At 37.5% G+C, this 288,358-nt stretch overlaps 2 protein-coding genes across 2 annotated transcripts in view; both read right to left on the bottom strand.

The window, feature by feature from the left end:
- LAMC2 (laminin subunit gamma 2) overlaps positions 1-25,107 on the bottom strand; it is a 90,165-nt gene extending 65,058 nt beyond the window's left edge. Inside the window, 2 exon segments of the mRNA XM_056814613.1 lie at positions 13,833-14,105; positions 24,721-25,107. Of these exon segments, the coding sequence (XP_056670591.1) occupies positions 13,833-13,908 (76 nt within the window). The 5' untranslated portion in view covers positions 13,909-14,105; positions 24,721-25,107.
- A 37,736-nt stretch (positions 25,108-62,843) lies between these two features.
- On the bottom strand, positions 62,844-228,373 carry LAMC1 (laminin subunit gamma 1). The gene is made up of 28 exons (XM_007480933.2): positions 227,736-228,373; positions 118,794-119,098; positions 115,764-115,894; positions 111,959-112,125; positions 105,119-105,307; positions 103,842-103,959; positions 101,486-101,584; positions 101,261-101,397; positions 100,857-100,979; positions 100,572-100,761; positions 100,083-100,195; positions 98,603-98,824; positions 98,300-98,488; positions 92,502-92,747; positions 91,397-91,550; positions 90,588-90,730; positions 89,529-89,707; positions 89,113-89,269; positions 83,996-84,201; positions 82,390-82,469; positions 80,297-80,434; positions 77,036-77,180; positions 75,491-75,640; positions 75,166-75,280; positions 74,258-74,457; positions 73,248-73,406; positions 68,252-68,351; positions 62,844-65,968 (listed from the first exon to the last, which is right to left on the bottom strand). The coding sequence occupies exons 1-28, from the start codon at positions 228,127-228,129 to the stop codon at positions 65,712-65,714; spliced, it is 4,806 nt and encodes a 1,601-aa protein (XP_007480995.2). The 5' UTR covers positions 228,130-228,373; the 3' UTR covers positions 62,844-65,711.
- Between the last annotated feature and the right edge of the window lie 59,985 nt (positions 228,374-288,358).

Raw genomic sequence — 288,358 nt, 5'->3', positions numbered from 1 at the left:
CCCCTTGAGGACAGGGACAATTGTTTCCACCAAAGGTAGCATAGTGCCTTCTTTACATGAGGTGAGTCCTTTATAAATGTTTATTGAATTAACTGTCATCCTCCCTCCTGGACTGTATACTTCTTGAGGACAATGCTCTGACCAGACTAGAAACTAGAAACATGTATCACCATCCCTCAATTGTCCAATATGGACTGAGTCACTGGATCTATTTTAGGATTGTTATTCCTTTCCAACAAACATAGGAGGAGACATAATCATTTGTGGTCATTCTCTGGCCAATATCTTCCATCACAAAGTAGGTTTCATGCTTGATGTTAACCCTTTATATTTTGAGTTCTTTAAAAGCATAGTTTTGGGGGGTGGGGTTGGGGTTTCCTTAGAAGAAGGTCATTATGTTAATTCTACAAAAGTAGCTGAGTAACTGGGGCTTTGATACTCCAGCTTTAGACAAAGTCAATTTACTTTAGTTGGATCAGCAACTTGTGAAAATCTGAAAAAGGCTTAAAATGAAATTTTATATAAACACTAGGAATAAGCAGAGAAGATGTTATTATCGTGGTATTCTCACCCTGGCTCTGTCTCAAAGGAGAGGTTGCCAGAATTCTTGCTCCATAATTCCTAGCTCACTGTTCTACCACTTGACAACTTTTTCTCTTAAAGATATATATGCTGTCTATGTCAGAGATGTTCTACTCAACCAACTAATCAACAGCTCCTACTACGTGCCAGACATTGGATTAGGGGCTTAGAGATACAAAGATAAAATAAAATAATCTCTGCCTTCAAGGAGCTTACATTCTATTTGGTCTATTTGGAATTCGCCAAATTCACTCGAGGCTTTCTTATCTCTTTTTCTGTCATGAATAGGCAATCCTCACCTTTCATTCCTCTCTCCTGTTCCACCTGCCAAAGCCTATTCATACTAAGTTCAAATGTCATCTTCTCCAAAAAGCCTTCTCTATTCCCACTACTCTGAAGGGATCTCTGCCTTATCCACACTAATCCAGTACTTTGTACTTGTCTAAAGAACTCATCCTCCACCAGAGCCCCACAGTAATGCCTCGCCATAGGAAGGAGGAGATTAAGGTTCTCAAAGGCAGTGCCAACAGAGTATAAACCCTAACAAATCCCGTGAAGCTGAAAAGGCTTTGAGGACAGATCTGGTGAAGATACTCCTGCCTAAATCTGGAAAAGTTCATTACCAGAAGGTTGATTTCCAGGGGGTCTTTTTATCCCCCAAAGAAACTCATAAATTTATCTAGAAAAGAAGGGAGGGATGTTCTCTGACTGACCAGCAGGCCTACAGTTTGGACACCATCTCTGCTCCAACTCAACACTAGCCACAAGTCCAGGAACAAAGACCCTTTTGAGATAAATCTACGCAACACTGAAGTAAGACCTTCAAGAACCTTCAACCTTTCTATAACCAAGATGGCCCCAGGGCTTCTGAGTCTCTTTTAACAAAAGGATGAGACCAAGAACTGGAAATATACCTACTCTTCTATAAATTTCTTTACTTTCAACCTCTTTCTCAGGGAATATTTTAAAATTAACTTGACCTTTGCAGCTGTGAACAACTTCATAATCTACCACCCTATGGCTCCACTCAGAGACCCAACAATTCAAGGCTGCCTAAGTCAAAGATCCCTTGCTTACACATCACTCCTGGTATCCCTACACCCATGTCAGCCTGAACTCTCTGTTGTCTTTCCATTGTGCTCTTTGGATCACATGTTCCACTGTTAACAAAATGCAGTTCATGTTAGAACTGAGTACTCCTCCTTGAAGTTATGTTATTTATTGTGCACATATTTATAAATGTATTTGTCACTTAACCTATTGTAAATTCCTTGAAAGATAGGGATGTTTTGGTTTGGTTTTTTTCTCTCCAGAGCCCAGGACACTGGCAGATGAGAGGATAGAGAAAGGCATTCTGGTAGAGGGGGCCTTTGGGTTAGCTCTTAAAGGAACCAGAGATTTTAAAAAGTGGAGATGGGGGATAAATACATTCTAAGCATGAAAGATGGCCAATGCAAATACATGGAAGTGGGAAATGGAGCATCCTTTGTACAGAATAGCAGCTGAAACAGTGGTGTTGAATAATAAAAGGGAACAAGCACTTATTAAGCACCAACTATGTGCCAGGCATTTTGCCAAGTACTTTACAAATATTGTCCTATTTAATTCCCACAACAACCCTAGGAGACTGGTTTTAATATTCACATTTTATAGATGAGAAAACTGAGACAGCAGAGGTTAAGTGAATTGGAAGCTTAATAAGTATCTGAGGTAAGGTTTGAACTCAGGTCTTTCTGGCTCCAGGGCCAGTGCTCTATCTGCTATAACCCCTAGCTGGGAGAATAATGTGGAAGACCAGTAGGAAGGAGCCAGTTGTGAAGGTATTCCTTCAACTGCCATGCAGAGGAATTTATTTATATTATAGAGCACCTGAGGAATAACACTAGAGAGAAAAGGGGAAAGGATTGTAGAGACCACTGAAATAATCCCCCACATTTCACAGATAAGTAAACTGAAGCTAAGAGGGGTTAAAGGAATTTGCCAGGGTGACACAGAGAGTTAGTATATGATACAGGATTTTAACTTGAGTCTTCCTTTCTCTAAGTCTTGTGTTCTCTCCTCTACTCAATGGACCTACCTACTGAGCTTCATAGAGATGCTCATTGAACCTATAGAAATGAAGGAGATCACTAAGTGCCAGAGTACAGAGACAAGATTAAGGGTTTAGGACTGAATCTTGGGGTGCACTTACAGTTAAGTGATGAATCAGCAAGGGAGTCTAAGAAGCAGTAGCCAGATAGGTGTTGTTCATCCCTCATTTGAAGAAAATCAATGACATCACAGGGTGATGTCTTGACTTGTGCATGAATTGGATTTAAGTGAAGCAGAGTTACACAAAATCATTAGCTTTCTTCCAGAGTCTTCTGAGACGAGCCTCAAGACAAAAGTCAGGACAACTGGAGTTGGCTCAGCAGAATGCAGTGGATGACCCTGGTGTCTATCATGTCTGACCAAGCTCTAAGCCCTCCATAATGTCTGCTTCCATCACCTCCATGAGTATTGGGATAAATTGTTCTATTCCTCCTATTCCACCAGGGGAAGTCTACGCATGGTTGGGGTAGACATTTCCTTAACTCCCCAATCATTTTGACGTTTTTAAGTTATCCCCAACCTGGTTTAGCCTGCTGGCTGAGATGGTTTTGCTAGGGGTGGTCACTGTGCATGCTACACCTTCTTGGAGCCACAGAGTTGGGTAAAAGGTAAACACCAAAGGTAGATGAGTAGTGGCTTGGCAAGCCCTCACTTCAGAGGTGCCAGTCCTCCCTGGACACCCCACACACTGCAGGCAGGTAGTTAGGAAGAAGAAAGCTTATCCATATACCCACCACAAAATAAACACTTAAATGTTTATTTGCTGACTGACAGGAGAAATTAGTATCATGAAGACCCAGATCGGAGGGAAATATTCAGGAGACAGTGGTCAGGAGTCTCAAAAGATGCTGGGAGATCAAGGAGGACGAGAATCAAGATGATGCCATTTGATTTGGCAATTAAAAGATTGTTGGCAAGAGCTATTTCAATTGAATGATAAAGTGGGAAACCAGCTATAGAATTGGTCTCATTGTGTACTTCTCTGAGCATATTTCATCTCCCTTCCTACAGTGTAGGTTCCTTAAGGAAAGAGATGCCTTTTATTAATCTTGCTCAGAGACACACACATAGTAGGTGCTCATAAATGTTTCCTGAATGCCATTCTTTTGAACTGAGGCAACATGGCAGAAAGAACCCTGGATGAGAATTCATGAGTTCTGAGTTCCAGTCCTGATCCTGTCACTTACTTGCAGCATCCTGCCTCGGTTTCTCAGTTTATAACATGGGAACCATATAATCTCCCTTGGCTATACGCAGCAAATGTTCTAAGAATAGATGAAGTAAAGCAGTTGAAGCTGTTATTTTTTTAAAATTCTCATGTATTTAACTAAGGATTTTGACAATTTCATCAAATGTTTAAAACATCATAGAGAAAATTAACTATTTTCAACCAAATGTAAAGGAAATTGCCCTAGACAGCTAGGTGTCATAATTCATAAAGGGCTAGACTTAAAGATAGGAGGCTTGAGTTTGAATCCTACCACAAAAACTCTCTCTCTCTCTCTCTCTCTCTCTCTCTCTCTCTCTCTCTCTCTCTCTCTCTCTCTCTCTCTCTCTCAGTGACCCTGGCCAAGTCACTGAAACTCTTTCAGCCTCAGTTTCTTCTATAACACAGGAATAAAAAATGTGGCTTATATGAGGATAAAATGAGATTATATATATAAAAGACCTTGTGAAATGTAAAGTGTGATATAAATGTTAACTGTTATTATTGCAATAAAAACCATTAACAGCACATTTAGTAAAAATGTGGTTTTGCAGAAGAAGGCTGAAAGTTTTTGAGGTCTATCAGCACCGAACAAATCCAGAGTTCATGTCTCTCTAGATTATGCCCTTTATCTGCAGTGGAAAGAGCCCATCTTTTATAATGACTCTAGTTTGGGGTGAGAAGTTGGACAGTGAAAAGATAATATTGTAACATTAGAGCTAGAAGGAATCTTTGGGGTCATCTAGCCCAGACCCCTAACTCTACAGAGGAGGAAACTGAGACCCAAAGTGGTGAGGTGGCCTGCCTTGGGTCATACAGCTAGTCAGTAGGTCCTTTGACTCCAAAGCCAGCCCATTTCTGGATTTTCTTCCAGAATATGGATATGAACATCCTTGTCTTGGTCGAGGTCACACACAGACACAGAATCACACACCCAGAAGAATGACCTAAATTTTTGTCTTTGGTTGGAACTCAACTGCTCATTATATCATCTATCTGGAGGCTATATTATTCCACAGTGATGGCAAAATGATCTAATAAACTTCATTCATGACTAAAAAAAGAGGATGCCGGAGTCTAAGCCAGTCCTATTTCCATACTACTCAGTAAGAGATGAGTCAAGTCTAGTCTTTGTTTAAAACAATTCCTATCTCCAAGAAGATTTTTCCACTATTCAAGAATCATTACAAACTTGAGTGGGAGAAAAATTTCCATCTTAGCCTGCTAACCTGACTTTGATTGCCCAGACTTTACCATAAACACAGCTGAGCCCAGTGACTACATTCTTCCACATCCCCTTGAACTGTTTACTTGGGGAAAGGGCTTAAATCAATCTATGGACCTCTCTGCTCAGGACACTCACACAGGCGCAGCCAGCCCACATCCGGACCGCATCCTATCTCCAGCTCAGGCAAGGTCTCTTCTAATGAGAGAGCCAGGAAGGCAGAAAGATGAAATGCTCCGACTCTAGAATTCCAGGCTATTTCTTCCAGTGGGGGGAAATCTTATCCTGCCCGACTCTGTCCCTCAGCCCCTGGCAGAGAGTCCCTCTGGCTTCCTTCTTGGGGAGAGGAGGGCGGAATCAGGAGGGATCCCATAAAGGGGAAAAATGTTACTGCTGAAATTTGAAACAATTGCCACGTACTGGCATTAATGTATCCATTAAAAGTATATTAATATATCTTAAAATTGTATTATCTCTGATTTATCAGGGATCTGAGAAGTCATCTTGTATCTACCTGAGAAAGCAATCTTCTCTGCAATATTGCTAGCAAACACTCACTCAGTCTGCTGTCTTCCCATATGAGTTCAAATGTGGCCTCAGATACTTCCTAGCTGTGTGACCCTGGGCAAGTCACTTAACCCCCATTGCTTTGCCCTTACCATTCTTCTGCCTTAAAACCACAATATTAATTCAAAAATGGAAGGTAAGGGTTTTTAAAAAACTAATAAAAGTCCTCCCAAGGATGGAGGCAGCCCATTCTACTTTTGAATGGCTCTACGTTTTAGAAAAATTTCCCCCTATGGACCTATATATCATAACATTTTATAACTGGAAGGAGCCATAATAATACTAGCTAAATTTTATATTATACTTTAAGATTCGTGAAAGGCTTTATATAAGAATTTGATCGTCAAAACAAGCTGGGGGTGGAGAAGATGCTATAATCAGCCCCATTTTTCAGATAAAAATAATAATAAAATAATGATGGTAGGTATGATTTTCCATAGCACTTACTATGTATCAGGCACTGTGCTAAGCATTTTACAATTATTATCTCATGTAATCTTCACAATAATTCTAGGAGGTAGGTGCTATTATTATCCCCATTTTATTTATTTATTTTTTAAACCCTTGCCTTCCATCTTGGAATCCATACTATGTATTCCAAGGCAGAAGAATGGTAAGGGCTAGGTGATGGGGGGTTAAGTGACTTGCCCAGGGTCACACAGCTGGGAAGTGTCTAAGGCCAGATTTAAACCTAGGACCTCCTGTCTTTAGGCCTGGCTCTCAATCCACTGAGCTACTGAGCTGCCCCCATCCCCATTTTACATATGAAGAAACTGAGGCAAACAAAAGTGAAGTGACTTGCTCAAAGTCACACAGCTGGAAAGTGTTTAACACTGGATTCAGGCTCAGGTCTTCTTGACTCCAGGCCCAGTGCTCTATCCATTTAACTACCCAGCTGTCTGGGATATTATCTATTCCCCTTTACATGATGGAAATTTTAGAACCAAAATCTGCTTCTGCCTCTTCCTTGTTCTTCCCTCTTAGGCTGAGCAGAAACTAACAATCTCTTTGTTATGGTAGCAACAATTCAAATAAGAAAAAAACAGTTATGATATCCAACCACGCATACCATTCTTTCCCCCAACTTGTTCCTAAACCTTATCTTTTCTAAGTGAAAACATCCCGGCACCTTCAGCTGATTCCTATATGATGTGGTTTCATGCCACTTTGCCTTCATCGTCTCTCTCCTTTTTCCACAATTTCCATGTCCTTCTAGAATATTCTTTGGCCACACTTTGAACCTACTTTCTTTCCTTTCTTTTCATTTTTTAATCCTTACTTTCTGTCTTAGTAACAACTCTAGGACAGAAGGGCAAGGGCAAGGGCAAGGCAAACAGGATGAAGGAACTTCACATAGCTAGCTCTGTGAACCTGCTTTCAAATATAACACTCTTACTTTGCCTCTTTATCACTCCCCAGTCAGCTGACTTTCCCCTTACCCTCATCCCATCCCCTCCTTTCTCCATGACTCCAAAGTGGCCCCTGAGGAACTGTAGAGCTTTGGGGAGCCCTTGTGTTCTGTGAAGCCTACAGATCCCTCCTCAGAACCGTGTTTTAAAAGGCATAAAGTCAAATACAGAGGATTACAAAGGAAACAAATTATATTGAAATTCAGTTATCAAAATTAAAAAAGAAAGCAAGAGTAAGTTCCCAGGACCCTAGTGTATCGAGGACAGAGTGAGGAAAGTTACAAAGTGCACACAAGATGCAAAGAAGTGATTGACATCCCTCAAGACTCAGAATTCTCCAAGAGCTGACTGGGGAAAAGTTACACACTGTTGAAGACACAGTTTTCCAACAGTCTGCCTGGAGCTGAAGGTCAAGCCTGAAGGGTGTAGATCTGGACTCTCCTGGACTCTCCTAGATATCTTGCAATCAGCCTTGAATACCATCAAACAAGTGTGTGAGGGAGTTTCCCCACACACTCTGGTGGACAGAGTGGAAACCTGGAGGGAGCCTCTCTTTCCTGGGACATCTGAGGACTTAGCTGGATTCCTGTACCTGATCCACTAAGAACTCGGGGGGGGGGGGGGATCTGGTTCTCTGTTGTATTTACCCCCTTATTAATCTGTAGTTTACTTATTTAGACAGGTTAGTTTAGGAAAAAATTATAGTGGGTAAATATCTTGGGCTTCTAGTCAGATGAAAACCTCTCCCTCATTCCTTCCCCATCCTTCCTTTTATTGTTAATAAATTCAATTTATTTATATGTGGTTTTACCTTTTGTATATAACCACTCTCCAAGAAAGAAAAGGCATCGTCTGTCTCTTCTATCTCTGAAGCCTCATCCTGCAATAAATACTGAAGTCTATGGAGATGTCTAGAAATGTTTCCAAGTCCAGCTTAGTAAATCTAAGGGATATGTCTGCTGTTTTTCCTTTCTATCTCCTCCCTCCTTTGCCCTCTACAATCAGGCTTCCATTTTCACCATGGTCCTGGGATTTTCTTAAAGTTTCTGATTATAATCTTTATTAATAGGCAAATTCGGTAGCCTTTTCTTTGTTTTATTCTTTGGAATCTCTCTTTGAAATTTGACTCTGTTGAACATCCTCTTCTTCTAGAATTCTCTCTTCCTTTTGGATTCCTCACCACTATACCTATTTCATCTCCTCAAAAACTCTTTTCAAAAAAACTCTTTTCAAATACTTTCCTTGGGGCATTTAAGTTCTTGCTCTCAAAGAGCTTAACATTCAATTTCTGCCTCTATCCCTTTTTCTTCTTTCTTCTTTTCCTTAATTGTGGATATCCTCTAGAATTTACTCTTTGACTCTGCTCTTCTCTCTAATCATCATCTCTATGCTAATATCTTAGGTCAATGTTTTTGATGGTCAAAATACTGGCAACTTATCAACAAAAAGCTTGTGGTTAAGATTTAATCCAAGAGGGTAGCTAGGTGATTCAGTGGACTGAAAGATTGGCCTAGGGATGGGAGGTTCTGGGTTCAAATTTGACCTCAGATACGTCCTAGCTGTGTGACCCTGGGCAAGTCACTTAACCCCCATTGACTAGCCTTTACCACTCTTTTGCCTTGGAACCAATACACAGTATTGATTTTGAGCTGGAAGGCAAGGGTTTTTTTTTGTTGTTGTTGTTAATCCATTAAGCACACCTTTCATCAATTATCCACTTAAAGATTAATCTGAAAATGATTGGTATCCTTGATTATCATAGTTTGTAGCATAATGGTTATGGAGATGTTACACATATGGATAGAATAAGATGAAGTGCTGTTTAAACTGTGGTTGTAGAAACTGAGATTTGGTTCATTCATTAACCACTAATAAATTCAATGAGCATTTATTGAGTATTTTTTATGTGCTAAACACATGAAATATTCCCTGTCCTCCAGGAGCTTACCTTCAATTGGGGTAGAGATGGGAAAATATGAACATGTATATATAGATATAATGTATATAGAGATATAATGTACACATACACACAAAATAAATACAAAGTAGTTTGAGGGTGGAGGGGAGACAAGTGTAGCAATCATGATACGTTGTATGGAGAAAGTGGCTCTTGAGATGAGCCTTGAAGGACAGGACACCAGGGATTCTTCAATGTGGAGGTCAGGAGGGAGTGCATTCCAGGCACAGGATACCTCCTTCGCTACCAAGACTAGAGATGGATGTCACTTGTGTGGATGAGCAAGAGGCCAGTATGGATGTACACAGAGTGAATAAAGGAAGTGTCAGAGGCCATGTAAGAGAAACTGGAGCCAGACCATGAGGGGGTCTAAGTGCCATACAGGGAAGTTTATTGTGCCCTGGATGTAGCTGGGAGTTTTCTGAACAAGGGATCATGACACCTGAGCTTTCTGAAGATCACTCTGGCATCTGGGTGAAGGCTGGATGGGAGAGGAGAGAGACTGGAGCCTTCCTGACTAAAGTCCAGTACTCTGTTCACCGTTTGCTTTCAAGGAGTTTACCTTCTGTTGCAGGTAGCAACATGAACTCACTAAATTCCATCATCTGTAACCCAGATCTTAAAAAGAACAGAGGAGATGCAAGCATCTGGAAAATCCTTCAGAGTCATTCTAAGTCAAAGCAGATTTTGCAAGGATAATTAGCCCACAGGTAGATGGGTGGGCTAACAGGAAAGAAAAAATAGAAGTAAAAATCAAATTGAATTGGTGTGTGTGTGTGTGTGTGTGTGTGTGTGTGTGTGTGTGTGTGTGTGTGTGTGTGTGTCTTTATTCAGGTAACAATCACTTATTAAGAGGCTACTATGTGCCAGGCAGGTACTCTGCTAAACCCCATGGACTCAAAGAAAGGAGAAAGCAGCCCTGGCAGCACTCAAGGAGCTCAGGGTCCAATGAGGGGCACAACCTAAAATAACTACTACATACCTACAAGTTATAAACAGGATAAATTGAAGACAATCAATAGAAGGAGGCTCTATAGCATTAAGGACAATTAGGTAAGATTTTTATAGAAGGTAGGATTTGAGCTAGAACTAAAAGGAAGTCAGAAATCTCTAATCAGGGTGGCTAGGTGGTGCGGTGGATAGAGTGACTCATCTCCCTGAGTTTGAATCTGGCTTTAGACACTTACTGGCTGTGTGACCCTGGACAAGTCACTCAATCCCAATTGCCTAGCCCTTATTGCTCTTCAGCCGTGGAACCAATAATCAGCATTAATTCTAAAACAGAAGAGAGATGTTTAGAAAAAAAAAGATTGTAGACGATAGCATTCTGTAGCATGGATATAAATAGTGTATAGATAACATGGCATAGATGATAGCCTTCTGGATTTGAGATCTGTAAGGTTTGAGTTCAAATCCTGCCTTAGACACTTACTAGCTATGAGATCATGGGCAAATCTCTTCAACTCTCTGAGTCTCAGTTTCTGCATCTGTAAAACGGTGATGATAATAGCTCACAGGGTCCTTATAAAGATCAAATGAGACAGTGGATATGAAGTGTTTTGTAAGCCCAAGGACCAGTTTAGTTAGGTTTAGAAAGACTCAGTGTCAAAAGACTGGCCATCAAGCTTTAGCTTTTTTTTTCCAAGCCACAGCAACTCATAAAAACCATCCACTAAGTCAGTAGTGTCAAATTCAAATAGGAACAAATCCACATGTGCTATATATTGTCTTAGAAAACCACAAATTAACATTATTTATGTTTTAGTGTTTTTTCAACTTTGTTAAACATTGCCCATCTATACTTCATTCTGATTTAGAAACATATTAGAGAGCATTTCCCTACAAAGCTTTCTATCTATATTAATGGCAAGAATACCCCTGCCAATGTGAAATTATAGATATTTGAAATCCGTAGTCCAATCACACAAGCAGTCCAAGTGGCCCTTTTGGAATAATATTATATGGGGTGATGTCGGGGCCACTTGTAACTCCTTGAAGGAATTGGTCAAGCCTAGACAGAGATAGAAAAGCCAAGCTTTCCATTCCAGGTTCCAAGATATTCTAGCAGCACCACCATGAGGCAAGCAGTTCTGTCTCTCCTTCATGCTATGTCTGTCGTTCTCCCCCTTTTCACTGAACCCCAAAGTACAGATGGTGAAGGAAATGAGGTGAACTTGGGTATTGGTAACTCCCATTTTCCATGTTAGGTTCCAAGATGGAAATGTGAGAAATCCATCAAATCTTGACAATATATAGAGTAACTAGCTCTGTCCTGTGGGGGGAAAAAAGAAAGAGTCCTGGGTTTGGAAGCAGAAGGACCTAGTTCAAATTCTACCTTTCCCACTTATTATGCCAATGTCCATTAAGCAAATCATTTAAGGTCTCTCAGCCTCAACTTCTTCATTGCATAATAAAGGCTTAGACATAGCCGCTTAGATCCCTTCCCGCTCTAAATCTAGAACCCCATGTCACTTTCTTTGGCAATAATATCCTATTGATTATCAGCAACCTAACTGAGGGAACTGGGGCCCAGAGAGGTTAAAGAACTTGCCCAGAGTCACAAAAGGCAGTAATCTCTGGCTGGTACTTACCAAAATACACAAACACAGAAGGATCTATGTAGCAAAGTGGACAAATATCACCCTCTGTAAGTATCAAATCCTATGTGTTTGAATATCATTTGCAAATAATCTTCTTCCATCAGCCACTTTGTGTAAAAGAATAGTTAGATCCTAGGCCCCTGCCATTAATTGGCTGTATTATACAAGTCACCAACTAGCTATATTACTTTAGACAAGCCACTAATTAGATGTATTACTTGGGAAAAGTCACACCATTTTTTTTTGTAAAATGAAGAGACTGAAATGGGAAAAGACTTGTTTGTACAAAAATATTCATAGCTGCTCTTTTTGTGGTGGCAAAGAATTGGAAACCAAAGGATCCCTCAATTGGGGAATGGCTGAACAAAGTGTGATATATGATCGTGATGGAATACTATTGTGCTATAACTGGATGAGTTCAGAGAGAGCTGGAAAGACCTACATGAACTGACCCAGAGTGAAATAAGCAGAACCAAGAAACATTGTACATAGTAACTGAAATACTGTGGAATGATCAAATGTGATAAACTAACAGGAATACAATAATCTGGACAATTCTGAAAGACTTAAAAAAAGAGTGCTAGAGAAAGAACTATTGAAGTAGAAATGGAGATGAAAACATATGATTTATCAATTGTTTATTTCAGTTTAAGATTTGGGATTTGGGATTTATAAGATTATTCACTTACAAAAATGAATAATGTGAAAATGAGTTTTTTGTGATAATACATGTATAATCCAGATTAAATTGCTTGTCAGCTCTGGAAGAGGGGAGAGAAAAGGGGAGGGAGACAACATGAATCATATAACTTTGAAAAATTTTGTGTAAATTTGTTATTAAAATAAAAAATTCAATGAAAAAATAAAGTAAAATGAAGGGATGGGACCAGATAATCCCTAACGTTCCACAATTAGGGGCATTTTACAGATGTTCTCCACAGAGATCAGACCTCTTATCCCAATCCTAAGGGAAACAACACACCTTACTAATAGTCCAATACAAGTCATTTTTAGCCTTCCAAAGATGATAACTTGGTATTTAGCTCCTATGCTATGCTAGCATGGAGGTAGCTTGGAGAGCTAGATTTAGCATCAGGAAGATATAACTTCAAATCCTGTATCAGACCTTTAACTTTTACATGTTTTATCAAATTGAATATTTTGAAACTATGAAAAATGCCACTGGGGCTTCAGGAAGACCTGAGTTCAAATCCAGCCTCAGACACTTACTAGGTGTATGACCCTGGACAAGTTACCTAGCCGCTATCTGCCTCAGTTTCCTCATCTGTAAAATAAGGACAGTAATAAGGGTCTATCTTCCAGAGTTGTTGTGAGGATCAAGTGAGATAATAATTGTAAAGTGCTTAGCACAGTGCCTTGGAGTAAGTGCTAGTTATATAAATTTTAGTTATGAAGTGGATAGCATGAAATCAGCAGCAATATAGTACTTTACACAAGAACTGGTAAGTTTGGAAGTTCAGGTATTATGATCTCTATTTTTACAGATGGGGAAACTGAGTCTCAAAGAGGTTAAATTACTTGCCTGATCTCATTGGGCTAGTTCATATGGAGGCTGGGACTTGAAGCACAAATAAACTGTCACTCCAACCTGTATAATTATGTCTTCAATTGTCAACAGCCAGCCAGCCTCCTCACTGACAATAAAAACACCGTTATGTGTTGTCATGACTGACACAATCATAATATGAGTTTCTAGGCGTGTGTGAAAGTCCTTTGTAAAGTAGAAAGCGTTATGCAAATGTAAGGTACTGTTGTAGTTATTCTGAAATCTAATCTTCTGCCCCCAAAGAGGCATTTCAATTCCCAAAGGGCTCTCTTCCTCCTAATCTTTGCCGGCGTTCACACCCACAGAAAATATTTCCATCAAAATCCTTTCAAAAGAAGTCCACAATGAAAGGGATTTACAGAAAGGGACCCTGGACCCAAGAAGTTTAGGGGAAATGAGGAAACCTTTCTTTACCTGCCACTCTAGATTGGATTCAGGAGTTTTACATCTCGAGTTAGAATGTTCTTTTCACCCTCCTTCCAAAAAGAACACCAAAGAAATCCCTGAGTAGGCAGGGACGAGATCTGTCCCCAAAAGCTTTCGGAGAGACTTGGAGGGGGAAAGAAGAAATTCCCCCCACCCTCAACTTCCAGCCAAACGAAATCTTTACCTGCGCAGGTAACTCACCTTCCTTCCTAGAGGTGCCCAGGGCTGCGGGCAGGAGGAAAGAGAAGCAGAGGCAGCTCAGCCAGAGGAGAGACATCCCGAGGGAGGAAGGGAGGACTCCGGCTGCCCCCGACCCAAAGGAGACCTCCTGGACCCAGCAGGGACAGCAGAGAGGCCAAGGCTGGACGCTGGGGGTGCCGGCTGGAGCCGCTCTGCGATGCGCACTCTGGTTTCTGTTGTGTCTTCCTTTCCCCTGATCAGGTGGTTTTATCGACTCCTCTACCTGAGTCAGTCCTGACAGGAAGAGAGTGTGTTTCATAAATGACTCACCTTCTGAATAAGGAGGCCCAGCCCTCGGCAGGCAGACAAACGTATATACATCTATACACTCAGTAGTGCACAAACAGACCTAGAAATGCCTTAACCCATGCTCCTCCTCCAACCGCAAAAAGAGCACGCACCTGGAGGGGGATGGGGAGGAGAGGCTGCTGGCCTCCCCATCCCCACCCCACCCCCCGTTTGAGGGTGTCGGCTCCCTTAGAACCGTCTGCTTTAGATCACGGGAGCTCCAACACAGAACTCGGAGGGGGCTCCTCCTAGTGCCACTTTGCTCAGGGGACCGGTTCCTTGCCAGGGTCTAGTCCCAAGTGAGGGGTGGGAGACGAATATTGCCAGAAATATACCAGAGAGGACTGGGGTCACAGAGGACAAGGAGCATCCTCCAGAGATGACGTCAGTCCTGCAACTAACTACCTGCAACTGACACACAAGGTTGAGCCAAAGAGCTCCTTTTTGGTAATCACAGATAGGATTCTGGGAGGAATTATTTACTGAACTCGTTTTTTGAAAAACGCCTTTTGGGCAGGGGTCAGCTGGGTGGCTCAGTGGATTGAGAATCAAGCCTAGAGACTGGAGGTCCTCGGTTCAAATTTGACCTTAGATACTTCCTAGCTGTGTGACTCTGGGCAAGTCACTTAACTAATCCTTGTTGCCTATCCCTTACCACTCTTCTGCCTTAGGACCAATACATTGATTCTAAGGCAGAAGGTAAGGGTCTTAAAAAGTCTTTTATACCTTTATTTTAATATAATTGGATTCCTTGGTAATCTTATGCATTTTATTTTATGCATTTAAAAGAAGTGTTTTAGGTGTAGCTGGGTGGCTCAGTGGATTGAGAGCCAAGAGTAGAGACAGGAGATTTTGAATTCAAACCTGGTCTCAGAAACTTTCTAGCTGTGTGACCCCAGGCAAGTCACTTAACCTCCACTGCCTAGCCTTTAGCACTCTTCTGCCTTGGAACCAATATTGATTCTAAGATAAAATGTGAAGATTGAAAAAAATTAAAATAAAAGCAATATTCTGAGGAGTCTCTAGGCTTTGTCAAACTGTTAATGGGATCAATGACCCCAAAAAGTTAAGAATCCCTACTCTAAAGAACCTCTTCCCCAAACACACACACACACACACACACACACACACACACACACACACACACACACACACACACACAGAATTAAATCTGCCTCCATGGGCTAGTAGGGAAATATGCAGAGATCATCCAAGAGGAAGTTAGATTTGGAATCAGAAGACCTGATGTGACTATGTGTTGTCTTTCCCATTAGACTGTGAGCTCCTGAGGGAAGGGATCTGTGTCTGTTTTTCTTTTTCTTTTTATCTCTTATGCCTATCCCAGCATTAGGCAAACAATAGGAGCTTGGAAAAATGCCTGCTGACATGCCTCAGGTTTTCAGCTTGCCTCCTACATAACTCTGTGCAAGTCACTTAGACCTTGATTCCACCATCTTTAAAATGAGGGGGTTTCTCTAGATGATCTATCTGTAAGGGCCCTCCCAGCTCTAAACCTATCCTTTTTGCCTCCATCTATATTATTTCCATCATTTCACTTTTTCAGGGCTTGGCTTCTCCATCTGGACAAAATATAAGGGATTCAGTCGAATGACCTTTAATGGTCCATTCATTTCCGGTACTCCACAGTTCTAACATTCTATGATGTTCTATAGGTTTCCCTGAAGGCAACATTTTTTTTAGGCCTCAGTGACACTTTTCATCTTTTAAACTGTTGAAAACCCTTCTAAGCAGAACTCAACAGGCACCTCTGCTAGATCTGATACGTGTGGAACTAAGTGGTGACTTGATAATGAGCATATCAAAGCTCTTGTCCCTAGCTCTCCATTGCTGTGGTATAGAGGAGGAATTAGGGGCCTGGTCATCAGGAAACCTAAGTTCTAGGGCCAGTTCTCCCACCGACTCAGTTGGGCAAAATGATGTACGTCCTGGGCTTGGGTTCAAAAAAGTCAGTGACTTTTATGGAAATAGGGAAAGACAGGTGTGGCTAGACAACAGGTAATGCTATTAAAAAAAAAAAACCCAACAACCAATCCCAAACTGTGGGGTTTTTAGTGGCCTGCAAGCTCAACATGAGTCAACAGAGTGACATGGCAGACAAAAATGCAACTCAGTCTTGGGCTGCATCCCAAGATTACATCCAGAAGGAGAGAGCTGATTATCTCCTTGTATTTTGCTCTGGTCAAATCACACCTGATGTACTGTATTCAGTTCTGGCCATCACATTTTTTAAACCCTTACCTTCTGTCTTAGTAGCAATTCTATGAAGTCTATGGACTCATTCTCAGAATACTGCTTTAAAAAAAACCCTTACCTTGAATACTAGAATCAATCAAGGCATAAGAGCAGTAAGGGTTAGGCAATTGGAGTTAGATGACTTGCCCAGGGTCACACAGTTAGGAAGTGTCTGAAATCTGATTTGAACTCAGGTCCTCCCTCTGCTACCTAGCTGCCCCTGGCCACCACATTTTAGGAAGGATACTGACAAGCTGGGGCAAGTTCAGAAAAGGATAAGCAGATGACACAAAACACCAAAGGACCAAAGGAGGATGACTTGCAGGGAAGAGAGTAAAGGGAAGGATAGCTTTCTTCAAGTACTTGAAGGGATATCCTGTGAAAGAAAGACAGTCTCTCTTACTTGGCTTCTGAAGACAAAACTAGGAACAATGGTAGAAGTTTCAGAGAGGCAGATTTTGGCTCCAGGAAATACTTCCTCCTAATTAAAACTATTCCAAAGTAGAATGGGCCAGTGTCAAGGGCAATGGGTTCCCCTTCTCTAGAAACCTTCAAGCAGAGGCTAGATGACCAACTGTTGAGAAAGCCATAAAAAGAATTCCTTGGACTAGACCAGCTCTGGGGTCCCTTCCAACTCTGAGACTCTGTGAAATAATTTCTCAGGTCTTCTTTGATTCTAATATTTCATGACTCTAAGTTGTTGTGTGTCCTGACCTTTAGGAATGAATTTTTGGACTCAGACCAGCAGAAGCTAAAAGGAGGGCTTATTTAGTAGTTATGCTGCCTCTGGACATGAACTGGGTGGGAAATTGGCTAAATTTTGTACCTATTCCCCTCAGAGATTGAGGTAGTATAGGAGAGGGTATGGGGCAGGTAGGTGGTACAGGTAATAGAGTTATCAGGCCTGGAGTTAGGAAGCCTCATCTTCTTGAGTTCAAAATTGACCTCAGAGTCTTACTAGCTATGTGATCCTGGACAAGTCATTTAATATAGGTTGTCTCAGTTTACTTATCTGTAAAATGAGCTAGAAAAAGAAATGGCAAACTACTCCAGTATCTTTGCCAAGAAAATCCCAAATAGATCCAGCTATTGCACTGCTGGGTTTGTACCCCAGAGATAATAAGGAAAAAGACTTATACAGGAATATTCATAGCCTCACTCTTTGTGGTGGCAAAAAATTAGAAAATGAGGGGATGCCCTTCAATTGGGGAATGGCTGAACAAATTGTGGTATCTGTTGGTAATGGAATTCTATTGTGCTCAAAGGAATAATGAACTGGAGGAATTCCATGGAGACTGGAACAACCTCCAGGAAGTGATGCAGAGCGAAAGGAGCAGAACCAGGAGAACATTGTACACAGAGACTGATACACTATGGTACAATCGAATGTAATAGATTTCTCTACTAGCAGCAATGCGATAATCCAGAAAATTTCTGAAGGATTTATGAGAAAGAACACTATCCACATTCAGAGGAAAATCTGTGGGAGCAGAGGCACAGAAGAAAAACAACTGCTTGATCACATGTGTCAATGGTAATATGATTGGGGTTATAAACCCTAAATGATCACCCTAGTGCAAATATCAATAATATGGAAATAGTTCTTGACCAAAGACACATGTAAAACCCAGTGGAATTGTGAGTCAGATATGGGAGGGAGTTGGAGGGAGGGGAGAGAAAGAATATGATTTTTGTAATCCTGGAAAAATGCTCTAAATTAATCAATTAAATAATTTTTTTTAAAGAAAATCCCAAATGAGGTCACAAAGAATCTGAAAATGACTTAACAATAACAAAAGGAGAGAGTGTGCTCTTAAAGCGTTGGGGTTGAGGGCAATGTTTGTAGATTGGTTTATGCTATAATCCTTTTTAAAAAATATCCTTTTGTAAAAGTTAATTGGTGTGAAGTGGTTAAATGGAATTGGGGCAGTTTCTTCTGGTGCCCAACAGTGGAGAACACAACCAGTGGGGGCTCAAGCTGATGACATTATAGAAAAAAATGCCTTTCAAACCTTCAAAATACCCTAGGACCCTGAGGAGCAGATGTAGACTGTCTACCTCTGGAACAGCAAGGCAAGGTATACTTGCTGCTTTGAAAACAACCTCTTATTCCCCTTCAAAATTGGTTTGCAACTTCTGGACTTCAAGATGATGCCTCTGCTACTATCTCATCATGGAACTTCCCCTCCAAACCTGGAACCTCCTCATCTTAGGCTGGACATCCAATTATCCCTGTGAACTTCTCAACCTCGATATCCCTTCATAAGATCCATGCAATCCGCCTTCTTCTTCCATTGGTGAGTTTCTCCTGGGTCCTCCATTTTGTGGAGAGACCCAAGCCAGCCATCATTACCTTTCTAGCCCTATTCCTGATTTCTGGACCTGTATGTTAATCTCTCCAGTTCTCTTTTCCACTCCCATATATGATGTTTTTCCCTTTTAGAATATAAGCTCCTTTTGGTCAGGGACTATCTTGCTTTTCTATTTGTGGGATTAGAATTTGGAACTCTGCATTTAGTAACTACCAACATTTTCCATTCAGATTATTTTCTATACTAATTACAAATCTAGGCTTTTAAAGAAAAACCTAATGGCAAGACAGATTCCATAATGCTGATTTACTTAATTATCAGTTGCTTCCTAAAAGATAAAAGCCAAAACCATTTGTTGTTCTCTAAAACCCAAATGGATCTGGTTTGGTTTGGTTTGGGTTTTTTCCTGTCTAGACGTGTACCTTTTCTCCCCTCTGCCTTGTAGAATGCTCAACACTTATGCCACCTCCAACTGGAGATTTCCCTAAATCTAGCCTACCCTGCCAGTTGTTAACACCATTTCCCTCTTAAATTTATTTTGTATTACTCAGTATATACTTTGCATCTACTTATCTATGTAAATGTTGTATCCTCCCAGTAGAACATTAGCTCTTGGAAGGTAGGGATTGTTTCATTTAATTAATTTTTTTTTTGCCTTTGTATTTATGGGACCTAGCATAATACCTTGTAGTAGCCCTGGCTAGGTGGCACAGTGAATAGAAGTGAGTTCAAATTTGACTTTCAACTCTTTTTAGTTGTGTGATCTTGGGCAAGTCACTTCACCTGGGTTTGCCTCAGTTTCCTCTACTGTAAAATGCAAATAATAATAATATCACCTACCTCCCAAGGTACTTGTGAAGATCAAGTGAGATAATAGTTGTAAAGCACTTGGCACATATAGATACTTCATAAATGTTTATTTCTTTCCTTCCAAGTGCTTGAAAAATGATCCTCAAATTTGAAATTCATTTAAGAAACAACATGCTTCAATCCCGGGGCACAACTCAAACTCGCCTATAAAAATATACCTTTGTCTCTGAGACAGCTCCCAGATTCCACTCTGAATCCATCTGACTCTTAGTTCTCTTTCTATAAGCTCCTTTAAAACAGTATGGGCCCATTTGTATAAATGCCACCCAGGCACTGGACAGGCATTTATAATACCACCCAAGCATCACAGAGGGGACCTGAAGGGAGCAGCTCCTGTCCATTAGAACCCCAATTTCTGGCATTTCAAAAGGTAAAGTAACCTGCTGTTATCTCTCTCTCTCTCTCTCTCTCTCTCTCTCTCTCTCTCTCTCTCTCTCTCTCTCTCTCTCTCTGTGCTTCTGTCTCTCTCTCTTTCTCTCTTTCTCTCTCCCTCTCTCTATTTCTGTCTCTCTCCCTCTCTCTCTGTCTCTCTCTCCATTCCTCTCTCTCTGTCTCTCTCTGTCTCTCCCCTCTCTATCTCTCTCTCCATCCCTCTCTGTCTCTCTCTCCATCCCTCTCTCTCTGTCTCTCTCTGTCTTTCTCCTCTCTATCTCTCTCTCCATCCCTCTCTGTCTCTCTCTCCATCCCTCTCTCTCTGTCTCTCTCTGTCTTTCTCCTCTCTATCTCTCTCTCCATCCCTCTCTGTCTCTCTCTCCATCCCTCTCTCTGTCTCTCTCTTTCTCTTTCTCTCTCTGTCTCTCCCCTCTCCATCTCTCTCTCCATCCCTCTCTCTGTCTCTCTGTTTCTCTCTCTCCTTCTCTCTGTCTCTGTCTCTCCTACCTTTTTTCTCTCTATTTCTTTCTCAGTCTCTGTCTCCCTCTGTCTCTGTCTCTCTGCCCCCCCCCTTTCTCCCTCATCTCCCCTCTTAGGGGAATTTAACTGCCTCCTGTTTTAAGAAATCAACACTTGGATTTTCTTTCTAATCTTTTAGAATGTTTGGACATTCACGTGGAGATTAGTTCCAAGTGCTGACTGGGATATTTTAACAGTTCAGCAGTTCTCCTAAAACGAAAGGAAGAAAGCATTTGGCTATTTCTGAAAGGTGTGGCCAGGATGAATTATGGACAGCTCTGAAAACCCCCTTTGTCCTGCTTTGTTTGCTTCTCAGTCATCTCCCAGGAAGGTTTCCTTCTTTGTTTTAAAAAAAAAATTTTTTTTTCAATTTTGGGCTTGGCAGTGTGATATAAGGAAGAGTTCTGACTCTGAGTCAGAAAATCCAGATTAGGGGGCATCTAGGACTCAGTGGATTGAGAGCCAGGTCTAGAGATGGGAGGTTCTGGCTTCAAACCTGGTCTTAGATACTTCCCAGCTGTGTGGCCCTGGGCAAGTCACTTAACCCCCATTGTCTAGCCCTTACTGCTGGTCTGCCTTGGAACTAATATACAGCAGTGATTCGAAGATGAAAGGTAAGAGTTTTTTTTTAAACCTGGGTTCGAATCCTATGGTTGGATTGGTGTTCCTCTAAGATCCCCCTTTACTTTAGATCCATGGTCCTCGGTTTGCACAGGAAGCTGTACATTTCTGCCTTGCATGGCTCATTTTTCCAAAGCGTATATTAAATTTAACCCAGTGGTCCCAAATATAATATACTTGTCTATATCCAAGGGACATTTTTTTTAACACCCCTACCTTCCATCTTAAAATCAAAACTGTATATTGGTTCCAGGGCAGAAGAGTGTTAAGGGCTAGACAATGGGGATTAAGTGACTTGCCCAGGGTCACACCTAAGAAGTGGCTGAGATCAAATTTGAACCCAGGACCTCCCATCTCTAGGCCTGGCTCTCAATCCACTGAGCCACCCAGCTGCCCCTTAAGGGACAACAGTTTGGCAGTGCCATTTAATGAAGTCCATAACTCTCCTCTTTCCCCAGAACCCTCAACAAGAAAACAGCCAGAGACATATTGATTCCAACTTTAAGATCCATGGTAACCTCAGTTAACTTTTAAAGAGAATTCTTGGAATGCCACCCACTTTCAAACTCTCTTGTGATTTTTTTTAACTGAAGCACAGGCTTTTAAAGGGCCAGCCAGTAAAAGGCTAACAGATAGAACAATTCTACTAAGGGTAGAACACTTCTTTCTCTTTAACACCCCCCCAAATGAATTATGTTAATATTTGCATAATAATTCAGAACTTAAAATAATGCAAGCAAAAAACCAAACCCAACTGCCCTCCTGGGTCCTTTTACTTCAGTCAAGGAAAATGCCCATAAATGGGAACGCTTCATTGTTTTCCCAGATCAGCTGGTTAAGTTCTCTCCCTTGGATGTTCTCCAAGATACAGTATTTATCCTCTGACCACAGCCAAAGTTATAAGTACCCACTTTATAATCATTTGCCTGCAGCCAAGGTTCAGGTTACTGATGGAGCCAAGAGTAAGAACTCAGGAGTCCCGGAGCGGAGCGTACCTGTAACGTACAGCAGGGGTGGAGAATCTTTATTCTATCAGGAGCAAAAAAATCCACCCCGACCACAGACAAAAAAGCAACTTAATTTCTATTCTTTTCCTTTTAGAGAAATACACTGTACATCATCCAGCAGTTAAATGAGCAACAAGGGACCTGGTTCTACTTGGCCCCAAAGGAAAGAATCTGAAATAATGGTTGGAAGTTGCAGAGGCTAAAAGAAAAAAAAAACTCCCTTACTGTTAGAGTTAGCCAAAAGTTAGTCAAAAATAGGGCTGATTCGGGGGGGGGGGGGGGTAGTGAGCTCCCCATCACTGGAGAGGTTCCAATAAAGGCTGGATTACCACTTTATTTTTTTTTATTTAAAAAAAAAAAACCCTTACCTTCTGTTTTAGAATTAATACTATGTATTGGTACTAAGGCAGAAGAGTGGTAAGGGCTTGGTGATGGAGGTCAAGTGATTTGCCCAGGGTCATGCAGGTAGAAGTATCTGAGGTCAGATTTGAACCCAGAACCTCCCATCTCTGGGCCTGACTCTCAATCCACGGAGCCACCCAACTACCCCCAGGCTCACCACTTTAGATGGGAGAGGAGATTCTTCATTTATTTATTTTTGAAAATTTTATTGAATTAGTTAATTTAGAATATTCTTCCTTGGTTACAAGAATCATGTTCTTTCTCTCCCCTTCCCCTACCCCTCCCAGAGCCGACACACACTTCTACTGGGTTGGAGAGGAGATTCTTGCTCCGGTGGGTATTCGTTTGGTCTGTAGACTTCAGATATTATCTTCCAGTATCTGAAATGCTCATTTGAAACTGGAAAGGACTTTTCCACAAGAACCTTCCTCGAGAGAGAGACAGCGTGTCTGTGTTAATGTCAGTATTTGGAAATGAACACGTGGCTTCTGGCTTCAGTAATAGAAAATCACAAAGTGAGCAATACAGAGATACGTCCAGTTCCTGTCCCTACTATGCGCCCAGTGATACAAAGGCAAAAATGCCGCCTCTGCACTGAAGGAGTTCATGGTCTAAGAGAGAAGGAAATATACAGACGACCACAAGTTCTACTGGGGACAGACTGGACATAATTGGCCGAGGAAAGGTACTCGCCCTTCCAACAAGTACAGTTTCCTCCTATTTTTAAAGATGCTCCAAGGAGGGGATTCCATCCTCTTCCTTGCTGACCTGTCAATATCTAATCAGCCTCACTGTAATTGTCATAATTATGATATTGATCTAATGCTTTGAAGTTTATGATATATTTTATGGTCATTAGAGCCTCTCTACAGTCCTGGGAGGTAGGGACTATGGGCATTAATGGCTCCATTTTGCCAAAGGGGAAATAGGCACAGAAAAGTTGAGTAACTTGCCCTTGGTTATACAGCTAGTTAAGTATCAAAGGCAGGATTTGAACCCTGGGTTTTCCTGAGTCCAAGTTTGCTTGACTCTAGCACCTTTTGAGAGAGAGAGAGAGAGAGAGAGAGAGAGAGAGAGAGAGAGAGAGAGAGAGAGAGAGAGAGAGAGAGAGTGTGTGTGTGTGTAAATGAGGTAGAATGGTATTGGGCTCTGGGTCAAGAATGCCTGGGTTCTAAAACTTTCTCTGACACATTATTGAAGTGACCCCAGTTTCCTCACTGGCGAAATGAGATCATAAAATTTATATGACCTCCCTTAAAAGACTATTATGAGGAAGGTAGGTTGTAAGGCTGAAAATGTTACATAGACATGAGGTTTATATTTGTCTGCCCATATATTCATTTAATAAGCATTGATTAAATTCCTCTTACATGCAGAATATTGTGCTGGAAGACACACAAAGTTCAAGGAAGGTGAGATCTCTATCCTTATGGAATACATTTATTCCTTTTAAATTTATTTTATATTTTAATTTTTTCTTTAAACAATATTTATAATTTAGTGGAGGCAGAAGACAAACACACATAACTAATATATGATAGATACATCATAAGCATTATTACATTAATAGTTTCTTTTAAAACCTTACCTTCCAACTTAGAATCAATACTGTGTTGGTTCCAAGGCAGAAGAATGGTAAGGGCTAGGCAATGGGGGTCAAGTGACTTGCCCAGGGTCACATAGCTGGGAAGTGTCTGAGATAAGATTTGAACCCAGAACCTCCTGTCTTTATGCCTGACTCTCAGTTCACTGAGCCACCTAGCTACTCCCTAGATAGCATTTTAAGGTTTGCAAAGTACTTTATATATATTAATTCATTTGCTCCTCACAACATCCCTGTGAGGTAGGTGCTACTACTATCCTCATTTTGCAGATGTTGACTGACTGATTAACCACCTTTGGGGAGTACAATATATTTTATGGTCAATAAAGAGGTAATTTTATGGGCAATAGAGAGGTTAAATGACTTGTCCAGAGTCACACAGCAACACTTAAACTCAGGTCTTCCTGACTCCAAGTCCCACTTTGTGAATCAGAGTGGCAAAAAACAAGTGTTCTGTGAAATCTGAGAGGGAAGGGAATTGAAGCTTCTCTGTACACATAAACACCCCCTATCCATTAAGAAGACTTTGGTTAAATCCCCCAACCAAGATGAGCCAAGACGCTTCAAACAATATCCTTAAGAAGAATATCCTTCTAACTTACAGTTTCATAATGAATCGGTTCCAGTGATTAGTAAGTTACTCATTTTCTCTGTACATCATCTTTTTCTTGCTTTCCTGGACAGCCACTGCAGGTCTTCACGTACCATCCCTTGCCATCTTTCCCATCATTCCTCATATAGTTTTCCTTTTGGTCTACCATCATCAATCCAAGTCTAAGAACACTGCCTTAAAACAACCAGACTCTTTGGGCTCTTTAAGAAAGTCTGAATCATGTTTTTCGCTGGAAGGATAAGAGCAATCCAGAGTGGTTTAAAATATCTGCAGTCACTTTAGCCTAGGGTTCAAATGCTCTGGAAGCTGGTTAAAGACAAAAATCCCCAAATATTCCACTGCTGTTCTGCAACTACATGAAGGATTAGATCTGGCTTCTGTTTCATAGGGTGGTCATGGAATGATGCAATCCCTGGAAAGAATAAATGGGCAGTGATTAAGAACTTCCTCTGTGCAAAGCATTGGGCATAAAGTGGAAAGTCAAACAGTCTCTGCCCTCGTGAGCTTGCATTCTAATGGGGGGGGGACAACAAATATAGGAAATTTCAACAACAGAATGAATGGAAAGGTCCCATGATCCCCAGGGTGCAGTGCCAAAGCAGATGGTAATACAGCTTCTTTATGTCATTTCCACTGATTAAACCATGTCCATTTCCGATATCAAGTCACTTGCCCGCAACAAGGAGTTTGATGTCAAGAACTTTATTTTTTCAGGTTACTAAAAGCTGTGGCCATTGAGCATGAAGGGGCTTAGAACCTGCAGAAGTAACTGGTACTTTGCAAATCATTAGATGTAAGCTTCTTGAGGACAGGAGTTGTCTTTTGCCTCTTGTATTCTCAGTGTCTAGCACATAGTAGGCACTTAATAAATGTTGATTGATTGATTTCCACAAAAATTGCTTGACTAGATGATGACTGCTAGGTTTGGGCTGAAAGAAGAGTGAATATTGGATGGACTAGATGGATGGCAGTCAATTGGCTTTGGGAGTATGAAAGTCAGTGAGTCCCTTCTCCAAAGGAAATGGAATGGCTGTGAGGGCTGAACTGCAAGCAAGGACCATGGTTTGAGGGGCTATTTCCAAGACTCAGCACCCTATACTGTCTCCATCAGCAGCTGGGAGGAAGTGATTTATGGTTTAACTCAGTTGGCACATGCTATCTGCTGTCTCTCCCTCTAGGTGAATTGCTGCTTCAGTTATGCTGGCTTTGCCTTCTGCTCGGTCGCAATGTCAGCAGCTGGTGGGAACGGCTGGCATCCTCTTCATTGGGTTTTCTTCTCTGGATGTTACCTGCAAGGATTGGGCTGGCAGTAAAATAAATGGTCCAGAAGACATTGCTCTTGCCAGGGTTCTTGGACTTACATGCACATCAGTGGCCACTGATCCACATTAATGTTCATTGCGGTGAGGACCATGTTGGTCTTGTTCTACATTAAACCTGACATAAATTATTACAGAAAAGATGGAGACCCTAACTCACTAAGTTAAAAATATCCCACATTCTGCCTGACATGAATAGAAAAGTCTTTTGTCTACTTGGGATACAATGGAAGATATCCCAAGATGTGTCAAACCTGACCACCACTACCCATTCCCGACATTTTCATATGAGGACAAATAATAATGGGAGAAGAAATCTAGAAAGTAGAACTAGGGATTATGAGATACTAGACAAGAAAACTGAAGACCTTAGAGGAACAGATGATGTTTTTTATCAGAACTACCTATTGAAAGAGAAAGACAGATTCTGCTTTCCCCAAATAAAGGGTAGGCATCTGACTTATTTCTGACATTCCTGTTCTCCTCTGGTAAGAATTCTAAAATTAGCTTGTCACTTCTCTCCAAGGTTCCCATCATTCCTATTTCATTACCCTCAACTCCTTTTACCCCTAGGCAATAACCTATAATTCCTACATTTTATGTTTTGGTCCAAAACTCCAAATTCTGTTTGTAGGCGCCAATCTTCTTAACCATGACCTCGGGGAGCTGTTATTCTGGATCCAAGTCTAATAAAGCAGAGCTAACTACTGAGTAGTAATGGTGGAAACCTTTAGGGGGAAGGAACAGATACATATTAAAATTAGTGGCACAAAAGGAAGGAAAGCAGGCTGCCACTCACCTAGAGTTTTGAGAGAGTGAATTTCAAAGAGTTCAGAGAAAGAATAGGTAAGATGCATGATGGCCTGAAATTCTACAGAAGAAATAGGTCCAAGAGAAATTTGGAAGCAACTCAATAATTAAATTGAGAAGACATAACTATATGTTTAAATATGTTTAAAGAGATCATTGTGAATATATAAGGATTACATGGACTAATTTCGATCCTTTTAAGATGTATATTGAAGATAGAAACAAAGGCAAGTATTGGCCAATGAATACAAAAATATTGCACAATCCAGTGAGAATGGCATCAGTCCAACAAGTATTTATTAAACTTTTACCATGCTCCAGACCACGACCGTGCTACCTCTGGCAATACAAAGAAAGGCAAAACAAACAAGCAAACAAAACCATTTCTTCCCTCAGAAAGCTCACATTTGGAGTAGACAAAATGTAAACTATTAGGTACATACAAGATACATGCAGAGTAGATGAAGATAATCTAAAAGGGGAAGGTCTTAATAACTAGTGATGGAAAGAGAAAGGCCTTCTACAGAAAGCAGCATTTAAGCTGAGACTGGAAGGAAGCAAAGGTTGTCAAAAGGCAGAGGAGAGGGGGCAGAGCATTCCAGCCATGGGGGACAATCAGTGCAAAGGCAAGAGGATGGAAGATGGATTGTTATGTATGAGGAACTATAAGAAAGCCAGTATAGCTGAATAGTAGAGTGCAAGGAGGGAAAGAAGGTTGAATAAGGCCAGAATGTGAGGAAGGAGGCAAGAGATGAAGAATTTCAGCACCACATAACTTGGTAGAAATGATCTTGGAAGTGATAGAGAATCACCAAAGCTACTATTTACCACCGGGAAGAGCTACGATTTATGCTAAAGGCTGATAATAAAAAAAAGGAAAGAGAAAGAAAGAAAGAAAGAAAGAAAGAAAGAAAGAAAGAAAGAAAGAAAGAAAGAAAGAAAGAAAGAAAGAAAGAAAGAAAGAAAGAAAGAAAGAAAGAAAGAAAGAAAGAAAGAAAGAAAGAAAGAAAGAAAGAAAGAAAGAAAGAAAGAAAGAAAGAAAGAAAGAGAAAGAAAGAAAGAAAGAAAGAAAGATAGGAAGAAAGAAAGGAAGGAAGAAAGGAAGGAAGGAAGGAAGGAAGGAAGGAAGGAAGGAAGGAAGGAAGGAAGGAAGGAAGGAAGGAAAGAAGGAAGGAAGGAAGGAAGGGAGGAAGGAAGGAAGGGAGGAAGGGAGGAAGGGAGGAAGGAAGGAAGGAAGGAAGGAAGGAAGGAAGGAAGGAAGGAAGGAAGGAAGGAAGGAAGGAAGGAAGGAAGGAAGGAAGGAAGGAAGGAAGGAAGGGAGGAAGGAAGGAAGGGAGGAAGGGAGGAAGGGAGGAAGGGAGGAAGGAAGGAAGGAAGGAAGGAAGGAAGGAAAGAAGGAAGGAAGGAAGGAAGAAACAAAGAAACAAAGACAAGCACAGAGTAAAAGGAAAATCAAAGGAAGAGAGAAAATTGCTGATGGACTTGAGTAGACAGTTCTTATTTTTCTTAGGCTGCCAAGAATAATTTTTAGAATGGCAAGGGATAAAGATTGGAATTCTGATTTCAGTGTCATAGGAAACTCCCTCTGTCAATGCAGGTCAGCATATCCTCTGTATTTTCTTTAGCACTGAAGTTAAGTAACTTGTCCTAGAGTCTTATATCTAGTATGTATAAAAAGTGAGATTTGATCTCAGGTCTTCCAGCTTCCAAAGCAAGTTCTCCATCCACTATGACACCCTGCCTCTGGGATGAGGACAAGCAAAATTGGTTAACAAAGAGTTGAGACCCTAGGTAAGTGAGGGATAGTAAGAGGGCACCTAGCCACTGTGGATGAGGTCCCAGAAGAACCACATTCCAGGATATTGAAAAGAACAAGTGGATGCAATGCCAAAGAGCCCCTGGCTATGCTATTTGAAAAGTCAACATGAACAGGATAGGTCCTGCAAGTGGGCAGATGTGGTCCTGATATTCCTTAAGGGAAAGAGGGTGGAGCCTTCCGACCTTGGGTCATTGGGCTAGTTTGTATTATTAAAGGGATGGGTTTTTAAGCATAATAAATAGCCATGTTTCTATAATGCTTTAATGCTTGCAAAGTACTTTTCTCCCAAGAATCCTGTAAAGTTGGTAGTGTAAATATGGGTATGAGCATATGTGTAGGATTTGGGATTTCTACAGATGGAGCTTATCCACCATCTAATTTAGGGTTTAGGAGGGAATAATCTGAGGCACATAGAGGGAAACAGTTAGACTCACAAGTTGAACTTGAATAGAAGTGTTCCTAATTCAAAGCCCAACATGCTCTAGACCCTGCCAAGTGCCTCTATTACTATGCCCATTTTATAGGTGATAAGTGGAAGCCATAAAAAATTAAGGGATTCTCCCAATCCATAACAAAATTAATGATACAAAAGGAAGGAAACCAGGCATAGTTTGACACTCACCTTGGATTTTGAGGCAGTGAATTTCAAAGAGTTCAGAATAGGTAAGATCCATGACCTAAAATTCTTTAGAAGTAATTGATCCTTGAGAAATTGGAAGCAACTCAATAACTAAGTTGTAAACACATAAATGGAAGCATTTCTGTTGAGAAAGGAGAGTTGTTTAAAGAGATGTGGATCATTGGGTCATACAATAAGTAAGGGTCCACGGTGATGTTTTAGCCTGTATCTTCTTACTTCTAGTCTAATAAACCACATTGCCCTCAAAAATCACTTGGAAAAGAAAGCAGGATATGTAGACTATTATTATATGGAACAAATAAAACAAAAATTTCAGAAAACCATGGGAAAACTTAAGTCAGCCTGTGGAAAGAGACAAAAGCAGGGTCAGCTGTACAGTATATATGACTCCAGTAATGTAAATTAAGACAACAATAAAAGGCAGCCAAAGACAGTAAGATACAATAGACAATATTGGTTCCAAATGATAAAATGTAAAGGACAAATCTTTCTTTCTATTAAGTGGAAAATCACAAAAGCAAAAAAATAATGTGACATATTGGGAATTTTTAAAACTGGTTAGTATTTTTTTCCATTGTGCTGGTCTTATGGGGTGGTTGTTTACTGGAAAGTGACTAATGTGTCCAAACAAAAAGGACTGAATAAAAAAAATAAGCAAAAGAAGATGGCTTCATCCAACATGGTTTCCTCAAAAACAAACCATGCCAGACTTGCTTGATTTGCTTTTTTGATGGAGCTATTAGGCTGGTAGGCTCTGGGAACGCTGAGATGAAATTCCTAGATTTAAGTAAATCATTTGACAAAGTCTGTATTCAGGACTAGAGTGATAGCCAAGTTGGGTAGATTCAGAATTGGCTTAATGGCTGGATGACTTCTAAATACTTATTTCATCTGTAACTCTAATCCACTATCAGTTTGGAAGGTAAGTCCTTGATCTTGTGTTATTTATTTCCTTTTTTAAACCCCTTACCTTCTGTCTTAGAATTGACACTGTGTAGTGGTTCCAAGGCAGAAGACTGATAAGGGCTAGACAATGGGTGTCAAGGGATTTGCCCAGAGTCACACAGCTAGGAAATATCTGAGGCCATATTTGAACCCAGGACCTCCCATCTCTAGGCCAGGTTTTCAATTCAAAGAGACACCCAACTGCCCCCATCCTGTGTTATTTAGCATCTTTGTCAGTGATGGGAGGAAAGCAAAGATGGCATTCTGGTCAAATCTGCCAAGAACACAAGCTAGAAGAGAGAGCCTTCACATCTTTCTTCCCTTCATACACACTATCATCTAACTACTCTCGCCTGCTAAGAGACTAAAGTAATGATCTGGATCTATTCAGATGAAACTTAATGGGGAAGCCAACACTTGGGGTTCAAGGAATCATTTTTTCAAATACAGGAAACAAGAGACGTGATTCAGCCAGAGTTCAAGTGAAAATAATCTGGGGTTGTGAGTGGATAGCAGCCCAATATTACTCAACATTGGGATAGGGTAGCCAAAAAGCTAATGCCCTCAGGGAAGATGAAAAGAGACCAAGAGTCCAAAATAATGGAGGTGAAATTTCCCCCAGTATTTCATCCAAGTCAGATTAAATATGGACCATTGATGTTTAATTCTGGGTACCTCATTGTAGGATTTTAACAAGTTTGAGCACATCCAGATAAACGCAATCACAATGATGGAGAGTATGAAAGGATTTCATAATAGTACTTTTCATGAAATCTGCTGTCCAGGAAAACTGAACTGAACTCTCCAAACTTGACACTTTATCTGCCCATCTGCATTCACAAAAGCTATCCACCTTACCTAGAATGAACTCTATTTCACCTTATTTTTGCTGCTCAGAAACTCTGTTCCAGTTCAAATTCCAATTCCTAACTTCCCCTGATCTCTCCAGCTTTGGTGTCTAAGATTAGAACCATCATTAGACCCAGTAGGGACTGGAGCATTGTGTCCATGCGCAGATCTTTGTTTAGTCACTTAGGCTCAGGCAAAAGAACATGAAACAGATGCCCAGGTCAGAAGCCCAGGCTCAAGGTCATTTAAGCCCTTCTGCCCCTAGTTGTCATGGGGGAGTAACTGATCTGCTGCTATAGTGGGGAAGGGAAGTCCCAGAGTTACATGATATTCCCTGGAAATTTTAAAGAAGAGAAACAAAGATGGAGTCACTCCTTTCTTTTTTCTTTTATTGTCACTCCTTTCTTTTTTTTGTCAATCCTTTCTTTTTCTTTTTTGTCAATCCTTTCTTTTTCTTTTTTGTCAATCCTTTCCTTTCCTTTCAATACTTTCTTTTTTCTTTTTTGTCAATCCTTTTCTTTTTTGTCAATCCTTTCTTTTTCTTTTTTGTCAATCCTTTCTTTTTCTTTTTTGTCAAGCCTTTCCTTTTCTTTTTTGTCAATCCTTTCTTTTTTTTTTGAGTCACTCCTTTCTCAAAGGTCCACAAAATCATCAGCCCTTACTGCTCAGTAGCCAAGAAAGAGATTGCTTTGCCATCCAAAGCACCTGAGTTATTCAGTGCTAAATCACACAAGGCCAGTGGAGAATGGCTAATAGGTTCTTCATCCCCAAAGTGCCCAAGATCTGAGTTATCTCACTTGTTCTGCTAGGAGCAGACAGTTAAGTTCTTTGCATGCCGATTCAAGTATTTTCTTCCTGCTCAAATTGCCATTATTTATGTTTGGCTTGGTTTGGTTTTTTAAACCCTTACCTTCTGTCTTAGAACCGATACATGTATTGGTTCCAAAGCAGAAGAGAGGTAAGGGCTAGACAATTAGGGTTAAATGACTTGCCCACAGTCACATAGCTCAGAAGTGTCTGAGGCCAGACTTGAACCCAAGGACCTCCTGTCTCACTATCCAATGAACCATTTAGTAGCCCCCTTTATACTTATTTGTTTACATGATGTACATGATTTGTGTACATGATGATGTGTACACTTGGTAGAATGTTAACTGCTTGACATCAAAAATTGTTTTGTTTTCACCTTTGTAATTCCAGCATTTAGCACAGTGTCTTGTAGATGCTTAACAAATATTTATTAAGTTGAATTGATCAGAGGATTTATGGTAGAGTGGAAATATCATGATTCTGTAAGTCAGAGGACCCAGATTCAAATCCTATCTCTGTTACTTACTAGCTGTGTGACCTTGGCCAAGTCAATTAACTTTCAGGCTTTAATTTCTTCATTTTGTAAAATGACAGGACTAGACTACAGACAGTCCCTAAGAGGCTCTACATCTATTCTTCTAGTTGAGAAAAATGGAGGTATTTAGTCTAGAGAAGAGATTTATGTGGTATGGTATGGTAACTGTCCTCTAGTATCTGAAAGATTATTTTATAAAAGTGAAATTAGACTTATTCCCAAAGGTATAATGGGGTAGTGTTAAGAATCCTGGATTTGTAGTTGCTAGACAAATTCTTTCTCTACTCCAATGCTCCCCATGTAGGTTATTCAGACCTAGCCTCAGACACTAGCAGTGTGACCTTGTGCAAGTCACTTTATCTCAAATTCTCATCTAGCAAATGATCTGGAGATAGCAAACCACTCCAGCAGCTTTGAATCTATCACATTGGACAAGTTGCTTCACAACCTTGAGGCTCAGCTGGACCAGATCAAAAGTTCCTAAACTAGGATCTGCAAACTTTAAAAAAATACACATTTTGAAAATTTTGTTTCAATATAATTGGTTCCCTTTGTAATATTATTATTTTATTTTGTACATTTAAAAACATCATTCTCAAAAGATATTGGGGCAGCTGGGTGGTTCAGTGGACAGAGAACCAGACCTAGAGATGAGAGAATTGCATTTAACACATTTCCTAGCTGAGTGACCCTGAGCAAGTCACTTAACTCTAAATACCTAGCTCTTGCTGCTCTTCTGCCATGGAAGTGACATTTAGTATTAATTCTAAAGCAAAAGCTAAGGGTTTTTTTAAAATGGTACCCATGAGCTTCAGATTTCCAAAGGGGGTCTAAGAAAAAAAAAGGTTTAAAAATATAGATTTTTTTTGTTTCTGTTTCTGTTTTTTATTTATTTTGATTTGGAGACTTATTTAATTAATTAACTTAGAATATTTTTCCATGGTTACAAAATTCATGTTCTTTCCCTTTCCCTTCCCTAGAATCGACATACAATTCCATTGGGTTTTACATGTGTCATTGGTCAAAACCTATTTCCATATTTAAAAATATAGATATTTTTGGATAGATATCTGTGAGGTCCTTTCTAATCAATGATCCTCTGAATGAGGAACAATGAGTGAAAATCGCAAAGAAGCAGATCTAGGTTTGAAGTAAAGGCAAACTCTCACCCAGTGATAGGGATCAAATGAGAAGCCAGTGGGTTGTTTTGGCCAGTCATGTAAGTTTTTATAAATCTTAAATCATTATGTTGTTATTCTTATGAAATTTTATTGCACTAATTAGCTCATTTAGCTTAGTGGTTATACAATACCCCTTAGGTTCCCTTCATTCCCTCCTCTTCAATTGAAGGAGTTTGTTTTGGATGGAAAATTATGGGTTCAATCACAATCTCTCTGAGCCCCCAGTTAGGAAAATTCCTAACATTTAGACAGAGTTTGGGCTCTCTGCCTAATTATATATTTATATTTCTTTCTAGTTAACACCTGGCTATTTTACAGTTGAGGCTCTCAATCCACTGAGCCACCTAGATTCCCCCTATTAAGGGGGAATACATTTTTTTAAAATGTTGAGTTCCAAATTCTTTTCCTTCCTTGATGCTCCTCACCATATAGATTATTCAGGTTATCACTTACTTTAAAAGGAAAGTGGGGTTAAGTAATTAGCTGTGTGACCCTGGGCAAGTCACTTAACTCTGTTTACCTCAGTTTCCTCATCTGTCAAATGAGTTGGAGAAGGAAAAAGCAAATCATTCCAGTATCTTTCCCAAGAAAACCCTAAAAAGGGTCAAGAAGAGTCAGACAAGATGGAAAAACAACAGAACAAGGGATTGAATAATTAATCTCCCCACTCTTAACACTTGACAATTCATTACCAGTGGGTCAAACTAAAATAGAAATGATCCGGGCCATAGTTCTGCAGACTGGATATGGACCCCCCCTCCTCCAGGCAGCAAGGTGGACACCTCTGAATTTGACCCTTCAAAAGATAAATGGGTTACCTTCAGAGATAGCAACTTCCCCCTCACTAGAGCCTTCATGGAGATGGAATGACCCCTTGTTAATGACATTATAAAGGACATTTCCATTCCAGTTGGACAAGATGGTACCACTGAGATAGGAAACACCCTACTCTGAGATCTGGTGATTCTGCCTACCTGCAAAATGAAGAGAACCAAGGCAATGATCCAGATAATTCACACCAACATGACATCTTTTGCCTGGATTGACAACTGGTTGGGACTGTGGAGTAGAAGGTGGACCTAGTTCAAATCTGGCCTCAGATACTTGCTAGCTGTGTGACCCTGGCCAAATCTCTGACCCTCTGTTTGCCTCTGTTTCCTCAGCTGTCAAATGGGGATAATGGTAGCACCTACTTCTCAGGATTGTTAAGAGGATAATATTTGTAAGTCACTTAGCATAGTGTCTGGCAGAGAGTAGATGCTTAATATATTCCTAAGGGACGTTGCCCCCTTTTCTTGGATTCTGTCTTTTTCAAGACATATTCAATATTTATTTAGAGTTCAAAGAATCTGTTTCTCTCTCCAGTTTTCTGCCTTTTGTGGCACAGGCAGATCCAGCCCCAACATAGCCAGTTGCTGCTGGTTTAATACAGTTACTTGTGACTTTATTCCCTATAGCCTCAATTACTGTCCTATATTTTCCTTGATGAAAAGACTTTGGGAAAGTCTCCCCAGCACAGCAACCATGGCTAGAAGCAATCTCTGCAATTGTCTTGGGGGTCCATACGTCCTGTGTTCAGAATTCTTGATTTAGAGCTACCAGATGAGCATCATGAAGCCTAAATAGCTTACCAAAGGTCAAATGGGTGGTTGGGAGCAGAGTCGAGATTCAAACCCAGCCCTTAGCCCAGATGCAACATTAGCAGTTACCCCTTGTTTATATGCTTACATAGTTCCTCAACAAGCTTTAGGTGCAAGACCCATTTATACAGCACCTTCTGTATACCAAGTGTTATGTTTACAAATAGCTTATTTAATCCTCACAACAATTCTGTGATTTTATAATTTTACAGTTGGGGAAACTGAGGCTAATAAGTATCTGAGGTTGAATTTGAACTTGGGTCTCTCTGACCTCTATCCACGGGACCATCTAGTTGAGTCTAGACAGCAGGGTGTATTAGAAAGAAAACTGGATTTGGGGTTAGAAGATATTTAACCTCTCTGAGGTCCAAATTCCTCACTTGTCAGGAAATGAAAGAGTTTAATACAAAAGCCTCAGAGATTCCTTCCAGCTCTGAATCTTTGATCTGATGACTGCTCAAAAATCATATTCCCTTTCCATTAGGGTATGTATATACACATATGTGTGTATGTGTGTTTGCATGCATATTATATATATGTATACTTGTGTGTGTGTATGTGTCTATTGCTATATGGAGAGAGGCAGAGAGATAGACAGTGGCGGGGAGGAAAAGGGGGAAGGGAAGGAGAGGGAGAGACAGGAAGGGGGAGAGAAAACAGAGACAGAGAAAGGCAGACAGAGACAGAGAGGGAGAGGCAGAGAGAGGGAGAGACAGACAGAAACAGACAGACAGGGAGAGAGGGAGAGATAGACAGAGAGGAGAAGGCAGAGAGAGAAGGAGAGAGACAGAGACAGAAACAGACAGACAGGGAGAGAGGGAGAGACAGACAGAGAGGGGGAGGCAGAGAGAGAAAGAGAGAGACAGAAATAGATAGACAGACAGGGAGAGACAGGAAGGGGGAGAGACAACAGAGACAGAGAAAGACAGAAAGAGACAGAGAGGGAGAGGCAGAGAGAGGGAGAGACAGAAACAGACAGACAGGGAGAGAGGGAGAGATAGACAGAGAGGAGGAGGCAGAGAGAGAAGGACAGTGACAGAGACAGAAACAGACAGAGACAAACAGGGAGAGAGGGAGAAACAGACATAGAGGGGGAGGCAGAGAGAGAAAGAGAGAGACAGAAATAGATAGACAGGGAGAGACAGAGAGGGGGAGGCAGAGAGAGAAAGAGAGAAACAGAAATAGATAGACAGGGAGAGAGGGAGAGACATAGAGGGGGAGGCAGAGAGAGAAAGAGAGAGACAGAAATAGATAGACAGACAGATAGGGAGAGAGGGAGAGACAGAGAGACAGAGAGGGGGAGGCAGAGAGAGAGAGAGAAAGACAGAGACAAACAGACAGACAGACAGACAAACAAACTGGGAGAGAGGGAGAGACAGACAGAGAGGGGGAGGCAGAGAAAGAGACAGAGACAGACAGACAGGGAGAGAGGGAGAGGCAGACAGAGAGGAGGAGGCAGACAGAGACAGAGACAGAAATAGAGAGGAAGAGGCAGAGACAGACAGACAGACAGACAGAAGCAGACAGACACACAGAGGAGGATGCAGAGAAAGAGACAGAGACAGACAGACAGAAACAGAAACAGACAGACAGAGAGGGAGAGGCAGTGAGAGGGAAGGGAAGGGAGGGAGGAGAGAGGAAAGGAGACAGAGACAGACAGAGAGAGCTGTTGTTTTCTGTTCCATTGTGTCCCCATGTCTTCATGACCCCACGGATCATAGCACGCCAGGCTCTTCTATTTCCTGAAGTTTGTCCAAGTTTATATATAGAGAGACACATATATAAAAGTTTATATATAAACATCCACATACATATGTACACATATTTGTGGCATGTATGTATATAGCTATTCTATAAACTATTTCTATTACATAATCTATATTCATGCATACACATACTTATCAGAATTGGTTCTGACCTTGATTATAGGCTTTTTTCTTCCTTTTTTTCTAAACCCTTACCTTCCATCATGGAATCAATACTTTATATTGGTTCTAAGGCAAAAAGAGCAGTAACACTAGGCAGTGGGGGTTAAATGACTTGCCCAGAATCACACAAATTTGAACCCAGGACTTCCTGTCTCCAGCCACTGAGTTACCTAGCTACCTTCTTCCAACTTGTTCAGTATGAAAGAAAGCTTTCTCAGTCTTTAGTTCTAACCCATACTATAGATTAAAACCATTTTGGTCATTTCCTTCCCCTGTAGTATAATAACTATGGTCATACCATCCAGAATGTGCCCACTTGCTTCTGTTCTTTTGGTTATTATTATTATCATCATCATCACATTATTATAATAATATGATTATCATCATATCTCCAGCCAGAGCCAATGGAAAGATAACAAATACGGAAAGATCATTAAAAGGCTTTGTTAGTCTTCTAATTTAGTGCAACAAGTAGGATTACAGAATTGGCAATTTCTAGCTCTTCATCCATAGAGAGGATTGTCTATGTTTCTTTGAAAAGATTTTATTTTCCCATTACATGTATAATTTTTAATATATGTTTTCCAAAATTATAAGATCCAAACTGTCTCTTCCTCCTTTCCCTCCATCCTCTCAGACATGGTAAGCAATTTGATCTGTGTTATATACATATTTTTATGTGAATCATATTTCTATATTGGTCATTGTTATAAGAGAATATGCATTCAAAACCAAAACCATAAAATAAACTAATGGAAAAAAATAGTATAGTTTGATCTGCATTCCAACTCCACCAGTTCTTCCTCTGGAAGTGGGTAACTTTCTTTGTCTTAAGTCCCTCAGAATTGTCCTGGATCCTTGTTTTGCTGAGAGTTGCAATGTCTTTCACAGTTACTCACTGTACAATATTGTAGTTGCTGTGTACAACATTCTCCCGGTTCCAATTGTTTCACTCTGCATCAGTTCCATTAGGTCTTTCCAGCTTTTTCTGAAATCATCCTGTTCATAATTCCTTATAGCACAAAAAAGTATTCCATTACCACCAAAAAACACAATTTGTTCAGCCATTCCCCAATTGATAGGTATCCCCTCATTTTCCAATTTTTTGCCACCACAAAAAGAATAATTGTAAATATTTTTGTACAAAGAGGTCCTTTCCCCCTTTTTATGATCTCTTTGGTATACAGACCCAGTAGTGATATTACATTATCAAAGGATATACACAATTTTGAGCCCTTTGGGCATAGTTCCAAATTGCCCTCCAGAATGGTTGGATCAGTTCACAACTCCACCAACAATGTATTGGTGTGTAAAGGGGATTTCTTAAAAATATTGGGGCAGTGGGGCAGCTAAGTAGGTAAGTGATTAAAGAGCCAGACCTAAAATCAGGAGCACCTGGGTTCAAATCTGGTCTCAGACAATTCCCAGTTATATGATCTTGGACAAGTCACTTAATCCCATTTTCTAGCACTAGAATTGTTACTAAGACAGAAAGTAAGGGTTTGAAGAAGGGAAGTAAAAGATCATGGCAGTCAAGTTCTATCCTCCAGGGCCACAAAGAACCATTTGACTGCCTTCAAATAATTAAAGATTGCTATCATGTCTGAAGCAGGGTGAGGATGGGGAGGCACAGGGCTTGGAATCCAGGAGACTCATTCTCATGAGTTCAAATCCAGCCTGTGAAACTCATTATGTGACCCTGGGCAAGTCATTTAACTCTATTTGCCTCCATTTTTCATCTGCAAAATCAGCTGGAGAAGGAAATGCAAACCACTCCAGTACCTCTGCCAAGAAAACCCCAAATGGGGTCCAAAGGAGTTGGACATGACTCAACAACAACAAACTCATGTCTCCACCAAGTCTACCATTCTCTAGGCTAAATAACAGCCAGCTAGGTACAACACTGGACTTGAAGTTGAGTCCTGCCTCCGATGCTGAAAAGCTCTGTGACCTTGGACAAGTCCCTTGATTTCATAGTTTCCATATCCATAAAATAAATGATAAAACCTGCTAGGGTTGTTGTAGAGAATCAAACAGAATAACACGTGTAAACGACTTTGCAAGCCTCAGACCGCTATTTAAACACGAGCTATTATTAACTGTCTCTTCACATGATACCCAGTCCTCTCCCTATCATAATCACCCTTTTCTGGATGCATCCCAATTTGTCAAAGACTTTTTAAAAATGTGCTGTACAGAACTGAAAATAGCGTTCTCTGTGTGATCTGCTCAGGGCAGAGTACAGTGTGTCTCACCTCCCCCTTTTCAGTCACAAAGCTTTTATTAATGCACCTAAGATAGCATCACATATTTTGGCTGCAGTATCCCACCGTTGACTCCTATTGAGATTACAGTACACTAAAGCCCCATATCTTTTCCACATGAACTATTGTCTAGCTGTGTTATTTTTGGCTTAAAAATCTGCTTTTTTAAAAACCTGAGTCAAACCTTATATTTAAATTTCATCTTGGTTGACCTCTCATTTTTTTTTGAACCTCACTCTGTCATTCAATATTTCATATCCTCCCCACTTCCATCTACAAGGATCTTTTTCTAGGTATTCATCCAATAAATGATAAATAATAAATAATAAGATATTATGTACAATGAATAATACTAAATAAATAAGCTACTAAAAAGGTTGAGGAGTACACACATCCCAAGAAGGATTGCTCTACTAGAATCTTTCTTCCAAAGTGATATCAGACCAGACCATTAATGAAGATTCTTTGGATCCAGCCAACCAAGCACTTCTGAATCTCTCTAACTTTCGTATCAATTATTTATCCCACGTCTCTCTCATCCTAGAGGATTTCATGAGAGATTCTGGAAAATGTTTTGGTGAATCCTAGGTATGCCACGTCTACAGCACATCCCTGCTTAAAAAGGAAATAGGTCATGCCTGGAGTCCAACCTGTCTAATTAAGACATCATTCCTATGATTGGGGGTGAAAAAATCTCCTTTTAAATAGCTCTCTTTCAAGACACTCTGGAGTTTCTTTGGCTATGTGTTGATTGACTATATTATATTCTTGATGAAGTCATGCTCACCTTTCATGATCATTGCTTCCCTTTCTAAACACCTCCAGGACCAAATATGAAACCCTCCATTTGGTATTCAAAGCCTTTTATAGCCTGACTCTTCCCTACCTTTCCAGCCTTCTTGCACCTTATTTCTCTCCATGTATTCTGCAGTCCGGGTGACACTGGCCTCCTTGTCAGTCCTCACATGAGGACTCCATCTCCCAACTCTGGGTATTTTCACTGACTGTCCCCCAAAGCCAGAAGGCTTTCTTTCCGCCTCTCCATCTCCTGTCTTCTCAGGCTTCCTTCAAATTCCACTTAAAATCCCACCTTCTGCCAGGGGTCTTTACTAATCCCCTTAATGTAGGATCGTTGCTCTATTGATTGTCTCCAATTTATCCCATGTATATTTATTTGTCTGTAGTTGTTTGCATGTTATGTGCCCAAAATAGGTATGCCTAACAGAGTAGGCACTTAAATGTTCATTGACTGACTTCTCACAAGCCATCTTTTTAATCTAAATTTCACAAAGAATAGAAATCCAGTTCACTGGCCTAAACTTTAAAGACTTCACCTTTTTCCCTATTTTGAAAATTAAGGCATTTGCCCTTCTTCACTGCCCAAAACCTCTACTTTCTCCAAAGATCATTCCTGGCGAGTCGGCAATCATATCTGCCAGCTTTTCTGTACCCCACAATCCAATTCATCCGAGTTTTCTGTCCCATAAGGAAACTAAATGTTCTTGTAATATGTCCTTTGCCTCCCTTCTTAGAATCAATATTGTGCATTGGTTCTAAGACAGAAGAGTAGTAAGGACTAGACAGTGGTAATTAAGCGAGTGACTTGTCCAGGATCACACAGCAAGGAAGTATTTGAAGCCAGATTTGAACCAAGGAACCTCCAGTCTCCAGGACTGACTCATTTTCCCCTAAGCCACTTAGGTGCCCCTCTCATTTAGTCCTTTTTTTTTAAACCTTACTTTCCATCTTAGAATCAATACTGTGTATTGGTTCCAAGGCAGAAGAGCACTGAGGGCTAGGTAATTGGACTTGCCCAGGGTCAGACAGCTAACCCTTTCCTTTACTCCCTTTTCACCATTTTTGTTCTTTTCTCTCCAGATCAAAGCTCATTCTCTTTAGAAAAGACAACAGAGTTAAATGGTCAAAGGATACGAATAGGCAGTTTTCGGATGAAGAAGTCAAAGCTATCAATAATCATATGAAAAAATTTTCTAAATTCCTCTTGATTAAAGTAATGCAAAATAAAATAGCTCTGAGGTAGCAATCCACAACTATCAGATTGGTCAATATGACAATAAAGAAAAATGATTAATGTTGGAGGGAATGTGGCAAAATGAAGACACTAAAATGCATTGTGAATTGGTGGAGTTGTGAATTGATCCAACCATTCTGAAGGACAATTTGGAACTATGCCCAAAGGGCACTAAAAGAAAGTTTTCCCTTTGACCCAGTAACGCCACTACCAGGTCTATATCCCAAAGAGATTTTTAAAATAGGAAAGGACCTGCTTGAACAAAAGTATTTACAGCTGCTCTCTTTGTGGTGGCAAAGAATTAGAAACTAAAGGGATGTCCCTCAATTGGGGAATGGCTAAACAAATTGTGGTATATAACAGTGATGGAATACCATTGTGTTTTAATAATGATGAACACAATTTCAGAAAGAGCTGGAAAGACCTACATGAACTGATGCAGAGTGAAATAAGCAGAACCAGGAGAACATTGTACCCAGTAACTGCAATATTGTGGAATGATCAAATGTAACAGACTTTGCTACTAACAGCAATACAATGATCCATGATAATTCTGAAGGACTTATGACAAAGAATGCTATCCACCTCCAGAGAAAGAACTGTGGGAATTGGAATGCAGATGAAAGCAGATGATTTTTCACTTGTTTATTTGGGTCTATATTTTGGGGTTTTGTTTTTATAAGATTATTCACTTACAAAAATGAATACTGTGGAAACACGTTTTCCATGATAATATACATATAACTCAGATTAAATTGCTTGCCAGCTATGGGAGGGGGGAAAGGAAGAAGGGAGGGAGACAATTTGGATAAATAACTTTGGAAAACTCATGTGGAAATTTGTTATTAAATTAAAATATTTTTTGAAAAGGAAAAACAATAGAATGAAAATGACCATTCAGCTTTCTCACCATAATCTCTTATGATTCCATTTCCCTCTAGCAAAGGTCCTCTTCTTCCTGTGATATACCTGTTGCTTTAGACATAACTGAACAAACCTTGGAGTGTCCCTTAAAGAGGGAAATTTAAAAGATTTTTCTCTATTCATAGAAGATATGTCTTAATTGGATGTGTTGTAAAACTCCATTGAGGAAAGAACAGTGGACTTATTGTATTCAGAAAGACCTGATTCTGGTCCTGCCTCCATTGCCACATATATGAACTTTTAAAATCCTAATCCATGTGGAACTTAGTTTTCTCATCTGTAAAAATTAATTTAGGATTAGAAGCAGTGTGGTATAGTATGGTATGGGGTCCACTGCCCCTGGAGTTGGAGATCTGGGTTCAGATCTCTACTCGGATATAATATGTGTGTGACCATAGGGAAATCACTTAGTCTCCTGGGTTCTCAGTTTCCTCATCTGTAAAATGAGGGTATTGGACTTTAAGGTCCCTTTCAATTCTCATCCTATGACCTCATATTGTAAGAACAAGATGTCCTATAAATAAATGATTTCGAAACTCCCTTCTAGACTGACTGTTTAAAAATCTTATGTCATCTCATACTAGACTTTGTTTTTGTGATTTTTTTTTTATACGTAGCTAGGATGGTTTAGATAGAGCATGATTTGACCTGCATGGTATCTGATTTCTAAGAGTCTGTAATGCTATGATGAGATTTGCCATATTTGCCATAATGTTCCCAAATCCAAATATCATGAAAATCCCAAGGAAGCAGTCTAATGGCCATAGCACTGGAAAGAGTACTGATCTGGGAGTCGGAAACTGGGGTCCAGCTCCGTCATTCCCTAGTTGGGTGACTGGCCAGCTTCTTTAACCTGTCTAGGCTTCAGTTTCTTCCTCTACAAAATAGAAAAGCTAAATATAAGCTGATAAATGCCTTCTCTTCTTGAATGCTGGTTTACACTGAATCATGGGAAACAGGAGTGTCACATAGGCTGTTAGCATGCTCCTCAGTTAATATTTACCAAGTTCTCATCACCTGCATGGCAGCTACTAGATTGATTTCTCCTTCAGCTTTTCAAGCCCTCAACAACCTGGCCCCAACCTCTTTTGTTCAGCCTCAGTGGATATTTAGTACACTTTCCCCCACCCTCCACAATCCAGGGAAACTGGCTCCATGTCCCACCTGTGAGTCTCTGAATGAGCGTTCCATATGATTGGAAAGCACTCCCTCTCTATACTTCGTTTTTCCTTTAAGTCAAACTCAAACACCAGCTAAAGCATGAAGCTTTTTCCTGGTTCTCTCCCATGGTCTAGCGTCCTTCCTCCCAAAAGACCTTGTATTTAATTACTTGGAAAGTTTGTCTTTATTTGTTTTGTATCTATGATGTCCCTCTTTGTATCCAGATGTCCAAGATTCCCGAAAGTCTTGGGGTAATTTAAGCTATTATTATTCATTTTTATTCACATATATAATACAATATTAAAGCTAGTAATATTAAACTGAATGAACTAGGTGGCACAGTGGATAGAGTAGCGGATTTGGAGGTAGGAGGATCAAATCTGACCTCGGATACTTCCTAGCAGCAGAGTGACCCTGGGGTCGTCACTTAACCACCTGGGACTCAGTTTCCTCAAATCCAAAATGATTTTTTCTTATCGGTATCCCCAGCATTCAGTGTAGTGCCTGGAACGTGGTAGGCACTTACTAGATGTTCATTGGCTATTGACTGGTGGTTCTCCAGGTCCCTTCCTGCTCTGGATCTATTTATTTCCCCTGGATGTAAGGTGGAAGAGAGAGGAATCCATCGCTCCGGGCTCTCTCTCCAGACCCAGTTTAAGTCGGATTTCCCAAGCCTGGGGCTACATTCCTCGCAGCCACGCCCGCTGACACTAGGTAGGTGAGCCAACCGAGCGGGTTTGCCTGGCTAGACTGGGGATGAGGTGTCGAGGAAGGAAGGACGTACAGTCATGTCTGCCCTTCCTCAGCCCACACCCAGGGGACCAGCATCTGGCCGGCTGCGCTCCCCGCCTCCTTTCCAACAGCTGTGGGGACCAATGGAAAGGGCTCTTTCAGAGAGCCTTCAGCCTTCCGAGATGCGGCGTGGGGTCGGGAAAGAATGCTTGATGCCGGCGCCGGGCATCACAAGGGCTCTGTGTTCCTCTGCTTAGATTTGTGACTTAGGGGTGAGTCACTTCATTTCTAAGCTTGTTTCCTCATCTGGAAAATGGGATCATCGGTCCTATAATTCCTACTTCCTAGACTCTAGGACCTAGAGTTTTACATGAGTTTCAGATGAGCTCCAGGTAAAGCCAACTGGCCATCTTTGGAGTCCAGACCAATTTCAAGGTAGAGGAATTTAAGGGACAACATGGAGAGAAGCTAGGAATGCCTGGGTTCCAATTCCATCCTTGATATCTCCTCTAGGGATTGCCAGCGGCTGGAGGGGGGAATGAAACCCCAAGAAGTTGGCATTTGCTTTCCTCTACTTCTATTCATTCAAGATGTCACTGGCTGGGGGCAGCTGGGTGGCTCAGGGAATTGAGAGCCAGGCCTAGAGACAGGAGGTCCTAGGTTCAAATCTGGCTTCAGACACTTCCCAGCTGTGTGACCCTGGGCAAGTCACTTGACCCCCATTGCCTAGCCCTTACCACTCTTCTGCCTTGGAGCCAATACACAGTATTGACTCCAAGACAGAAGGTAAGGGTTTACAAAAAAAAAAAAAAGATGTCACTGGCTGCATTTCCCTCCCCCATCCTTACTAGGGACCTCTAATAAAATCCCAGTTTCCTTTAACCATTTAATATCAAGTACTTTTTACAAAGAGATATATAATAATAGTTGGTGGTATTTCTGTAGTGCCCACTATGTGCCAGGCATTGTGCTAAGTGCTTTATAAATATTATCTCATAATATATGTACAACTCAATGGAAATGCTTGTCAAAACCAGGAGGGGGAAGGGAAGAGGGGAGGGAGACAACAAGAATCCTGTAAGCATGGGGGAAATTTTTAACAAATAAATACAGAAATACAGAAATATTATCTCATTTGATCTCACAACATCCCCAAGAGCAGTAAGTGTTATTATTATCCCCATTTTATCAATGAGGAAATGGAGACAAATAGAGGTTAATCTATTTGCCTAGGATCACACAAATAAGAAGTGACTGAGGCTGATTTGAATTAAGGTCTTCTTGACTCCAGGCTCAGTGTTCTGTCTACTGAATCACCTAGCAGCCACAAAGATAAAAGAAGAAGGGGGCAGACTGGTGGCTCAAGGGATTGAGAGCCAGGCCCAGAGGTGAGAGATTCCTGAGTTCAAATTTGGCATCTGATACTTTCTAGATGTGTGCTCCTGGACCAGTCACTTAACCCTCATTGCCTAGACCTTACCATTTCTAATGCCTTGGAACCATTACCAATTACATATTGATTGTGTTTTGAACAGTATTGATGCTAAGATGAAAGGTAAGGGTTAAAAAAAAGATAGAGCAAAAACAATGATAATAGACAAGCATTTCCTCTAATACTTGAGGGGCACCCAGACTGGGGTTAGAGCAAGGGAGAGGAGGCTCCAAACACTTCAGTTCCTACCCAGCAATTGTGCCATCAAGACAGTTGAGTGAGTCCTTCCATTGGTCACTCCCAAATATTGCTCCTGGCTCTGTAGGGCATTCATGGTCTGGATTTCTCAGGACAGAAGAAAAAGAGAGGAAAACCAAAAAAAGCAAGGCAAGACAAGGCGTCTACCAGATGCCACGAGTCACTGATCTCCCCACAGATAGGAATGAAGCAAAGAGATGGCTAACATTGACTCAGGCCTTTTGGAAGGGGCCAACAGTTCTAGCCATGCAGCTGGTTGAAAGAGGGTCCTCCCAAGTCACCCAGAACAGCTTACAGAATACCCATGTTTATTCAGTATTCTCTCTAAGGTGCTTCCCTTCATTAGGGCATCCCCAGAGTCTTATTGCAGTGTTAAGTTCCACTAGCTCATCCATGATCATGATTCTACTGCAAATCCAGCACCCTTCCTGGGGAGAAATTGTACCAGCCAAACAAGACGTCCATGTGCCAGACCCCCATTGCACACACAGGCAAGTCATGCCTTCTTAACGAGCTGGGCAACTCTCTCTGAGGATATGTGGCTGAGAAGGTCATGACCTGGACCATGGCTGGATGATCGCTCCTTCACTCCCTAACTTCAAAGGGATCATGGAGCTTGAAATTACTTCCATCATTCATTTTATGTTTGCCTTCTGGGACCAGGCTAATAACCACTTTTTCTAGCTGATCTGAAAGGTGATATAGTGCCACCTCTTCCAATTTAACTCCCTTCCCACCAAATATTTATTGCCCAAAGACAGGGGTGGAAAGGGAGCAAATATATTGGGGCTGGGGGGGGGGCAGCTAGGTAACACAGTTGATAGTGTCAGGCCTGAGTCAGAAGGACCTGGGTTCACATCTGGCCTCAGACACTTCCTACCTGTGTGACTCAGAGCGAGTCAAAACTTCTGTCTTAGAATTGATATTAAGACAAAAGGTAATGGTTTAAAAGAAAATGTTTTGATGGTGGTCCAAGGAACTTTTTCCTGTACCAATTGAGTGGGGCTGTGGACCTGACTTACCAAAGATCTAAAATGCTTTGATTAGCCCAAGGGAGTTGACTGAGCACCCTCACAAAAGAAAAACAACACTCTCTTTAAGAAAGAAGAAACCCCAGAAAGAAATGGCAGTAGCACCTTGGTAGAGAAAAAGCAAATGGCGGCAGTGAGAGAAAAGAGGAATGGGAGTTGGGGAGTTAGGGTGGGGAAGACAAAATAAAAGGCAGAGAAGCATAATCAGTTGAAGGGATACTGAGGTAGGAACAATGGTCAGGGCAACATGGAACCCTAGAACCATAATTTATGAAGTAGCAATTCCTACAATGGAAATTTGTGGCAATTTTACTCTTGTTCATCAGGGCAATCAAACCTTATTAACTTTGATATTCTGTACTAATTTTTTAAAGCTTTGATATTTGTTTCATAGTACAGAATCTTCTGTGGGGGGACTTGAACTATATTTCAATAACTCTGATCACCCACAACCCTTCACACTGAACTTAAGATGGCAAGAAGTTTTAGAGTTAAGTAGGATCCATCTTATATTGGTTTTGCAAAACCTTATTAAGGAGCAGGATTTACATCTTCTCTTCTACTCTTCAAAGTACCAACTGCAATTATTAATTAATAAATATGTATTAAGCACTTACTATATGTCAGGCACTGTGTTAAGCAATAAGATATGTAAGAAGGCACTCACAATCCAATGGAATAGTAAAGTTATGGTATGTTCTCTACCAAGACTAAATAACTAATGATTACAATAAAATAAGACAAATGGAGTGACTCTTACAGCTCTTCTACCCATCTTTTCTAACCATAATGGACTATCTTGGGAATAATCCTTAATCAAAAGAAGAAATGTTTCATCCTAGGAAGTATAATTTAATTCTTCTTATTGCTTAATATCAATGCACCATATATCATGCTTGCTCTAAAACACTTCAGTTATTCTAGTATTTTGCACAATTCTGATAAGTTGACTAAACTTAATAGTGTCTTTTCAACTAAATGTCCTCAGAGTTAAACATCTTTCTCCACGGTTGGGAAGTTTCTTGTTATAGTTGGATACATTATCCTAATCATCCCCATAAGAGGAAATGGGGGGGGGGGGGAAGTATCATTTCCATTCAGGCACATCCGTCGAACAAATCTGGTTACATGGTTAATGAAACAGAACCCCTATCTTACTGACATCCAGAAGAAAAAATATGGCTGGATGCTTTGTCCTCTGTCACCTCCAGGAGCAATGTAGGTCCCCAGGTGGGTGTCTCAGCCTTTTCTGAGGGAAAGGCTGCTTGAATTACTCTCCAGAGGAAATCACAGGAGCATGATATAGATCTAGGGCTTGAAAAGACTTTAGAAGTCATCAAGTTCCATCCCTTTACTTGCAGATTCTGGAATCTGAGGATGCTGGTCCAACTTCCTTTTCACTGATGAATCAGGACCCCAGAGTCAGGCTGCCTACAACTCTCCATCAGGGTTTTAGGGGTGCCTCTGAAAGGCAATGTAGTGGTTTCCTCAAATTCTTTTTTTATTTTAATTTTTTAACCAAGTAACATAATAACAAATTTCTATACATGTTTTCCTACATTATATAATCAAACTTCTCTCTCCTTCCCTTCCCTTCCCCTCCCAGTGCTGCCAGACAATTCAGTCTGGGTTATAGGTTTCCTCAAATTCTATTGGTTCAACTTTCCACTATATATTGTCCTCAAAGATTATTAATTGAGAATAATTTAATCAGTCAACCTTAAGGACCTTTCAGAAAGAGGCACTTACTAAGGTTAGACATTAAGAACAGTTGATACAAGGTCTCCTCCCAATAATATGTAAAACTCTCCCACCAGTATATATAGAATAGAAGAAAAGTGGACTCAAGCTTAGAAAACACTGACATCAAAGGAATAACACTGCTCTTGACTACTAGAAGTCTTTTTCTCCCATTCATGAGGTGCTCAGGGAGTTCCCTGTAGGCTTAGTGATTCTGTGTCCCTTTGTAGCTCCCAATGTAGACATCGTTCATCTTCTGCTGTCCTGGGGAAATTAGCCAGGAGATTGATGAGAAGGAAAAGCCCAGAATCCTCTGGGCCTTTCAAAACTGGAAAAGTCTTCCTCTGGCTAAAGATTGGAATGGGGAGAAGAGAAGGAAACCTGGCCAAGTTCAAAGCCAATGCCTTTCCTCTCTCCTCAGGGACTTCTTTCTCAGAGGATTCAGCAAGAACTCCAAGCTCACTCACTCCATGTTATGGAAATCAATCCCTTCTCAAGTTGATTGATAATGTAATCATTTATTGATGATCCCTGAAGTGTGTCCAAGTTTCCTCATCTAACATCTAGACTAAGGCCTGTGAGTAATTTATTTAATTTCCCCCCAAAATGATAGGGAAAGTTTATTCATTTTTCTCATATAATTCCAAATTCAAATCCAGAAAAGTTGCACCAGCAATTTAGAAATCCACCAGCATTGCATCAACACATGCACAACAACACAACACAACACAAAAGCACATTTATTATTTTTATGGGATTTTTAAATTCCCTATTGCAAGATACAAAAATCTCAGGGTTCTTATTCTTTTTTCTTTTTCTTTTTTTAAATTTAATTGTCTTTATTTTATCCTAGCAACAAATCTACACATATGTTTTCCAAGGTTGTATGATTCATGTTGTCTCTGTTTCCTCTCCCATGGCTGACAAGCAATTGCACTGGGTTTTACATGTATTATCCTATGAAAATTTTATTGAAAAAGTTCTCATCTGTTTTCAGTAGTAAGGCTAAAATGAAAAGGGTTTTTTAATACTCACTCTTAAATACAGATGAGGAAACTGGGGCACAGAGAGAGCAAGTGACTTGCCCAAGGTCACATAGCTAGTCAGTGACTAATTGGCATCTTGTTCAAGAAAAATATTAATACCATACTCTCTTCTAGACCCATTGGTTAGAAACAACTTAATTAACTTAACATAATACTAAACGCAAGAGTATCAAGCCTAGAAAGAAATGTCCAGACTGGCATAGTCTTCCCATCCCATTAAACATCTCTCTAATCCAAGACAATTTGAGGTAACATTTTGGGGAATCTTGAGCAAGGAAAATGCTGTAACATGTTTAAAAAAACATTTTGAGTTAACATAACAAGAATCATAATAATTCCTTCCTTGACGACTTCCCTCAAGTGTGTTGTGAGGCTCTCTCCCCCTCTGATCGATATCTCAGTCTTTTCGTAATAACTTTACCAAGCATTTCCTTCTAAATGGAAAAGAGGACACTTCCTCCACTTGACTGGGTCACAAGCCAATTCCTTCAGGGGCTGGATAATAAAGGATCTTAATAGATTTAAGATTTAGTTTTTATCTTTAAATCATTCCTCTAAAAAAGATCTTCCCTAACTCACCTAAGAGGACAAATTTGGAAAGGGGTTTTAAGTCAAAGAAAGAAAGATTTATTTCTTAACATTAATATTTCTTAAAATTAAATAAGATTAGGTTTTTAATATGTGAACCCAGGTCTTCCTAGCCAGGATATTACGCTGCCTCTCAAGATAAGGCCATCAATTTTAGCTCCTTAAATAAGTTGGGTATTTTTTTTTAAACCTTTACCTTCCATCTTAGAATCAATGCTGTGTATTGGTTCCAAGGCATTAAGGAGGAAGCAGTGGAGGTTTATATGTCCAGGATTATATAGTTAGGAAGTGTCTAAGGTCAGATTTGAACCCAGGACCTCCCATCCCTAGACCTGGCTTTCTACCTACTAAGGCACCTAGCTTACCTCTCAAATAGGTATTCCTATTTTCTCACTCTTCCCCCGCCCAAAAAAAAAAGCTAATGAAAAAGAAAGCCATATAGTTTTATTCATGGGTCACTGAGCTTTCTGCATGAAGAGCTCTAGAAGTAATCAATGGCATGAAAGGACTATGCCATTACATACTACATGGGGGAGTTAGGGGGGCAACCTGTTAGAAAATAAGGATGAAATTTTGGTGGGCTCCCATACAAGTCTGGATTTTCCATCATTTCAAAAGGTCTTGGACTTGGGGAGATAGTCCTAAATGTGGTCAAATCAAAATTTTGCTCCTAGAACTCTGAGACATATGCCAGATGCTCGTTCTTTGCAGAGCAGAAATTGGGCTTTCTTGGAGAACCCTGAATTCCTTCTTTATCTGCCTCCCTAAAATTGGGATCCTAGAATAGCATTCCTGGAAAGCAACAGAAGCAAAAACAATATCAGGGAGGATGACGTGCTCCCCATCAGAATGGCAAGGGGGAAAAGTGCTAAGAAAAAAGAGAAAGGAAATAGAGAGTGATCCCTATTATTTGAATCCTTTTGCAAAAGACTGCAAGCTGGAAGACTCTGACCCAGAAGGAGAAAAGAAGAAAGACCTTCAAATGTTTTAAAGACATGGAATAGGTACAAGGTTCTTCCCATAGAGGATGGACCTGGGCTTTCTCAAGAAGGAATAGTTTCTCATGCTCCACAGGAAAATAAGGCTGATTTTAAAGATGGTGGCTAGACAGGGGCAGCTAGGTGGTATGGTGGATAGAGCACCAGGCTTGGAGTCCTGAAGATGTGGGTTCAAATCTGGCCTCAGACACTTCCTAGCTGTGTGACACTGGACAAGTCACTTAACCCCAATTGCCTAGTTCTTACTTCTTTTGCCTTGGAATCAATACTTAGTATCGATATTAAGAAAGAAGGTAAGGGTTTAAAAAAAGAAAGAGGAACATTACAGAAGGACACTCCTAACAAGGCAGAACTCAATTTCTCTACCTAGACATTGGGGCAAGGGGACCCAATAGGTGACTATCAGTTATCACCCAGGGGATGGGGAAGGGTTGAGAGTTTTGATGGACCACCTCCTTGTTGGTTATTCACCTTGAATCTTGAGATATCCAAGGGAGAGGTTGAATAATGAGCTTCCAAAATTGTATTTATAGATCTGCGCAAGGGAACTTCCATGACTTTGATTAAAGTCCATTAATTTATTGGTTATTGCTAGCTTGATCAATAAATGGGTTTTCTTACCCAGAAGCCAGTCTCTCAGAATTTTTAAGTGTCAGAGTTCAAAGTTAAATTCACTGACTTATACCTTGCAAAATCTACCCTGTTCCATTTTGAGGGAAGAGGGAGCTAGAGGAGAAAGAACCAACATATTTGTCATTCTCTAAATTTTTGATACCTTTCTTGATGTCCACGATCTTCCTTCTTCCTTCCTCTTTCCCTCCCTCCCTCCCTCCCTCCCTCCTCCCTCCCTCCCTTCCTTCCATCCTCCCTCCCTCCCTCCCTCCCTCCCTTCCTTCCTTCCTTCCTTCCTTCCTTCCTTCCTTCCTTCCTTCCTTCCTTCCTTCCTTCCTTCCTTCCTTCCTTCCTTCCTTCCTTCCTTCCTTCCTTCCTTCCTTCCTTCCTTCCTTCCTTCCTTCTTTCTTTCTTTTTCTTAAATGCTTACCTTCCATCCTAGAATCAATACTGTGTATTGATTCCATGGCAGAAGAATAGTAAAAGCTAGGCAACAATGATTTACCCAGAGCTATAGGGCTAGGAAGTGTCTGACACCATATTTGAACCTAGAACCTCCCATCTCTACTCCTTGCTCTCAATCCTCTGAGTCACTTAGCTGCTCCTTACAGCCTTTCAATGATACTTACAAATGAAAATATGTAGATTAATCACTTTTACTTGGGTATATGATTTGAGATTTTTGTTTTATAAGATTATTTATTAATATAATTTATAAGATTGTTACTTTATATGATTATTTGAGTGATAATACATGTATATAACCCAGTGAAATTGCTTCTCAGCTATGAGAGAGAAAACAGAGACAACATGAATCATGTAACCTTGGAAAATGTATGTGTAGATTTGTTACTGGAATAAAATAAAGACAGTTAAATTAAAAAAAAGAATAAGAATCCTGAGATTTTTATATCTTACAATAGGGAAGAGGGGAGGGAGACTACATGAATCATCATATGACTTTGGAAAATTTATATGTAAATTTCTGATTGGAATAAACTAAAGATAAAATCAAAGATAATTGACAATGGTTCATGAATGTCATTAGTCAGCTTCTGGGCCAGGTGATTTGAATTCATCAAGGACTCTAGGTTCTGCCTTACTTATCCTTCAACTCCCTATTAGCAACTTTGTTCTGACCTTTCCAGTCTAAATATTCTCCTTAGCCTAGAAAAGATAAAAATAAAAACTGAGCAGCCCTTCCATTCAGTTACTGACATTGTATCCCCTCTGAGCAGTGCTCTTATCTCTTTTTTGATCCCCTTTTCTCCAAAAAGCTTTTAAACTAAGCCAACTTGCCCCCAATTTAATACTTGGCTTTCCTCACTGATCTCAGTTTATTTTCAGTTTTAGCACTCCTTTTAGGACCTGCCCTGTCTTTCTGACCAACCCCTGTTATCTTCTAATATCTCATACTCTTTATCAATAAATGGAAAAGATAAACCCTTCTTCACTGAAGTGTTGCAGGGATCAGATAAGGGAGAGGACAGCAAAAGCACTTTAAAAAGTTACATACACACTTAAGACATTACTATCTTCCCCCTTCCTGAAGTCTGTTAGAACAAGTAATCAAAGCAAGAAAAACTCATGGCTCAGCCATCTATAGCACCACATTAAAAAAGAGATAGCCCTAAATTGGAGTCCCTACAGAGAGGCAGATTTGATCTCTGGGATAGGTTTGATCCTCTGGAATCAGACCAGAGGAAAAATCCAGGGAACAGACTGTCTGGGGATCAAGTCTGAGCCATTCAAAATCAGCAAGTTGCAACGTAACCCTCTCTGATTTTGTTAACATGCAATCACCAAAATCATAGACATGGTCCCAATACTTTATCTTGTCCAGCTGGCTCAGCAAGCCTGAAACTTGTAATCGGCACCAGAATACCCAACTACCTCCACTCAAGTAAGGGTTAGTGATTATCCAAACATACCAACCTAAGGACAATTGGAACTGGGGCATACAATATTCAGAATACTCAGATCATAAAAGAAGGGTAGTAGCTGGGGGCAGTTAGGTGACTCAGTGGATTGAAAGGCAGGACTGGAGACAAGAAGTCTGGGTTCAAATCTAGCCTCAGATTTAAAAAATAAGTCAACTTGCCCTATTTTAATGTTTGGCTTTCCTCACTAGTCTCCGTTTATTTTTAGCTTTAGCACTCTTTTTAGGACCTGGCCTGTCTTCCCGACCATCCCGTTATCTTCTAATATCGCATATTCCTTATCAATAAATGGAGAAGATAAACCTCTCTTCACTGGGTTGTTGCAGGAATCAGATAAGAGACAAGAAGCAAAACCACATCTGAAAGAAGCTACCAAAGAACCTGAAGCTTGAAACAATGATTCCTTCACTACAGTTACAGATACAACTTTAACAGTTTTTTTTAAACAAAAAGAGAAGGAAAAAAAATAGGAAAATGAGCAAACAAAAAAAGAATCTCAGCATAGAAAGTTATTTTAGTGTCAGGGAAGACTCAAACTCAGCAGAAGATAACAAAGTCAGTGTTGTTGCATCCAAAAGGTCCAAGAAAAATATTAATTGCTCTCAAGCTCAAGCAAAGATTTAAAAAAATCAAATGAAAGGTTAAAAAATTGGGAAAAGAAATGAGAGTGATACAGAAAAATCAGGGGAAAAGTCAATATCTCAGTAAAAGGTGCCTCAAAAAATACTGAAGGATATTAATACCTTAAAAAAAAAACAGAATAGGCCAATTGGTAGGAGGGGCACAAAAATCCAAAGAAGAGAAGAACCCTTTAAAAAGCAGAGTTGGCCAAAAGGAAACAGACATACGAAAATGCATTGAAAAGAAAAACTTCATAAAAGATAAAAATAGGCCTATGGAGAAAGAGTTATAAAAATTAATTGAGGAAATGAACTTTTTACAAAGGAGAATTGGCCAAATAGAAAAGGAGATTCAAAAGCTCACTGAAGAAAATCATGCCTCAAAAATTAGAATTGGACAAGTGGAAATTAAGGGCTCCATGAAGTATTAAGAAACAATCAAAGTAAAAAAATGCAAAAATAGAAGAAAATGTGAAATATCTCATGGGAAAAACATTTGACCTGGAAAATAAATCCAGGAGAGATAATTTAAGTATTATTAGAATACCTGAAAGCCATGAACAAGAAAAGAGCTTAGACATCATCTTTCATGAAATTATCAAGGAAAACTGCCCTAATATTCTTGAACCAGTGGACAAAATAATAATCAAAAGAATCCACCAATCACCTTCTGAGAGAAATCCCAAAAGGATAACTCACAGGAATAGTATGGCTAATTTCAGAACTCTCAGATCAAGGAGAAAATATTGCAAACAGCTAAAAAGAAACAATTCAAATATCATGGGGCCATAGTCAGGATAACACAAGAGGGCCTGGAATATGAAATTCAAGAAGGCAGAGGAGGTTGGACTTCAACCAAGAATTATTTCCCTAGCAAAACTGGGGGGGGGGGGTTTGGCTATTGATGAAATAAAGGACTTTCACACATTTCTGATGAAAAGACAAGAGCTGAGTGGAAAAATCTGATTCTCTAACACAAGATTCAAGCGAATCATAAAAAAAGTAAACAGGAAAGAGAAATCAAAAGGCTTTCAATAAGGTTAAATTGTGTACATCCCTATAAAAATAGATGATTCTTGTAATGCCAAAGAATTTTGTCATATTGGGGTAGTTAGAAGGAATATACATAGGGCAGCTGGGTAGCTCAGTGGATTGAGAGTCAGGTCTAGAGACGGGAGGTCCTGGGTTCAAATCTGGCCTCAGACACTTCCCAGCTGTGTGACCCTGGGCAAGTCACTTAATCCCCGTTTCCTAGCCCTTACCATTCTTCTGCCTTAGAACCAGTACACAGTGTTGATTCCAAGACAGTAGGTAAGGGTTTTAAAAAAAGAAGGAATATACATAGAGGGCAAGGGTGTGAGATGAATATGATGGGATGATATAAAAATTAAATTAATGCATGAGAAAGAGGAATGAAGTAGGAGGAAAAAATAGAATAGGGAAAATTATGGCACATAAAAAAGGTGTTAAAGAGCTTTTAGAATGGAGGGAAAGATGGGGGGGGGGGACATGTGAACCTTACTCTCATCAGAATTGGCTCAATAAGGGAAAAACATACACAATAACTGGGTATAGGAAGCTATCTTGCCCTACAGGAAAATAGAAGACGATGAGCAAATCAGGGAGGAGAGTTGATAGAAAAGAGGGCAAATTCAGGGAGGTTAGAAACTAAACAGGGGTAAATAGGATGGAAAGTAATACATAGTAATTGTAATTGCAAAAAAGAATTATAGGTCTCTAATAAAAGGCTCAAGTAAAAATTAAATTTGGTCTCTTGTAATAAAAGTATTATATTTTATGAGGTTTATTAACAATTATTAGAAATCAAGGATACAAAATAATAATCCACGTGCCTAGGGCACGATTAGCCCATTCACAGCCTACTTACAACATCTTGCAATCTCTGAGTAGAGGAAGAGAACTCTTGAGAGGCAGAGAGCCCTTTAAATAATAAATTGTGATCTCATCCAGGTGGAGACTCAGGTGAGATTATAGGGAATTCTGGGAAGTACCAAGGACTTCTGGGGATTGAAGTCTGGGGTTCAAATCTCCATTTTTACACTCATTTCTCAAATTCAGAGAGGAATGAGTTGAATATATAAGAATGGTCAACAGATATGAATAGGAAATTCTCAAAGTTTTGAAAGTTCTCTTTAGTCAAGCAAAAAAAAAAAGCCCTAAATCACTTATTATTTAGAGAAACACAAATTAAAATAACCCTGAGGTACCACCCCACACTTATCAAATGGGTATTATGACCAAAAAGGAAAATGACAAAACTTGGAGGGCATGTGGGATATTTGAGACACAAACACATTGTTGGAGGAGTTTGTGAACTGAGTCAATCTTACTGGAGAGCAATTTGGACCTAGCCCAAAGGACTATAAAACAGTACACATCCTTTGACCCAGCAATACGATTGCTGTATCCCAAAGAGATAAAAAAAATGGGGGGACCTATATGAACAAAAATATTTAAACCAGCTCTTTTTTGGGGGGGACAAAGATTTGGAAAGTGGGGGATGCCCATCAATTAGGAAATGGCTGAGGAATTAATAGTATATGATCATAATGGAATACTATTGTGCTATAAGAAATGACAAACAGAAGGAGCTCAGAAAAACCTGGAACTAAAGCACAGTGGAATAGGGAGAACCAGAACATTGTAAAAGTGACAGGAATACTATAAAACAAACAACTGTGAATAAGTTATTCTCAGCAATACAATGATCCAGAACTATTCAGAGGACTCATGATGAAAATGCCATCTGCTTCCCGAGAAACAGAACTGCATTAATCCAGACCAAAGCAAACTTTTGTCACTTTCTTCCTTATTTTTTTTTTTCTATTTGAGGTCCCTGCTCCAAAAGGATTAATTTTCAAAAGGGAAATGTTTTAGATGATTGCACATGTAAAATCTATAGGAGATTATGTACCATCTTCACAGGACTGGGGCTGAGAGGCAGGGAGAGAATTCAAGACTCAATATTCTTTGAAAAATGTTGGGAAATTGTTTTTATATATAATTGGGGGAAAATAAAATAAAAAACCACAACAACAATTAAAAAAAAACCCTTGAGCACAGATTGAAATAGTGATTGGGAAATATTAGACAAAATAAATAAAAACACAATACATTAGATTGTGTTAATATGGGTTTTCTAAGTCAAATGCAACCCACAGGGCTCTGTTTCTATTTGAATTTTACATCACTGGTGTAGAGGATAGAGGGCTTGTCTTAGTCGGGAAGTCCCATCTCTAATATATAAAGGCTGGGTGATTATGGGCATGTCACTTAACCTGTCATTGCTTCTAGGAAAATTCTAAGGCTTTGAGTTAAGAGATAGATTGAAATTCTCAATTGGTAGAGGGAATTTCTACCCCAAAGTCCTGATAACTGATACTCAAATGGATCTGTGATCACTAATGCATATTGCAACCTATTCATTCTCATCCATTTTATGCCATTTGTCTGTGTCCTTTACAATGTCTCTGGGTGAATATCAATTAGTGAGAATGTCTTCTGACAAATTCACTATAGTGAGGTTTTGCCCATTGTGCTCAGAGAACTCTTAGCTTTCTCTTGACTTCATAAAGATGTCTAGAGTATCTGGGCTGTTCTAGAATTATAGCCCTGGAGTCCTCCTTAGGGTTATGCTTGTCTAGGGGTTATTCACCTCCACTATACCTTCCATTGCCTTCCCAGTGATAATCATTTTGAATCCTTTGGAGACTGTAGTGTTCCATGGCTCCCGGTCATACCCCACACAAGTGGAATGCTATTAATAATAATATTGGTCTTTGTTTCAAGAAGTCTAAGTTCCCTAATGGAGGTCTGCAATTCCCAGAATCATGGAACTTGAGTTGGAAAGCATCTCAGCCACCATCTATTTCAGTACAACCATGAAAAGACTCTCCATTCTAACACATCTCACCAATGGTCATCAAGTGACTGCTTGAAGATCTCAAAAGAGGTCTTTTATAGGCAGCTCATTCCACTTTCTGACAAATCTCACTGTGAAGAAATTTTTTCCTGATATTAAGCCTAAATTGACCTATTTTGCAACTTTCATCCATTGCTTTTTGTTCTATTCTGTGGGGTCAAACAGAACAAGTCTGAATTCTTGATGACAATTCTGAATCCCCTTTGATTCTTTTGTCTAGCTGGAATACTGTCAGCTTCTTCAACAGGTCCTCATATGATCATCTCTGTTAAAGATTCTCCATCTGGTCACCATTTTCCAAAAAATACAGCCCCCAGAATTGAACACAACACTCCAGAAGAGTTTTGATGAAAATAGAATACAGTAAACATTATCTCTTAGTCCTAGAAGCTATGCTTCTCTTAATGCACCCCAAGATTGCATTAGCTTTTGGGGCTACACATTATACTACTGATGTATACTGGGCTTGCTTTGGAAGATGTCTGGATAATTTAAATCCCTCATCAATATTGTATCATTCTTACCTTTGTGCCAGGTCCTGTCTAGGGCATCTCCTTTAACCACAAATGGTAAAATCACTCCCTTCTCTCCCACCACATTAACCTTCACACAAATACTCTTAAAAAATAATTCCATTTATTTTCAGTTTCAAATTCTCTTCCTCTTCCCACTCCTAGCCCATTCACCTGTCTCCAATTTGTACCTGGGTTTTCTCAAATGATTAGATCTTCTTAATACAGTGACCACATCCTCACCAATCTTGTTTCTTTTCAATGAAGCATAGGTATCCATATAATCATGGTCTCATCATGCATTCTGTCCTAGCCTCAGTGATATCCATGAGATCAAATTTCCCTCCTTGCTTGTTTTCTAAACTTTGGGCATTTGAGTATGGATATTTGAGAGGTTCTTAATGGATGATGAGATCCTCGAGATGCTCCTGTGGGCAGATGATAGGGTGCTGGTTCTAGTTGGCACCCCTGCTTCTAGTTTCTTTCCTTTCTAAATCATTGTTTATGCAATTTTTAAAAAAAATGGTTTTCTTAAGGTACAGATCTGGCCAAATTGCATCACTGCCCAAAAACTTGTGGTAGTTTCCTATTGCATGTAGGATTGGAGATGATAATTGCCTGAAATAGGATGCTAATATATAAATGGAGATTTTGAACCTTTGACTTCATTTCCCAGAAGTCCTTGTTATTTCCCAGAATTCCCTTTAATCTCTTCTGCTTCTCCACGTTGGTGAGATCATGTTATTGGTATTAACTGGCAGTATCACCTCCCACATGCTCTTTTTTTTGCATGAAGTTGCATCAGCAGTGATGGTGGTAAGGTGGGGAAAATTTGAAAATGACTAACCAGCTATGGGCACATGGCTTTTATTTTGTATCCTCTTTATTCCTTGATTTCTAATGATCCTTAATAAACCTCAAAATATAATATTTTTATTATTAGAGATATAAATTTAATTTTTACAATAGCAGTGTATCAATAGATGAATGGATCTGACAAATTGCTGTGGAGGTAGAGTTGACAAGACCTGGAAAATGCTTGCATTGTGTGAAAGGATGTGACATAAAAGAAAGACCAGGCTTGTTCTGTTTGGACCTAGAGCCCAGAACCAGGACCATGGAATAGAAGTTGTGAAGAGTACATTTAGGATTGTTTGAAAGCTTCCAATCTAAGCTATCCCAAAGTTGAACTGTCTACTTTAGGAGTCAATAGGTACCCCCATCCCTCCCCCCTGGTCAAAAGTCTTTAAAAACTAAGGCTAATTTACTCCTTGGTTAATTGGGAGGTATTTGAATCCAGGATTCTCTTTTGGGTATGGGTTGGACCAGATAGCCACTGTAGGTCTTTCCAGTTATAAAATGCTATAATTCTGTGAACTAGCTTTGCCTGGAGCACTTGCTGCCCCTGCGTTCTTGCTGTTCAAACATCCACCTGAGGATACTTTTGGGGCATGGCATTTAAGAGACAGCCAAAGGGAGGATGGACTTCAGCCAGCAGATTAGAGAGCTGTAAGGTCAGAAAATGTGAAGACACACAGACTCAGATCACTGGAAAGAAGCCTACACAGCCACATACTCCCTCAAGAGATGCATGTGCACTAAGAAACCATGTGTATCAGGGAATGATGAAGACCAAGGGGTGATCTCTGTGCCCTTCCTTCTTGTATCTCACACAACTTATCTGTGTCCAATCCCTTTATTAGACTCTAAGCTTGGGTACCATGTCTATTTCTCCAAGCACTGAGCACAGAGCTCTGGACACAGTAGGTGCTTAAGAAATGTCTCCTGTGCAATTGAAAAAAAAAAAACTAACTTTTTATATGATACTTGGATGGATGAGAAGATTATGATGCAGACGACCTCTAAGAAACCCCTAATCCCTGAAAGTGGATTAGAGGGCAATAAAAGCAAAGTTTAAAGGTACTACCATCACAACATAAAAAGAGAAAACAAGTAAGAGCATTTAAATCACTTTTTGGAAACCAAAAGATCAAAGTAATTAGGAAGAACCTATGGAATACAGGTAATTAACTTATGTCCTTTAACACTGAGGAAAATTCCACTTTTTTGGGGTTTCTTTAGTAGTATCCCTGAACTTCTAGATCTTGCAAGTTTGGAAAGACTGAAGTCACTCAGTCATTTAGATTTTTTTTAATACCCTATAAAGACTTCTATCACTTGGTCTATTTGGGTTAAGATCAAGGGTTGAGACCAATTGCTTTTTACAGAAGCTACCTGTGAATCTGGAAGATCTGGAAACTTGAGTCTCAGATCCTGCCACTAGAAAGCCCCAATTTGGTGTGTTCTTTGGATCCGCTCTCTGGGTGGGACCAACTATGGCTGGAAACATGTAGGGACATACTGTGGGCATCTTCTTGTGGAAATTTCCTCCAAGAAAGCTTTAGAGGGCACTAGTTACCCACTTACTGACATATGCCCTTTTAGCTCAGGGTGTGTCAGAACTTGTTTCTTCAAAAAGAGAGACACACTAACCAGTTAGTTATGCTGTTCTAATATGATAGCTTGGGGATCCTATCCTTGCATACAGACAGAACTTGTGGCAAATGGAAGGATTTCCCCATCGCCAAAATCTTCATTGTTGGAAGACGTACACTGCTTTATTTTAGTCGATATATTGCTCGCCTTGGAATCAGGAGAGACCCGAGTTTGAGATCTACCTGTGACACTTACTAGTTGTGTCATCTACGGGCAAAGTAAATTCTTTGAGCCTCTTTGTTTTCTCTTCTATAAAATGGGGGCAACTCTAATATTTACCTTAAAATTTTGTGGTGAGAATCCAATGAGATAATACAGTGATCCCTCACCTATCATGGGAGTTACGTTCCAGAGACCCCCTGCAAGAGGTGAAAATCTGCAAAGTAATGGCATTATATATATTTTATTATTTCCATATATTTTAAGGTTTTTTAAAGCCTTCTCATTCTCCTATAAACCTTTTTCATACTCATTAAACTACAGTCACTGAGCCAATCAGCACTCAGGATACAGAACACAGCACTGTGATTGGTCACCTTTTATTCCAGCAGCCAACAGTGTGCTGCGATAAGTGTAACTCTGTAATACAGAATCAGATATGTGTATTTTAAAACCCCCCGATATAGCAAAGCCGTGATATAGCAAGTATATCCATGGTATAGCAAGGGACAACTGTATATTTAAGTGCTTAAAATACTATTACATATCAGTTAACATGTTGCTCACTGATCAAGGCCCAAGCAAAAATAAAGCCAAATGGAATCACCTTTCCAAAAAACCAATATTCATATTAAGATTAGTTTCTCTTTAAAAAAAAAACCACCTTATCTTCCATCATACAATTAACACTGTTTTACAGTTGTATGGCTGATAAGAGCTAGGCAATGGGAATTAATGACTTGACCAGTCATACATTAGGGCTGTGTTGGTGAACCTATGACACATGTGCCTGAGGGACTGTTCCCTTCCCCCTCTCCACACACACCTGAAGACATTTCTCACATCACCCAACCCTCTGCCCAGTAGCCCAATGGGAGGGCTTCCCCCCTCCCATATGGGGTAAGGTGGGATGCTCATATGCAATTTGAGGGTTGCAGCTTGAGCACTTGGTCTCTGAAAGGTTTGCCATCACTGCACTAGGAACCACCTGAGGCCAAATTTGAACTCCAGGTCTTCCGTTTTTAGGCCTGGCTTTCAATCCACCTGGCTGCCCCCTCTCTCCCACTCAAAAAAAAGTTTCTATTCCTCCTATAAGAAAGGTTCTCTCTTTTTCCTGTAAAAGCATATTCAGATACTACTACCAAGTATGAGGGGTTACAAATATTCAGACTTTATTATAAATAAAAATACTGTTTTATACATAAAAAACGCCAAGTGTTGCATTTTGTTCACCTCCCCAGACAACAAGACTGCAAAGATTAAGGCGAGAAGCTATAGTGAAGGCACATAAAAAAAGGCCACAGTCAAGATTAAAAAGGAGCAAATTCCTGGCAAAGAACAGCTGTGTTCATACATTCCCCATGATAGTCACATTGTCAAAGTCGTTACACAAAGAACAGATAGCTCTACAATGTAATGATGGCTGTAATGCAGGAGTGTAATTGAAGAACTTTTCTTATAAAGAATCTTTATTTAAAAAATAAAATTCTGTTGAAAAAAAAACACACCACCACAGAGTTGAGAAAAGAGAAAACAGAAAGGCAACAGTCTTTGACCTTGGCCCAAGATGAGCTGGTGTGCACCTGATATCAAGGGATGAGAGGAAATCTATGCTGGCAGATTCTTTTGTCTTTTCCTGCAGCCTTGACCAGGAGATGAGTGTTAAGATATGACCACCTTACTACACAAGCTGGTCAGGAAATACTGATGTGAAAACTTGGCGTAAAAAAGAACTGGTTTTCTGGTAGCAAGAAGGGGTCTGGGGAGATGTAGAGGTGTCAAAGGGCAGAGGAATGCCAAGTCATAGAATTTTTGGTAAACTCTAGCATGCCCTAGGGGATAGCAAAGGGAGAGGCATATTCAAAGGCTAAGTATCCTTCCCCATGTACCCTCCTATAGCACTGTCCCTGATGCCTTATGGAAGTCTATAATGAAGGTCTCTCACATTTCACATATACCCACTGAGGGATGACATCCAGGAAATATACTTCTACCTGGACCCATAACGGTGCTGCAGACTCCTAGAGTAGCACCCCCTAATGCCACTACACAAAAGTCAATCTAGCATTGCTAGCTATCACATAACAGATAAGAGGGACTCTACAGTCTGTGGAAATAATTGTTCAGGGTAACCTGGTGTTGGATCTGGGAGTGGGAGGGAAAGGATGTCTCAGAGGTTCTTTTCTCTATGGGAACTGCATGTTCTTTAGATAAACAATTATCTACCACTTCTATGGACTACAATACTGCAAACACAAGGCAATGGGTACAAAGGAGGGCAATGGAGGGGAAACCTAATCCAGAGGAATTATAAATGGAAGAAACAGTAAGAGGCTTGAGAAAAGTGTGATGCAAATTGTTGTGGTGGTTAAAAGGAAATATGGAGGGAAGAGGAGAACAGACACTGTCATTCTGGAAACAGGACCCAGTATATTTACATAAATTTCTTAATCTATAATCATGATAAACGAAACAAACAAAAACAAAAAACATTCACACAAAAATATAAATTTGAAATAATTAATAGCACCAGTGTGTCAGATAATAGTTTCTTCCCCGCTACGCAAAGTACAAAGTTGCATAGTGTTAAAGGCTATATATGAATCTCAAAGGCAGGGAGTGGGGGTGTAAGAGGAGAGCCATTGTACGGTGATCTATGGAGAAAAACCACAGGGTTGAGGATAAAAGTTGAAAAGCCTACTAGGAAACTCCATATTAAGGGCTTTCCTTCAACACAAAGGAGAGTTTTCAACAGGTTAGAATTATGAGGTGGAGGTTTCTAGATGATGGTGGCAGCTGTGCAACATACTGAGAGTGCAACTGAGAAGCCACCAAACTTTAAATACAAACAGGGTGTTTTGGTGTGATTTTAGATAATGGGAACACTGGAAAAGGGTGGGACTAAAGGGTTTAGCATTTCATCTCTCTCCAGGAGAGGGCAAGGGAACGCGACAATGTTATCCTTTTGTAATATGTAATATGAACAAGGATTTTTTTTAAACCAAGCTCTTAGTGACCAATTATTCTGCTTGATAATTTAACTCTAGCTCCAAAACTATCACGTATACCAAAAAATTAAGTACTAATTATTTTTCATTCTTTAAAAAAAAAAGACTTCAGTGGTTATGTCATTCTTACATAAAATCTCTCTGTATTAACTCCACATACAGGGATGCAAGTCATTTGGTGAATGCAAAACAGATCCTTTTCTTGCAAGCTGCCAGCCCAACGAATTAGCTAAGATTTGTGAAATCTTTTGCTTTTCAGGTCATGGAGTGGCTTGACGAAAACTTTCACCCCACTTCTCCTGTCCTGTGGCCTAGTATACAACGTTATAAATAATAGCATCTTTTTTTTAATCAGCAGGTGGCTCAGTGTATTGCACTCAGAACAGATGGTAAAACATTTGGTAGACTGCTACCAAAATTCTAGCTGGACACTACTTTTGGCACAGGGATGTTTATTTGCTTTACAATTCTGCTGAACAAGGGGCAAGGCTCCAGAGAATCATCTTTCCCTAGACTTGAGGCTATTTCAGTCTTCCCACTGCTACTTTAGTAGTCACTCTATTTCCTTCATTAAAAAAAATAATGAAGAGATCTGACTAGGACTGAAGAGGTTCTTTTAGGTGGCAATAAGAGAAACAAGAATGGATGCTTCCTGTGCCTTGTCATACAATGGTTCATATACAGTTGCATTTTTACCACTGTACTGTATGTATTCCAGGACACTTTGTGTCCTTGTGCAAATCAAAAGGAAGAGTGTAGGTAAGGCAGGGTATTTTGGGTGGAAGAGAGAGACTTTATAAAAGAAAACCCGTTGATGCCCAAAGACAGAAGTTTAATTTGCTTCTCTTTGAACTTTGCAACTTTTCCTGGTTCATAAAGAACAGTGACTGAGAGCAGCGGAGAGTTGGGGTCTGAAGAAAGTCATCTGTGTGTGAAGGTGCTCCATAGCCTCACCATCACTCCACCAGTCACTGCGGGAAGGCCAACTCCCGCCCTGCTGACATTCCTCTAGGGTTTCTCAATGGAAGGGGTATTGAAGCAACCAGATGGCAAACTCTTCTTAATGTCTTCGAGGTTGCGAATGTCTTTCATAATTTCCTCGATGTCTCTGTTGTAGTCCCCAATGGCAGCTTCTTGCTTCTTGGCTTCATTTTCTAGATCAGATACTTTCCTGTCTAGATCACTGACCTTCATCTCATCTTTGGCTCTGTTCAGGGTACCCTCAATCTCATTCAGCTTGTTCAGGTCTACAGTGTCCAGCTGCCCTAAAGTAAGAAAGTACAGAGACAAAGAAGTCAGTTTGAGGAAAAGACTTAGATGACACAACAAACCTCCTGTAGTTTTTAGCTAACTTGAGTGCGGCAGCTTTAACTAGGCAGAAGGAGCCCTACAGAACGTGACTTCTAGATTAGTGATATAGTACATGGGATATAAACAATGTATGCAAAAGTATAAACACATTTTTCCTCATTCCAGCTGGGCTGATTCATAACACACAAACTAACAGTGGGGCTTGACTGGCTTTGTTTGAGAAAACATATTCACTTCTGTTTGTTGTAAAATATTCTCACAAAACAAATTAACAAGTGTTTATGAAGTGCTTACCATATGCCAGATTTATTGATAAGACAACAATAAGCAAAAACAAAAAGGGGTTCTAATTTGGGGATAAAGGTTCTGGACTTCAAGCTTTAGATGTGGATTTCCAGGGTCATTTAATTTCCACAATGGAAGGCCAGCTATATATTTATTCTGTTGTGACTACCTTCAGTCTTCCCCATTCCCAAAAGATTTACTCAAGGCAAGGCAGATCAATTCTTGGGATTATAGTGTTTTGGAAGAAATAGAAGGAAAAGGAGAAACTAAATTACCCCTTGTTAAGAGTTACCAGCCCAAAAATGCTGGTACATTTAGGCTTAATTTTAAATATAGGAGGGCAGATTTTGACAGGTCAGTCTTCCATAATAACCTTAGACAGAGAGGTTGAGATGTTTTTATTATTAGTGAAGCAGTGAAAACATAGTATCATGGAACAGCTATCTTTCTTACTGGCAAACTAATGACTTCAGCAGCCTGAGACAGACTTGAAACACCCCCTAATTTAAGAAAATAGAATATAAGAAATGAAGAGATGACAAAAGCTTATAAAACTCTCCTTGCTATAGACTCCATGATTGCTAGAACTACTTTGTAATGACATAGTTTGGTAATTTAATCATTGAATGCACTTGGACAGAGTCCAAGAAAACTTTGCCTGAGAATGAAGCTTGTCTCAAGCTTCTCTCTCAAAGAGTACTAAAAAATATTGCAGGATATTTAAGATTTCCTGAAAGCTTAACTTTCTTTTCCTTTCATGATCTATTTTTTCTTCATATAAATGTGTGTGAGCACAAAGAAGGATTATGGACAGGGATGCAAGGTCTAGGACCTTTCTGAAGAGATTTTTTTAATTGAAAATTTTTATTTAATTACTTTTGAGTATTTTTCCATGGTTACATGATTCATGTTCTTTCCCTCCCCTCCTGTAGCCTAGGCACAATTCCACTGGGTTTTACACGTGTCATTGATCAAGACCTATTTCCATGTTGTTGATGTTTGCACTAGGGTGATCGTTTAGAGTCTACATCTCCAATCATATCCCCATCAACCCATGTGATTAAGCAGTAGTTTTTCTTCTGTGTTTTGAAGAGATCTTTTGATTGTAACCCTTCCTCTTAAATAGATCATTCTACCTATGACACTGACATCACCTACCTGGTAGGATAAACAGAGAAAATCTCTTTATTTAATATGGACTTATAAAATATTCAGAATCACTGAATTTTTAGAGCCTGAAGGAATATTAGACATGACTTGATATCTAATAACCAAATTTCTTTTGCAAATAAGAAAACCAAATCCTACAAAGATCAGGAGCATAGAAATAATTTGTGGTCACTCTGAAATAAGAACCTGGTCTTCTGACTCTCATCCTAGGGATCTTCTCACTATACCAGAATTGTTGCAATGGCTTGAATAAGGAAAAGAAAACACTAGCAATGTGAATAAGAGGGTTAGTACCAAAGTAAGCATTTAATAAAATGCTAGATTTAATAAAGCAGCAATATGACAAGACAGTTCCTAAAGGAAACAAGTTCTCTTTACAATGATTACTATGTACTCATAACCTTCAAACAAAGGATCTTAGATGCCTCACACTCATGACATGAGGCAATTTAAAGAAAAAGAGTTAAAACATTGTGTGAATAATTTAGCGAATTGTTTTAGGGTAACTGCTGATCAGATAGGCCTAATTATAAAATCTGCCTTATGAAGAAAAAAACCTGGATTCACTACTCCAGTGTTGGCGAACCTTTAAGAGAGTACATGCCCAAACTGTATCTACAAGCTGCCTGCATTACCCCAGACAGCAGAGGAAAGGATGGAGGGAGAAATGCTTGCACTGGGCTGCTGGACAGAGGGGCAGTGGAGAGGGGGAGGGAAGCAGCCCTAACGTGGCCCCACACTAGATGCTATACAGTGTTTGAAACAGTCATTTGTGTACATACCAAGTTGTTCCAAGAGGTCATTAATAATGGTGAGAAGGCTACTAACAGAGTTTTTCGCCTTTCTTGCATTAATCTCTGCTTCCTGAGCAGCCTGTGAAGCCTACAGGAAAAAAAGTATATGGATTATTACAATAACAACAACAATAGGCTTTAATCTCCTTAACTTTTTCTTTTCTCAATATATAGAAAGACTTTACATTCTGATTTTTATTAATGAATAAGCATTTAGTAAGCATTTAGTAAGTGCCTGTCATTGTGCTAAGTAATAAAGATACAAAGAGAGGCAAAGACAATCAATATCCTCAAGGAATTTACTTTCTAATGGGAGAGATTACAGACTGGACCTGAAAAGTCCCTCCCTTATTACTTTCTGATTTGTTCTCTTTACCAGCTAACAAAATTAAAATTTCTTCCCTCTAGGAGATGGCTTCTTTCTCAATCTTTCAGTAAAGAGATTTGAATCATTAAAAGCCATCCCACAGTAATACTGCTAAATATGGAGACACCCTCTGAAGTTACCTTTTAAAGATTAAGACTAGGCCCATCTGTCACCTCTTTCAAGAAATCAAGGTATTTGTAGCTCATGGAATGGGGGCCAGCAAAGAGAATGAGAGAACAGTGCTCCTTTATTCTAAAAACATGGGAAGATCTATAAGGAACAGATTTTTTTCATCCTCTGTGGAAAAACAACTTTTTAGGCAAAGGATTATCACAGAAGTCACAGTTGCTAAAGTCATATTGTTCTAATCCTAAGTATTTTCATACCTAAAAAATTCTCTTCACTCCACCCCACTAAAGAAAATTAAATCATCTGTAATAATACTGTTCAAATTCAGAATAAACCCACAGGTAAAATTATTAGGGAAAATTCCATGAAACTTGAATAAATACATGAGTCACAGGAAACTGATCAAAGAGGAAACCACTAAATATTAGAAAACAGATGGTTTCACTGATCCAAATAAATCTAACAAGGACAGAAATGAGTGATTCTGAAATACCTGGCATGAGTTGATGTTTCAAACTACACTTTTCACAAAGAGTTATATTTTAAATTTCTATCACCTAGTAATTTTGCAGGGTTCCTAATGACAGATGGTTGCATAACAGAGTAAAATTGTATTATTTTCAATTTAGGATTGCTACAAGAAAATATCCAAAATATGAGATTTACAAAGAAATAGTTTTACCCCTCTCTACGCTTTCAGCAGCTGTCCTAAATCAGCATGTTCTCTTCTCTTCATCAAACTGAAGGTTTTTTTTTTTTTAAAGGCTTTAAAAAATTTACTTTACCATCGAACCCAAAGCTCTATTTATGTTTTCTGTCACCCTTAGGATGAACCCTAATCTCAGGCAGCCAATAATGTTTTTTAATGGTTCATTCATTTTTCAAATGTTTATGTCTGTTCCTAATCTCTTAATCTTGAAAACTACCAAAGTTTAATTAAATGTGGGAAAGGAACTCTTTTACCTTCTAATTGGTAAATGAAAACATAAAGAACTTGAAACAAAGCTAGAAAGACAAGTGTGTCAAAATTGAAGACAGTAAAACTCCTGAAACCAAGAATGAGATTACAATGTAATTAGGAAATATTTAATAAAATAAATGAAAATAAAACAGATAACATTATTTTGATTTTCTTAAGTCAATAGTAGCTGGTACGGATTCATTTCTATTTGAGTTTGACACTACTGTTCTAAGAGATTCATACTGTCACTAATTCTAATTCTTCTGAGGCATACTATTTTAGGCTAAAGTATTTCCCAGACTTTTCCAGTTCATTAACTCCTTAATATTAACTGAAAAGAACATATAAACAATTTAGCTACTCCATCTGTTGAGTACTTTGCCACTGAAAAACCACTTTGCAAAATTACCATTGGATCAATGTTACTGTATACTTGAATGAATATCTGAAAATGTTGAGCATTCTAGCAGCAGACTTTTTCCTAGTGGCAGTCTTTTCTGCACTTTCACCATCAGTGTGGGAAAAACTCCATGTAAGCTTTAATTTTCAAATTTCAAATTTTTAAGGTTTATTTCCCCGTGTGATATGACTTGGGCATTAGAAGTAAAATTTAGATCCTTAGGAAACAACTATATATTTAAAGAGGCATTTCTGAAAATCATTTTGACCTTCAAAAGCACTGTTTCTTCTCTAAGAGAGAAAAGCACCTAAACTGCTTAATAACTGGAGCTTAAGTTTATTAATTTGTTCTAAATTTCCCATTACCACAGCCCTCCAACATTCTTTGCCAACAAAAATCTTGGTGTTTTGTTCTGAGCTTTTGCCTAGAGATAGGAGGTCCTAGGTTCAAATCTGGCTTCAGACACTTCCTAGCTGTGTGACCCTGGGCAAGTCACTTAACCCCATTGCCTAGCCCTTACCACTCTTCTGCCTTGGAACCAATACACAGAATTGATTCTAAGACAGAAGGCAAGGGTTTAAAAAATACTCAAAGAGATATCATCTTGTCAGTTTGGATGCTGTCTGCTATCCAATATATGGGGCTAGTCCTCCCCCCATTTTTGTATTACTTATGATTTTGATAAGTATATCATCTATAACTTTATTGAAGTCATTGGCAAAAAAGCAGAATAGAACAGAACCAGTGTATTCCACTAAAAACCTCTCTCAGGGTTGGCAATCAACCAATATTTAACCATTATTAAGCACCAGGAATAGAGGATACAAAGAAAGAAATAATTCCCAGTCACAAGGAGCTAACATTCTAAGAGAAAAACAAGTCTAAAAGAATAAATACAAGGGTTTTGGAATGGAGGGCATAAGGAATTTTTAAGAGAATCACAAACGAGCTCATGCAGAAGATGGTGATTTCTATGAAGTAAAAGTAGATAGCCAATACAAAGAAAGGAGTTGGAGAATTGTGAGGAACAGAGAAAGGACCATTTTAGCTGGATTGCACAACTGCAGAGTAGGGTTTTGGATTCTCTTTTTTGCAATGTGTGTTTTAAGGCGTAGACCATACATAAAAATATGTGTGCATATATAAAGTTTGGGTTGATAGTAAAGAGAAATGTTTAATGGATAAAAAAGGCAAGAAGGATAGCCTGGGAGCTAGTGTGAAGGGCTTTTAAAACTAGACAAAGGAGCTTATATATAATCATAGAGACAATAGGTCAGATCTACATACTTCAGGAAAATCATTCTGGCAGCTGAGTAGAGAAAAGACTTAAGAGGGAGAAGAGACCCAAAACAGGGAAATCAATGCAGCTGCAACAATGGAAACAAGGTGTTGATGGCATGAACTAAAGCAGCAGATAGAAGGAGAGTGAAGAAGGGGTCCAGGTGATGGGAGATAGGAAAAGAAAAGAGAAAGAAAAAGAGTTAGAAAATACAAGGCATGATTGGCTATGTGGGATGACAATGGGCCATTGCTTGGGAACTTAATTCTGTGAAGTGGTTCACCTATCCACGAATGGGATTATGAAATGTGATTTTCTACATAAGGATAAAAGGAAAGACTTTGTTCAAATGCCTCAAGGATGATCTAGATACACTAGGATCTCCATATTTTCTTAAATCTAGTAAATTGAGATGTAACATTTCTAATGGGCTTACACACTGATTCCTAATGATCATAAGAATCCCAAACCATCCCTTTAACAATCCAATCAAGAAATCTGCCCAAGATTTAATAACCAAGTTCAATGGTCTAGTAAAGGTCCTTAGAAGTCCCTTTTCACAACCCTCTGATTTCACAGATGAGAAGACATTGATGCAGAGGAGATAAGAAATATCCCAAAGGTTGACAGGAACAGAGAGCCCAGATTCAGGGCATCTGCTTCAAATTCCACTAGATGGACTATGCTGCTTCCTAGCACCTTCCTTACTCCTCTGAAAGAGACAAAGGAAAATTCCACTGGGTTTTTATCAGGTCCCTACAGGCTCCTTGAAAATCTGTTCTCTTGCTCTGGCCCATACTCAGAATTGCAAACACCAACACCAACACACACAGTATTTATCTCTCAACACACCTCAAATACATATTCTTAAGCAGCCACCTAGTATCTATTCCCATCTATGGGCAAACAGCAAGGTCTGTCCAACTTACTCTCTCTTCAGAAGGGCTAGAGAAGGTCTTTTCTATGTCTGTACTCACTAACACTCAAGTTTTTTCAAAAAAGCTATTTTCCTCACATAATTTAAATGTTTCTCTTTGCCACCAACTCAAACTTTATATACATACACATATTTTTATGTAGTCTAAGGCTTAAGACACACATTGTAAAAAGAGAAACCAATAGGATTTCTCTTTGAAACAATACATCTTTCTATGGAAAATACCAGAAATAGAAAATAAGAGTACATAAGCAGAGCTGGTTTGTTTTAACTTCTCTAGAGTTTTCTTCACATTTTATTAACAGGCACAGTACTTTCTTGTCCTACCTGAAAATTCCACATGAAAATGTCTTTCTAAGTAGTAGGGAAGGTCTTTTGAGATTCCTCAAAGTGAATATTTTAAAATAGAAATTTATATTTGGATTATTTTGTTATCTAAGTTTACATATTTAAGTTACCTCTTTGATCTTGAGTTACAATAAAGTCCTTCAAAAACATAAACCTTAGTTTTAAATCTCTATTCTGTCCTTTCCTGAGCTTCATATATATGACTTTATTTACATCATATTATGAACAGTTTTCCATAGTTGTGGGAAATAATATTTATGATGAAGTTGTTCCATTTTCAAAAAATGTCAAATCTGTGGCAATTCTTCACCCTGGGAAGCACCACTAGCTGGGGGGGGGGGGGGGGGGGGTTTGCACATGTTGGTATTAACTATGGAGCTGTATAAAGCTATGCATCTTTGCACCACAAATATCTACCAGAAAGTGTTGAGACTATCCTGGTCTTTGAATCAGTGCTTGGAAAATGAAAGCCTGAGATGCACTTGGACATTCAAGGAGCTCCTGCTGAGCACCCTACTTCATGGGCTGATCAGGTACAAAGAAAGACACCAAAAATCACTCACCATTCCTGCCATCATCATATCTTGGTCGGCATCATCTTGCTTTTTCTTCAGTTCCTTTTCTGCTTCTTGTAACTGTTTCAACATTTCATCTACCTCTTTATCCAAACTTGTAACCTCTGCAAAAGTTCTTTCTGCCTCTGCTTTGGTACTGGTAGCATTCTAGGAATAACACAGAAATATTATACTTTTAAAAATTCTGTTTTAAGACATTTTCTTGCTTCTATTCTTCATGAAATAATTAAAATGTCTAATTCTCAAAATTTTTTTTCACTAATGTTCTGGAAACTGGTAACGATCTTGGAAACAGAACATAATACACTTAATGTTCTGATACTTGCAGCAATGCCAATAATCAAGTGTCAATCTCTGGATAATTTGCTCAACGATAAGCCTATCATAACCCTATCATCTAGGTATCTCACAAAAACTAAGGACCTGAATATTCAAAGAGCCTAAAGGAACAATCAAATAATAAAAGCTACATAACAGCATAATAAATCACAATCTTATACATTTCTATTTCTTTACTAAATGAAGAGACAAACTCTCAAGTAAGAATTATATAAAATCTAGAAAAATGAGCTTTTACAATGATTTCCAAGAGAGTGGAAATAAGTTCCAGGTCAAAGAAATGTCAATATAAAGAATTCTCTTCAAGTTATGCCCTCGGCCTAGACAACTGCATTTCCTAAAATAGTACCTTGTTAAATAGAGTACTAACTCAATAGAAAAATGATAATAGCTGGCATTTATAGATTACTTTAAAAGGTTTAAAAAGTACTTTGTAAATATTATCTCATTTTATCCTCATAACAACCCTGGGAGGTGGGTGCTATTATTACAGATGAACAAATTAAGGTAGATGGAGGTTAAGTGATTTGCTCTGGGTCTCAAGGGTAAAGAAACTATCTTATTAGAAATAAAGATAAAAGATTTTTTATTACTGAGGAAGAGAAAAGGAATTGAACAGAAGACTAAAAATCCCTGTTTGGACATGCCAAAATACACACCTTCTGGACAGCCCCAGCAATCTTTTCTGCTTCGTGGGCCTTGGTTTTAGCTTCAGTGGCATCTGCAGCTGCATTTCCCAGGGCTAGTTGTGCTTCTCGTGTCTTTTCATTGGCCTCAGCAATTGTCTGGTTGATGGCAGGGATCTTCTTTAGGGCCTCCTCTGCTGCTGTCTTGTTATCATTTACTCGTCTATCAAAATCTAAATGGACATTTAATAGTTACTGACAATCAGGAGGAACTGTAGCAAGATTCCACAGAACTTTGTAAGACAAATTCCATAAAGCCAAGAAAATAAAAACAGAGCCTGGACTGATAAGTAACTGAGGAAAAGAGCAAAAGATATTCAAGTATTTACTGATGGGCATGTTAAAGAGTAGCTAGCCACCGGACTGCATCTCTTCCTTCTGCAGTGAATATTTTTTAACTTTTGCATTTTTATATCTATGAAAGGCAGTGAATAATACTGTAACCTTAAACTGCAAACACATTTTGGCAGAGGGCACAAGGAATCAGTAATCTTGTTAGTTTTACAATCTTATAGTCTCAGGATTGAGGGTGGGGGGAAAACTGATGTTTAGCAGAAGAAATGCAGTTGTCATTTATCAATACATGCCCAACTTTAACACACATGAAGAGGGGGCAGCTGGGTAGCTCAATGGATTGAGGGCCAGGCCTTGAGATGGGAGGTCCTAGGTTCAAATCTGGCCTTAGACACTTCCCAGCTGTGTGATCCTGGGCAAGTCACTTGACCCCCATTGCCTAGCCCTTACCACTCTTCTGCCTCGGAACCAATACACAGTACTGATTCCAAGATGGAAGGTAAGGGTTTAAAAAAGACACATGAAGACAGTGTGGCACAATAAAGGAAGATGAAAAATCTCTCTGTCGCAATGGTTTTCTCTTATACCTTTCAAGTTGTTGAGAATGTCATTAGCTTCTTGTAATGTATTCTTGCCCTTTTTAGCAGCTTCCTCAGCAAGAGCTTTGGCAGCATCAGCTCGGGCCAAGAGTTGGTCTGCAGTCTATAAACACATAACAGAGCAGTGACTGATTCAAAAAAAACCCTCCATCTCATCACTTAGGCCCATCACAAGTGTAGCTGTGGCCATTCAATGACAGCAGTCTATCAATCAGCAATCCCACCCCCACTCTACCTGGTGCTCCCACATTTGTTGGTTTACATCATAGAGGTGGCCTAACTCTTCAATTATGTATTCATGCAATGGTCTCACCTGCTGCTCCGTCTTTCCTTTTTCCAGGAGGTCCTTCACTTCAAGTTCCTTGCCTTTCATGTCTTCCCGGAGGTCCTCATAGTCCCTCAGCTTTTTGTCCATCATTTGGTCCAGTGCCTCTGCTTCCTTCTTTATCTTATTAGCCTCATTCTTCAAAAAACAAAAATGATCAAGTAATTCTAAAAAAGCAATGAAATTTCTGAAGAATTTCTGAGTCTAAGGCTCACAGTACAAACTCACAGATAATGAATGGGTCATGATTTGTGATCCAGGGCGTGTTGAAATAGTTTTAGTGGCAAAACAAGTGCCTTAAAAATGCCAAAAAAATCTTTGTTAGGTAGTAAGTTCCAACTCTGATAGCACAAACATGTTCTGGGTATATGTGCACATGCATATGTGAATGCCAGCACAGTAATAAGCAGACTGAAGAAAACTCAGTCCTGAGTCTGGAGAACCTGTTGGGAATTAGGAGAGTGCACAGATGATTTCAAGTACTATCTGGCTCCATCCCTTTAATACAAAACATCTTGGTATGATTCTTTTATTCAAACTCTCCTTAGAAGTAGCAGAGGGTGCTGATACTAGTGTTGCTCATTTCAATTAAATCTAATATATTACAATACAGATTTTTCATTAATACTCTTCAAATCAGTAGTAAATGAGGAGTAAAATATGAAAAAGCACAAAAGAGATAGACAAAGAGCCTTTTGAGGGAGTAAGAGAATAATTTTAGCCAAGGGAAGTGTGTGTGTGTGTGGGGGGGGTAGGAATCATGGGAGACTACCCAGAAGTAACACCTGAGCTAACACATCAAAGACAGATAAATATATAAATCCCTAAATTTAGGAGAGAGAAGTAGGTCAGTATTGTCAGAGCATCCAGGATGAGGAAATTCAGGCTAGAAGAGTTTAAGTGACTTGTCCAAGATCATATATCTACCAAATGTCTGAGAGGCTCTGAACTCAATTCTACCTGAATCTAAATTCAATAACCTACCTCTATATATGCCTAGCTTAGAGGATGCTGATGGTTCAAAAAAAAGTTTAGGGGGAATACTGGCCTGGTTCTGGACATGACACAGTGAAAGAACAGGCAGCATATCCTGGATGGGCACATCAAACAAGAGGTTGGAGCTTCAGGGGGCCTATTTGCTTGGATAAAGGTTTGTGCTTTTGTAAAAGCTTGTGCCATAGTAGTAAATGTTTTTTTTTTAATAATGTTTTGTTTGATAATTATTAAATTATTTTAAATATCACTGCTAAATTCAAAAGCAGTTTAGTTTTTTTAAATGATTTCAATTCAACAAACATTATTTTGTTCAATGAACAGTGTGCACCAAGGCACCGTAGGCATGAATAACTTTCCAAGAACAGAGAAAGTGCAGCATGAGGCACACTTGTGAGAAAAACTGGGTTGTGGCATTGTGAGTGTAACAAGGAAGAGCTGAAACAGGACGAGGAGATCTCTTCTCCAGGCACTCTGAGATGGCCCTAGCACCCAATGGTCCATGTGTATACAAGGGCAGGTCTGCACATGACTCCACACCTCAAGGGCCACAGAATCCACAGGAGTCAGCTGGGCCACACTGGCATAAATCTCAACAGCCTTGTCGCCAGCTCGTTTTGCCTCTTCATGCACTCGGGTGGCCTGCTTTTCCAGATCTCGGGACAGGTTCTTGGCTTGTTCATATCTAAGGAACAGAAGATAAGACTGAACTATAACAGATGTACACAATCCAGGAGTACTTACGAGCTACCTCCTGTGACAAGGAAATCACTTTAAATAAAAGACTGATATATATTAATTTAAGGTCGCCAAGGAATTCAGCTATGTAATTCCTAAATGAAAACTCAAGTCAGCAGTCAACCTTTTATAGAGTTTAATTACAAACAGGAGGAAGAAAGGAATTAGAGATAGAGAGAGAGAGAGAGAGAGAGAGAGAGAAAGGGGAGAGAAGGGAATAGGGCTTAAATACCCCTTCTGTTTAGGCTGGGCCAAAAGGCCCAAGCCCTTAGATAGCTGAGGCAAAGAAAGGAGATCAGTCCCTATTACTCACATGACCAAAATGGAGAAACAGGCTCAGGGGCCTCCACCTCCAGCTTCCTTCAGAGCCAACTCTCAAAGCACCACCTCTCAGACCAAAAACCTCTCCAACCAACCCTCCTCAGTCCTCAGACCCCTCTATCTTTAAGGAAACCATCCAAGTTCCCTCCCCTCAGTTCTCACATCTACCAATCACTGTCCATGTCTTCCCTGTGCCAATGGTGGCTCTAGCTTAACCCCGGACCGCCCAGAGGTCTGTGGCTTTGCACATGTATGTTGAAGGTCATATTCTCAATAATTAAATCTTGATCCTTTGCTGCAGCCCTTCCTAAATCCTGTTAGGACTGAGTGGGGTGGAAATTGTATTTTCCAAGACCTGGTTCTGTCATTCCAAGTATCTCTATTGTATCAATTCTAAAATCAATCATGACTCAAAGAAATTCCTGTTCTATGCTTAAGCATAGGTCAAAGCCCTTTCCATTGTTCAGCAAAAGGTTTCTGTCCTAAAGTAATCTTAAGAAGGGAGGAGGAGGAACCTCCCATGCCAATGGGGTTCACATTCCAAGAGTTCCCACTATCAAAAGGAAATTTTTCAAGTATGAAATTTCCCAATGGTGAAATTTCCAACATTTATAAAACTCTATGAGAGTCACAGAGGGCTGAGGGACTTCTTTAAAGAAGGCTGGGGGGGTTGCCTTCTATTAGGGGTAGGGAGAGGGGATAGATAAACACCCTCGGGGATAGGGACTAGACAGTGGGAGAGGGAACTTTCGGGTGAGGGAATTTCCTTTTCCAAAGCCAAGAAGCAGCTTCTCTGCCTAGACACTGGATGGACGAGGAGGGTCAGGAAAGGCTGCGCACAGAGGAACAGGAGACTGGGGGATTCCCATAGAACACAGGCTGGGAGAGGGACTGAAGTGAAGTCAGAGTGGAAACAGCTTTCAGGGCCAGACGTAGGAGCTTGTATTTTGGCCCAGGGTTCTGTGGAGCCACTGAAGCTTCTTGAACAGGATGGGACTATAAGGATATGAAGAGAATGGACTGGAGAGGGACAGGGTACAGGGAGAGCAAGAATGAGGCTACTGCAATAACCCAGGGGGAAAGGTCAGGGTGATCAGTGAAAAGAAAAGGATGAAGGTAAAAGCTGCCATGGAGCTGCCATCCACAAGGGCTGAATAACACTCAGAGATGGGGATAAGTGACAAATGAAGAGCAGGTGGTGACACCTAGGTTTACACCTAGATGACTAGAGGTGGGGATCCTCAAAAGAAATAGGGAAGTTAGGAGGAAGAGGGGTTTGTGGGGACAGTAGCAGCTAGCATTTATTTACTGCTTTAAAATCTACAAAGCAATTTATATACCATCCACTCAAATCCTCACAGCCCAGGAGATAGGTGCTACTATCACCCACTTTATAGATGAAACTGAACCTGAGAATCTTGCCTAGAACTACTAAGTATCTAGAGCAGGAGTCCAATACAGAGCCACATCTACCTGTTTAGTAATAGGAAAGAGAACAAATTTTATTTCAAACATGTCAGGTTTGAGAAACCTGTGGAACATACTGAAAGATAAATTTAAAGCATGAATTAAAAAACTAGGGAAAGAGTAAAAATAATAAATTAGAGGAAACGTTTTAGCATATTTTCTCTTGTCTAACCATACAGTTAATAAATATTAATGGACTGAAACAAATTTCAATCTTTGTGAAAGCATTTCCACCATTTCTATTGTTCTCAATTTCTATTGTTCTCAAAAGGTTCCTACTACATGCAAAGCAATGTGACAGGAATTGGGATACAAAGACAAAAGAAAATTTGATTCCCCCCTAACATAGCTTCCATTCTACTGGCAAGATAAAGCATAGCAAGATGACAGTGAAATGCTAAAATTTAGTAGCAATCAACTTCTTTTAAGCATCAGTTTCTACAGTCCATTAGCATGTTTCCTTCTTGCCTCCATACCTAACCATGGTTATTCTCATGGTTTCTCCTTATTTAACAGCTTAAATATTTTATTAGTTATTCTCTTATTTATATTTCCTTTTCTTTTTAAAAAATTTCTTACGTTCCATCTTAGAATCAATACTAAGTATTGTTTCCAAGGCAAAAAAGTGGTAAGGGCTAAGCAATGGGGGTGTAGTGATTTGTCCAGGGTCACACAGCCAGAAAGTATATAAGGGCAAATTTGAACCCAGGACCTCCACTTTCTAGGGCTAGTTCTCCTAGCTGCTCCCCTGCAATTCCAATAAGCCATCAAGTACACTCAAAAGTCTTAACCCTGTTTCCCTGATCAAATTCCTATAGGACAGTGATAGTGAACCTTTTTGGAATTTTTAGGGACCCCATGCCATGTCCCACTCAACCATGCCCTGGCCCCCATTGTGTGTTATGCCCCATCCCACCCACCCCTGTGTTCAGGGACAGGGCCTGGGGAAGGTCCAGTGGCCCATACCCTCCCCTTGCGTTCAGGAGGTGGAGCCAGGCTCCTGGCCCTGCAACAGTAGAGGGAGGCTAGAGTGCCCCAAGCCCTGTGTTCAGAGGCAGGGCCAGGCTCCCAGGCAGCCAAGCCAGGAGCCTACACATGCCCACAAAGAGATCTCTGGGTGCCATCTTTGGCACATATGCCATAGGTTCCCCATTACAGCTAAAGGGGTATTTCAAATGAATAAGTAAAAGATCTTCTAAAACATGCACCTAATACACCAGAATGCAATTTCTTATTGCACAGTCACCAACGGCAAACACTTTTACATTGACTTACTTCCTATTAAGTTCTTCAATCTCATTTGCTGTTTGATTCTCTCCAGCCAAAGTCCTCAAGAGCAGAGTATAGGCTTCAGTTGATGTATCATTAGCTGTCTTGGCTACTCGCACGATGTCATCGGCCTCTTTTTTATGCCTAGGTAAGTAAAAAGAAAAATGAGTGCATAAACCTGAAGCTGCCATGAGAATGATTCCATGAAAAATTATGCTTATCCCAGGTATGTAAAGACATTTCAATTTAATTACAAAGAAGTGCTGGGCAGAGTTCACAATGAGAAGAATCTATTGTATTATATCAAAAATTTGGATTATCACTCTATTTGAAAACTCTTCGTAGATAGATGTTAATATTAATTAAGCTAAGACAATCCTGCCTCCAATAGAAGTATGATATTAATAAATGAACAGCATGGACATTCTTCCCAATCATCAGCAACTGCAGATTAAAAGATGGCATGATTGAAATGCTTATCAATTATCTCTATTGTTGCACCAACAAATCAAGATAGGCCAAGTTCATGATATAGACGTCATGAAATAAGGAAATACAAAAAGCTCAAAAATATGCTATTGCTTGGGGGGAGGGGGCGAAGGAGGACCACATACTGCTGATATTAACTATGTCTGTCAAAATAAAGACAAATTGTTATAGGAAAGAGTAGAGTTTTAAAATTATTTATGCATTACATAAATTTGCACCATTCTTTAGCAATAGAATCATCCTTAATATTAAAATAAAAGTCACTGAATTCAGCAAAACTCCAGAAATACTTTTAAAAATCTGATTAATTTGGAATTTGTGAAAACATGGGCATGTTTAACTCCTTTACTTATGTCGGGTAAAATTATTTTCTCAGAAAATTATTAATATACATAGACATAAAAGAAAGAGTATATACAGGAGAGGGCAGCTATGTGGATCAGTGAATTGAGAGCCAAACCTAGAGATGGGAAGTCATGCATTAAAATCTTGCCTTAGACACTGGATAGCTTTGTGACCCTATGCAAGTCACTTAAACCTGACTACCTAATCCTTACTTACCACTCTTCTGCCTTGGAACCAATGTACAGTATTGATTCGAAGATGGAAGGCAAGGGTTAAAAAAAAAGAACATATGGGGTAGTTGTTTAAATTACTTAAGATAAGCTATTTTCAAATATCCAAAATTAATTCAGAAGTCCCAAATTATAATTAAAACAAATTATATTTCATTCTTATCTAGTCACAAAAGCAATTCTCCAAAGCCCCAACTATATATTACTTTGTTAGCCATATTAAAAATTATGTTCTTCACTCATGTATATATTTTTTTGCAGAAAGAAACTTAGAATCATTTGAATGAGCGTAAGTTTTCCAAGGTTAAGCTTTTAATATCTCCAATTGAAAAAATTAAATTATATCTCTAATAATAAAAATATTATATTTTATGAGGTTTATTAAGGATCATTAGAAATCAAGGAATAAAGAGGATTCAAAATAAAAACCATGTGTCCATGGCTGATTAGCCCATTTAAAATCACCACACTTGGCTTACCACTATACTTGCTACATCATTGCAAAGAAAAGAGAGCACGGGAGGCATTATTGCCAGTTAAATACCAATAATGTGATCTCACCAACGTGGAGACTCAGGATAATTATAGGGAATTCTGGGAAATACCAAGGACTTCTGGGGAATGAAGTCTAGGGTTCAAAATCTACCTTTATACAAAACAGATACATGAACAGAAATTCACTAAGCATTACACACCACAGAGCCAAGAACAAACATACATCAAAATGTGAAGTTTATAAGTTTAACCATGTTTGAATCAATATAAAAAGATGGAATGGTCTAAATGTCTCAAAAAATTTCTCTCTCTCGACTCAGAATACTTTGAACTCCAAAGATTTTACACTGATTTTACAAAGAAAAGAATGAGTAACAACAATAATAGCAATTAACTGATGACAACATAAAAAAATTTTAGAAAAGAAGTGTAATTCACTAAAAGTTGGATATAAGGGGGAAAAAAACCACAAATGTGGGAAGGAACACAGGAAAACATGCCCAATCATAAACTTTGATAACACATGAATCTAGAAATTACCGTTCAGCAAGTTTACGAGCCTCTTCTGCCAACAGAGTCATGTTGTTAGGATCACCAGTAGAATCTGGCTGGGTAATTGACTGAAAAAGAAATAAAACAAATATAAGACTTAACTCTCACAGAGAACTGAAAAGTGTTTGTGAATGCCAATGGTAAGTATTATTTAGCAATATTTTCATCATTTCTAAAGATGTATATGATATATTATTTATATATTAAATATTACTAATAATTTCAAGAAGATGGCAAAACTGTTGAAGAGTTGGAGGAAACCTCAGAGACTACCCAATTCTTCTGCCTCTAAAGCATGATTCCTTCCCATTACAACTCATATTCAAAAAGTATTTTATCCAGTCTCTGCTTGAACATAGCAAGCATGCAAACATATGAAAGTTTTCCCTCAGATTAAGTTGAAATTGCTTCCCCTTAACTTCTATCCACTACTAGGCCCAAGTTCTCCTCTCTGGGTTCAAAAATAGTCTTTCAAACATTTGATGTTCTATTAAGTCTCTCTCTAGGCTAAATATCTCTAGTAACTTTAGTAACAAGATGAAATGGTTTCCAGGTCTTTCAGCATCCTAATCATCCTTCTCTAAACATATTTTAGTTCAGTGTTCCTCTCAAAATGTCACAGCCTAAATTTAATAATCCATTTGTGATCTGACCAACATAGAACACAGTTTCTCTTATTTTCTCCCCGCAAGGATCCCAGATCCAACCCCACCTATCCAGGTCCCAATAGTATCTATCCTTTCCAACCCAAATGATCCTTAGGATTTACTTTTAATACAACCATAAAACCCTAAGGACCAGCAGGCCTTTCTAACTGCTCTATATCTAAATTCAAATATATGTGTTTTCCCTAATTAGAGTATGAAATCTTTGAGGGCAAAGACAGTTTTACTACTTGAATTACAGTGATTTTAACATTCAGTGTTCAGCAAAGGGTCAGTATTTAATAAATGCCTTTCCATTCTATTCCAACCAGAAAACCCAAGATGGCATTAACTTTATCACTTTTTGCCTCATACTGAACATGCAGTCAGTATAAAGACTGAAGTCTTCTTCAAATAAACTACTGCTTAACCAAGGCTTTTCTATACTATACTTGTGTGGTAGAAATTTTTGGAACCCAAGTATCACTTCTATTTTCACAAAAGGTTAACAGAATGCTAGATTTCCCAGTAGCATGGACACAGAAGCTGGTAAAACAAATATGAGGCTTATTTCTTGACAATTCTATGGGCAATGCTACTAAAGTTCTATTATCATTAAGAAAATGGTATCAAGAGAAGGTTATGAAGTACTCTAAGGAAAAAAAAATAATGTTCTGAGAATAAAAATCACAGGTCCAATTCTGAAATAATTTGGTTGTGTTCTCAGACAAATTTTTCTACTGTCTGCTTCTTAGTTTTTGCAACTGTAAGATGAAGGAATTGGGCTACATTTTTTCCAGGATTCACTCCAGCTCTCAAAGTCTAAAGTAATTTATTATGGAGATCTATAGATAGAAAGAAGAGTAAAAATAGTTGATGACCTCCCTCCCAGTAACAAAATATACTGCAGGTCACCATGGTGCACACCCAGTTCCAACAGTAACACTTACCACATTGGCGATGGCCACTTTCGCTTTCTCCAGCTCTCTGGAAGCAATCTCAATGAGCCTTTCTGTGCTCTCAACTCGTGTTCGAGCTTGCTCAGCTAAATTCCCTGTGTCTTCCACAGTAGTGCGGATATTCTGTAAGCGACTGATTTGGCTGGACAGGGTATTATTCACCCTCTGGAGACGATCCATCAGGTTCTGGTCTACATCTACAAATGGATTTGGGAGGGGAAATATATCATTTATTTGAGGCTGATAAGACATCATTTAAGTTAAAATGTAGGGCTAGTGGTTTATTTCAGGAAATACAACTTACCTGATTTTTCAAAGTGAACATGGTCTTCCTCTACACTTTCTTATTTTCAAGTCTATTCTAAGGTACCACTGCTTCCATAAACATGAACATTAATATATTAACTAAATGTATCATCTGTCCCTAAGGTATATTTTTCAAGATTATCTAATTTTATCTTGGCAAATCACACACTTTAAAATCAAATATTAAAATTTTCTTTTTCACTTTTGATCACTGAAAATCTTTTCCTTTGTGAAATAGGTACTTTAAGGGGGGGAAAAAGGCTTTGTCCATTCATTTCTGACTTTACAATTGAACACTTCAACTGAACCCTATCCTCTACTATTCTTCAATCTGTTTTCCAATTATCCTCACTCACCCTCCCCTTCTCATATTTTAACTGTCAATTACTACCCCCCCACCTTCTCCAGTCCTAAATAAATGCTACTGAATACCACTAGAGTAAGTTATATAACTTGTGCATCCACTACAAATTTATGCTATCTAATCTCCAATGCTACATGGCAATCTTTATTTTTCCCTTATTGATAATCAGTCTCTCTCTCTCTCTCTCTCTCTCTCTCTCTCTCTGCCTATTTTACATCTCAGATACCCACTAATTTTTTTAAAACCCTTACCTTCTGTCCTGTAATCAATACTGTGTATTGTTTCCAAGGCAGAAAAGTGGTAAGGGCTAGGCAATGTGTGGGGGGGGGGGGGGCGGGAGGGGGGGTTAAGTGACTTGCCCAGGGTCACACAGCTGGGAAGTGTCTGAGGCCAGATTTGAACCTAGGACATCCTGTTTCTAGGCCTGGCTCTCAATCCACTGTTACCCAGCTGCTCCCTCAGATCTCCACTATTATAAAATTCCATTCTCTCCAGTTTTCAAGTCTTGTCAATTTTACCTCTCAAACAAAGAGATGCCCTATTTCCAGTCTTTCCTCCTTCCCACTTTGATCCATTCTCCACAGAGCTTCCAAATTAATCTTCCCAAAGTACAGATCTAACCCTATTACATCCTTTTTCAAAAACTGTAGGAAACTTCCTACCACTTGTAGGCTAATAACATCAATTCTTTAGTTTAGCATTTAAAGCTCTCCCCAATATGGCTAACACCAACCTTTCTAAATATTCCCTATCATTGATAGCCCTTCCTGCAATCTATGATCCAACTAGTAGTTTGCTAGTTTCCCCATCCTCTCAATACACTCTCTTATACAGTCTCTGTTCTTTGGTAGAAATCTTCCCACCCCCACCCCCAGTCTAAAATGCACTCACTTTTTACCTGTGCCTTTCAGAATTCTCCCACCTCCCACTCACTCTTCTCTCTCTTCTTATTCCTCCCTTTCCCCAGTCCTTCTCTAAATCCCTTCAAATGAGAATTTGCATGTTATATGCCTCTCAATAAGTTCTGATTAAAGACTGATTCATTTTTGTCTCAGTATCACTAGCATCTAGCACATAATAGCCATTTAATTAATTCAGTGGGTGGAAATCAATCAACTTGGTGTATATATATAGTGTCAAAAAGATTCACAAACTGAATAAGTGTCTATGAAATTTGGTTATGCCAACAGATTAAGACCAACAAAGTGAATTAATTAAGTTACTGAGCTAACTGGTTACTTATAATAGCTCTTTGCTCATTTCAGGTTTTCTACATTTTCGCACAGGCAAGAACAAAGATAAATAAAGATTTGGGAAACAAGACATCTGATAATTAAAAAACAATAACAAAACACCAAAATTTTGTCTCAAGGAAGAAAAAGCTATGGGAATCACAACAGTTTGAGTACACAAATTTCTTAGCATACTTCAAAACTGATTGGCTTTGATTAGGCTCAAGAAAAAAATTATTGGTTACACCACCAGACATTAGTATGGATTAGCAAGAAGTTGGGCCATTTCCTTATCCTAAGATCAAAAACTTTAGGAAGCTTTCTACTGCTTGTAGGATAATACAAAAAATGTTTGGTTTAGCATTTAGAGTCCTACACAATATGTAACACTTAACTTTCTAAATATTTTATATGATTCCCCTTCCCTTAATTTATGTTCCAGTTAATGTGACCTACTAGCTTTTCTCCTCAACTCAATATATTCTCTTGTATTGTAGTTGTCCTATGATGCTGGGGCAGTTCTTCAGGGAAAGTAAAGTCTGGAAAGCAAAGTAGAGGAAGTATTTCAAGTTTTTTTCAGGTCTTTTTACTTCTGAGGCTTAATCACTCAATATAGTGTCTGTTCTTATTCTGAGGGTAGATGAAAGTATAAATTACACTTTCAATCTTAAAAGACAAAATAATTGCTTTAATTTTGTGATTTTCACTTGAGCCTACGCAAAAAACAGTAAGTCAGGGTTCTACCCATTTAATATTGGGAAGCTTTACCATCAGCCACTCTATGACATAACAGCTGGTAGCAGCTTAAGATGTCCATTATCCCAGGGGCTTGATGGGAAGGAGGTGGAATGCTGCTTTTTCCATGTACTGTACCTCTAAAAACCTCCCAGCTTCTCTACAATCAATGAAATAACTTAGACAAGAGTAAAATGTATAGATCTCTGTACTGTAAAACAGGTGAATATAGGTTATAGAGAAGTATAGGCTTAAGTAAGTAAAATATTTTTCTTAAATAAGAGAATCATAGATCTTCAAGTGGAATAAATAGCATTTGTTTAAAAACTCTTCTATATTTAAGTCATAAAATTAATAACAAGCATACGATAAAATAAAAAATTAAGAGTTAAACTAGGCTACTATTAATTTTTTTCAAGTTTCTAAAAATGAATCTCACAAAACAGTTTCTGGGCACTTGTACAAAAAGCAAACAAACTGGCCAAAACCAATAATAAAATTCTCTTACCAGAAATATTTTATCTACTCCTAATTCCCATATGAATTCAGTCACTGCAATCAGTTTAAAGTCCAAGAGAATAGCTGAGCCTTGTACTGGGCCCAACAGGTTTCTAAGAAATATTTACGGCTTACCACTATCTTCTACCTAGATATCCTTGTTTGTCCCCAGTTTTTCTAACCCACATCCTTCTCCACTAATCTACAAAGAGATCCTAAATCTTATGATTGCAAACCAATGGCATAAAAGGCAGAGGGCCTGGGGGTGGGATGCTGCTCCCTTCCCTCCCTCCACCATGCTTCCCCACTCCTCTGCCTAGAAGCCCAATGGAAGCATTTACTCACTCCCCTGAGCAGAGTGCTCAAGCCATTCTTTCCCTTTCTCCCTCCCCGTCTGGAGTAGGAGAGTTGGGGGGAGGGGAAGGTTGGCACAGTCTCTAGGGGGCAGGACACAGCACATAGTCTCTAAAAGGTTCACCATCACTGTCCTAGATGATTTGCTTTTGAGGGAAAAGATAATCCCTCCAAGGAAAAAGTGAAAACCTCAATTATGCAAATTATTCCTAGTAATGACAATGATGAAAATCCCTTAGGAGGGATTTTTTTTTTTACATTTTACAGAGTATTTTTACACTTGCCATCTCATTTGGCTCTCACTACAACCCTGTGAAATAGGTAGGCAGATACCATACTGCATTAGATTTTTACCTTTTAATATGATTTTCATTTCAGTGCCTTTAACTCTTCAGATTTATCCATCTAGAGATGTGCTAGACCATGTCAAAATGGACGTGTTGACAACTTATAGAATGTAAGTGACTGGAAAACGGGGACTCATCTGTTTTACCTGTTTCCTCATTGCCAGTATGGGTTCTTGGAACAAAGTAAGCAGTGAATTCCTTTATCTTATATGTTTTCATGGGGAGGAATTAGATCCAACTTCTTTCAGAATACGCAAAGAACCTCAGATCAGGCAGAAGGCACTCCATAAATTCCTGATTATTAGGAATCATTTTGCACATTTTGATTTGTAGGGCTCTCCCCTCCACCCACCAACAGAAAAGAGGCTCACTAACAACAGTTCCTCCCAGCAGAACAGATGACCCACAAGATATTCCCAGGTTAAACATTCTCAAATGGAAGGAAATGGCTTTTAACCTTACTCATCATGCTCTTTTGTTTTGTTCAAATGACAAGATCAAGCCTCTAGCTGAGTCATCCCAGCAGAATGACAAAATTAGCTGACAAGCATGTGAGGCCCTCCCCGCAGGAAAAAGGCACAGTCACAGCATTGTGGCAGTGTTGGACAAGTGTTGGGTATCCCCAAGGAGTGCTGGGAAGCTGAGGACCAGCCACGAAAACTCTGAACAAGGAGAGTGGAAACATCCCACAGAACTGGGGGAAGGGGAGACCAAATTGAATCCTTCCATTCTGACCTTGCTTTCTAGCTTTACTACACCTTACTCTTCTTCCTTCTTTCCATCCAGTCACACCAGGCCTCTCTCTCTCTGTCTTTCACCCAGGATTCTATCTCCTCTCACTATACCTTTGGACCAGTTGTCCTAGAAAGCACTCCTTCCTTAAAGCCAACTCAAGGAATCTCTACTTCCTTTAAGGCACTCCTGTACCATTACCCTTCCTAATTCCCCCAATGGCCAATGGCCTCCCATTCTAACAACCTTATAATTTGAATTTATCTGAATATCCTTATAGATGCACATATGTTCTACCAGTAGAATGAAAATTCTAAGTAAGATTATTTAATTCTTTGTGTTTATATCCCCAGTGTCTCTGGTACAGAGAAGATGCTTAATAAATATCTGTCAATGGAACTGATAGCCCAAAGCAACCAAGTTAAAAAATTTTAAATTGACTATTGCACTTATGAAATTCATAATACAGCATATTAGCCTCAATTAATTCATTAGCATTAATTGATTGGCCAGTCCAATGGAGCCACCAGTAACACCTACCTTTGATATCCTGGGCCTCACGCAGTAGGTCCATAACATCTCTCTCTGCAGCCTTCAGTCTGTCCTCAAAGGCTTGATCCGTGACTGTTTCATCTCCAGTTCCAAGGTTTGCTATAAGGTTTTCTAACTCCTGGAGCTTCACACGATGCTCAGCAACCTCAACAGAGCAAAGGAAAAAATAAGGGCACAAATGAAATGCATTCTCAGGCATCCTCCTAGAGATATTACTGAAGACAGGCTCTCACTAGTGCTTACTGCCTCCTTGGCAGTTATACAGTGAAGAAAACAAAGACCAAAATAACATGCAAACTATATACCTACTAGCCCATCTATCAGAAAGCAGTATGCCACGAGAGCTGAAATGCTTTTCTACCTTACACAGTAAAAGTTGTAAGAAGGTACTGCTAAAGACTTACTTTATCTTTCACTAGTCTGTAGCATGCAGGACACTCCTGGCAGCCAGGCCAAGACCGATTATAGAAATAGTTTTCTTCACATTGGTCACAACGATTTCCCACAAAACCCTCCTTGCATTTACAACGACCATCATCTTTGCACTGGAGTGAAAGCGAACCCTCAGGGTGACAATCACATGCTGCAGAGCAAATGGAGAAAGTCTCAATCAAAGCAGGAATAGGGCAGAAGAAGAAGAGAGGTTCTCTCTGAACAGAACTCTGTTTATCAAGAAAAGCCTGCACCATCATTCTCAGTAGGCACTGCCTCTAAGAGATCTACTCATCAGATTGAGAGTAAGAACATCTGCCTGACAGGTAGCTCAGAAACTGTGAGTAAAAACAATGTCTGAGTGCATTGGGTGCCCCATATACAGTAAACAGCACATCAGGAGGATGAGAGTCATTCCATTAAATGCTCTGGGGTGTTTTACCTTGCAGAGACACCTCCATCCTCACAATTCCTGTTTTCAATTTTTCCTTACTAAGCAGCTAGGAAACTCAAATGAAGATGGAGTTATGGTATAATTTCATGGTAGGCTTACTCATATTATTCTCTGTCTGGGTCAGTAAGGGATGTAACATTCCAGAAGAGAAATACAAGAATTTAGAAAGCATCCTGGGACATGGTTCCAAGGAATTATTTATGTCAAGGGAAAAAAGATTATTATAATTAGATCTGCCCCCCAAAAGCACCAGGAATGAGAAACTACTGTAAATAAATCAACAGAGTCCTATAGATAGCCTGTCTAAAAAGAGGTGATCAAGGAAAAGTTTAATTTATTAGATAAAAAGTAAAAGCAACCAACTGCAGATAATATAATGAAGGAAATGTAAGAAAGAAAGAAAATCATTACCTTGTAAACATTTTTAACTCTAGACTTCTAAGAACCGTAAATATAATCATCTACAAAGGAAAGACTTTACAGGTAAAGTCTTGCATTGGTAAGGCAATTAGCAACAAAGAATAACAAGATAGCAACAAGTAACAAGATAGTTAAAGTTGGGCTATTGATCCCTTACGTTTGCAGCCTTCAGGTCCAAAGCCAAAGTGGTTAGGCTCACACCGTTCACAGCGTTGACCTGTGATGCCTGGCTGACATTCACACTGGCCAGTGTGGATGTCACACTGGCCATTGATGGAACCTAAGGCATGACAGTTACATCTAAAAAAGAAAGATAAAATACATCATTTTGTTTTAGACAGAAGAAAAAGACTGAATAAAGAGTTTTCTAAGCATATAAAAGAATTGTCCTTTTCTACTAGGAGAGAAGACAGACACTGCTAACTGGGAGCCAAATTCTCTTGTGTAAAAAGGTGACTAGTAATGAGTCCTATCCAGAATTTCTTTATAACCCTAACCCAAACTTTATCCTTTATCCTGACAAAACCACAAGTGGACTCGTTTCTTTTTCTGTCTTAATGTTAAGTATGGATAACTGAAAAAAGAAGGAATATTGCCAATCAATGGTGCCTTGTGCAAAGTGAAAGCTAAACAGACATTTATGGTTCCAATTCAATATGGTTTTAGTTTATTCACTTATAAACCATCACCTCCTAAACATAGGGGAAAATACTATAACTGAGATAATTATAATAATAGTTAGCATTTGTAAAGCACTTTGCTTATGTCATATCATTCGATCGACATAACAACCCTGTAAGGTAAGCACTATCCTTTATCCCCATTTTACCGTTGAAGAAGCAAGGCTGAGAGATTAAGTGACTTGTCCAAAGTCATGTAGCCAGTAAACTCAATTCCACCTGAATACAAGTCCAGCACCTTAGTCACAAAACCTCCTGAGAATGCTAGCAAGGGGTTCACTATTACCTCTCACATCCCCGTCCACTTTGAAGATTATAGAATCCAGGATCACAGGCACTGCAATCCCTCTCAGTGACATGAGGGAGACACTCACACTGCCCAGTTACTTGATTACAGGAGGTCTGTTGACTCACAGTACCATAAGGATTACAACTACAAGCTAAGGGATAGAAAAAAGAATGTAAATTAACTGGGGAAATGCTATTAGGAGGGGCTGTAGATAATCTCCTTTATATGAATGGAAAACTCCATTCTCTGGTTATCTCCAAATGATCATTACCCCCCCCCCCTTTACCCCCTCCTCCATTTTCTTGCCATATGACTTATAGCTATGCATACATATATCTGCCACACCCCAAACCTAAATGCACCATAATTTTCAGTTGGAACTATAATCAAATCAACATTGCCATTGTTACCAGAAAATGGATGGGCCCTTAAAGTTCCACTCATCTCATCTGTGGGTTCCCAAATGAAGACACTCCTTGCTCCTTGGTACACTACAAACTCCCTTTATATATTGTCTAAAGAATATAAGCTCCTTGAGGGTAAGAAGGACACTACTGCTTTTTAATTTGTACAAATTTCTATTTTTCATTTGTATGGATTATATAAATTATAAATTATTTTTATATAAAATATTAAATTTTATATGTGTATAAATTTATATGTGTATAAAAAACCTTCCTTTCTTTCCTTCACAAATTTATCTTAAAGTTGACCAACCCAGTCTGTAGACCAAGCAATCACAAAGTCAAGATAGAAAGGGAGAAAGGAAAGCATTTATATAGCTCAGGCTATGTGCCACGCACTATGCTAAGCATTTTATAATTATTGTCTCATTTGATCTCACAATAACCTTGGGAGGTTAAGTACTGTTATCACCCCCATTTTACAGCTGAAAAAACTGAGGCAGGGTTAAAAGACATGCCCAGAGTCACATAGTTAGTGTCTTGGGTGAAATTTGAATGCAGGTCTTCTTGATTCTGGGCCTGAAGCTCTATCCACTGCATCATCTAGCTCCAGAAAATGAATCTCTCAATTTAAAATGTATAATGATTTTATGTCCTTTCTTTATAAGTTCATCAGGCTCCAAGTTGAAAACTATTACCTTTGCATTTGTCTACTGGGTTGGGGGCCAGAGGATTCCCAAAAAACCCATCTTTGCAGCGATCACAATAAAAGCCAGCAGTATTATAGATGCACTTCAAGCATTCTCCAGTTAAGCGGTTGCAATTTCCAACTGCATTGGGGTCAATGTTGTCACTGCACTGACAATGTCGGCAAAGTCTTATAGGGCCATTTTCACCAAGGGGGTCTCCAAAATAGCCATCATCACAAAGTTCACATCTTTTACCTATAAAAGAAAGAAATCAATGCTGTTGGTTGGGGTGGGGTGGGGGTGGGTGGTAAAAACAAGTTTGTCATTTTATAATCCTCAAGTTTCATGTGCCAAATGGCTATTAAATATTATGGCCTAGTTATTAGGTGACAGGAGCAAAGTATATAAAAAGCTCACTAAATTCTATCTATTGTGCTACTGATAATGAAAGAATTAACAATAGCCAGTGAGCAGTTCTGCTTTTTCAGTAGAGATCACTTCTTTAGAGGAAAAAAAAAAGTGTATTGTCTTGAGCTTTTATTATAGATTGATGGGTTGTTGGTTTTTATTTTTAAAAGATCATCTAGATCAGTGAGGGCAAACCTATGGCATGGGTGCCAAAGATGGCCCAGAGAGCACTCTCTGTGAGCATGCAGCCACCTACTGTCCCCCCACCCCCAATCTCCACCACACTTAAAAGACATTTTTTCACATCCCCTGCCCATCTGTCTAGCAGCCCAATGGGAGTGGCTCACAGGTAGTAGAGCTGGAAAAAAAGCAGATTGCTTGGGCCACTCCCCTCCCTCTCTCTACACTCACTGAAGACATTCCTCACTTCCCACTACCCCTCCACCCAGCAGCCCAATGGAAGTGTTTCCTCCCTCCCCTGTGTGGGGTAAGGGTGGGAGCAGGGCACTTCATGTGGGGGAAGGGGGGTGTCCTGGCACTCCAGCTCTAAAAAGTTTGCCATTGCTGTTCTAAACCAGAGGTTTCCAAAGTGGAGCACACAAGATGTGCCACTAGGATGAGGTAAAATAACAGAAATTACACTTAAATTTTAAATTTAAAAAGCAATTAGCTTTATTAAGTATTTATTTCAAATAGAAGCAACACTTTCATTCCATTTGTCTGTCACCTAATCTTTAAGGTATGTAAGGTTGTTAATAGCATCTTTACTCATTCATTCACTTTTAGCATATTGTAATGTATTCTCTTGGGTATACCCAGTTAAATAGAATTATAAGTCATATTATCTCATTTTAAAGGGATTTTCTTAATCTCTCACTCTGTCTCTTTAAGAGGTAGGAACAGACAGATTTCTAAGTAAGAGCAGCAGAGTTGAGAAGAGAACTTCAGGTTCTGTGAGAGTTAGAGATGAAGATTCTATTACCTAGGAGACATGATATATAAAGAAAGAGAATGTGGAGAGTTGGGGGACTTTTGCCTCTGGATCCCTAGAGAGCAGGTCAATCTGTCTTTGTCTCTGCGTCTGGAAGTTTTTTACTACTGACAGTTGAGATAAATGGATTTAAGGAGTTCATAGGTGGTAGATGTTTATTTATTAGCATAGGTACTTAGTTAATAAATTTCTTGGTAGGCAGTGTAGGTAGTTAGGCCTGCTATTTGCCAAGCAGAAGAACCTGTCCTCAAAGACAGAGTAGGAGTTTTTAGAAATTTTGGTTAGGATTAGGAATTTAGGTATAGTCAGAAGGCATTAGAATATTAATCTCTCCTTTCGGTTTTCTATCTGTACTTCCTCTCAAATTAAACTAAGTGTTTTATCAAACTGTGATCCTCACTTTTGCCAAACTCCTACCAAATTAACCATAAAACCAATTTTAACTAAATTAACCATCACAAATGGGTGGGTGGTTTAAAAAGATTTCCACAAAGGAACCATGTATTACAAACAATAGTAAAGATGGGCCTGCAAGTGAACAAGAAAGTAACAGAACTAATAACACAAGCTCTGTCTAGTCTCATTATGAGGCAAAAATATGAACAATTTAATTGATTTGATATGTCAGCCCTCGAATTCAAAGTAACCAGAATTTGAAATAGGGATTTGTATCAGCTAGGATCAATAATGAACCTCAACTCAAGTATATATTAGGCCTTTAGATATTAGATAATGATAGCATGAAGCCATCATAATTAGTACGGTATTTTAAAATTAAACTTTTGTTGCCAAGAATATTGGTGCAACATAAAAATGCTCATATTTTCACACTTCAACTGGAAAGCTGAATTTCCTGGTCTATTTCAATATATTCCAAAGAGTCCCACTGGGCGATGAAGTCAGTTATTTAAAAATGCAATACCTTTCATTTAATGGCATCCACAGAGAAGATGCAATTTTATTATTGAAACTTAAACAAAAATTTCTGCCAGTTAGGTGGATGGGAAAGAAAAATGAGTATCATGACTGAGGACAATTAATGATATATATTTTTTATTTTTGGATTTATGTATCTTTAAAATATCTTTTTTTTAGTTATGACATCAATTTAAAAACAAAGCTAAATTTTTAAGTAGCTCAACCTATCAAAGTGCTAAACTAAGATTTTGCAAAGTTAAAGAAGCATAATTTGATCATGTTGCTCTCATTAAAAGTATTAATAATAAAAATGTTTTTACCATTAACAAAATGAAATTTATTTTAAATCATTCTTTATTATACCATTAAAAACTTTAAATATTATTTCTAAAGAAATATACACATATAGGGATAGTTAAAATTTTTTTTTATTGATGGGGCTCATGTTTAAAAATTGAAAACTTTCAAGAAAACTGATTTAGATCAGTCAGAAAATATCAATTATGGCCTGCTGCCTGTTATTACATGGCCCTATGAGCTAATATGTTTCTGAGTAAAGTGTCCCAAGGCCAATTTTGAACCCAGGACCTCCGGTTTTCAAACCTGGCTCTCTATCCACTGACCTACCTGCCCAGCTGCCCCAGTTTTTATATTCTGACGTGAAAAGTCAAAAGAAGAATTCTACTTCATAACATAAAAATTATGTAAAATTCACATTCCCGTGTCCATAAATACAGTTTTAGTGGCATAAAGGCACACTTTTGTTTGAACTGCCAGCATGTGTTGCATGTGTGATGTCTGTCTTCACACTGCTGCTTTTGCCACCTACAAATAGCAGTGTCAAAATCATAACTGGACAACATCTGAGTACCATTCATATCATTATGCCATGACATTATGTTTTTAAATTACCAGTTCATAACCATCACATCAAAACAAAAACAGAAATATGGACTTTGAATGTTGCATGTTTAAGACACTGCTGAGTATGATTATGTTTTCAAATTAAATGGCAAAGCATGTATATATTATCATGCAATGGCACAATATCTATGTTAAAAGAACACAATCTATCTTACCTAAGCAGTCATATTTCCTACTCATAGGAAAGCAAGTCAAAAGTATTAGAAAACTTGAAATAGATTACCCTGTCACAGCAGAATTTCTTGATAAAAATAAAAAATTAAAATAAAGATGCAACCAGATTTTCTAAGTGGATCATTTCACGGGCAAGCTTTACTGATGGTAAGTTAATTATTACATCATGCTTGATTATAGTAGCCAAAGAAATGTATTCAAAGAAAATAAATTTGTTTTTTGGCTCAGTTAAATCATGTTTGTGGATTGTTATCAATTTTTGGCAGTACCTATTTTAGTAAAAAGATTTTTTCAAAGATGAAACAGGTAAAATCTCATTATAGATCAACATTAACAGATGAATATTTGCAAATAATTTTGATAATCAGGAATACTAACCGTGAACCCCAATTAAGCAAAATGTTATTCTCCCTCTCAAAAGAACTCCATTCTCATTAGCAGATGTGTATTACAAATCTTTAAGTACTCAATTACTATAATATTTTAAATTTGGCAATAAAAAACTTGCAGAAATTTATTTTTCTTCTTGTTTTGTAAGTCCATCCTTGATTTTGTCTATTAGCCCACAAACACTAAAATATCTTTATTTTTAAAAAAAGTTTACCACCCCTGAACTGGATTCCTCTCATTTTCCAGAAAAGCACATAAATGTGGAGGTGGTGAAATAATCCACCCCACATGAGTCACACAGTGAATGAGATACCCAACAGCTATCAGGTCCTGGCTACCAGGCCAATTCTCTCTTCTAACACAATTTAGTTCACTTTTCTCTCCCTCACTAGCTCAGGCAGGGTTTAAAGTTCTCTTTGCAGCCTTCAGGGTAGAGATAAAAGAAACTGAAGTCTCCAAGAGGGAGCAGGTAAAAGTAGGTGATGCCCTCACACCAAGGGAAAGGAGTTAGAAGGTCTGTACCTTATAGTCACCTTAGAATAACTCATTCTTAGACTCCTATTCTCTCACTAAATCACATATTTTAGATTATAATTTGAATGTCAAATAATAGATTATGGTTTCTAAACAAAATAAGTGAGATACCTATAAGCCAGAGGGGATTTAATTCTATTTTAAGCCTATAGATATATTCCATGCAATACTGCAACCAAAACACCTTATTCTATACTGTGAAATATAAATAAGACTGAGTCCAACTTTGCTCCATTTGATTAAGTAATAATGTTAATGTTCCCGGAGCCTTCTCATGAAGAATTCTTTGCCCATTCTGCCATGTAGTTAACAGCTTCACCCCCACAGCTTTCTGCTGCTACTTTTATTGGCTCTGTGCTGTCAATGTTAACAGTGGCCCTTCCTCCCTCTTGAGCATGCAAGGAACCTCAGAGCCTTTCTTCCAGGCTACAAATGTGAGGGTGAGGAGGAAGCTTGCTCCTGTTGATGCCTAACAAAGCATTTTTATTTCCCAAACTTATGATTAGAAATATTGCTAATTAGTAAGTTTATTCCATTTTCTTGGTCCTCCTAAATATAATAGCTCTATTACTGATAATTAATGCTCAAGTATTTAATCACGAGTATTAAGAATGAGTAAAATATTGACATATATTCTAAAGAATCAGCATATATACCATATTCCTTACAGATTATTTTCTTAGCGAGATGTTACATGAGCCTTCTTTAGGCAAAAGCAATATTTAATGTTCAGATGGAAATCTGTTATTTAGGTTTCTATATAAAGCTCCATTTAAAAAATATCATCTAGAAATGTTCTTTGGGATCATAAAATTATTTCTGATATCTGAGAATCAACTTGACAGGTAAACAAGCAATTCCATGTTTGTATTCCTGGGTTTGCTTTTTTTTCACTGACTTTCCACCTACTGTGAAAATAAAATTGTGTCAGGCAAAAAAACAGCTTAAGAGGAAATCAAAAGTCACGGGTCTAAAAAATTTACTAGACAACTAATGCAGAGTTCAAAATCACCTGAAGAAATAAAACAGATAATCACTGAAATTTCCACATTCATTCTAGCAATAAGAAGCCTTAGATAAGAAAGGCTTTATTTTATCATAAACTTGAAAGATTAAATATGTGATTATTACCTTCAACTGAAGGTGGCCTTTCTACCTTAATATACCTAACATGAAGCTTAAAGCAATGAGTCTTGATGTATTTCCAAAGTAAATAATTGTGGGAAAATTGTCAAATATTTTTAAGGCTACCACCAAACATAGAGGCTTTGGTATAACCACAGAAACAATAAGTCTCACTCTCTTCAAAAGATTTGACATTTACCTAATAGATCTAAAAATTGCTACAATAACCACATTGGTTCAACTAAGACATCTGAAACAAACAAAAAAAAATTCCAGATAAAATCATAAACAACATTGTGAAGAAACAATCTCAGTGAAGATAGTTAAGAGATGCATAATTTACCAGTGGTGCCAGTAGGACAGTTGGTGCATACCACCTCCTTTGTCTTGGGCACAACAGCACAACTTGAGCCTCCTGGGCATGGACAAGGTTGACAATCAGAGGAAGTACCAGATGTTGAATCTCCATAGTAGCCATCAATACACTTTTCACAATGTGGACCAGCTGTGTTATCTCTGCAGTCACAAACACCTATATGGAGGCAGGAAATTAAAGGAATAATAGATCCACATATAACTTCTCACCTTTTCTCCTTTAAATAATAGAAAATTTACACTTTGTAACTGAACCAGATCACATCCTTACCTGTTTCAGGATCACAGGTCTCACTATGGCCATTACAGGTACAAAGTACACAAGGACTATAAGGTCCAAGACTAGGTGTTTCCCTTTTGTATCCTGAGACACAGTGTTCACAAAACTGTCCTCCATATCCCATAGGGCAGGTGCATGACTCAACCCAAACTGCAGGGATCCCAGGTCCACGCTGAGCACTTGCCAAAGTGACATCATCCAAATATCCAGCACCTATGTATGTGTGTAGGAGAATTAATCAATCAACAAAGTGTCACTTCTGTGCTATAAGAAATGATAAGCAGGATGATTTCAGAAAAAGCTGGAAAGATCTGTATAAACTTATGCAGAGCAAAAAAAGCAGAACTGGGAGAACATTGTACACAGTAACAGCAATATTGTATGATAATTATCTGTGAAAACTTGTCTACTCTCAGCAGTGTAATGATCTGGGACAATTGTGAAAGACCTATGACAGGGAATGCTATCCACCTGAAGGGAAAGAACTGTTGGATGCAGATAGATGTGGATCAAAGCAGACTATCTTTCACATCAGTGTATTTATGGTTTTATTCTGGAGTTTTGTTTTTTTAATGAGTGTGCTCTTACAACAATGACCAAAACGGAAGTGTGTTTTTATGATAATAAAAATAATTTCTTAGAAGAGTCACTTCCATTTAATCCATTTGAATATAGAAGATGTAGATAACTACATTTAATGGGGAATAGTAATTCATTCAGTTTTGTGAACTAACTTAGATTTCCATAGCTTTTTTGTTTTGAAAACATTATAATTATATGTTCCTCCAAGAGTTTATTATCTTTACAGATGAAAAGTTTCTTATTTTTAAAAAAATCCAAACAACAAAAATCAACTACTGTAGTTTAAAAATGAGCTTGCTTTTTTTGTCTTTGAAATAAAAGTTTTCTTTGAATATGATCTCAAAAGCAAGATAAGTTTTACCTCCTCACCAGAAGGTGAGACACCAGGTGATAAATTATTCTGGTCAGATCAACCAATTTAAGTTACAATTTCTAAGATATGGAAAATCTGCAATGCTTATAAGTAGAAGAAGTTCCTGTACACAAAAATTGTCATAGGTCTCCTGATATGAAAGGATCAAGTGAAAATGGGTTTTTCCCCCTCTCATGTGCAATAATATACTTTTCTTGAATTCTGGACTTCAGTATTAAAAAAACTCAGAATTTGTAAAGTAGAAATTTTGTCAAGGACCAAGTTAATGTTTACCTTTATGTTATCAGAAGTTGAAAAAGATTTGCTAAGCAAATGAAAAGCACAAAGGGAAAGATTTACCTATTTGCAAATAAAATATAAAATATTTTAAATATTTATCTCTTTTGGAACACTGTTATCACACAATAATGTGATCACTCTGGAGCAATAAGATTTATATACTACTTTAAAAAGTTGTTCTGGATTCTATAACCTGATCAATTCCCCTCAGGCCTTCCAAACTGTTTTATAACTTACTTCTCTCACTGTATGTCCCACGAATCTTGATAGAAGTTAAATTGTTTAGTAGTTTTTGAAATTCAAAAGGAGTAAGAGTAGGTCTCCAGGGATAATCTGTTGCTTCATGAAGCCTACATGGAAAAGTTTCCTATTAGTTTCTGCAGTCAGGTTCTGGAAACTCACAAAGCATTCCTTGCTCAATCCACTAGCAATACAATATACAGAATGCATAAATGCAACCAAATCTTTGTCATAGTTTTTAGTTTATTTGACATCATCACTGGAAAAGGCAAAGTGTAGGAAGCCATTCTTCGTGTGTGTGTGTGTGTGTGTGTGTGTGTGTGTGTGTGTGTGTGTGTGTGTGTGTGTGTGTGTGTGTGTACACTACTCACTGAAGATCTGCAAGTCATTGGTCATCAGTCCCTTTTCTCCCCATTCACTTCCATACTCCCCCCAACAGCAAAGACAGATTTCATGTCCGTGTGGCAAACACTGCCACCTCCTTACCTGAACACATATTTCACAGCAGTCTCACTGGGATAGGAGTTGCCCTGTGCAATTAAGGGAACAGAGACCCGAAGACCAGCTCCCTCAAGGACCAGATCTTCTGCAGAGAGTCGCGTATCTCGCCTTTCCACTCCAAAGGAGAAAGAGAGATTCTGACCATAACTCAGCAGGTGGTTACCTAAAAACTTGTCTGAAATACAGAAACCACATGCCAAAGATAGGCAATAAGGTAGAAATATGAAATATGTAAAGGTACCAAATAAATGCCTTTCTCGTTTCACTTACCGGGGGCAATGAAATATATGGGAAAGTAGCTGTCAGAGACCACAGACACCTCCTGTTCCTCAGACGACCACTGGAGCGAAGCCTCAGAGCCATCCCGTTGCTCAGCACGCCATCCTTCCTCATCTGGAAGCAGAAAACAAAAATATAAGTGCTTTTGTAACTGTGATACTATGTTAAATCTATAATATTTCTCATGTCATACTTTCATCTATTCTGCATAAAATTTTTATCTCCCATTAAAAACCAAGAGCTTTACAACCACAATATTCCCCATTAAATGAAAGAGCTAACTGAGGAGAAAACTACATACTCAAAGGAAATCCATTTCTGACAGCCATTATGAGTGCTTCTTTTAATAGTCAAAGCACAGCCTTCAATGTACTGAAATGGAAAAACCTAATTACCAAACTGGAAAGTAGATGTGATGGAATGAACACTGTATCCTTCTGCATTGGTGCAGACAGAAGAATGACCAAAACAGAAGCAAGGGGTACAGCCTCGAGGATTGGATGATTCCAAGTGAAAAAATCCAGGTTTGCACCTAGAGGAAAATGGGAAAAGAATGAATTATTTATAGCTGGGGATGTCACAATAGAAAATATAATGTAGCTGCAACAAGGGTTAGCTACCTCTCACAGTTGAATCCTTCTACGTTGTCTTTACAAATACAACGCCCAGTCTCAACATTACATTCAGCTGTACTTCCAGCAGGATTGCAAGAACATGGTCTATTGAACAGAAAAAAGATAAAAATTCATTAAGAAATCTAGAGATCTCAAGTATAATTACAAAGAGAATTTTCACTCTGAAACAAAGTCAGCTTTGGATAATCCAATGAATCCAGAAACCATCTATATATCTTTGAGTTTGAAATGCATTCTGAATTGGACTTAGGATATACTCTATCTAAAAGACTGATATACCACTATGCTGTTTCCATCCTAACCATCTCCTATCTTGGCACCATTTACTACCAAGAGGCCAGAACTTGCCCAACAATTGGAAAAAGACAGCTCTCATACACTACAGTAAGTAATGGGTATTGTCGAAAGGGCACTGAGTCTAGAGTCATAAAAATTTGAATTTCAAATCCAGCCTCAGACATTTAGTAGCTGTGTAAATCTGGGAAAGTCATTAGTCACTCACTATATGCCTCAGTTTCCTCATCTGTAAAATGGGAGTAATAATAGTATCTCCTCTGAATTTTGTTTTAAGGACCAAAAGAAATAATTATAAAGAGCCTGCCACATAGGGAACACTATATAAATATTAAAAAATTTTAAATGACTATATTAGAAATGTATTTTCCCCAATGGAATATTACTGGGTCATAAGAAACATGAAGACTACAGAGAGGTATAAAAATGAGAGATACATGACCTAAGGTAAAGTGCAATAAATAAAGCTAGGAGGAAAATGGAAAGAACTGCCAAAAAAAAAAGTAAATTGTGAGCAACTATAATAATAACAATAATAAAATAACAATAATGAATAATAATTTGAACTTAAAGAAAAGGTGAGAAAATAAGCCTTCCCTCTTTGCAGGGGGGGGGGGGGGTGGCTTGCAGCTTCCTAGCTCAGTAGATTGAGAACCAGACCTAGAGAGAGGAGGTCCTAAATTCAAATCTGGCTTCAGACACTTCCTAGATGTATGACTAGAGGCAAGTCACTTGACCCCCATTTCTGCCTTTGAACCAATACACAGTATTGATTCCAAGGAGGGAGGGAGGGAGGAAAAATGGATAAGAATGGCGGGGACTATGGTACATGACACTGATACACTGTCAGCTTAAGTTGATATGTTGGCTGGTTTTGCTTAACTGCCTTTAAAAATACATATTTTTTATTTTCCCCCTATTAATATGTAAAAATATACCCACCCCTTTTTCTTTAAGTTTTGAGTTCCTAATTCTCTCCCTTCTTCTGACCCTCATCTCCTCCCCGAGATGGTAAGCAATTTGATATAGATTTTGCATGTGCAAACATGTCAAAAAGGTTTTCAAATTAGTCATTTTGTGAAAGAGATCTCAAATGAAAAATAAAGGAAGAAAAAAATGAAATACAGCATGTTTCAGTCTGCATTCAGATTCCATCAGTTCTTACTCTGAGAGGAGATGGCATTTTTCATCATGAGTGTTTGGGATTATCTTGGATCACTGCACTGCTGAGAATAACTAGGTCATACACAATTATTCATCAAGAAATATTGCTGACACTGTGTGTAATGTTCTGGTTCTGCTTATTTCACTTTTTATCAGTTCATATTAAGTCTCTACAGATTTTTCTGAAATCATCCTGCTTGTCATTTCTTATAGCATAATAGCATTCTATCACTATTATATACCACAGCTTGTTTAGCCACTACCCAAGTGCCTGACAACTCTCAATTTCCAATTCTTTGCTACCACAAAAAGAGCTGCAATAAATATTTAAGTACAAAGAGGTACTTTTCCATTATTAAAAAAAATCTCTTTGGGCTATAGACCTAAATGTTATTGAAGGATCAAAGGGTATGCAAAATTTTAGAGTCCTTTGAGCATAGTTCCAAACTGCTTTTCAGAATGGTTGGATTAGATTGAAACTCCACCAGCAGTGTATTAGTGTTTTAGTTTTTTTCTTATCTTTTAAAAAACTTTTTGTTGGGGGCAGCTGGGTGGCTCAGTGGATTGAGAGCCAGGCCTAGAGATGGGAGGTCCTGGGTTCAAATCTGGCCTTGACACTTCCCAGCTGTGTGACCCTGGGCAAGTCACTTGACCCCCATTGCCTAGCCCTTACCACTCTTCTGCCTTGGAGCCAATACACAGTATTGACTCCAAGACAGAAGGTAAGGGTTTAAAAAAAAAAACAACTTTTTGTTAAAAGGAATGTCATTCTGGCTGGGGAAAGAGAGCAAACTATATTAAACAAAGGTGACAGAAAAACAAAAGAATGATAAAGAAACATATCCCCTCCATATATAAAAAATATTTCTTTTCAATTTCTTACCTGCATCCTGCCTCAGTAAGAGAGTGGAATCCAGGCTGGCATCGATCACATTTGTCACCCATCACACCTGGCTTACAGCTACATCGTCCATAGTTATCACATTGTGTACTGAGAGAGCCTGGGTAGGAGAAGAGGTGAATTTTATAACACTCTATTGTCCATCATAGAACATATCATAAACAGTAGCAGTAAAAAGTGGTGTCAAAAATCCCACAGAACTAGCTAAGCAAAAACTATTTCTAAAAATTGATTGTGTTTAACTCGCAGATGGCTATACATATAGCAAAAAACAATTTAAAAATCAGGACTAATCACAAATCTTTTTTTTAAATTTGAGAAGCAATATCTTTCAGATATATATTTCATTTACCATACAAATATATATTTCATTTACCAATCTTGGGAGAATATTCTGTCACAAGTGTAAAAATGAAGATTTGAACCCCAGACTTCAATCCCCAGAAGTCCTTGGAACTTCCCAGAGTTCCCTGGAATCTCACCTGAGTGCGAGATTACAAATTATTATTTAAAGGGGCTCTCTGCCTACTCGCTCTCTCTCCCTGCTATCGCTTCCAAGCACACGCATCTCTCAAGATGTAGAGTAAATGAAATTGAATGGGCCTTTCTGCCCTCCTAGGCACGTGCTTTCTTATTTTGTATTTTCTTTATTTCTTTAATAAACCTCTAAAAATATAATACTTTTAGCAGAGAAACTAATTTTAACTGCTACACAAGTGAGAATTTATACAATGAATACTGATTTAACTATTAGGAGATCACAAAGGATCATGACTATTATAGGCATTATTATATGATTAAAGTAAAAGTCATACACATGAAGAAGTAGAGCTTTGGGGGGAAAGGGGGCAAGAGAATTTCTTACATCTGAGACATACTAACACACAGAAGTACTCAAGTATTATAAGGTGATTGGCCCAAATAAAATAATCAATAGAATAGAGCTAACAAAATGAACTATTGTTCAAAGATCAAATAGTCTCTGGTAATTTTTATAATTATTTACGAATTCATTATTCAAGTCAATCCACATGCTTTTTAAATATACCAGAAAAGTACAACTTGAATAAGGACAGGAAGAACCCCTTATCATTGAAATAGAGAAGTGCATATTTTACACTTGTGCTGGGATGCCCTGGTAACCAAAGCTTTACCTGTTAGGTATGTACAGTGTACATAATTTTTTATCTGACTTTAAATAGTATAAGTGCAGCTAAGGGCAACTTTTATCTGGAAGAAGGCCCTGCCCTCTTACTTACCAACAGGACTACAGTGGCAGGCGAGGCATGCTTCCTCATTCCCAAGGCGATAGAAATTCTCCCGACATCTTTCGCAATTGGCACCATCAGTATTACCCTGGCAGTTGGTACAATGGCCACCATGGCCCGTAGAACGGTATAATTCAGGGTCAAAGTAACATTCTTGTGATCTTCCATTACAGTTACAAGCTGCAGAACAAACCATCTAAGTTAACTAAATATATGTCCTTTTAAAAAAGGACAATCAAAGGAATGTGAAAACTGGCAATTCCCTTTCCTCCAAAACTCCCTCTGATACATCTCTACAGAGTCTGCTCCTTAATCTAAGGTGTTAGAGTGAAAATAAGCAACTTATGAATTACTACATTAGAACACACTATTCAGATTACAAAAGCATTTTGATAGGAAGTTCTTAATCATTAAGCTGACAAATAATCAAGGCCTAGAAAGGCTCAAAAGCAGTATTAATGCTGCCCTAAAATAATAAGGAGCTTCTATACTGAAAAAGTTTTAAAATCTAACAGATATTCACATTCAAATTAAAAGCCAAAATCCATGTCTCTCCCTGACCCCAGAACAAGATACTGATGTATATCAAGCTAAGCTTTTACCTTAAAAATATTTTAGGTACCCAGAAACATGAATCAATGACAAAGAGCATGAACCTTGACCTCACATCTTCCTATCAATATTATGTCCAATATGTGAGAAGACATAACTCTATAATATCAGGCTAAGGTAAACGTCCCTATAGTTCAGAATAGATAAAAAGAAAAACTCCACATGAAGCTTCTTAGTGAAGGGAAGCTATAAATTCTGATTCTTCAGCTGGAGTTATTGTATATTAATTTTAATCTTTACACTTTTGGCGACCACAAAAGGACAGAATTCTCAAATATTTTTAAGATAGAATAGATATATTTGTTCAAGCCTGCGGTCCTGCTGGCCTGTTTTTGTGCCATCCCGGCCACTGCATTCCACCTGCTCCTGATTCAGCCTGAGCTCTACCCGTCCAGTCTCCAGCCCTTCTACAGCCAGAGACCAGACCCGCCTGCCACTCAGAGTCACATGTATTTTTTTCCCCCACAGAGGGTGACATATAAAAATCTTTCCACCCCAATCCATGAGTGTTTATAGCCTGCCATAGCCATTTTTCAGCTTGGAGAAAAGAACCCCACACCTTCTAATTTTCAAGCAGATTTTTTTGAAGCTGATCCTGGACTCCTAGTTTAGAAGGGTGTAAGTCAGTTTTGAGAAATGTCTTTTTTTTTTCTTTCTCTAGGCCCAAAACACCCAGGAGCAGTACTTTTTCTATCATAAGCAAATACTCTATTGTTTTCCCTCAAAGATTTGCCAATAGGGAGGAGGTGAAAGAGAATACTTTTCCAAGTCTCCTAACTAACTCCTTTCCAATCTGCCTTTTTTTTGGGGGGGGGGGGATGCTATTCCAAACCATTCTTCAAATTCTCAAAGAACAGTTTGAATTGCTTGAGCTAGCAAGCACATATTGGCTCTGCTTGAATCTATTGCTAGCAGCTTGTATTTTCATTGGCTATTGACCATTCTGCTTACTTTCCCTCAAGGATATGCAGCGAACTATGCTACTTAAACTACAAACCAAACTGAAATATTTTGACAAAGTTCTAAAAGTCTTAAATACTTTCACAATACGCAGAGTGTAAATTTTGCCCAGTGCTTCTATCAGAAACTTCAGACCTCTGATAAAAGAGATGATAAATACTTTAAAAGAGATCTAGAAGTTTATTGCTAACTATTTTGAATTTATTCTCCTCCTATAATATAGAACAAGTCTATCGGGATTGGTTAAAAAAAAGGATTTTGACTGCACTGCCTGTACCTTCTCATTTGTTTATATTATTTTATTTACTGATTGCTTTAAGGTTAAATTTTTTTTAAGTTTAATCTGTAGTAATCTAGTTGATACCTTTCTGTAGTACTGAATCATTTTAAGCTACTATGTTTTGCCTATATTGATCTTTAATTTGTACCTTTACTTCTGCTGAAGAACAAAATATTGTATAAGCCCATAAACATCTTGCCCAAACTCTTATCATTAGATCCATTGAAGATCACATGTTGCCTTTGTGAATTGTCAAATAGATGATGATGGATGGACTTCATCAAAAGCTATATATAATCTTTGGAGAATTTAATGAGCTAAGAATTTAAATTATAATCTTAAGGGGTCTTCAGAAATAATTTAAGATACCTAGTGGTTTCTGAATGGATGATTTATATATATATATATATATACACATACATACACACACACATATATTATAAAGAATGTTGTATTAAAGGTAGAGAAACAAAGAAATGTTTCTACCAAGGTGTTTCTATGAATCAAGAAGCCAAAAAGAGCTCCTACAAAACTTCAGTTTAATTTATTTCCACCAGAACAATATAGATTTCTTAGTAATGTTCTAGACCCAAATAAGTTTTACTTTGTTTAAAAATATATTTGCCAAGGTTGAAAGATGCTATATCTGTAAAAATTGTGGCAAATATCTATCAGTTCAGGGGCTTTTTTATGTCATACAGCAACTTATATGAAATATGATAGTGGGTTTGTTTGTTATTTTAATTACTGGACTGTTATGAATTGTGGGAACTTTGGTACTTCTTTGAATGTGCATTATCTACTGTGTTACTGTTTTATTCTGGAAATCATTTATACTCACACATGGCTGACACAGTGTTGCCACTGATTTTTTTTTTTAAACCCTTACCTTCCATCTTGGAGTCAATACTGTGTATTGGCTCCAAGGCAGAAGAGTGGTAAGGGCTAGGCAATGGGGGTCAAGTGACTTGCCCAGGGTCATACAGCTAGGAAGTGACTGAGGCCGGACTTGAACCTAGGACCTCCCATCTCTAGGCCTGGTTCTCAATCCACTGAGCTACCCAGCTGCCCCCGTGTGTCACTGATTTTAAGCTATATATTTTTGATTTTTAAAACTTTTAAAATTATTTTTTTTCCTTGCATGTGCAATAGAGTATCTGAGTTTTATTTTTCTCTTTTTGTATTTGAAGTATATGTCGACAGTTTTGAGAAGATTTTTCTTTAATTTTTTTAATTTTGCTGTAATATAAGTTTAAAATACATTTGTTCTAATATTAATGCATACCCAAAAACCTTTAGACTATGAAAATGATGCCACTGATTATTTAAAAGAATTATGGGACTTTGCTTCATGATTCTGTCTGATTCCAGTAGGGAATATACAAAAGAGTCACTGTACAGTGCTAAAGAAGCACAGAGCACCTGCATAGTGCTTAGGGAGCACAAGATCAAAGAGACCAGATCCTAGTGGGATTGATATAATTTTGAGCCAAGACAAGAGGACTTGAACATGTTTGGGATTCGAGGTTGCAGCTGTTTTGACATATGTCAGAGGCTGGACTTCCTCTGAGCCACATTCTATCAAGCACCTCCTTTTCGCTGATATCCTGGCTCCCATTTGCTGCTGAAATCTAGTCCCTTTTCTGTCTTTCATGGTGTAGCAAACTTTCTTTAGTCCTAGCTACTAGAGTGCATAATTTCTCAAATCATTTTAATTGGTCTCTGATTCAAGGACCTGTTATAGATTTGTTTTTCCTTTACCTAGATTTTTTTAGACATAAGACTTTTACATTTTTGTATTTCATCCACAAGTTATTTTTCTCTATTATTTGGATTTTTTCATGATTTTGATTTTCTTTTGCAAATTGATTCATATACCTCATAACTGAGCCATGCATCCCTGAGTGATCCCTATGTTTGTTATTTCCCTCGGGGAGCCAACTTATTGTTGTGAACTTTGATTTAACTTTGAGCAATTTTAAGATAAGAAACTTTTTACCTCCCAGAATCCAGAATGCATCATGTAGATGCCTGCAGAGACAACATGTTGCACCAGAAGATTCAGAGTGAACTTTAGGATGTGAATTGAACTATGGGGGGTTGAAATGTCTTTGTTCTGAATGTATACTCTTATGCCAAAGGGGACTATACCCAAATTGGTTTTTTGTCTAATTAGTAATCATTTGTTTTGTTCTTTCCCCCCCCTCTTTTATCCACAAATTATTGCAATTTTTAAGTTGATTGTGTTTCCATGAGACTTTTGGGGAAACTGGTTTCCCAATAGGATCATAGGGGGATATGTATAAATGAAGATTTTGAACCTTTGACTTCACTTCCCAGAAGTCCTTAGTATTTCCCCAAATTTCCTATAATCTCTCCCGCGTCTCCATGTTGGCAAGATCATGTTACTGGCATTTAAGTGGATGTATGCTCTTCCCGTGTTCTCTTTTTGACCTGGGACCAGGCTGAATTCAGGCAGTTCTTTTGCTTTCTTATTAATAAAACTTTATAAAATATTATATTTAGTTATTGTATATTAATTCTAATCTTTACAAAAGGTCATCTACCTAAAGCATAAAAGCATTCCCTCTTTAATATCCCCAGCATGTGCTCATTCATAGCTCCCAACATGATCCCTGCCTGAATACCTTCAGTGATGGTAAATTCACTACTTTATAAGGCAACCCACTTCATTTCTGGATAGTAGAAAGTAGAAAGCTGAAATTTACCTCCCTTAAACTTTCTCCTCTAGGCCAAGCAGATCTAGAATTTTATAAGTTCTCTATAAATTCCCTTAGCTGCTAATTAATCACATATTACTTTTTAAATTATTTATTGCCAAGAGAGAAAGATTAACACAACTAGAAGTTGGACCACAAATACAACTTATTTTAGTTTTTTTTTTTATACAACTGTTTCAAATATTTCATTTCTTGACAAAATGTGCCTATATGCTTTCACACTTTTCCTCATACATTTCCTCCCCACATCCCCAAAGGTAGATAAAACAATTCTCTTCAGAAAGAATAATGGGAAATTACTAGAGTTTTTTCCTTTTATATCTTCCCAAATAAACTAAAATCTATTCTTACCCACTTGGCCACCTTTCTAACTCACCATGCTAAGAAGCCAGACATTCACAGAACTGTGCAATTCTAGGAGTTATTGCTTCATCTACAAAATAATTCAAATAGCTGAATCCCTATCACTATAAGTAAATATATTTCTCTTCCTCAAAATTATGTTTATACTGAAGAGTACATGAATTGGATAGGGCAATTTAACATTGTTATTGTTATAATAATGACAAAGTTAAAGTCAGAAAGCCCAAGATCTTGCTTGGTACCCATTTCTCCTTTATATAAACATAGGTGGTGCTCATTTTCCTTATTTCTAAAAGAAACACTGTAAGGATAACTGCAATATAAGAAGAAATAAAAGAACAAAAAGCTATATGCAGTGGAGTATAAATATAAAGGGAGCTGGACTCACACTAACTGTGAAACAAGGGGCAACTCATTTAGTTTCACTGAGCCTCAGCACTCTGATCCAGTGAAATAGGATAATCAAAGGGTTATTGCGAGGGTAAAATGACAGATTATGCTTTACTTTTTCCTACAAAAATACATTTTGTTATCTTTATTTTAGCTAACACAAAGTACTTATTTATATAAAGAATTTTGCATTAAAGATACCATTAAAATGTATCATATAGGAAATCAGAATGGGGTAGATTTTTTTAAATCATATGCTGTCTTTCAATAATCTAAATGCAGCCTTCTTTTTCAATTAAATTCAGAAATAATTTAACAAGTTAGCAAATGTCAATGTAGATTATTTGCTATATCACTACAATTATGAGTTTTCTTTAGATCATGCATTTTGCCAAACAACTTACTATAATGGTGAAAAACCTATAATGAAAAAAAATTCTCCATACTCTTTGAGGTCTACTTAGCACCAATTCTATCTGGGTCCCCTCTAGCTCCATCATGATATACTTTCCATTTAAAAGATAGCTTCCAACCATTTAGAAATGCTGCATTCCAAATCATCAGGCTGTAACCTCCATATTGATCAGAGGCTATTTTAAGTTTGAACCAAGTAAGATCAGATATCTAGCCTTATACTTCACAGATGATAATGTTTATGAAATAAATTATTCTGCTATCAATGGCAACTACCTCTAAAGCATTCAACTGATGGTTAGCAGCCTGTAAGTTTACAATCACTTGTGAACTAGAGAATAATGAAGTTAAGGCCTTGTATAATTTCCTTTATAATATAGCCATGATGGTAAAACCATGGCACAAGTGCCAAAAAGGGCACACAGAGCCCTCTCTGTGGGCACACCTACAGTTGGCTGCCAGAGTTGTTGGTTACTAGAAAGCCAGAAGGACTGGGAGGAAGGGGGGAAGGCCCGTAGAGTTCTCCCCTCCCCCTCTCCACATGCCTGAAGACATTCCTCCCTTTCCCCAGCCCTCCATATTGTAGCCCAATGGGAGCGCTTCCTCCCTCCCCGATCTGGGGTAGGGTGGGGAGGGGGAGCATGGCATTTGGGGGGAGCATGGCACTGTCTCTAAAAGGTTCACCATCACTGTCATAGAGTATAGCTTTTAGTCTAAAGCACAGCATGTCAAATTTTGTGGGGGTTTTGGAGTTAAGTTTGTTTTTAATGAGAGATGACATATAACAAAATCAATGTCTTAAGACATAATGGTTTGAGGGGAACATTATCTCACTAGTTAGCTAGTTATATATTATGGATAATCCTTTGCATAAGAGGGAGGCTAGATAGTGCAATGGATAGTGTGTCAGGCCTGGAGTCAGGAAAGCAAAGTTCAAATGAAAAATTGTTCTTTCTGAATTTTCTTCTTAACAAGGAAATTCATGAAGTAATTTAAATGCTCCCTTTTTCTCTACTAGGGATTTTAAAGACAATTTTTAGACTAAGTAGGTGTCCAATCCAAGGTACTTACGCAGACATTCGCTGGCACTCTCTGCAGTTGCTCTCCTCCATGGCCGATCATTAAAGAAAGGAAGACATTTTTCACAGTCTACTCCATAGGTGTTGTGTTTGCAATTACAAACCAACTTATCAAAGTCCTTCTTCACGCATTCACTTGCATGTCCATTGCATTTACATCTGTAGGAAGAAGTAAATTAATTCAGAGCCTCAGAAAATGATGCTAGAAAGCAGTGAATATAGAATAAAATTAAACAGAATTTTTGAGCTTTCCAGATCAGGAATAAAGAAAAAGTTCTGAGCAGAGATAGCTTTTAAAAATGATAGCCAAAAAAAAATGGAAAATGAGGTGTGCTCAAGTGGGGAATGGTTGAACAAATTGTGGTATATGATGGTGATGGAATACTATTATGCTATAAGGAATGATGAACTGCTTGATTTCTATAAAAACTGGAAAGACCTCCATGAACTGATGCAGAATGAAATAAGCAGAACCAAGAGAACACTATATACAGTAAATTAAATACTGTAGGACAATCAAATGTGATGGACTTTGCTACTAAAAGCAATGCAATGAATCAGGACAATCCCAATAATTGGGGGTTTTGATTTTAAAAGATTTAAAAGATTATTCTATTACAAAAATGAATAATATGGAAATATGCTTTGAGTGATAATATATGTATAATAACCCATTGTAATTGCTTATCAACTCTGGGAGGGGGAGGGAAGAATAGGAGAGAGACAATAAGAATCATATAACTATGGGCAAAAATGAAAATAAATGAATGAATGAATAATTCTAGCCAATAACACAATTGATTACATTAATGGTCATTGTTAGTATTTTTCTCAAAGTCTGCATCTTCATCAGATGACACATTGGTAGTTCATAGATTGTAGCATTTATTTTAAGCTATATTCAATTAATGTACCACCATCTTCCTATAAGCAGGAGTACTTAAGATTCAGTTTTAATAAACCAATTATCTTCACAATGGAAAAGGAAATCTGTCACAATTTCAGCCTTACAATTAGTAAGCCCCTTCACAAAGGGATGGGGTAAAAAAAGAAAAATAGGTAAGAGTGTAAAAGCCTGTCAACAGCCATTGAAAAACATTTCAAACTACACATCCAACTAGCATTCAGCCAGTAGAAGCATCTTTATACACAAAGGGAATAAAGCAGAACTTTCTGTCCCTCTTCTGAGAGGATAAAAAGCCAAGTTAAATTTTATTTATTTCACCAGATTCATAAGGATGGTCACACTAGACCTTGCCATTAGCTACAAATGTTATACTTCCTTAGTCAGAAATTGACATTGTCCTAACTGGCTATTACTTCCTACCTTCTCCCCCATCCCCCATTCCTATGCTTTACTTCTCACTGAGAAATCCATTTTCTCTGGCCCTCAAACTTCCTCAAGCTATTACCCTTGCTCTTGATCTCTCTTTCCTCTCTGAACACCTGCCTATTTCAATTCTTGCCCTTTGGCCCTCTTATTATTCTCTTCCTAACCACAGCCCTGGATCACTGATACCATTACCCAGGAGCCTCTCCTCCTCCATGTTCATTCAATTCATATTCACTGCCAATTAAAATTCTAGGAGTTGCACTCTCCCAGCCTTCAGGAATGCTCTCCTTTCCTCAACAAATTCAGTGTCGGGCTCACAGCCTTCTTAAGAGGAGACACCTCAATGAACATTCTTTTAAGTAATGCTATCCTCACAGCTCCTCATGACTCATTTCCCTTTTCCTCCACCTTATGTCAGCTATGGCTAGTCATGATTAACATCCTCAATCTTGCCATTATCCACCAGTGTTCCATTTCTATGTTCATGGCCCCTGAAATTCCCTTCTAATCTCAATCTATTGCCATTTCATCACTCTAGCAGTCCCTTCAATTCTTTCCTAGGCCATCCCCACTACATTGGTTATACTTTTTTCCCTTCTCTATCTTGACCCCAGTGTGAAACAGTTCTACTTTATACTACTTTAAACTAGCCCAGTGATGGCAAACCTTTTAGAGAAGGAGTGCCAGCCCCTCCCCTCCCCCCAACACACACACACAGGAGAGGAAGAAAGTACTCCCCCACTGGGCTGCTGGGTAGAGGGGAGGGTGATGTGAAAAAATGTCAGCCATGATGGAGAATAGGAAGGGAGCAGCTCCTCCCAAGTCCCTCTGCCTTTTTAGTAATGAACTGGAGGGGAAGGGGCCAAGTGCCCACAGGGAGTGCTCTGAGTGCTATCTTTGGCAATTGTGCCACAAATTTGCCATCATACTACTAGCCTCCTCTCTCTAGCCCCTTGCAACTTTATCTTACTGCTGATCTTGTCCTGTCAACCCTCAGCTTTGGAATAATCCCACCATTTCTTCTCTTTAGTAAACAAATCTGGAAAAGATAAAAAAAACTCTGTTGACTGGGTCCACAACAAATGTAAATTATATAATCTCAACTGAGTTTTCATTGTATCAAGGCAATTCTTTTCTTTTTCAGTTCAGTGATATTTTTTTTCCAATTAGTTTTCTAACATTTTGAGTTTCAGATTCTCTTTCATCCCCTTAGCTGTCCTACTCATCCTCCTAAGGGGCAGGTTTGAGGTTCCCAGTAACTTCCAAGATCAACTATAAAATCCTATTTGGCTTTTAAAGCCCTCTTTAAAGGGATCCCTTTAAAGCAGGTCCCCTCCCCTTACTATCTTCCAAATCTTTTTATAACTTACTCTTCCAGGAACCCTGACTTTTCTGCTGATTGTCTTACATAGCATGACACCTGAATTTTCAGAGTTTGTCTCCCATACCTACAATTCTCTCTATTCTCATCTCCATCTCTCAGCTTCCCTGGCTTCCTTTAGGTCCAAGCTAAAATCCCATCTACTATAAGAAGCCTTTTCCAATTCCCCCTTACTGACAGGGCCATCTCTTTTTTTTTCCCTCTCCAGTGTATCTTGTATAAATCTTGTTGCACACAGCTATTTTCATGTTGCCTTCCTCACTAGATTCTAAGCTTCTTGAGATCAAGGGCTGTTTTTTGCTTCTTTGTGTCCTCAGAAGTTAGCACAGCACCTGGCACGTAGAAAGTACTCAGTAAAAACCTGCTGACTTAACTTTTGAATGGAGTGGAATGACAATGTTCATTATTTTTGTATCCTTGGCACAATTAGCATGGTGTCTTATTCATAAAAAGTTAACATGCAAATTTATGTTGAAAGAGTTTTTCAAAAACTTAGCAATTTGTCACCTTAAAAACTAAAACTCCAAACCAAAGCATAGTTCTCAAGGCAACTTTGCTCCAAGCTCTACTGCTGCAATTATAGTATAACATGTAATTATAAAGTATTATATACAAGGAATCACATAACTAGGGTTATAAAAATGAAATGTCTGTCCTAGAAGACTTTACATTTTAATAAAAGGATTAAAAATAAATACATAAGTCTTATGAAAAATAATTTCAGTAGGGGAAAATGCTATTATATTTGGAATATTAGGCAAGGGTGATAGTAGGAATGAATAGCTGAATTAATCCTTGAAGGAAGCAAAATTTCTAAGAGCGTAAGGTAAAGGGCCACATGAAAGGGACTAGACTGTGAAAAGTCAGAGATAAGCGATGGCACATCAAGTTCAGAAAACAGTTAAAAGGCTAAGTTGGCTGGAAAACATAATACATGATAAGGATTAACAAGAAAGACACTGCCTTATTTTGAAAGAATAAAAAATCTAATGACAGAATCAATAAATATAGTTGTAAACAGGCATACTATTATAGCGGGGGGAAAGTAATTTCTTTTTAATTATGATTTAATAATATACTTACCTGCCACCCACAGCAAAATCTGAAATTGCATAATAATAAGACTTCAACACCTTGGGGTCATTAAACACTTCATCTCCAAAGGTGTTCAGGCGATTAAGGGTCACTCTGATGTCTGTGGCAGTTACCCATTCCTAATAAAGGCAAAAAAAAAAGGAGAGAAATGTAGAGTTGAATTAATTTTTTTTCAGTCAAAATAAAGTTGTGGGTATAAAACCAGTAATTTGGCCACAACCCAGTCTCAAGCTTATACATAAATATCAATCCATAATCTATACATAATTTTGCCAGGTGATACTTTGTATGATGTGAGGAGGAGAGAGAGGGGCTGAATAAAAACTTTAAAATGGAAAAAAATTTAAAATATATAAAATAATTCTCTACCTTTCAATATCAACCCTCTTCTCTAATCATATTCAATGACATTCACTTCTCTATATCCTTCTACTGTCTCAACTTTTGCTTCTACTCTTTTTATGTAGATCTATTCAATAGCCCCTTTTAAATCAACTGATTCACTTTAATCTTTGTCTAGACCATACACACAGATTTTCTTTAATTTTAAGCAACTCTTGAAATCTCTCTTTCTCTCCTTTACTTTCCCTATTCTCTTTCTCTATACTTCTGTCTCCTCTCTTTCTCTCACATCCTCTTACTCAAAGATAATCACCTAAGTAGTGGGTAATTTCCTTGATTTCACCTGTATAACAGCAGAACTCAAGAAATAAATCCTACTTAAAATCTCACTTCACTTACTTTATTTGTATACACTTAACTAAGCCTTCTAACGTATTTGATCACTGTTTATAATGTATCAATGACCTAAATTCTTCCACTATTTAAAAGCTATCTTAATTCAAAGTTCTATGGAGGATTAATGAGTTTATGTCAGTTACAAGTTGCTTGGCACTTAAAAAACTACATATAAATGAACAGTTATGTTTTGAGATTATCATATCAAGTGAGTGAAATTACAAAAAGCCAAAAGAATTTCAGAAAATTAACTTTTTAACCCCACAGAATTTCTTTGATTTAGAAGGTAGCAGATGTCTTCATTCCTGGAAAATGAATTTGCTAAAAGATATACTCAGTTAGGACCAGTCACTCAGAAATACTAGTTTAGGGATTACTTTTCCTATAAAAACTATATTGTTGTCTAACATGTTTAAAATGACAAACATATAAATGTAAAGTCTCAATGGGTTTATAATTTCCTCAATTTTAAAGTTCCCTCCAATGATGCAAAATGCCACCTGTCTGCTGCTTCCTATACTGTTTGAATACTATTCATGTCACCAAATAAGGTAGTCATCCAATGAGGACCTATATGCCTATGTATGTATGTATGTATGTATGTATGTATGTATGTATGTATACATACATACATTTTTAATGAAAGGTCCTTAAATATTTGCCTAGTGGACTAAAACATTTTATGCATCATCTATTCCTTTTTTCATTAAGTTTTGTTTTTCTATTAACTGAAGCCATCTACTCCACTTTTCATGAATATTTTACTTCTTTCTATGTCAGATGTTTACTATCTATCTTTGGGGAAAAACCTATAATCAGATCTAAGAATATTCACCTGTAATAAGAGTTCTGAGCAAAGTTGCTCACCATAAACTTTATGATTTTTTATTCCATAATAAAAACAGACAAATTATATTCATGAAGAAATACAAACAGAAGGGAGCTAGAAATATGAAGCCAATCATAGTTTTGTCTTAATGCCATTCATCCACAAACCACATAGTTATAATGAGGTAGCAGAAATGCCAAAACCAGACACTCACAAGTTAAGGTAAGGAGGCACTTAAGAATAAAGACAGGAAAAGACAATGTCTAATTTAGAACACAAAATAACTTTTTAAATAAAATATTGACAAAACCATTTCCTTTTTCTCTTGCCTCTGCAAATGAATACATCCTACCCTGTTGTCATATTACCTCTGACAAAATGAAGCCAATCTCCCTCTAGCCCTAACTTTGCCAGCAAGATTCTTTCATCTTTCCTTAAATCTCTAGTCAAAATTCAGTCACAGAAGTATATATGTAGCAAGCCAATCAGTGCATAACAATCTATAATATAGATATGAATAAGTGCAGGTAGAAGCTCTGAAACAAAATTAGTTTATACTTCACTACAAGAGATCCCAAAAGGCACAGAACAGCAACAACCTAAAACCTATTTTATTCCTTGCTCCCTGAAAAAATTTTTATATCAAAAATATACATATTTATGTCATGACAGCTCTCCTTTCAGCTGCTGGTATTGTATTTGTATGTTTATCAAACACAGATTCACAAATTAACTAGATGCCTCTTCTTGGAAAAGTAATTCAAAGAAGGGATGGGAAAATCCTCCTCTTCTCCTATGCAACTGAGAATTAAATACTCTTTTTCTTCTAATTGTAGCAATATTTGTTCAAAAAGCCATCTACATTATATAGGGAAATCATTTTGGTTATTGGGCTTTTGATTTTACAGTACTCTCAGGGAAGATTCAAAGCAGATTTATAAGTGAGTTAATAATACCCACAGAAACCTGATTGTATCTGAATGATCTTCTTAATATTTAAAATAAGTTTGACTTTATATGAAATGTTTAAGAGGAAAAAAGGTAAGACAACTAATAAACTGAGTAAATCAAACATTAAAATTCCCTTCAAATGTCAGAAACAATAGTTTTACTTCTTGACTATGCAGGTTAATGCTAAAATTACTCAGTTCAAGAAATAATTAGTGAATTCATTTCTCAGGATGTATTTTCAAGTGGTTTTCAAATATAAGAACAAAGAAGTTTTTAAAAATTTAGCTAACCAGTAAAAATAGAATAATTTTGCTTTAACTTTGCAAAGCACAGGGATTAAGCATAAAATAAGCATAAAATACTTCACTAGTCATTTAATCTACTATCATCTCATAAAACTTTAAGTCCTTTGCAAATAGTTCCTTCCTCAATTCTTTTTAGATCAAGTACATGGCAGAATTCACCACCTCCAAAGCTGACCATACTTTTCAGACCCCTACCTGCAACACAGGGCTATTGTCAAAGTTGTAGGCGCTGGGCCTTCCTTCCAATGTTGAAAAGGCCACATTGCCCCCAGTTAGAGGAGAAATGTCACTGAACTCATCTGTGCACAATGCTTGCTGTTCATCCCCGCCTGTCCTAATGAAACCACGGTTGGGTTTCAAATAGGTGTTCTCACAGGAGCCACTGTAGTACTGGTATGGAATCCACGGCCCATCTTCTTGGGTACGTTTGTAGATAGCAAAGCTCTCAGGGCGACTGGTGTGAAACTTCAAGCGCACATATGTGATGTCAAAAGCTTTTCCTATAGAACAAACACATCAAAGTTAATAAAGGATAGCTACATACAAGACAGAAAACTTTTCTCTCCAAAGCAAAAAAGACAAAAGTCATATTTTTAACATATTGGTAACTGGACATACAGGTAATCTTCAAACTATAAACAGTCTGTTTTAAAATTTTATTTCTTAAGTTAACTTTTTTTGGCACTAAACATATTTGCTAAATTAGGAAATTATAAACTAGTTCCCAGACTGGCATGAGTCTAATTTACCTATAATACAACTGAAGCATAATATAGATAGATAGATAGATAGATAGATAGATAGATAGATAGATAGATAGATAGATAGATAGATAGATAGATAGAGATAGAGATCTGGAAGGGGCCATGCTAACAATTAACCCTTTTCGGTACATGGACCTGTGTTGACAGTCTAATGAATCGTATGGTTCTTTTCTCAGAATAATGTTTTTAAATGCACAAAATAAAATATATAGAATTACAAAGGGAACTAATTATATGGAAAATAAGTTCATGGACACCAAGATAAGAATTCCTAATCTAACCCAAATTCCTCATATTAAAGATAAGGAAAATAAGTTCCAAAATAATAACATGATTAGTCCACCAGTGGTATCTAAGACAAGATTTAAGTATTCTGAATCCAAAACTGATACTCCTTACATTGCCCCACATAAGTAATCTCTACAGAGCTAACATAGTGATGGTCCCAAAACATAGGGTTATCATATTACTTTGATGCTTAAATTATTAACTGGACACATTTTTCTATTTAGAATTTTAAACCCTTTACGACCTAGTTCTAAACTACCTGTCTCTGCTTAAATTATACATTCCTCCCTATCATTCACTCAGTCAAACCATAATTTTTGCTATTCTTCTTACATTACCCCCCATTCCCCATCTCTATGCCCTCACAAAGTCTATACCCAAAGCTTCATGCCATGAATGAATTTCCTTAACTATTCCTCTTAGAAGCTATAGTTTCCTTCAAAGCTCAAGTCAAATGGTTCCTCCTTAATTGGGACACTAATGCATTGCTGGTGAAGTTGTGAATTGATCCAACCATTTTGGAAGGCAGTTTGAAATACTATGACCAAAGGGCTTTAAAAGACTGCCTACCCCTTGATCCAGCCATAGCACTGCTGGGTTTGTACCCCAAAATAATAAGGGAAAAGGCTTGTACAAAAATATTGATAACCTCGCTCTTTGTGGTGGCAAAAAATTGGAAAAATGAGGGGATGTCCCTTGATTGGGGAATGGCTGAACAAATTGTGGTATATGTTGGTGATGGAATACTATTGTGCTCAAAGGAATAATGAAGTGGAGGAATTTCATGTGAACTGGAACAACCTCCAGGAATTGATGCAGAGTGAAAGGAGCAGAAACAGGAGAACCTTGTACACAGAGACTGATATACTGTGGCACAAACAAATGTAATGGACTCCTCTACTAGCAACAATGCAATGACCCAGGTTAATCCAGAGAAATTTAGAAGAACCCTCTCCACATTCAGAGAAAGAACTGTGGGAGCAGAAATGCAGAAGAAAAACACATTATCAACCACATGGTTTGATGGGGATACAATTGGGGATTCTGACTTTCAAGGATCCACTCTGCTGCAAATATTAATAATATGAAAATGGGTTTTGAACAATGATACATATAAAACCCAGTGGAATTGCTTGTTGGCTGGGGAAGGGGGGAAGAGGAAGGAAACAACATGAATCATGGAACCATGGAAAAACATTCTAAATTAATCAATAAAAAATAATTTTTAAATCAAATGGTTCCTACTTCATATGGTCTTTCTGGATTCCTCCCTGTTGCTAGCATTTACTCATGTGTATTCATTTTATGGGTTTTTTACATCTACTGATATGTATATATGGTATCTTCCCCAATAAAATATAAACTATTTGAGGGGGGAAATACTTTTTGTTTGTATCCCTTATCCCTAGCAGTGCCTTATACACATTAAGTGCTTATGAAAGTTTGGTTGCTGACTGACATTTCCACACCGTTTCTCATATTCATCCCCTTCTTTCTGCTGTCTCCAACCTAGTTCTTACCTTCATTACCACATCTCTGGCCAACTGCACTTGCCTCCTGATTAATCTCCCTACCTTCCCACCCCACTGTTCTCCTACAAAACATTCCCTGAAATGGATAATAATAAAATATATGTATTTAATTGTGTCTTTCTCCAGCTCAAGCATTCATACCTCTTGTCCCTTGACTAAAAGAGGAACTCTTCAGGGTTGCACCGAGAGCCCTTCAATCTGGTGCCCATCTACTTTATCAGTATCATTTCATTCATCTTCTCTGAATGATCTTTCCGTTCTAGTCAAACTGACCTAACCCCTTGGACCCTGGCATTCCAACTTTTGTCTTTCGATCTCTACATGAGTGGTACTCTATAATATGCCTCTACTCCAATTCTATCTCCCCCCAATCCTTTAAAGTGCAATTTAGGTTACAGGCAACAACTTGATTCCCCCTATATATAGTTGTTCTGTCATTAAATCTTTTTGAATTACTTTGTGGATACTTGAAGTTTGCTTGTATGCATGTCAAGTTCCCATCTCCCTTGCAGGAATGCCAGCCCCAAGAAAATCGGGGCTTATTCATTTTCCTCATTCTTTCCCCTACAACTAGTAGTCCCCTGTACACAGTAAGCACAGAATACATCTTTTTTTTTTATTAGAATGTATCTAGTCCAGCATCAATGAACAGATAGGGTAACAAGGACCATGAGGGGTTAGGAGTAAGACCAGCAAGAGGAAAGAATCACCCTTTAAAAATATTCTATATATTTTGTGACACTAAAAAGGAATAATTCCTCTTAGCTTTGAATCTTTCCCCTAAAGCCAAAATTGGGTTTTGAGGAAGCCCAGTATAATAGAAGGAGAATCATGCGGATCCACAGTCAGAAAGTGGGTTCAAAACTTAGCTCTAGCTCTTTATGTGGCCTTGGAAGAATCACTTAATCTTCCAAGATTACAGCTTCCTCATCTGTAAATGGAGGAGCTGAACTTTTAAATGGTTTCATAAGTTCCTTCCAGCTCTCCATCAATGATACTATGAGTTGCCAGTCATATGTATTTAGTTGGTCAAGGAGCATCATATGATGCTTACTTAAATACTAGGGAAGATTTCCTGATAGTTTGTTATATCTACACAACATTTGATTTATATTTATAAAAACACCACCACCCCAACCTTCATTCCCTTTGATTTTGCCCAGATCTGAAGTAAAATTTAGTGCAGCACTGTAGTTTAAAGCAACACAAGTACCATCTTCTCTTTCTCTAATGTCCAAAGTAACAACATCACTTTGACAGTCCATTAAAAAATAAAGCAACTTGACTCAAAATCATACCAGTGAAGGAGCTCTGCCACGGGGCACAGCCTTAAAGGTAAGCAGGGTTTGGACATTTCCATGCTATAAGGGGGTAAAATTACACCTACAAATTTGCAAGCTGTTCACCCCTCCTCCAGAGTCAAGAGCACCAACTGGGGCAAACTCTAAATTCTTGGGGGCTGGCTAAGGGCACCATAGACGTACCCCTGAGGGCAGTGCAAGGCTTTGACAGTGAAACCTGGGACCCAAGGCTGAGGAGCCCGTAGCCTAGGCACCAAGATAGGGTGGGGGGAGTGGGGGGCAGAGATTAGAAAAAAATAGCCTCAGGGCAAAACACTTTGTAGCTGGCTACATATAGAGCTGTCTGCTACCCTCACTCAGTCTTCTGGCTGGGAAGGGAAGATAATACAGAGAAAAAAAAACTAACACAGCAAGGGCTACCAACACTCAGGAACTACAATCCACAAGTGTCAAAAGAAATAAGATGCAACAGAAAAAGCCTTTGACACTGGATAGGGTCTATGGAGAAAAAGAGCAGATTAAAGAAGTAGAGAGTGACAAAGGAGCAAACACATCAAAACTTTACCCCAAAGATGGAAATCGGTCACAAGCTCTGAAGGAACTCAAAAAGGAGTTCAGGAACCAAGTAAGAAAGATAGAAAAAAAGTGGGAAGAAAAGTGGGAAATAGAAATGAAAGTAATTCAAAAGAAAATAATAGTTTAAAAGACAGAATCTCCCACTTGGAAAAAGAAGCACAGAAATCATACGAAATAATAAGCAAAATGGAGACCAGAATTAATCTGTTGGAAGTCATGAAAAGCAGGATAGACCAAACTGAAAAGGAAAATCAGATGATCATAGCTGAAGACCAGTCTTTAAAGACTAGAATTGGGAAAGTGGAAGCTAATGACCTTACAAGACAGCAAGAATTAATAAAGCAAAGTCAAAAGACTGAAAAAAATAGAAACATGAAATATCTCATTGAAAAGACAACTGACCTAAAAAACAGATGTAGGAGAGACAATTTGAGAATCACTGGTCTACAAGAAAAAATAAAAGCCTTGACATCATATTACAAGAAATTATCCAAGAAAACTGCCCCGATATTCTTGAGCAAGAGGCAACTAGACATTGAAAGAGTGCATAGATCACCCTCTACATTAAATCATCAAAATACAACCCCCAGTAATGTAATTGCCAAATTCAAGATCTTCCAAACCAAGGAGAAAATATTGCAAGCAATCAGAAAGAGGGAATTCAGATATCAAGGAGCCCCAGTTAGGATTACACAGGATCTGGCCCAGCTACATTTCTTCCTGATTTGCCAAAGAATGGTGAACCATTTCATGAATCTTTAGAAGTAATAGCTCTAGTGGATATGCCAACGATGGATTTAAAAGACACTCCAATTGAAAATCCAGATTTGCTTTTATTCACAGATGGATCTTCATGTTTGTGTAATGGACTTAGATGTACAGGTACTGCAGTTGTCACAGAATTTGAGACACTGTGGTATGTATGGATCATTACCTTAGTGCTTAGTAAGCTTTGTGCTCAAATTGCAGAGTTGATCGTTTTAAAGCAAGCATTTCTTCTGGTAGCAGGTAAAAGTGCAAACATTTACACAGACTCTCATAATGCTTTTTTCTGTTGTCATGCTACAGGAAAGATCTGGAAACAACAAGGTTTTTTTTTACTGCATCGGGAAAACCAATTGCTCATGCAGAAATAATAACTGTGTTGTTAGATGCTATCCAGAAGCCTAAACAGCTAGCGGTAATCCATTGTAGAAGTCATACCAATAGAAGAGATTCAATTTCTAAAGAAAATCATAGAGCTGACATAACTGCAAAATTTGTGGCCAGAAATGCCCCAGTGTATATTATGAACTTGTCAACTATAAAATCTGATGATCTAGAAAAAGCTTATATAGACTCCGAAATACAAAAATGGAAAGAGAAGTTTGGAGCTAGAAAAGAACACGGTATATGGTTAACAGATACAGGAAAGCCGCTATTACCAAAAAGACTTCTATACCTATTTGTATCAAGCCATTCACACAAAAGGTCATTTTGGTACTCAAGCTGTAATTGACACCATAAAGAGACAATGGGTTGCTCCTGGAATAAAGTACTATAGCAAATAAGATCTGCTCAGGCTGTTCTGTTTGCCAAAAATTCAATCAAGGAGCACTCAAGACATAAAGGTTTAGGTAGTAGACCTTTAGCATATTGTCCACTTGAGAGTCTGTTGATTGATTACATCAGTGTGCCAAAAGCTGGAAGATAAAAGTTTTGCTTGGTATAAGTGTTGATAGATTAACCAAATGGCCTGAAGCTTTTCCATCAAATACAAATACAGCTAGCTTTGTGGTAAAAGTATTGACTAAGGAAATTATACCTAGATTTGGAGTACCATTAACAATAGACTCCCATAAAGGATCCCATTTCACTCAAGACATCCTGAAATGAGTCTATGAAAATCTAGGAATAACACCAAGATATCATGTGCCTTATCATCCCCAAAGTTCAGGGCAAGTGGAGTGTGTGAATAAGGAAATAAAGACTATTGTGGGGAAGCTCTGTGCTGAAACTCATCTCAAATGGTCAGAGATTCTTCCCACAGCTTTGTTTTACTTACATACGAGGCCAAGAGCATATTTGCATATATCATCCTATGAAATGCTCTTTGGACACACTCTACAACAATTAAAAATTTGTAAGACTGGAGGAGATTGTCAACTTGCTTCTTACTTAAGTGCTAAAAGTATTACATGATATGGGAGTATTAATTCAAACTGGTCCTTTCGATTACTCTTCATAAGTATGAAACAAGAGATATGGTATATGTAAAAATTTTTGCTAAAACATCAGCAACACAGGAAAGTTGGTTAGGTTCTTACACTATTGTGTTGGTTTCTCCATCTTCAATAAAAGTTTTGGGTAGAGATTCCTGGTATCATTATTCACATATAAAATTAGCACATGGCATAAATATGGAAATGTACAAATCATTGAATAAGGAAATGAAGAGATTGCAGAAAGATAGAATCATCAGTCAAATTTGAGTCTGCAGTCAAAAAGATCAGTAAGGAGAGGACCATTCCTGCAGAAGAAGATAGAAGAGGACAATGCAGATGAAGAGAATTCAGGAATTAATGGACATATACTATAATCAAGAATAATGGACATATTGATAAAAGACTGAGAACTTATAAATTTAAAAGACTTTGTGAAATTTGCAATGAAGAGGATTACAGGATAAATGGACTAATAAATTTATACTTTGGGTAATGTATTATAGTAAAATAACAGCATTTATTCACATACAAACACAAATATATTTACTACTATGGAACTGCAGAAAAATATTCAAGAGGTGAGAAAAGAAAGATTTGAAATAGGGGTAAGTATGTTGCATACAACAGTAACAACTGCTGTAACAGTAACACTGACATTTAAATAGCAAAGCAACATCACATAACAAAAGTAAAACATAAACATGGTTAGGTTATTCTGAATCACTATTTAGTTTAAGGATGTATAGTTAGGGTACTAACAATGTTATGATTAGCTATAGATATGTTATTTACTAACAAAATGTAGTTACATACTTAGATTTAGTTTAGGTATAGAAATTTAGCTAGGAAAAGTATTTTGAAGATAAAGGTTAGGTAAAATTAAGTAAGAAAATTAGATACTGACTTGCATTGCATCATACATTACACAACACAAACAACACGTGACATCATATATCAAACAAAATTGTAGATAAATATGTAAATATATGCAAATTGGGTATATAATAGGATTGTAAATTAATTGTATTATAGTGTATGTCTATATGTAAACTGTGTAAATATGAAGTGCACATAAGGATATATATGTATAGCATACATGTATAAATTGTATGTATGTACTATATATGTAAATTATTTACATAGCTCACTAATATTTATTATTACATGTATTTGCATAAGTGAGTTTAATGTTTGGTTTGATTTTTATTGTAAAGCTTATGCAATGTTGTGTTTATTGCAATTTTCAAAATTTTTTCTCTTAAGTTTAATGTTAATGTTTTGCAATAGTACAGTTTTCTGTTTTAGCTGATAAGAGTATTTTAAGTTTGATGTTTGCATGGAAGTTATGTTCATCTTTTGTTTGATGTTATTTGCTGTTTTGATTTTGCTTCTGTTTTCCTTTCGTACTTGTTCATTATTTACTTTGTTTTCCTTTTCCTTTTTTCTTGTTACAGTTCCTTAAAATAGGTCAGAGTAAGATAGTTGAGTGTAGGTTGTTATTTTGGATAGATTTCTTAGTTTAGTTATTGGTAAGTATTTTAGATTGTGGACAAATTCAAAAATAGTGTTTCCAACACAGTTTTTGGTTCATGCAAAAGGGGGAAGTGTGATAAAGGGTGAAAATGTTTGCAATTTGCAAAACTGTTGCAAAAAACTGGGAAATGCAAACCTAGGAATGACTGACAGTGGTATGTGACCAACGGTCACATGGGAGCTTGAGCCTGAGGGATCTAGGTGAAGATTCCATTTCTGCCCAACTGACTTCTGTTCTCCTGAAGAAGTAGAGATGAAGGCTTGATCAAACTGAGAAAGAAGTTTGTTTGTTTTTTCCAGTATCTGGCTATTGGCAGCATCAGTCTTACTTGGACATCAGGACTTACTTACTTGGACATCTAACAACAAAAGAGCCTGGCTCTATTTGATTTTGGACTCCTACTCTATTTGGGGTATTTGGTTAAGTTTTTAAGCTTAATAACATAGTTAATATATCCCTAAATCTTAATTCCTTTCCCTTCCCAAACAATAAAGCAGATTTATTTATGTTTTCCTCTTGTGTTTCCTTTACTTTAAATCTTACCCTAACATCTAGCAGCCTCCACATTAAAAGACAGAAAGACTTGGAATACATTCAGAAAGGCAAAAAAAATTGGGTCTACAACCAAAAAATAAAGCAATTTAATTATTTTTTAGTAAAACAAAATGAACAAATAAAAAAAATTCCAACACCAATTTTTGAGGAAAAAGTGCTACATGCTCATGCAGAGATTTCAGGAGTACTTGCAGTCACAAGAACAGACTGCCTGAGCTGATAGTTTTCTCATTTTAAAAATCCCTTTTTACCTTAAAGGATATAAAACTTTTGTCTGCTAGGTCACCATTAATACAGTCATGATTTATTTGTCTAAAGAAGGAAAAATTAAACTGAAAGGCTAACAGGATCAACCACACACTGTTTTGAACACGAGCCATATGAACTGGCAGAATGAATCTCAAAAAAACTAAGATTCTACTGATAGAGAGAATGCAAAAGTAAGGAAACCTGCTCTGTGAAGGCAGGCTGGCATCTTCTTTATTACTTATAGTTGAAGAAAGTTACCTAGAAAGACATTAGGAGGTGAGATAACTTGCCGAGGGTCACACAGCCAATATATGTTCAAAGTATTACTTGAAACCCAGATCTTCCTGATTTTCAGGCCAGCTCTATGCACTGAACCATTCTGGAAGAGCTGACATAAAAACTAGGGAACAGCAGTCATATTATTAGCTTTTAATTGGGTTTCAAATTCCATTCTGATATAAATGAGTAAATTAGTACATGGAACCTTCAACCAAGAAAATGCTCCTAGCCTTACATTTATTCAGGTCATCTATTCAATCTACCAGGAATAAACTTGACCAAAACATACAACCAACAAATAAGTATTTATCTGTTACTTGCTATATGCAATCTCGACCTTTCTCTAGTGTGGAAAAACTCAAGTAATATAGAATACAGAAGTATGAGAAATGACTCCTCAGATTAAAACTCATGAAATAATAGTGAACAAAAGATATCATTAAGCACTGAATTATGTTGCATTAACTGTATATGTAATAGGAATGTACGGGAGAGAGGTCAATGAAAGGCACAATCAAAAAGGAAAGAAGCCTCATGGAAAAGGTAAGGTACAAGCCTCACCTTGAAGAATAAGCTGGATTTAGGCAGATAGAGATAAAAGAAATTTTCAGGTAACCAGAAGAATAATATGAGGAAAGGCAAGGGAGTGAAAAGAACACAGTATTAATTGGGAAGGTCTGCCTGACTAAAGCATAAGAAACATGTCAAAGAATATATGAGTGTGCAAGTATACACACACACACACAATATATATATAATATACATATGTATATAATGTGTATATACCTATGCACACATATAAGTGTGTATATATAGTATGTATGTACACACACACACAAATTTGGACCTAATAGGCAATGGAAATACTTCTACCTTGTATTGTTATTGCTAACCTTACTAAAGCCTAACCCTAGATTATACCAAACATCTGCTTCATCTGCTTGTACTAACATACAATCAATCAATAAACATTTATTAAGCTCCCAGTATGTGTCAGACACAGTGCAAAGTGCAGGGGGTGTAAAATTGGGCAAAATACAATCTCTCACCCGAAGGAGCCAAAACTCTCTTGAGAGGGTCCACTATAAATTTATGCTAGTTAATTTCAACTGGAACTTCACTGCAGCAATTCTATCCTATTACTTTCCCCATCCCATCTGCTACAGTAGGTGTTCTAAACATTCCCTTCTCTCCTCACCCAATGCTTCCTGTCTGCATGATACTTCAATGAGCAGAAGTAAATTTGCTGAATTTTCTTGCTCTTCATCTTTCATTCCTCTGACCTCATCCTCTACTGCATTCCTTCATAATAGTCTCAGAATGATAAGTGGCCTTTCTGTTTGTCAAGACCAATCCCTCTATATGTATTGTGGGTTTCATCCTATCCTCCAATAGATAGATTGCCTGTCTCCTCCATCATCTCCCCTCTCTCTAATCTTATATTTTTCTCTATTTACTAGTTTTTCCCTGTCTTCTCCCATCTTGATAATACCTAAGTATTTTCATATAATTCTCTTTACCAAGGCTGCTCTCTCCAAAATTTCTAATAATTTCTTAATTAAAAGTCTAACTGCCTTTTCTCAATCCACATACTTCTTAATTTCTCTGCAACTTTGATATTGTTTATCACTCCCTCCCTTCTGGATATTCTATTTTCTCTCAATTTTCACAAATCTGTTCTCCTTTAGTTCTGTTTCTATCCATCTGAGCAATCCTCAATCTCCTTTGCTGAACCTTAACCACAGTAATTCCCACTTAGTTCTAAATCACATCAATTTTACATTCTCCTCCCACTGAATGTTAATGTCTGCCTCTGGAACTGTGCATTTAAGATAGGTAAGCTTTTGCCAAAACTTGCCCAGCCAATTTCCAATCAGGTTACTTCCCATTTCCTCTTCCCCAATTCCGTATAATGTCTTCTCCCATAAAAATGTAAGCCCTTTGAGTGCCTGAACTGACTGGCATAGAATAAACACTGAAATACATGCATTTTTCACAAATCCATTCATTCATTTGTAACATGCCCACCAGTTAGGTGTGTTTCTTAAGGTTCCCTAGGATTCTCTTTTTTACTTTCTAAATTAATTGTTACAACTTGGGGCCACCTCTATGGGTACTAATTAAACTTATATGCTGTTAAGTAAAACTTTTTGAATCATATGATCTACTTCATTTCTTATGTTCATGGCCTAGTCCCAGATAAAATGTTGCCTAGCTTTCAAAGAGAGGGAAATTAAAAGTTAATATGAATGCCAGGCAGTTATTATAATATCCTTTGAACTGTAAAGAAAGAAAACAATTTGACCAGGGTCCCACTGCTAGTTAGTAGTGGAACTCAGGATTATAAGGCAGGTCTGTGATGTTTTTCCCACTATACCTCCCTGGGAGAGCAAAGTCTAAGGTAGACACTACCTATGAAATTTGTTTGAAACAAAACATACAATTTCAGTTTAAACAATGCTGCCAACTCATAAACCAAAAACAACACAAACCAAAAAACCGAACATATTGCTTCTATCTTTAAGGACAAGTTGTAAAGCAAACAGTCTAAGAAATTTAAGATAAATGAACAAGTAATTCCTCTCTACTGGGTTTCAATAACTAGAACATTTTTACTTCTCACTTCAAATTCACAAAATATGGAGTCATAACCTCAAGAAAATATTTAATTTTTCAATATTACTGTACTTTTTTTTTTACAGTTTAATGTTTACATTTTTGCTTCGAGCTATGTAGCATTCCTTCCATTAACAAAAATTGAAGTGCAGATGTTTAGAAAAGAGCACAAAAAATTAAGCAATGCTTCCTGTTCTGAAGGATGTAACATGCTAGCTAGGGAAACAGAGGACTGGAGTGGGGGTGGACAACAAGAAAGCCTAAAAACTAACAATGAGAAAGTCAGCCTTTGTTCATACACTGCCAAAGAATTTTTTCCCAAAGAATTTTTCTTAAACCTCCTACACACAATGAAGCATTTCTAATCTTCTTGAGTAGGGGAGAAAGGTTTCCTGTCTCAGAATTATATTCAAGTGTTGGCTGCTCCAGTACATAAATGCTTCTCTGTTGTTTCTAGTTATGAGGAATTCCAAGAGTCTTATGAGACAACTACCACTACAATTCTGTATCAAATGTGTGTGTAACAAAATTTCAAACAAAGTGTTTGCCTTTGTCCAGAATTTTTTAAAAATTGGGATATTCTGATTTAAGACAGTGTCAAATCAGGACTTTCCTATTTACCATTGTTCTCATCCACCCCCCACAATGATGTAGCTAGTTTTCCTGTAGTGAGATCCCTTGCATACAATAAACTCTAACACTACAAAATTATATTAGTGGGATGAGCTGTTTATACTACTATGTGATTTTCTAAATAGTTAAATCATAATCCTGGAAAAGCTCTCTCAGAAAGTTTCCAATCTTGTTGGTACAACTAGTTGGCTTACAGAAGAGTTCCCAGGATAATATTTACAGCTGCATACCAGCTGTTACTGTTTCAACTGGGGTGGGGGGGAAGAGAGAGGGAGAGGGAGATGAGAGGGAGAGAGAGGGAGGAACTAACATACAGATATTCTAAAATAGGTGAAGGTTTAAAAAAAGTTTTTTAAATCATTGTCAGCTCTGTTCTCTCTCCTTTAGGCTCACTGTTATCAATCAGCTAAAGGCTGAACAGGGTGAGGGAAGAATCACAAAAAGCTCTTGTATGAGTATCTTTTCTGGAGTAAGCAAAAATTTCAGACTTTCCTTTGTAATTAAAACAACATAAAGGAAACAGAATTTCAGAAGAAGCAGTAGCAAAGGACTTCAACAGTTCATTTTCAAGTAGAAAGCACAATGCTTCCTGCTTCTTTATTCGTACAGTGTATCAATGATAGTTGATACACACCATGTTTACTTTAACTCTAAGGGGGAAAAAGACCAGAAGTTCCAATTCTGGATTGGCTGTTTTATACTGCTTTGAAATATAATGAGAGTCTGAATAATAACAATGATAATGGCGTACAGAGCAGCTAAGTGGCTCAAATGACTAAAAGGCAGGCTGAGAGATGAAGAGCCCTGAATTCAAATGTGATCTCCGATGCTTTCTAGATACATGACTCTGCTTAGCTTTTACTGATCCTCTGCCTTGGAACCAATATCAATTCTAAGATGGGGAAGGTCAGGATTTAATAATAATAATAACTAACATTTATATAGCACTTGTTTATTATAAGCCAGGTACTGTGCTTTTTTGTTATAATTATTATCTTATTTTATCCTTACAACAGCCTCAGAAAGCAGATGCCATTATTATCCTCATTTTACAAATGCAGAAACTGAAGCAGAGAGTAAGTGACTTGCCCAGGACCACACAGCTAGTAAAAGTAGCTTAAAGTCAAACTTAACTCAGGTCTTCTTGGCTCCAGGATGGCCACTCTAATCATTGAAACACCTACCTAATGTTTTAGATTTTCAAAAAGTCTTTATTAACAAGGTTTCACAACAATGGTGTCTCTTTTTTTTAATTTAGTCTCCAGAAAAATGGGCATTATCTCTTAGAGGCAAAAAAAAAAATAAATAAAAATAAAGGGTAGAGATATGTGTTTTACAGAAATGACAGAATTTGAGCTTCAAAATAGCTATACGAGTTAGGTATTAAAAGTATTATTAATTCCATTTTACAGATGGGGAAATTGAGGCTCTGAGAGAATGATTTGCCCATGATCACACAACTATACAACGCAAGAATCTGAACCCAAGTCTTTCTGATCTCAAGCTCAGCATTCTATCCACTACTACATGAGGGTACATGCTATTTAAGGGGCAAATTTGTGCCTTTGGTTATATGGGTTATATGGAAATCTGGATACGAGAAATAGGTGGCCCAATAATGGGAGTTGGGAAACTCTCATGTTAATGTAAAATAGAAAACCAGCATTATCCTCAAAAATGAAAGATTAATACATTTTCAATAAGAGAAACTCTGAATTTATGAATACTTTGGAGAAATATTAAAAACCAATTTGTGATTTTGCTTGACTAGTCTTTGAAGGTTTTCTGGAAATTTGCCAATCTTAAAAATGTTATCCTCTCCAAGCTTAGTCTCAACTCAAAAAAAAAAAGGAGGTAAAATTTCAAATATCTACTCTATAGGGCTTGTTAGGATCAAATGAAGCAATGGATAAGAAGCATTTAAAAAATTTTCTGCACTCTATGTCAGTTATTACTATTAGTTGGGTAAACCTTAGGCACAAAGCCTCAATCAGTTTCCTCACCTCTAAGATGGAAGATATAATTAGATAATCATTATTATCTCTCATCTGTTTCTACTAAGAGTCTACATACTATATAAATTTCAAAAATGTGAAAGAGCAACTACACACAGTTAACAAGTGTTTTTTTAGCCTCCAATTAAAGATTTGAATAAAGGGTAATAATACTATCACCTGATACAACCCTTTTTCGTATTTGAACATGTCTAAGTATAAAAAAGTTTCCCTAATATTAAGAGAAAAACTGATTTGCCTAATTTTTAAGATTTAAATCAAGAATAAGTTCCAAAACAAGCAAACAAGAAGTCACTCCCTACAAATTATATTTTCATACACTACACATGGACTACCTGACAATTCTATTGAAGGGTTATTTTTATAATTGATTCAATTTCAAAACCAAAGCATTTAATTCACTTTGCAAAAAAATTAATTATCCAACATTTGTTAAGTGATTATAATGAGCTAACTTAATTTTTTTGTGTACACTGAAAGAATCTGACAAAATGAGAGGTCCAAACAGGAATGCCTCAAATCTAAAATTATAGTATAAAAACAGTTGCTTTAACATCAGAACAGTTTGATAAACATGCTTTTTGTAAGTTTTTGCTATCCTTCCTAACATTGCCTGAAAGGAATTTTAAAAACAAAGACTTCAACAAATTAAATAACTTCAAGAAATACCCATGGGGCATATATTTCTGTAGACAAAATGCATGCCTAAAACACTCTTGATTCCAGTGCCCACAAAATCAGGCTAGTAGGTCAAACATAAACACGTCTGAAATCCTGGGACACAGCTAAATGAATGAGGCCAAAATTCACTCCCACTCAGTCAAGCTCTCAAATAGAGGATCTAGAAGTAAACCCACTCACTTCTGTTGAAACACTGACTTGTGGGACTCAAGACATTCATGAAGAAAACAAAACAAGTCAAGCATCATATAGTAAATATGAAATTTTAAAAATAAAAAGCAATGAAACTACAGTTATCCAAATAAAGAAGTCATTTTTAGGAATATATCTCATTGTTAATATACAGAAATTAAAATTCTATGAGAAAATATTTTCTGCTCTACAATGTCTACTTAAGTAGAATATAATATTTACAATATTACTGGGGGATCCAAAAGTATAGAAATATTTTTGAAATAAGTAATAGTTGTTAGAAAGAAGGCTGGACTTTGAACCAAGATTCTGAATCTAAATCTACCTTCCCATTCAACAAAATAACTATTTCAAACTTTTTCATTCCCCTTAAGTTTTCCATAGCATCCTCACCCCATCCTCTCAGCTGGTTTTCTTGTCTAATGCTTATCTAAAAAAGCTTAAGGTCATTTTCACTAAGAGTTACCTCCTCTCCCCACCATTTCAAACACCATTTAGGTAATTTCCCCTACAATCTCCTTCAACCCTGTCTCACATGAAGAGGTGGCCTTTCCCCCTTACCAAGGCAAACATATCTTCATGCACAATCTCATTCCACTCCATCTTCTCCATAAATTTGCTCCCTCCATCATCCCAATTGCCCTAATCTTAAATTTCTCCCTGAGATTGTCCTACTGCTAAAATGTATGTATATGTGTGTATCCATGTATTCTCCATCATCCTCTATCACTCCTTAATCTTGTAGCTAAACTCCCTGAAAAAGCTATACTACTTCTCCTTTCCTTTTCTTATAAATCCTTCATGATCTGGCTTCCAAGATCATCATTCAAATGAAATTATTTGAACAAATAATTCTAAGGTCTCTCAATGAGCAAATCTACTGGTCTTTTCTCAATCTTCATCTCTCTTAACCTCTCTGGAGTCTGACTGCCAGTTCCCTTCCTATGACCTAAATTTTCTTTTCTCCTTCTACCTATCTTGTCTCTCTTTTTGGATCTTCATCCAAAATACCCTAACACCAAATACCCATCAAGCCTCTGTTCTGGGCCCTACTCTCTTATTCCTCTTATTACCTCAGTTGGTCATTTCATCATTTCCCATGGATTCAATTATCATCTCTATGCAGAGCATTCTCAAATCTATTTATCTAGTCATAATTTCTTTCATGACCTCAAGTCGAACATCATCAATTGCCACTTAATTTTGTTAAATAGATATCCCATAGACGTCTCTAACTCAATGTCCCAAACAGACCATATTATCTTTCCCCACAAATCTTCTTGTTCTCTGAAAGTCCCTACAACTTTCTAGGATGCCATCGTCTTTTCAATCACTCAGACTTAGAGCCTTGTTGTCAGTGCTGACATATTTCACATATTCAAGTCCCTTACCAAATCTTAACATTTCTACCTCTTCAAATTCTCTCATTTTTGCCCTTTACTCTCCACTGACAAAAGCGCACTACTCTTGAGCAGACCCTCCTTACCTCACATTTAACTATTATATATTTATATATATATTATATATATATATATTAATCTTCTGGTTGGCCCCTATGCTTCCCTTCTCTCCATTACTAATGTATCTTTCACTCGACTGTCAAAGTGATTGCCTTCCTAAAATACAAGTTTGTCCACCTCCACTCAACAGTCTCAAGTGGTTCTACATTACATCCAGAAGAAATACAAAATCTTGTTTGGCTTTTTTTTTTTATTTTTAAAAAAGCTTACTTTCCATCTTGGGATCAATACTGTGTACTGGCTCCAAAGCAGAAAGAATGGTAGGACCTCCTGGCTCTCAATCCACTGAGCTATCCAGCTGTCCCCTCTTATTTGGCTTTTTAAGTTTTTCACAACCCAGTTCCTTACTAACTTTCCAATACTCTTCCACCTTGCTCTCCTAGATAGCAACAACACTATGATCCAGCAATACTGGTCTTACTGTTCCTCTCATACAACACTCCACTTCAGAAATCCATGCCTTTTCACTGTCTGACCCTCAAATGCCTAGAATGCTCTCCTCTTGCCCTCCTGGCTTCCCTCAAGAGTCAGCTCAAATTCCACATTCTGCTTGAGGACTTTCTCATGAGGACTGGCCTCCCCCTCTTCTACTGCCTTCTTTTTGAAATTATCTCCCATTTCCACTGTGAACCTTATGTGTACATTATTGTTTGCATGTTGCTTTCCTTTTAGAATGTGAGTTACTTGAGGTCAGGGACTGTTTTTACCTTTCTTTGGACTGCCACAGCTCTTTGCACAATGCCTGACAATAATAAAAGTTTAATAAATATTTATTGATCAGTGGTGGTATCCTTCCCACTATACTAACTGATTTGGGGGCACTTTTGTGGTTTTTTTAAATGATTAATTCATTTATTTAGAATATTTTTCCATGGTCCCATGATTCATGTTCTTTCCCTCCCCCCTCCCTGAGGCAATGAGCAATTCCACTGGGTTATACATGTATCACTGTTCAAAACCTATTTCCATATTGTTGATGTGTGCATTAGGGTGATCTTTTAAAGTCAACATCCCCAATCATGTACCCTTCCAACCCCATGATCAATCATATGGTTTTTCTTCTGCATTTCTGCTCTCATAGTTCTTTGTCATAAGTTCCTCTGGATTGTCCTGGGTCATTGCATTGCTGCTAGAAGAGGAGTCCATTACATTCGATTGTACCACAGTATATCAGTCTCTGGTTCTGCTCTTCTCTCTCTGCATCAATTCCTGGAGGTCTTTCCAGTTCACATGGAATCCCTCCAATTCATTATTCCTTTGAGCACAATAGTATTCCATCACCAACATATACCACAATTTGTTCAGCCATTTCTCAATAGCTGGACACCTTGGGGGTACTTTTGAAAGGAAAGTGGCAATCACTTAAGAGCTAGCATGTGGGGTACATCAAGTGACACTGGACAAAGCTCATTTCCTTTTTTATGATTATTACACACATACATTTAAGAAAAATTAAAACCATAGTATACGCTGATTTTGGTAAGCATGGGCTGAAGTCTCAAAATATTCTTCAAAACAAAATGGTAAGCATGGGATAGATGAATGCAAATAGATGGATTTGGAATTGGCCAACCTGGTTTTACTGGTATACTCTCTTATATTAACATTTTAATTCATAATCTAGATGAAGGCATGTTTATCAATTTTGCAGATAATAGAAAGCTAGAAGAGATAGCTAATAAGAACAATGATAACCAATACCAAAAAATATCCAAAGGCAAGAATAATGGGCCATGGTTACATTTATTCTTATTAAATTTCAGTCAAATAAAAAAAAACAATCTTACAAATATTAGGGAGAGTACATGGCAGGGGAGATATCTTTCCCTGTATATGAAATTAATCATATGAAATTTAATATGAAAATGATCTGTGCATTTCAGTGTACTGCAAACACACTATGAGTCAACAATATGATTGAGCAAACAACAATCTAATGAAATCCTAGGCAGCATTAACAAAAACACAAGAATAAAAAAAGGAAGTCATAATTCCATTAAATTTTGTTCTGGTCAGACTTCATCTGGAGTTCAAGTCTTCACTTTATGAAGGACACTGGCAAGCTCAAACTAATGTAAAAAAGAGAAACCAGGATGGTGAGATAATTAGCATAATAAAATCAGTGAAAGCCATCACTAGCTGGGCTATACTTATTTATTTATTAAAATTTATTTATTAAAAAAAATTAAACTTTTTTCCAGTCACACAACTCTCAAAGAACATCTAATTAAATCATAGAAAAGTTATTTTTATTAAAATATGAATATTTTATACTGCAATATGTAAATATATTATATTATAATGAATAAAGTATGAAATACTAATAAAAATTTTAAATTTAAAAATTTAAGTGTTGAGAATTTTTTTTTAATAACCCTTACCTTCCTGTCTTACAATTACTACTGTGTATTGGTTCTAAAGACGACGAATGGTAAGGGCTAGGCAAAGGGGGTTAAGTGACTTGCTTAGGGTCACAGAGCAAGGAAGTGTCTGAAGTCAAATTTGAATCCAGGACCTCCCATCTCTAGGCAAGTATTAAAATTTTAACTTCTTTATAATTCTAATTCCTAAAGTAAAATGGGCTGCTTCAAGTAGCTGGGAACTCTAGGAGGTCTTGGAGCAGAAGCTAAATTGTACAGAGGAGATTCCTGTTCTGGTACAGTTTGGCCTAGATGCCTTTTCACTTTTTTCCCAAGTTTATAATTTTGTAGATTTTTTATAGATGTATTCAATGATCACTAATTATCCTCTATGACATGTACCTGCTTTCTGCCCCTACTTCCTCCCCTCAACAATTTGAAATTGAACAACCATTATATTTTCACAAAAGCTAGGCAGTAAGAGTGGATAAGAACTGGTGTCAGGGAGAACTGAGTTCAAATCCAGACTCCCTGATTTACTTTTTGACCCTGAGCAAGTCACTTAACCTGTTTGCCCTCAGTTTCCACATCTGTAAAAATGAGGATAATAGAATCTACTTCCCCAGGGTTGTTTCAAGAATCAAGTTGATACTTTTAAAGCACTTTACAAACCGTAAAACACCATACATATCCTACCTATTTTATTATGTCTAATGAAACATCAATTGACAAGTGTGGAAGAAATAAAACTCTGCTTCAATATATTCCAAAAGAAAAGGTTATCTTTTCTCTTTTTAGAAGGCTCAATTTGTTTAACTCTGCTCTGCCAGATACTTTCATTCATTCCTGGGGCAACATTAGTCACAATCTCCTGATTAGAAGGTGATATAGAAATATTTACTTTTCAGGACAGAAACTCCATCTATTTATTTAAAAAAATCTTTTTTAAAAAGGGAGGGATAAGAGAAAAGTACCAGACATCCAAGATATGTATAACTAAAGAATTACAAGAACTCTTATAAGTCTAGACATGAGATTCTGGAGTTCAAATTCGCTCACAATGAAGCTTGTACCTGATGTATGTGGGTTAGTTTATCTTTAGAGCTAGTAAAAAGAGCCTAAATATCGAGTTTCAGATTCATTGTCTAATTGAACCCACACTCTCTCTACTCAATATCTTAGAGCACCATAAAACAAAACTTATTCAAAATATGTAGCAAATGGTTGTCCCACATCTTTTTACCTTCGAGAGAGAGAGAGAGAGAGAGAGAGAGAGAGAGAGAGAGAGAGAGAGAGAGAGAGAGAGAGAGAGAGAGAGAGCGCACCAATATGGAATCTAGAAACCCCAAACTTGTAGCCTAGTAAGATCTGATGAACCCCAAGTTTCAGGACTAGATTGTAAATTGAAGACCCTAAAGTTTGTACTTGTTCCCTATTCCTGTGAGAATCCACCCTGAAGGGAATCTCAGGCTAGCAGTTTCAGACTGAATAATGGACCCTATTGTATCAGAGACCCATTCCCAAGAAGACCACACCTGGGCAGGGACCACCCTTTTAGTATCCATTATAAGCAGCCCCTTCCCTTAGACCCTAGCCTCTAGCTATGATTCTTTTCCCAAGCTTGATTGTATTCTGTCAGTACAGTTTGAACATTCCCATTTCCTTGTAACCACTGTAATGTCAATCAGTCTTTTTCTCTGCCCCTGGATCCCCCAAGTGGTATGTAGGTTCCCCAAATTCTTCTGTTCCTTGGAGTCACTAGCGGGGTGTCACTCCCAGGGATAAAGCCCCCTCCCCCCCCAGTCCAGGGTGTAAACCCTGTAAAAAGTTATGGCGCCAGACTCTGAGTAAAGGGCCAAATATTGGACTTCTCCCTATCCTGATTAAACAGTGGTTTTTCTGACTACTTTTGTAGTTCCGTGTTATTTCTAAGTTAACTAGAGATAAGAGAGAGATAAGAGATATGAGATAGAGAGATAGATATATATTAGGTACTTTCGCCAGGTATCTTCTTTCTATTCCAAGGTTTATAAGAAAAAAGATTAACATATTTGGTACATCCATTCAAAATTATCAATGACTAAAAGGCATTTGGTACCTGGAATGTTATTTCAAAGCTCCATTGGAGAAAATGTTTTCCCTTTTTCCCCCAATGCAAATAAACAAGGTAAAAAATTAGAGCTTAATAAAAGAGAGGAAAAAGGAAAAAAAAAGGAACTTTATCCATTTCAGAAATTTAATTTTTTAAAACTTTTAGCTATGCTTTTAATCAGGAGGATGAATTACATAAAAATGAAAGAAAGCAAAATGGAAATAGTTGGAAAGACTATTGAAAAAATTGTTTCTCAATTTCATCTTCCATTTCTCCTCATGTGAATACTTAATAAATTGTAATAGCAAGGAAAAAAGTTAAACTTATTAATCAAGATACTCAAATTGAGATAGCAGCAGAGATATCAAGAAAAATGGCATGCTGAAAACTAAATCGAGTGGAAAATACAAGCAAATTTCAATTAGATCTCTGAAAAAAACTCCCCTCTCTTATCCTTGGACTAAGAATTCATCCTCTATACAAGGGCTCCTTGTACTTTTGCTCTTCTGAGCGGATGGACAATTTACATCATGAAACCCCTGCCAGCTGGCACTCTCTCTACAAGTGCCTGATTGTGAGCAGATGCCTTCATAAGATAAGTATAAGCTAATGCTTCCCTTTCTTTATTTTTCATCCCCTCAATTTCTGTGTTGTGCAATGGAAATGAACTCCCTTCAAACCAACCTTCAGAAGTCAGTTTGCCCTTTCCACCTTCCCTCACCCAATACAGGTTAAGTCTAGACTTGTTACAACCCCCAGATCCCTGTTCTGCAATATAAATCAAACTATTCATCAGAATTTCTAAGTCTACATTAAAATAACTGGTATTGTTAGAGAAGGCTTTTTTCTCACTATACTTATTATTACAATAGGTATCTCTATAAGAGTCAAACACATTTGGTAATAGTTTGCCTGGGTTTCTGGGGTACAGTGCCCATGTCAACTATTACTAGAACAAAATACCCTACAGGTATCCTAAATAAGCAATATTGAAACCATTATTCAACCAAACTATAACTCTGTACAGTTGGGCTCCTAGTATCCACTGATTCAGCTACCCACAGTTAACCATGATGAAAAAAATCTAAAAATTGGAAATTTCAGAAAAAAATTTTAAAAGTTCCTAAGTTTCAAACTACCTGCCAAGAGAGTTCGAGCAGTAACATAGGTAAGTTCTCCCAGACAGAATGTTAAGAGGGAGGGAGGGAACATGGGAGGAATGTTTGAGAGGCATCCTGAAGGAAGAAAGGGATTCTAGGAGAAGGTACTGAGGAAATACATGTACATATAATAAATATAAAGAGAATAAATGCAAACAACTATAAAGTGATTAAATTCAATAAGTTGAAGCCATTGCAAAGGCTTTCATGAAAGAGCATCATTTGTAAGGAACAGAGAAATGAACAAGTTAACTGGCTTACAGATAATTGAAGAGGGAGTATCATATACTAAGACTGGAAAGATAAGTAGCTGCCAGGTTGCAAAAGATTTTAAAGCTAAAGAGGAGTTTATATTTTATTCTTGAGGAAATAGGAAACTCCTAGAGCTAAAAGAGCAGGTAGTGCATATTTTAAAAATCTGTGCTTAGGAAAACCATTCCAACAGCTTTGTATAGGACAAAATGAGTCTTGAGGTAAGAAGAACAATTAGTAGGTCACTGCAATAGCCTAGACTACAGAGGAGGAACTGAATTGTGGTACAGCTATATGAATACAGAGATGGGGAATGGATATGGAAGAGAGGAGGTTGAAGAAATAACAATGGAAGCTTGGGAACTTATGATATGTGAGGTGAAAGAGAGTGATGAATAGAGGGTAACAAGTTTTTCTAGAAGATAAATAGTAATGTCTGCAATAAAAATAAAATTTTTTGTAAGAGAAAGTTTGAGAAAAAACCTGGGGGGGGGAAGGAGGGGAAGGGGGAGAGGGAGAGAGAGGGAGAGAGAGGAGAGAGAGAGAGAGAGAGAGAGAGAGAGAGAGAGAGAGAGAGAGAGAGAGAGAGAGAGAGAGAGAGAGAGAGAGAGAGAGAGAGAGAGAGAGAGAAAACATGCCTAAGACAGAGCCCTTGAGTACACTCACAAGTAGGGGAACAATATGGATAATAATCCAGCAAAGGATACTGAGAAGGAGCAGTCAAAGAAGGGTGGGAGAGAGAAATGAAAAGAAATCCAAGAAAGGAGAGCACATCCAGGAGGGAAAAGTGATTCAACGGAGCAGAGGTTAAATGATTTGCACCAGGTCACAAAATGTGTCTAAAACTGAATTTGAACTGAGGTCTGAAGAGCTAAAACACTTAAACTTATCTCAGTTTACCCAACTGTAAAATTATTATAATAACACCTTGCTCTCAGGGTTGTGAGGATAAAATGAGATATGTCAAGTGCTTAACAGGTTGTCTGGCACACAGTATTATACAGATGATGACTATAATGATGCCCTCCTCTTCCAGACTCCAAGCCTAGCACTCTTATCAGCACCAGCTGGTTGCCTCTTATTTGTTAGAATGTAAGCTCCTTGAGGTCAAGGTCTGTTTTGTAGGGAGGGTTTAGCTTTGTATTCCAGCACCTTTAATATTAATTAACACATAGTAGATGCTTAATGAATTGAATTCATTCTATTTTACATTCAAAGGAAATACTTTAACAAAGAAGATTCTCAATTTTTAGTAAAGGAGTGAATAATAGAACAAATAGAAGTATTTTATTTCACATCATGACACAATGCAGAAAAAAATAGCAAGAGTAGGTTCTCTTTTCTTCATGGTACCGCATCCTACCCAGGAACACAATCTTTCTCCACCTCAAATTGCACATTAATTTCCTCATAATTCTTACTGTAGTAGTTATACCGTATGTAAGAAACAGGATATAGAAAGAAAAATAATAAAGGAAAAGAAAATTAGACACTGAAAATTGTATCTTAACTAATGATCTTATCCTCCCTAAGGCATGCTCAAAGGCTAAAATTTAAAACATTTCCCCCATCTCACAATGAGCATCTTATGCTCCACAGTCAAAGGACCAGTTAAGTAAAAGAAATATTGGGAGCAATTGGGGGGGAGGGGTGGTTTGGATGGTTATAGGAATTTAAGGTCTGAAGAGAAAAATCTTTGATATTTAGCTCTTAAAAGTTTATGAATTGGTGAAAGAGAAAATAAAGCAGCTATTATTTGTGAGAAAAGACTGCTAAGATTAGAAGAAAAGGGAAAAGTGCATAAAACACTGAATATTAAGAAAATAAAAAATTGACATGAACTTGGGCTTTTTAAGAGACTATATAATTTAAAATTTACATTTACTGAAAGAAAAATTCAGTCTCCTATAGCCTCCCTAGAACACTGCCTCAAGATTTTTCATATCAACTTTAATGTAACTGACATTTTATCTCCTTTTTAACTCCATTTGTTCGCCTAATGTTCTTTTATCTTGTATTTTTATTTTGTAAGTAATTTGCATATATCTTTCCCAGTAACCTTCTTGAAGATAGGATCTATTTCATTTTGTCTTTGTATCCCTAGTGACTAACACAGGGCTTGGCCCATAATAGCCATTACTGATCAGACTACACTTAGATTAGGCTTCATTATTTCTCTGTTCTCCACAAAAAATATTATAGTGTCAACACTTCAAAAATCTGAAGGATAACTCTTCTTTCCACTTCATCAAATAATCGTTTAACATAATATTATTGAGTATGGGGCTGGATTGATGTAGACATCTTTAATGCTGCCCAATCAGTGGTAATTACAGTGGGAAGAGCATTTTTAAGAAAATTAAAACACTTCTCAATCAAGGAAATAATGGATTCAGGAAAAAGGTATCAAAGAAAGCAATGTGTCAAGCAGGAAAGACATCTCCTTTTGCTGTTGAGGGGAGGGAATTAAACAATTTCATTCCCTTAGGGGCTAACCACAACCTTCATTTGTGCCTTAAAAGAATAAAGGAGGAAAATATGATTCATGGAAGAAACATGAATCAAGAGCAGAGAGCCAGGCTCTCTCAAACTGGAGAAGAGGATAACCAGGGATACTGAGAACTTTAAGTACAGAGTGCAGAAAATAAGGCAGTTCACAATAAAGCAGAATGCAAGCTCCTCAAGGGGAGGGATTATATAACTTTTTTTGTGTCCTCAGTCCTATCATTCTAGATATTTCTGGAATTGCATTAGGCAGACTCAATTTTCTCAGTTAAGTGGGAGGCTGGAATGTCTACTGAGGTGGTAAAAGGTTTAGAACTAGGGCTTTAAGGAGAAAGTTTAAAACAATAGTGTGTGATAAAAATCAATCAAATTTAGATAAAATGACTGCTTTGCAATGAAGGCTCAATTAAGATTAGGGAGCATGAGTCTGTAGTTGCTGAAGTCTTAAAGGTCTTATGATTTTCTTCTACAGCGTTGAGCATACCAGGAGCAAAAGCAAATGAAGGCAGATGATGGGAGAACAAATGGGTGAAGATTTGCAGGACAGAAATAATAAGACAAAACAAATTCAAAGAGTGGAGAATGAAGGAGGGAATAAAGTCAGAAAAGAAGTGACCAATCCATGACTAGATAGATGCTGGGGGCACCAAGCAAAAAAGATAAGTTTACAATCTAGTGAGGGGATACAAAATATACATCTAGAGGTATAAGAGGTTGGGGAATAAGATCCTATATCCTGTAGGTGTGGGTGTGATAGCCTGTGCTGAGTGCACCCTTATTAACCACACCAACCTTTACTGGGAGGCTATTTCTAGAAGGTTACTCTTGACAGTTGCTAGCATTCTTGCCTCTGAACTAAATAGTCTAAAGTAGTCTAAAGTTTAAAATAGGATTGGGTGGATTAGGAGAGTAGCTGTCTTTTGATCAACAGATGAAGTGCTAGTTTTTGTCTGGTTTACAAGGGGATGGGGGGATTTGAAGTCTCCCAACAAGACATAGTCTTATTAAGATTCTGTCACTATAAATTTAGAAAATTTAAATTGCAATTTTAAAGTTTCATTAATAATTAAAACAAGACGCTACCAAATCTAAGATCACTCCCCCCCCCCCCCCCCCTTCTGAAAGCTCTGGGAAAAATCTTAGAAAGTAATTTCTGAACAATGTCGTCAGTATCCTTGCCAACATTCCCTACTGGGTCAAAAATGCTTCAAGTACCCAGATGTTTGTAAGCTGTGCTAAACACAGAACTGGTGGTAGAAAATAGTGAGGTAGAATTTAGTTCAATTTTAAATTATGAATAAATCCCAATGGCAGAGTATAAAATTCATGTTATTTCTTCTGATTTTGGGATACTAAGCCAACAAAGCTTGAAGTCGGCAAAGCTTGAAGAAGTCTTGTTTCCATTATATGTACAAATCATGAATCAACAACTATTTAAATATTCTTGTCCAGAACAAGGGCAAGTGGCACATGACATTTTCAGAATGGGTTCCAAGAGAAGAAGAAAGAATGGATTTCCTTGTTTCCACCACTTGATGAGGGGAATGTCTAGGACCTTTTGAGAATTACTCCATCTTATAAAAAACATGGAACTAAACTCCCACCATTCGATTAGCTCATACATTCTTCTGAAACAGTTTAAAACAAAGACACCATTGACTTGCTCATGTAGGCGTGCAGAACAGCACTGAGCTGTGTAGCACATTACTGAATGGTGATTCAATTCTGATAACTCATTGATGCAGCTTGCTCTGATTTTCTCCACCACTTCTAAAAAAGTAATATGCAACTCAGCATAAAAATATTATTTTTAAGAAGTTCAGAAGTAATCCATGAACTGAGTACAAAATGCCACATGGGATCATTGATCCAGAGCTGGAAGGGACCATAGAAGCCTGTAGTCAATTTCCTGATTTGGTTAAATTTCTTAATTGATTTTTTTTTAAAAAAAGGAACTTTATTTTTCTATTCTTTAAGGCACTTGACACATCATGGAAATTAGAAAAGATCTCACTTTACAAATGAGAAAAACAAGGCTCAGAACAGTTAAATGACTAGTTTAAGGGCATACAGATCATCCATTTTTATTTTAATTTGTCTTGTTTCCCCTTATTAAATTTTAGGCTAAAGACCCATCTCATCAAAATTTCACAGTTTTTCCAGTTCCTTATACATTGTTCTATATACAATACATATTGAACTAAGGTCATATGTAGACTATTATATACAACCATCTCGTTGGAGAGGGTGCAGGATAGATATCTAAGACCCTCTGTTAGAGGGAGGCAAATAAGGAGTAAGTTCACGTCATTATTTCTTACTTTGGATTCCATGATCTCCAGAAACTCTTTATTCTATAAGATGAAAGAACTCTGATCCTCCCAGGCCTTATCTAATTGGACTCCTTCTTTGAACCATAATAGCTCTTCATTTCTGTTTGTACTTCTAGGTTTCTCTACAGCTCTGGTCTTCTCATCAGGATTGCTTGGAAGTCTTCTATTTCATTAAAAATCCATTTTTCCTGCTGTGCCATTGTACTCAGTTTTTCTGAAGAAGTCGTTCTTGTAAGCCTTCAAAATATTAGGTTCCAAGTTTTCTGCTCCTTTATAATGTGGCTGCTAAATCATAAGTGATCCTGATTATGGTCTCTCTGAACATCCTAGGTACTTAGAAATTAAGGGGATGTTCATCAATTGGAAAATTGCTGAACAAGTTGTGATATATTATTAAAATGGAATACTACTGTGCTCTAAGAAATGATGAATAGAATAGGGTGAGTTCAGAAAACCCCAGGAAGATTTAAAAGAACTGATGTAAAGTGAAATGAGCAGAACCAGAATATTGCATACACAACAGTAATATTAAACAATCATCAACTCCCAGTAAATGACTTAGCTATTTTCATTAATATAATGATCCAAATCCATTACAAAGAACTCATGATGAAAAATACTATCCAACACCAAAGAACTAATACAGTCTTAATGCAGATTGAAGTATATCATTCTTTACGTTATTTTCTTTAAGTGATATGTGCCGTCTTCTATAACATGACAGTGACAGTTTTAGAGATGTATTACATATTATTCCATGCATAACCTGTATCAAATTGCTTACTGTATCAGAGAGAGGAAGGGACAAAATATGGAAATCAGAATATGAGAAAAGGAATGTTAAATATTGGTATACATATAATTGGGAAAAAATAAAACATTAATTAAAACAAAAATATATACATATTTCTTATTGCCTCAAAGAGTCATTGACTTCTGATTGTTGCATTCTAATATTCAGTGAGTTTGTTGCCCAAGGGTTTTGAACCTCTTTTACCAAGCCATTAGTTCCTTTTTCAATTTGTTCCTCTACAGCTCTCATTTATTTTTCAATTTTTTCCTCAAGCACTCAAGTTGCATTTGTAAAAACATTTTAAATTAAAAAAAAAAAAACTCTTGCATCATCTAGGAATTCTAGTTTGAGTTTGTGCCCAAACTATGTTCTTCTCTGAGGAAATATTTATAAATGCTTTGGGGTCATTCTCTTCTGCCTTTGTGCATTGAGAATCCGTGTCTTGAGATTGCACATTATGGTGAGGAGTTTTTGTTTGTTTACCTATTCTTTCAGAGACTCAATGTTAGGTTGGGCTCTGCCACACTTGGGGGGGTGGGGTTCTGAACTGGTCCTTTTGTTGACTTCTTAGGGTTCACAATGTTGTATTATCCCAGAATCTCAAGGTGAAACTAGGGACTTGAAAGCTATCAATGCTCCCAAGATGGTCTGATCTACGACAAAATCTGATTGCTGACCCCCTGGTCTGAGCTCTCTAAGTTCCTGACCTGGGATTGAATCCAAGCAAGAATAAACTGCTGCTGGACTCTGCCCCTATCACTCCACTGGAAAGTTCTGTTGTTTCAAGGTGGCTGAATTGTAAGCTCTCCTTTGTTTTTATCCTGGAGTAACCAGGATTTCTATCTTGGTTACTCCACTGTAGACTGGGGTTGACATTGAAAATGAGACCCTGCTTTGCACCTGAGTCTGAGTTGCATCAAGGCTATTGCTGCTGCTGGCTTCTGAACTTCTCCTTCATTCAATGCACAGGTCCTCTTCACTGTACAATGCCCCTGGGCCCATGTAGCCCCCTTCTCACTCTACTCTAGAGTGAACCTTTGAGCTCCTATTCGGCAACTGTCCCTTTCAAAGTACTAAAGTAGGAATGTGAGGGTGTCCCCTATAGTTCTGAGACCTCTTCTTGCCCTTGTGTATCCTCCCTTGTGTACTGGAGAGCTCCTCACATAATATGTAGCAAGATGCCCCCATCTTCAGTGTCTAAAAACTCCCCATGCCAAGGACTCAATTTGACTTTTTCTGATTTCCCTCAATAGGATTAGGTCTGGTGCACTTTCTAGATTTGTTAAGAAGAGCTCACTACACTACTTCCCACAACTCCACCATCTTGGTTCTACCTAACACTCTCCTCCTTAGCTTACAATTCTTACAGGAACCCTTACATTTTATCTAAGATTCTCTGATCTTCATGAGCAGATAAAGAAATGTAGGCTAGAAGAAATGCTATAAGGACATTATAGACTTGGAGTATTATAATATTCTTTTCCAGGGGCTAAATTTAGAAAAGATAAACCACTTCCCAAAAGGGGTGACTAGCAGGAAGATGACTTGAAATCACACTTTGTAAGGATCTGAGGACATTAAGCCTGAAGAGGACTACTATCTTCAAGTATTTGTCAGGTTTGTTGTTTAAGAAAAAAATAAAAATTAAGAAATGTGCATTTTGTGTGTAAATAGATCTGTGAATTTTAGTATGAATTACTAACACAGATGTTAATCACAACTGAGCAAACTAATAAAATCCAGTCCCTGACCCTGCAAAGGACCAGACTCTGAACTGTGGCAACCTCTCCAGAAGTACAGTTGCTGCCTTGATACCTCTCCGGGAAATAACAACTCACTTTTACCATTTAAGATTTGCTCCTAGATTAACAAGATAATAGAATATATTTAAACAATCCCCACTCAGAAAAAGAAATTGAACAAGCCATCAAGGAAGTTCCTAAGAAAAATCCCCAGGGCCAGATGGACTCACAAATGAATTGTATCAAGCATTTAAAGAACAACAAATCCCAATACCATATAAATTATTTGACAAAACAAGCAAAGAAGGAATCTTAACAAATTCTTTTTATGACACAAATATAGTACTGATTCCAAAGCAAGGCAGATCAAAAACAAAGAAAACTACAAACCAATCTCCTTAGTGAACATAGATGCAAAAGTCTTAAATAAAATACTAGCAAAAAAAACTTAGCAAAAGTTATCACAAGGATTATTCATTATGACCAGGTGGGATTTATACCAGGAATGCAAGGATTGAACCATCCACATAACTGACCATAGCAATAATCAAACCAACAGAAACCACATGATTATCTCAAAAGATGCAGAAAAAACCTTTGACAAAATACAACACCTATTCCTATTGAAAACACTAGAAAGTATAGGAATAGAAGGGCCCTTCCTCAAAACAATAAACAGTATATATCTAAAACCATCAGCAAGTATCATCTGCAATTGTTCCCTATACCCAGAATACCTTTATATCATCTTTACTTATTGGTATCCAACTTAGCTTGTAAGAATCACCTCAAATATAATAGAATTTGCAATAGGAAGAAACCCCGCACCCATCTCATCCAAGAATACCTCAATCCCCACTCAACATGCCTGGCAAGTAGTGGGTAATCAAACTCTCTAATTGAAAACCTTCAAAGTGAAGGGAACCACTACTGTCATGAAGACCCCTTCCATTTACAGATAGCTTTTTTTTCTTTTGATAATATATTACTTTGCTTCTCTGCATGTATGATTTAATATACTCCCATTTACACTTGAGTTTGACAATACTGATCTAGTATATTCAAGATCTTTTTGGGTCCTAATTATCATTTATCTCATCAAAACTTCTCTCTTCTGCAAATATGACAATATCATTTCATGAAATCTTCCCCAATCATTACAACTACAGGTGATTTCTTGCTCATCTGATGTCATAGTACTCTTCACTTCTTATATGCTTGTCATACTCTAATTTGTATTCTACTTCTCTTTATGAATGTCTTATCAAAAAAACCACCAGCTTGTAAACTCCTTTTGGCTAGGGACTGTCTGTTTTACTATTTACACAGCTTTCAGTATCCTTTTCTCAAGGAAAAGCACATCCCATCCAGCCATCGATTTCTATACCTTATATCTCTTATTCTCTGCCCTTGCTTCCCCTTCTCCTCACCTAAATAGAAACCCTGTGGAGCAGACCTTCAAAGACCATCTCCCTTCCCCAGGAGGAGTCAATCTATTTATATTTTTAACTCTCTGCTATGGGGTTGAGTAGTCCCATTTGAGTACAAAGCCTTACTATATTGTAGCCACTCCAAACCATAGTTCACAACCCATCTACACCCATGGACATTTTGCCATTTGTTCTGCTAGCTTGTGTGCATGCCTAATTTTACACACACACACACACACACACACACACACACACACACACACACACACACGAAAGTTAAGCAGAACCAATTAATCAAAACCTTTTGAAAAAGGCTTGCCAATAAAATGCCTATGGCTTACACTCATCATCCCTATGATCTCCTAAACTAAAATATCCTTCCTTGTACTGTCCCCACAAAAGGAATTCTTTTATTAAGAAAATTACAGTGCAAATGATTCAGAATCACTGAATACCTAACATAGGAAAAGGAAAATGTGTCAGGTGACAACTGGTCAAAAATTAAGCCCATCCTTACAAACTGAAAAAAAGGGGGTGCTAGGAATATGGGTGGGAGTAAACACAGAGAAGTAATTCTTTCTAGCATTTCAGCAGGCAAGCAACATTGTCTGGCATTATTATTCTTTCCTGTTCAAAGTGACTCAACAGGATTACCTTTGGCATCACACTGTTAAAAGAAAATGCTATAGAATTATATTGCCTAGTACTTCAAAGGAGTCCTTAGCTTTCAGCAGCAAGTTTAGGTAGCACCCCTTCCCCCAACCTTTTTTAGAACAAAGAAGAAATGGAAGGTAAAATTAAGTTTGGGACTTTTTCATTTTTTAAGCCCTTTCTTCAATTTTCTCTAAATTAAAGACAGGAAAAATCTACATTATTTTCCGAAGCACCTCTAATTATACTGGTTTCAAAAAGAGCTCAAGAACCTTTCAAGCTCTTTTCAAGAGATTTTTATCAACTCTCATGAAGAAAGCTGTCTATAAATAAAAAAACTAGATCTCTCAGTGCCCAATGTGTATGTAGAGACACAAAATTTTCTAACTTTTAACAAGTGGATGAAAGCATTACTAGAAAGAAAGAGTAAATTGTCATTTGTAAGTGATTTCCTATTTCATACTGCTTAAGTATGTTGGTTTTGTAATGGATTCTTGAAAAGCAGCATACTACAGCTAGGATTTACCCAAAATAATTTGTCCTATCACATGCATTTTGCATATTGAAAAGAGGCAACTAAAAGTTATCTAGTTGAATCTCCTTATTTTACAAATGGAGAAAAAGGAACAAGAGAGGTTAGTGAGTCACAATAAATCACGCATGGAAGAAGTCTTTTGCAGAAAGAGTTATTAACAGAACACAAAATCATCATGCTTTAAGTTGCCTTGTATTCACCTTCCATTGAGGTTTCTTTTTTGTTTTGCTTTTTTTTTTTTGGAGACTAGTGCTCCTAAGTTACCAAGGCCTGAAATGAAGCAGCTACTAAAGGGCCCAGCCTCACTAGTAACTGGCATAAGAGCTTTGGCCTATTCGTCCCCTCAACCCCCTTAAGTAAGCTCAATTCTTCATACTGCACACTGCCAGAAGCTTACCATATTAATGATGAAATTAAGTGTGGATTCCCAAATGGCTAAGTCCTACTTTAGTTCAGGGTCTATTTTTTATTGTAATTTTTTTTTATAACTGTGTTCCTATATAATTTATTTCCTTTGTAATCCTACATATTTCACTTTATGTATTCAAAAACATTATTCAGAAATGGGACACAAAGACTTTATTGAACTGCCAAAAGGGTCTGGTGATTATAGTGTCAATAACTGTTATAATAAGGATGACGATAATAGCATTTATATAGTGCTTTGAGGTTTGCAAAGTTCTTAATAAATATCTTATTTGATCATTTTAACTTCAAAATAACCCTTGGAGGTGGGTAGTATAATTATTTCCATTTTTCATATGGGGAAACTAAGGCAGATAAAGGTTAAGTGACTTGCTCAAGATCACACAACCAGTATCTGAGGTCAGATTCCAACCAGATCTTTCTGCCTCCAGATCCAACGCTCTATCAAGTTTATTATTCTATTTTATTATTTATATATCTATTATATATTAGATAGATATTATATATCTATCTAATAATAAATATATCTATTTATTATTATTATCTCTATTAAAAAGGTTTCATGAAGCTGCAAGGCAATATCCTTTTTCAAGTAATATTCCAAACATAAAAACTAATAAAGCCTAAGATTTTGACCAAACTCTTGGAATTTGTTATAATAACAAGATCTGGCTTCTGTTCAAAAGAACTAAGTATACTTAAATCTGCATATTGCAAATGGGAACCCCAAACAACACTTCTCTAGTGATATTAACCTGTTCTTAGTACCAAAGTGGAACACTGGTTTTTATTCTCAGGCATTTGATGGGTTTTGTTTTTTCACTCCTTTAAGAATACAATCTTCCTATATTCACTCAAATACCAAAGTGTGAGGACTTCAAACTCCAGGTTCCAAAGGCACTCCAAGCTGTCAAATACGCCATCATTAGAGATGCTGCACAGCTGGCTGCATGAGTTTTCCTGATGTCAGGATAAAGTAAAAAATAAACTGTACCATAATTTGATGGTTTGTTGCTTTTGCTTAGTTTTTTTAGATCACAGCTGTATCTGGAAATAGTTCCAGTTCTCAATTTAGAAATTCCACAGGGTAACAAACAAGCTACAGAATATAATGTATAGCATAAGGTATTCCACTCCCATGCAAAAAAAAAAACTACAGACACCTAGTTCAAAATTATTCATCACTCCCCCTCATTCCATCCCAACAACATTAATGTGAATATATACATCCATCAACTTTCAAATTTAGCATTGAGATAAAGGTTTCCTGAATCTGCTTTACTATGTTCAAAATCAGCACCCAGTCCAAACCCCCCATCCCATAATTTGTTAAACAGTGATCCTTATTGTGTTACTTTGTATAGCCACACGGCAGGTGGCAGGTTATGACACAACAGGAAATGAGAACAAATGACTCCCACGCAAACCTGATCACAAGAAATATATAAACACAGAACCCCACAGCTTTTCTACCAGGTTAAATGTTTGTGAGATTTCTTGTCCCTTAATGAATTTTCATCCCCTACCACCACCTGTCCAGTAGCACTTTAGTCAACAGGATGAATGCAGCCTTTGCCAGGATAGGATTACTGTGTGGGAGCTGAAGACTTTCAGTGAAGGTCTTGAGATAAGATTCTACTTAAACAAAACTTGGAAAAAATAATCCCAAAGAGAGAAATTTAACATACTTTCCTTCCCTATGTCCTATACTAAAAACATAATATCCTGAATGATAGCATAAACTCCATTTCCCCTCCATATTGTTTTCAATCCCAAGCCTAAAAGTGCTTTAGTCAGAAAATACTGGACTTAACTGCCAAGCAGAATGAGATGGATGTCAAAGGCAACACCAGCTAACAACATAATCTAGTTTTTGAAATCTTACCAAGAAGGATACTTTAGATTATGGAGACTGCCCCCTAAAGCAGAGAGCAACAGAGTATAAAATCAGTTTAAAGAGAGCTTGGTAAGAAATCTAAAAAAGCTAAGGACATTTAAGTAAGAAAAATGGGAAAACAACAACCAGTAGGAGAAAAATAAAGTCTTTGTATGGATTTTTATAACTTTTTTTAATTAAAAAAATCTGTCTAACTTTTCATTGTCAAGAACAGTAGGACCACTTTGTCAAAGCCCTTGATTTGCTTAAAGGAGGTAGAAATGATGTCAGTGAGAAAAAAGATATGAAAAGCAGTAAAATTGGGCCCAATGTATTCACATGATATCTACATTACAGGTACCACAACCATAAAGGGAACAATTCACAAGGTATCTAAATAAAGAAAAGATACTAAAGGTCTAGAGAAATTTGGGGGCCTATTTTATACATAAAAAGTCAACCACAAGAACATTAACTACTAATCTATGTGCTTCTTTGCAAACCTCAAAGAAATATAAAACAAGTCTGAAAAAATTTAAGACATCACACAAAGGGTAATGGAAATATACAGTGTCTTGTGAACAAGCTGCAACATATAACAAATGAGGAACTTAACAAATAACAAGAGCAAAAGAGGTCATTAGGGAAATACATGGTAGAAAAAAGATAGATTGGTCATATGGCCAGAAATAAATAAGCAGCCTACATGATATAACACCATCCTCTCCAATGCTAGGAAAAATGGAGATCTAGTGCATTAGGCAACCTATGGTTAACTTACACAAAGAGTAAAAAAAAATGGATGAACTACAGCAGGGGCTACAATTTGCATCACTGCACACACCCAAACTGATGAAATCACATATATATTTGAGAATGTTTTTCCACTATTTGGTAAATGGATTATGGATATAACATTTTCCTCCTATTGTTAGGAGTTAACAATAAAATTATATCATATAAGCCTAGAGACAAAAAAATCTTATAAAATTAAATACTTCTTGATACAACTGTTATATGTTTATATCATCTTGTTCCATATTACTCAGTAAATATCCAAAATTTCCCTGTGCACATTATCCTAAGCATCAATAAGTGTCTTTAAAAAACAACCAAATGGCTGAGGGAATAAACTCAATCCAAGACTTATAAGTATATTCATTTTAGTGCTCATAGATCCAGGAAAAATAGATTAAATAATGTGGTCCCTACCTCCTGTAGATAACAGAGGATAAGATAAAAACTATAATGCAAACTAAGCACATTAATAAAATATAAAATAAAATGATCTGAGAGGTCCTTCATGAGTCAATAGTATAAAATAGCTGCCAACAGAGTAAGTTTATCTAAGTATTGTGTGCATATCTAGAAACTACACTTTAGGAAGGTTACGGATAAGCTGAAGAGAATCCAAAGAAGGCAACAAAGACGGAAAGGTCTCAGTTCAGGTCATATTAGGATTGGGTATTTAGTCAGAAGAGAGGGAAGAAGGGCAGCATGGGACAGGGCAGCATTCAAGATAGCTGTCTGATAAGTTCTTGAAGGGTTATTATAGGAAGAGGATTTGATTTGTTCTTCCCCCCCCCCCCCCCATGGGGTGAAACTTGGGAGCAAGAGATAGAAGTCCCAAAGAAACAAATTTAGACTTAATGTGAGGGCAAATTTCCTAACAATTAGAGTTAGCCAAAAGTGGAATGAGTAGACGTGGGACAAAGTTTTTTCCCATACACAGGAGTTCTTTAAAGAACAGCTGAATAATCATTTTTCAGTAATTCAGTAGAAGGCATGGATGGAAAGCAATATTCAGACTGGAAAGGTAGAATGGACTGGACTGTGGTTTTGCTTTTTTTGGCTTTTTTTAAGGGAGGAAGGAAAAGGAATGAACATTCATTTATATAGAATTTATTATGTGCCCAGCATTGCACTTTTGTTTTGTTTTGTTTTGTTTTTTTAAACAAATATATTATCTCATTTGATCATTATAACAATCCTGCAAGTAGTAGGGATTATCCTCATTTTACAATTTAGTAAATTGAGGCAAACAGGTTAAATGAATTAAATAAATAAAAAATTAAATAAATGACTTATCCAGGTAGCATCTGAGGTCAAATTAATTGAGATCTCCCTGATTCCAAACCCAGCACTCTTTTCACTGTGGCCCCAGATAATCATGTAAAACCCAGTAAAACTAGAATGCCAGACAATAAATACTCATGAAAGTGAATTGAAAGACCTTCCATGAGCAGGGCACTGTGTTGTTGCAGATAGGATATCAGAGCCAGAAGAGACCTTACAGCTCACCTGATCAAACCCCCTCAGAACCAAGTCCTTTCCATTTCCAGGCTGCATTCTCTTTTTAGTATACTATGGTTGAAGGGGGTGCAAACTTAGCTTAAATTTAAGATGGAGTCAAATTTTGCTCCTAATACATCCTAGAAGAGCATAGTAAAGGGTTGTTATTAGAAAACTTTGCTTTATAAGATGGAATAAAATAAGTAGCATAACTGGGAAAATATATTAGTGCTGCCTCTGGTACTGGGAAGAGTGCTAATGCTAGAGTTAGAAGACCATTGTTCAAATCCTGCCAATAGAACATTTTCTACATGTGTTATCTTGAACAAATTTAACCTCCTAGGCCTCAGTTTCCTACCTTTGTAAAATTAAGGGGATTGACTAGATGCCCTCAGAGATCCTTTATAGCTCAAAATATATGACCTTAACTCCCAAAATCTTTTCATACTTTTGAATGGGAAAAGCTTTTTTTTATTCCTGTTCTCTATTCTGCTGTCCTCCAGAGTTGTTTAGAAATTTAAAACTGACTTGCTCTCTGGCCTGTTGTTTGCAGTTTAGCATGTATAGATAGAATTCAATGTAAGAACAAAGGGGTGTCTTCTGTTACCAGACATAAATTAAATTTTGGCAAAAAGAAGCAAGATTAGAAACAGGCAAAGTAGATTTCTACCTAGAGCACAAATGGGTACGTTTTAATAATTCCTTTTATAAGCACATTTTTAATGTCAAAAAAAGCCACTCCACTATCCATGACATATGGATATTTATCAGGGATGTACTTTACTTGAAATCATATAATTGGAAAGATATACTGAATTTGGAGTCAGAAAAACTACTGCGTTTAACACCAAGCTCTGCTACTGAGTATGTGACTCTTGGGACAAATCATATCCTTCTGTATCTAGGATCTTCTTTTGCAAAATAGACATAATGCCTACTCTGTGAACCTCACTGGATTACTATGAGATCAAATAAGATAAGCATATGAAAGGCACTTTGTAAACCTTAAAGAACTAAATAAATGTCAAATGTCATATTAATAAGAAGTAGTAGCAATAAAACAAAAAAACACAACATGGTAGCTGAACTAACAGATAATAAATCTCCATATTACAAATATAGATATAAAAATCTATATTTCTTTTCCTAAAAAAGAAAAAAAATTCTATCACCATCTCCAACAGAACTGTTGCCCCTCAATTGCCTGGACCAAAAATAAAGTAAAACCAAAAAAAATGAATATAAATTTAAAAATGTTAACTGCATCTGCCTCAAAATTCACTGTAAATACAGTCATGCTTTCCAAGATAAAAAATAAAGTTTTCTAATGATTAGCCATTAAAAAGTATGCAATCCAATAGCAATTAACAAGAGTTCAGAGGAAATTTATTGTTTTTTTTTTCAAGAAAGATACAGATAAAACTTGGGAAATATCTAAATTGCTTTTGCTAATTTTCAATCTATAATAAACAAGTTTTTCCCTATCTTTTTGTTAGTGGGATAAGGAGAGAACAAGTTCTTTAGACAGAAATCTATTTTTCAAAGCTATATCAACAACTAGTTATAAAAAACTGCTCCAAAGGAAGTAGTCTGACATTGCCACATTAATCACATTTCCCCCTAATTTCCTCAAGCCTGCCAGATTACTTCTCAGCCTCAAAAATCAGCCTTCAACACCAAAACAAGCAAAGTACTATTTCACACAGGAACAAGAGTGCTGCCAGTCAGGTCTCTGCTCTTTTCATACTGTCTTTGTGCTCTTCCTCCCTTCCCACCTCAAATCAGAAAGTCTACATCATTGGGGAACGAAGAGAAGGAAGTCATTAGGAGCCGACTTGAGAGGACCAGAGAAAAACCTGATAGTGAATGTTGAAAACAAAAACAGAAGCAAAAACAAAGCTTTCCTCTAGAAGGCAAAGCTAGGCCCTTTAAAACACAAATGAAGCCACCAATATTAATAAATGTGTTCTTACAGAAACATTACTAATCCCCACACCACCCCAAAAAAACTCTAAGGAAAAGAAGAAATCTAAAATTTTTATAAATTTGTTGTAATTTAAGAGGTACCAGGGAAGAACCTTATGGCTTACAGTAAACATGAGCTTCTTATCTTATACTTAGTTCTTTGTATTCCTCACAGCAACTTGACCTATATCTCTACTTATACCTAGAGGAGGGATTCCACATTTAACTGATTATTTTAACCCTTCTCAGCCCTTGTAGAGCCAGCTCAAATCCTACCTCTCTGGGAAGTTTTTCTGGACCACTCCCTAAGGCTGCCCATTCTCTAAATTCTTAAAATATGGTCTTGTTCGTTTTATATTGATGTTCTCTTTGTATGCTTGTCTTCACGATTAGATTGTAATCTTCTGGAGGACAAAGACCATCTCACACACTGCCAGATCAAGCCCAGTGCCTTCCACACACACCTACAGCTTCAATATTTGTTGATTATGCTTTTTATACATGGACTCCAATTATTTTGGTGAACATACCTATTTTGAGTAAATTTTAATTTTAATACAACAATGAAAATCAAGGGCTACTTCTAAATACTTCTACTGACAAAAATATGGTTCAGTTTGAAAATATGGCATTAAGCACAGAACAAAAATGCTAACATGTTTCTATATATTCAAGGAGTCCAGGAAGTGAAATAAAATTTGCCACTTTAGTCCTTCAAGAATTACTATTACAACATGCTTAATGTGTTTCATAGTTTATGTTAGGGTAACATGTTTAAAGAAACATAATGATTTGGCAGTGTTTCACTAATTTTTAAAAATTAAACATCTAAATACAAGGTTATCCAATGATTTTCGATAATTATTGAAGCATTCAATTACACTTAACTTCTAAACAATCAATAAGAAATCTCACCACTGTCTATCAGACAAGTAAGTTTCATGTAGTGGATAGGGAGCTAGACTTGAACTCTAGAAGATTTTGTTTAGAAAACAGTTGGATAACTTCAGGTAAGTCACCTATTTTCTCTTGGTCTCAGTTTCTTTATCTGTAAAAGAATAGTAATACCTATCGAATGAAATAAAGTAAGTCACTCTGCAACTCACAAAGTTACTCTTAGGATACAGATGATAATTACTGCTATCTTTAGACAACAGTTCCAAACCTACCTCTAACAGAAAAAGTATATACAAATTTTTAAAAACATTTTGTACTTATTTGAATCAGGATTTTCTATTGTTCCTTCTTAGAATTTGTTACTATTACATAGTATAATTACATAGATTACATATTTACATACATAATTACATAATTACATAGATAAGATACCTAAGATAAGTCTGACCTCAGAGTGACTGCTATAGTCACATAGGGTTCCCAAAGCAAATAGTTCAAAATGTTGGATGATAAATTGTCTTTACAAAATACTTGTCTAAGGGTCCAAAACGTACTGTAAAATAATTCTTTACTGTACTGACAGGTCTCTACCACCTACAGTATGGAGCCTTAATAAAATTTACAAAAACAAAAGCACAGGATAAAAAGATACAGTAGAATTATGATCTTTGTAATATTGGGAGGTAAAGCGAGAAACAGAGACACCAATGAAATCATAGATCAATTTAAAGCAATGACTTCCACTATGGCCTTGGTGCAAAGAGTTCTATAGAAATCAACTAAATTGGGACAACTAGGTGGCTCAATGGATAGCCAGGTCTGGAGACTGAAGATCCTGAGTTTAAAGCTGGCCTCAGATACTTCCTAGCTATGTGATCTACCCTGGACGAGGCACTTAATCTCAACTGCCTAGCGCTTTACACCTAGCTCACTCTTCGACCTTAGAATACACACTTAGTATCAATTCCAAGACAGAAGGTAAGGACTTTAAAAAAATTGTATACTATTGATCTTATAAAAGTTAAAATTAAATCTCAACAATAAAATATTATGTTTTTGGAGATTTTTTAATGATCATTAGAAATCAAGAAATAAAGAAGATACAAAATAAAGACCACGTGCCCATGTCTGATCAGCCCATTTAAAACCCTAGTGCTTAGCTTACCACCACCAAGCTCGATGTCATCATGCCGAAGAGAGAGGGGCAGGACTGCCCACTCAATATTTATCCCCTATCTACAGAAGTACTTAATGACTGAAGTCAATGGACTCCTAGGAAATGTAGTTCTTTTTTAGGGTAACAGATTTTCAATTATACATTCCCCACCCTGAGATCCTTGGAAGACCAGTCTCTCCAATGGATCTTGTAAACATAACCAACTTTTAAATTACAATAATTTGGGGATAAAAGAAAAAAAGAACAAACCCATGATTGCTAGGAACATTGACAAAAAGCCAATTAAGAGGCAGTCCCCTTTGGCATTAAGAGTATACATACAAAACAGATGCATTCAATCCCACACAGTTCAAATCACCACATCCAAAAAGTTCACTCTGGATCTTCTGGTGCAATGTGTGGTCTGTGGAGGCATCTTCATAGTGCCTTCTCCAAACAGTTCACTTTCTGGATTTGGAGAGGTAGCATGTTTCTTAACCTAAAATTACTCTCAAAAGAATTTAAACTTTGCATTTTAGAATAATAATACATTCTCCCCTGGAGAGGGTGTTGAAAAACACAGGGATCACTTTGGGATACATGGCTGAGTTATGAGGTATGTGAATCAATTGCCAAGAGAAATCAAAAACATTAAAAAATTCAAATAAAAGAGAAAAATAACTTCTGGATGAAATTTAGACTATCAAAATCTTATGTTTAAAAAATTTTAAGTAAAAGAAAATAAACCTATAACAAGTCCTTGAATCAGGGCCCAATTAAAGTGATTTCTATCCCACAAATCTGTAGGACAAAATGCAATAATATTTCACATACCCATTTGCAGTCAAGACTACAAAAAGTTACCATACTATAAGAGAAAAGGGACTAGTCTTTTTGGGTATGCACTGATATCAGGGCATATATATTTTAACATATTATTGCAAAATCAAAAAAGTTAAAGAAAATCTCAATACTCGTGACATGTGCTTCAAATACAAAATAGAGAGAAAAAACCAAAACTGAAATAGTATATTGTACATGCAAGCAAAACAATAAAAAAATAGAAAGTTTTAAAAAATAAAAAATATATATAGCTTACAATTGTTGACACACTGCATCAGCTAAGGTAAAGTAGAATACAAAGATTTCTCACCCAAAAATGAAATCCATTTCCTTTTCAAACTTGGCCATGATCCACTGTTTACAAAGTAACAGTTTTTATAAAGAACAATAATACAACAGGTAATGCACATTCAAGAAGTATTAAAATCCCCAAAGTTAATTGCAAACAAACCCACTATCATATTTTACATGAGTCTACTGTATAACATTTAAAGCTAATGTATACTTGTCACAGGTTTTTCAGGTGTAGTAAATCTTCCAATCTTGGTTGAGATATTTTTAAACAAAGTAAAACTTATTTAGGTCTAGAATATCACTAAGAAATCTAGATTGTTATGATGGAAGTAAATTAGAGTTACAAGTGAGAGATGCTCCGAGCCATCCAGGGGTACCATGCCCTGGGATTGTAATTGAAGATATGGCAATACAAAATGGATCTGCAGAAAAAGCAAGAAGCTTATAACTCTTGGAATGTCAATCATCAGAGATGGGGTGGAAGAGGAGAGACTGTTCCAATAGAATCTTGAAGGGAGCAGTTAAGAAAGTCCAGCTGCTTGAACTTCACTTCCTTCTCTGGCTATTGGATGAGAAGGTGGAAGGCAAACTCTTTGGTTATTGCTTATCCATAAGACTGAGTGCTGAGAAGACTCTTGGGTTTAGCCCAGAAGAAACCTGTCAGCATTTGCTGTCAACATCTCCCCTTAGGGCAGTGGTTCTCAACCTTTCTAATGCCGTGACCCTGCAATACAGTTCCTCATGTTGCAGTGACCCCAAAACAAAAAAATTATTTTGGTGGCTACTTCAAAACTGCAATTTTGCTACAGTTATGATTCGGAATGTAAATACCTGATATGCATTATGTATTCTCATTGCTACAAATTGAGAGGTTGAGAACCGCTGCCTTAGGGAAAGATAACTTTGTTTCCTGAATTTGAAAACATCTTGAAATCTTCAATCAACAGGGATAATTTAGAAATTTAGGGAGACCTATTTTTATCTCACCCCCTCCCTTTCCTTACCTCCCGTATCCAAAAGAATAAAAAACCCCTTAGTTAAAAGATTTGATTGTGGGATTTAATTATTAGGGGAAATCTTCAAGCTCACCATTTCTGAGAAGAACATTTCAAGAGAGTTGAAAGGGATCAGAAAGTAGTGTAAGGGGAGGAGCCCAAGATCTAGCATTTCTCCTAGCTGGCTTCCTGGTGTTACTGCTCTAACCTTTCCCCGTTACCATAATTCCCCTAATAGCAGTATCTACTTCCCAGCTCCTTTGGTATGAGACTGTTATGTTCCATCCATTCAAATTTTTACAAATGTGGAAGGTAGGGATTATAATTGTACTTCACTTCACCTACTAAAATGGACCCTTTACCTCTTTTTACAAATAACTCAGAGGTAGGCAAAATAATCAGTCAGAGTTGTTGAAAAAACATTTTTTAATCATGTCTAAAGACCTCTTAAAATCAATTTGAGATATTTAGTTCATTAAATTTACCAAAAGTTGTTAACCACATTGATGGAGTCCATCCATCATCTGAGTGACAATTTACAAAGCCAAAAGGGAAGAAAAGTCTGTTTTTATATGGGCTTATTCAATAATATTTGTTCAGTATAGTTACAGGGGAAAGTTAACAGCATATATAGTTGTTAAAACACAGTAGATTAAACTGATTCAGTGTAACAGAATAGTATTGAATACATTAATATATGAACTTAAAACAACAAAATTAAAACTTAAAGCAGACAATCAGCAAAATACAATAAAATACAGACTATAAAACAATGTAGTCTGAAAAGTCTTAAAATTTTCACCTCCAGTCTCTTTAAAGTTCCTTTCTCTATCCGTCCAGATGCCTGTTGTCAGATTTTTTTTAGTTCTCCCCTAGTGAGGGAGAATTCCTCCCTGAACATGAGGAGGAGGAATTCCCAATTGGATGAATCTTAGAGACTGGGTAGGCCCAAATAGCAAAGGGTTGTTGGGAAATAAGTTTTCTCCCCTGAATCTTAGGCAAGATAATTGAAAGGATTAGTGAACTCATGAAAAAAACATCCTAAATCTAGAAGCTGTTTGAAATAGGTAATGCATTGCTCTTTTATAGAATGCACCATGCTTGTAATTTATTTCCTATTTGGAAGAGTAATAACTTCCTTCTTCCTTTTCCCCTGAGGTAATATATTAGTTTCCCCAGTCATATGGAGAGGTGGCTAATCGTTGCCTAAGGAAAATACACCCCAATTTTTACCAGCTAGTTTGTGATTCTGAAGACACAGCAGCAGCTATCATCAGCCCAACAGGACTGGGGCTGGAGCTGGAGCTGGAGCAGGAGGATTCAGGAGTGGGAGCAGGCAATATCACCAACAGCAATGCCAGAGGCAGTGGCAAGGAACTGAGGAACCTGGTCTCAAACAGATGGGCCAGAGAAGCAATTTATCTCTTCTTCGCCAAGAGTCCGTCCCCTCACCCCACCCCCGTTAAAAATCACCTGGCCAGTAGGAAGGGCAAATCGGCAAAAAGTAGGGAAAGAAAAAGGCAGCAGAGCTCCAAAGAGAGGGTGCTTGGGTGGGTGGGGTGAGGTGGGCAAAAAACTTTGGCAGGAGAAACGTGGCTTAAAATTTATCTAGGCTATCTTAAAAAAAAATTGAGAATTCTTATCTCCATGTGGTTGCCATCAATGTAAAAATTAAAATTGGTCTCAATAATAAATTATTATATTTTTGGAGATTTTTAAATGATCATTAAATATCAAGGAATAAAGGATACAAAATAAAGACCATGTGCCCATGTCTGATCAGCCCATTTAAAATCCTTGTACTTGGCTTACCACCACCACCAAGCTAGATGGCATCATGCCAAAGAGAGAGGGGCAGGACTGCCCACTCAATATTTATCCCCTGAGTACGGGAAGTAACAATAGGAAGTCAGTGGGCTCAGGAAATGTCAGGAAAAGTCAGGAAATGTCATTCTTTTTTAGGGTAACAGATTTTCAATTATATAATCTGATTCTGAAAAAGTTTATACGGGCACTAGGGAGGGGTAGAGGTGTAAAGATTACTAAAAAGAAGTTTAATTTAATGTGCCTCTCCCAACAATACAATTTTGCAAATGCTAGAAATGGGTCAAAGAAGCTTTTTAATATTTTTCTCCAGAAATGCTATATGGATTTCAACTTTAAAAGATATCATCCACCTCATTTTCTAAAAGAAAAGTTTCACTCAATTATAGATAATTTGGTGCTTTGTATAACTTTCTACAATTAACCAAGAAAATTCTTAAATTTTCATTTAAACCTTGGAAATGGATGAAACTTTGATTAACTCTAAATATAACATTTACAAATAGACAAGAATCAAGATCAAAGATTCAAAAATATTTTTAAAGTGTATGTTGAGAGATATAAATACTATTCAAATTTACATTCATTTTAAAATCCTAGAACACTGTATATACTTTTTCAACAAAGATTTTCAAACATTTCAAATCAAGCAAACAATAGTTTAAAAAGTACAGCTACAGGGGGTAGCTGGGTGGCTCAGTGGATTGAGAGCCAGGCTTAGAGACAGGAGGTCCTAGGTTCAAATCTGACCTCAGACACTTCCCAGCTGTGTGACCCTGAGCAAGACATTTAACCTTCCATTGCCTAGCCCTTACTATTCTTCTGCCTTACAACGAATACACAGTATTGATTGTAAGATGGAAGGTAAGAGTTAAAAAAAAAAAAAGAGTACAGATATAGGGTATAGTCTGAAAGCAAAAAAGTAAGTTCCAAGGAATGAAATCAGAAAACATACATAGGAGGAAAAGAAAGAAAATAGAAGGAAAAAAAGGTTAAAGGTTACAAATGCAAAACTGAGTCAGAGAAAAGGTAAACTGGCTCTCAATGTAAACTTTCCCCTGACAGCATGGTGTCATTCTGGCTCTTCTATCACCTCCTGTTATGTTCAGTTGGATCAAGAGATGCAGCTACCAAGAAACAGGTTTCATATATTTTCTTCATATATTTCCATACTAAGAGATGCTGGGGGGTGGGGGGTGGGTGGAGGGTAGCCAAGATGGTAGCTTAGTAGCAGAGAAAGCTGAAAACATTCTGACAATCCTTCCAAACCAACCTTTTAAAAAAACAGAAGTCAAAAACCAATAGCAAGATAAAGTGAGGACACTTTCCTACTGAATGCAACTTAAAAGGTTGGTCAAGAGAGTTGATTTTCAAAGGATAAGTGGGAACCAGAAGCAAAACTGAACACAGAGGAATGCTGGCCAACCACCTCCCCCCACTCCCTACTGCACAAGGTTCAGCAACTGGGCATAGGCTAACTTCAGGATCCTAGGGCATGGGCCACACCAGTAAGAGCACCTCAGATCCACCCCTTGAAGTCCCATGCCCTGGTACCAGCTCTGCCTCCCCAGAAGTCCATAGTGCTGAGCCCTTTCAATCTTACACTGCTACAGTAAAGACCTAGCCCCAGGGCAAAATAGTTCACAAAGAATCAACAGGGGATGGTGAGATCCAAGGAACCACATGCATAACTTCAAAGAAAAATGGAAACTGGGATGTTGGAAAAACTCAAACAGGAATTCAAAAATCAAATAAGACAGATTAAGGAAAAATGAGGAAAAAAGTAATACAAAAAGAAAATAATAGCTTAAAAAGAAAAACTGGTCATCTGGGAAAAGGGGAACAAAAATCCGATGAAGAAAAGAGTTTTCTGAAAAACAGCACTAACCTACTAGAAAAAGAGGCCAAAAAAAATCTAACAGACACTAAGGAAATTGCTCTGCAGCACTGTATTTCTTCTACATAAAAGTTGGTATCTTAGTAATAGTCCTGAAAACACAACAATATTTTGTGAAAAAAGCCTTAAAATAATGGGAGGGCAAAGATAAAAGTTTTATGGATATATACATGTGAAAGAAAACCATCTTCAATTTTTCTATAAGCAAAAGGATTATTATGAGCTAAGAATACCAAATGTGCTAATCTGTTAACTAATGGGTTTAGGCAAAGAATTCACATTAAAATGAATGAATAGAAATACAGTATATGGTTCAAATTCTGTATCCCAAATTAATTTTTAATTTCATCCATACCAACTATATCAAATTAGAGAAAATAAATTTGATAACAAAATATTAGATAATATTAATATTCAATTAATTTGACTTTATCATTCTCTCTCTCTCTCTCTCTCTCTCTCTCTCTCTCATCTTGAAGTTTCATGAAGTAAAATGAAATGGCCTGTGAGTAATCTAAACATTAGGTGTGAGATGACAAGAAGCCCAGTGTAAAATGAGCAAATTGTGTGTGCATGCTTAAGTTCCAGAAATAACATTTCTTCCAGAAAGTCTTCCTGGGCTAAGAAGGAAAGAATCCCTTTATCCCATAGAGCTTCTCCCAAATTCAGCTTTCAATTTCTTCTCTCCTAACAATGTCATAGGTACAAATATTTTTTTGTTTATTTTCTGTAATTATGTGGTTTTTAAAGAATTTATCTTATATTTTAAGCTGCTAAATGTCATGTTTCCAAATGCCTAAAAATAAGTACCTCAAATATTAAACTCTGCCAACCATCCCAATGAGATAACTAGGTAGCACAAAAGTTATTTTTTCCTGTTCTTCTCTTCACTTATCTGAACCATGGTACATAATGGATGATCCACTGAAAATTACAACCTCAGGGAACAAGCAATGTGTGCTCGCTGAAAAAAAAAAGTTCATTGGAAGGCAGCAGCAAACTTAGCAGACAGTAAAGTTAGGCTGTTAACATACTCCTTATATTTGGTTACTCTTTTTCCCCCCTAAGAAATAGGCAACTAAGTAAACACTCTGATACAGAAAACACCAGTTTAATGAAATCTAATTCTTCAATGAACAAAACAAATATAATCTAGTTAAGTGTTAATAGGACACACTGGCTATCAAAAAAGTAGCCAAAAAGAAACAATTCAAATATCATGGAGCCACAGTCAGAATACAACACAAGATTTAGCAGTTTCTACATTAAAGGAGCAGAGGGGCCTAGGATATGATATTCCAGAGGATAAAAGAATTAAAAGCTTCAACCAAGAATCATTTTACCGCCCCCCCCCCCAAAAAAACTGAGCCTGATCCTTCAGGGGGAAAAAATAGGTATTTAATTAAATAGAGTACTCTCAAAGAGTCCTGATGAAAAGACCAGAGCTGAACAGAAATTTTGACTCTCAAAAGAGAAGCATAAAAAGGTAAGCAGGAAAGAAAAACCAAGACATTGAATAAACTATGTATATCTCTATTTGAGGGGATGATTCTAGTAATTCCAAAGAACTTTATCATTATTCGGGAAATTAAAAGGAGTATACATAGAGGGCAAGGGTGTGAGTTAAATATGAAGGGATAAAAAAAAAGTTTAAGACATGAGAAAGAGGACTATATTGGGAGGAAAGATAAGGGGAAAATAGGATGGGGCAAATTATGGCACAAAAAAGCAACATAAAGGAGCTTTTACAATGGAAGGAAAGATGGGGGAGTTAAGGAGGGAAGCATGTGGACCTTAGTCTCATCAGTATTGGCTGAACAAGGGAAGAACATATACAATCAATTGGGTATAGAAATCTGTCTAACCTGACCAGACAGTAGGAGGAGGAAGGGGATAAGCAAATAGTGGAGTAGGACTGATAGAAAAGAAGGCAATTAAGGGGAAGTGGTGGTCAGAAAGGAAATAGAGGGAAATAGGATGAAGAGTAAGTAAATATACAGTAATCTTAATGGTTCAAGTCATTCCCCAATAGATAAATTGTCAAAGGATATGAACAGGAAGCTAGCTCTCTGACAAAGTATTAATGTTCTCTAAAGTCATGCAAAAAATGCTCAAAATCACTATTAATTAGAGAAATGAAAATTAAAACAACTATGAGATACCAGGCCACACCTATAAGATTGGCTATTATGACAGAAAAGGAAAATGACAAAAGTTGGAAGAAATGTGGGGAAATTGAGGCATTGTTAAGAAGTTGTGAACTGATTCAATCTTCTTGGAAAGCAATTTGGACCTATGCCCAAAGAGTTATAAAACAGTACATACCCTTTGACATAGCAAAACTACTAGATTTGTATCCCAAAGAGATTTTTTTTAAAAAGAAGGAAGGGACTATATAAACAAAAATATTTTAATTAGCTTTTTGTGGAAGCAAAGAATTGGAAAGTAAAGTAATTGGGGAATGGCTGAGTAAGTTATAGTATATGATTGTAATGGAATACTACAGTGCTGTAAGAAATAACAAGCAGGTAGAGTGAGAAAAACCTGGAGAAACTTACATGAACTGAAGCATAATGAAATAAGCAGAACCAGAATATTGTATACAGTAATAGGAATACTATAAATAACTGTAAATAACTTAGCTATTCTTAGTGATACAATGATCCAAAACTATCCCAAAAGACTCATGATAAAAAATGTCATCTGCTTCTAGAGAAAAAGAACTGATAGTCTGAATCCAGACCAAAACAAACTTTTTTTACTTTCTTAATTTTTTGAGTTTCCTTCTATAAAAGGATTAATATGAGAAAATGCTTTATGTGATTGCACATGTAAAACCTACATGAGAATGCTTATCATCTCAACATGGATAAGGGGGAGAATTTGAGATCTGATATTTTTTGGAAAATGTTTTTACATATAATAAGAGGAAAATAAAATAAAATTTATAATTTTTTAAAGATATAGAAGGGACATCATATTTAGGAACAGATCATCTAAAGGTTCAGGAGGATTATACTGAGATATCTGAGTGCTCCTTAAATTATAAGGAGCATGCAATCTAACATTTAATTATGTACTTTCCCGTATTGTTCTCTAAATGTTCCCTGTGGGTCATCAACTCCCAATTGGATTCTAGGTTCCTTAATCAGTCAATAAACATGTATTAAGCATCTATTGTGTAACTGGCATAATGCTAACTGCTGAGAATACAAATACAAAAAGGAAAGGCAGTGGTTGCCCTCAAGTAGTTTATAATCCAATAAAAAGCTGAAAAGGTTATAGAGTAGGATGTACTCACCAAAGGTGTATGATAAGAGTCCAGTTCAAAGGAATATAGCTGATGGGAAATGAAGAGATAACTGGCTTGGGAGCCCTATTTAAATGGAAGCTCTTCCCTCAAGTTCACCAACTAGAGGGGGCAGAGAGTACTGATAAAGTGCTTTAAGAGTAGTAGTACTTATCAAAAGAGCAATGGCAATTGGGTTCTAGACATAGAACACAACAAAGTCATCAATTACCTTGTGGTCTTAAAACAAATTAAAACTTTTCTAAATCTGTTTCTCATTGGAAAAATGAAAGGGTTTGGAATAGGTTCTCTATAACAACCCTGAAATGCACCAATATTCTAAATTAAGAGGTGTCAAACACAAGGCTCCATGGCCCACAACATTGTAGAATATAATATAAAAAGATTAAAATGTAATTGGGAAATTTTTAACATTAAAAAAACAGAATAAAATAGTTAATATAAAATATGTGGTTTTCTACATGGCTTGAGGAGATCCTTTTGTATGGTTTAGTAGTCCCCATTTCTATTTAAGTTTGGATTTTTTTATAATTCTTACCTCTTTCTTAGAATCAATACAAGTATCAGTCCCAAGGCAGAAGAGCAATTGGGGTTAATGGCAGGCCTGGGGGGGGGGGGGTGGGGGAAGTCACACAAGTAGGAGGTATCAAAGGCCAGATTTGAACACAGGTGTTCCCAACTCCAGGACTGTCACTCCCTCTATCCATTGAGCCACCTCATTACCCCTTCTATTTAAGTTTGATTCTACTCTTCTATATAACTCCCTGACATAATCCTTTCTTATAATTAACAGACTAGCACCGTGCTAAATATAAATGACTCAATTAATACATGAATTCCACTTTTTAAATCTTTTTGTGCCCCAAAGAGATTTTTTTAAAAAGGAAAAAAGATATACTTGACCACAAATATTTATAGCTGCTCTTTTTGTGGTGGCAAAGAATTGGAAATTGAAGGGATGTTCATCAATTGGGGAATGGCTGAACAAATTGTGGCATATGATGGTGATGGAATATTATTGTGCTAAAAGGAATAATGAACTGGAGGAATTCCACGTGAACTGGAAAGACCTCCAGGAACTGATGCAAACCAAAAGGAGCAGAACTAGGAGAACATTGTACACAGAGATGCATACATTATGGCACAACCAAATGTAATAGACTTTTCTACTAGCAGCAACACAATGACCCAGGACAATTCAGAGGAACTTATCAGAAAGAACACTATCTACATTATAAGGATGATATTAGAAAATAAGTATTGTTTTATTAGCTTAGAGATAAGAAGTAGAGTGGCTGGCTTGAGAAAGAATTGGAGTTTGAAACAGAGATGAGAGCATCTCAATTTCAAATGCTGAGTTTTAATTGTTTTTCTGTGTCAATTACTCTCTCTGGCACTTGGCAGTTGGTCTCTGGAAGTTTGCAGACACAGATTCTCTCTCAGGTCTGGAGGTAACATCTTTGCCTCTCTCTCTGCCTGAGGGAAAGACCTGAAGGAGCTTAGTCCTTTCTTTTTCCAACTTGGGAAACACCATTGACTATTTCTGTCTTCATGAATTGGTTTATATCTGAGAAGACCAAAGAAAGATCTGGTCTTTGTTTTGGACTCCAAGTCTGTTAAGATTAGGATTCTTAACATGATTCTTGTTGAGACTCAACCAGCTAGCCTTTGTTATTTTGTAACTGGAAGGTGAATTATAAGGATTGTATAAAGATAATAGTGGTAGTTTTATTTAGAATAGTATAAATTTGGGTTAGTCATATCTGGGAGAATTAGTGTATGCTGTGAAACACAGGAGAAGCAGTTCCTTGCAGAACCAGGGAATTTATTTGGGTAGATTTAGAATTCCTTAGAATTAGAAATCCTTGTTATCCTTATATATTTCAATAAATATTTTATTTTTTATAATAAAGTAAAGAGGATGTAACTTGAAAAAATATTTATAGCTATTCTTTTGGTGGTGGCAAAGAATTAGAAATTGAAGGGATGTCTATCAATTGGGAAATGGCTGAACAAACTATGGTATATATGGTGATGGAATACTATTGTGATATAACAGATGATGAACAAGATAATTTCAGAAAGAGTTGGAAAGACCTACATGACCTGAAAGAATGAAATAAGCAGAATGAGAACATTGTACACAGTGATAGCAATATTATGGAATGATCAACCAAGATATACTTAGCTACTCTTAGTAATACAACGATCCAGGACAATTCTGAGAGATTTAAGACAAAGAATGGTATTGTGACAAGGAAATCACTTTTAAAAGACTGATATATATTAATTTAAGGTCGCCAAGGAATTCAGCTATGTAATTCCTAAATGAAAACTCAAGTCAGCAGTCAACCTTTTATAGAGTTTAATTACAAACAGGAGGAAGAAAGGAATTAGAGATAGAGAGAGAGAGAGGGAGAGAGAAAGGGGAGAGAAGGGAATAGGGCTTAAATACCCCTTCTGTTTAGGCTGGGCCAAAAGGCCCAAGCCCTTAGATAGCTGGGGCAAAGAAAAGAGATCAGTCCCTATTACTCACGTAACCAAAATGGAGAAACAGTCTCAGAGTCCCCCACCTTCAGCTTCCTTCAGAGCAAGCTTCTCAGAGCACCTCTCCAACCACTCAGAGCCAAAACTCTCCAACCACCCTCAGTCCTCAGACCCCTCTCTCTTTAAGGAAACCATCCAAGTTCCCTCCCCTCAGTTCTCACATCTACCAATCACTGTCCATCAATTTCCCTGTGCCAATGGTGGCTCTAGCTTAACCGAGGACCGCCCAGAGGTCTGTGGCTTTGCACATGTCTGTTGGAGGTCATATTCTCAAATAATTAAATTTTGATCTATGCTGCAGCCCTTCCTAAATCCTGTTAGGACTGAGTGGGGTGGAAATTGTATTTTCCAAGACCTCATTCTGTGGTTCCAAGTATCTCTATTGTATCAATTCTAAAATCAATCATGACTCAAAGAAATTCCTGTTCTGTGCTTAAGCATAGGTCAAAGCCCTTTTTCCATTGTTCAGCAAAAGGTTTCTGTCCTAAAGTAATCTTAAGAAGGGAGGAGAAGGAACCTCCCATGCCAATGGGGTTCACATTCCAATACACTATCAGTAAGAAATTTTCCACGTATGAAATTTCCCAATGGTGAAATTTCCAACATTTATAAGTCTAAGAAATTTTAAGGTTTACAGTATCCACCTTCAGAGACAGAGTGGGGAGTCAGAATGCAGATCAAAGCATATGATTTTTCACTTTAGTTTATCTGGGTTCTTATTTGGGGGAGGTGGTTTTTATATGATAATTCTCTTACAACAATGAGCAATATGGAAATGTTTTGCATAATAATACTTGTATAACCCAGATCAAATTGCTTGCCAGTTCCAGAAGGAAGAAAGGAAGAGAAGGGAGATAATGTGGATCATATAACTTTGGAAAACATGGAAATCTATTGCATGTAATTGATAAAATACCTTATTTATAATAAAAAATAGTAAATAGATCTTTTGAAGGCTGTGTCTTACTTTACTTTTGTTTTAATCAACATGTAGAATCATCTTCTGAAATGCCTTGGCCCTCTAAAATGGAATTTATTATCCCCTGAAACATGCAAACCAAAGAGCTTACCCTAAGCCTTCTTTCAGCATTTCTGAACAGGTCATTTATTCTATTACAACCTACTCTAGACACAGATGAGCTGCTTGTGAAGACTTGTATTCACATCAAGAGAGCCTATTTCAGTAACATAACACACTAAGAAAATACATAAGATAAGCAATATGCCATATATGTAGCATGAAAGAATGCAACTGCCTCCTCTATTTCTCCGGGATAAGTTGGCATACAACTCTTAACAGTTTCTGAGTTAACTTTCAATGAAAAGATTTTGTGATTCTTCTAATAAATATTTTTTTCAATGGTCTTTTTTGAAAGAGCCCTTGACCAGTATTTTCACACTCAGTTATAAGCTATACAAGCACACAAATTTTTGTTTGTGTGTTGTATGTTTAGTTGTTTAAAAAAATTCCCATACACCCTCCAGGGAAAACCTGGAAGGTGAGCAGAAATTCCTTTAAGTTTTCTGGGAGGTATTTGGAACACCCACGCCTGGAGGATTAAGAATTATTTTGAGAATCTTCAAAGACAATTTAGTTAACAAGGGATATTAATAAGAGGAAAGGGAAAATATGTATATTTCGAGCAACAAGAAACGATAAGAGGGATTGGGAAAGAGGTATGAGAAGTAGAAAATGTAAACTTAATCTCGAAGCTCTCTTTATCTGACTACACAGCCAATTAAATTACCATCTTCATTTCAGTGAAAGAGAAAGTAAGAGCAAAATAGTGTAACTGAACACAAGAAAATAATGTTGCAAAGCCCAATAAAATAGCCACAAAGGTGTTTTCACTACAATAAACATATACTAATACGAATGTGCAAGTTTAGAAATAATATCAACTGACCATTTCTGATATTGCTTGATTTCTAAGAATAACATGCCCCAAAATAACAAAGGAAAAGTTATCATGATGGAACAACAAAATCAGTAGCTTTGAGATAAAATATCTGTAGAATTATACTTAAGTTGCCTCCCTTGATAAGAATTCTCTAAATTGTAGACAAAAATTATTCACTCAATTTTTAGAAAACTAAACAAAAAATAGCTAACTCCCATGTTAAAAAAAAAAAAATTTAAAGCTGCCCTAAAAGAACAGTTCTTATAAGAACCAGGTTTAATACAAATATTTAACCACACATTGGTAATAAGGGATGAATTCTTACTTTACCCCCAGTCTTACTGAAAAACACTTTTCCATTACATTTATGATGTTTGCTTCTTGATTTTGATAAATACTACTCACTATATGCAAAGTGGCCCAAGTTGAAATGAAGCTCTAAGCTGTAGTATATTTCTTGGATCAATAAGGAACAGTCCAATTTATTCCTATGATTCCTAAAATTGATAATAGGTGAGTATTGAATTTTTTCAAATACCTGAGCAGAACTAGAAAATGATTCATACAATAATAAGAACATTACTAGATAAAAATAACTTCAAAAGTCTTTAGAACTATGATTAACAGAATGATAACACTTGAGTTAAAAAGAATACTCTCCTGGCAGAGATTGACAAACTTAAAATGAAGAGACATACATTTTCAGACAGTTAATAGGGACATTCATTTTGCTCACTTAGGTAGATGTGTACTGAGGGAACTGATATTTGGGATTGGGGTGTTTGTGAGAGAGGAGGAAGCAGTATGAGAAGCAAATTAACTTTTTAAAACTGGGCATTAGTGGAGAAAGTAGGAAAACCAATGAAATCTCAAATCCTTAAATAGTATAGTTACATAACTGCCCAGGACTTTTAGAATTCTAAGATCACTGAAGACAATGACAGTAGCCATGAAATTAAAAGACCCTTGTTCCTTAGAAAGAAAGCTGTAGCAAATCTGGACAACATACTAAAAAGCAGAGATAACCACCTTGCCAACAAAGATCTGTGAGGTCAAGTTGTTATTTTTTCCAGTAGCAATGTATAACTGAGAGTTGAACTATAAGGAAAGCTGAACACAAAAACAACACTTGATTTGTGGTGCCAGAGAACTCTTTTGAGAGTCAAATCAATCAATACTTAAATTTGTTGGAAGGTCAGAAACTGAAACTGAACCTTAAATTATTTGGCTACATAATGAAAAAATGGAATTCACTGGAAAAAGACTCTAATGTCAGGAAAGACTGAAGGCAAAAGGAGAGATGGCAGAGGATAAGATGGACAGGTAGTGAGTGTCATGGAAGTAATGAACATGAGCCTGGACAGATTTCAATAAATAGTGGATGACAAAGGGGTCTGATATGCTATGGTCCATGGTATTACAAAGAATCTGGCAATTCTGAACAGCAACACTTTTTAGAGCTGAACTCTGGAACTATTTTTCTTCCATGAAGCTAACCATCTAATATTTCGAGTGGATCTCACTAATACAGGCTCCACTGATGGTGGCTAAATTCAAACCATTTCACCCTATGCCAGTGATGGCAAACCTTTTGGGGACTCTTATTCCATGCCCCCACCCACCCATGTTCAGGGGCGGGGGGGGGGGGGGGGGGGGGGGAAGGGAATGGCCTGCTCCTGCCAGAGGCAAAGCCTCAGCTGTGAGGTTGTGTTTTGTGGACTAGATCTTGAGGCCACCACTGCTACAACGGAGGAGTAAGGGCCATGCTCTCCCAGGCTACCGATCCAGCAGGCAGGGGCAAGGCAGTGCAGTGAATCATGCTCAGCTCTGGAGACAGCGAGACTAGAATGTCCCACCCCCTTTCTTCAGGAGCCAGGGCCAGGTTCCAAGCAGGCCAAGCCAATGGACTGCAGATGCCTACAGAGAGGTCTCTGTGTGCCATCTTTGGCATGCATGCCATAAGTTTATCATCATGGCCCTATGCAGTGCTGGGCTATTTCCTCTTATGCAAGATCCTCAACAAAGAATTTGACCAATAAACTGAAAGTTGTCCTAAGGTCTCTTTACCTATCATTATCTTTAACTTTCATGTAACTGAACCATTCCCCTTGCCAACATTATTTTCTGAATTGCCTCTTACACTATTTCTTGCATATTGCCCATCACTGGAAGTATGTTGCAGCCTACTTGAAACCAATATGCAATACTTTATTATTCTTGTTCTCTATCTACTGATTCCTACTTAGTTGTATAAATACTCTCTCCCCCCTGCCCCTTCCCTCCCCCCTCTGTCTATCTGTGTGTGTGTGTGTGTGTGTGTCTCTCTCTCTACAATTTTAAATATTGCATATCTAAATTCACATTTTCCTTGGGAGTACTTGCCTTCATTAACATTTTAAAAGCCACTCAAAGCTTTGCTTGTAGACTGCCTATTTCTTTGGCATATTAAAAAATTTTTTTTTGCTTTCTCTTTATCTTGAGTAATTGCTTTAAAAGGTCTACCCACAGGTCCCTTCCACTCTACACACATTTATAGTGCCACTTACTGTTGAGAATTAAAACTGCAGGAAAATAAAAAGAATTTCTTTGCTACTGATACTAGTGATCTAAAATAATGCTATTAAATTTAATACATTTAAATAAAAGGATTATTGATAGGAAATAAATTATATTGAATTTAAATTAAAACAAAATTTCTAAATCTGAACAAAGCCAACATTAAATCAAATTATGTGCAATATTGAGGACTAATTTTACGAGCAATGATATCAATAATACTATCAATAACAATAATTAATTTTCAATAAATATTATTAGTCATTATTATTGATTACTAATGTTTATTATTGGTTATTGATACTTGTGCATACATTATGGTCGCTTATTAATAGCAATAGCTATAATTAATGCATATTAACATCATTAATAATTATAAATGCATATTGTTATTAATTATTAATAACAATCATTGTTACACTAAATATACATTCATTATTGATATTATTGCTGTGCAACAATAACTTTCCTTACATTAGCCTTTTGTTTTGAACCTTCTCTTATTGCCCTCCACAATAACATTGAAGAACTTTGTCTCCATTTTTTTTATATGTTTTAGGAACTTTTCATTGTTTAAGCTGATCATTTAGCAATACTCAAACTAGTTTAAATAGGACATACAGACTAGACAATATGGGAAATACTGCTACACATCAAAGGAAATCAGGATATATTCCAGCTGATTCAGCCCTGTATAAATTTTTAAATTGCTGGAATGATCCAAATTTGCCTAAGGAGACTTGGAAAACAAAGAAAGAAGCTAGAAAGCTTTGTAAGGCATGGATGGACATATCTTTTATCTGGACAAACTATGGCTCTTTTGACTTCAAGATCTTAAAAGATTTGAAGTTAGCCATTAAAAACAAAGATTACAGTACTTATGGGCATATCACGCTGATGAATCAACCATTCTCTCCAGTAAGGAAACCATTCTTTCTTTGGAACCAAACCATTCTAGCTTAACTCCTTCAGTTAAATATGGCAAGAAACATGCTCGGTCATTCCACATGGCCTGTGAAGAGATTCTCCTTATACTGACCCAAACCAGGAACTTGGTTATTCCAATTAAGCTAATCAAAACTCACACCCAAACACCTGTACTCAATGTGGGAATTCCCCTCAGCATAGGATACTCCAGAGATTTGGACAAAGGGATTGTGATGACTGATGGTACTTTGGAGGGCAAGGAACCTCAAAAAGTCTGGAGGTGAATTTTTAGCCTCTTCAAACCTAATTGACTTATTGATGTTTTAACTACTGATAACCATTTTATAAGTTATCAAAATTGAAATATTCTGTTAAATTGTCTTTATTTGTACCTCCCCTATGACTATGATTGTACTGAAGAATATCTCTGTAAAAGCCTACAAAAAGCATTTTGTTCCTTTTTTGCCTGTTAATTGTCACACAGAGATGATGGATGGACTCCATCAAATTGGTTTCAATCTGTATAATGGTTTTGGAGAATGTACTTATTTAATCATCTAAATTGATTTTAATGGTAATTCAGACATGATTTTCAGCGATCTGGGAGCATCCCTACCTCTGATCATTTATTTGCCTGTCTCTTGAGTTGTTTGTAATAAGAAGTAAGGGCCTATTTGTAGTTGAAGTAAAGTTAAATGGCATTGTTGTTATTTTCCCATCTCTGCATTTATTGTAAATGTAATGGATGACTATCAGTAGTCATTTTCACTTTTTAGTCCTCGGCTCCACATGAAAATGGGTGGGACATATTGGAGACAGTTCTGTTACACTGTTACAGTCTCATACTAAGAGGGAGGAAGGTGTCCAAGTTGCTTAGTTAACCTGTGATGTATTATAATCTCATCCAGTAGGTGGGAATGAATTTTACTGTGAAGCCTAGTAGCTTTGACATGGATTTCCTGTATTTGTGACTCTTCATCAACTATAGAGAGGTTTTTCTGGGTTTTCTCTCCCACCAAATTTTGGAATGATGGTAATAATAGACTTTGTTAAAGGTATCTTTGCCAAAGTTGAAAGATTGGCTAAAACTGTAGAACTTTTGACAAGTATTCATGATTTCAAGAGGCTTTTTGGATGTCACACAGCAAATCATGTGAATCCTAATGATAGTTGGTTTGTTGCTATGGTCATTAATGGGCTCTTATAATTTTGGGGATTTTGGTATTTTTAGAATCTATATTAGTTGTTGTACTACTGCTTTAACAAGGCTTTTACCTGGTGAAAAAATTATGTACACTCACACTGTGGATCCTGGCTAAGTGAAGAGTGACATAAATTTCATTTTTGAGTGAGCACCTTTTGTGTTGTGCCTCTGCTTGGCTAACACATTGTCACATGGAATGTGAACTGTGGAATTATGATTTTTAAATTATATTTTTTCTCTTTATGTTTGATTTTTTTTCTTTTTTCCTAAGCTTGGTGATACTTGAAGTACATGAAATCAGTATTAATTTTTTTTACTTGAAGGGATAAAGTGTATTGTATACGTTTACAGTTATCTATTAGCCCTAGTAATATGCATACCCAAAGGCTTTCAACTATGGAAACCTGCCATTTATTGATAAATGTTATGGGACTTTGTTTAATGATTATGTCTGATTCCAGGAGAAGAGAACAAAAGAGCCAATAAACAGTGCCAAGTAGCATGAGGTCAAAACAGAACAATTCCAATACAGGGAGGATTGTTGAACTTCAATGCCAATAGGAAAGCACTTCAACCTAGTGTGCAAATCAAGGTTGTGGCAGTTAGCATATGTTAAGATGCAGGACTCCTTGTGCACTATTCTGTCAAGTACCTCAGGTTGGCTATAATCCTGATCCCTCTTATCTCTGACATTGATGGTAAAATCAGACCACAAATGATTTTCCCATTTGCTACTGAAACTTAGTCCTTTCTCTCTTATAGTTTGGCAATTTTCTGTAGCCCTGGCTGCAAATGGGTAAAGTGGTCTATTGCCTCTATTGTACTACAGGCTTGTTAGAAACAAGTCACTTTAATTGGTCCCTGCTGTGATTTAAGAACCTGTTACAGGTTATTTTTATTTTTTACTCAGACTTTTATACACGTAAGATTTTCATTTTATTTTTTATCATGTCTATATTTCTTATTTGTATACAAAATTTAATTTTTACTTTTATTTTGGGATTTTTGGGGGGTTGTTTTTGTTTTTTTCTTTTGACAATTATTTCATATACCTCATAACTCAATCATGTATCCCAGCCCAGTGTGATTCTGGTGTTGGTCAACACCCTCCTCAGGAGGGATTGTGTAATTATCCTAAAATTCAAGGTTTAAAAATTTTTGGAGAAATTTCAGGAAAAGAAACTTGCCAACATCCTAAATCAAGAAAGTGGATCCTTTTGGAGAAGGTGCTGTAAAGATACCTGAAGAAGCTACACATTGCATCAAAAGATCCAGAATGAACTTTGGGATATAATGAAATGAACTGAAGGGATTAAACATAATTATTCTGAATGTAAACACTTATGCCAAGGGGGACACTGCCCCCTAATTGGCATTTTGTCAATGCGTCTATCAATCAGTATTTGTATTTTACTCCCATCTCTAACAATTGTAACTCTCTCTTAGAAAAATGCAATATTGAATGTACTTTTAGCTAGAAGGTATTTAGACTTATAAGATATTTATATTTAAATGATCCATTGGGGAGATGGGTCTCCCAAAGGATCACAGGGGAAATTGTGTCAAAGAAGCTCATTCCCTCCTCCTCCTGAGTAACTTTACCTGTCTATCAAACATTCCTGACATACCACAGTTGCACCAGTTGCATTGGTGTATGTTCTGTACGTCAATAAAAGTTAAGGTTTGGGGCAGAATTGGGGAAACCAGGAGAAGAGAACAGCAGAAGAATTAAGAGAGAAGGGAGAAGAGACAGAGCAGGCAGGTGAGGGGGGAGGAGAGAAGATACATGCAGGCTAGGCACCACACAGTCAGGTTACTTATAGGAAAATTGTCTACTCTTCCAATAAACTTTATTAAAAATATATATCTAGAAAGAAATATTTATTTTTAATTATTACAGCTCCTCTAAACTTTTTCATTCCTCCTAAAACTTCCTATGGACTCCTTTTCTCCTACCTCTCTCAAGAACCTTTCCTCATATTTTACTGAAAAAAAAATTGAAGTAATTCACACAAAACTTTCTCTTCTCTCTTCTTACTCCTATCACATCACAATCCACATGCCTTCTGTCACTCTCCCATTTCATTCTGACTCAGATATCAGAAGTTGCCATGCTCCTTGACAAGAAAAACTCAACATGTACAAGCTTACCTATTCTTCTCCAGAAGGTTGCCTCCTCTGTCTTCCCCACTCTCTCTCATCTTCAATGTCTTCCTATCTGCCAGCTGTTTTTCTACTGCCTCCAAATATAACTGTCTTCCTCATCCTCAAAAAAAAAACAAAACCCTCCTTTGATCCATCCATCTCCACTATTGTCTTTTCTCTCCTCCCTTATATTTTAATTCCTTAGATGTTCATCTATAGTGATTCCACTTCCTCTCCTCTTCTCTACAGACCATCATTCCACCAAGATTGGTCTCTCCAAAGTTTCCTGTAATCTCTTAGCTGTCAAATCCAATGGCCTTAGCCTTTGACACTATCCATCATCCTCTTTTCCCTAACATTCTTTTCTCTCTAGGTTTTTGGGACACTCCTCTTATTTACATGAACACTCCTCTAAGTCTTTTATTGGACCTTCCTCCAAGTCATGCCTGCTAGCCATGGGTATCTCACAGAGACTTTTCCTGGGGCCTCTTCTCTTGTCCTTCTATACTATTTCATTTGGTGATCTCAGCAACTTCTATGGATTTAATTTTCATTTCTGTGCAGATGGTTCTCAGATCTACCTAGAAGGCACTAATCTCTCTCTTGACATGCAGCCTCACTTTTGACTGTCTACTGACCATCTCAAATTGGCTGTCTCAAAGACTCCTTAAACTCAACATGTCCAAACCCTCCCCCCTCTTCCCAGCTGTGCTGTAACTTTCTAGCATACTATCCAGACTCACAAATTAGCTGTCATCTTACTGACTCTCTCTTCACTCTCTCTCCTCTCTCCATGTCCCATCTGATGACACTTCCTAGTCATTCTACCTTCTTATATCTCTCAAACACATCCCCTTTCTCTCCCAACACTGTCACCATCCTGGAGGAGGTCTTCTCACCTCATATCTAGGCTATTGCAATAGCCTATCAGTTGGTCATACTGCCTTGAGGCTCTCCTCACTCCAGGCTCGTCCCCTCAACTGTCCTACTTGGCCTCTTAAGGTGCAGGTTTGAGGCTCCCAGTCACTTCCAAGATCAACTATAAAAACCTGTTTGGTTTTTTAAACCCTCTATAAACAGGTCCCTTTCCCTTACTATCTTTCCAATCTTTTTACACTTTATACTCCACAACATATTTTGAGGTTCAGTAACATTGGCCTCCTTGTTGTTCCTTGAACAAGACACTCCCATCTACAGGCTCCAGACAAGAATTTTTAGTGGCTGTCTTTTATGGAATTCCCTTCTTCCCTCATTTCTGACTCCTAGCTTCCCGATAAGTCTCAGATAAAATCCCACTGTCTAGAGAAAGCATTCCTAGATTCCCCTTAATTCTTGTCCTTTCCTTGATATTTATTTTTTATGATTTTATGATTATAATTTATGATATTTCCAAAATATCCCATAAGTAGCTTGTTTCTACATAGTTGTATGTTTTTCTCTCCTAAGTCCGTGAGTTCCTTGAGAGTAGGCATTGTCTTTTGCATTACATTGTATCTCCAGCGCTGAATGATTGACTGAAATTATAGCTACTGTTTTATACAACACCTGCTATGTGACAGGTATTATGCTAAAGGCTTTACAGCTATTATCTCACATTATCCTCACAACAACCTAGTGAGGTAGGTTGCTACTATCATCCCCATTTTACAAATGAGGAAATTGCATAGGGTCACATTGGTAACAAATGTCTGTGCAGGGAGTCCTCCTAGACTATAGGCCCACTGATCTCACCAGTGCACTATCTGCCTGCTTCTAGCTTAACTTCCATTTACACTGTATATATATATTTTTATGTACACAGTAATTTGTACACTGCTTCCCCCAACAGAATGAGATCCTTTAAAACAGGGACCCTATTTGTGCTTATCTTTGTATCCCCACCACTTAACACAGTGCAGAGCTGAATGATTGATGAAAAGACTGTCTTGCTTTTCTATTTGTGGTCCCAGAGCTTAGCAGCAATGCTTTTCATTCATTCATTTATTCATTTATTCAAATGCAAGAGTTTCCTAAAGACCATTATTCCAAATTGGTCTTCGCTCAGAGCTGGAGAAAGGAACTTAGATGTCTTTTAGTTTAACCCCCTTACTTTACTGATAAGGAAATTGAAGACAACAGGAGTTAAGAGATTCGCCCAGGGTCACACAGCTAAATCCCTGGTCTAAAAATCTTCCTTAGAGAATTTCTGGATGGTGAAAATGAATAATAGCTCTTAGATTTCTTTTCCCCAAACCACACAGTACCAGAAGTCTATTAGGTTCAGATGAATAAAGTGAGCAAAAACTACCACTATATTACAAGGTTTGCTAATGAGGTGGCTAACCCAACTTCAAAGGACACTTTAGAACTTGTAGAAGAAAATAAAAGATAGTTCCTTTTCTGCCTATTTAGACTTCTTTTAAAGATAGTTTATTACCTAAAAAGATTTTAAATGTAATCTTACATGTTTAAACATTATTTAACTTTTTTAGGTTTTATGCTTTTAAGCTCTGAAAAAAAGTTTTGAACAGACAATCAGCTATTATGCCAAACCTTTCTATTCCACAGAATTATACTAGTAAATGCACAACTACCTACTCCAGTCCTCTTCAGAACACAGATTTAGAAAAAAAAAAAGAAAAACACAAGCAGAAACTCAATAAATTCTGTGTTGCAGTCACCTTTAAAATTAAGAGCATTGGGTTCTTTCAGACTAATTATTCCTAAAGTTTAGGGGTTTATCTGTTGTAGGACTTATCTTCTCTCCCACCCTGCTTTGTTGATGGAGATACAGCTTTCTCAATGGAGATAAGGAAATGAAAATAAAAAATGACAAACCCCAATACTCCAGAGACCGAGAAACCAAATATCCAATTCAACTAAGCCATTTATTAAGCACCTATTTCATGTAAGGTCTTAGGGCTATAAAAATTAAAAAGTAACCCCATAATCCCTTGCCCTTGAGTTTATAATCCAGTGGGAGATATGAGCATTACATAAAAATTCCCTACAAATCTGAAAAAAAAAATTAGATGTACGAAACAGGTCAAGTGGTCTCAAAAAGTGGCAGATTATCTAACCTCAGACATTTCCTAGCTATGTAACTTTGAGCAAGTCACTTAACCCCAATTTCCTAGCCTTTATCACTCTTCTGTCTTGGAACTTATCCTGAGATGGGAGATAAGAATTTTTTTTAAGTGACAGACCACTTCAAATTTGAGGAGATCCTAAAAAGCAGAAAAGTTATAAAGAAAAGGTAGCACAGGAACTGGTCTTGAAACAGGAGATTTCCATAATTAGAAACAGAGGGGGAATCCATTCCACAAACAGGACCAAATAAACAAGAGAATGTAAACTAAAATTAAGGAATGGTATAATATGTAAAACCCAGTGGGAATTACGTGTAAGCTATGGGAGGAGGTGAAGGGAAGGCAGGAAAAGAACATGAATCTTATAACCATGGGAAACTATTCTAAGCTAATTAATTAAATAAAAATTTCCAAATTTAAAAAAGGAATAGTATAATAAACAGAATTTATAAAAGGAAACTGTACAATAAGGTGAGGAAAAAAAAGAGTGGAACCAAAAACCATGGGATACTTTGCATTCCAGAACAAGGAGTTTGTATTTTATTCAATAGATAATGAAAACCCCACAGCCTGTGTCTATCAATTCCTTTTTACCATTCTCAATGATGAAGAATATCCATTTTCCAGGTTTAACTTGCAGGTAGATGAACAAACCATACAGAATTTATCAAAACATATTGCAGCTAGACTGTACAAAGGGACAAAGCATTAAACAAGAGCTGGTAAGACTACCTTTAGGAAATCATAGAGCTCTTTAATGACCCAAACTTCTCCCAAGCACAAAAGACAAATCCTTTTAATACTAATATTCTACTAATGTTGTAATATGGCTTCCAGGTACAGAACACTAGTCTGTGGGAAATTAAATATATATTGTCACAAAGAGGCAATAAAAAAGGTATTTGGTGAATATAAGGAGGCTACAATACATAATGAACAAAGCACTTCTTTTTAAAATTCTTAATTTCTGCCAAAATTACAACTCTAAGACGGTGATTTGCCCAGGGTCACACAGCTAGAAAGTGCCTGAGGCCAGATTTGAACCCAAATTCTCTCATCTCCAGGCCTGCTTTATCCACATGCACAAAGAATTTTAAAGAAAAATTAGAAAAACTCATGTCATCACACATCAAATGTCTGAAAAAGATGAATTGGCCCCATAATCCAACTTTCACCAGAGTTCAAGGCCAAATTAACTTCTACTTGAAATGTCAAAGGTACATTCTGCCTCCTTCCTCTTCTAACTGGAAGGTATGACAGACTGAGACTATTACTACTCCATAGAAGAGGCTATTCCTTCAGGCACCAGATTCCTTTTAAATAGGCAGTAGGCCTGGGATTTTTACCATGCTATAGTTCTCATACAAAAATGCACAGCCTGAAGGCATTTCTGGCTTGTTGTTCCAGTGAGCAACAACAAGCAACAGGAGAGTTATCAGGGTTGGAGGTCTTCATCCAAATAAATTCCTCTATTTTCAAAGAAAATGAAAGTTGGAAAGGGAAAAAAATAGCATTAACCAATAAATCACTTATTAAATATTAATATTCTTAGGCTATGATGCCTATGTGTCTAAAAATGTTATAAACATTGAAAAACAGTGAAAAAGGAATTCAGAAGAGTAAGATATCCTTGGGCTATCATTACTGGAAAAGAAGACAAATAACCTATCTTGGATAATAAGGAGAACTTTCAAAGGGATAGAATGAAGGAAAAGGTAGGAGAGTAATTGGATCCAGGCTGTAAGAGGCCTTGAATGTCAGACAAAGAAATATATCCTACAGACAACAGAAACCCTCTGAAAGGTGTTTCTTAGCAGGGAAATGTCTTCAGTAAAATGACATTTTAGAATTATTGAAATTAAATATATTTCAGTAACTTGAAAATACAACTCTACAACTTTCTTTTCCCTAATTAAAACTACCTAATTTTCATAGAATAGAATGAATTGAAGAGAAAAGACTGGAAACAATATGAAGGCAAATACAAACCATGAATCAGGTAATTAATGTCTAACTAGAAAAGTCAAAGTGAGAAGGGGGGGGAGACAAAAGGCAAGTCATCAGTCAATTCAAAAACATTTATTAAGCTTTCCTAATGTGTGCCAGGTACTATGCTAAAAATGCAGGGAATACAAAAAAACAAAAAGAAAGAAAAGAAAAAAGATAGCCCTTGACCACAAGGAACTTACAATCTAATGAGAGAGACAATTTGCAAACATATGCAAACAAGCTATATATAGGATAAAAAGGAAATAACTGAAAAAGGGAAAACACTGAAGTTAAGATGGGTTAGGGATGGCTTCCTATAGAATATAGGATTTTAGATGGGACTTAAAACAGGGCAGAAAGGTTGGTAGTCAGAGTGGAGGGAAAACATTCCAGCCATGGATAACTGAGAAAATGCCCAGAGCTGAAAGATGGAGTATCTTATTCAAGAAAAAGCCAGGAGGCCAGTCACTGGATTGAAGAGTACATGTCAGAGAGTAAGAGTAAGAAGACTAGAATGATAAGAAGGGGCTAGATTATGAGAAGGGTTTAAATGCCAAACTATTTTGCATTTGATTCTGTAGGCAATAGAAAGCCAACTGTAGTAACAGGTCAGAGCTGTGTTCTAGGTAATACCTTTAGTGGCTAAATGGAAAATGGGGAGAGACCTGAAGAAGGCAGCTGCAAAAGCTGGATTTTACCACAGTCCAGGGATGTGGTGATAAGGACTTCCATTAGAGTTGTATAAGAACCTCTCAGAATAGTTTGGAGCCTATATCCCTGCTTCAGCAGGAGGACTTTCTTGCTGCACCCTTTTTCTTTTGAATGAACCTGTTGTGCTCCTCAACACAGTATTGCCCTTATGAATTATACTTTGTGTTAGTAAGTATCCCTCAATTGTATGTCAAGTCCCGCTTTTCTCACTTCCCTTCTATGGCTTCCCCATTGCTTGCAATAAAGCTTTGCTTTGAACTGACTCCTATTGTTTTATATGTTATTATCCAGCCTTTTCTTACACCTAAACTAGAAACTTGAATAAGAACTTAACCTATTGACAGCTACACCTATATTGGGAAAGTAGGACACCAAACCCAGTTGTAGAAAGTATAAGACAATGTTATACCAGAGGACTGTCATAAAACGCCTGTATTTTAGGAATACAGTCATCCTTCTCTATATCGTGGTTCACTTATTGTGGCTTTGCTCTATTGCGGGTTTAAAAAAAATTCTGTATCGTGGAGTTTTCACAAATGCAGTATGCCACTACCGCTTATGCAAGTTTGCCAACATGAGATTATATATGCACACTATTGGCCGATGGAATAAAAGGTGACCAGCCACAGTGCTGTGTTCTGTATCCTGGGCGCTGATTGGCTCAGAGACTGTAGCATTAGTCTATTGGCTCTCCCACACTGTACCCATATGTTCAGCTTCTTGTCCACTTCACACAGGCATCTGATCACTGCACTTAAGTGTTGCTCTGTGGTATTGTATTTTTGTGAAGTTTTCATAAAAGTTTGAATTTATTTAAAGCCCTATGCCATACAAATGTTCTGTGCCTTCTAAGGCTTCTGTCAGTGAACCCAAGCACAAGAGGAAGATGTGTACCATCAAAGAATAATAAACTAAATATAATGCTGCTACTTCATGGATTTTCACCTATTGTGGGTATCTCTGGAACTAACTCCCACCATAGATGAGGGATCATTGTATACTTGGCATCTGTGGGGGTTATATTGGAATAGGGATAAACTTGAATCAGAGACTACAATTAGAAGACTATTATAAAGTCCAGTCATTAAAAAAAAATGAGAAAGGACTTGTTTGTACAAAAATATTTATAGCTGCTCTTTTTGTGGTGGCAAAGAATTGGAAACTAAAGGGATATCCCTTAATGGGGAATGGCTGGACAAATTATGGTATATGATGAGATACTACCCCTCCCTGAACACCCCATACACCGCTAGCATGCAGCAGCGGCCACACCCCGGGCAACGGCTTTGATAGGCCAGCTAAACCTTGTGAGGGTAGCCATCAGGTCGTTGACCCCTGGTGAACCAGGACTTTGCTCACCCAGCATGTGAAGACTGCTTCAGCCGAACAGATGGAAGAAACCAATAAGAAGGTTCAACGGCTGAGAAGGCAACGCAGCAAGGCACTGTGGAGTACTATGGGCGTGTTGGAGCACAAAGGACAACACAGCCATCCAATGCGGCTGAGGAAGTCTCCAGGCATAACAATTTTTCTTGCCACTGGACCCAGGCTTCCAATGCCAAGAGAGTGGGACTGTGTCTGTGCATCGACTTTTCCACTTAAATCTCCTTCACACAAAAGTGTCTTTGTGCACACTCATCTACATCACAGATGAAAGTGCACAAAGACAATCGTCATCCTTGGTTACCAAGAGACTACTACTAGACTAGACTAGAGTTGTGGCATTGTAAGGAGAGAAGGAGGCATATTCAAGAGATATTGCAATGGTTTGCTTCACAAGACCTTAGCAAAAAGCTTAGATAAAGTGAGAGATTATAAGGTTGTGACCCTAAGAGACTGGGAGATGATGTCCTCTACAGTAATAGGTAAGGGGGGGTGGAATATAAATTCTGTTTGGGACAGACTAAATTTTAAGATGTCTACTGGGCATTTGGTTTGAAATGTCTCAAAAGCAGTTGGAAATGCAAGATTGGAGGTTAGCAAAGATTGGGGCAAAAAAGAGAAGATATGAGAATCATCAACATAGAAATGATAAATAAATCCATGGTATCACCAAATGAAGTAGGATAGAGGAAAAAGAGAAGAGGGACCAGAACAAAACCCTGAGGCCTTGGATCCCGCAAGGGAAAGGTCAGGGAGAATGAGGATAAAGACCACTGGATTTGGCAACTAATAGGTCATTAGTAACTTTGAAGAGGAAAGAAGTTTCAATGAAATGTTATGGTTGGAAGCAAGACTATAAAGGGTTATAAGAATGAGAGGAAAGTGAAAGTGCCTATTATAGGTGGCTTTTGTGAGGAATTTAACTACAAAGGACAGAAAACATAGGATTAGTTAGCAAGAACTAAAAAAATCAAGTAAGGGTTATTTGTTTTTTTTTTCAGGATAGGAGAGACAGACATATTTTGTAGACAATAGGAAAAAAAGTTAATAGAGAAAAAAAGAAATTGAAAGTGAAAGAGTGGGAATGACAGGGAAGGTCTATTGGAGGAGATGGGATGGGACGGGACCACTCCAAATAAAAGGTTACCTCTTAGTAAGGGGTAAGAGTAAGAACTGACAAAATTTCAATGATTAAAGAGATGGAAAGAGAGAAGGAATCAGCAGGCATTTATTAAAGTTTTGCTAGGTGCCAAGAAGCAATGTTAAGCACTAGGGATATAAAGTAAAAAATTAAACACTTCCTGCACTCAAAGATCTTACATTCTATTGAGGGGAGACAACAAGTACATATGTAGAATGTTTCAAAAGTCTTTTTGAGTTTTAAGCTTTAACAGCTGTGTAAATATCTATGCAAAGTCATTTTTTTTTCAGAAAGGGCATTATTAGCTATGGAGATTTTTTAAAAAACAATGTAGAAAGTGCCTGAGTTCTGAAGGAAACAAGGGGCTCTAAGAGATGTGGGTGAGAATTAAGTGCATCCTGAACACAGGGAAGGGCACCAGCTAGGTGGCTCAAGAGAAATGAGTACAGGACCTAAAGTAAGGAAGACACCAAATCTGATCTCAGACATTTACTAGCTGTGTGGTCCTGGGCAAGTCTCTTCTGTTTGCCTTAATCCATAGGAGAAGAAAATAGAAACCACTCCAGTATCTTAAGAAATCCACATGAACAATATTACCATGCTATATGGCATGGGATCCCAAAGAGTCAGACATAACTGAATTAACAACAGACACATGGGATAGTTAATGCAAAGGCTCAGTAAAAGAAGTATTTTGTGAGGAATTACAAGGAGGGCTGTTCAGCTGGACCACAGAATACAAGTGGAATTTATGTGGGAACCTAAAGGCAATAGAGAGCCATAGCACTTTGGAAAAATCTCCTTAGCACTTGTAAACAGGATAGACTGGAGGGTGAAGACTTGAGGCAAGGGAAATCAATTTGGAGGCTTCTCTGACAGACCAGGCAAGAGGTCCTGAATAAGGCCTCCTGCATGAATGACTAAGAATAATATCTAGAATGGATAGAAAATTCTCAGAAATAAAATTACTATTGGTGGAGCTCTGAATTTGTTTTGAGATTTTTCCTCTTGGCTCTTCTAACTCTACAGATTTCACTACTATAATTCAACTGCCTTCTCACTTAAATTCTCTCAGCAACTAGAACCTTCATACCCTGGTACATCTCTCTGTCCCTCTGGTTCTCTTCTTCCATTGGTGAGTTCCTCCAAAGGTCTTGACCATTTTAGGGAAGGTCCAACTAAGTCATCCTTCATTCATTCCTCTCATGGCTCTGCTTCTAACTCTGTACTTCCCTACCTTCCCAATCTAACCCGCACTTTTCAAGTCCATTTTATATGTTGTCTTTCCCACTAGAATGTAAGCACTAAGAAGAGCAACTGTCTCTTTGTTTGTAACTCTAGCCCTTGGCACAGTACCTGGTACACAGTCAACATTTAATATGTTTAGCATTTGCCTGCTGACTGACTTAGTACAACTGACAGAAATAAGTTCAGAAGGGAACTGAATTTGGGGAAAGGTAAATTAAAGTTTTAGACAGACTGAATTTTAAGTAACTAGAACACCTAATAAACATAAGAATGAATTAATTAAAGTTGCTATTAGATAAAAATGTAGGTATCACCTATATGGAAGTGATAACTAAAGTCACAAAGGATGAAAAGAGACAACAGATTCAACACAAAATTAGAGAAAATAGCAGAAATATTTCAATATGAAAGTTACATGACATTTTGGCTATAACAATACTATATTAATTAACAAAGTAACAATCCCATATAAAGTCAACTTATGGTAACAATTTTTTGAAAGTGATTAAAACAGTCATAAAGAGAGGGAAAAATACAAAGAATAAGTTAGTAAGTGCAAGTATCACTGGGGAAAAATTATAGATATTCAGTCAAAACTAAGGAATGTAAAAGAGAGGATTTGCAACACAAAGCAAAGGACATCATCTGTCAATCAAAAGTAACATTCCAATTTGGAATGTTCCCAGGAGAAACTGTTGGGATCCAAGCCAGCAGCTGAACTGAGGGACTTGCTTTTGGGGTCTAGGCTGAGAGGCTTCTGGACTTTACTTAGCTTCTGTCCTAAGCTGAGAGACCCTGGTGACTTCTGGAGCAGGGGGAAAAGCTTTTGAAATAACTTTTGTCTAGTGTGGCTGATGGTGGTGGCTGAACCTGAAGAACTAATTGTATATCTAAGATTGGAGTTTGAAGAAGAAAGAAGAAAATATTTGTCCTCTCATCTCTCTCTGTATCTGATAGTGACTGATTGCCAATACTCCCAATACCCTAACACCTTGTATCGATTAAGGAAACACCCATCCCTCTTACCTTATTCCCCATTCTGTCCTGTCTTCCCCAATAAACCTCCTTACTTGAGAAAGAGAGAAAGAGTATCTTTTCTAAACATCATAGTCACCTTGAGTTACATAGAAGGTGGCTGACTAAGAGGGGGTAGGGGAAGGGAAGCAAGAGGGAGTGGGTGGAAAAACAGGATGGCATTTTAAGGAAGGAGGGTAGGCAAAATCTTGATCAATTAGCCATCTCTAGTAGTGATCAATAGAAACACCCAGCATCATTTTTTATTACAGGAAGTCAAAAATGTAATCATGTTTATAAATTTTTTAAAAGATATTATTTAGAATTTTAAGCAAAAGCTTTATATGTAAAAAGCATAAGGAACCACCAAGTATTTTAATATTGGTTAAAACTTCAAAGAAATTAGTCTAAATTTTGGACTTTAAAATTTGACACAGTAAACTTGGAGAGGGACTTAAAGAGAATTTTCAAAGATAATTAAGGCTAGAAGAATCTAAGACAATGTGGCAGTATAGAAAAAGCACTGGATTGAGAATCAAAGAGACCCTAGCTGTAAATTAGGGCAATTAGATGATAAAGTGGATAGAGCTCTGGGTCTGACGAAGACATGAGTTCAAATTCAGCCTCACATACTGGCTGTGTGACCCTGGACAAGTCATTTAACCCATTTACCTTGGCTTCCTCAACTATAGAATGAAGATAATAATAGCACCTATCTCCCAAGGTTGTTGTAAGGAAAATATGAGATATTTGTAAAGTACTTAGCATGAGTTTTGACATATAGTGGGCGCAACATAAATGCCAGTTATCATTATTCTTATTATTAGTCTTGATGTGAAAAAGTCACAACCTTACTGGGCCTCAATTTCATCTATAAAATGAGGAAGTTAGAACTAAGAGATAACTAGTACAATATTCTATGATCCCATGAATTACTCTGACTAAAGATAGAGATCAGGATAAAGTCTGGTTTCCTTCAATTTCATTTGTACAGGCAGCTCTTGAGTTACGAATCTCCTTCCAAAGCAAGTCAAGACTTTCTTTGCATCTTGTAGTTTTAAAGAGTGACCTAAAGTACTGACAGCCAGCATTCTATTCACTATGTCTGGCTTACCTCCTCATTAGCCTCAAGAGTCAAAGAATAAATGAATATTAGGGTAATTTGTTATTTAAGGAGCTCAGAAAGAGATGAAAAGGGGTGGGGGAAAAACACAGTTCTACTGTTAACAAAATGAACAGAAAGAATTGCCAGAATTATTTGACTCAAGTATACACTCTTTCCCTGTTAATTTTTACTTTTAAAGGCAAATATGTTCTTGGTTAATTCTCAATAGAGAAGAACTTTCTAACAATTATGGCTACATAAAATGAGAGTAAGTCATTATAGGAGGGAGTTCATTCCAGTCATTAAAAATGCCATGGACATCATAAAAGGCATTGATCCTTCAGAGTGAAGTTGAACTCTTTGATAGCACCCAGGCTAGATATTGGACAGGGAACTAATTTACAGACTGAGAAGCTATGACATCCATTTATAACTAATCAAGGAATATCATGGTAAGATTTTTGAAGGGTATTGTTTATTTTTACTTTCTCCCTTTATCTGATTATAAAGCACTTTTCCAAAAATGCTATCTTTTTCTATCAATATCTTATTAAGCACCTCCTATATTCTAGGCCTGTGCTAGAGGCTAGAGATACAAATACAATGAATAAAACAATCCCTACTCACAAAGAATTAAGATTAATGGAGGAAAAACTAAAGACTAATGGAGAGTATAAATTATGAAGATGTGTAGATCTATAAGCAATGTTACATGGTATATATCATGTAACAGATTTAATATTGTATTAGATATTGTACTGTTTTGTTCATATGACGAGAATTATATGAAGTTCATGTCTTTTCTATTAGCCCCTCATGAATAGGGAAAAAGGAATTGTTTTGTTGCATTCATATCCCCATGTCTCTAGCCCCTTACTAAGCTTTAAGAAATACTTAACTGACAGACTTTTTTTAAAAAGAGGAAAAGGTAGAACAAAACAAATATCTAAAGATAAATTCTTAATTTAGCTATAAATAGATGTTAGAGCATCTCAGCATCAATTGGTCACCCACCACACACAATAGCTGTGTGTGTGATATATATTATACATATGCATATATAAGAAAGAAAACAAATACAAATCCATACAAAGACACTAAATACAAGGTAATTTTTTAGTTAGAGGCCACTAACATTTGAGGAGAATTAGGAAAGACTTCATGTTTGTGTTTGAGCTGAGTCTTAGAGGAAAAGGGGATTCTATATGGACACAGACACAGGGCCAATCTGGCTGGATTGCAGAGTATAGAGAGATAATACTGTACAATGAGTCTGGAAAGGCAATTTGAAGCAAAATTGTGAAATGCTTTAAAACCTAAACAGAGGAGTTGATTCTCTATTCTAGAGGCAATGGAATGCCTAATATTCTTATATTACATAGTCAGAACCACATTTAAGGAAAAATACTTCAGCAAAAAAGTGTGCTGGATGGAACAAAAGAAAGTGAAACTTTAGACAGAGAGATCCATTAAGAGGCTGATGGTATTTTCAATAATTGTAAAGCCAGAAAAGGGTGCACATTTGTGGGGTTGTTTTGAACATACTGAACACAAGTTAATATTGGAAAACCAAACCAAGACAAAGAGCAGCATACAATATGAAGCTTTTGTTAACATACAAAATGATTTTACATGAACAACTCAAAGCTATTACTGCGAATATGTTCCTGCTATAATATATTTATTTTCTGGATGAGTGGAAGGAAGCTAAAGGAGTCACAAAGGAAACTGCTTAAAAATTAAAAGTATCAAAACTGATGCAGAAAGCCAGAATATTCAATATCAAGTTAGCATATTCCAGTGTAAATGAGCATTTGCTCCTATGAAGTATAAGGACAAGGTAACAGTTGCTAGGAGGGTTGCTAACCTCTCCCTTATCCAAAGAAGATGTGCTAATTTAGAGTTCTAACATAGCTTGTGGGAATGTCTTCCATTTCTCATTATAAAATTTAAGACTTTCATTTCTAATGAAAACCTTTCTGGAAGGAATTATAACAGCTTTAGCTAGAAATGTGGTATATATATACAGTTATCTAAATGTGGGAAAATACAACTATTATGTACCTTTGCCTATCATTTCCTAACCCAGTGGCCACAAATATATCCTTTAAAAAGGCCAGTCAGTAAATTTATTAAGCATCTTCTATGTATTAGGGACCATACTAACTAAGCTCTGGGAATACAAAGAAGGGCAAAAGACAGTTCCTGCCCTCAAGGAGTTCCTAGGCTAAAGGAAGAAGCAACAAGCAGAAAAAAAAATAAGCAAACAAGCTATTTACATGATGAGTAGGAAATAATTAACAGAGGGAAAGAACTAAAACTAAGAAGAGTTGGAAAAGGTGTCCTATAGAACTTAGGATTTTAATTAGGCCTTAAAGACAAAGCAGAGAAAACATTTCAAGTATGAAGAGACAGTCACAGAGAGACTACCCCAGGCAAGAGACTGAATATCTTGTTCATGGAACAGCCAGGAGGCCAGTGTCACTGAATTGAAGAGTACACATTGGGGAGGAAGATTTAGAAAGCCTGAGGAAGTATTACCTAAGTGTGCATGATAAAATATACAAAATGTAATTATTTACACATAATCACCAATGACCACAATATTCTTTTTATTAATCTATTAGCTGCATTTTTAAGGTAATAGCTATCATAATTATGTTTCCTTTTACTGGAAAACTAAATGAATTGAGACCATAATGCTATTTTATTGCAAAATCCAAAACTTGAACAGAAAAAAAAAATGAAGGTAAATGCTTAAATTTATGCTAGATAAAAAAATCTGAGGTGAGGATGTAATTGTAGTATATGAAAATGAATTAATGAATTTTTTAATGATTCCTATATACAGGCCACTATGCTAAATACAGGAGAAATACAAATAGAAAAGCAGAGACCCTCACCCAACCTCAAAGAGTTTGCATTCTAACAGAGGAGACAACACATGGAAGTTTCAATGGCAAATCCAGTGTAAACTCCTGTGGCACTTGCAAAGTACATAGGAATACATCTTCAAGTGTAAAGGGAACCCCTTCCTCCTTGGGTCCTGAACTTTCTTCTGGTCTGACCCATTCCATTTGCATAGCTGGAACACTCCAAACAAAGGTTACAGTTTAACAGTCCTGGGAACATGACCCGGAACTAAGGGTTATAAGTCCAGATCAGGGAGACTTTGGATCCTGAGATATGATAGACTAGCTGAGACAAGAAGGGACATGGAAAAAGGGGCTACAATAGATGAGATCATAGGAGAGATCGAGGTCCTCGGCATGAATTTTCTGGGAATGATTTTTCTACTCCATTCAGCATTGGTGGCTCGGATAGAAGACACCCTCATGGACTGGTAAGACTCTTGCTCCAAAGAGACTACCAGAATTCCACTTGGAGATCAGAACCTTGTCAGAGAGCAAACTGAAATTCTGCGGACCAGACTTTAGAGTGGTAGGCTAGTAAATAAATGTTCTACTTCCTTCCTTATTTCTTTCTTTTACTATATTTATATTAAATTAAATTGTTAAAAGTTACTATTATCCTTGTGACTTAAAAGTTAATTTTATAAATGACAACCACAAAAAAATTTACTATTATATAACAAAACCAATTTCTAAATATTACATGTAGCATTAATTATTACATATTACATTTATTTTCATTACTACAGTCACTTCCACACACACAAAAAAAACCTTAAATCCATTTTGATAGCAAACCACCTAACAAGTACTAGGGACTCCAACAGTAAGAATTTTCTTTTCCAGATCCTGCAAGGAGACTTGAACCATAGCAGCTGCAAAAGCAGTTACCAGGTTACAGCTAGATAGAACTGCCTTCCATTGATGATGGCTACACAGAGTGGTCTAGAAGCAAGGTGAATTACCTGAGGACAATTCTGTTCCCAGGATTCTTGGACTTAGGGGTCTTGAGCAATCACAATCACCATACAGGTCTGACAGAAGGTGAGGTCAAGGTGTTGCAAGGGACTTGCCTGGCATATGCTGTTGCCTGTATCCCCCTGAAGGTGCCTCACTTCTTCAGGTAGGCTGGTCTACCTGTACCATAGGAGGAAGTTGGTTAGCAACTTGTGGGAGCAGTTGATCCCTTCACCACAAGAGTTGCCTCCCTAAATGATGGCTGATAAGTTTTGTTAGGTTGAAGAAGCATTTGAAATATACTTTCCAGATGAAATTTATAGCTGTATTAAAGGGATCAATAAATAGATTTAGAATATATTCTGTAATAGTTACAACTATCTACTGGCCAGCAGAAGTACACTGTTACTTTTAACACTATTTCTCTGCATCTGTACTTTTAAGGGCTATTAAATTATGCTACCTTGATTCCATTCAGCAATATTAATCTGCATAGCTCCTAGTGTACACCCCACTAAATATCTTTTTCTACTCATCCTTATATAACCTGCTATTTATTGAAGACAATGTCATTAATTCTACACTTCATATAACTACATATTGTTAAGAGAATCTAGAATAGATCTTGTCATTTTATTGGTTTGCTGCAACAAATATATTTGAAATAAAATGCAGAGAAATATCACCAAAAGTAAGCATTGACCCCAGGAGTCTATGGATAGGTTTTAGGAATTCCATGAACCTGGATGGGAAAGAAAAAAAATTACATTTTTATTCCAATATAATTGGTTTCCTTTGAAAGTCTACGTATTTTATTTTATGCACATAAAAAGATTCTAAGAAAATACCCATAAACTTCACCAGAATGCCAGAGGGGTCCATGACACATAAAAGGTTAAGAATCCCTAAACCAGAATAAAATGTCTTGCTACTGATTAGCAGGTACAGAAAGAGATGGGGGGGGGGGGGAGAATCAATGAACACAGATTACTCTTTTATTTGTAAACCCTTACCTTCAGACTTAGAATCAATACTAAATATTGGTTCCAAGGAAGAAGAGTGGTTAGGGTTAGGCAATAGAGGTTAAGTAACTTGCCCAGGGTCACACATCTAGGAAGTGTCTGAGTCTATATTTGAAACCAGGACCTCCCATCTCTAGTCCTAGCTCTCAATCCACTGAGTTACCCAGCTACACTGGAACATAGATTACTCTTTTAACTAGCTATGCTTAGCACAAAAGGCAAGAAATGTGGAAGTAGATTAAGTACCTCCCTCCTCCCTTTTTTGAGACATATTAAAGAAGAATTTTAACAATATCTTAATCTAACAAGAAAGAGGTAAAGTGGATAGCTTTGATTACATTATATCAGAAATGTTTTGCACAAACAAAACTGATGTCAAAATTGGAAGGAAATAGAAAACTAGGAGAAAAAAATTTACAGCAAGTGTCTTTGTAAGATCTCATTTCTCAAGTATATAGAGAACTATGTCAAATTTACAAAAATTAGAGCCATAAAGGATTAAACAGTTAAGTTTTCAGAAGGAGGCAAAGCCAAGATGGTGGCAAAGTAGCAGGAGCCTTCTGAACCTCCTTCCAACCAATCATAAAGGGTCTGAAAAGGACAGAAATCAAAACTGGACGAGTAAAGGGGCTCTCCCACTGGTTTAAATTCTTCAAGAGTTTGTGGCCAATTTCCAGTGTTTCTTGGGGGGGAGGGGGGAGAATGCATTTAATTGTTTGTTGTTGTCCTCTGCTGTTTCTTCTGTAGTCTGGTTTTTTTTCTCCATAAAATTTATGGAGAGTCAAAGCCTTCTTCTTGATCTTCTTGGTGGTTGAAAATTGTATTTTCTGGGCATTGTTTGCCATGGCTAAGCTGGTTTTTCCTTCCCTTTCCAGTCAGAAGTCTGAGTGAGGAGGGCAAGCTCTCTGTGTATAGTGCTAAGGAGAGTAGTTTTTGCCTGAGGTCACCTTTCAAGTCTCTGCAACTTCTACTGTTTGCAGCCCTTCTCTTTGCTATCTCCCCAAACACCAAAGGTGTGCACTCTTCCACCTGTTGGGGTCTCAAGTCTAGTTGCTCTCAGGGGTAAGTCTTTGGTGGTCTTAGTCAGCTGCCAAGGACCTAGAGGTGTCCCTCTCTCACTCACACTGATTCTAGCAAGCTGGCTCTGAGTCTAGCTCACTGGCTCCATAGATGGGATGGGGGAGTGTAGATCAGCTTGTATTTTGGTGGAAGCTATTTCACCCCCTTATAGTGTGAAAATGCCCATATCCCATGTACCTTCAATGCTGCACCCTACTGTGGAGTCCCTTCATTCATATGAATTTGGTTTTTTTGGTCTTTTGAGGTAATCTATATCAGTAGGCAAAGAGGAGAGGTCGATTCCTGCATCTAAACTGCAGCCATGTTTACCGGTTAAGTCTCATCTCCCACTGGACACAGCATGAAAGGTAGGCAGTGAGTGGGGGACTCTCATACAATAAGAGGGTGAAACTACACTAACGAAAGCACAAGCTGATCATCCCTCCCCTACACCACCTATCTAAGGGAAGGAAAGTCAAAGTGAGGGCCAGGACAATCTCTAAATTCTCAGGGGCTGGCTGAAAGCATCACAGACTTTCCCCTGAGGGTTGTTCTTGGGTCTTGGCAGCAAGACTTGAGATTGAAGAGTGTGAAGCTTGGACAGTGGAGCAATGGTCAGAGCTGAGGCAGCTGGGGCTGAGAAGATAGCCTCAGGGCAAAACACTTTAAAGTACATGCTACACAAAGATCACAGAGCTGCCTGCCCTCCTCATTCAGGCTTCTGACAGGGAAGGCAAGAGAGAACAAAGGCAAAGATCTGCAAGACAGAAGCTAAGAAAGCAATAACTAGCAACATGCAGGGATCCCAGTCCTGTAAAAGTAAAAGGAATAAGCAACAGCAAAAAAGCTCAACGCTGGAGAATTTCTATGCAGAAAAAAAAGCAAAATACAGAATCAACAGTAGAGAGTGACAAACAAGTAAACACAACCAAATTTTAAAAAAAAAAATAGAAATTGGTCACAAGCTCTGGAGGAACTCAAAAAGGAGTTCAAGAACCAAGTAAGAAAGTTAGAAGAAAAAATGGGGGGAAAAGTAGGGAAAAAAGAAATGAAAATAATAAAAAACTTTAAAAAACAAAATTTCCCATATAAATAAAGAAGCAAATTGAAGACCAAAATTGACATGTTGGAAGCCATGTAAAGAAGGATAGATCAAACTAAAAGGAAAATCAAAAGATCATAGCTGAAAAACCTGTCTTTAAAGACTAGAACTGGGCAAGTAGAAGCTAATGATCTCATAAGACAGCAAGAATTAAAAAAGCAAAATAAAAAGAATGAAAAAATAAAAAGAAACATAAAATATCTCACTGAAAAGACAACTGACCTGGAAAACAGAACCAGGAGAGACAATTTGAGAATTATTAGACTACCTGAAAGCCTGGCACCAAAAAAAAATTCTTTGACATCATATTACAAGAAATTACCCAAGAAAATTGCCCTGATGTTCTTGAACAAGAGGGAAAAATAGACACTGAAAGAATACATAGTTCATCCCCTACATTAAATCCCCAAAGACAACTCCCAGGAATGTCATAGCCAAATTCAAGAGCTTCCAGGCCAAGGAGAAAATACTGCAAGAGTCCAGAAGGAGACAATTCAGATTATCAAGGAGCCCCAGGCAGGATTATACACAGGATCTGGAGGCTTCCACACTCAAGGATCATAAGGCTTGGAATATGATATTCAGGAAGGCAAGAGAATTGGGTCTCCAACCAAGAATCACCTACCTATCAAAAATGACTATATACTTTCAGGGGAAAGTATGGGCATTTAATAAAATAGGTTTCCAAGCATTCCTAAAGACTAGAACTAAATGGAAAATTTGATGTCCAAATACAAAATTCAAGAGAACCATAAAAAGGTAAACAAGAAATTAGAGGGAAAAGAAATTTAAGGGTTTTAATAAAGTCAAATTAGTTATATGTATATATAGAAAAATGATATCTGTAACTCTTAAAATTGTTTTCATTGTCACAGTATATAGAAGAAATATTCATAAGCAGAGGTTGTGGTTTTAAGCTGTTTAAGATGATATATTAAAGAAATTGGGGGTATGAAAAAGAGGATGGTACTAAGAGAAGCTCAAAGGAAGAGGTAAAATAGGATAAATGCCACATAAATATGCCACAGAAAGAGGCACATGGGGGCAGGGGAGAATTCTATTATAAGAAGGACAGGAAGAGAGTGGTTATAGGTAATACTCAGACCTTACTCTCAATGGAATCAGTTCTGAGAGAGAAGAATAGTCAGATCTATTGGGGTACATAAGTTTATCTTAACCTACAGAGAATTTGAAAAGGAATAAGGGGGGGGGGGGGAAAGGGGAGTATTAAAAGGGAGGAAAAGGTTGGGGGGGGGGTCTTTAAGAGACCTTAAAGGGAAATAGGCAGGGAATAAGAAGGGAGCCAGGTGGAAAGGAATGTCAAATAAAGGTGAGAAGAAGGGGAACTGATTAAAAGAAAAACACTGGTGAAGAAGGAAATAGTGAAAGAAGAAAGGGCAGGATTAAAAGAAGATATCAAAACGATAAGGAATATACAAGTGGTAATCAAAGCTCTGAATGTGAATGGGAGGAAATCACCCTTAAACAGAAGCAGATAGCAGAGTGGATTAAAAACCAAAATCCTACCATATATTGTCTACAAGAAACACATGGGGCAGATAGACACACACAGGGTAAAGATAAAGAGGCTGGAGCAGAATTTATTGGACATCAACTGAGAAAAAGGCAGCAGGAGTTGCAATCATGATATCTGACAAAGCCAAAGTAAAAATAGATCTGATTAAAAGAGCTAAGGAAGGTAATTACATCCTGATAAAAGGTAGTATAGATAATGAAGAAATATTAATATTCTGCATGTATGCACCAAATGTTATAGCATCCAGATTTCTAAAAGACAAACAATTGGAACTTAAGGAGGAAATAGATAATAAAACTATACTAGTGGGAGACCTCAACCTTTCCTCTATCAGATCTAGATAAACCCAACCAAAGAATAAAAAAATAAAGAGATGTGAATGAAATCTTAGAAAAATTAAAGTTAATAGATATATGGAGAAAAGTAAATAGGGATAAAAAGGAATAAAACTTCTTTTCAGCAGCACATGGTACATTTACAAAGATTGACCATGTTCTAGGGCATAAAAACATTGCAAACAATGGCAGAAAAGCAGAAATAAGAAATATAATTGTTTTAGATCATAATGTGATAAAATAATTAGTATGGGTAAACAGAAAGGTAAATTAAAAATTAATTGGAAATTAAATTAAATAATCTTATACTCCAAAACTGGTGGATTAAAGAACAGATCTTAGAAACAATTACCTATTTCATTTAAAAAAATGACAATGAGGAAACAACATATCAAAATTTATGGGATATAGCAAAAGCAGTACTCAGGAGAAAATTTCTATCTCTGAATGCCCATATTAACAACAACAAAAAATAAATAAAATAAAAAGAGAGAGATGAACAAATTGGGCATGCAACTAAAAAAACTAGGAAAAGAATCAATAAAAGGTCCCCAGATAAAGATCAAAGTGAAAATCCTAAAAAAAAAAATCAAAGGAGAAATTAATAAAATCGAAAGCAAAAGAACTATTGAACTAATAAATAAGACTAGGAGCTAGTATTTTGGAAAAACAAATAAAATAAAGTATTGGTTAATCTAATTAAGAAAAAAAGCAAACCAAATCATAAATGAAAAGGGTGATCTCATCTCTAATGAAGAGGAAATTAAGGCAATTATTAGCCATTTAGCCCAATTATATGACAATAAATGTGGCAATCAAGATGAAATGGACTAATGTTTACAAGGGAACTAATGGAAAAAAATATGAAGGATGGAGACCTAGTGTTAACAGATCTCAAACTATACCATAAAGCAGTGATTATCAAAACAATATTGAACTGGCTTAGAGACAGAACAGTAGCAAAATAGTATTCGATAAACCCAAAGATTCCAGCTTTTGGAATAAGAACCCATTATTTGACAAAACCTGCTGGGAGAATTGGAACACAGTATGGGAGAAATTAGATTTAGATCAACATCTCACACCCTATATCAAGATTAATTCAGAAAATCATAAACAAATTAGATGAACATGGAATAGTATATCTGTCAGATCTATGGGAAAGAAAGGCATTTAAGACCAAGCAGGAGATAGAGAACACTACAAAATGTAAAATGAATCATTTTGATTATATTTAAGAGTTTCTGTGCAAACGAAACCAATGAAGCCAAAATTAGAAGGAAAGCAACCAATTGGGAAAAAAAATTTTTAACAAAGCCCTCTGACAAAGGTCTAATTTCTCAAATTTATAAGAAACTAAGTCAATTGCAGAAAAAAATCAAGCCATTCCTCAAATGACAAACATGAATAGGCAGTTTTCAGATAAAGAAATCAAAACTATCAATAAGCACATGAAAAAGTATTCTAAATCTCTAATTAGAGAAATGCAAATTAAAACAACGCTGAGGTACCACTTCACACTAGCAAATTGGCCAATATGACAGTAATGGAAAATAATAAAAGTTAGAGAAGTTATGGCAAAATTGAGACACTAATGCACTGCTGATGGGAGTTGTCAATTAATTCAGCCACTCCAGAAGGCACTTTGGAATTATGCGCAAAGAGCTTTAAAAAGAACGTATACTTGTTGATCCAGGAATACCACTACTAGATTTGTACCCCAAAGAGATAAAAAGGAAAAATACTTGTACAAAAATATTCATAGCCACGCTCTTTGTAGTAGCAAAATAATTGGAAAATGAAGGATTGTCCTTTAATTGGGGAATGCCTGAACAAATCATAGTGGTGATGGAATACTATTGTGCTATAAGGATTGATGATGTGGAGGATTTCTATATAAATTGGGAAAACCTCAATGACTGATGCAAAATGAAATGAGGAGAACCAGGAGAACACTGTACACAGAAAGCAAAATATTGTGGAACAAACCAACGTAATGGACTTTGCTACTAGTAGCAATGCAACAAGCCAAGACACTCCTAAAAGACTTATGGGAAAGAATACTAACCACATTGAGAGAAAGAACTATGGGAGCAAAAATGCAAAAGAAAAACACATGGTGCCACTTATTCACATGTATACATGGGTATGTGATTTGGGGGTTAGACTTTAAAAGATCACTCTATAGTAAAAATTAGTAACATGTAAATAGGTATCAAGTAAAAACATTTGTACAACTCAGTAGAATTGCTTGTCGCTCTGGGAGGTGGAAGAGAAGAGGGGAAAGAAGAAAATGAATCATGTAAACATGGAAAAAGGTTTTTAAAATTAAATTCAAAAAAGTTTTCAAAAGAAATCAAAGCTATCAATAGTCATATGAATAAAATGCTTTAAATCATTAATAGAGAATTGCAAACTAAAAGAAGTCTGAAATACCAGCTCATAGTCATAAGACTAGCTAAGGTGACAGAAGAAATGACAAATGCTGGAGGGGATGTGGAAAAATAGATACAATGAACTGTTGGCGGAGCTAGTTCAACCATTTTGGAGAACAGTTTCGTACTATGGCCTTTAAAAGGCTATATAAAACTGTGTGATAACATTATAAGGTGTATATCCCAAAGAAATCAAAGGGAAAGGACTCAAGTACAAAAATATTTATAACAGCTCTTTTCATGGTGGCAAAGAATTGGAAAAGATACCTATCAACTGGGAAATGGCTGAAAATACACTATTGTATATTGCAATTGTGTTGTTAAGAAATGATGAAGAGGATAGTTTCAGAAAAAGCTGGAAAGACTTATATGAACTGATGCAAAGTGAACTAAGTAGAACCTGGAAAATAATATACACAGTAACAGGAATATTGCAATGATAATCAACTGTAATGGACTTAACTTCAATACAATGATCCACAACAATTCTATAGGATTCATGGTGGAAAATACTATCTCCCTGCAGAGAGAAATAATGGACTTTAGTTAAGGGAAGTATCTCTGGAGTTCACCTTTGATCAGCTGAAAAAGAGAATCCTTAACAGGAGCAGTCACAGATAGATCCAATGATTTTAGGAAAATGAGTCTATAAATATGTGCTGAAATTTTTGTGACTATTGGTCTTTTTGATGACACAAACTGTTAACTATTATCGAAACTGTGAACTCTTACTCATTCTTAACTGTGGAATTTTATCTATTGTTCAAGAATGCCATAAATTTTAATTCCAAAATGTCATAGGTAAGAGATCTTCAGAAACATTTTCATCTGCCTATCTTTAGTCCTCACTCTAAGCAAAAACACGTATACAATTAAAATGATTTAAATTAATGAAAATTATTTCCACTGAGCTTGTAATTAAAATGCACAAACACAGAATTTTCTTCTACATTGGCAAGGAAAAGGATCAACCCCATAAGAAAATGAAGGAGGAAAGAGTGAGAGATGATTAAGGTCAAGAGATTTTTAAATGAAGAGGAGTAAAGTAATATTGAATGGCCTCAATTTTCTCAGTAAAGTAGCCAAGTCCTCAGTTGAGAAAAGAAATATGGGAGGCTCTAAGAGAAGATACAGTCTGAACAAGTCAACAAGTATTTATTAAACATCTACTATGTGCCAGACACTGTGTTAAGTTCTGAGAATACAAATAAAGGCCAAAAAAAAATTCTCTGCTCTCAAGAAAACTCTCAGCCTAATTAATGGAGGAGATAACATACAAATTACTATGTACAAACAAAATATATATAGGATAAATTGGGAAACTAGCAAAACTCTGGATCTACTCACATCTAGGCCAAGGGAGCTGAGGATATAAGTGTATAGTGATCCCTCACCTATCAAAGGAGTTAAGTTCCAGAGATCCCCGTGATAGGTGAAAATCCACAAAATAGCAATGTTATATTTATTTTATTATTTATATCTATTTTAACGCTTTATAAACCCTTTTCACTCTCCTATAAATCTTTTCCACACACTTATTAACCTTTCCCATACTCTTATAAACACTTCATATGCTCTTAAACACTTTCTGAATATATGGGCACAATGCAGGAGAGCAAACAGACTGATGCTACAGTCACTGATCCAATCAGCGCCCAGGATATGGAACATAGTAGCCCTGTGTTTAGTTGCCGTTCACTTCATCAGCCATCAGTGTCCAGTGTACAATCTCACGTTGGCGAACTTGCGCAAGTAGTAGTGGCATACTGCATTTCCACTGATCTACAAAATCCCATGACATAGTGAAAACTCCACAATACAGAATTAGATTTTTTTTTTTAAAAACCCACGATACAGTGAAGCCATGATAAGTGAACCACAATATAGTGAGGGACAACTGTACAGTGCTACAAAACTTAAGGACAACAGGGCAAATAGTGGCCACTCTCAAAGACTCTGAAATACAAACTAATAGAAAGTAGTGAGGTTGTCCAAAGTTCAACTGCAAATGGTAAGGTAATCAGAGGCTCGGCAGCAAACACTGTTCTCCTTCCTACCTTGGATCATTTCACTGTATCTTCCTCATTTGTTAAATTTTTCTTTTGTCCAAAATACTTTCATATTAAATTCAGGAGTCTCTCATTTCCCACTAATATCCATGTTAGGTTAAAATTTTCAAGTCCACTGTCTTCCCCACATTCTATGTATATGTAGGAGATGAGGTCATAAATATTATTTTTGACCAACTTATAAGTTATTTATCCCCTAAGAATTATTAAATTTCCCTCCATCATTATTAGTTCCTTATCGTTCTTCCTCCTGTAGATGTACCTATTATCCTTTGTTGTAGTTATTTTGACAATTTTCTCCCCTCCTCAAATTTCACTTTAGAGCCTTCCTGATCAGCATAGTTCAGTGAGTCTTTCCTAATAAACAAACACTTTCTATGATTATAAGTCACTCCATTTCTTGCCTATCTTGCTAATGTAAGAAGAAAATCAACAGAAAATGTTTGGCACAATCTAAAGGTCTTGCTGTTCTCTTCCCCACTTTTCTCTCTTCCAAATTCAAAATTTTGCAATTTGGAGAAATGAAAATAGCAACTTGAAATATTCCAAAGTCAATATTTACCTCACCAAAAATTAAAAACTTAAGTTAAAAAAAATCACCAATGCTAAATGAGAGTTCCCAATGTTTTTTCAAAGAGCTAATCTTCATCCACATAGCAGTTTCATATATGTGTATAAAAATACATACTCGCATCGAAAAGCACAGAATTTGTTTTCTTCTTTTTCTTCTGTATTGACTACAATATGGCTATAGATTAAACATGCTTTTGTGGATTAACTTGGAAAGTTATACCCTGCTATTACTCTACCAGACTTTTACCCCCCCCCAAAAAAAACCAATAAATTTAAGAGAAAAAATTAAGGAGATATCATTCTTTTGGGAAATAGCTAAGTATATTGCAAATGAATGTAGTGCAAATATTATTGTCCCATAAGAAAGGCCTAAATGGGACAGTTTTAAGAAAAAACAAGGAATACCTCTGAACTGATGCAAAGTGAGACAAACTAGCAGAATACACATAATGATAATATTATGAAGAAAAAACAGCTTTATAACTTTATAACAACAATCAATTAAATGATAAATCAGAAATCCAAAAGAATGAAGTTTAAACATGCTACTCTTCACCTGACAGAGAGATGAAGAACTTCAAATGTAAAAAGATATACATTTTTTGGACAAAACAAATGTGAGAATTCATTTTACTGAACTATACATACATGTATAAAGAGCTTCTCTTTTTCTTTAAAAAATTTTTTTCAGGGGAAAGAGAAAAAGAAAACTTAATAAAGAAATTTTTAAAGTGCAGAAAAAATATGAGTATTATGTTTATACTATGACAAGATTTTAAGAAACTATATCAAGAAACAAGTTCATTCAACACATTCTTTTACTATTTCAGTTATTTTAATTCATAGGTACCTATGTTTTATAATCATCTTATTTTGTTTTATGATTGTATGAATTTTAATAAAATAGTGAATTATTTTTTTCAGAAAAGAAAAAAAAACATGCTGTGACTTACATTACTGGTTTACAAATGAACAACTCTTCAAAGTGGGAATGCCCAAAAACCTACCAACTACTTCCCTCCCAAGTTTGAGTTGTATCAATACTATATGGCCTTTCTTTTATCATCATTTGTTCCTCTGGCAAGCTTACCTTGCTTCCTTGAGATTTCCTGTTCAACTAACCACACATTTTGGTGTTCATAGTCCTAAATGCCATGAGTTGTTTCCCATAAAAGGGACCTAAGGATGTGACCAAGCTATTGAACACACAATGGTGAATGAGCAAAAACAGATATGTTAGCAGGAGAGACAAAAATTCAGCCGGGATCTAGGCATTTCTGTGAATTTCAGAGACAAGGTCTATTTGGTAAGGCATAGTTTAAAGGCTACTAATACACAGTATTAATGGCATATTTAATAATTTAAAATTACTTGATCCATGGAATGACCTTTATCTGTTCCTAGTCATTCCTGAACAAACATTCTACCTACCTATCTATCCCTGGGAACTCAAAGTTGTGTCTCCCTTCTCTCACAGAAATATCAATGCTAACTCAAACGACTTTATTTTTTTAAATAATAAACATTTTATTTTCCAGATCAAACAGAGAAATCTCCTCAAAAGACTATGGATACAGAAACTGGAAAACATAGATTTATACATACATATGCACCACTGAAAGTCATTCTGTGTTCTCCAAATATCTAGATATTATGTTAATAACTGTAATTAATCCCATTTGGTGATACCTAGAACCATTCAAATTAGCATCATAAACCAACAGAGGATAGGTGTTCTTACGTAAAAAATTTAGACCTAAAACTATATTCCTTATCAATGTTCATACAAAACTGAATCGAGCCAGTTTACCAGGAGCCCCAATACTAGAGCTCACTTCTTAGCTTTATATGTTAAATTCTGTAAAATATGTAAACAAATTATGAGTTATTATAGCAATACTAAGTAAACAAAATCTCATTATAGCTGCTTTGCAGGTGTTCATGAAAGCTTTAGAGCATACCCCAAACCTTCAAATTTTCTTGCATGGGGTTCTAAATATTTGATAATCACTAATGAGAAATAGTTTCAAATAGTACATACATACATAGTTTACATAGCATTTTATATGTCATCTCACTTTGTCCTCATAATCCTGTGAGTTAGGTTCTCTTATCCCTACAGACAAGGAAATTGAGATCGAAATAAATTAAGTAACTTTCTTAGGGTCACACAGTGCCAACAGAATTTGAACTCAGATCATCTGACTCCCAAGTGAATCAATTTTATCAAATGAATTCTGAATAAAAAAACCCAAAAAAGGAAATATCTCATGTTACCTTTTCTATGCATGTACTCTATATCTTCCCTCCCAACTGCATTACCTGCTATTCACCTAAATTTTTCCCTGCAGAAAACTCATTCATACTCCACATCTAGAGTGAACTCTCTACCCACCCCCAATTCCAACTCCTCAACAACAAATCTCTACCTGTTGAAACTCTTCTCTTCCTTGAATATCCATCTTGGTGCCATCTTTCCCAAACCAGTATTTTGAACTCTCTCTGAATTATTCACAAAACTCTGTATCTCTTCTATGTACTTAACACATTCTAATTTGTATATTGTCCTATATATAGTCCCAACAAGACTTTGAGATCCTTTGAATCTCAGTTTCCCTAAATGCAGATATCAAGCTCACAGGACTGTAGTGAGGACCAAATGAAAATTTATGTACACTGATTTGTAAACCTAAAAGCACTACATATAAGTATCAACTATTATTTAGCTTGATATTGATGACTCCTGACACAGTAAAACCTTGTACAAAATAGCACTTCCTAAAATGTTTAATTGAGGAAAAATAGAATCCTAATGAGATGAGATCATTTACTAAAATCAACTAACTATTCTTATAGTCACCACTGACTTTCTAACAGTCCTAGGTAAGAGCATCAAAAATTTTCAAGTAGTTAATGCACTTTGGTCATAATTTAAATTTATAATTTAGCCATAATTCTAAGCATAATTTATTTCCTCCCTTACCTGATCATCATTTCTGTGATGTATGAACACATTCAAGTCCATATACCCATCACAAGTAACAGTAAGCATAAGAAGTTAATCAATTTTCATTGTCTCCCTTTTCAAAGACAGTGAATCTCTTTTTCTAGGACATGCTTAGAATTCCTTTGTTCTCTTTGAGAAAGCTAATGAGAAAGGATTAGAACATTACCCATACTCCTCTATAACCAGTATTGCAGACAAAAGCTTTTTATGCAACTACCCAGGGTCATTGCAACTGTGTAGAAAGGGCCATCCCTTCTACCTTGTTATTGTTCTTCCATAATTTCAGTCATGTCTAACTCTTTATTACCCCATCTGGGGTTTTCTTGGCATAGATACTGGAGTGATTTGACATTTCCTTCTCCAGCTCATTTTACAGATGAGGAAACTGAGATAAACAGGACTAAGTGACTTGCCAAAGGTCACAAACTAATAAATGTCTGAAGCAGGAACTGAACTCAGGTCTTTCTGACCCCAGGTCTAGCTCTCCATCCACTGTGCCAATTAGCTGCCTCCTTACTGCCCTTCTCCATAAAATAAGAAAACTGAGTGTGTGAATGTTTATGTTTATTTATTACACACACACACACACACACACACATATATCTTCACTGAATGTGAGATCACAAATACTTGTAATAATATTCATAGAGCTTGTCTATTTAAAAGCAGAAGCCCCAGTGGCACATGTAATGATGGTCATGTCAGACTGCCAATGTTTTGTTGAAAAGAGAAGGAAAAGAAAGGGCTAAAGAGAAAAAATAAGTATATATCAGAATCCTTGAGCTTTCCTTCCTAGTTTTGGAAGAGGTAAGGAAAAAGGAATACACTGGACTGTAGTGAGACATGGAAAAAAAGGAAGAAAAGAAAGCAAATGATTAAATTTTAGCAAATGGGAACTATGAACTTTTCATCAAAGAGCAAAGCTAATGTTTTTTAAAATACCTACCACGTGACTGAACACATTAACTGGGTATTAAGGAGTCTGAAATCTTCTGTTGCTTTTTCTTACCTGGTCAACCTATTGGGGATTTATATCAGCAAGACTAGCACCATTTTCCATGATTTTTTTTTTGTCTGCTCAAAGAACATCTTTGGGGATCTTATTGGCAAACCTTTAATTTATATATTTGTTGCTTTCCTTTCCTTTTCCCCCCTCCCCCAATTAGCAAAGTAAGATCAAACTGCCTGAAACCACATTAAAAATTAGAATAAACTAGCAATAAAGAAGAAACTAAATAGAACCTGGGGCACTAGTAAGGTCATTTTATCTTTAGTGATGATAGATAAAAGTCAGAAACTGAACCAGACTCAGCAATTCTCACAGTCAGAAAGGAATCTTGGATAAGATAGGAAGAGATAAGGTAGCATTTCCTTGGATAAAATAAAAGCATTGACTACCTTTTGGGAAATAGCAAAGTAATACTTTTACCTATCAGCATACACTGACAAATCTCAGGGATTTAATCTACAGTTTTATTAATTCCTATGAAATTCCTTTTTGAATTGCTCTAAGTTTTTCCAATTCAACCATGCTGCTTTACAAATTATGGCATCAAAGCTTTAGAGCCACATGGCATAAAAGAGAAAAATGTGAAAAAAAATTGTTCCATCCCCCTAACTCCCCAATAGACTTTCACAATTTTGGCCGTTTTTCTTTTAAAAGCAGACTATGTAGATAAATAGTATTTTGACTAAGAAATGGATTTTGTTCTTTGTTTTGACATTTTCCACAGTTATCTAAACTGTTCAAGGCCTTTTATCAATAGGTTCTCCTTTCCACCACATACTCAAACTCACCTTCATAAGGGAGATTTAGAGTTAGAAGGGACCTCAGTCTAGCTCTATTACAACAGAAAACTGATGACAAGTTAAATGAGTTGCCCATGTTCCTTTAGGGAATAACACAACCAGGATCCACAATGAGATTGTCTGACTAAATATAACATTCTTTCTCCTTAACTTCACTGTCTCCAACTTTCAACCACACAACTCTTTTAAAAAGCTGCCTTAAAGTGCATGTCCTTTGATCCAGCAATACCACTCCTGGGTTTGTATTTTTCATAATAATGAAAAACACTTGTACAAAAATATTCAAAGCCACGCTCTGTGGTGGCAAAAATTGGAAAACGAAGGGGTGTCCTTTGGGGAATGGCTGAACATATTGTGGTATATGATGGTGATGTAATACTATTGTGATGAAAGAATGTTATCATTTATCACTTGTGGGGTGCTCAGGGAGGGGTAGTATCTCTGGTATGGAGGGCTTGTCGTGCCCTCTTAGGGCAGCTCTCCAGCCTCTGACCCCCACCTGACACCCAGCTCTCACTTGTGGCTCCCAGTAGCTGCTAGCATGTGGCAGCGGCCACACCCCGGGCAACGGCTTCGACAGGCCGGCTAAACCTTGTGAGGGTAACCATCGGGTCGTGGACCCCTGGTGAACTAGGGCTTTGCTCACCCAGCATGTGAAGACTGCTTCGGCCGAACAGGCGGAAGAAACCAATAAGAAGGTTCAACGGCTGAGAGGGCGACGCAGCAAAGCACTGTGGAGTGCTCAGGGCGTGTTGGAGCACAAAAGACAACACGGCCATCCAATGCAGCTGAGGAAGTCTCCAGGTGTAACGACTTTTCGTGCCACTGAACCCAGGCTTCCAATGCTGAGAGAGTGGGACTGTCTCTGTGCACCGACTTTTCCACTTAAATCTCCTTCACACACAAGTGTCTTTGTGCACACTCATCTATTCTCCATAGATGAAAACGCACAAAGACAATCGTCATTCTCGGTTACCGAGGTCTACTACTATATGTGTATTGATTTGGGGTTTTGGCTTTAAAAGATTGCTATATAGCAAAATGAGTAATATGGAAATAAATATCAAATGATATTTGTACAACCCAGTGGAATTGCTTGTCAGCCCTGGGAGGGAGGAGGGAAGAGGGGAGGGAAAGAAAATGAATCATGCAAACATGGAAAAATATTTTTAAATAAAAATTTAAAAAATTAAATTAAAAGTTGCCTTAACAATCTGCTAGTCCTCCTTCCAAGAATGTCCTTATAACAACTCTATAATAAAGATTCTTAAGCATTTGGATGCTATGGATCCTTTCTTGGAACATTTTTAAATATATAAAATAAAAAAGATTACAAAGGAAAATCAATTATGTTGAGATTAAGTTACCAAAATATTTTTAAGTTGTTGTTTAAAAACTCTTCTCTATACCAATCTGTGTCCTTCACTAGGTAGTTTCTTGTGTTTAAATTTTTTTTTAAACCTTACCTTCTGTCTTAGAATCAATACTGTGTATTGGTTCCAAGGCAGAAGAGAGGTAAAGGCTAGGCAATGGGGATTAAGTGACTTGCACAGGGTCACACAGCTAGGAAGTGTGTGAGGTCATATTTGAACCTAGGCTCTCCATCTCTAGGCCTGGCTCTCAATCCACTAAGCCACCCAGCTGTCCTCATTGTGTTTCAATTTCAATAAATGTAAAGAGTTATTCACAAAAAAAGGCTCCAATCTATCCTTCCAGGTTTACTCTACATTACTCTCCATCACATACTTTATACTCTAGTGAGCCAGGCCTATTTAATGTTTCTCACATACAGTCTTTCATTTCCTGTCCTTGTGCCTTTACAAAGTGTCTACCATGTAGGGACTGGACTGCCAACTCACTTCTACCTCTTAGTAAATCCCTAGTTTCCTTCAAGACTGGATCAAAAGTTATCTCTTACAAAAGGAATTTCCTGATTCTCCCTGACCCCCCCAGGAGTATTGTCACATATTTACTGTGTGTCATTTCCTCCCCAAGAAGAATTAGAACTTAAAGGAGTTTCTATAGGAAAAAGATTGTGTTTCATTCTTGTTCAAGTTCCTGCATGTATCAGTATCTTTTAAAATGCTTTTATTGATCCATTCATAACTTCTTCCAAGACTACCTGGATATTCATCCAAAAAGAGAATTCTGGCTAATTTCAAACCACGCTATTTAATCTTCATTCTTTTATCAAGTTCCTACTATATCTTTCACCTTTCACCTATACTAATTAAACTTAGATGATGTCATGTTTTACCTCTCCAAGCAGATTGTTAGCTCCAGCAGACTAAGAAATAAAGCTTAATTTTTTTTTTGGTAGCCTGAAAAGCACATATCATGGAGATTTGTCTATAAAGCTATGTATTCTTTTATTTGTGTGAAGTGTTTTGTAGTTCATATAATTCCTGAGTTTGTCTTGGCAGACAGATTCCAAAATATTTTATATGGTCTAGAGTGATTTTAAATGGAGTTTCTCTTTCTAACTCTTGATGCTCAGTTTTGTTGAAAATATATAGAAATAGAAAATATGTAGAAAATATATAAAAATATAAAAACATATAGAAATAGAAGTAGAAAATATATAGAAATAGAAAAATATTGAAATCTGATGATGTATGTGGGCTTATTTTGTATCTTGCAACTTTGCTAAAATTATTAATTATTCCTACTAGTAAAGCTATGTATTCTTGAGAGAAGCACTTTCCATCCAAATTAATTAACTAACCAAAGGCTTTTTGTCTACCACTTTTACTATCATTCCAAGCAAAGAAAATAGAGAACATATAATGTAGGGTAAGAGGACATCCTAAAAGCACCTTGTTGAATAAAGTTTAATAAAGGTGAACTGGAAAAAAGCCATTGGAGTAAAAATTCAGAGCAATGAAAGCGTGGCTGCCACTAAAATGTATGAGTAACTATTATTTAGCAAAGCATTAGACAGTATCATCTCCACAAATTATCATCCAGTATCTTACTCCTCCAACAACCAAAATCTTAGAAAAAGCTGTCTATACTCATCTTCATTTCCTCTTCCCTCATTTTTCAACCCTTTGAAATTAAGATTTCCAACCTTGAATCAAATCAAAGTACTCTTTTTTTTTTTTCTGTTTAAACCCTTACCTTCCATCTTGGAATCAATACTGTGTATTGGTTCCAAGGCAGAAGAGTGGTAAGGGTTTAAAATGGGGGTTAAGTGGCTTGCCCAGGGTCACACAGCTGAGAAGTATCTGAGCAAATCAAAGTACTCTTTCAAAAATTACCAATCATCTTTTCATTGTTACATCTGATAGTTTGACCTCTCTTAAACATTTAATAATGCTTTGACAACATTCGCCCTTCCAAAATATTCTCGTTTCTGGGCTTTTGTGACACTGTTCTCTTCTGGTTCGTTTCCTACCTGGTTAATTGTTCCTCTTCACTCTTCTTTGCTAGACATCATATATGTTTAGTCTCAAATTTATATATACCCCTAAACTTTATCTCTTTGTTCTAGATACTCTCATTTAGAACCTCATTGATTCCCCTATCCCCTAAGCAAATGACTTCAAAATTCCAGCAAACCATAGTTCCTGTCCCGAATACCAGTCATGTCACCAAATACCTACTGAATATTTCAAAGTACAAAAGAACTTTCAAAGGGTAATGGACATTTTAAGGAGCATATGAGGCATCTCAAATTCATTATACCCCAAAACAGAACTCAGTATCTTTCTTCTCAAACCCTATCTTCTTCCAAATCTTCATACTATTATCCTTCCAGTCACCCAAGTTTGTAACCTACCTGTCACCCTCAACTCCTCACTCAACCCACAGAGCCAATCAATTACTGAGTCTTCTTTTTTAACCCTATTTTACAGTTGAAGAAAGGACTTGCCCAGGTCACACAAGAAGTGTCTGAAGCCATATATAAATGGGTCATCCTGATTTCAGGTGCAGACTTCTCTCTACTGCATTACCTTGTACCTCAAAACACAAAACAGGAAAACAAAATTATTCCAATGAGAATGAAAAAATGGGATTTGTCCAAACCAACCAATGTTGACACATAGGGAACTCACCAACCAATTTCTAAAGAAATGTACAGAAGCAACAAGTAACAAAGAATGAATTGAAGAGCTTAGCTAAAGTAAGAAACAAAGCCTGCAAACTAGGAACTGTAATGAGCATGTATTCAATGCCTAGGAAAATTCTACAAGTCATTAAAGAAACAGTTATTTAACTTCTATAAAGGAACAATTATTAACCACAAAACCCTTTTTTAAAAACAAGATTACTAAAATAAAAAGATGCTGTGGAATTATTAGAAGGCACTCCCTTCTCACCTCTGTGCTTTTAGAACCTCTTATTTTATTCAAATATACAAAAATATCTAAAGCACCTTTTTTTGTAGTAGCAAAGAAATGGAAATTAAGGGGATGGTGCCAGAAAGGAAAAACCTAAACAAATTTTATATGAATGTAATATAATATTGCTGTGCTTTAAGATATAACAGAAGGAATTGTTTCAGACAAACTTGGGAAGACAAAGTGAACTGAGCAGAATCTGGAGAATAATTTATACAATAACATTGTAAATAAAAACAAATTTGAAAGACTGAACACTAATCAATGCAATGCCAAACCACCATTTTAAAAGACCAGTGAAGAAACCCTCTACTTACTTCTTGATAGAGAGGTAATAAACTGGAAGTACAGAATTATGCATACACTTTCTGACACAATCAAGAAGGGGATTTCTTTTCCATATCTATACATATTGAATATATGGAATTTAGTTTACTTTCAAAGGAGGTGGGATGAAAAGTTGGGGGAAAAACGGGGGACATATGGCAATGTTCAACTTATTTGATGTTAATTAAATACAGAATAATAAAATGGCCCTCCATGTTTCCTTTAAAACTCTTTTTAAGGTTCACTTTCTATATTAAATCAGTTCGAATTTCCTAACTACTAATGCCTTCCCTCAAAAAATATACATTTTATTTTGCACACATTATGTGCATGTCCTCTCCACCCAAAGACTGTAATCATCTTGAGGAGTAACTACTGTTTCCATTTTTGTCTTTATATATCCAGTATTGATTAACAAGAGTCTAGAAAAAGCCTCTTTTGTTGACAGTTTAAAAAAGAAAAAAATTTTTAGGCTTTCACCACTGAATTAAATGACAAGTTGAATAAAAGCCACAATTTTGACCAGAATACATACCAAGCAGAAAGTCTTAAAGAATTCCTTGAATATGCACCAAAACCACAAAGAAACCTGTTATTTCACCCACTTCAAACCACAAAATTATCAACCAAAGTCATTACCTGCTTAAAGTAAGGTAAAAAGACAAAAAGCAGCTGTGCTCTCAGCACACTTCCTACACAGCAAGCTCAGGCAAACCACTACATACACTATCTTATCTATAAGCAATACATTGGTGCTTATATGGATGCTTTTCTACAAGTTTTCTCCAGTGCCTTCTGGATAATAGGGAGGATAATAGGGAGTCAATAGGGAGGGAGTTAGGAGAGAGCATGATGTAATGGAAAGAACACTAGACTTGTAACAGCAGAAGACCTAATTTCTAGCAGGAGCCCTGTCATTAACTTTCCTCATGACCTTGGGCAAATCACTTAAATTCTTCAAGTCTATTTCCTCATCAATTAAAAAAAGGGGCTGGACTAAATGATCTTCAAGGTTTCTCTTTGAATGAAAGTTAACTGTGAATCACAGGTTCCCCTCTTCTGATCCACTACCTAGTAGAAAAAAAAATTTAAGGGGGAAGAGGTCTAAGGGATTTCTAAAAGCAAATTCTAAATATACTGATCACTTAAACTCAGTCAACTTGTCTTTTTAATCATCACCTGCTAAGCACTGTGCAAGTATAAAGAAAATAGAAGCCCTAACTCATAAGGAGCTTCTCCATTATAATAAGAGACAAGTACATATCAAAATATATAATGAGGCATAAAGTGAATAAATATACAAACACAAAGTAGATAAATTCAAGACAGTTTGGGAAGGAGGTCTCTAGCCCTAGAGGAGGAAATCAGGAAGGGTTTATGTAAAAGATGGTGCCTGAGCTACATCTTTAAGAGACATGAAGTAGACACCTATCAGATTGGCTAAAATGATCAAAAAAGAAAGCAACGAATGTCAGAGGGAAAGTGGAAAAATTGTGACATAATTGGTGAAGCTGTAAACTAATACAACATAATACAAACTAATTCTGGAGTGTAAGATTAAAATTAATATCCAATAACTCCAAGTATTATATTTTATAATATTTATTAATAGTCACTTGAAGTAAAAGAAATGAAAGGGCAAAAGTAAAAGCCTGAGTAAAGCCAGCTTTCAAACCAGACACAATCAGAGGTCACACAAAAATTTTATCTCCAAAACATAAGGACATAATGTGAGAACAAAAGTGGTATGCTGGGAGAGTGAGTCCTGAGGTGCAAATTTCTAATTACACAAGAGCAATCTGGAACCATACCCAAAGGGCCATCAATCTATGTATACTCTTTGACCCAGCATACCACTACTAGGTCTGTATTCCAAAAAGATTAAAGAAAAAGGAAAAGTACATGAATGACTTGATCTCGGGAACCACTCTGTCCACGGCTTTGGGGGTCCTCGACTAGGTATGTCAGCAAAGCCGTAAATGAGTGATGGGAAGACAGTTGAGAATGTCAGCCTGGGTCAAGCTCTGTATGGAACTGCTCCTCTAGGCCCAGGGTTGGCTTTATTTTTATACCCCAGTGATTACATACTTTCTTGGCAAACAGCTACATTCAACATACATGTTCAAATGCAGATAATTGGATAAGTGATACATTAACTTTTAACAAATCGTTTGATTAACTTTCTGTGATCATTCTATATACTTATAGTGTTACTATTAATTATATCATTTTTCTAATGTTACATTGGGGGTTTCCAAGACAGATTTCAGTTGGTAAAATAAGTCATTGAGGCATGGCATACTGAACGGTAATTAATAAACTTGCTCAGGAGAGCTTGTTGCAGGCCTGTACATTGGGTGGGGAATTTTGAGTGCAGCTTTGTTAGAAGTTATATGCATAAGCAGAAGTTAACCCATGATAGTCTTTAGGTTTGATTTTGTATGTATGATCTTTTGGTGATATTCTAGGGGGATAATGTGGAGCATTAGTATTTTGCTCTCATATTTTTCCTGAAGCTAGGGAAAGAACAATAATCATAGCAATTCCAATAGTAAGATATGTTAGTGAAAGAAGTCACACAGAGTGGAGCTGAGTGGGTATCTCCATCCTTCCTAGGGGCCACTTTGTGACCTTCTGGTTTCCACGTGCAACTGTGTTAAACAGCATGGCTTTGATGGCTCCCAGCACATAAATGTACAAAAATATTTAGAGCAACTCTTTTTGTAGTGGCAAAGAATTGGAAACTGAGGGGGGGGGTGTAATCAAGTGGGAAAACAAGCTGTGGTATATGGTTGTAATGGAATAGTATTATACCATAAGAAATGACGAAAAGGATGATTTCAGAAAAAATTGGACTTACATGAACTAATGCAAAATGAGAACTAGAAGAATACTGTCCATAATAACAGAAATATTGTGAAGGACTTAATTGTTATTAGCAACGCACAGACTAAAAATAACTCCAAAGGACTCATAATGAAAAATGCCATCCACAGTCATAAAAGGAATTATCAGTGAAGGCAGATTGAAGCATACTATTTTTCACTTTATTTCTTCCTTCATGAGTTTTTTCTTGTATGTACTATATGTCTTATGGAGAATATAGAAATATGTATTGCATGACAACATTGGTATAACATCAGATTATTTACCAACTCAGGGAATAAGAGAATTTGTGTAGAAAACAATTGTTGAAAACTGTTTCTATCTGTAAGGGGGGGGGGGGGAAAGAAGCCATGATTATGAGGGAGGAAGAGTACATTCCAACATGGGGGATGGTTAGAAGAAAAGCAGAGACAGAAGAGTCTGGCTGTCATATGTGATCTGAAGAAAATGAAGGTCTTTTAGACTAGTATAAGAAATGGGAGTGTTTTCCAATGAAGCTGGAAAGGTATGTTGGGACAAGGCTGTGAAAGGCTTTCAAACCCAAACAAATTTTTATTTTATTTTAGAAGCAAAAGAAAGCCATTGCAAAATTGGGACATTAATGCATTGCTGGTGGAATTGTGAATTGATCCAACCATTCTGGATGGCAATTTGGAACTAGGCCCAAAGGGTCCTAAATGACTGCCTGTCCTTTGATCCAGCCATACCACTGCTGAGTTTATACTCCAAAGAGATAATAAGGAAAAAGACTTGTACAGAAATATTTATAGCCACACTCTCTGTGGTGGCAAAAAATTGGAAAATTGATTGGGGAATAGCTGAACAAATTGTGGTATCTGATGGTGGTGGAATACTATTGTGCTGAAAGGAATAATGAACTGGAGAAATTCCATGTGAACTGGAATGACCCCCAGGAATTGATGCGTAGGGAAAGGAGCAGAACCAGGAAAACATCATACACAAAGATGGATACACTGTGGCACAGTCGAATATAATGAACTTCTCTACTAGCAGCAATGCAATAATACAAAACATGTTTGAGAGACTTATGAAAAAGAATGCTATCCGCATCCAGAGAAAGAGCTGTGGGAGTAGACACCCAGAAGAAAAACAACTGCTTGACTACATGGGTCGATGGGGATATGATTGAGGATGTAGACTCTAAATGATCATCCTAGTGCAAATATCAATAATATGGAAATAGGTCTTGATCAATGACACATGTAAAACCCAGTGGAATTTCTTGTTGGCTATGGAAGGGGGCTAAGAGGAGGGGAAGGAAAGAACATGAATCATGCAACCATGGAAAAATATTCTAAATTAATTAATTTTAATAAAAAATTTTCAAATTAAAAATAAAAGCCATTGGAATTATTTGAGTAAAGGAGTCTCACAGGGTCAAATCTGCACTTAAATCTGCAAATAAACTACTTTGGCAACATGCATAGAATGGACTGGAGTGGAAAGAGACGAGGCAGAGACTCCAATTGGGAGGTTGTTGCAATAACCTGAGCAAAAGTTGATGAGGTATGCAGTCAAGTATAATACTAAGAGTAGGAAACCGAAACAGTAAAGCCTGGTAATGTCTTCATCAGACATGGGGAATGTTTGAAGATAGGTGGGGAAAGAGAATGTTCAGTTTTAGATACACTGGGTTTAAGATAGCTACTTAATATCTAGTTTAAAATAACAGACAAGCAAATGGTGACACTGAAGCTTGCAGGAAAGACTGGAACTTGATATGGAGATGGGAGAGCAATTTGCATAGATACATATGTGTATGTATGCATATATATATGTATATATACATATATATATATATTCAAAACCCTGAGAGCCGATAATGATGCTGAAGAGTACAGAAAGAGAAAAGACCAAGTACAAGACTCGAGGAACACCCACAATAAATCCTGCACGATAAGGATGATGAACCAACAAGGCAGACAGACTGAAAAGGAACAATGCAGGCAGATGGTGAACTAGGAGAACAGTGTCACAAAAACCCAGAGAAAAAGTAGAAGGGAGAGGGTAACCAAGACTGTCAAATGCAGGAGAGAGGTCAAGAAGGATTAGGTCTAAGAAGATATCAACATATCTAGCAATTAAGAGATCAATGATAATTTTGCAGAAGGCAGTTTCAATAACAATGAGGTCAAAAAGCAGACTGCAAATGAAGAAGTGAGAGGAGTAGAAGTGAAAGCAGAAAGCTGAGAGGAATAAATAACTCAAGGAAAAAACAATGAGTAAATAGCTAACTTGTTTGTTCCTACATTCCTTTCTTCCACCTCTCCAGCCCTCACCAGAGCTTCATATTATCACTTTTCAAGCTTTCCTCACACCCAAATCAAAAAGTTGTTAAGTACCTGGACTTGATAAACAAGTATAGATCAATTCAATCACACTACACAAAGGAAAGTATGGCTAATACAAAGAACATTTACCAAATACAGTTTTCTGCAAGGTCAAAATTAGTTAAGCTTCATCTCTAGGAAGTCTAATGCAGAAAACAGAACACCTCCAGAGATCCTACTGTGATAAGTCAAGCTGATAGAAAGCTTCACATGGAGTGTGCTCTGGTACTATCACCAACAGCAAATGACAACTGAGCATCCAATTTCCTAAGTAGTCCCAAACTGAAGAGAATTCTTGCAGGAAACCATTTTAGATTCATACTTGCCTGTCCTTTCAAACGATAAAGAATAGGTTATCCTAACTTGGATTCAAAGTCCCCCTTATACTAAAGTCCACAATACTCTTAAGAGCTGCCCCAATAAGGTTAAAATAGAATAAAAATTCAATAAATTAAAATACAATAAAACATAGATAATGTGAATATGTGGTTTTCTAAGTCAATATGTGACCAGAACCTTTCTGTACAATGTAGTAGTCCCTATTTCTTTTTGAGTTTCAAACTACCACTTTTGTCTACTTAGAGAAGACAAAAAAATTTAGAGGTTGGGGAAAAATAAAAAGTTAGAAAAAGGAGAAAGCCTATCAGCCCTTAAAGCTTTCAGAGGAAAAAAAAATTGAAGTTTTCAAATGTATTTCTCTTCCTTGCCATAGTCCCCTCTCTGTTCACAAAGATATTGGCACTCTACTAAGAAAAAGATGAGTGTTTTATTTTATTTCATGAATATGTAACTTGGGACACTAAAGTGAATGTGTCTCTGGTTATTTTAAGCTGGCTTCATGGCAGATCCTACTGAAAAGAAAAGCAGATGCAATTAGTGTCACACCATAGTCTAGTACAATACTAAAAAACATTCAGAGACATTCCTATAAATTATTTCTCTGGTCAACTCCACTAATTTAACAGCTGTCAAACTTAGCCCAAAATGAGGAAACAATTTTATCATCTACAAGGATAATAGAGAGAAAAGAATAGGAGGCAATGGAGCAGGCATTGAACTTGACCCAAGTCTGAATTCAGGTGCTGTCATTTTCCTACTTGTATAATAAGCTTGTCCCTTTATCCCTCTTGACCTCAGTTTCCTCATATGTAAAATGAAATAAGGAAGGGCTTACTGGGTAATAGAGCTAGAGCAAGAAGGAGCCTCTAGTATACCATACACTCACTTTACAGATAAAGAAACCTGAGCTCATACACTTAGTAATAAACTTCAGAATCAGGATCTGAACTCAAGTCCTCTGACTTGAGCCAGTATGCACTGATTAAAACAAATCTCTAAGGTCCCTTCCAACTCTAATGACCAAAGCCACTTTGTGCATTTTAGTGCAAAGAAGTAAAAAATCTCTTAAAATCACCTAATTTTGGAATCTGAAATGATTACTTCAAGAGAAGATCATAGAATTAGAATGGGAAAGGATCTAACCCAATTCTTTTTTTTTTTAACCCTTCCTTCAGTCTTAGAAACAATATTTTGTATTGGTACCAAGGCAGAAGTATGGCAGGGGTTAGGCAATGGGGGTTAAGTGACTTGCCCAGGGTCACACAGCTAGTAAGTGGCTGAGGTCAAATTGGAACCCAGGACCTCCCATCTCTGAGCCTGGCTCTCAATCCACTGAACCCCCCTAGGTACCCCCTAGCTCAATTCTTATAGATGAAGAGGGAGAGGTTCCTAGATTTGTCCAAGGTCACAAAGGTAAAAGCAAAAAACATCAATCATCTTTTCTAGAGTATTAGTTTTTTAAGTGAATACAAATCTCTTAGATTTGGTACTTTCCCCTAAAACTAAAATTAGGCAGTTCCAGGGTGACCATTAGACACAGCTAAATATGTGCAAATTACTCCTTGTTTAAGCACTACAAAAATCTGAAGTACTTTCTGCTGCACCTTCAGACTTATCTACAATAAAATTTGAAAAAAGCAGGTTAAGAGGGCATACACATGGCTCAGTGGCTTGAGAGTCAGAAGTAGAGATGGGAGGTCCTGGATTCAAATGTAGCCTCAGATATTTCCTAGCTGTGTGACCCTGGGCAAATCACTTAACCCCTATTGCCTAACCCTTACAGCTCTTCTGCCAAGGAACCAATACACAATATTAGTTCTCAATTAGTTCACAATATTAGCCTAAGGGTAAGGGCTTAAAAAAAAGAAAGAAGGAAAAAGCAGTTTAATTCTCACCCCTCCTTCACCCATACCTAAAATAAAAGTAGTGCCATTTATAGGATAAAGTTAAAGCAATGCAAAATTTAAGTTACTTTTCACTTTACCCCAGTGATAAAAATCATAGCTCTCCTGTTAAATGTCTATTTTAAGAATTAAGCATATGAATGAACTATAAAAATAAAATTCTCTGTCCATTTTAAGGGAAAATAGTCTTAAACCTTATATTAAGATTTAAGGGTTCTATGCAGAATAGAAACATTCTGTCAACATGTATGCCTTTTTTTTCCAGAAAAAAAAAAACTTCTATAATGATGACGAATAAGGGTAACAACAAACTATTTTCAAGTCCAGCCATTTCAGTTGGCTGAATCTCAGAAAAATCTAAATGAAAGATGATGCTAATAAATTCAAGAAAGTATTTGATTCAATAATATGAAGAATAAGACTCATACAAACTTTTGAACAATAACCCAAATGGCCAAAGGTTTGATCTTACAAGCTTTTAATTAGCCTAGGACTAAAATTCCAGTGGGCTGGAAAGAGGGGGAGGGGGAGGGAGGGAAAGAGAGATGGGTAGAGGGAGAGAGGATATGAGAGAGAGAATCCTTTTACTAGGAAGTATTTGGAAAATTGCTATTGCAAATAATAAAAGGAGACATAGGTTCTGATTATTAAATTTGTAAACTTTTCAAAGGCAGGACACCATGACAAATAATTTAGTATCTTGTGAAGACGCATGTAAAGACCTCAAATATTTCTTGAATGCTACTTTGGGGGGTAGGGGGAAATATGTATCCCTAACAAAAACTAAATGCTTGGCTCTCTACCCCCAATACCTCCTCACTTTAGAAAAAAAGAGGTTTTAATGAAAACTGATAAATCAAAGAAGAGTTTTAAAACATCTTTATATAACTACACTGAACTGGTTGCCATTGAAGAAGATCTCTTTAACTGCTCCTGTTGAAACCTGCAAAATGTAAATCAAGCCTTTGTAAGACTAACTAAAATAGAGTTCCCCCTCAGGGCTCTACAAATACCACAGTGAAGTCACTGAAGTGCTCAGCAAGTCATTCTAGAGACCTAGAATAAACTCATTCTCAAGGTTTTCTTGGAAAAAAAAGTCTTTTTAAATTAAACATTTCTTGAATCAAACAAGGAATAAGCCATTTCTATATATCAATTACTCCAATTTAAACTCATAAAGATATATTCAGATATAACTAAAAATGTCTCACCCTATGCCTATGTGTCAAAAATTTCAGGACTTAAAAAATATTTATTTCAATCTAATAAGGTTAATGTTTAGGTTTTTTCCTAATCTTCAAAGGTCAAGTCTACACTGTACCACTACCTCTCAAAACCTTCATCCAAGATTATTAGGTTAACCAATGAGATTATTTCATAATTTAAAAAAAAAAAACCTTCACCTATGGAATCTATCAGCTACCTTTCAGAGATTGGTAAAATTGTCACTAAAAACAAAGAGGTCATATTTTCTTACAGTAGAAGTTAAAAACAAAACTCTAAGAAAGAACAGCCCCTGACAGGATCTCTAACACAATAGTTAAGAATGCAGATTTCCACAGTAAGGGTAGCAAATTATATTCTACAATACTATGGCTATATGAATATAAGGCATTTAAAATAGGCCACTGCAGAATCAATTCTTGGATTTCCTAGCTTTTGTACAAGAGGTGATGATTCTGTAACAATATGAACTTGTTTTCCTTTAAGAAATGTTTATCATTCTAAGAAAAAATACCTCCAGTTCAAATGACTTTGTAATAAATGGCCACCAAGAACGTGATTTTGCTCATTTTAGAGTTGTCCATTCAATATTTAGTAATATTCTCAGCTAGAACACTAGAAAAAATTAGTTGCAGAATCTAGCAAATCTATATGCTCTCAAAAACAGAGCACATTTGTCTAAAGGCATGAAAAATTAATAATTACACAGTCCCATAACCTGAATTCACAGGACATTAGCAGATGCTCTTTAAATCAGCAATGCAAGCTGGCACCCTAAATTCTACTCCACATCACTTTAATAAAATCTAGTGTGTTTCATTTCCAATTTCTTATCTTATATTTTTAATTTCTAAAGAAGTCTCAAAAAGACCAAAATTAGAATCCCTACTTCCAATGAAAAAAATCTATTCAACTTATTTTTAAACACCATATCTAGTAATTCATGCAACCACATAAGATAAAAATAATTTTGGTCAGTCTCTTAAGTACTGTGTACACACAGTAGATGCTTAATAACAAAAATAATCTCTCCCCTCTTTTACCCCATCTTTTCCACCTCACCAAAACACCCCACACCCCCAAACATTTAAAAACTAAAATATTAACAATTTTGAGTATTGAGGGAAATGTGGTCCAGCAATCAAAAGTATGTACATCTATATATCCATATATTTTTGTATATTTATATTCTAATCCTAGTTGTCCAGTGTTCTTTATATTCTTACCCAGCTGATTAACTTGCATCCTAAATTCTAAAATTCTTTGATTTCTAAAACTATAAATTCTAAAGAATACAATAAATTTCCAAGATGACTAACAATTTTATTCAGAAATTACTCATAGAGGTTTAGGATTAAATGTTTTCATAAATCGGTCATTACAACTATAATTCTGAACTTGGGAGCAAAACATTTCATGGATGAATATTCACAAATAAGAATACTTAAGCAAAAGATTACATTTAACAGTTATTAAAAATGAAATTAAGGTTTTTAGGACACCCTCCTCGAAGAAGGAAAAAAGTGTGCATATGTGTTTGTTTTGTGACAGGTATACCAATAAACAAATTAAAAGATAAATAGGCACAATGTTATATTAATCTGAAAGGTTAACCAAATTATAATCAAACTCCAACTAGCAATTTAATAGCTGAACAATACCTTCTCTATCTAACCTATATAATGAATAGATAATGAAGTAACTAATGTAGAATTCTTAAAGTTCTGTCTGAATTTGGAACTTTAGCCTACATGGTGCCTAGTGTAGAAAACCCAAATATATGAATATACATAGGCCCATCTTGACTTCAGCAAAGGATTCTAATTTGAAAAGACATAACAAGTCCTTCCTAAATTTGGTCCTTTCCATAAGAGGTCAATACATTTCCCAATTTAGAAATGGCCAGCTGAAACTTATTTTTGTTACTGAAAATAAACCTAGAACTTCCTTAAAGCTAAACTCTAACATGAATATGAAAATAAAATTTGTTTAAATACAGAAATTTTCTTTTATGTTAAGGTAGATTATCTCATTGGGGGAAAAACTAATCCAATAGTATTATTATCAACAACTGGAAGAATCCTTCCCTAGACTAATCAAAAAAGCACCTGTTCTAAATTACCTACCCCTGGCTTTGAGTATTTCTGGAGCATTTTAAAAAGTACTTCCTCCATCTCTGAAATTATAGCTGCCTCAGATTTTTCTCTTTAGTGTGAATAGTATGTTAATCAGAAAAAAAAATGTTTTAATTGCCTGAATACTCGGGGCCAAAATAATTTATTTCAAAAGTGCCAAATCCTATTTGCCTCACTTAACTGACTTGCTAATCATAACTTTCAACTGCATTTTTTTAAAAAACACCTCCTGTATTCCAGATATTTTTCTCTTGAAATCTTAGTGTTCAGGAAAGGTTAAGTCTAACAAAATAGGTGCATTAGACAAAAGAAGGGAAAAGAACAATCAGGAGCAAAAGTGACATTTCTTACCAAACTTACATTTCGAAGTACCACATCTATGAATATCAGCTTTATAGATTTAGTCTGTTTAGGAATAATAGCCTAAGAGTAGGTCAGGGGAGTGTATGTTCTCTGGAATTTCATTAAGCGGTGGCTATGATGCAACCAGGTTTCCGATCCTAAAAGGGCTTCTAATTCTTCGAATTGAAGTATTTGTAACTAACTCATATGCTTTTAATTATTGTCACTAAATTCTGTTTTGCTCCCATCTTTTACACATTTAAGAGAAATAGTTAAAAGATCGAAAAACTATTTTGAATACATCAGCAGATCAAACTTGCCCAAACTCCTCCCCCTCGCAGTGAAAATATTTTTCATCCATCCCTTTCCTGACTTCTAAACGATAATTTAAATGTATTTTTACATTCACTTGGAATCAAAGCATGGGAAAATACTCTTAAGATCGGCCAGATAACATACATCGGAAAACTATTTCATTAATTCTAGTGGATTCGGACCTTTTGTCTTCCCTTAAGGAGGATTAGCATTGAAGCAGTTTTGTGGTCCTTAATTAAGGCTCAAAGACACCGTGGGACAGTAACTTTAAAAGTGAATTTGTATTTCAACGAAGCACAGACAAGGGAGGAAGCGGCAGGAAAAAGACACTAGCTTCCCACCCATCCCAATTACTTAGTGAAGATCCTTTACTGTCCAGAGAGGAAGAAGACCCTCCCTGAGGTCGAGTAGGAGTGGAGTTTCCGAGCTACAAAGTCAGGGAAATGTAGACGTGCCCACGAATGATTGAGGATACAGGGATGCTCCGCTGGGGGGAGGGGGAGGGATAGGGGGTGCAAAGAGGGGCAGAGGGGGGGTCCTGAGTTAAAGTCTCGACAGAGAGAGACGCCCTCACAGGGTGGCCCAGCCGGGTCAGCGGATGAAGGGCCCTGGCCAGGTCCAGCGGCTCGGGATTCGGAGAGTGCTTACCCAGGTGCAAGGTGAGGTTAATGGTGCTGGGGTACTGCACTCCGGCCAGCATGGTCTGGCTCTGCCACCAGGTGGTTTCGGCCTGATTGTTGTAGTCGGTCAGGTAGGCGGCTCCGTGCGCCAGGTGGGGCTGCCCAGAGTCGCACAGGTGACACGATTTGGTGACCCCGGTCACCCCGGTCTGCACGCAATACTCCTCGGGCGGGGCGCCGCACGTGTTGGTGGCCACCACGGTCACGTTGAAGGCGGCGTTAACGAACTCGGGCATGCAGCGCTGCGGCCGCCCGTCCTCGTCCGCACACTCGTCCATGGCCGCCGCAGCCCAGCCCGCCAGCAGCGCGGCCGCCAACAGCGGGGCCAGCGCGGCCAGGGGCCTCTGCGGGCCCCGGCGCATCCTGCTCTGCGCGCTACTCAGTCGGGGAGACAGCTCGAGGTCGGCCTCAGCGAACGAGGAGGCGGCGGCGCTGGGAGAGCTGCGTCCGTTCGTCCGCCCGGCGCGCGCTGCCTCTCCGAGAGCTCCACTGCACCCTCTAACCACCCCCACTTCGGGCCGAGGCCGCCGCCGCCCCCTTCCTCCTCCTCCTCCCTCTCCCCTCCGCCCCCCGGGCAGGGACGGCCGTCCCACACCCTAACCCACACCCCCTCCCTCCGGCAGCCGGCCCCGGACTTCCTCGCGTGCCCGTGAGCGCGCCCCCCAAGAGCACCAACGAAGATGCTCCGGAGAGAGGGAGCAGGAGGAAAAGGTCTCCCGACAGCTCTTCAGCTGGCACCGGCGGCGGGCCTCGGAATCCTTCTGCGCAGTCCGCGCGCCATTGACTGCCCAACTGCGGCCACCGCGTAGGGAAGGGGGGGGGGGCGGTGGAGGGCGGGATCGGGAACGTCTCGCGCCCCGTAGTGCGCGCGCCCGATTGGGGGTGGGGGCGGGCGTGAGAAGAGGAGGAGGGGCGTGAGGGTCGGCGAGGTAGGGTGGGGTGGTGAAGAGGGGAGGGAAGGGGAGCTGGGAGAGGCGGGGGGACGCGCGGGAGGTAGGGGGGGAATGGGAGGGTCGGCCCTCGCGGGGCATGCTGGGAGGGAAGGGAAAGTTGGGAAGAGGGATGGGGGCGGGCGGGGCAGGGGGCGGAGAGGACACTGAGTCCCGAGAACCCTCGGCTGTTTCCGTGACTGGAATTCTCTAACTGGGGTAGTGGGAGGCTGAAGGAGCCTTGTGGGGATGGCGAGGGAATCCGGGTTTCTAGGCTGGACCGCTGGGATGGAATGTTGGTTGTGCTCAATGTTGAAGAGATTTTTAACAACTTATTCTCTCTCCGCCTCATCCTTCTAACTCTGCCTACCTGGGACCCGCCCCTAGCCAAATGGGGAGAGGGTCACCACTACCCCAACACTTCCACCTGAAAGTTATAAACAAATAGGGGGAGCCAGAGGTCGCCACTACCACCACCCATCTCCCATCCGCGAGGATTATACCAGCCCATGGCGGAGGTGGGGTCCCCAACTTTCCTCCTACCTGGGACTGCACCAGACAGATTCTGCCCCCACCACCACCACCACCACCACCACCACCTATGACTTCTAGCCAAATTGGGGGCGGGAGGCTGTCACCAGTTTCCCTCCCCCCCCCCCACCTGGGACTGTTCCAGACATATCCGGTGGTAGGGAAGTGGGGGGTCGAGTCACCACGCCCACAGTCTTTCCTAGGAGCAGGGATGTGTTGGGACTTCGGAAGAGCAGAATTGGTTTCCCAGAGACTGAGAACCTTACAGCTGCATCCCAAATGCATTTTGAGTAGTGATTTCCTGTCTCAGAGTTTAAAGTGTAATTTCAGTCATTTTACCAGTGGCTAGGAAGGAAGTGAAAAGGCTGGGAACATTTTTCCCCAGGGTACACCAAACCAACAGCAAAATTATTCCACTGTGTTGTTTGTGTTCTCTCTTTTGCCTTTAAAAGACTCGAAATTGTCTAGATTCTGACATTCTCCTCTTAAGGACTGCTGAGTCACAAAATATTCCCAGTGCCAAAATGAATCAGTTCAGGGACTCAGCGCCAAAAGATCATGAGTTCTAGTCCCAGATCAGAATTTGGGCTATTTTCCAACGCTGATATTGCAAGGAAAAAAGAAGATCCCAAAGTACAAGCATACCTTACTCTAAACCTGGGTGTTCAAGCTTTTTGAAAAATATGTGACATCTATATAGCTTTTAAAGTACTCTCATTTTCATCCTCAGCAACTTTGAGATGCTTCCTGGAAACCTAGACCAAGCAGCAAAGTTTAGATATATAAATATATTTATATATGCATACTTACACATATATGTACATATATGACCAAAAATGATAAAGTTTATGCTAACTTGAATCAGTTGTTCTACTTGGGTATTGAAGGAGAAGCCTGAAATGGATAAATATTATGCAAAATAACATAGGCAGTGTTAAAAAAAATAACTCCTTTTGCTTTGGTAGTTTCTTTACCTGAATCACATAAAAAAATAAAAATAAAAATTTTCCCTATGGATGGCATCATTTGAATCCTTGGCCTGATTTTCATTGCCTCTCAAAACAAAGCACAGCCTCACCATGAAACTATTAAAAAGGATCTGTGATCTTGGGTCTTGGGAGTTTTCTCCAACATGTAGATTAAAATCTATCTCAGATGACTCTCCTCCACGTTCTCCCAAAATTTCCATAGAAGAGGCAACCCTTTCTCTACCTCTAAAAATCAAGGTACCAAATGGAGCACACTGGCCTCCCTCTTTCTTGCCATAAAACTAGCCCATCTTCTCTTCTGTCATATAATTCTTTAATAGTATCCTTTATTCTTGTTCTTAGTCGTTGCTTTTTAATTATGTATTATAACCTCCCCTACCCACCATGCCTTTCCATTGACTTCTGTCTGATGGATGGAAATGAAAGTGTTACTTAGAGATTAAAAAAGAACTAAATTTGGAAATTATATATATATGTATATATACACACACATATATATACATGTTGCACATACTCCTCACCTTCCTCTGAACTCATAGCACTTGTCTCTACCAATTGTAGACAATTGATTAGATCCTATTTAAGATGCTATTGCCTTTTGCTTTTAGAACTATTTTTTTTAACTTCATGGATATATCTTTTGTTAATGCTGCTAGAATATAAGAAATGTTTTTATCATGTCTATTTGCATCTTCCAAGGTATCTAGCTTACTAAACTGATAATAATGCTTTTGCACTGCACAAAGGAATATTTGTTAATTAGCATGCTTCTTACTAAATTTCTATTGGTATCAATCTTTTTTCTAGCAAAGAAACCTAAGAAGTCATTTAGTTTTAAGGATTGAAACTATAATGTCAACCCATGCTAGATCAGAGCCTGTAAATAAATCAGTCTCCTCTGGTTCTTTGGGCATGTGATAACTGAAGTCTACTCCAGAAGATACTTCCAACTTTGGACCTATAGCCCTGTTGCTAGGTCATAACTGGACCAAATCCTAGGAGCAAAAGGTATATGGGAGCTGTTTCTTAAGAAAGTTCTATAGTCATTCATTATAGGACACTAGAAAATGGGGCTAATAAATTACATGTCCATTCTATTCTACTATTTAAACACTCTATAAGATAAATATCCCCAAACACTGCAAAATCAGAGACTAAATATGTGTGTCCTTATTGAGTTCTAATGTCCAAGGTAACTAAGTTTTTGCCAATTTAGATAATGTTTGATTGCCTTTTGATTTCACTACCTACTACTAAGTGGCATGATGAATAGAGCCCTGGATCTGGACCTGAGTTCATTATGGGCTCAGACAGTAACTGTGTGATCCTGGCAAGTAACTTAACCTCAGTTTTCTCAACAGAAAAATGGGGATTATAATAGCACCTATCTTGCAGGATTATGAGGATCAAATGAAATAATGTTTATAAAGCCTTTAGCATACATTATAGTCTCTATATAAATATTTATTACCTTCCAGGGAGAATTTCACCTATTATATTTAGAACGCTTAAGAATACCTTTAATTATTCCACAAATTGTATCCAGTTATTCCACTGGAATGTTTTACAATAAGGACTATCTCTTTCAAGACAGGAATGCAACTGGCTAGGGCATGCTATTTAAATTTTCTACCCAGTTCTCATTCCCCTTTAAGTCTTTGTATATACTTCTTATCTTCCTGGAGAGCCCATTGTCTATTAACCAAACTCCATTCTTAGTGGAAATATTTGAAAATGTGTGGGGGATGAGAATCAGACCCTTCAAATGATTAAGTGTCATGGAACCAGAGTTTCCTGCACTGTTTCTTTCCTCCTTAACTTTTCTGGTGAGTAAAAATGTAATTTGTTTTCAGTTAGAAAGAAAACCTTAAAAAATAATGATCTCAAACAACAGTTTGTGGCTGTTGTGGCTAATCAAGTATTGTCCAGTTTTTTAAAACTTCAAAGCTTCATGGAGACTCTTGGCAAACTAAAAAGCAACTAATTGCCTGGTACACTGAAAAGAGCATTGACTTTGGAACCTAAAGGACAGCATTTCAAATCCTAACTCATGTTGACCTTCTTTTTAACCTTGGGCAAACTATTTGAGTGAGTCTCAGTTTCCTATAAAATGATGATCTTGAACCAGATGGTCTCTGAGGCCACTTCCAGCTCTAAGTCTATCATCCTTTATAATATTCTATGGCTGATATTTTTTATTTTAAGGTACAGTTTTTAAAGTGGTTTTTTGCTAAGTGATAGAAAAAAGGATGAAGAGAAGAAGAAAATTGATTCAATGATAAGATATCAAATGGTTATAGGTTTTTACAAACACAACTATGTGCTTGTTTGGGTTTTTTTTGAGATATTGTATCTTAAGTTGTCAAAAAATACAATGAAAATTTTTGACATCCTGGTCAAAATTAGTAAGGTAAAATGTGAAGCCTTCATTTTGGCTTTGAATCTATATCCTTACACAAGATGTAAATATCTCCATTAATAGCACATTTGAGGGGCAGCTAGGTAGCTCACTGGATTGAGAGATAGGCCTAGAAACAAGAGGTCCTGGATTCAAATTTGATCTCAGACATTTCCTAGTTTTGTGACCTGAGGCAAGTCACTTAACTTCCACTGCTTAGTCTTTACCCCTCTTCTATCTTAGAACCAATACAGAGTATTGATTTTAAGACAGAAACTATGTGTTTTTTAAAAAATCACATTTGAGTCTTTACTAAAGAAGCCTTTTAAAGTCTTGTATTAAGAAGCAAGAAAGAAAAAAGGGAAGAAATAGAAAAAAAATACTTCATGCTACCCTCAGAGTTCATCAGTTCTCAATCTAGAGGTGGTCCATCATATTTAGATACCATAAAAATGTAGCAATTCCCCAATTGTTGAGCATCTCCTCAGTTTCCAATTCTTTGCCACCACAAAAAGAGCTGCTAAATTTTTTTTGTGTACATATGAGTTCATTTCTTCTTTCTTTGATGCCTTTAGGACATAGATTCAGAAATTCTATCTTACTTTTGGACGTCTACAAAGACCCAACCACAGTGTATTACTTATACAATCAATCAATAGTTTTTAGTAATATCTTATATGTGCCAGCCACTGTACTAAGTGACTTACAGAACATTCAATAAATTTTGCCAAATAAATAAATGCCTGAAGCCAACTACATTACACAGTTATGTACAATTTAGTCTTATTTCATATCCCATAGTAAATAAAACATCACTGTGGTGGGTAAGAAAGCCATCTGTCTATTATAACTATGAAAATCCAGTTTGTCTTTACATTGACATTCATAAAGTATTTCTGCTGTGCCTACAACCTAAATAGTTAAAGTTTAAAATTTAAACAATTTTGACTTCATGAATAACTAATACACACAGATACCCCTCATCAAAACTTAGAAACTTGGGTTTAACTCAACAAGAATAGCTCACATTAAAGTGATTTTGAAAAGTCACCCTTTAAGATCAAAGTAGCCAAAAACTAAAAGAACGCCTCCTTGTCGCATTTTTTAAGACTATTAATAGTATGGACTTTTTTTTTAATTTATGGAGGAAAATTATTCCATTTGAGCTACAAGACTACCAGTTTACAAGGTTTTTCCTTTAAATACTTAATCAATTCCTCTTCTCAGAGAAAAAGAATTTCCCACTACCCTTTGACCTTTGGTTAATGTTTGTTCCACCCCACACACACACATTATTTGTACCTCACACCAGAGAGGGTTAGTTGTCCAAAGCAAGAGTATAGAACTAAAATTAATGCTATGCAAACACCCTTCAACAATACAGCTGGGCAACTAGTGCTTCAGAGTATATAGAATGAATGAAAAACACATGACATTTGTCGGTGTTGATTATATTGACTCCTTAGGGTTCTGGGGTACACAACTGGCAGATTATTTGACATCATTGCTTTTTTTAGAGCTCATCTCTGTTTTGGCAATATTTAATTCACATTTGTATCCCACAGAGCTTTGCAATCCCTTGCACATGATAAGTACCTAGTATATATTAGGGCATTTGGCTTCTAAACCTACAGGGCCTCTCATTTTTCTCATTCTTTCAGAAACACAAGGAATAACTCTGCAATAGCATCTGCTTCTTTTTTAGAACTCGAGAATAGAGTTCCATTAGGCCTTATAATCAAACTTATTTAAATGAGTTTTGCAAATTCATTGGTATAGATGCTTATCCATCAGTGCTGATCAGTAGCCCCTCTCTCACACCGAATAATATTTCTGTCCATCTCTCTTGGTCTTCCATAAAGGATCCGTTGTAATGTTCTAACCAACATACTTATCTTGTCATTCTTTTAATGTCTTACAGGTACCAGTGTAAAACTTGGACTACTCATCTATAGCTTCCTACTCTTGTTATATGACTAGCCCAACTCTTTCCTCATTTATACAGCTATTTGTTTTTAAACTTACATCTTCGAATCAACACTGTGTACTGGTTCCAAGGCACAAGAGTGGTAAGGGCTAGGCAATGGGAGTCAAATGACTCATTCAGTGTCACACAGCTAGGAAGTGTCCAAGGCTAGATTTGAACCCAGGGCCTCTCATCCCTAGGCCTGTCTCTCAAACTACTGAGCAACCTAGCTGCTCTCAATACAAGTATTCAATAGTGTCTTTTATGCTATTTCTTACACATACATTATTATTGGTAATATGCCAATTACTAATTGGTAATATTAGTAATATCTAATTTCTCATTGAGTCACCTTTAGTTTTATTACTTTTGAGGTTATTTTCATGTCATATAGATGATATTCAGTTATATGCAGTTATAAAGTATCAGTAGGAGAATATCAGTGTTAGAGAGAGGATTTTTGAAGCAACAACATCACTAACTTCTACAATATCCCAAATGCAATCTCTTCCTCAGCTCTGGTCCCAGCTAATCGTTACTTTGTAGTACTTATCCAGAAAGAGAGAGAGAGAGAGAGAGAGATAAGATAGAGAGATAGATAAGATATTTAAAGACTAACTCAATAATCTGTCTATTCAACTCTATGTCATAAACAAGTTGAGATGCATTTTTAATCCACTTTGTCTTTCTTGAGTAGATGTTTATTTTATTTTTCACATAATTATGAATTCATATAGGAAATTAGTATTCTACAGCTCAATGCAGTTATTACACATCCAAAAGAAAGAAAGAAAAAAGTTATTACACATCATTGAAAAATTGTTCTTTTGAAATCTGTGTAGGCAATATTTTAACCATGGTCAACTATGAAAGTCTTAGCTATTCTGATCAATACAGTGATCCAAAACAATCTGAAGGAATTATTATGAAAAAACGCTATTCACTTCCGGAAATCTAATAAACTCTGATTGCAGATTGAAGCATAATTTTTTAATTTTCTTTTTCTTTCTTATCTGGTAACATAACTAGCATGAAACTACATTATTACTTACCTTCTCAATGGGTGGGAGAGGGGAAGAAAGTAAGAAGAGAATTTAAAACTTTTTAATGAATGTTAAAAATAAATAACAAAAAGTTTTTAAAAGAAACCTGTGTGTGCCATCCTTGATTTCTGTGAAAAGCCTAGATGTGCATGTGCCTTACTGTTTCGCGCATGACATGATATTAAACTCATTACCAGATCATATTTTTTGTCCAAGTACATAATACAAACTGTTCATTAATGATTGGAAGGATATAATCAGCATTGATAGACTATCAACACAGAAAAGACCAAAACTATTTTGAAATATGTTAACACTCAGGGGCTGTTGTGAAAAACAACTTCTATTATAGTTGATGTCATAATTTTTTTGTTATTAACAGATGTGCATGATAAGATATTTTAAGGAAAACCTTTAAAACTGTGGGGCAGCTAGGTGGTCTAGTGGATATAGTGCCAGGTCTCAATTTAGGAGGATCTAGGTTCAAATCTCATCTCAGATATTCCTAGCTGTGTGCTCCCAGGCAAGTCACTTAACCTCCATTGCCTAGCCTTTAACTCTCTTCTGGTTTGGATCTTATGTTGACTCTAAGACAGAAGACAAGGGTTTAAAAAAAAAATAAATAAAATTGGAATTTGTTCTATGGAGTCAAATGCTGCTATTAAAAAGTCAGCAAACAGTTGAAAATAGGATTGTTTATTCTCTATAATCTCACAGCTGTATTGTTATAAAGATGTCATCTACTAGAGAGAATTATTTCAAAAAAACTAAAAGTTCTTTTGATATTTTGTGGTTACCTTCAATATGTGCATAGACCATATTCATAACGTTTTTTCAAAAGTAGGAAAGTAGGCACATGGGTCAAGAGTCACTGATTTATTTCAGTAAAAACTTCATTTACTCAAAAAAAAAATCCTTAAGTCTCTAAAATATGTTAGCTCCAGCATGGATTCTTTTTTGAATGTAAACCAGAGGTGTCAAACATGAAACCCCCCAGGTCATATTAAACTATTAAAATGTAATGGGGAAATATTTAACAACGTAAAAATACAATAAAATATAGATAGCATTTATCTGTAGTTTTCTAAGTCAGTATGTGTCCCATAAGAATCCTTATTGAGTTTGACACCACTAATGTATACCATGTATGGCTATGGCATTTTTGCTTCTTAGGGTTTCTTTTCTTCTGCTGACTGCCCTCCTAATACACATTTATTGTGTTGGAGCCTTTATTTTGCCCACTTGTTTTCTTGACAGTATCCTCTTCAATATAGTGATTTTCCAATGCAGCAGAGGCAGTCTCCAGACGTAACAATTTTTTCATGCCACTGGACCCAGGCTTCCAACGCCGAGAGAGTGGGACTGTCTCTGTGCATTGACTTTTCCACTTAAATCTCCTTCACGCACAAGTATCTTTGTGCACACTCATCTATCCTAACCCCGTCCACCCTCTTCAAGACCTGCGGCGATGGGGGAGTGATGACACAACAGGTGGAAGTGACCACTGGCAGTTGTAGTCACGATCCTGCACGTAGGCGGCTCACGGACCAGTGGTCGCTCGGCCCTGTGGGCAGCAGGGACGTTCGGCAGCATCCTGGGCGACTGAGCAGCCCTCTCTAGGACAGCACTGCTCACCCTAATCAAGGGAGGGGACTAGAAAAGGTGTCCCAAATATTGCCTGCCCTACAAATACCCAGTCCAGCACACCGCGGCTGGTGGGTCATCCCCTTTAAGCGGTCGAAATCAAAGAAAAAATACAAAGAAACTCCTACTAGGAGCATGGAATATCAGGACATTACTTGATAGAGAGAATACCCCAAGACCTGAGAGAAGAACAACTCTAATCAGTAAAGAACTGGAGTGATATAACATCGACATCGCAGCCTTAAGGCAAAACACACTTACCAGAAGAGGGATCACTCAGTGAACCCACCACTGGATACACCTTCTTCTGGAAAGGTAGAGCCTCAAATGAAGACAGAATCCACGCTGTTGGCCTGGCCATCAAGATCAGTTTGCTCAAACAGCTGCCAGACTTGCCTGTGGGCATCAGCGAGAGGCTCATGAAGATCCGTTTGCCTCTCAGCAAAGACCAGTATGCCACAATCATCAGCGCATATGCCCCAACACTGAGCAGCACAGAGGAGACCATCGAGCAGTTCTACTCTGACCTGAGTGCCGTCCTGCACTCAGTGCCCACAAATGACAAGCTGATACTACTGGGAGACTTCAACACCTGCGTTGGCCAGGACCATGAAAGATGGAAAGGAGTGCTCAGCAAACACGGCATGGGCAAAATGAACAACAACGGCCTACTGCTACTCAGCAAATGCTCAGAGTTCGAACTCACCATCACAAACACTGTGTTCAGAATGGCGAACAAATATAAAACAACATGGATGCACCCAAGATCAAAACAGTGGCATCTCATTGACTACATCATTGTACGCCAGCGAGACATCCAGGATGTAAAGATCACCAGAGCCATGAGAGGAGCTGAATGCTGGACAGACCACCGATTGGTTAGAGTGACTCTTCAAATGCGCATTGCGCCTCACCATCCAAAACGCGCCCAGACAGTTCGTGCATTTTACAACGTGAGTCATCTTAGAGATCCATCTTATTTGCAAACATTCCAGTCCTGCCTGGACAACAAGCTGTCTGCCAAGGGACCACTCACTGGAAGCTCAACCGAGAAATGGAACCAGTTCAGAGACTCAGTGAAGGAAACATCAAAGGCAGTCCTAGGCCCAAAACAACACAACCACCAGGACTGGTTCGAGGAGAACAACATTGCTATTGAAGACCTATTGAGCAAGAAGAACAAAGCCTTTATGGAGTGGCAGAATAACCCAAACTCTGCTCCTAAAAAGGACAGATTCAAGTCTCTCCAAGCCACGGCACAGCGTGAGATCAGGAAGATGCAAGACCGATGGTGGGAAAAAAAAGGCAGAAGAAATCCAGCGGTTTGCTGATATGAAAAACTACAAACAATTTTTCAGTGCCCTCAAGACTGTCTATGGGCCATCAAAACCCACCACCACTCCCTTGCTATCCTCTGATGGTGACACTCTCATAAAAGATAAAAAAGGCATCAGCAACAGGTGGAAAGAACACTTCAGTCAGCTTCTCAACCAATCCTCTTCAGTCGACCAAAGCGCCCTTGACCAGATCCCCCAAAACCACTCCATTGAACAACTTGATGTCCCTCCTTCAATAGAGGAAGTCCAAAAAGCCATTAAACAAATGAGTGCAGGCAAGGCACCCGGTAAAGACGGGATCCCCACCGAGGTGTACAAGGCCTTAAATGGAAAGGCGCTCCAGGCATTCCACATAGTACTGACCAGCATATGGGAAGAGGAAGACATGCCCCCAGAACTCAGAGATGCCTCTGTTGTAGCCCTATACAAGAACAAAGGCTCACGAGCAGCCTGTGACAACTACAGAGGCATCTCACTACTCTCCACTGCCTGAAAGATCCTCACCCGTGTTATACTCAACAGACTCCTGTCATCTGTTTCAGAGCAGAACCTGCCTGAATCACAATGTGGCTTCTGACCAGAACGCAGCACCATCGACATAGTCTTCACGGTGAGGCAAATACAGGAAAAATGCCTTGAGTAGAACCTGAGTCTCTATATTGTCTTCATAGACCTGACAAAGGCGTTCGACACGGTGGACAGGGACGCATTGTGGGTGATCCTCAGCAAGCTCGGTTGCCCAGCAAAATTCATCAAACTGATCCAGCTCTTTCATGTCGACATGACAGGGGAAGTCCTATCTGGTGGAGAGACTTCCGATCACTTCAACATCTCCAATGGCGTGAAACAAGGCTGTGTCCTCGCTCTGGTACTATTCAACCTATTTTTCACCAGAGTATTATGACATGCTGTGATGGATCTAGACCTGGGCGTCTACATCAAATACTGACTGGATGGCTCACTATTTGACCTTTGCCGCCTGAGTGCAAAAACAAAGACAACAGAGAGACTCATCCTGGAAGCTCTCTTTGCAGATGACTGTGCTCTCATGGCCCACCAAGAAAATCATCTCTAAACCATTGTGGACAGGTTCTCCACCGCAACAAAACTGTTTGGCCTGACTATCAGCCTCAGCAAAACAGAGGTGCTGTTCCAACCTGCACCAGGGAGGCCAACTAACCAGCCGTGCATTACAATCGACAGCATGCAGCTTTCTAACATCAACACGTTCAAGTACCTGGGCAGCACCATCGCCAATGACGGGTCCCTAGACCACGAGATTAATGCCAGGATCCAAAAGGCCAGCCAGGCACTCGGGCGGCTGCACTCCAAAGTCCTCCAACACAGAGGTGTAAGCACTGCAATGAAGCTCAAAGTGTACAACGCAGTGGTCCTCAGCTCGCTCCTGTACGGTTGTGAAACATGGACACTGTACTGGAAGCACCTGAAACAGCTGGAGCAATTCCACCAATGCTCCCTCTGGTCAATCATGAGGATCCGATGGCAGGACCGAATCACCAATCAGGAAGTCCTTGACAGAGCCAACTCCACCAGCATCGAAGTCATGGTCCTCCAAACCCAGCTACGATGGTCTGGACATGTCATCCGCATGGACCCACAGCGAATACTAAGACAGGTATTCTACGGTGAACTGTCAGCTGGACTCAGGAAACAAGGCCGACCAAAGAAAAGATTCAAGGATCAGCTAAAGTCCAACTTGAAGTGGGCTGGCATGACACCAAAGCAACTAGAACTCTCTGCCTCTGACAGAAGCATCTGGTGAGCCCACATTAACCATGCCGCCATCACCTTTGAAGATGAGCGATGTCGACGTCTTGCCACTGCGCGTGAACGCCGACACCAGGCCACAGCCGCACCTCCCATAACAACTGGCGTCCCATGCCCCATGTGCCACGAAATTTGCACCTCAGCCTTTGGACTCCAAAGCCACATGAGGGTACACCGTAGATGAAACTGCACAAAGACAATGGTCATTCTCGATCACTGAGAGACTACTACTACTACTACTACTATAGTGATTTTCCTTAGGAGAGTTTTTGATTGTTTGCTTTTTTTTTCTTCTTTACTTAGGTACTTTTGTTGCTGTTTCTGAGGTGAGATGGAGGAGCTAGAAACAAGCTCAACCATTCATACCACCATCTTGCCCATCTTCCTGAACCTTCCAATTACATTATCAATGCTTTTGGGACAATCTACAGGCTCATTTTCTCCTCACCTGTTTTTTGTTGTTTTGTAAAATGATACTGCTTGTGATCCTTTATCATGTTCCCTCGTAGTTCAGATTTGTGTTATTCTTGATTTCCGTGTCACTCTGCTTGGCAAGATGATTGAATATTTGCTGGGTAAGATGGCTTTTGGTCTGTTTTGGTTACTTTGTTGTGGCAACTTTTTGTGCCAATTTTTCTAGAAGTGATAGATTTTACTTTTTACTTTGCCTTTCACTTTATTTATTTCCCATTTTTGGCAGTTACCATTTTTAAAAATCAAGCTAGAGGGGGAAGCTGGGTAGCTCAGTGGATTGAGAGCCAGGCCTAGAGATGGGAGGTCTAAAATTCAAATCTGGCCTCAGACACTTCCCAGCTGTGTGACCCTGGGCAAGTCACTTAACCCCCATTGCCTAGCCCTTACCACTTTCTGCCTTGGAGCCAATACACAGTATTGATTCCAAGATGGAAGGTAAGGGTTAAAAAAAAATCAAGCTAGAATTGCTATAACCACGTACACTATCTTCTCATCTTTATCTCTTCTAATTTGCTATTTATTTTACCTATATTCTAACCAGTCAGTTATCCAACTAAACACAGACAATAACTTCTGAAATGAGTTCTATGTCTCTAACTCTCTTTATAACCAGTCTTCACCAGCAGTGGCCAAACCCTAGCTCAGGACCACAGCCTCATCCCACTCCATCCCTAAAGGAAGAGAGAAATAAATTCAATATTTCAGCTTGGATCATTGCAGTCTTTGCTAATAAGGGAGAGTGGATCAGCCACATTTTAGCCTCTCATAACCAGCAAAGTTCCAGATAACTAGCCTCTCAATAACTAGCTACCCAGTCCTAGTCCAGGACCAGCCTTCCCACCCCTGGGGAGAAAACAAAATCAGTGTTAGAAGTGGAGAAAGAGAAAGTATGTTAATCTAGTGTTTATTTAGCAAATTCTGTTCACTTCTTCAAGTTCCTAAAATTCAGAACTGAAAGCTTCCTATAAGAAAAATGTCTGCTACCGCTTTTGGACACCTTCTTCCCAGTTCACCTCAGCCCTAGCTGTCTTGCATCTCTACCCACTTCTTCCCTCTCTTGCTAATGTTCTCCCTGTAATCACCCTTCTGCTGTTAACAAACAACTTTCTGTACCAGTGTGAGATAAAGACCAATTTTTACCTATTTCCCAGGGGAAAATGAGAATTGTCCACTTCTGGCTCAGCCCTATAACCTTCCACTAAGTTCTCTTCTTTTCTTAGCTAACCTCAAAGAGTAAAGAAAAATCCAAAGGCTCCAGATAGAAAGAGACTACAGGTTTGGAGATAATGAGATTAGCTCATTAAGGTTTCAGTCCAGGGTAAAGGTCCCAGTTCTACACAGCTTCCTTTCTCTACAATGCTTATAAAAAAAAAAACAAAAAAAAACTTTAAAAATGCAGATTGAGGGGCAGCTGGGTGGCCCTGTGGATTGAGAACCAGGCCTAGAGACAGAAGGTCCTGGATTCAAGTTTAGCCTCAGATATTTCCTAGTTGTATGACCACCCCCACCCCCGATTGCCTAGCCCTTACTGCTCTTCCACCTTGGAATAAATACACAGTATTGATTCTAAGACAGAAGTTAAGGGTTGTTATTTTTAAATGCAGGTTGAAAATAAAATTCATAAAATGCTGAGTTCCCAGGCAATCTATTGATTACCAATGTGATCTCCTAGCTAGTTGAATTTAGTGTAATCCATTATGCATAGAATTTCCTCACCTTCCCATATCAGTATAGAAGGGAGAAAAACTAACCTAGTATATAATTAAAATAATCTTATCTTTATCTGGTAAACTATTGTTTAAAATGTAAATAACAAATAAGGAAAGAAACCCTTAATAATGAATCCTGCTGCCCATCTCATCCACCAATAAAACAAAAGCAGAAAAAGAGACCAAATAGATTCACCACTGTTCAATGGTTTCTTCTAGATACTAGAATTAAGTCACTCTTTGCTGGATTCTCTTAAAAAAAAAAAAAAGCTGAATTGTAAGATAAGAAAAAGAAAATTCTCCAGTAGCTGAGCCTTACAGTCAGTCTTCTGAGAATTAGTCTCTGCTTCTACTGTAGCTTCTCTCAGTTTCTCTGTGTCTCTGTGTAGAGATGGTAATTAAATTCATGGGAGCTGGTGAGATCATTAAATGAAGTATTATAGAGGGAGAAGAAAAAAAGATCCAGAACAGAACCTATGGCTAGAGGAGGAGGATCCAGCAAAAGAGATAGAAAAGGATTGGTTAGATGGATAGTAGGAAAACCAGGAGAGAATGGTGTCCCAAAATCCTAGAGAGAAGAGAGCATCAAAGAGAGTGATCAACATTATCAAAGACTAGAGACTGGTCAGAGAAAATGGATTGAGAAATTGCCATTGTTTGGGGCAACTAAGAGATCATTTGAGAGCAGTTTCAGCGGAAAGATAAGGTTGGAAATCAGATTGTAAGGAGTTAAGAAGAAGAAAAAAGAGGAGGGAAAGCGGAAGCACTTATTGTAGATTGCCTTTTCTAGGAGTTTAGCTACAAAGGACAGAGTAGATGTAGGATGATAGCAAAGAATGAAGAGTCAAGTGTGGATTTGTTTTTGTGTTTTGTTTTTCAGGAGAGAGGAGACATGGGCATGTTTATAGGAAGTAGGAAATGATCTAGTAAGAGAGGAGAAATTGAAAATAAATGAAAGAGTGAGGATGATGACCAAGGAAACAATCTGTTGGAGTAGACAAGATTGAATGGGAATCAGCCAAACAAGTAGAAGAGTTAGCCTCACGAGAGGCAGGGATGAAGAAAAGAAGGGCACAAGGCACCTGAATGATAGGAGATGAGGAAGAGAGAAGAAGGGGGAGTTAATTCATGGTGAATGGACTCAATTTTTCCTGTAAACTATGAGGCAAGATTCTTGACTGAGAGACTGGGGAAGAGAGGGAACCATGGGAAGTTTGAGAAGAGATGAAACAGTTTGGAAGAGCTGCTGTGAAGAGTAGGATAGTGAATTGATAAGGGAGGTAGAGGAGGATTACTGAGCAGTGAGGAGGACCCAGCTGAGACTATGTAAAATAAATTTGTAGTGAACCCAGTCAGAGTGGTTGTGTGATTGTATGTAGGAGCAAAGGTCAGGAATGATGGGAGTGGTCCAAGGCTGAGGCTTGCCTGAGCATAATCTCTATATGATAATGGTGCTGGGGATTCAAAGGAGGATACCTCCTTGATCCATCCTTCCCAAAGATGCCAAAGTTATATTCTTAAAGTACACATCATACCGTAGCAACTCCCTCAGGTCCCCTCAACAAACCTGAGGGAATCCTTGTTTCTCTAGGCTATAAAGAAAAGTCATGCCAGACTGGCTTTCAAAGCTCATCATAATTGGTTTGCTCAGACTATATCTCTAGGCTGATTTCATAGTATTCCTCATCATAATCTCAGCTCTCCAATAAAGCTGACCTACTTGCATGACATTTTCATCTCTTGCTCTCTGTGTCTTTTCACAAGCTACCCCCATGCCTAGAATTCTCTTCCTCCTCTCCTCCATCAAGTAGAATTTCTAGTTGAGGCTCAGCTCAGGCTTTCTCCCCCCATGTCCTTATTAGCCATGGGACTATTATTCTCCTTTCCCCTGAAACTAGTATACAATAAGTGAGGCAGTAAGGATAGTGCTAGGAGAAAGTACTGAGCCTAGAATCAAGAAGACAAGTTCAAATCTGACTTATAGCTTTGTGACACTGAGTAAGTCGCTCTACCTCTGTCACCCTTAATTGTCTCCTCTGTAACGGAGATAATAACAGCACCTACCTTTTAAGGTTGTCGTGGGAATCAAATGAAGTGATATTTGTTACCGTGGTTTGCAAACCTTCAAGTAAAAGGTGGTTATTTTTATTTACTTCTCTATAATAAAGAGAATGATCAAGAGACTCTTGACCAATTGGTTTTCTTCCAGAAGTTACAGAATGTGCTGGGCAGATCGTACAAAGGCAGTTGTTCAATCGTTTTCAACTTGCCCTGACCCCAATTGGAGTTTTCTTGGCAAAGGTATTGGAGTAATTTGCCATTTCCTTCTCCAGCTCATTTTATAGAGAAAAGTGAGGCAAACAGGATTAAGTGACTTGTCTGATGTCACACAGCTAATAAGTGACTGAGCCCTGATTTGGACTCAGGAATGGAAGTCTTCCTGACCTGATCAGCACCCTATCCACTGTTCCCCCCAGCTGCCCCATTCCTGAGGTAATGAGGTATTCATTCTTAAAAATGTAAGGAAGCATTTCTATTTTGTTTCCCCTTCATACAGTATAAAGTTTGTAGATCACATTAATGGACTTAGAGAGCATCAAGACTTTGGCTGTCTGATGACAGGCTGTGCCCTTGGTGACTCTTTAAGTACCAAGATCCCTTCTCTAAGTTGATAGTCTCTGAATGAGACAGTTCTGAGGAGTGTGAGCCTCAGAAAGAGAGGCAGCTATGCAGAAAAGCTCAGCCCTCCAGACAGAATTGTTCCTCATCTCCCTGAAGAGACTTCCTTCTCTTCCCCTCTCCCCATCAGCCTTAGCATAGTGTAGAATTCTCTCACCCATCTTGGGTTTCAAGCCTTGAAGTCTGCTAGATGCAGTGTTTCCTGCAGGGTGAGAAAATCCTCTCCTGACCCACTGGAAAGGAGCGAGGCTGCCAAAAAGAGGAACCGGACCAGGGGACCTAGCTGAGTAACCTTCCCAACAGATGCACTGCATCAAAGGGAAGCAGCATGGAGCATACCGCTATAGGAGAAAAAGATGCTGGGCTCTTGCTGGGCTGGAGGTGGGAGCTGCCTGGGCAACTTTCCTGGTATATTCCTGACATACATTCTTCTCTACTAGTATATTCATATATAGGTGTGTTCTTACTCTTTCCCACCATGCTGTGTGTATTTGCACAGGAGAGTAAACCCCAAATCCAAAAGTGAGGGCATTAGATTATTTTGTCACTGTTATTCTTACTATGCCATTAAACTAAGTACCTCTGCTTTGAATTAATTATGTCCTTCTATTGACAATTAAAGACAAATGCACAGGAGGGCAGCTGGGTGACTCAGTGGGTTGAGAGCCAGACCTAGACCCTAGAGGTTCTGAGTTAAAATTTTACCTCAGACACTTCCTAGCTGTGTGCCCCTGGACAAGTCACTTAACCCCTATTGCCTAGTCCTTACTGATTTTCTGTCTTAGAACTAATAGACAGTACTGATTCTAAGACAGAAGGTAAGGTTCTATTGATTGGAGCTAATGAACTATAGTTGAGGGATATAGACCTACAGGGCACTTTAAACCTGGAGAAACCACCCTATGAGTGTATGAGAAGGGTACATATCTTTTATAATGTTCTACCTGCCCAGTAAAGTATAAGGTCTCGGAAGGCAAAGGTTGTTTTATTTTTGACTTTGTATACTTAGCAATAGCTTGCTCATAGAAGTCACTTCATAAATGCTTGAATTAAGTTGAATTTTACAGAATTTAATTAATGGTTAAGGTCCAATCAGGTTCATCTTTCATGATATCATTTGGTCCTTGCCACATCTGGGAAAATTTGACTCCCTTCTTTAAAAAATACTCATGAGATACAGACAGAAAGCTATTTTAAAAAGACTAAGTATTTCCCCCTCTTTCTTTGCTTTATTTCAAACAATATATTCCTGCATATTTTTCATCTGAGCCCACTGTCACATTAAAGTCACTGAGTACATAAAGGTATAATTTTTACTTAGTTTGAAGGATTTTGCCAGGTTCATTATAGACTTTCTTCATCATCTGAAATATATGTTATTGCATATACTAAAATTATGTTTTTGTTCACCTGCTTTGGATGTATTCTTATTAGGATCCCAATAAAGGAAATGACAAAAGGTTTTGTAAATTATGTTTCCTGATGTTTGGAACATAGGATAAAAACCAATTCCACTGACTCCTTTATTCACCACTATTTGTGGAGCTACATGAACTATTTTTGTCTTGTTTTGTCTTGTTTCATTTATAGTGAATCAATACAGATATGATTTGGGTCTTAGAAAGTAACCTGTCAATTCATTGGAGAATGGACAAAGATTGCACATTACCTATATCCTCAATCAAAGTGATTTCTTTAGAAAGCCTAAATACTGCCATTTTTAGCACCTGCTGTCCAATTGTCTACCTCTTTATCAACATGGAAGTAAAAGAGGGCTGCAGAGGACTGAGAACTATTTTATATTTTGGGAATTTCATGAGGTGATACTGTTTACAATCTAAAGCTCACTTACAGTTGGGTCCACAAAGAGATAACAACCTCATACTCTATGCATCTCAATTCCTGAAACTATAATTCATGAGTCCCAATTACTTCTGCACTCCCAAAAAGGACATTTACTGTAGGAACATAGTAATAAACACATTATCTTCTCCATAAACCTGGGGTGCATGGTTTCAAAAATATGCATAGTGTCAATGGGAAGATAAGACACATGGAGTTCATTTTTTAAAACTTTTTAATGGTATTGCTTTCTTTTGAAAAAAAACTATTCAAAAACATTTCATTTTCTTTGTAATAATAATTTTTCAACATACATTTTCCAAAATTATAAGATCCAAATTATCTTCTTCCCTCCTTTCCTCCCCTCCCCTGTCCAGGAGGTGGTAAGTAATTTGATGTGGGTTATACATGTATTACATGCAAAACATGGTTCTTTATTGGCCATTGTTTTAAAAGAATACTCATAGAAAATCAAAACCCTCAAATAAAAAAGTGAAAAATAGTATGCTTTCATCTGCATTCCAATTCCAGCATTTCTTTCACTGGGGACGAATAGCATTCTTTGTCATTAATCCTCCAGAATTGTCCTGGATCATTGTATTGCTGAGAGTGGCTAAGCCTTTCACAGTTGATCATACAATATTAATGTTACTAAATCCAAATGTTCTCCTTGTTCTGCTTAATTTGCTCTGCATCAGTTCATGTAAGTCTTTCCAGCTCTTTCTGAAATCATCCTGTTCGTTATTCTTATAGCACAATAGTATCCCATCACCAACATGTACCACAATTTGTTCAGCCATTCCCCAATGGATGGACTTCCCCTCTTGGGGTTCATTAGTAGAGAAACACACAAAGACAGCATTGTAGGAGAGAGGTAACACACTTCTGGTGGTGCAGGACCCTAGCTTTCCTCTTGTAATCCTCCCACCCTGCTCTTCATTGGGTGAGACATCTTCAGATAGGGAGCACAGCTTCACCTGGGCAGGACCTTGATTAGCTTTGGGCTAAGCTGAAATTCTGATCCAAGAAATTGCTATTATCTTTCAGAAATAATTGGAGCCCACATCCTAGGATCTGCAGTAGTCTTAGCTCTGGGGTCTGATAGTTTCTGAGCAGGATCTCCATTTTAGGGAATAGATTCTATATTCTTCTTGCTGACTCTTTAACTTCTTGACTCCACAATTGAACTCTCTCTCAGCATGAGAAAAAAGACATGTCTCCTATTCCCATATGTTTCTATTACATAGAGACAGATGGGAGGGATGGCATCCCAAGTGGAAAGGTGACTAGACGCTTGTGTAGAATTCTACCACTAGAGCAGTCATCTTTCTTCCAGAACTCATTTTCTAATTTGGGACCAACTTGCTTTTCAGCAAGGAGCCAAAGCCAATCTCATCCTGTATTAGAAGTTCCCTACCACTTAGTTGTACCCAATCCCTATCAATCCTTTAGGAAGATTAAGTTCAGTAGACAATTGTTGGGCTGTAGAAAAGACTGACTTTACAACTCATTTACATACAAAGAAATTGATATTCTAAGTGATTTTGCCTTTGTCTACCAAGTCTCAGTTTGGCAAGATTAAGGATTTTCCAGCTGAAATGCTTTCTAAATTCTTTTGGTTTAGCTGTGACAATTGATACATGCTTCTTAAACTTTCTTAGAAATGATGACAGTTTGTGTCTCTGTTCATTAAACAATTTTACATTTTTAGCCTCAATAATCTATTGGTTGTTAGAAGTGACACATATATTTTATAATTTTTTGTAACCTATCTACTTTTTTAGATATAATATTTTATTTCCCACCAATTACATGTAAAAACCATCTTTAACAATGATTTTATTTAAGTTCTAAATTCTCTTCATCCCTCCCTCCCTTGCACTTCTCCTGCTTCCCAGAGATGGTAAGTAATTTGATATAGATTTTACATGTGCAATCATGCAAAACATTTTTCTATAGTAGTCATTTTGTGGAAGAGGAAAAAGAAAGGGAGCAGACAGAAAGACAGAAACAAAGAAAGGGATGGAGGGGGGAAGGAAGGAAAGAGAAATATAGTATGTTTGGGGGATATCAGTTTTTTCTCTGCAGGCAGATGACATTTTTTATCACGAGTCTCTGGGATTATCTTGAATCATTGTAATGCTAAGAATAATTAGGTCATTCAAAATTGTTCCCCAAAAAAGTATTACTGTGACTGTATTCAAAGAGTTTGGTGCTGCTCACTTTACTTTGCATTAGTTCATGTAACTTTCCCCAGGTTTTTTTAAATCATCTTGCTCATCATTTCTTATATTACAATACAATTCCATTAAAACCATAAACCACAAATTGTTCAACCATTCCCCAATTGATGGACATCCCCATAATTTCGAATTCTCTGCTACCACAAAAAGAACTGCTATAAATATTTTTGTACTAATAAGTCTTTTTCCTTTTTTAAAAAATTTCTTTCGGATACAGATTTAGTAGAAGTATTTGTGAATCAAGGGGGATGCATAGCTCTTAGGGCATAGTTTCAAATTGTTTTCTAGAATAGTTGGATTAGATCACAACTCTACTAACGATGTATTAGTGTCCCAGTTTTCCTACATCCCCTCCAACATTTATTATTTTCCTTTTCTGTCATATTGGCCATCTGATAGGTATGAGGTGATACTTCAGATATACCATATCTTCTAAGTGTTATTATTTTTTAATATTCTTCTAATAAGTAAGTAGTCTGACTAAACACATGCAAACGATTCAGAAATGATGCCCATATAGATAATCAGGTATTTTGTTTTTGTTTTCTGCTTGTCAAAATATATTTTATTTCTTTTCTGGTACTATTTAGAACTCGACCTGTCCAGCACTTTCCAATTCTTTTCTTATAGAAACATCCATGATATATAGTCACAAAATTTCTATGTAGAATTCAGATCTTTGACCCTTCTTTTCTTACTTCTAAGCCCACTTTTTGCAACTTATTTTTCCACCCTCCCCTACATTCTCCTTTGCACTAATGCCAGAAAGTAATAAAGTATATATTGATTTAATTTAGAAGGTCCTATTTAATTCTTTGTAGAATTTTTCTTCCTTATCCTTCACAATAAACCTTGGTTCATGAACTCAATTTTCATGATGGCCTTTCTAAGAATGCAAACCTTCTGACTATCATTTGAGGACTAGCCAGAACTAGGTTCAGATAGGCATCATAAAATTGACTTCAGGGTAATTATGGTTTCAACTATGGCATCACTGGACTTTCTCTTGGCTTCTGAGATCAGTGGAGCAAATACAATTGCCAGTGAAATCACAAGCTGTTGAAGTGACTCCTGAATTCACCTCAAGAAGAAAGACAGTTTATTGGAAAGATTAGCTAACCTTCCTTGCTCTACCACTTTCTGAGGTTACAACTAGTAAGTCACTTAACTTCTCTGATGCTTAGTTGTCTTAAGTATAAAATGGAAATACCATTCTCTCCCTCTTTCTCCCCAATCACAGAGTATGCTTGTGAAGACCAAGTGGGGTAGTGGATGTCAAAGCATTTTGTAAAGTTTACATTTCTATAATATCTAAGAAATTAGAATTGTGAAGATAGCTCTGTGGTGCAATAATCAGAGTGCTGAGTTTGGAATTAGGAAGAACTGAGTTCATCTCTTGTCTCAGATATTTACTAGCTATGAGACTTTTGGCAAGTCATTAAACTTTCTGATTCTTTTTATTTGTAAGTGAAAGTATTGGATTTGATGGCTTCTGAGGTCCCTTCTAATTCTAAATGTTTGCTCTTTGGAGTATCTCTTTTTTGTTTGTTTTAAAGCCTTACCTTCTGTCTTGAAGTCAATACTGTGTATTGGTTCCAAGGCAGAAGAGTGGTAAGAGCTAAGCAATGGGGGTCAAGTGACTTGCCCAGGGTCACATAGCTGGGAAGTGTCTGAGGTCAGATTTGAACCTAGGACCTCCTGTCTCTAGGCCTGGCTCTCCATTCACTGAGCTACCCAGCTGCTCCCTCTTTGGAGTATCTCTTTCTCCAAAATCAGATTCAAATTATAGCTTGTCCTTGACTGTTTAATGATTACTAATCTTGTACTACTTTGGGAGAGGAGGGTGAGAGGAAAGGCTTTATTTCTTAAAACAAGCAAACAAAGTCTCTTGTTAACTTTTTTAAAACAATTTTTAAAAACCTCCTTTTCCTCAATACTAAACTCATTTATGTTGAACCACTGGATTCAATATGTTCAGGACATGGAAGCATCTGGAGAAGTCACATTTCCTCACTCATGCCAAAATAAGTTAACCTATCTGTTCCTTATCTCATATCCGCCATGAAGATCTCATGGGAGGATATACCCAGTGTTATTAAAATAATGTGTAAGAAACAAAAATAGCATATGAAAAGAAATTGTGTCTTGAGTTTTCAAATTATTTTTCAAAATTATCCCCTTGTTCTAATGTTTACATAAGATAATATTTCAGTATTTAAATATTGCTTAAGGTATGCTAGAGTGTAATTAGCACAAAATAAATGTATTCTTAAGTAAATTAATTTCATTTTTATGATTCTCCCCCCACTCCTTATGATTAGTAGAGGTCCCCTATTTGGTGTAGCAAGAAGGTCTCTGGACCTGGATTAAGAGTACAAAAATGTGAATTCTGGCTCTGTCATCTATGTGACTTGACTTTAAAATAAGAGACTAGGCTAGATATTCTCTACTAATAATCTTATTATTCTGTTTTTTGACTTTCGTATAGCTTAATGTCTGACTCTGAATAAATTATTTGACCCATTGCCAATGTTTCATTGAGTGTGAAATAAAGATTATACTATTTAGCCCTTTCAGAGAGATAATATCAGGAATATGTGACTATTGTTGCCAGATCAAAAACAAAAGCAACAAGCAATTACTACTACCAATAATAATTATAAGATAATCATCACAAAATTTCATTTTCTATGAATAGGTGTATGAATCATTGAAGGAATCAAAAAGAAGAATCAATGTGATGAAAAGTCACCTGATCTGACTATTCTAGAAAACCTGAGAGTCTCTTCAGGCTTTGCCAAATTGCTAAGGTGTGTTTAGAGGAAGTCTTTTGGCAAGTGTGTTGCCTTGTATACTGTCAATAAATATTTTTAATTAATAAAATTGGCTTATGTTTGCATCCTTCTAGGATGCATATTATTCTTGCAAAGAAAAATAATCATAACGTGATTATAATGATTTAACAGACACTCATATCATTTAGTACATGAATCAAATTTTCATTTAAAGGTAAGGATGAGTATATTCTAGTTAAAATAATGATATACAACTCTAGGAGGGAGGAGGGAAGAGGGGAGAGAGACAACAAGAATCATGTAACCATGGAAAAAATAAAATAGTAACATAAAATATCATAATGGAATCTACCTCCAAGAGAGACTTGCTAGTATTGTGGCAGAGGATGCCCCAGAAATCCCAAAATCCATAGTACTCTGATCAAATATGTTGGGGAAGGAGAAGTAGGAACCTTATAGTGCTCTAACTGAAGATACCACAAGGAAATCTGAAAGTCAAGAATACTCTAGGACAACTGGGAAAGCCTAGGACATAATAACCATGGATAATCTGAGTGATGTCAAGCCTAAAGTACTAGACAAAGAATATTCCAGGAGGCCCTAGAGACAACAGCTTTGACAGGGACACTTTCGTGGGGCCAGAACCCTGTCAGGACTCTGAGCAAAGACATGTCAGGGAAGGTGAAAATCAGTGACAAGAATTTTAGGAAATGAAAACAGAACCAAATAGGCCCTGACAAAAACCAAATAAGCCCTAACCAATCCAGTCCAAATGAGAGGGAAGCAGATGAACCTGGTCTTGGTTCAAAATATCTATAAGAACAGAGCCTGTTAATATGAGTAGACAGAAGAAAACACCAAGCACAGTGAAAAAAAAAAAAGGCCATGGCTTAAGATGCCCAAAAGATAAACCCAGAAGAAATCAACAAAACTACAAGCAGAGTTTTGGCAGGGGGTGGGGGGAAATGGTGTGGATATAAGGACTTCATTGATACCTTGACAAAATGAAGAAAAAAAAGGCAAAATAAAATAAGAGCTCTAGATGAATTAATATATTGGAAGAATGAATTTCTTAGAAAAGAGGATAGAAACTCTTACTCAGATAAAAGCTTTCCTTAAAAAAAAAAAGAAGAAGAAGAATGGAGTATACAGAACTCAATGACTACAAGGGATAATAGCAAATATTAGAATAAAATAAAATAATTTCATAGAACAAAATATAATCTATTATCAAAAACAATTGACCCAGAAAACAGTCATGGAGACGTAATTCAAGAATCAACAGATTATGTGAAAACAATGACCAAATAAAACAAAAACCCTATCTAGGATATTTCAATAAATCACAAAGGAAAACTGCCTAGATCAATTAGAAGTAGAGAGCAAAAAGAAAACAGAAAAAAAATCTACTAGTCACCCCCTGAAAGAACCTCCAAAAAAAACCCACTCAGGAATGTCATAGCTAAAATCCAAAGTTTCTAAGTTAAAGAAAAAATATAACGGTCACAAAAAAAGTTTACATGGCAAAAAACCATAGTGAATATCACACAAGAATATGCTGTAACTATTATAAAGGAAGTAAAGTATTAGAATATGATATTTTAAAAGACAAAGGCTTATATCCAAAAATTACCCTATAAAATGTTTGGATTTAGAATAATGTTCAATCAATAATATTTTTCCTCTAAGAGTAACAAAGCAAAATAGATTTCAATGTCAGAGGATGGATGATAAAGGAATAATTATTAGGAAAATGAAAAAGTATAAGATCCAATGAAAGAGGTCTAGGAGAAAGGAGGACCCATGGAGTGATAGCAGAACTCTTCAATTATAGATTACTAGTATGTTCCTATTGGGGAGGGGATCACTATCTTCTTAATAAAGGTGGGAGACAGGACAAAGAGAAGAAAAAGTATGAGGATATGATGAAGATGATGACACATTTAATAGTTGTAACCATGAACCATCCCATAAATAGGTTAAACTAGCCCATAAAATGGAAAATAATAATAGCTAACCTGTATATAGCCAGGTACTGTGCTAAGCATTTTATAATTATTATCTTATTTGGTCAGAATGGATTCAAAAGCAGAATCGAATTAGATGGGTAAATATAGCTATCAATTCTAAGACAGTTTTTTTTTACAAGTTAGAATGGAAGTTATCTATGAAGTGTCTAGGAGCTGAGGATACAAAATAAAAATATAATGATCCAAAAAAAAAGTTAGCATGGATAATGAAAACACATATACATTCTTTATATACATATATATATAATTTATATACATATATATACACATACATACATATACATATACACACATGCCCTATGAAATACTATGTACTTAAAGAAAATTGAAGACTGATCTCAAAGAATTTTTGAATCAAAGAACAAATGATTTAAATGATAGGTAACCAGACATGGTGGTACATGCCTATAACTCCTCTTACGGGGAAGCTAAGGCTAGCAGATCTCTTGTGCTCAGGACTTCTGAGATATGGTGGGCTAAACTGATCAGATGCCTATACTAAGTTTGTCTTTAATACAATGAACCCTCAGGAATGTGGGGCCACCAAGTTCCATAGGCAGTGGTGCCCCACCTTAGGATGGAAACAGCAGGTTCTAGCAGCAGCCTGGTTGAAAAAGGGAAATCCAGCATTTTTTTTAAGAAGATGATTTTGTTAAAGATAATGGCAACAATGACCTAAAACATCAACATTTTTGGAATGTAGCAGCTTTATATGGTAAATTTATATCTCTTAAAAACTTCAGTTGAACAATTATAAGAATTTAATACATTAATATCTAATTTAATTAATGTTAATAAATAATAATTTAACATCAATATCATAAAAATAAATAGTTCTTAAGGTCTTAAGAACTTTGATCATTGCACTGATCATCTATATTTCCAGAAGACCAATGATAAAAAATATGCTTCCACCTCTTGATAGAGAGGAAATAGATTAATATGCAGAATAAGATGCATGTTTTTGGATGTCGCCAATATGGAAATTTTCTTTGTTTAATTATACTTATTTTTTAGTAAAGTTTTAGCTCCCTCCTGCCCTTTGTGGGGAGATTAGAGAAGGGTTGAGAGGGAGAAAAAATGCTTGATAATTTAAACAAATTCAATTTTTAAAAGATTTAAAAGAAAAAATCTTAGGAACCCTTCTTTAATATGGTAAATAAAATCTATGTAAAACTTAGAACGAGTAATTTCTGTAATGAAAGCTAATAATAGCCTTTCCAATAAGGTTAGGGATAAAGGGGTAAATATATCCATTGTCACCACTGTTATTTGATGTAGTTCTGGAAATAATATCTATACCAATAAAATAACATCCAAAGAAATTAAGGAAAAGGGCCTAGGAAAAGATAAAACTATCACTTCTTATGAATAATATAAGGGTTTACATAGAAAATGCTATAGATTCAAATAAAAATGAATGGAAACAAATCACTTCAACAGACTAGTGAGATAGGAAAAAACTCATATAAGCTATCGTACTTTTTGAATATCACCAACAAATCCAGCAGGAAGATAGAAGAATAAATTCTATTCAAAATAACTACAGAATGTATAAAACATTTGGCAATCCACCCCTAAGATATACATAATAGTTATATGAATATGGCTACAAAATACTCTTAATAGATGTAAAGATAAATAATTTAAGAATCCAAGCAAAACAGCTGGACGGGAAACAGGTCAAACTAGTGCCTTCGTTTAGTCCATTATCTGCTGACCAAGGCTTTGATTAAGTGTCTTGACCATACAGACCTCCAAATATAGTCAGCATCACTGCTACCTTCCATCTGTCTTGGTATGGGCTCCAATGGTAGGGACCTCCATACCCCCCTCCCCAAATCTCAAGGACGCTTGTTCTTAATAAAGATCACTTGGCCAGGTAGCCTCACTTATATCCTGATGAGCATGGTGGCTGTGATTCGGAATGAAAGCAAAGCCTGTGGGGTTTAACCACATGCTTCAGCACTAGAGAACTCTTTTTCCCCTTAGCCTCAGAATGTTGACCAAGGTTGTGATTAGGGATGTTTTCCTGGTAATCTAATTGGCTACTTCATCAGTTTTGTCACTACCAAAACAATGACCTAGGAGCAGGGAAAGAGAAACCTTTCACAATTATAGATGGAGGAAAATGATCAAACAAGGGTTACAGATGAGCACAAATCCCTAATAACAGAAATATTAGCTAAAACAATTCTGAGGTTCCATTCACAGTCACCAACTGGCAAATGGGACCAAAAAGAAAAGTAAGAATTGTTGGAGAGGATATAGAGAAGAAACAAAGAAATATGCTATGGTTGGAGCTGTGAATTGGCCCAGCAATTCATGAAAGCAATCCAGAACTAGTGACACTTGCAAGGAAAAGACTACATTTTCTATGAAGGTCTAGGTCTCAAGGATAGACCTGAGCCAAATTCCCTCGATTCTATAAGCTTGTAATGCAAAGTGGGGAATAACAGAAATTTCTAAGATGAAAAGAAGAAAGAAAGACGTGGGGAAGTAAATATGGCAGAATCTGGTACAAGAATGGAGAAAACAGTAATTCAATCTTATCATCTGCCAAGATCAAGCTGACAGAGAGACCCTGAGACAGAGGGACACAGAGAAAGGGAAGGAAGTGAGAGAGGAGGACACAGAAAGAAAAAAAAGAAAGAGGGAGAAAAGGAGAAAGGTAAGGAAGAGAGCCAACAGGCATAGAGAGACAGAATCTTATGAGTAAAATAATGGAAGCAGGAGACACTGCAAGCTGGGATAAAATGGGCAGAGATTCAAAATTCAAACACTTGTGCAAGTGTACATCTCTCTCCTTCCCCCTCTTAGCAAAAAAACCAAGACTTCTGTCAAGTTAATCACCACAGTATGAATCTCAGATTAGACTGTTTCCTACACTACTGACTTGAAGATAAGAACCCAATCCTTAGAAATTACATGTATATATTATTCTCCTTATTCCTTCACTAATTGGTTTAGTTCTGATTAAATGTTTTACTTTTAAAAGGTATGTTCCTTTACTGGTCTGCTAATTTGGCATAAACAAAGTAAGTTTTATTAGTTTAGAAATTTCCAGTTAAGCTAGGATGAGGGCTCGAGCAAATGAGATTTACTTGACATCCAAAAAAATAATCAGATTCATATGAATCCTATTATAACCAGTCATTGTCAAAACTAGACTCATGTTGAGTGAAACTTAGCTAGACATAGAACTAGAAATTCTTTAAGTCATAGTCATAAGATTTAGACCCAGAAGACCTCAGAGATCATCTAATCCAAAGCCCTCATTTTATAGAGGAGTAAATTGAGACCTTGACCTAGGTCATAAATATATAATTTATTTAGCAAGGTACAGATCTCAGATCAATTAATCATTTGTTTTACTGCTCAAAGGGTTTGAAATGTCTATATAGAAGCTCCCTATAACTCAGGTAATGAACAAAGTCGGATAAGGAAATGGTTTTATTGTTGTTGTTGTTGTTTTTAACCCATATCTTCCATCTTGGAGTCAATACTGTGTATTGATTCCAAGACGGAAGAGTGGAAAGGACTGGGAAATGGGGGTTAAGTGACTTTCTCTTCCATCTTGGAGTCAATACTGTATATTGGTTCCAAGGCAGAAGAGTGGTAATGGCAAGGCAATGGGGGTCAAGTGACTTGCCCAGGGTCACACAGCTAGGAAGTGTCTGAGGCCAGATTTGAACTTTGGACCTCCCATCTCTAGGCCTGGCTCTCAATCCACTAAGCCACCCAGCTGCCCCCTAAGGAAATGTTTTTAAATGATGATCTTAATTTTAAATGCCTTTTAAAATTCTATATGAATGATTTGGAGGGGTGCATATTAATGCTTTTTTCCATTAATAAATTTGATGAGACTAAATATTTCCATGTTGTATAAACTAACTATAACCTAGTTATTTTTTGCCATTATTAATAAACAAAAAATTAAGTGGATTAATTTTAGTTAGTGGAGCCAAGGAAGCAAATAACACAATAGAAATGTAAATATATATATATATATATATATATATATATATTTGTGTACATAATATTTCCCCATTAGATTCTAAGTACTTTGAAGGCAGGAAGTCTTTTTCCTATTTGTACTAAAAATTTTTGATTGATTGATTGATTATAGTCTTTGAAGTTTGCATCGCCTTAGAAAGATTTAAGGAATTTACTCAGCAGTTTTCTTTTCCTAAGAGTTTGAGCTGTCCATTCCATAAAGAACAACGCTGGATTTACTAGTCCACTTTGTGGTAATAACTCCTAGATACACACCATGACAGACACCACAGGATTTCATGATCACTGCAAATGACTGTACTGCCTGGGAGGGGAAAAAGGGGGCTTGGTTCAAGAGATGGAAGGGACTTAGAGATCACCAGTTATAACTCCTCATTTTAAAAATGAGAAAACTGAGAATCAGAGAAAGATGTACACTCGTATTAGTCTTTCAATCAGATAAATGGCAAAGCTAAAATAATAATAGCAATAACATTCATATAGAGCTTTAAGATTTGAAGAGTGATTTACAAATATTATCACATTTTATCCACACAAAACACCCTTGGGAGGTAGGTGCTATCATCATTCCCATTATACTGATGAGGAAACTGAGACAGACAATGGTTAAATGATTTACCTAAGGCCATACAATTAATAAATAGCTGAAGCTGGATATGAATTTTGATCTTCCTGACTTTAAATTCAGGTCCTCTAATTCCAAAACATTGCCCCGTTTTCTGTACCATACTGAGTTACACAAACATAGCAAGTTTTATTGGAACCCAGTTCCTTTAGTTAACATTTTATTGGAATAAATAAACCTAACTTTAAACAATTCTACAAGAGGGAAAAAAATAGTTGTTTAGTTTCTTAATAAACAAAATCTACATCTTCTCAAGGTTTGAAAATTGAGATTCAAGGACATTTACTGAGACCCATCATTTTTTTTAGTACTTACTTTTAGTGAGTGTGTTATTATCACCACTTTAATTAGAACCAGAATTGTGATGATAATAGAATATACCAGACTAGGGATATTTGTGCTCAAGTGACTAGCCAGACCCACTGAGATGACAAATGCAATTGACGTTGGTCTCAACAGCTGGAAATCAGGACAGGCAGGACACCCAGAATCTCAAGGGTCTTACGAAAGGCAAAAAGTAGATGGATATCTCAGAAAAGCAGGAAGCATACTAAAAGGCGGGGAGTCTAATCGTAGGTAATAATAAGCAGAGGTCCTAATGGACAAATGGTTAGCATCAGAAAGATCTGGAATCAAGTAGTGGAGACCCAGTTTTTGAAATTAAAATTCCAGTGAATCATGGGAAGGAAGCAAGGCTGGCAGGAGCAGAGCTATGGTCTTGAAGCTACTTGGGTACCAGACAAAGAAGCAAATATGGAGGAAACAACAAAAATCTTGGAAAATTGAGAGAAGGCAGAAGAAGTGGATTTGGTCATAGGGAGTACCATTAGAATTGAGTACAAAGAGTACTAAGAGTACGAAGAGAAAAGTAAGCAGAGCCAAGAAAAAATATAAACAATGACTACAGCAATGTAAATAGAAAGAACAACCATCATAAAACAAATGAAAGCTAATGCTGCAAAATTATAAATAACAAGCATGGCCACCAAGAAGTTTTATGACCCTTTCCCCCTATCCTTTGTAGAAATAGAAAGTACATAAATAGGGAACACTGCATCTATATTTTCTTTTCTTTTTTAACAGAAAATTTATTTTAAAATTAAATAAATGAAATTTTAAAATTTATTAAAAGGAGGAAATTAAAAAAAACAACCTTGAAGTTGTTTATTAACATTTTATTTATTATTTATTAACAGTTTATTAACATTAATATTTATTAACATCTATTCTTTGACAGACAACTGTGAATACAAAGGGGGGGGGAATGTTTCTGATATCAAAGACTTCACATTCTATGGACAGAAGCAAAATGTAATATTTAATGAGTAAATATAGCCAATTATAAAGCAACTCAAAATTATTTTGTGATATATGTTTTGCATTTATTAACATATATATAATGTCTCTTCTCCCCAAGCAGTACATAAATTCCTTGAGGATAAGAATAGTTTTTTTCTTCTTTTTTGCTTTAACAAATTGCCTTGCAAATTTGAGACATTTAATAAATGTTTGTGGTTTTAATAATTTCTTTTTTATTAATAGAATTTATTTCCAAGTATCTCAGTGCCTTCCTCCACCCCCCCTTAAAAGGTATCATTTAGCAAACAGTTATATATGTAGAAGCTATGTCTTTCATGATTCCATTTCTCAGTTCATTCTCTAGAGAAAAACACTCACAAGTTATTCTTTAAATATTACATTTGTAGCTGTATATGATATACTTTGGGCTCTTCTCATTTCACTTTTCATTATCTCATGTAGTTCTTTAAAATTTTTTAACAAATTTAACGGCTCAGAACTGCTAGGTGGCCCAGTGGATTGAGAGTGAGGACTAGATGGGAGGTTCTGAATTCAAATCTGTCCTCAGACACTTCCTAGCTCTGTTTTCCTGGGAAAGTCAGAACTCTAATTGTCTATCCTTTACTGCTCTTCTACCTTGGAACCAATACTTCATATTGATTCTAAGACAGAAGGTAAGGGTTTAAAAAAAAATTATCTGCTCATCATTCCTTATGATTCAGTAGTATTCCATCACAATCATTTGCCACAACTTGTTTAGCCATTCTCCAATTGTTGGACATCCCTCCAATTTCCAGTTCTTTGTGACCACAAAGAGAGCTGCTATACATATTTTGGAACATACAGATTCTTTTCCTTTTCTAGTGATCTCCTTGGGAAACAGACCCAGTAATACTATTGCTGAGTCTAAGGGTATACACAATTTTATAGCTTTCTGGGAGTAATTCCAAATTGCTCTCCAAAACAGTTGGATCAGTTCACAGTTACACCAACAGTGTATGTGTTCCCAGCTTTCTACATCCCCTCTAATGCTTGTCATTTTAGCCCATCCTGATGGGTATAAGATGATACCTCAGAATTGTTTTGGGTTGCCTTTCCCTAATCAGTAGTGATTTGGAGCATTTTTTCATGTACCTTTTTTTGATTTCTTTATCTGAATACATCTTTTATCTATTTATCAATTGGGGGGGTGGCTCTTATTCTCATAAATTTGATGAAGCTCTCTATATATTCTAGATGTAAGACTTCTATCTGAGAGACTATCTATGAACATTTTTTCTCAATTTTCTGCTTTCCTTCTATTCTTGGTAACCTTTGTTTATTTGTATAAAAACTTTTCAATTTAATCTACTCAGTTATCCATCTTACATCTCACAATTCCATCTCCTTTCCATAAATCTGATAGGCAGTATTCCTGTTCTTCTGATTTGCTTATATCTCCTTTTACCCATAGATAATGTGCCCATTTTAATCTTATCTTAGTGAATGATGTAACGTATTGGTCAATACCTAGTTTCTGCCAAACTACTTTCCAGTTGTCCCAGCTATTTTTACCAAATAGCAATTTCTTATCCCTATAGCCTGGATCTACACTTTTGTCACATACAAGGTTACTATCATCTTTTACTGCTCTTTGCTCTATGTTTTTTCTGTTCCCCTGATTTATCTTTCTATTTCTTAGCCAGTCCCAGAAAGTTTTGATAACTTTAGCATACAATTTTAAATTTGCTACCACTGCATTTATATTTTCAAACTTTTTCACTGTATTGAACAATTTTGCTTATTTTTTCCTCTTTCTCTTTTTAAAAAAAAAATCATCGTTGTGTTGAACAGCTCTTGGGGGTTCTATATTGACAGAAATTTTGCTGATAGAAAAAACAAAGATACCAATAAAGATGTTTTTAATTGAGGGAAGGAATAAAGCAGGTCCAAAAAAGTAGGGCTAAATTATAGGACAGTCAGTCCTTCTATTCACTATACCTAGGGACTGGTTCCAGAGTCTAGAGTGAGGCTAAGAAGACCCAGCTGTGGGGACTGAAGAGGCTACTCATTGCACATTTCATTCTCACTTGGCACCTCCTTCCTTTTACTGTCAAACCTCTTAAGGTCCCAGGGAGGATGAAAAGTGCAGTGAGGAGCATCATTTCTATTTATTAATCGGCTGTGTTCTGGTCTTTATCCTCATCTAACCACTTCAAGACACTTTGGGGTTTTTTTTAAATTTAATTAATTAATTTAGAATATTTTCTCATGGTTACATGATTCATATTCTTTCCCTCCCCTCCAACCAACCCCCTCCTGTAGCCAATGAGCAATTCCACTGGGTTTTATATGTGTCATTCAATGACACTTTAAAAAATCACTAATACCCCAAATCCAGGGGTGATTTTCCTCAGCTCTCAAATAATTCTCCTTGATTTATGCAGCATTTGGCACTGTTAACCGCTCATCTCTTTCTTGAACCTAATTACTTCCCTCTTTCTAGGCTGTGCTTTATACTCTTTATTCTTCTTCTTAGGCCTGTCCCTCAGGCCCTAATCCCTTCTTCTCCTCTGCCCTCAACATCACTCTCGAATGATATTTTATGGATCTAATGACCATTCTTTGCATATATTTCCCCCTCCAAATCTCTAGCTCTAGCTCTAGGATCCCAGCTCAGACAACAGGACACTTTGTGGTGTGATAGCTAGAGTGGTGGGTGCATTTAGAGACCTGAGTTCTAATCCTGTATCAGATACTTACTAATAATGTGACACTGGATAAGTCACTTAACTTCTCTGTGCCTCAGTTTCCACATCTACAAAATGGTGATGATGATAATGATGATAATAGTTCCTGCTTCATAAGATTGTTGTGAGATTCAAATAAGTTAATATGCAAGGTTAGCCATTATTAGTTAATTAGTTAATATCAAGGTTAGCCATTATTACTGTGAGATTCTTTTTCAGAGAAACCTGGGAGATTTACATGTACTATAGCAGAGCAAAGTGAGCAGAACCAGGAGAATGATGTTTACTTATAATAAATATATTTATTATGTATTATTTAGCTATTATATATGTTTATGTATAATATATAAATAAATTGTTATAAATTATATAATACAAAATAACAAAGTTTTATATATTTATAGTAATATAAAAATAAAACTTTACATAAATATAAATTTTCACATATTATATAGGTGTTATATAATATAAACAATTTATATATTATATGTTTATATACAAAAATATATTAAATTATTTCTATAGTACATATACTTGTATATACAATTATTTTATATATTATGTAGTTATATGTAATATATACAGATTATTAATATTTATCATATTTATTTATATTTACTCATAATAACATCATTATAAAGACAAATATCTTTGAAAGACTTAAGAACTCTGATTAATACAGCAACAAATAATCATCATCATAATATTTTTGTTGTTCAATCTTTTCAGTCATGACTTCGTGACTCCATTTGGTGTTTTCATGACAAAGATACTGGAGTAGTTTGCCATTTCCTTCTCCAGTTCATTTTACAAAAGAGGAAACTGAGACAAAAAGGGTTAAGTGACCTACCCAGGGTCACACAGCTAGCAACTATCTAAAAACCAGATTGGAATTCAGGAAGATAAGTCTTCCTGACTCCAGACCCAGTACTAGCTGCCCTAATAATAATAATAGCTAACTTTTATGTAGCTCTTACTATATGCCAGGCAGTGTGCTAGCACTTCACAATGATTACCTCATTTGGTGCTATAATAACCCTATGGGGTAGATACTATTATTATCATCCCCATTTACATTTGAGGAAACTGAGGCAAATAGGGTTAACTGACTTGCCCAAAGTTACATAGCTCATTACATAGCATCTGAGGCCCAGATTTGGATTCGAGTCTTCCTGACTCCAAGCTCAGGGCTCTGTGCACTATGATGCCAGTCAGCTGCCTCTATACAGGTACATACAAGATATATAGAGAGTAGATGGAAGGTAATCTTTAAGGGAGGTAAATGAAATAAGGTTTGACAAAACCAGAATTTAAACCAAGGTCTTCTGATTGCAAATCCAGTGCTCTTTTTAGTACACCACACTTATCTTCTCATACAAGCTCTCAAACCCATCCAAAGGGGTCTGGTCTCCTGCCAGGAAACTTCTGAGCACTTTTGGAACCATCTACTGAAACCATTGCCAACAGCAGAAGAGGGAGCTAGCATTTTTTTTTTGGTGATAATATAGGAACACTTGGTTCTGGACTCTGTCTCTATGTCCCTATCATGTATCTCTGTCTCCTCCTGCACCCCCTTCCAAACCACAGATTCTTTCCCTCATTCTAATTCCTTTCACGCTGATCCCAAAGCAAATCTCTCCTTTCTGTTCCCCAAACATGGCGCCTGATGTCGTGCAGCTGTTGACACTCTACCCTTGTTCTCGCCATGCTCTGTCCCTCTGTTGTCACCTTCTAATATGTCCTATGGGACCCCCATTCCATAACTCCCTCTGAGCTACCCAGATATCCAAGATAGGGTTTTTCTCAGTCTCACTCCCCATCTTGCTCTGCCCTGGACTTGGAGAATTCCAAGATTCAATATTAGGTCTCTCCTCCTACCTGCAATTCTACCATCAAACACTTGTTTTCTTCATGCAACTAAATTCCTCTATGGTGGTTGGTCTATTTATTTGTTGTTTTTAGAGCAGATGGAAGTTTTTCATTGGCATGGGGAACTACCAGTGAGGGAACTGAGTCCTCCAACCAATAGAGACCAGCATCTGCTCTACCATTTATTTTTATATTTAGAGTCATCTACAGGCACTGATGGACTAACTTACTTACAACCAATATATGTCAGAGGCTAGATTTGAACTCTGGTCTTTCTAACTATGAGCCTAGCTTTCTCTCTCCACCCTACCACATGATCTCTCTGCTTAGATATTAGGATGATGAAATAGTAATGAAATAATAATAGCTAACATTTAGATCGAACTTACTATGTGTGAGGCATTGGCTAAGGGTTTTATAAGTATTATCTCACTGGATTCTTACAATAACTCTGGGAGGTAGGTGCTATCATAATCCCCATTTTATAGATGGGGAAACAGAGGCAGACAGGGGTAAAATGACTTACCCAAGGAGGGCCATACAACAAACAAGTGGCTGAAGTCAAATTTGAACTCAGATGCTCTATCTACTCCCTCCCTCTATTAAGAAAGAAATCAACTACTTGGGAAACGAAGAAATCACCCACTTTCCTCTGCCTCCCCTTAATGCTCTCAGTGGTGTTTGCTTTTTTTTTTTAATTATTTTTTAATTTTATTTTCTGGTGTTTGCTTTTCAAACACCAGTGAATTAAAAAAAAAAAAAAACAACTCTTATCTTATGTCTTAGAATCAACACTGTGCATTGGTTCCAAGGTAGAAGAGCGGTAAGGGCTAGGCAATGGGGGTTAAGTGACTTGCCCCCCATCAAATAGCTAGGAAGTGTCCGAAGCTATATTTGAACCCAGAACCTCCCTTCTTTGGGCCTGGCTCTCAATCCACTGAGCCACCGAACTACTGCCTTCGGTGAATCTTAATTCGTGAAACTGTAGATAGCTAGAAGAGGGAGAAGGATGTTAGTGGGTCTTCCCTGGTAGAATACTCCTTGAGTATAGAGATTGTTTTTATTCTTTGCATTTCCAGAGCTTACCACAGGACTTGACCCAGAGAAAACTTTTACTAGCTTAATCATTGCTTGTGGATTGATGACTCACAAAAGAGAACTGATTGGTGTCCATTCAATCACACCATGGGTTGAGTATTCCAAATTAAAAAATGGACCCTTTATTACAGGAGAAGCAGCAAGTAAGTTGTATGTGATATCTGGTCAGAAGAGGAGGTGGCCATAATTCCACTTTTCCCTTAGACTTCCCCTAGACTCTAGAACCCAAAGCATAGCTTTTGCTGTCTGATTTTTTTTTCCTTCAACAAGGGTCCAAAACCCCTATTTCAGAGAACAAGGGGCTGCCCTACCTTTAGCCAAGCTGTGCTCCAGGGACCTGATAACCACCCAATCCCTAGCCCCACCCTGGAGCAGATGTACCTCTCAGTTGGGGAAGCTGACTCCTAGAACATCTGAGTCATCATAGGCTCTTGCCAGAGAACAGGGCAATTTCAGCTGCCAGAGGTCAAAGAATCACAGAATTTCAGAGATGGAAGCCACCATAGAAGCCTTCCAGTACAACCCACACCTGATTAAAAATCCTTTCTCTAACGTCTATTTATAATAAATCCCAAACCCAACTTCAGTATGAAAGAAACTAAGTAGTCTTCCCCTTTCCCTTTACTTTACACTGTTTTCTGAGTTTTAATCTCAGCCCTGAAAGTATAATCTCCTTTGCCTGAATTATTGGCCCATGTGACTTTGCAGCTGCAGATACCCAGATCTGATGAAGAAATCTAAATATCTGGCATTTATATGTAATACAAGATCCCCAAAGTCTTGGAGAACTCTGACTCTGAAACCCTTTCTCCTTGCCCCAGGATGCCTGAGGCTGTGATGGGTAATCAGTTATTCCAATCACAGTCTCCATTTAATACAACCCAATTTCCAGATTGTGTTAAGACGTGCCTATCCACTAAGAAACACATTTAGCTATGATATAAGCAATGCCAGTTACAATGGACAGGTACTAAGGAGTAGAGTCATTCTCTGCCCTTATACACAAATGGATTCAAACTCTTACAGGCTCCAGGGGAATTATAATCTAATCTTCACAATTTCCCCTGTCAGAGTGGAAAGGGACCCAATACTTTAGAATTTATGATAAAAGCTTTAAGTTCATTGCCATCTACCTCATGGACATTTCTAGGTATCCCGTAGGGCAAATTGGAATTCTGTGTAGATTCCCATTTCAATTTTTTTTATTTTTGGAAGTTTTTATTTAATTAGTTAATTTCAAATATTTTTTCTATGGTTATAAGATTCATGTTCTTTCCCTCACGTCCCCCTAACACCCTCCTGTAGCTGATGTGCAATTCCACTGAGTTTTACATATGTCACTGATCAAGACCTAATTCCATATTGATATTTGCACCAGGGTGATCATTTAGAGTTCAATTCTAAAAATAGGAGACTCCTACCGGTACCCCTGGGTTCAAGGATATAATTAATGGCTGACTTCCCCCTCTGACCTCCTTATCTCTGCTCATTTTGAGGCTGGACTCTGACTCCATTTAAAGAAGTTAGTACCATTAAGAACATTCCTTACCAAATGAAGCCCTTGTTCTACCTCTCTATGGAGACGTAGAGAAATTCAACCTTTTGGACTGTGTAATCCAGATACTTTCCCCCAATGAGTCATGCTTTCTCAGCTTGAAACCTTATGTGAAACAAAATCCTGGGAAATGAACTCCATGTTTATACCCACTAAATGTATAATCCATGATGTCTACAAGGCAATAATTCTGACAAGGAAAAGACCTCCATTTTTAAGTCATAGCAAATTCCTTTTTCTTTTTTTCTTTCTTTTTCTTTTTTTCAAATGCCTTTTTCTTTTTTTTTTTTAATTTTATTTAATTAGTCAATTTAGAATATTTTTCCATGGTTACAAGATGCATGTTCTTTCCCTCTCCTCCCCCCAGCCCCTCCCATAGCCAATGTGGGTAAAACCACGAAGTTTTACATGTGTCTTTGATCAAAACCTATTTCCATATTGTTGATGTTTGCATTAAGGTGATCATTTAGAGTCTACATCCTCAATCATATCCCCATCCACCCAAGCAGTTATTTTTCTTCTGTGTTTCTGCTCCCATAGTTCTTCCTTTGGATACGGATAGCATTCTTTCTCATAAATCCTTCAAAATTGTCCTGGATCATTGCATTTCTGCTAATAGAGAAGTCCATTACATTCAATTGTGCCACAGTGTATTCAGTCTCTGTGTACAATGTTCTTCTGGTTCTGCTCCTTCACTCTGCATCAATTCCTGGAGGTTGTTCCTGTTCTCATGGAATTCCTTCAGTTCATCAAATTCCTTTTTCTTGACATAACATTTGGAATTAGTTTCTATGGGACCTTTGCAGAAATGAGATTTCAAGTCAGAAATGGTTATCACCAAAAGGATGTGTGTGTGTGTGTTTTAGGTCAGCATATTTTTTCTTTTTCTTTCTTTTTTAAAATCTTCTTTTTTCTTTTTTTGGTCTTAAAAATTTTTTTAATTAATTAATTTAGAATATTTTTCCATAGTTATATGATTCATGTTCTTTCTCTTCCCTCCTCCCACCCCCTTCCCACAGCCAACGTATAATTCCACTAGGTTTTATATGTGTCGTTGATCAAGTTTAGATCAGCATATTATCTCTCAACATACTCAAAGAGATCAGACTGACAATGGCACATACCAACCAACCCCTGCTCCCCACCTGAACTGCATCTTTACTATATCCATTTACTATATCTACATGTCTAGCTTCCACCTCTCCCCTGAACTCTGTGTCACTACAGCTGACTATTAATATATCTCTTACACATCTTAAACTCCATGGCCCAAAGACAGAGCTCATTATTTTGCCCCTTCAACTTTTCCCTCCCCAACTTTCTCATTTCTTTCAAGAATGCCACTCTTCTGCCAACCAACCAGATTTGTAGAGTAGACATGGCCTTCCCCATAGCCAATCAGAAACCAAATTTTATATGCTACATCCTCAGAACTGCATCTATCCCCCTCTCTCCTTTCTCAAAGTCATCACCCTAATTCAGATGCTCAAAGCTCTAGCCTGGGCTAGTTAATAGCATACTAAAAAGCGTCTTTACTTCCAGCCCCGTCTCTCCATCATCCACCCTCCACACAGTTGGCAAACAGATATTCCTATTAATCTCTCCCTGTCATTCTCCTAACTTAGAAGCTTTAATATCTTTCTTTTGCCCCTAGAATGAAATAGAAAGTAGTCTTTTAACATGTAGTTCCAGTTTACCTTTCCATATTGATGTTACTCTGATTCTCTTCATACACTCTACCTCTTCCAGCCAGACTGACCTGTTTGCTATTCCCACTCACAACGTTCTATTTCTGGCTTTTGCACAGGCTGCCCTCCCATGCTGAGATGCTTTCCCTCCTCTGCTGCACTTCTTGATGTTCTGAGCTCCCCAAAAGGCTCTCTTCAAGTACCATCTCCCACCTGAAATCCCCTTTGATTCTTCCTGGGTTTTAAGGGCTCTCTGCCTAGTAAGGATGAGGCAAATTTGAGGAATGTTAGGGGAAGCGAAGGGGACTGAGAAATGAATATATCCACCATTCAGGCTTGGCTGTGGCCAGATATGTACCTTGTAAAGGGTGAGCCCCTTGAGATTTAAGTGAAGAATTTTGTACCTAATAAAAGATGTGAAATTTTGAATGGGCCCTTTTGTAGCTAATAAAAGATATAAAACTTTGACTAGCATTTGATTTGCATATGGAACCATGGTGCCAGCAGAAGGGAATAAGCATTTCTATTGCATCCACTGCATGCCAGGTATTGTGCTAAACATTTAATAAATATTATCTCATTTGATCCTCACAATAACACTGCAAGATAGGACCATAAATTAAATTTAGACTTCTTACAACTTTCTTTTATTTGAAAATTTTAGTGCATTAATGCATTGCTGGTTGAGTTGATCCATTCTGGAGGGCAATTTGGAACTATGCCCAAAGGGTGATAAAAGACTGTCTGCCCTTTGATCCAGCCATCGCACTGCTGGGTTTGTATGCCAAAGAGATAATAAGGAAAAAGGCTTGTACAGGAATATTCATAGCTGAGCTCTTTGGGGTGGCAAAAAACTGGAAATGAGGGGATGCCCTTTAATTGGGGAATGGCTGAACAAATTGTGGTATATGTTGGTGATGGAATACTATTGTGCTAAAAGGAATAATAAAGTGGAGGAATTCCATATGAACTGGAACAACCTCCAGGAATTGATGCAGAGTGAGAGGAGCAGAACCAGAAGAACATTGTACAAAGAGACTGATACACTGTGGTACAATCGAATGTAATGAACTTCTCTACTAGCAGCAATGCAATGACCCAGGACAATTCTGAGGGACTTATGAGAAAGAATGCTATCCACATCCAGAGGAAGAACTGTGGGAAAAGAAACACAGAAGAAAAACAACTGCTTGATCACATGGGTTGGTGGGGCTATGACTGGGAAAGTAGACTCTAAATGATCACCCTAGTGCAAATGTTAATAATATGGAAATGGGTCTTGATCAATGATACACGTTAAACCCAGTGGAATTGTGCATCAGATATGAATATTAATTAGATTATTTAGAATATTTTTCCATGGTTACAAGACTCCTGTTCCTTTCCTCCCCTCAACCCCCTCCCGTAGCTGACATGCAGTTCCACTGGGTTTTACATGTGTCATTGATCAAGACCTATTTCCATATTATTAATATTTGCACTAGAGTGATTGTTTAGAGTCTACATCCCCAATCATATCCCCATTGACCCATCTCTTACAGCTTTCCAACAAGAAAAGTTGTAAAAAAAAAAGGCTGAGCCTAAAATTTTTTGCTTGCAAGGATAACCCTGGTCTCTTCTGTCCTACTTGGGATGAGTCAAGACTTCAGAGTAAGAAAGACCCTTCAGGAGGAGAGCTGGAGCTTTTACAGTCAGTCTCCTCCATTAATCTGGGTCAATATCCCTTCATACTTTAATACATGGCTTTTTTTTTTTAAGCCCTTATCTTCTGTCTTGGGATCAATAGGTTCCATGTCAACAGAGGAGTAAGTGGTAGTCAATTGGGGTTAAGTGACTTGCCCAAGATCACACAGATAGTGTCTGAGACCAAATTTGAACCCCAAATTTGAACAGAGAATATCCACCACTGAGCCACCTCGCTACTCCAATTGATATTTTTTTGTAAATGCTGAATCCAAAAAAACAAAATTATCAGATGCTGGTGAAAGGAGCCTCAGTACATAACTAGACTGGAACTCAGTCAACAAACACATGCCATTGGGTTTGTTATTAAAGTCTTCTCAAACTGTTTGGATTGCCAGTGTTTGGATTCCAGTGGCAAAGTCTTCGAGAATCTAAAGTCACCTCCACTCCATGATGAAGTAATGGAGTAGATTCCTAGTTTAATGCTCCTAAAAACAACAATTTTGTCATGCCCCTGGAAAAGCTGTAATAGCTATCTATAATATAGCTACATGAAACAGGGGCAAGTCACTGATTCTTGGTGTCCCCAACCATAAAATAGAGGTGCTTATACTCATATTAGCCCCTCTGGTATTACTGAGGGAAAGTGCCCTGTAGATCTTAAGACGCCATTTAAATTAAAGTTATTGTTAGCTATTAGTTAGGTAGGCAGGTAAGTGGTACAGTAGGTAGAATGCTGGACTTGGAACCAGAAACTCCTGAGTTCAAATCCAGCCTTAGACATTTACTAGCTATATGACTTTGGACAAGCCATTTAACCTCTTCCTTCCACAGTTTACTCCTCTGTAAAATGAGGATAATAGAAGCACCTGCTTCTCAAGATTGTTGTGAGAATCTAAGGAGAGGATATTTGTAAAGTGCTTTGTAAACCTTAAAGAGCCACTATAATATATGAATATATGATGATAATAATATTATAATAGTGGAATTTATAAACTATGGAATTTGCCCCCACACTACTTTTCCAATCTTATTTCCCCACCATTACCCAAATTAAACCTATTTCAGGCAAACTAATCTGTGTCCTGACTTCAACCATGCTGTGTTTATTCCTGACACCATACATTCACTCACACTATTTCTTTCCCATCCCTGGAATGCCTTTTCCCTAGTCCTAGCCCATCATCGCTCTTTTGGCAATCTCTCAGGATTCAGTTCGAAAGCCGCCTCCACCAAAAGCCTTTCCCTCACTACTCTAGCTGACTTTGTTCTTTCTTTTCAGTGAGCTCTCACAGCACTTAATGCCCATGGCATTCATTTTGGCACTTAATCACATACTGCCTTGCATCATTTCTTAACAATTTCATGTGGATCTCTTTTGTCTCTACAACTATAGGGGAAATTCCTGAAGGGTGAAAGACCACATTTTAAGTTTCTTTTGTATCTCCCCCAACATTTAGCAAGCTATTACAGACAAGGAAGACACTAAGTAAATTCTCTTTAAAGAGATAAGGGTCTGAATTAGTTTTTACTTATAAATATGAATGACCAACCATTGATTAAAGTAGTAAAGGAAACTAAACAATCCATACTCTCAGTTTCCTTGTGTACCTTCGCCCCAGGGGAAAAAAACAACACACTTGGCTTTAACTTTGTTAATTTACCAATGATAATAAAGCTATTATGATATTGGTATCCAAGGTGACATTTTTTATATGAGTTATTGAGATCCGATACATGAAATTTTGTTTCTTCTAACTAGAGAGGAAAATTTGGGCTAAACAATTACTAGGTGTTAGGAGTAGGTAACAGACCAGAAGGTCTTTAACTAAGTATATCAGAACTAAAGATCTCCAGTGAAATCATTGTAGCATCAACTATGGAAACTCATGCAATACAAAACTCTAAGGAACTCTGTCCAATATAGTATATAAATAATCCCTTTAACTATATACAAAGTGTTGCAAAACTTTAATAGCCTTCTGCTTTTGAAACACCCATATTTCCTCCAAAGAGAGCTTTTGTGTCTATATGAAGACTTAGATTTGAGTTCTAAGAGCACAGATGTAGAGCTAGGAGAATCATTGGAGGTTCTTCATCCATTGTCATGAAAACACGAGACACCAAGTGACTTGTCAATAGTCACATAGGTAGTAAGTGTCCAAAGTGTCCTTTGACTCCAATACTCTTCCCATTGCATTATGTTGCATGATCCAGAATAAGAATCCAGACCACCTTTCTAGATATTTCCCATTATTCTCTTTCATGAATCCTATATTCCAGCCAAACTGACCTGCTTGCAATCTCCTAAACTGAAAATAGCATCTTCTATATCTATGCTTGGCTTAAGCTATAAAGAATGGCATTCTCTCTTTACCTTTGTGCCTCTCAGGAAATCCAGTTTCCTTCAAGGCTCAGTACTTCCCATAGCAAACTTCTGTGGCCATTCATTTCTGCTCTTTCTTACTCAAAGTATTTATTCTTGATATCTTATACTCCTCTAATAGAATGTAAACTTCTTGAAGGCAAACATAGTTTTTCATTTTTGTATCTATATCTCCAAACCTTGGTGCAGGGTTTTGCACATAAAAGACACTTAATAAAATCTTTTTGAATTGAATTACATATATTTATTCATTCTCTATAAATGCTATGGATAGTATTTGTTTTAAGAATATCATTAGTGCTATTAATAAATACTGGCCTCCACAATTAGGTTGCTGAATTTCTGCCTCTACTATTTCCTTTGAAGAGGAAAAACCTGTGAAAAACATTGAAAAATTACATAATCTCACCATCTGCAAAATATGTCACATTATATTTCCTTAATGGTATAAAGACAGACATTTCTGTTCTATAGTATTCCATCATGATCCATAGTATTCTCTCAATGGCTGTGTTCTACAAGCATTATGCTTCTGTCAAACATAAATTCTTATCTTCTTTCACATCAGATAAGTTCTTTAGCATATACTTAACTGAATTTAGGGGAACAATTAAACTTCTGTTATTATTGGACAGGTAACAGCATAATCTCTCATCCTGAAAGAGCAGTTAGCCCCAAAGGATCAACCTTCTGGGCATCCATTCAAAATGATTTATCCAAAAAACAATGAGAGCTATACCCAGCCAAATTGCTCAAGCTCTCAAAATGAATCAAATAAAAACTCATGAGATTGGCCTCTTCAACATTTCTCCAGCTCTAAGTTTGATTTTCAGAATGTGTGATGATAAGTAGTTTTTTGGGCTCTCAGAACTTCTACTAGGTTTAGTGAGACCTCTTGGTCAAGTTTTCCATAGGAAAATTAGATCTTCTGAAATAATGTATCCAGTCTGTGACTTGAGAATCATGCTAATCAACCATCAATTCAATGAAATATGATAAAGATTTATGAAACAAAGATGCTTTGGAGGATAGAGAAGTATCCCTCTAGAATGTAAGCTCCATGAGGGCAGGATTGTTTTGATTTTATATTCCTGATATTTTATAAATAATAAGCACTTGATAATTATTTGTTGAATTGCTGTCGAATCATAAAAATAATTCTTCCCCTAAAAAAGCTGATAATGGTAGAATCATAAGCATATTGGACCTACATTTAGGAAGACCTGAGTTCAGATCTATCCTCAGACATTTTCTAGCTGTGTGATATGGAAAAGTCACTTAACCTGTTGCCTCAGTTTCCCCAGCTATAAAATGAACATAGTAACACCTACTTCTTAAGGTTGTTGAGATAATATTTAATGTTAAGTGAGATAATATTTTATTTGATATAAAATGAAATAATATTCATAAAATGCTTTGCCAACTTTAAAATACTCTGTAAATGTTGATTATGTTGATGATTGGGGGTTAGTGTTTATAATCATATAGTAGAGGAACCTATATACCTTTATTCTTCAGGCTTTTTTCTTCCCCTGGGCCTTTTATCTGTCTGTGTGTTCTTCTGTGTGTGGCCTTACTCTTATGCTTCTATGTGCTAGAAATGGCTAATTTATTTAATTTAAATATTTGCTTAATAGATGTCTGGAATATCAATAAGGATGTCATTATTTTTAGTCTAGTAAACTTGTGATAGCAGGGACTTTATCCAATTAACTGACTTTTTATAGCAAGAGTTTAGTATTATCCAAGCTGCTCAATTAATGCTTTTAATGATTTTCTTTTATCTGAACTTGGGATTTCATTGGTGTGGAGAGCTGCCAGAGAGAAATTTTTAATGATGTAAATTGAAATGCCTATGTGGCTGGAAAAGATATCAGCCAGTTTAAGTGCTGTTCTCTTATGTAAAACAGGAGGCATTTTTTTCAGAATTACCTCTGGGGATGAGGGGTCTTCTCAAGCATAAACTGAAATAGGAGGGTTGGAAATGCCCAGCAAAGTTCTCCCTCCTTACATGGACAGCCAGAACTTCCTGCTGCTCCCTGATGAAATCAAACCAGTGGCAGGAAGTAGTTGAGAAATAGGATCTTTGAAGTTTGGATCACACCAAGATTCAGAAAGAGCTTTTTGGTTGCCAGATACAATTATGCCTCTGATGATCTTGCTTTGCATCACTCTGACTTTCCACATTTACTAGTAATCTTAATATAATTTTTATATAATACTATAATATTAATTATATTACTATACCTTAACTTATTCAGTCCTCTAATTTTAGGACCCAGGGGGATTTTTAAGGGTTTTTTTTTTTGCTATGCAAATGAAGCAGCTATAAATCCTTTTAATAGATTTTATTTTTACTCTTAAAATATTTAATTAATTAATTTTATTTTAATAACAAATTTCCACATACATTTTCTGAAGTTATAGGTCCCATGTTGTCTCCCTCCTTTTTTCCCTCCCATCTCCTGGAATTGGCAAGCAATCCAATCTGAGTTATACATGAATTAAATGATATTTAGGATAAAGTCCTAGCAATCCCATCTCAGGGTCAAAAAATATACTCAGTTGTTTGACTCATTGTGTATTGGCAGATTGCTCTCCAAAATATTTGCACTCTATTTTTTTCTTTGTCACTGTAGTCTTTGGAAGCCACTATCTTCAAGTTATATTGAGTACCATTTCAGCATATTTTAATGCAGGTCTTAATTTTACATTAGTCTTACGTAAACTTGGATACCATTTTTTCATTTAGTTGCCATTTCTTTCTTCTGGTTTCAAAAGAATGCCAACACTCATCAAGGTTCAGCTCCTCTAGTAATATGTCCACTTGTTGGTCATTAGGACAAGGATCTCACTTCTAGAATACCAATAGTCAAATTAATGTCTGTTGACATGATTAAATCTGTAAGCGTCTTAGTACCCTCTACCACTTTTACCACCATTCTGCTACAATCACAGCAGATGAAGAGAGCTATCTGGGGTTGAGGACCTTTCTTCAGTTTTCTTTGTTTCCTGGGTTTCCATAAACCAAAAAAAAAAAAAAAAGACATCACCAGGTAGCCAGTCCACTCTTCAATTCCTCAGTAGTATTTCATTGTGTCAGCACTTTCCCTCTCTTTGTTCATTTATTTTATTGTGAGGGGGGCTTCTCTTGTTTTTAGTTATTTTCTTTTTCTTTTTCTTTTTTTTGGGGGGGTCTGTATGTTACTGTTTTCCAAATGGGGACTTCAAGAATCTGGCTGGCTTCAATGCTCATTCTGCCATCTTGAATGGAAACCTAATTCTTCTTTCTTGATATTCATTCATCCCTCAGGTTCTACGACTGCTACCTCCTCTTTTTCCTTTCATCTTTCTGACTACTCTTTCTCAGTTTCCTTTGCCGATTTATCTTCTTCCTGCCCTAAATGTAACTGTCCCCCAAGGCTTTGCTCTTAGCCTTTGTTTCCTTTTTACAGCCTTTCCCTTGATGGTCTCACTCTGATAACTTCAATTATAACGTCTGTGTAGATAATTACCAAAAGTATATATTGAGTCCCGTGATATAGCCTGAACTCCTGAACTCCAGTCCCAGCTACATATTGGACACCTGTGTGACCCACTGAGCCTCAACTTCAATATGTCCAAAATTAGCCACCACCTGCCCCTTTTCCTAGCTTCCCTCTTCTGTGGATGGAACAACCATACTCCCAGTCACCCAGACTAGAAATCTTAGGTGTCTTTGACTCCTCCTTTCCCCATCACCAATTATTTGCCAACGTCTATGATTTTGCATTTACAATATCTCTTCTAATTTTATTTTCTTTTTATTCAGATATTATTGTAATTAGGGGCACTCAATGGAGTTACAGAGAGCAATAAAATTGTGTGATAAATAGTGTATCTTTTCTAGCTAGTGAGAGCAGCATTTAGCTTGGGATTTTAAGGAGAAAGAAAAGCAATGATTATTGCTAGTTCATATTAGTCAAATATTACAGTAGTCAAATTTGACAATATTATAATAGTCAAATATTGATCATATTCATTAAAACCATTTGGACAAAACTGTTTGGGGTAGAGAAAAGAACAGATCTAGGAAAATCTTTTATGGTAACGAACACAACTGAACTTTGTAGGAATCATTGGGGCTTTCCCTTGTTTTTGCTTTTCTGTGTCCATAGTGTATTTTCCAACCTCAACAGAATATAAACTCATCTAGCACTTTTGTCTTTGTGTTATCTGTACCTAGCACAGAACTTAGTATATAGAAGGGGCTTAATAAATGCTTATTGAAATGAACTGCTTGACTTCTATGTGAACTGGAAAGACCTCCAGGAACTGATATGGAGTGAAATGAGCAGAACCAGGGGAACATTATGCACAGTAACTGAAACATTGTGGGATGATCAGATGTTTTAGACTCTGCTACTAGCAGCAATATAAGGATCAAGGACAATCCTGTGGAACTTATAAGAAAGAACACTATTCACATCGAGAGAAAGAACTGTGGGAAGAAAAAATATGATTTATCACTTATTTATATGGGTATATGATGGGGATTTTGGTTTTAAAAGACTACTCTATTACAAAAATGAATAATATGAAAATGGGTATTAAGTGATAACACATATGTAACCCATTAGAATTGCTTGTCAGATCCAAGAGCAGGGAGAGACAAGGGGGTGGGGAGGGAAAATAAATCATTTAACCTTGGAAACATATTTTTTAATTAAAATTAAAAAATAAATGCTTATTGAAGTGATAGAATTGGAAGTAGGCATTTCAATGTGTCAATAATGAGATAGTAGCCCAGGGACACAACATGATGTCATGGAAAGAGCACTAGTTCTAGTTAAAGAACTTGGGTTCAAATCGCACCAATTACCAGCAAGATGCTTACCATCTCTGAGCTTCTGTTTGCTCCTCTGTTAAGTGAAGGAGTAAACTAGATAGCCCTAAAGGTCTCTTTTAGCTCTAGGTCTGACAGTAAACCTTTGTGCAGGCTGCATTCTGTGAAGGTGATTGATCTATTGCTCCATCCCTCTAGGAATGAGTCCCCAAAGCCCCAGGTGTTCCAGTTCCACCAGCTCTTTGGGAAAGACTCCCCCTGAAGCTATTGATGCGAGTTGTTCTGTGGGACAGGAACAAGCCAGGCTAATATGACCTCTGGGGCAGTGACATAGCAAGCAGGGGCCACTCATGTTCCAGGGGCTGCCCCTGGGCTTCACAAGTGGGGACAGATCCTCCTCTGCCTCAGCCTGCTCAGGAATGGCCCCACATAGTTAAAGGGCAGCAGGATCAGACACTGGCCATGCTAGGCGAATGGGAACTAGCCATTCAGACCAACCCTTGGGCTTTTACTGCTGCTCTATTGTTGTATGTCTTTTGTGATGGAAAAGTTAGGAGAGGCCACCCAGAAGCAGACAATTCCTTTGAGAGAGGAAGAGAGTCCCCTGCTGGGGAACTATTGATAATTTAAGGCTTTTGTGCATGACTTTTCTAAGTGGGATGTCAGGCAGTCAACAGTCATTTTTAAACTGCCTACTATGTGCTGCACACTGAGTTTAGCTCCAGGAATACAAAGAACAGTCTCTAATCTCAAGGAGTAGTCTAATGGGGGCATCAATAAACATGCAGCTGTGAAAGGACAAGATATATCCAGGACAAATGAGATAATCAATAGAGGGAAGGCCCTGGCACTGGAGTATTGAGATATAACCAGGACAAACTGGGGATAATCAATAGAGAGAAGGTCCTGGCACTGGAGTATTGAGATATAACCAGGACAAACTGGGGATAATCAATAGAGGGAAGGCCCTGGCACTGGAGTATTGAGATATAACCAGGACAAACTAGGGATAATCAATAGAGGGAAGGCCCTGGCACTAGAGTATTGAGATATAATCAGGACAAACTGGGGATAATCAATAGAGGGAAGGTCCTGGCACTGGAGTACTAAGATATAACCAGGACAAACTGGGGATAATCAATAGAGGGAAGGTCCTGGCACTGGAGTATTGAGATATATCCAGGACAAACTGGGGATAATCAATAGAGAGAAGGTCCTGGCACTGGAGTATTGAGATATAACCAGGACAAACTGGGGATAATCAATAGAGAGAAGGTCCTGGCACTGGAGTATTGAGATATAACCAGGACAAACTGGGGATAATCAATAGAGGAAAGGCCCTGGCACTGGAGTATTGAGATATAAACAGGACAAACTGGGGATAATCAATAGAGAGAAGGTCCTGGCACTGGAGTATTGAGATATAACCAGGACAAACTGGGGATAATCAATAGAGGGAAGGCCCTGGCACTGGAATATTGAGATATAACCAGGACAAACTGGGGATAATCAATAGAGGGAAGGCCCTGGCACTAGAGTATTGAGATATAACCAGGACAAACTGGGGATAATCAATAGAGGGAAGGCCCTGGCACTGGAGTATTGAGATATAAACAGGACAAACTGGAGATAAACAATAGAGGGAAGGCCCTGGCACTGGAGTATTGAGATATATCCAGGACAAACTGGGGATAATCAATAGAGGGAAGGCCCTGGCACTGGAGTATTGAGATATATCCAGGACAAACTAGGGATAATCAATAGAGGGAAGGCCCTGGCACTGGAGTATTGAGATATAAACAGGACAAACTGGGGATAATCAATAGAGGGAAGGCCCTGGCACTGGAGTATTGAGATATATCCAGGACAAACTGGGGATAATCGATAGAGGGAAGACACTGGTATTAAGGAGTATGGGAAAAGGCTTCTCATAAAAGATATTTTAGCTGGAACTTGAAGCAAGTCAGGAGGCAGAGAAAAGGAGGGAGAAAATTCCAGGCATGTAAGACGGCCAGTGAAAATTCAGGGAATCAGAAGATGGAGGGTGTTGATCTCTCCAGCAAAGAGCCAGTGTAACTGAATGGAAGAGTATGTGGGATGGATAGTAAGATGTGATGGGTCTGGTAAGTAAAGGGTGGAGAGCAAGAATAGCTTTGGATGCTAAAAAGGTTTTATACAGGTATCCCCTCCACACTTTTCCCATAATGGTTTCAATATATTGTGGGTCAGGAGCAGATAGGTGGCTCAGTAGTTTGAAAGCCGGGCTTAGAGATGGGAGATTCTGGGTTCAAATATGGACTTGGACACTTCCTAGCTGCTGGGCAAGTCATTTAATTTCACTTGCCTAACCTTTATCCCTCTTCTGCCTTGGAACTACTATTTAGTATTGATTCTGAGGCAGAAGGTATGGATTTAAAAATATATCTATTCACAGGTCTGCATAAGAATTAAATGGGAATTTTTCGGGGGGAGTTTTGGGAAAGTCAAAGACAACAGCTGAAGGCCAGCAGATGACAAAGGAAAAGTTTAGAAACTAGACACCTTGGACCAAATACTTAACCCAAATTTTCTAATAAAATATTATAAATACCTCATAAAATAAAAAGACAAAATTCAGATACCTTCTCTGGTACAGAGGGAGGGCTGAAAATTTTTATGCAGATTTTCAGACCCCAGGGGCACCATTCCCCTAACACCCATGATTTGGAAGGGATACTTATATTTGAATATGGAGGCAATAGAAAGCCTTTGGAGTTTATTGACCTGGTTAGATTTGCACTCTAGGAAGATCCATTTGATGCATGAATGGAGAATGGGCTGGAGTAGGGAAAGACTTGGGGTGGGGTGACCAGCAAGGAGGCCTCTGCAATAGTCCAGGTAGGAAGTGATGAGGACCTGAACCAGAGTGGTGGCAGAGCCAGAGGAGGGAAGGGGGCAGCTGTGAGAGATGTTACCAAGCTAATAGAAAGTGACAGCTGTTCTTGGACCCTTGTAAGGATATTATTTGTTAATGGTTTTGCTAACTGAGAGCCATCTTGGCTCTCAGGAAGGAGAGTCTATAAACATTTTTCAAAAGTGCTTAAATGAGAATTTAAGAAGCTCTTCTAATACATCCTCAACCTGGGATCTTGGCAACTTCGTTTGATTCAGTCACTGCCTGAAGGATAGAACTGGAGAGGAAGGAGTGGGTCTGGGATCAGGAAGACAATTTTAAAAATCCACTGGGGGGATAAAACACCCACACAACTGGGTGTCAGCCAAAGATTATAATCCTTTGAGGGGTGACAATCCTGAAATTGCCACAGCTCAGATTTATGATGTGTCATTTCTCATTATCTAGCCCCAAAGTGAGTCTAGGGCAGAGAACTTTTCAAACAAGGCCCTGGGAAAGCAAGGCCTAGACCTAGGACTAGGCAAAGAACTAACTAATATGCTTTTCATACCAAACCTGGCAGGATAGAGAGTTTATATACAAGGTATCCCCAAAATCTTGATACAACTTTGATATTAAACTTTAGATTTTAGTATACACTAAAACTTTGGAGACATCCTTTATATCCAAAAATGAAGGCAGTCCTATGTAAATTGATGGGGATGGAGGGTCCCCTAGGAGATGATGGTTTTAATCCTAGCTATAATGGGGAAGTAAAGTCTAATAGGATACTTAGGAAATTATTCTTATGGCAATGAATATCTGAATATCCATTTTCCCCACCTTGGCCCAAATTCCTGTAGTCTAAGGTTTTTGAAAATGTAAAAGAATCATTCTGTAATATTTATATCAGTTCAAACCCCAACATTTTTAAGAGACCAGAATCTAGTACTTCGATGCCATTTAATCACTTTTAATGCTGGATAAATTTTACAAATACAAAGAGGTATTTATTTCAAGATACAGCAAGAACAAAGCTATAAACACTTCTTCCAATACATCCAGAATATACTTTCCCCTACCCTACCTTAGTCTCCAGGAGGAAATAGACTCAAAATTTAGTACTATTGCTCCCATCAAGTCTATGTCAAGATGTGACACTACTGTCACATGAATCCAATCAATGGGATGAAGTCTTGAATGTCACTCTGGAACATCAAAGATTGTTCCTGGCTCCTTGGGGCATTGATATTACTCAGCTATCTAACCTGGCCTGGATTCTGATTCCTGGATTCCTGAGTGGTGAGAGAATCTATTCCCTCTGCATAGAATGGAAAAGAACAAATAAAACAGCCAAGAAAACCCTGTTTTTTGGATCCACATGGCCTGAATGGGAGAAGAAGGCCTTCTGATTCTTCTCTTTCCAGAATAGTTTCATCAAATGAGAAAATATTTTTAAGTGATTAGCATCATGCTTATCATAGTATGTCCTATATATACATTCTTTCTGCCTTCTTCTTCCCTTCCCTTCATAGATACCATCACACCAACATATTGTAGCTCATGATAAGAAGGTAAAGAGATGGCCAAAGTTGACTCGGGCCTTTTTGAAAAAAAAAAACCAACAGTTCTGACCATGAAGCCAGTAGAAAAGGACTCCTCCCAACCATGTTGGAATTGGCTAGAAGATGACCATGCATGATCCCATCTCCCTGAGGCACTTCCCTTACACATCATCATGAGTCTGCTAGCACCTCCCCAACATCCTCCATCTGGAGATACCATTTGAGTCTCTCTGCACCTGCACTGGGCCCCCATTACAGTTCCCATGAAAAAATTCATACATTGACTACAATTTCACTTAGTTTCTCATTCCTCACCCCAAAGTTAAAAATCTGGGAAGAGTTCCAACAATACTTTAAGTATGGTCTGGGTCTCAATCCCCCTTAAGTCTCATTGCCTTTCTGCATTCTCATGACTTACAAGAAAAATGTGCTTACATTATTATAGTTTGAGCATATTTGCTATAAGACAGAAAAAGATAATAAAGTACAGTATGGAAACTTCCCAAACAGCTATTCACTGCTCCGATAATGAGCAGCTTGAGAGGCAGCCTGCCAAAGAAGATAGCACACCAGACTAGAATCCAGAAAATATGGGTTCAGACCACAACTCAATCACTTTTTAGCTGTGCAACTCTAGGCAAATAATTTAAATGCTTTGGTGCCTCAGTTTCCTTATCTGTAAAATGGAGTCAAGGAGGTTGGCTTATTTGCCTCTAAAGTTTATTTTGGCTCCAAATCTCTGTTTCTTGGATGGCTTCCTCCTTAACCTTGGATGGTTAGCCATTAATGACTTGAGTTGAATAATTACTTTTGGTCAAAATATCCAAAGAGATAGCTGTCTTTGTACTCTTCCCCACACTTTAGTTATTTCCTATTTATCTTCCTATTTGTTTGCTTGTTGTCCCTCCCATTAGATTGCAAGCTCCTTGAAGGTAGAGACTATCTTTTGCCTCTTTTTGTATCCCCAGAATTTAGCACAGTCTGTGGCCCATAGTAAGTACTTAATAAATGTTTGTTGACTTGACCTGGTAAATCAGCCTTTCAGAAGACAAGATAGAATGATAGATATAGATATCTGGAGCTATATTAATAAATAATTGGTACAATAGAAAAAGGCCCTGGACGGGGATTCAGGAAGTATGGGTTCAAAAATCTTAGTTCTCCCTCTTAGTACCTCTGGAAAAATCTCTTCACCTTATTAGACCTTAGTTTTCTTACCTATAAAATGATGGAGTCGGATGAGATGACCTTGGAAGTCCTTTCCATTTCTAAATTGTGTAATTAAAATTTGAACCCTAGAACTACTATTCCCAGCATCCCATGTTCCCTCTGACAATTATGTGCTAACATAGAGAGGATATAAATTTTGTGTAGCCCCACCTTTCTTGCTCTCTTTCTGTGATCAGCAGCGGTGGAAGCTAACTTTGGGCCAGGTCTCATTTTTGTTAAGTAATTAGATTTTTATTCCTTCTATTTCAAGTGATTATTAATAAACTTTATAAAATGTAATGCTTGGAGTATCGGACATTAATTTAAATCTTACAAAATCTAGGGAACTCTGCAATTCCTTCCAAACATTATTAGAAAGGACCAACCACGAATACAGGCTATTGTATATGTAACAATGATTGCCTCTTGTGGCTTCTCGTCATGCAGAAATGTCTGTATCTAAGAGCGTTCAGATGGACTTGGGGAGATTGTAGAATATATATGGATATTCTGTAGCTGACTCCAGTTAGCTAACCAGAATATTTTGATTAGCTCAATGCATTCAGAAAAAGTCTTAGTATTATCGACATTTTTTTTCAGCTATTCTGTTCATAGCTAGATGCCTTCATTCACATTTTCTTGTGAGACACAATACTGGAAAGGACAGACCTCAGGACCATCTTACCATGGAGGTCATGTGGCCCTTCAAAACAGGTTTTGGTCCTTGGCCTCAGCATCTGTTCTTCTTCATCTTAGGTAAAAAAAAAAAATCAATCTAAAGGTCAGAAGAGTGAGTCATGGAAATCTGGGAGATCAAGCCCAGGCAAAGTCTAGCATCAATGCCCCTAGGAGGGGAGAATGATTTTTAGGGATGACCTTCCAGATGTAGCCAGGATAACTGGGACAAGGGTTTGTCCTGTTGTCATGGACTCCTCATCTGTTCTAATTCACTTTAGGTCAAGAAAATTAATCTGGAGGTCAGAAGAATTAGCCATGGAAATCCAGGAGGTCAAGCCCAGGCAGAGTCCAGCATCAATGCCCCTATGAGGGGAGAATGATTTTTAGGAATGACCTTCCAGATGTAGCCAGGATAACTGGGACAAGGGTTTGTCCTGTAGTCATGAACTCTTCATCTGTTCTAATTCACTTTAAGTCAAGAAAAATTAATCTGGAGATCAGAAGACTGAGCCATGGAAATCCAGGAGGTCAAGCCCAGGCAGAGTCTAGCATGTAGGGAGTGATTTTCAGAAATGACCTTCCAGATGTAGCCAGGAAAACTGGGACAAGGGCTTGTCCTGTATTCATGCCACATCTATATATGGACTTTGTGGGACCAATATTCTGTAGGAATTGTACTGAGTGAGCCTATTCTTCCCAGGACTGAGATGGTGTAGAAGAGAGTGTGTTTCCAAGATGTTGGGGAGAAATGTTTGTACTTGGCTCTTGCTGTGTTTTAGAGTAAATATATCTTTGTAAAAGCTGATTGTTATTAAGTGTTTAAATAGAATAAGTTAGTAGGTTAGTCACTGTTCCCAAACAATGGGAGGAACATAGCTAGTTGGGCTCTAGTTGATAATAAGGAAAAAAGCCATCTCCAAACCCCTCCGCAGACCCTAGAACCCTAAAGGGGAGACATAGCCTGCCAGCCATTGGAGAATGAGCCAAAGGATACTTGCTATGTTGGAGATTACTTTCAGATAATCCCAACTCAGTTACATATACGTGTTGGCAACTACACTGCCCACCAGTAAGCAGAGGGAAGCCATCTGCTTTTGTCAATGTGAACTAATTTTCTCTAGAGCACCCATAAGCAGACTAGATTGTACCTCTCTTTCCAGGAAAGGGAATGAGGAAGGAAAGCGCTTAAACTGCTCAATTTTAAGTAGACTAGCAGTCACAGGTGAACTGTCCTGTGAGTAATTCAACTACCTTTCTGCAGAGGCAGCATATAGATATATCTTGGCATAGGGTGTGAGATAATTGAGCTAAATCTAATTTTTCCATGCTATTTTCCAATTTTTTACAGCAGTTTTTGTCAAATGGTGAATTCTTATCCTAAAAGCTGGGATCTTTGGGTTTATCAAACACTAGATTGCTTAGGTCATTTACCCCTAATTTATTCCACTAATCCATCCTTCTCTTTCTTTCTTTTTTTTGGTTAAAGAGGAGGTATTTATTTGAGTCTCATATCAACCCGGTGTCATTGGTATTATAATGATAATTATCTCCTCTTCGAAGAGAAATGGGTTTTCAGATATTAAGTGACTTTCCAATAGTTACATAGCTCATAAATGTCAGAGGCAGGTATTTCTGACTTTAGATATATCCATTACAATATGATAAAGATGATGAAAAATATGATTAGGAAGGAGAGGATGAGGAAGGTTTTTATTTATCAAAAACAGGGAATAATTTCATTAGCTCTTAGTGTTTATCATAGTTCCTGCCTCTGAATGGATATCCAGGGAAAATTCCTTGAATAACTTAACCCATTCAACTTTGGAATTTTGGTGTTTAGGTCAAACTGTTCTGATTGGTGGATGAGTACAATTTGACATATTCCACAAAATCTAGCTAGGCCTTGACCATATCAATCAAATTTTGCTTTATATCCCATACTGCCATTCACCTTAAATACCTACTTGCCATCACACTCCTACTCCTTAATTATCCTATTCCTTAATTTTACACCTCTTCCTCTCATAAGTAAAAGCAGATTAATACCAAAAATGTTTCTTGAGGTTTGTCAATTTCATCCCTCAAGGGAGCACTCACCATTTATGTCCCTTCATAGAGAACAAAATAGCCTTCCTTAGTCAGAAAGTTTTAAAAATTAATTTGTATCAGAATGGACCTCTGACCTTGATGGTCCAATCTATAAATGAAAAAAAAAAACCTCTTACTTTAATGTATCTGACAGATGGTTAGACAAACACCTGTTGTCTATCCTTAAAGACCATCAATTTGGAGAGATGATCATATATTGAGATGGGATACTCCATTTTTGGACGTTTTTAGGAAGTTTCCTCCTTTCATTTAGGCAATATGTCTTTCCTTGCAATTTTCATTCACTGATACTGGTCCTGTCCCCTGTAGTCAAACAGAATAGTATAATCACTCTTCACCACATATGGCTTCTAGAATTTGAAGAGTTCCAAAGATAAGTTCTGATGAATTTTAGTTTTTTTAATGTCCTAAACAAATACAAACTATATTTTCTGATAACTGCTACTAAGAAGGATCTAATGAAATCTGATTGAGTGTTCATATTTATTTGTTTAAGGATAAGAAGAAAAAGCTTATATGAAGAATAAAATAACAAATAAAAATGATGGATGCCTGAAGGGTAAAAAGCTTTGGATCTTCCAGTATCAAATCAAGTCTTCTCAAGAAGAGATACTCCTGTACAGTTCAAATGATCTTCACATGACATGGACTCAATGTTTTTCTTTTTTTTTAATTCCATCAAAAAACTTATGTTCTTTTCCCCCCTCTTGTTTACACCTGGTTTATTCTTTGATTTAATTGATTAACTTAATGCAAAGTTCAGGTAAGCTTCACTCATATATAAATGAGGAAACTGAGTCCAGGAAAAAGAAGGCTTTCTTTTTACCCCCAAGGGACACATAGTTGCACTCAAGCCTAGAGTTTAGGTCTTTTGGCTCTCATTCAGTACTCTGCCTAGTATGCTATTAGGTTAGGCCACCTAGCAAGAATCTTTCCTGGGCCAGGAAAAGATGTATAGTTAGATGTTGATATTGATGATGATGATGATGTTGGTGGCATTGATGATGTTGTTGATGAAGATGCTGATGATGTTGATGCTGTTGTTGTTGATGATTTTGTTGTTGATGATGTTGTTGATGATACTGATGACATTGATGTTGGAGTTGTTGGTGATGATGATGATGTTTACAACGTTGTTGTTGATGATGATGATTGAATTTGGACCTTTCTGACCCTTCCCAATGTAATGATTAAAATTTTCTTGGAGACTTTTGGTGATTCTCTTGAGTTCTGTGTTTGGTCATCAAATTTTCTGTTTAAATCAGGTCTTTTCTTTAGGAATACTTGGAAGTCTTCTATTTTATTAAATGGCCATATTTTCCCCTGCAAGAATATAATCAATTATGCTGGATGGTTGATTCTTGGTTGTAGACTCTGTTCCCTTGCTTTCCAGAAAATTTCCAGAATTCCATGCCTTCCAATCCTTCAGTGTAGATGAATCCAGGTCCTTTGTTATCCTAACAGTGGTTCCATGGTATCTGAATGGTTTCTTCTTAGCATCTCATAGTATCTTTTCCTTGGTCTGGTAGTTCTTGAATCTGGCTATAACATTCCTGGGAGTTGTCAATTGGGGATTAAATGCAGGAGGTGATCTGTGCATTCTTTCAATCTCCACTTTTCCCTCTTGTTCAAGAATGTTGGGGCAGTTTTCTTGAATAATTTCCTGTAGAATGATGTCCAGAATTTTTCTTTTGTCATGATTTTCCAGTAGTCCAATACATTATTAAATTGTCTCTTCTGGATATATTTTCCAGGTCTGTGGTTTTATCAATGAGGTGTTTCATATTTTCCTCAATTTTTTCATTCTTTTGATTTTGTTTTATGAACTCTTGCCACCTTGTGAAGTCATTTGCTCCTAGTTGTTGGATTCTAATTTTTAAAGACTGAATTTCATCCCTGTCTTTTTGGTCATCCTTCTCCTGGTCTGTTTTTCTTTGTAGGTCATCTTTCACTTTCTTTGCCTTGTTTTCAAGCTGATCAATTCTGG

This window comes from Monodelphis domestica, chromosome 2 (genome assembly GCF_027887165.1).
Source record: "Monodelphis domestica isolate mMonDom1 chromosome 2, mMonDom1.pri, whole genome shotgun sequence".
NCBI lineage: Eukaryota > Metazoa > Chordata > Mammalia > Didelphimorphia > Didelphidae > Monodelphis > Monodelphis domestica.
This window is presented reverse-complemented; position numbering and strand designations above follow the sequence as displayed.

What these genes read in the sequence shown, in the direction of transcription:
- LAMC1 (XM_007480933.2), bottom strand. Translation starts at nt 228,129, where the DNA reads ATGCGCCGGGGCCCGCAGAGGCCCCTGGCCGCGCTGGCCCCGCTGTTG. An exon ending in CATTCTCAACAACTTGAAAG is followed by an intron (nt 74,458 to 75,165) that starts GTATAAGAGAAA and finishes ATGTCCATTTAG; the next exon opens with ATTTTGATAGACGAGTAAAT. An exon ending in TTGCTGGGGCTGTCCAGAAG is followed by an intron (nt 73,407 to 74,257) that starts GTGTGTATTTTG and finishes TGTTATTCCTAG; the next exon opens with AATGCTACCAGTACCAAAGC.